At 35.3% G+C, this 288,358-nt stretch overlaps 4 protein-coding genes across 14 annotated transcripts; 2 read left to right on the top strand and 2 right to left on the bottom strand.

Moving 5' to 3' along the window:
- Positions 1-10,911: 10,911 nt before the first annotated feature.
- Positions 10,912-121,402, bottom strand: LOC128986661 (proteasome activator complex subunit 4-like). Its single transcript, XM_054407141.1, has 36 exons — positions 120,740-121,402; positions 116,717-116,857; positions 115,312-115,428; positions 113,473-113,517; positions 111,570-111,786; positions 109,830-110,021; positions 105,473-105,621; positions 104,599-104,802; positions 99,600-99,795; positions 92,191-92,268; positions 90,412-90,636; positions 89,524-89,622; positions 78,535-78,672; positions 59,087-59,302; positions 57,877-58,034; positions 55,641-55,730; positions 51,360-51,543; positions 48,733-48,987; positions 47,620-47,745; positions 46,196-46,387; positions 44,539-44,726; positions 44,079-44,208; positions 43,258-43,484; positions 42,054-42,249; positions 36,176-36,290; positions 33,771-33,913; positions 31,364-31,452; positions 29,851-29,982; positions 28,675-28,826; positions 26,566-26,658; positions 24,924-25,129; positions 20,770-20,880; positions 20,262-20,381; positions 16,552-16,731; positions 13,969-14,106; positions 10,912-11,379 (listed from the first exon to the last, which is right to left on the bottom strand). The coding sequence occupies exons 1-35, from the start codon at positions 121,018-121,020 to the stop codon at positions 13,972-13,974; spliced, it is 5,520 nt and encodes a 1,839-aa protein (XP_054263116.1). The 5' UTR covers positions 121,021-121,402; the 3' UTR covers positions 10,912-11,379; positions 13,969-13,971.
- A 17,561-nt stretch (positions 121,403-138,963) lies between these two features.
- LOC128986620 (phosphoglycerate mutase 1-like) lies at positions 138,964-169,016 on the top strand. 7 transcript variants are annotated; one of them, XM_054407112.1, is made up of 6 exons: positions 150,136-150,336; positions 151,436-151,579; positions 154,934-155,055; positions 162,850-163,082; positions 165,382-165,643; positions 168,658-169,016. In XM_054407112.1, the coding sequence occupies exons 3-6, from the start codon at positions 154,947-154,949 to the stop codon at positions 168,822-168,824; spliced, it is 771 nt and encodes a 256-aa protein (XP_054263087.1). In that variant the 5' UTR covers positions 150,136-150,336; positions 151,436-151,579; positions 154,934-154,946; the 3' UTR covers positions 168,825-169,016. The 7 variants fall into 7 exon arrangements, with proteins under 7 accessions (XP_054263095.1, XP_054263053.1, XP_054263087.1 ...); XM_054407103.1 differs by having other exon boundaries at positions 151,399-151,579; XM_054407095.1 differs by having other exon boundaries at positions 151,331-151,579.
- Positions 169,017-182,033: 13,017 nt separating this feature from the next.
- LOC128986601 (ras-related protein Rab-24-like) lies at positions 182,034-216,971 on the bottom strand. 3 transcript variants are annotated; one of them, XM_054407059.1, is made up of 6 exons: positions 216,496-216,969; positions 209,636-209,724; positions 200,537-200,663; positions 189,901-190,000; positions 189,224-189,274; positions 182,034-182,297 (listed from the first exon to the last, which is right to left on the bottom strand). In XM_054407059.1, the coding sequence occupies exons 1-6, from the start codon at positions 216,616-216,618 to the stop codon at positions 182,170-182,172; spliced, it is 618 nt and encodes a 205-aa protein (XP_054263034.1). In that variant the 5' UTR covers positions 216,619-216,969; the 3' UTR covers positions 182,034-182,169. The 3 variants fall into 3 exon arrangements, with proteins under 3 accessions (XP_054263034.1, XP_054263041.1, XP_054263026.1); XM_054407066.1 differs by lacking the exon at positions 182,034-182,297 and adding an exon at positions 183,293-183,429 and having other exon boundaries at positions 216,496-216,971; XM_054407051.1 differs by lacking the exon at positions 182,034-182,297 and adding an exon at positions 183,533-183,906 and having other exon boundaries at positions 216,496-216,971.
- LOC128986583 (protein abnormal spindle) lies at positions 215,757-287,955 on the top strand. 3 transcript variants are annotated; one of them, XM_054407030.1, is made up of 15 exons: positions 215,757-215,810; positions 244,159-244,231; positions 255,067-255,237; positions 262,528-262,740; positions 264,409-266,317; positions 266,981-267,064; positions 267,785-267,929; positions 268,628-268,896; positions 269,340-269,557; positions 274,052-274,174; positions 276,472-279,927; positions 280,817-281,009; positions 283,185-283,372; positions 285,782-285,916; positions 287,535-287,955. In XM_054407030.1, exons 2-15 carry the CDS (start codon positions 244,193-244,195, stop codon positions 287,799-287,801), a joined length of 7,410 nt encoding a protein of 2,469 aa, XP_054263005.1. In that variant the 5' UTR covers positions 215,757-215,810; positions 244,159-244,192; the 3' UTR covers positions 287,802-287,955. The 3 variants fall into 3 exon arrangements, with proteins under 3 accessions (XP_054263005.1, XP_054263013.1, XP_054262998.1); XM_054407038.1 differs by lacking the exon at positions 215,757-215,810 and adding an exon at positions 216,178-216,281; XM_054407023.1 differs by lacking the exon at positions 215,757-215,810 and adding an exon at positions 239,790-240,035.
- Positions 287,956-288,358: the final 403 nt, after the last annotated feature.

Here is a 288,358-nt window from a genome sequence, read left to right as displayed (position 1 = left end):
ACTATCTGCGTACTTTTTATAATGAAAATAATTTACATATTGTGCCAAATTAGTTACACCTATTTTGGTTGTAGGGGTAATCATAACTAGGGTTGTAACTGTTTAGGATTTATTTTAAAATGTCAATCAGAGATTTCAAATTGATAATCAACAAAAAACAAGGCAAACAGCATTACTTTCCAATCTCGTTTGGAACTACAAAGATAGATCCAATAGAACCACGCTAAAGTTTAGTTAACTTAAAATTGAAATCATCAGTTCTTTGAATCCATTGTAGTAGTTTAACTAACTAGCCTATTTGAAAAAGAATCACTTGGCGAACGTTACATAAATCTACTATGTCATAGGATTTTAAACAAAATGATAATTTTATATTGATAACAAAGTTACTGTTTTTAATTGCATGAAACACGTTTAGTTTTAATCTTATTTTAGCCATCTTAAAAAAGTTAAGTCAGCAGCGGAATTCAACATGAGTGAGGCTTTTTCGCTAACTCTAATATGTACAAACTTTTCAAGTATTTTTCACTCTTTTAAATAAAAATCAAACCCCAAATATAACTAGAAATCAAAATAAAATTGTGCTAATATACTATATATGATTAGGCATATACTGAATGTAGTTGTGAACACAACAAATTGGCAGGTCCAGTCAATGGCACAATGCGGTCACAAATCAGCTGATTATCTGTAATTGGCTGTGTCTGTCGCCGAGTCCAGTTCCATGTGGTCAGCCTTCAGACATCCATTGCATTGTAACGAGATGCCTCCGGTCCAACGTTCACGATAAAAAATACAAACCTCCCCAAAGGCATTTTCACCTTAGGTTATTTTGGGAAGCTTATTTGACAAAATCGTTTAGGCCTATCTTAACTCTCTACCATATTCACCGAAAGTCTCAAATTAAATTTTGATCAAGGCACATCAATACAGATAGCATTACTTTGCTAGCATAATTTGCTTTTAGATCCAAGTTTACATCAGTAAACTCAGTAAACAGTATTGATATAATAAAATCTGACATTAGTGATACCTACCGCACGTCTGTATTTGAAAGCTTTGTAGAGATGTAGTTTAATCATTTCGCCTATCGGGTCTGATGATGATTGGAGTGTCCAATTGAAATCCATCACATTTTATTTTATATTTTATACTTATATTTTAAACATATTTTTATACTTATTTACCGTCTTGCGAGTTTACAGTATTAAGTGTACAGCACCATAAGACAACTATGGTGACAACAGGTCGGAATGATGAGAATGCTTTGAACATTATTTGTGAATGAATCTTTCCAACAAGACATCCCGAGTAGAGGACAAATGACTACAATTTGTCACCAGGAGTCTCTTGGGAGCCTCTGTGTCTCGTAGAGGAAATACAAGATTGTAGGTCTTGGTCCCAAAACCCCGGGAAAATCCTAAAAAGTTGCATTTTTGTAACTTTAACCCCCCCCCCCCCAAAATTTAGAATTTCCCCCGTGTTATTCTTATGGGAAATAACATTGTAAGAATATTGTGGAAATAACATTCGATGATCGTTTCTTAACCATTTGGAATCGTGATAGACTTGACAATTTTGGCAAGGATATAGATGGTGCCCTTGAATTGTCTCAACAATTTTGAGAACTACAATTTTAAAAATTTTAACCACCCCAAATATCCAAAATGGGGGACATATAAAAACGACAAAACACGTTTTTTACGGGTAGGCCTATAACTAAAAAACCGTAAGAGCTAGCGAAGATTTGAAAGAATTTTCATATTCAGGAATTAAACCTTCTACAAAACCCTAATAGGCTTTTTCCGAAAATCGCACCCCTTCACCCCCAAAAACGCATTAACTTTTTATTTATTTCCAAATTTCCAATGGATTTGCAAATGTCTTCTGCCTAAGTAATTATTGTTTTTGCAAATATTATTAATGCTTAGTATTCTCCTTAGCTTATTTTAAATTTTAGTCTACATGTTTTTCCGTAACTTTACTCATTGAACCACAAAATTTAAGCCTAATGTCGAAATATGAAACATTTGACCACTTATACGAGTTTATAACAGATTATTTACCTATTCTTTGGGCGCAAGGGAATTGAAACTATACTAGACAGTTTACTGTATTCAAGCTAACACCAAGGTATAAATAATAAAAGGACCATTTAAAAATACCCCCCTTCAAAATTGATTTCCCCTTCAGAATTTAGAATTTTTTTATATGTAACCCCTTCAACAAATAACTGAACTCCCCCCCCCCTCCCCCAAACAGTTCTTGAACAAACGTCTTTCATAATGGTAAAGACTTATAATATTTCACAGTTCTAGTCTTTGTTTTAAAACCAAGGATTAATTTAGAAAAGTTTATAAAATGTTCTTGCCAAAAAGCTGTTATGTATATTACGTTATGTAACCCCCAAAATATGAGACCAAATCATGTACACGACCAGATCAAATATTTATTCATTACCTATTTGACTTAATTAAACTAGTTGATGCTCATCTACTAATTAATTAGCATTAATTAGCACGGTTTGGAAATAAGTGTACCGCTTTCATCAGTGTTCTGGGTACTAATCAGATAATTATTACTGTGCTTATATTGCCATCAAAATAAAATTACAATGTTACATACACAATGATAGCCAAAAATGATCCAATTTTGATTAAATTTGGTATAAACGTGTAAACCTACATTTATTCTATCGAGTTCGCGAACCAGCATGATCGGACAATGGGAATGGGGATTTATGAGGTGTTTTATGGGGTAAAAATTTGTTTTCCCCATTTCTGACCCAAAAACATAAATTTAGCAATGTCCTTCCAATTTAGCATTAACATTTTAATTTAGCATTTTCTAGAGCTTAAAAAACAAGTAATTTAGTATTATATAGTTACTATGCATCTAACGGTTATGGAGAAAATTCCAAAAAATTTTTAATTTAAAATTCTTATGTTATTTTTATGGAGAAAAGGTAAACTGTTGTAGTTTGCTTGTTTATGAACATACTTTGATCAAATTTGGAAAATGCATTTATTTCCTACTAAAATACATAACATAAAAATAACTTTTCCACTCCCTGTTGCAGCAAACCTAAGTATTTGTTAAACTAATTTTATTTAAATAGGGAATAAATGTGATATTTTTAAGGAGATATTTTAGTGTAAATCCAATCATTATAATTTAATGATTATAATTTATTATAATTTAGGTGTGTTTTTGTTTAAATGTGGACAGCTTAGTATGATTGTTATTGGTTTGCAAATCCTAATTGCTCGAATTCGAGCAACATGTACACTAGTTTATTATAATTTAATAACAATTTACAATTGTATTAATTGGAAACTTTTGTGACGAGCACTAACTCTGACATTTGAATAATGGACTCGTTAAAAAAATAAATTGCACCAAATCTGCAACAGATAACAATAACCATGCTTGAGAAATAGTATGGCATTAACTTAATTAACCAACTTTCAGGAAGGCTTTGTCTTCCAAGAAAAATAAATCTCCTCCCAAAACAAAATAATGGAAGTATTTAGTCTAGTAGTTGTTTCCTTGATAATATTAATGGTCGTTATCTTATTAATAGTTTATTTAAACGATCAAGTTTGTTTAGGATGAGGTTGTTTATTTGTATTCATAAGTAATAATCAAACTGGATAAAGATTTAATTTTAACTTTAAGTTTAACTCCGTTGAGCGGTGGGTGGGCTGAGCGGCGACTCTAAAGTAGACGAGGGCCAAAAGTGATTTGCCGATACAACAATTAACAATATTACTTTTCCTCTAACAGCTAATTTAATGTTTTTTAAACAGGGAATAAATCTGAAAATTTTAAGGAAACATTTTTGTGATAATCCAACCAGGTAATAGGAAAATGTACTAAGTCCGCAGGTTTGCTGTAATGGACGTATATAACATACAGTAGCTGTATTGACATGCTGTTGTTACTATATTTGGACTGATCGTGGTTTATTGATCATTCAAACATATTATTAGTGATAAATCTATATTTATAAAAGAAAAAAGTTTGTATATATATATTTGAACGTTATGGACTCCGAAACCGTTTGACAGATTGTAATGAAACTTTCAGGCATTATTAAGCATTATTCAACGATGGTTTGTGTGAAGTTTGGAGCAGATCCGTCAAAAGGGCTCCGCCCCAGTGGCTCTGGAGTTTCCCATGTTAACCTTATGAGTACTCATATTTAAATGGAATTAAAGAATCTTAACAGCTGTTTCAACTAAACAATTTGATTCTGGGATTACCAATAGAATTAAAAGGTTACAAAATGTACCAACAGGGTGCAGCAATTGTCTAAATTTATGACAACAGTTGCTAATTTCAACCAAGCAGCTGATACAAAATCAGAACTGTCAAAGTAGGATTGTTTACAATAGTTATCTTTATGTTTTAATTTAATAAAAAAAAATAATTTTAGTTTGTGAATAAGGAGTTTTATTTTTAAGTGCGTAATTCATCAACTTATTGACTTTCTTTTTTACAAAATGTTTATAAAAACCTATTGCAATTGTATGGTTTATTTCCCAAAAAATAATGTCTGGGAAACGAAAGTAGCAAGTTAATATTATATTGAAGTTAATACTTTTAGTGGATTACTAAAAGTTTATCTACATACAGCAGATCTATGGAATAATAATTACTATTAATATATAGATTCTCTTAAGCGTTTTCTTCCCATTGCGAAGCACGGGTATGGTGGCTAGTACAATATATAGATTTATAATTGTGATTTCCATGTTCTCCCCTATATACAGGATGTCCCAGAACTCTCTACCAATATTTTAGCATTGTTCCTGGGTAAGAAACAACTTTAATCTTGTTAGTCAAGAGTGCAAGAAGAAGTTTGGCATGTTTATTTTCTATTTGTTTGACGTAGCTTATTGTTATGTAACTGAATGGCCAAATAAAATCATTTGAATCAAACATATCTAAATATCATAATTAAACCGTTTGGAATTCCTTAGTTACTCACACAGACGCCATTTTGTTTTATACACTTATTAATGTTTTTTTATGAAATATTTACATTCAACAAATTCATCAACCATGTTTTGTAAGGTACTCAATCCTCATAATTATGTTTACCCTCCCTTTATTTAACTAAGATTTTAATAACTTCACTCTATCTATCGCAGTTAGCTGAATTTGCGTGAAAACTCCAGAGTAGCCGGGTTACCCCCTAGAGTTGTGATTATTTAAAACTACAAAACAGATGGTGAAAGTATTCATCTGCTTTTAAATGATACTAGGGGAAACCCGTCGAAATCGACGGTTACTTTCAAGGCTTACGTTAATTCATCTAACTGCGATGAATTGGGTGAAATATACATATTTTGAGCATTTAACATTGTTCAAAGAGTAAGTGTAAAAACAATAACAATATTGCGTTAGTTGCCAAATTTGGTTGTTCATTCAATGATTAAAATATTTCCTATCCTGTACGTCATCGGAGTTATTATTAGTATGTTATATGGTATCTCTTCCTTTGGTAGAACCTTTAAATAGTATTTAAATCGTATTGGTGGATCTTTTGTAGCTAAACACTTCCGTGATTTCATCAGTGTTTGAGAAAAAATATATGTTTGTTGAGAAGACACGTTCTAACTTCAAAGGGAGGTATATCCGTTACAGTGTAAGTTTGATTTTCCTTCGTCATGTCGCGTCAGTTCATATCGTACTTCTGTGCCAATGAATGAACCCTCTAGCATAGTTTTGAGAAATTGACTGTGGGGTTACTGATAAAGCTGGAATTCCTTGACATGGGGGATGTCAGTTAGTTGTCTCGGCCTCGGCCTTATCAATAACATAAAGTTGTCAATATAATCTCTCTACGGAATGTTAGGTGTAGTGGAATACATGAAGTAAAGTTGGCTTTTATTCTTGAACTGTTAGGGGCCTCCTAGTTCATATGATCTTGGCGGCTTCATTGGCAATAAATAATGCAAATGACATAGCAATTGAACATTTCCAAAAAGCAAAAATACTGTAAAATGGCTGTTAAGTATATATTGACGTTTACATATTGTTAATCAACGTATATGATAAATACTTTAATCCTTTAATACGTTTTTTTATGGCGACCATTCATAGTAGGTAAGCCAAGTATGAATGGAGATGAGTGTAGGAAGAGTGGCGCGATCTTGAAGTCTTGTTAGTTACTAAGGCCGACATTCCTTAGATACAGCTGTTAATTAATAGCCCATACAGCGAATGGCAACCAAGGGATCTACAGTTTATAGTTGAATTGGAACCAAATTTTTTTTGCATTGGTATTTATGAATTGGTATAATTATCAGGATAGCACTGCGGGTAGTCGTAGTACTCACTCGTGCGGACGTTAATCCACACCAGGGAGTATCGCATCCACAATGCATTCCTATAAATATCCACAATTCGTGACCTCCTAGTAGCTGGATTACAGGACGACGCCACCCGTCCCAGTCAAAGGATTATGTGATCTAGTTTAAAAGGAATATGACCTTTCTGTCATGACAGTAGCTGCTTAAATAGTATTTTCTCTTTGTACCATATTTTACAGCCAAAATGTTGTGTTATTTTCAATAATGTTACTAATTCAGTGCGCCAAAGTCCGTAATATAGGCCGGTGCAAATTATTTGTCAAGATAGGTACCATTTTAGGCAATGTTTCTAAGTTTGGATTTTATTAGACACAATAAGAGCAGATATTTCTACATAAATATTTGATATTTTGTAGAATAATATGATAAAATGTAGGCAAAAGTGGCGAAAAAGGCACATACCAACCTGTACAATAGATATAAGATAGTTCAATAAGATATAATTTAAGAATTGCTGTGATAAAAGGATTTTCCACTGATTTCGTAATGGAACGTTATATTGCAAAACATGGCATGATAAAGAAGAAAATCAATTTTAAAATCAGAAAATAACATTGCAAATACTTATTTGGTAGAATTCAACTCCCAATAAATATGTGTTGTTTGAAATACAATTTAAAAATTAACAGCTGTTTCATTAAAAAGTATTATTCTCATGGCCAAAATGTAAACAACTCTGTGGAGGGATCTTTAAAGGCTTCTGGGGCAGAGTCCTAAGGGATTTTGCTTAGTTTTTCTTTTCATAACTCATCTACAGACCAAGACCTTTCTTTGGACACCTCTACCAAGTTTCTATGCCTAACCGTTCTCTCAAATTAGTGGGGACAAAGTTTCCAATCAAATATTTAGATTCCCCCATGTTAATCTTATGGGAGAAACTCCAACTTTGATGGCCTGTGGGGAAAAGCCCGAGGATTTTTACTACATGAATTGGTGAAAGGGGGTGTCTACACAAAAAATATTTTATTTTGACACGTCGTTTGTAAAAATCCGTCCATTATTAACGGAGGAGTAGTGTTTTCAAGAAATCGCCTTCACGTATTATATATAAGGATTGATTTTAAACATTGTAGTTCCAAATGTCTGACATTGGACCCCTTAAAACCCTCTAGGGCAGAGTCCTTTTGACGGGTCTGCACCAAACTTCCTACAAACCATCCTTGAATATTGCTTAATAATACCTGAAAGTTGCATTACAATATATCGAGAGGTTTTCAGAGTCCATAGTGAACATACATAGCCTATATATGGTATATATATATATATATATATACAGGGTGGGGCAGGGAAATATCCCTACTTTTAAGATGGCACTGTAAGTAGTGGGGGTGTGCTGGAGGAATGGGGTTAGGCTCAAATGAAGCTTTTGTTTTGGGAATTTCTAAAGATATCACTAACAGTAGTAGATATGGCTTGTTCGAGTGAGCAATGTGCTTTTGCACTCGAGATGTATTTTTTTTCAAAAATCAGTCTATTGTTGCTGTGCAGCTACGATTGGCTGTCGGGTTATCGGGTGGCCTGTCGCAAAGCTGTTACAATTTGGTGTGGGTGAATTACTTTCGTGTATGCGGTGGTGTATTGCGAAGGATATTTGGAGCTCAAAGAACTGTCCGGAGTCCTGAAAACATTGACCTTGTCAGAAGATCGATTTTGCAGTCTCCTCAAAGTTCTGCTTGTAAGCATGCATCCGCGCTGGCGTTGTCTAATCGTACTGTGCCTCGTATTCTCCATGAGGACCTACACCTCCACCTATACAAGAGGGTAGTTGCTCATGAACTCACACAACGGGACTGGCAACAACGAATGCAGGCATGTGAAATCTTAATTGCGGGACTACCTCATGCTGATCGGGTTTTGTTTAGTGACGAGGCACACTTCCATATTCCTGGAGCGGGTAAATAAGCAGAATGTGCTCTATTGGAGTGATGCTAAGCCTAGGGTAGTTCAAGGGAAGACCCTAGATGCCTTGAAGGATGCAATTCGCCTTGAATGTTGCCTCTTTCCACAAAACATGCTTCACAAAGTTATTATGAACTCCAGAACCAGAATACAGCAATGCATTTAAGATTAGGGACACCACTTGCAGGATATGCTGTTTAAAACCAAGTAAAGTTATATTAAAATAAACTCCCAGATGTAACCTTTTAATATCAATAAAAAGTTTGGTTCTAACATTTTTGGTTGTCTTTTAATTTACCTTTAAAATTAGGGATACTTCCCTGCCCCACCCTGTATATAGCCTATATGAATATAAAAAAATATATACAGGGTTATTAAAAAAGAATGGTGCAAGACTTAACGGTTGGTACGTCTGTTTCCATTATTTCCAACAGCTGATTTTAAACAATAACAAATAGAAAGGGCATGAGTATAAGTTTGTTTTGAGAAGGTTAATTTTTCTCATTTGCTTAGTGGAGTACAAAGCCTGCCAACAAATAACTACTACAAAATAAGAAAAAGCATTTTGATTTTATGTATTAGAATTTGTTCGTACTAATGTTATTGTTAGTTTCAACGGAATCTTCAGTAGCAATGTTCGTGTGCCAGGAAGATTTTGGGTCGTTCTCAGACTCCACCAGAAGCTGTGGAGATAGCGCTATCATAATACTGATTTGGTCTGGCACGGATTTGGATTATGATAGGGCTATCTAAATGTCTATCTTGTATTCGTACCGTATCAATGTTTTCTGTGTTTGTGCCGTGTTTTTAACACATTCGATGCGGCGGGTCCACCGGTGGACCCCGCGCGTCTCTGCTGAGGAGCGGGGGGTCCACCGGTGGGGGAGCGCGCATTGCAATGTTTGCCGGATCAGTGTGGTTCAGCCATTGTCCGGGGAACGTTGTAATCTTTACCAGCCTGTAGCTTATAATGAGAGCTTTATTCTGGTGTAGGTTGGTACAAAAATTGCCCGTAAAATCCCGTCTGGCAATGCTTTTGTCCCGTTTTCGGGGATATCTCAATTCGAGCCGTATTACAAAGACTCTGGTTATTGATCCAGGCAGTGCTGCTACCTTTGGGTGTTTCAGTGAACTACGTCCACTTTCGGAGTAACGCAGAACAATCACCACTGCTCTTTTGTGATTCGTCTTACTGAGATATTTCAATACCAATAGCGATCGCTGATTCAGTTAGCGCGTCGGGGCTCCGCCCGGGCCTCGCCGCAATTGGCGAGCGCCTGTTTAAAGGTTTTCAGCAGCGAATGTGTTAATGTGTTTTTGACGAATTGCAAGCTTTGAAAATGTTGTCTTCGCAACAAAACATGTAAGGTGTTGATCAATATCATGTATTGGACTATTTGACTGAGGTATGTAAAAAACCTATTATTGTCATAATGTATATCATGGGCGCAGTATCATTGCTGTACTCGAGACTTCCTGCACTTCCCGCACGAGCCATAGGCAAGCATTTCTCTCAAGTGCAGAAAATTGCCACTTTTTGCACTAGTTATAGAAATAACTATTTCATTATTTCATCTGGAAAAAGACATTAGCTTATAAAAAAAAATATTTTTTTTTAATATTTAAACATAAGTTGTATTTCAATTTCATTTCCCTAAACTTTAGTTGTAAACTCCAAAGAGTAAAAAATGCTCAACAAAATTGAGAGTTTTGGGGAGGAATTCAAATTCAAGTCTTACCTGTTCCTGATAGCGATATGAACATTTCAACTACAGTATTTACATTTACAGAGATGATTACTACATGAAACTTGTTTGTTTTTTTTTTGCATTTCTTGGCTCAAACAAAAGAACCAAACAGACCATTAAGGTAGGCTAAATTTTCTTTTAGTACTCATCTTCAGTGGCAGTTGGTCATGCACGACCTAAGGCACCTTTAATAAGAAGGCTTTTTTGTAACACTTAGCTTAAAATAATTTTTTTTTATGGGATGACATTATGACTCTTCTTGTGTTGTGTCTAAGGAGCACCCACAACACAACATTATAAACTATGCACATTTCTTTCCTTCCAGTCAGATACAAAAAGAAAATAATTATTTTTTAGTATAATTTTTTATTCAAATCAACTAATAATGTTGGTTTATTTTATAGATTTTCAGTATAGTAGAGGCATTGTTTTAATGATTGATTACAGGCAATTAAAATCACCCTGTAATTGAGTTGACAGCAAGCAGAGGCTGTAATAATTTTAAAATCAAATTACAACTAGAAATTTTTAAATTTTGGAATTGATTCATTGTTTCTCTCATAAGAATGGTCTCCTTTTTTCTTGGAATGGTTTAGAAGCCAAATCTTGTTAAAAGTCTCCTGAGCCCGTATTTTAATTTTTGCAAGAATATATTAAGTACTACAATTAGTCTGTCTTGCTTTATGAGTAAAAGAGCTTGCTCCTACTGACCCTCACCTTAGTTCACTGTAAGATTACCAACATGTTAGGAGCTGTCTCCTTAACATTCCACCTTTAAAAAGTGCTAATGACATAGAGACATAAAGAAATAAATAAAATAAATATAATAAAATTCTAAGGTATTCATAAATACTAAGTTATGGAAAAATAATATACAATATTGCTAAAATAAAACAATTTATTTATTGAAAACGGACCTTAAAAATTAGGAACAACACACAATATGGTTCAAATGGGGGAAAATTGAATGGTCAATAAGTTTATTTTAAACTGAGACAATTAGCATGTATTAACAGATGTGAAATGTATCGTCCTTGATAAAATCAAGCTATACTATAAAATGTAAGACTTAAGGCTGGTATAAAGGAAGCAGAACATTTTAGACATCCGTAATTACAGTTTATCTTTGTATAAAATTAATGATAGTATTGTTTATACTGTACAGAACATAATTAATTACATTACAATAAGTAGGGCTTGTGTTTGTGAGATATAAATGCTTAAATCAGTTTAATGAGGGTCTTATTTTAAATAGTACACAACCAGAGCTTAACTTAATTCCAGCACCATCTTCACATCGCCCAGTATAATACAGTATAATCGGCCAGGATTTATACAAGACACCAGACAACCTGAAAGGAATATTAAAGTAAGCATTTAACTAGATGTGTGCAAGCTGCTAGAAACGAGCCTACCCTAAAAACTCGAGAGATCGGGCACAAATTCAGAAAATCGAGCTCGAGCCAAGCTTTTATGACCATGATCGCAAAACGCATCTGCAAAATTCGACGATTAAAATATTCATGCTTTTGCCGCAATTGCGGATGATGTTGATAACGTTTTGGTAATCTCAGGACACAATGGTGATGTGTACATAACCGCGGGAGATATTCTAGGATATCCAGGATTTTTCTGCGATGGAGGAAGATTATCATGAAGTTTCTGTGTCTGCAGTAGACAATGATGATGACCACATGACCGCTAGAGATATTTAGAATTTTGCCTTGAATGCGGATGACGATGATAATGTTTCCGTGACCACAAAAGACAACACTAATAACAACAAGACCACTGGGATGAATACAGGATTTTGCCGTGTTCGCAGATGACAATGATAACATTACTGTGATCACGGGAGATATTCAAGATTTTGCCGCGATCCTCGTAACTGCAGAAGTCAGATGATGATCACCTCACGGGCGTAAGAGATATTTAAGGTTTTGCCGCAAACTTATTATTTGTAGTTTTGTAGATTTATGACAGGAAAAGCTTGGTTTGGGCTCGGCTCGATTGAAAATCTCAGGCTTGCACACCTCTTTTAGCCTTCAACAATATTAATTGAACAAGTTGTTTAGCAAATTTCCCAGACAAGGAATAAGCTATAACCGTAGGTCTCATGGTAAGACCTAGACGCGAGACCGATTTACTTTTTCCTTTTGAAGTCCTCAGAGGCCAAACCCCCCCCCCCTACCTATTTTTATTCAAACAAGTTCGCGAATCAGCATAATCGGACTATGGGAACAGGGGTTTATGGGTTAAAAATTGATTTTACCCATTTTTGACCTTAAAAACACAAAACTTTCAAACCTAAAACAAAACCTTTATTTATTAAAATTGTAAAAAAAATAGGCTAGTAAAAATTGGATTTTCCATTTATCCCTGAAAAAGTTAAATTTTGTATTTTCTTTTCAAAAAATGTTTGAGATCTTAAAAAAACAAATAATTAAGTATATTGTAGTGTTTTAGCAGTTATTGGTTATGGAGCAAATTTAAAAACGTAAAATTCTCATGGAGGATTTTATTTACAAAACACTTGCTTTTACGCTCCTTGTAGGAGCAAACCTAAATACTCGTTAAAACTAATGTTATTTAAATACAGTAAAACCCCTCATATCCGACCTAGTGTCTGACCGTCTACTTGTTTCCTATCTAGGGCGAAAATCGGTGAACCGAAAGGCCGATCCCGGATGTTGCCTTAATCACAGTAGACGATCACATCTGTCGCCGATAACGGGTGTTGCCGCCTTCGCAGAAGACTGCAATAGATAATACCGATGTCACTGAGACTGCAAGTTACGCTCATGGAAGACGATTACCAAAGTCGCGCAGACTGTAAGTTACGCTCATGGGTGTAGCCGCGGTCGCAGGAGATGATTACAGATGTCGCTGAGACTGCAAGTTACGCTCACGGGTGTCGCCGAAGACGCGGGAGACGATTGAATACCGATGTCCCTCAGACTAAAAGATATTGATATCCGATCTTTTGGCCGTACCAATCAAGGCCCTGCTCCGTTGAGAGGGGGTTTTACTGTCTATTTAAGTGAAAATCGAATTTTCATAGCTCCTAATCTAATCTGGGGAGCGAGCTGGTGTAGTGGTTATAGCGCGGGACTTCGGTCTCTGAGGTCCCCGGTTCAAATCCTGCCAAATCACCAATGGATTTTTATCTAAGTGATAATGCCCCAAACCCTAGGTCTAGCTTGAAGTAATGAGAAAAACAATCCCGGGCCCGTGCCTAGCGTTTAGGAGAAAAAAATCTATATCTAATCTTCAATGGTATACAGACTAGAGCGTTTGCTAATAATTTCTTGTAACTTAATGATTATTACTGATATGTAATATTACTACAGGATAGTGGGTGGGGAGAAGCTACGTAGATGTTTTTATTTTATCAAGATTAGGTTTATGCTAGTAAGGATTCAAGTAGTTTTTACTGAAATTAAAATGAGAGTTATGTTCAACTGAGGCATAACTATTTGTGCCAGTGACAATAACTGATGCCAGTGACTTTTTCAAATAATAGGCTATTACCAAAATATAAAAAAAGTTCAATTTGAGGGAAATCTGACAAAACCTCTCCCACTTATGAATCACTGACATTGTCAAATGTGCTATAATCAGTGCTGGACAATATATTATCTGCAAGATAGTAAAACATGAAATGGATGTATGAAAATATTACATTTTCTAATGTGGAATGCAATGTTCAATTACTTTCCAGCTAATTTTAGCAATATATACATGCTTGAGACAAACAAGCTTTTACAAAGAGGAGTTCTTGATTTCAATAGAGGAAAGAAAGCATCATTGGTGCCAGTGACCTTGGCAAAACTATGAATTTTAGATCACAGTCTTTACTAACATTTTCAGGGTTTGGATAATATTGGACAATAAACCCTAGGTTTGTTTTAGTGTTTGATCACTCAGTGATGTTGTGGTACCTGTCAAGCGTAGTAGGACGGAGGCACTATGAGATCCGTCAGGACAGCCAGTTGCTCCTCCGTAAACTTCTGTTTGTGCTGCTCCCAGTTATCATGGTGGGTGCGCTTGAAATCGCCTAAGGTTTTTCTAATGCTACTCTGTAAATCAAAACTGTGTTAGTATCTTGTTATAAAAACTAATTGGAAGAAATCTTAAGCAACCAAAAACTTCTTCTAACAGAATTAGTATATATATTTAATAATTTACTCCAATCCCCTATGATTAGTGGCATTAAACTGTTTTAAATAGGATATAACATTTGTATATATAGTAGGACCTCAATATCTCGAATCTGAAGGGGGTATGATACAAATTTGAGTTATCAAGTTTTTCAAGTGAGGTTTGAGTTATAAAGGTGCTCAGTTCGAGATACTGAGGTGTTGGGGTCTGACATTGATGTTACGTGACGGCCTTTATAACTCGACTTTTATATGCTAAACCTTTATAAATCAAACTCAAACTATTTATACCTACCGAATAATAATCGTGGAAGCAATATAAAACAATTTTAATGCATATAAAGTTGGCCTACTGTATTTATTATTTAGCAATAGTTAGCTGGAACATTTAACAACAAAGTAATTACACAACATAAAAACTGTATACGCTCCATACATCCAAATACAGTAGTACAATACAAATAATGAAAAACTGGTGTGAAAAATACTAAGCAACAATTGTTTATGGATACACAGTACTGAATTTATAATAATTTTTGTGTTATTGAGGTTAAACCTAAGTTCAGTTAACGTTTTGTTTTGTAACATTGTGTGGGCCTAGTGTATGGAACAAGTTAAGTTAATGAATAAGTTTGATAGAGTACATTAAAAACCTACCAAATAACACAGGAAGCAAAACACAGTAAGTTGGATTTGCATGTTTCAACAGGAACCAAAACACAAACTGACTTGCACTGTAAGGCAAAACTTCAAATTATGAGGCACATTCGTGCGAACTTCAACTTATAAAGGTAATCTCATTAGTCATTACTTATCAAAAATTTCAAAAATTCGACTTATTGAGATTAAATATTTAGAAATTTTTACTTATAAAGGTACTTTTAACATTATGATTAATGAAGATTTCAAGGGGATTTAAGAAAATCAAGATATTAAGGAATTTGAGATATTAAGGATTGAGTAATTGAGGTTCTACTGTATATAGGTAAAATATATACAGGGTGAGTTTTAATTGTCCCCCCTCCAATTTAATTACTTTTTTACTTAATGTTTTACTTAATTACTTTTTTATGCTAAACTCAATACCGAAATCTGTTTCTTGTTATCAAGTTGTCTTTGTGAAATATTGCAATTTTTTATTTATAATTTCAATACTTCAAAAACAAAATATGACGATGAAAACAGGATTAAGTTTTGCTTAGAAAAGTAATTTGAAATTATGGGTCACAAAACCACCTTTATATTTAAAATAATTTATCATATTTCAAAATGGTGGTTCCAAGAAGGCGGCCAAAAAAATTATATCCGTCATAACCAGGTGAAAATAGGTCGACAATGACTTAATGACTGGTGGTGTATAGTCATCTTTATCTAGCACTATTTTGAGATTATGGTCTTAGTTTGTAAATGCACAATGTTAAAATGGGCTAAAAAAAAGTTATAACAAGTCCTCATAACTTTGAATAGATCAAGATTTTTCTAAGCAAATTATGGCATTGTAATCAGGGTAAAAATATAGTTTGAAATATAGAGTCACAACTCCACCTTTACATTTGAAAAAAAAAATATTTCGCATCCAATATAATGAATCCAAGATGGCAGCCGGAAATGAACACCTTGTTAAAATGAAGTTAGTACTTAATATCCAACATTGAAAGTGATCTGGGTTTGGTATTTGGAAAAAAGTAGAAAAAATTTGGAGGAAGGGACAATTAAAACTCACCCTGTATGTTGTGTGTAATACCTTCATTGTGGCAAACATTTTGTGGTACTGAACACAGTCAAATACTCGATGGAAAACTTGTTTATTTTAAAACCTAGCATTATAACTTTTACATTTAAAAATCATAAAAAATAAATAATTAACTTTATCATACTATAACAATAATAGGCCTAAATCAATTGACAGAATTGCATTCATAAGGCCTGTTAATATGCATGCAGATAGAATTGTCAATAATTAAGGTTTATTTCTTTTTTGGAACACCATCATGACTATAAAATTATATTTTTTTTCTTGCTTGACTTATTTCCTTATCTTGATATTATTGACTATACCATAGACAAAAAGAATTAAATATGGGCAGTCAGCCGTGCTGCAGTTACCATAGGTTCTGGCGTACACCGCTGGGAGCGCCATGTATATAACTACAATAACAACTATAGTTTTAAATAACAAATAACAATTAACAATAAATATAACAACAGTTTAGTTTTAACAATAACTACACGTTGGTGCGCCAGAACCTATGGTAACCGCAGAACGGCTGACAGTCTATATTTAATTCTTTTTGTTTATGACTATACACACAAATTGATTGGTAAATAGAAGATAAAATAACGAGAATAATTAATTTAGCTTACAGGTATAGGTTGAGGGTCGTTGAGATGACGTCCCAACATGAGGAAGATCTCTGGGACGGGGTCCACCACATCATAGGGGTTGGCAGATATGAAGGCACACAGACCCAACACTCCTGCATGTCGCTTGGCCACGTCACTCGCATGTGACTTCTGCTTGGCAGCTAGTCGCTTCAAATCACCCTGTATTTGTAAATTATCAATACATCAGTGATATTCTGGTTGCAATTTTTATCGGTTCAGTTTTATATCAGTAGTCAGTTTATTTTTAAGGTCGATTCACACGTACATTACAAGTAATGTTTGTTTGTAACAATCAACAAGACGGACGATGAAAATTTAATGGAATATTGTGTTTTAATTAAACATTTTTGACTGTAACAACACTGTAAAGAAATTTACAAAAGAGTGACTGAAACCAAATGACTGACAGTTTGACTGAGGAATTGCGGATGCAACTGAGACTGAACTGTCACTGGACTGTAACGGAACTGTGACTGGACTAATATGTGTGAATCGACATCCAAATACAGTAGATAAAATTACCACTATCTTATAAGAGCCTTAAGCCACACTAATGATAATTTCCTTTGTAAGAATGGTAGGCTTATTTTGTTACAGAAATTATTGAAGTAAACACTCATCATGATCTGTTATATAACAAACAACAATTTATAGTGGAATGGCCTCTGGATCGTCTGAATTAACTATATAGTGGTTTAAATTACCTTGTTACTGTCAAAACGATCCTTTGTAGTTAGTAAGACTACAGCTGTTTCGTGCTGCGAATGGAGCACATCATCAGGTCAGAAGAATGTCAAGTAGTCTTCATATTCCTCGCAGTGGAGTTCGTCAAAAGTTTAATAATAAATAGAGAACAAAACACATAACACACGGAAACACGAAACATTTAATATTGGTCGACCAGACGACGGTAACAACACACGTGATACGGCGCCGGTTGAGGGTGAGTCGCGACTGTCACGTGCCGTCGGCGTTGACCCCTACCAACCACCACAGATCAGACGATTCATTCATTATCACATCATCCACATAACCATAAAACAGCTGCATACAATAGTTTTGTCCACCGCTTACTCTCCATCCCAATGAGTGCAACTGATTACAACGACGAAGTAAATACGTTAAAACATATAGCAGTCGCCAATGGCTATAACAGTTCCTTAATCGACAAACTGATAAAGAAATGCAATAGAAATGATAATATGCCACAAGATAAGAGTAAAATATACGTAAGTGCGAACTACGGTGTCGTACTGAACCACACCTTGACTAAAGAATTGGCTAAGAATGATGTGGTCGTATCTTTCAAAACTAACAATAAACTGTCCACCATCGTCAAAGAACGACAACCGTCTAGAACTAATACAATGGACAAAACAGGAATTTACAAACTAAAATGTGACGATTGTCCCAATTTTTACATAGGCCAAACATCAAGATCTTTTTCCATCAGGTTCAAGGAACATATGCCAAAGAAAAATTCCAAATCAGCGTATGCAAACCACTTAATTTCATCCAACCATAATTACACATATATTGACAATAATTTAGAAATAGTACAACTCTGCAATAAAGGACGATACATGGATACAGTTGAGGAGTTTGAAATCTACAAGGCGTCAAAAGAACAACCACAGAATATATTAAATGAACAATTATCATTCGAATCAAACATCATCTACAACACCGCTATTCATATACACAATAAACAGAAAGCAAAGGAACGAGATAAGGATAACATTGGAGTAGGGGTAGGGGTCAACGCCGACGGCACGTGACAGTCGCGACTCACCCTCAACCGGCGCCGTATCACGTGTGTTGTTACCGTCGTCTGGTCGACCAATATTAAATGTTTTGTGTTTCCGTGTGTTATGTGTTTTGTTCTCTATTTATTATTAAACTTTTGACGAACTCCACTGCGAGGAATATGAAGACTACTTGACATTCTTCTGACCTGATGATGTGCTCCATTCGCAGCACGAAACAGCTGTAGTCTTACTAACTACAAAGGATCGTTTTGACAGTAACAAGGTAATTTAAACCACTATATAACAATTTATACTTATAAATAAAAAAGCAAATGATTGAATCGGCTGCTATGTTTCAAAACACCTGATTGACGTGTAACAGATTATTGTAAAGATATTTAGACAATTTAAAAGCAGTATTAGCATTGTTTAAATGGAGAAAAGTGGTCATGCATTTGGAAAAGAAGTTATTTCTCTGTTATTATTTATCTAATCTTAACAAATATGGTATCATTGAAAACAACATAAAATTTACTAACTTTTTTGTCTCTTGCAATTGTTTTGTAAAGTTAACGGTTTTCGTGATATTTGGCATCAAATATTTTAAATGGCTGCAATTTTGAAACGGTTAATGATTTTTCAGTATAATTTTTAACAAATATAGGTCTTAATAAGATAACAATTTTTTAAATATCTCATTGCTGTATCTCAAACCATTCAGTAGTTATTAATATTTTTGTAAAAAACACATAAATATAGACGGACGGAAAACTAGGCACCAAATGTGTTTGTCTTGACTTAAGCAATAACGCTATACACATTTTTCCAGAGAGTTGCGGGACACCCTGTATATAAATACATACTGTATATACAAATTTGAACGAATAGTGTGTTTGGCCTCTGGAGACATCAAGATGAAAAAGTAAATCTTTCCCAGGCCTAGGTCTTACCGTGCCACCTACAGTAATAGCCACTTCTCTATAGGGAAATTCGCTAAAACATTATTGTCCCTCGCTCGCGATCATGGCAAAACAGCGTGTCTACTAGTTGATCAAACTAAATTTCATTAACTTTTCAATGACTTTAGGGGGGGGGAAGACATTAAAACGCACAAGCTTTGGTACTAAATGTTACAAATTTTTGTGAGTTGAACACGAGATAGTCAGGCATACAATATTTTGTGCCGTAACAATTTTGAGCTGGTGGCCTGCCTTCAAAACATGTTCGCTCTCTGATTCTGCACTACGAATTTAATCATTACCTACAGCAAGATTTAAAACAAAAGGCAGGTTTGGGAAACTTTATTTTAGTTAGGACCAATCTTTCAATGACTTTTAGGATCATGAAATGAAAATTTGTTATTTTTCATTGACTTCTGTGACCCCCCTAGTAAAATCAGGGACTTCCGTGACCTAAGTGACCAGGAAACATCCTGCAAAAGCATAATTTTTTGGATGCATGTCAATCAAACTAATAATAATTCAATTTATAATTCAGGGCGGACAAACTAACCTCTATTTTTGTACAGACAGAAGCTGTTAATCTGATCAGCAATTGATGCATAGTCGGTTCAGAGGGGGTCTACTATATAACAGAATCAGAGATGCCTAAATAAACGTCAAATTTTTAAGACTACTCTACTATGATCAAACAAAGTTAATTTTAACTTTTGGGTTATATGTTGAAATTTGCTTATAGTATGAAAATAAAAACTACAACACCTATATTTTGCGCAGTAAATTTTGGGTAATATTTGCTACGACATATTATCGTTGAAGTCGGTGTAGTTTGTTGCAGCCTATTGGGTGTCAATATGAGCAACTGAGTCACACAACTGAAGACCAATTGATTGTTTTTAACTACAGTATTGAGCAAAGTATGACTTGTTTAAGTGTGTACTTGGTACTTGCTATATGAGAACAAGACAGTCTGAGAGTTTACCAGGAGCAAGTTGGTGTCAGATATGAAGCCACAGTGTATGAGACCACTCAACACCTGCCCTGCCTTCTCTCTCACTTCTACTCGGTCATCCTTCAACAACCTCAGAACCAGGTTGTTCACCTGCAACACAAAATATGTTAAACCTTTCTGAATGTAAAACCTCAATTATTTTAATGTTTAAATTTCACATACTTTTGAGCCATGAAATCTATTCTCTGCCAGTTGTAATATTTCTGTATCTGTAACTGGTGTACTGCTAAAGCAACCTTGTAATCCGTTTAAATATTCCAATTAAATGACGGTTTGTAGTTTTTATCATGGTTTATTCAAATTTATTATTTAATGTATACTATACTAGTATAGCAAATTAAGAGACAAAAATGTTCAATAGATAGGTTTGCTGTCTAACAGTTTTCATTCTATAAAATACAACGGATGATAAATGAGTCTATCCAAAAAATATATAAAATCCATATGCTGATCCTAAGTCTAAGCAAGTTTCTAGCACCTGAGAAACCCAGACGTCTTGACTGGCTATGGTGGCCATATTGTGGAATACAAACACTTGCAGAAACTCCAGACACGTGGCCCGGGCAGACCAGGAACTCATCTCAGACACCTGCACAGAGTTGTATCATCAAGGAATAGCTTTCCAACACAAACTGAGAGAAAACATGTTCTACACATGTTGTGATTTCAAATCTGTTTCTGTGTATGGTGTCACCTAGGCACGAAGTGCTACTACAGAGTGTAGGTGAAACTGTGTAGTAAAACCAGTGCTTGATTTGTTAAAAATGAGGTACCGGAACTGTAACCTATTTAATGTGATTAGAACCTATTTATGTATTTATTTATGCCAATTTTTTATCTTTCTGAAAGAGAGGTACCGGAACTCCATTCTGCCGCGTTCTCCCCAAATTGAGCACTAAGTAAAACTATGTATTAGCATGTATGAAAATGTATGTAATTATGAAACCAGATTTAAAGACAACTTACAAACAGTGCTTTGTAAATACTCAAAGAGTCAAACAAACATTCAATACATGGCAGCTAAATTGTTTAATAATTTATCAGTGGAGTCTCGGGAGTTGTCCTTGAAAACTTTCAAATAAAAAATGAAAACATATTTAATACAAAAATGCCTGTATACAGTGGAGGATTTTTTTACATGTCAAAATATTTCTATTTAATTGTGCCTGTATTTTATATGTATATATATATTTTTTTATTGTACTGTCTTATTATATTGATTGATTACATGTAAGTATTCATTTGCTGTAATTAATAACAGCAACAGCATTATGTATTTTGTGACGATTGTTAATGCATTGCGAAATGTCTACAACAATAAATTGATTTGATTTGATTTGATTTGATTTATTAGTTATATGCCTACTATATAGTTAAAAAACACAGGAAACTGGTGGTAAAATATAAACAAAAATGCTATCAAAAGATACGAAGATGATGATATTAGTGAACTTTTATTTTGTGTTTCAAAATACCTAATTATGTTTAAAATTAACATTTACTGAGGATTTATATGCTTAATATACTATAATAATAATAATATAATATATATATATTAATATTTACATACTTAAAGAGTCCTTGGAGGCTAGCGGCCATCTTGGATAATTTCAACAGCTGCTGAAGAGTTAATTATCGTCCAAAAATTGTTTTTCAAACACCAAAATGATTTAATTTAAATATCTTGTATACTATAAGATTAAAAATTGTCTTTGTTGTTTTGAATTGATTTCCAAGGGGGTTAATGGAAGCCAACGGCCATCTTGGATTTGCCTGCCATAAGAGCAATGTTAATTTCTTTATTTTTAAACAGCCACTGAAGAGTTATTTACCATCTCAAAATATTTTTTGAAATATCAACGTGATTGTAATTTAATTATCTAGTATACTGTGAGATTAAAAATGTTCTTTGTATTTCTTTAAATTGTTTTATAAGATAGAATGAATAGGCTTCAAGGACTCTTAATACATTAACGGTTTTATCTGCAACATCTCTTTTTAATCCGTCCTGAAGAATCAATTATTACAACTGAAGTATCACTTAAGCAAATTTATTTAAATTAAAGTTGTCTCTTGGCTGTCAACAGTTGTTACCTTAGGCCATTAATCAATGTTATTGTTGTGATATCTTTTTTTTATTTTTTAAATTGTATTTTTTTATTTTGTAGGTTGGCATCTTTGATCTCGTAACATTTGTTGTTTACAAAGCCGGCTAAGTTATTCTCATGTAATTTGTTCACACATGCAGACTGTTTATGTGTTCTTGAGTCTTGAGTGATGTAGATCTAGTGAGATAAGTTTTTTGGAATATATTCAGTGTATTAGAGTGTTTAGTCAAAGTAAAATTTCTTTATTTATCTTGTAAACGTTTTATATATATTGATAACATTTGGCCAATTTATTTATTTCATCCTATACTATTGACGTATGGTCAAGAAACACTTTTTACCTAAATCTAATGTTATTTAAATAGGGAATAAATATGTCTTATTTATGGAAATATTTTAGTAAAAATGTAATCAGACAAGTTGAAATTCGCTTACTCTGCAGGTTTGCTGCGGCGGGGGTATTTTTCATCCATATGGGTACAAATTAGGCTGATTATGATAATAATAAAAATTGAAGATGGGGAAATTTTGAACAAAAAGAATTTGATTGCATTTTTGTAACATAAGTAGGTTAAAAGATATGTTCGTTTACGTTAACGTCTGCAAACTCTAAAATTGTCGTGCGCTGCAAGACAAAAATGGTCGCTCCAAAAAAATGAGAAGGAATACAAATTTAATAAAATAATTTTTAAGCTTCCAAAACATAAGGGAACAATAAAAAAATATATTGAAAATATTAAAAATGGTCAAGCAACTCCTATTGGATCACTTGATATGGATTGGCCCTTAGTGAGATTACGATATGGCTTTTAAGAGTTTTAGACAGTCTGAAAAAAATGGTAGCAACGTTATTAGCAGTTGCCAAGTTTGCATCATCAGCATAAACTGACTTCTGTTCCTAAAATATTTTTTTTTTAATTGAAGGCATTCCTTTGACATATCATAGAAATAGTAAAGTACCCAGAATGGAGCCTTGAGGAACTCCATGTTTAATAGTTAAATTTTCTGATATATATACTTGGTTAGCGTATTTTGGTTTTTCAACATTATTTCTACATATTGCACTCTTTCTAAAAGATATGATCTTGTTTAGTACCAAATTCTGTTTTAAATATTATTCTGTGGAGCTACTAGTACTGTCGCTCACTGACGTCATGAAGACGATGCCTCCCCACCATCGCACGCACTGACCGGCGTCGGGCCCAGACACACGCTACCCCAACTCCCCATAATGAATTGTTTTTGTAAACTCTGTCACGTATCAATCATTTATGTATCAATACACCCCTCTTTTATGTTATTTCTGAGTGAGTCATTTGTTCCCCCGCTACACTACTGTCTACACCGCTCCTACGATGACAGCTACCATCTACCTTGTTGATGCCGCTCTTGGACCAGCTTTGGACAACACCAAGGCCTCCCAGACTGCGGTATAGGTATTGGTAGCTTCACAAACCTTTTTGTTTGATTTTGTCTGCCCGCATTTATAAGTTTAAATTTGCTAAACCGCTAATACCAAACAGATCTAAACCAATTTAAAGAAGTGTTAAAAATACCTAAAGCTTGTAATGTATGTAAAAGAACTTCATGAGAGATGCTATTGAAAACCTTTTATGAAAACCTTTTCATAAATCCATAAAAATACCAACTTTGTTATTTCCTTTGTCAATAGCATCAATAATAGTTTCTGAAAAATTTAAAAGAACAGTAGTAGTAGATTTACCCTTACGAAAACCATGCTGTTGTTCGTCAAAGATTGTTATAATAAAGATGATCAACCAATCGATTATACATTACACATTCGTATATTTTTTATATCGAAGGCAACTGATACAGGGCTATAGTTACCAATTTCATACCGTATTGGATTAGTTTTAGGGGTACTTCGTCATGACCACTAATTTATTTATTTTTCAAACTTGAAATTATTTTTCCTATCTCATCTTCATCTACTGGCATATATCTAAAAGGAATTTTGATGAGTTTGAGTAATTTATTTTCTTGTGTAGTGCTGTTTATTGAAAATGAATAATTAGATTGAATGATCCGAATCAATATGTTTTATTGTGTTACTAGCGGAATACCCGTGCTTAGCTACAGAAACTTTCAAATTGGTTGAAATTTTTAATAATGTTTTAGAACAGTGCAAATTGGTTTTGTTTCTCTGCTAGCTGCAAGAGTTTTCATCTAATTAAAAAAATAACCAAGCCGAACTAAGAATACAATACTGATTCAGATTATGCCTAGAAAAAAAGAATATTTTATTGTATTATTTGTTATGTTTGGAGACGAGTTGTTAATTCTACTAAATTGAGCAAATTGTGTGGGGATCTCCTTGTTATCTCTTATTTCAGTTGTATCACTTTTGGTTCCAGACAAAAAACAGTGGTTAATTATTATCTGTAATTTGATTTGTTTCATTGTTATAATAGTGGGTTCAAAAATATAGATACTTTGAAAGAGAACCATTTCTGTATCTACCCTTTTATAATGTAGTATGTACACTACAGTTGAAGATTGTTACCTCTTTGATGGCAGCCAGAGCAGTAGACACAAACTCAGGTAGAGTCAGCGACTGTGCCATGGATGTTAGCATCATTGCACAGATTTTGTTCAGTTCGTCGTCTGCTTCATAATTCTCCATCACAGACACAAGAGGGAGGAATGCAAAGAATTCTGGGATAGCACTGTAGTCAGCCCGGACAACACTGTTAGTAATCCATTTGACCACTGTACAAAATAAGAATAACTTTAAGATCCAACACATATTTAATTATGTACAAGTAGTTAGTTCAAGATGCAAAACTAATTTTAAGCAAAGCACAGAAAAGAATGTTTGTGTACACTTTATCCTCTGAGATTTAGATATGAGTGATAATTTGTTATCCTAAAATAAAGTATGTTTTTTAAAAGTATAAGTGTTTTTAGAAAATACTCAAGAAAGGTACCAAAAACTGCCTCAAAATGAAAAAAAATTGAGAATCCCCGTCTTCAATGTAGAAAATAAACATAGCAAACATTAAATTTCACACTTTTTATTAAAAGCCAAATTTAGGCTACATTTATTGAGTATTTTCAAGATATGCGTAATAGTTGATTGTAGGAAATTTTATTCTCTTTCGGAATATTACCTTCCACTTTAGTCGATTTCCTCACCATTTAAAAGTTATTTGCAAAAACGTCAAGTAACCTCCAAATTTCTAGTGGTAAAAAAAAATGGAGATTACTTTTTAACTTTGTACAATCAAAACTACAGTTCTGCTGGATCGATTTTGTTAAATGATGTGTCTTTGGAAGGCATAAACTCTTTGAGTTGCTTTTTCGTTTGATGTGTATTTTATAGCGGTAAGTTTAATAGTATAAAAGTTATAAAGCATTAAAAATGGGTCCATCATTTAGAATAACCCTGTATATACAGATGCCCTTTTGGTGGTCCTGCAAACTTAGCACAATGTTTTATTTTATTATTTTGAAAATGTTTAGTGTCCCCCAAAAATTAGGGATTTTGGGCTCAACTGGAGATTATTCTATATATATAAGATATATTAACATTTAAACATTACCAATTTAATTTTAAACAGTATGATTTAAATTGGCATTCTGTTAATATTAGGTTTTTTTCAACCCACCCTTATGACATTGTGGATCCGGATCTGGTACCGACATTTTCTTGGATCCGCCCATCTTCACTAGTTTTAGCTTTTAGCTTATATTAATAACTGTTGTGTATCCATATAAGTATCTAGATTCTCATAGTTAAGGAAGAAAATAAAGGATGGCTAGATATTATTGAGCTAAATTGAAGCTGGTAACAGACTGGTTTTGCATTGGCCCAGTAAGGAGCTGGCCAATGGTGCACCACCATTTTGGCATCATATTCCTACTCAGTACGCAGCCAGCTACAGCTAGGAGAGAATACACATCTTATCTCTTTTACTTTGTGTGTAGTGGAGTGTTAAATTAGTGCTACTTAGATATGCTACTTTGACAGCATGTGAGTAGAGCCCTACAGACCATTTCTATGTAGCTAGGCGATGATAAAACTATTGTACAACTTAGCGGAATACATTTTTACAGCGATTCTGCATTTAAAATTCCTAAAACCACTTTAACCACAATATGAACCTTGTGATAAGACTGTTCTATGATCTTATTTTCTCACTTACTAGTTTTCAATAAGCACAGAGCTGTATTCTTTCCATTTTCTGACATTTGATTTCCACTTGCCTGATCAACTTGCATAGTTTCTTCTTTACTATCTGAAAAATTACAAAATATTTGAGTTATTTACTGGTTTACTTCTTTTGTAATACATTTATTGCACTCATGGAGGGATATTACATTACTATCTATATATTATATATACTTATATACTTATATGTGATGGCTAAAAGGCAAAGCCCTCACTGACTCACTCACTCACTCATCACTAATTCTCCCACTTCCCATGTACCTAGGAAGCTGAAATTCGGTACACCGATTCTTTGGGCATTAAATAGGAAAACTAAATAGTTTTTATTCTGATTGGGCTTTCGAGCTCCGCCCCAGTGGCTCTGGAGTTTCCAATGTTAACCTTATGATTTTCCAAAAGGAATTAATGAATCTTAACAGCTGTTTCAATTAAACAAGTTGGTTCTGTTCTATGATGTTCAATGGCATTAAAGTTACTAGGATTACCAACAGGGTGCAGCACTATTATTTTTTTTTTATTTATTTATGACAACAGCTAATTTGCAACCAAAAGGTGAGTGAGCGTAGCGAACGAACTTCAACCCGGAGGCGAGTTAGCTTAGCGAACAAGCTAACCTGAAGGCAAGTGAGCGCAGCGAACGAGCTCCAACCTAAAGGTGAGTGAGCGTAGCAAACGAACTTCAACCAGGACGTGATTGAGTCATGCGAACGAGCTCACTTATGAAGTTAAACGGGGCAAAGCCCGCGGGTACAGCTAGTGTTTGAATATTTTGTTTGTTTACTTTTTAAGATCGTTGAGAAAAGCAACAAAACTAAACTTGTATTCCAATAATAAAATATTTGAATATCATGTAAATTTAAACAGCAAAACATAATTTGGAATTTTTAGCATATGAAAGACATATACATTTTAGCTGCAATACCAGAAACCAATGAGCATTTATTTTGTAAATACAGTAGACTCCCTCTTATCCGGACACCTTTTAACCGGACATCTGTTTAACCGGACTACACTCGGCGGAAATGACATATCTTTAACCGGAAAATTTTTATCAGCACATTGGTTTAACCGGACTAGATCAGCAGGATGTGGACGGTACTGAAACGACTGTTCTCGTGGGAAAGATTTGAGACCAGTGATCATGTGTCCAAACCGGCCTACGTAATAATCATTATTGGCTTGTCATTTAAATGGTCCGTTTAACGAGTTTTTTGAAGACATCAGTTTAACCAGAAAAACCGTTACACGGACTGCCCTCAGTCCCGAGGAGTCCGGATAAGAGGGAGTCTACTGTAGACACAATTTTTAATTAACTAATGCACTTTTTGAAGGAGAACTTTGGGTCTATTTTAGTAGCAAAACAAAGCAAAGCTAAAACAATTTGATTGAAACCTATAAAAGAGATGGCTAAATTCTTACTCCATTAAAGAGGTGTTTCCTCAATTAACCTGATTTTATTTGTTTCTAAGCATTATTATGGAAAACAGATATTGAAATGAACTGTTAAAATTGTGGACTGTACAGTAAAACAATCAGGGGAGGTGTTTTCTTAATTCCTTCCACCAGGGCTGTCGCATGGGTGGGGCACCGCAGGTGCAATGGCAAAAGTAATACAACAAAATTGAAAAAAAAACTTAGGTTAAATGTACATAACATATTTTTGAAGGTTATGTACAACCTTTGACTCAATGGTATAACTGAATTTTGAATATTACGTTCTATATATTTATTGAACAAATACATATTATTTGACACCAATCACTTTATATATTTGCAACGTTTTCCCAAATTAAATATTTCATGAAAACGGAGTAGCTGGATTTGCTTGTATACTACTTTTAGTTTAGTATCAGCTCTGCTCTCAGCTTAGTTTGATTAGTGATAACAAGTTATTTACGTGAATATTGTGTCAGTGTACATTCAATTTGCACTGTATTAATAAAAAATAACATACATTATAGTACAATAAAGTACCGATTATCCGAGCCTCCGGGTTAACCAAGGCACATAAACTATTTTCCACTGTTATACAACACTTACTACACTACGGTAGTTACATAATTAATGCAGATTTTACGCTTACCTGATCTATGGTTATTGGTAGAGGCTTCGGAGAGGGAATAAAGACATTGCAACTGAGGCATGACTCCAGCAACAAACTTGGCTATCTGTGGACCTCTTGTCCTGCGGGCTCCTACTGTAGGCAGGTCCAGGGCAAAGATGTTTGTCAGCACACTACAATAACAACCAGATGTTATATTAGAGGCCCTTGCAGCCAAGCGAGCTAGTTCAAATCTAAGGCCCATGTTGCGTTTCTTTACTTCGTCTACTACCATTAGAACCAGTTCTATGGGAAAATTACTCTTGTCATGTATTCATAATTGTTGTGAAAGAAAATTGACGCTCCCACCAAGTATGAATTGCATTTTCTGATTAATTGTCAACCGCTGTCAAAGTCTATCGCCACTTGATGGACGTCAATTAAGTAAAGTGTTTGGATGTAGAAAATGTGTGCAAGGGGGTGATGGAGTTTGGAAGTAGTGTTAGAAATTTTCAATTTCCAATCGCGATAATAGCGGTAATTTTCTGACCGCCCGATCATTACAGAGATGTTGGCTATCGGTATAGGAACTAACTTTTGACACTCGATTGTCGATACAGATACCAATGTCCAAGTATTGGTGGTATCAAGAATCGACACATTCTTAGTTGTTCTATTTTTTTATTTGTTTTTCTTACATTTTGCATTAAATGTAAGAATAGTAGGTACTTAGGCTACAATTTGTTTCATTACCTTAACAAATGAAATCTTACAAAAGTTAAATTGTGCTGAAATAGTTAGACTTTATTCTGTGGTGCATACTGCATGTTAGCTACTACCGTAGAACCAACACAAGTAGACTCCTCATCCCATTGTAAATTTTGAAGCTCATTTTTCGTTTTTAGTTCGTGTCCGGTGGCACTGATCGGCATTGTCCCTAGTGTCGACAAAATTTTGTTTCTATTATTTTAAGGTTAATTTTATGATTTGTGTTTACTATTTGGTTATATAACTAGGTGACGAGTTATCATTTATGATTAGGTTGTTTTATTTGGCTAAACGAGGTTATAAATTACTGAAATAACAAGAAAAAAAATTTAAACAAACACAGCCTCTACAGTGCACCAGACAGAACTAAGAATAAAATTGGATTCAGCTGTTACATAAGGATGAGAAGTCTACTAAGGGAGTAGGCCTATGTTTTATTCATGATATTACCTTCCGATTCTCTCCCTCAACAGTTGGTAAGGGTGGGACAGTTTGGGACTGAGGTAGTCCAACAACCTGTTGAAAAGCTCCACCACTCTCCACTCCTGCTGGTTTAAGGCTCCTTGTAAGGCACTCAGACGACTGTCAACATTCAATGTGATTAAAATACTTTACTTTTTACTCTGGTTATTCCACTTGTGGAATTGGTTAATTTGTAGGAATAACAGCCAGTAGAGCTACAGCTCGTATGTTTATAGTTTAAGTGTGTCACAGTGTCAATGAAATGTTAAGAATGAAATTAAAAACAGACTCTATAGTGTGCTATTTCATGATTTAAGCAGCTAAATCTATAGTACACGTGCCTTACAATAGGCCTAAGGAATAGTCTGTAATCTGTAAAGTTTAGTAAAATTTTCATGAAATGAATGTTATGAAACCTTGACACAAATCGGTTCCATTAGCCTACAATATATTTCTTGAGGCACATTAATTAGTTTAGTAGTACAAATATGTCAACTCAGAGAGTTTACATTTGATACTGTGGCAACAATTGTAGTCGTGCAGACTGTATAATAAAACCTGAAGATTCTCAGGCCCCAGTACTTTCTGAACTAAAGAAACTAACTGATTTGGTAAATATCTTGGTTATGAATGTAAACACGTAAAAATCTACAGATTTGAAAAACATCAAAAAGAAGGTTGAGGTAGTCAATTCAAAACTCATGGGGGTTGAGGAGTGCTTAAAGGATTCTGAAGCTAGAGTTGGAAGCTGGATGCAGATGTTAAATCTATCAACATTGGTATTGAAAAACTAAGTGAAAGTATTGATACTCGCCTAGCTAATGTTAAAACTCAAATGGATGAGCTTAAGCCAAGCTTAACTCCGCTGAAACTCAAAACACCCCTTCTATTCTGAGTTTTGAGGACTTTTTCTCTGAGATTAGTGACCGAAACCGACATGCTTTTAACGTTAATGTCTACAATCTACCAGAATGTAAATCAAGTGACTCTACTGCTAGAATTGCCCATGATAAGAACTAGCTACGGTATCTTACTCAGGCCATAGGTTTTGAGTCTCTTCTGTCAAGATTGACTGTAATCAAGATTAAGTTAATACATTTTTCGATTAGCATCTTTCTTATCAGTCTCAAAACTAACGTTATCTTCAATAACAATAAATTAATTATCTCAAGAAAAAATAAAACTCTTCCAAAACTCTTCTTAAAAATCTAAGGAACTACAATAAGATAAATATGATTGGATAACTAGAGAATAAGATTCATTTTAGTCTCAATTTTAAGATCAACACATATCAATCATTAGTTTATCTTAGGCTCAGTTATTACATTCTAGAATTTCTTTCCTTTAGACTACAACTAAAAGTGTATTTCATTAGTGTGTTAATGACTGTTAATATGCTATAGCAGAATGGTACTAAAATACTAATTTACATTCTAAAGTAATGAGTACGTTATCACTACAAATAAAAACAAAAGCAACAGCTTTAAACTAATGAACAGACCCACAGTCGATAAAAGACGACTCTTGTCTTAGAGGATCTTCCATTAGAAACTCCAACAGCCAGTGGTGGCGGTTTGGATCACGGTTCTCCTGAAATCATCAACAAGTTGGAAAAAATGAAAAAATTAGATTACATCATTATCACTCTTCAGAAACTTCGTTCAAATATTTCAAAAAGTGTAAAAATAACATCAATGTAAATATATATGTTTTGTAATTAGAATTGTCTTTCATCAATTTTAAAACCATTTACATTAACCAAACTTACTTGGAATAAATTTAAACTTCAGGAGTAGGGATGTGTCGATTATTGATACTGATTCTCGATACCACCGATACTTGGACATTGGTATCGGTATCAAGAATCGACTACCAAAAGTTTATTCCCATACCCGACTCATCTACAAAAGATCACACAATCGGACGATCACCGATATTTCCACGATCGTACAAGACTACTACGACTGCAGGAGTCTATGATTCTGCCACAATCGTGAAAGATGATAATAATGTCTACCGGTACACGGCCGAAATAATTAATGATTATGCCCCGATTGCGGAAGACGGGAACGTTTCAATGACTGCAGGAGTTGATTATAATGTTTACACGTCCACAGGTATGAACAAAATTGTGCCGCGATCCCAAAAGACGATGATAATTTTACACGGCCTAAGAAGGACTAGTTCATGTCCATACGACCATCATCATCACGGGCGCAATGAGCAACTGTCCGGGAGCCTCACTGTCTTCCCTTGGGAACACACCCCACTGTGTTCCAAGCCAAGATAACTGTGATGATGGAATGTGCTAGGGAGAACCTGTGTCTGGGCTTCGGGGACATCAACATTTCCATTTTCACAGACAGCCAGGCTGCGCTCAAGGAGCTCGACTCCTGCACTTCAACTCTAACTTGCATTCAACTTTGAACTTCAAGTCTAAGGTGGTCTGGGACTGTCTCACTGCAGTATGCGCCCTGGGCAGGTTCAACACGGTAACATTTTGTTGGGTTTGGACACTAAGGTATAGAAGGGTACAATGTGGCTGACAAGTAAGGAATAGAAGGGAACAAGGTGGCTGACAAGTTAGCAAACGTTGTGTCAGCCTCAGACTTTGTGGGACCACAGCCTTTCTGTGGAATTTCTTGTGGGGATGCATGTGACTCAGTCATGCCATGGGGTCAGGAGGAACACAGGAAGACTTCAACACCATTGGGTAAGCAGGCTTACTCTCTTTCCCCCTTCCCAGACGGTCACCTCCAGTGCTCTACGATTAGATAGGAGGCAACTAAGGCAAATCACTAGTGACACAAGTAATCACAAATGGTCAAAGGCCGTGATTCCCTGAAACTGCACCTGCATCACTTGAGGATCTATAATGGAGACACTGCATGTATGAAATGTCGGCAGTACAAGGAGACCACAGGTCATCTACTCTATGACTGTACCTGTACAGCTCTGAACAAGGTAAAGGAAAGCAAAACACTCTTGGAACAATGACAAGGGGCAGACACCTTCCTCAGGAGGAGCTCATAGATAGGATGCTGCAGTTCATCAAGCAACTCAGGTTTGACGGGCTCTGACGCACCAAGTGGGGAGCACAAAAAGCCCATCTGCGGCTGACGTGCATCAGGACAAGGTGCGCCCCAACTAAATCAATCAATCAATCACGGCCGTGGGATGTGAACAGAAATTTGCCGCAATTGCAGAAGACAACGTTTCCGTAACCGCGGGAGTAGAAGATAATGTCTACACGACCACGTGAGATGTTTATGATTTTGCCGGGATCGCGCAAGACAACGATGACGTTTTCATGACCGCAAGAGTCGATGATGATGTTTACACAGCCGTGGAATATGAACAGAGATCGTCAGATGTCAAGAGCGATTGGCAAGACATTGGGAGTGGTAGGAAGACATTGGGAGCAATCGGATGATGTGAGGAGCATTTGGCAGACATCAGGAGCAATCATCAGACCTCAGTTGTATTCTATATTAGGCGGAGACGGTGTTTCCGCTAATGTCGCAAAAATGACTTTATGTTCAGTACCGGTAATTATCATTTTCAATAGTCTGGCAACGCCCGACCCAACAAGTCTCTATAATGGAGACACTGCATGTATGAAATGTCGGCAGTACGAGGAGACCACAGGTCATCTACTCTATGACTGCACAGCTCTGAAAGAGGTAAAGGAAAGCAAAACACTCTTGGACGCAATAGGTCCTGATCCCGCCAAATTAGCCAGCGTAAAATTGTTTAATATTTGTAAAATGTAATTCACAAAGCTTACTTATTTACTCTTGAGGACCTGATACCGAAGTTGTATTACTGAAAGTGCAGTAGTCCTAAATAAAATGACTAAATGAGGTGCACTGTATTATAAATAAATACATAGGCTAACTAAAACTCACAGACGCTGTGGCCGCCATCACGCTCCAGTCATTGACAGTTTCCACAGTCATGTTGGTGAAGGCAGTCCTCAGTAAAGGCAGCAGGTAGTCCCACATGTGTTGCACCTTCTCATATGGCCAATGTTTCGCCCCTCTGATCATACCTTGACCAAATTATAATCAGTGTTATCACATAGCTGACACACAAGATTTAGCTTGGTTCTAAAAACCTCAAAAAATCCCTTTTTTATAAAATACAAAAAGGATAGTAGCTAAGATAGAGCAGAGGAATTATGTTGCCCAATGTTTATGTTTATAGATACTTCTATATTTCAAACGTTAAAAATAAAATTAAAAGCAGCAAAAGCTCCAGCCTTTATTTTACCTTAAACTATAACAGAACATTTTCTCCTCAGACCCCCGCAGCAGCAATCCTGCAGACTTAGCGAATGTCCATTTACCTAGTTGGATTTTCAGTAAAATATTCCCTTAAATTGTCAGATTTATTTTCTATTGAAATATCATTAATTTTAATTAGTGCTTAGGTTTGCTGCTAGAGGTATGGTAATTTAGTGTGTTTGTTATTGAAATGTTAATAGCTTTATGAAATAAACAAATTTGATCAAATATATATTCCTAAGCAAGCAAAGTACAAGAGTTTTGCTCTCCATAAAAATAATAGTTTTTTTATTCTCGCTGTAAAGCCGCGTTAACACTGGAGTTAGAAACACGTGTTTACAGCTAATGTTCCAAAAAAACCAAGCAACACATAATTATTATGGTGTTGGAAACAGTGTTTTAGCGATTACAATAGAAATTTAGTTTCCCACCAGAAGTCGGTACCAAAGAAATGGTGTTCCAAACATGAGGAATTTTTTTTTGTTGAACAAATTTTTCTGTACTTCTACGCTGTTTACAACACTTAACCCCCGAGGACTGACCTTGTGTTCCTGGGAACGGTGATTAAATTATTTCCAAAAAAATCAAAGAAATGTGCTCTATCTGTTGTAAACTTTTTTTTTCTAAACAAGTGCTACCAACAAAAAGCTACGAACATTTTGTTCCAAAATTTGGTGTAAACGCAGCTAAACTGTCTCTTCGTACAACAACGCTACAATCTACTCAATTAGCCTATTAGTTTTTCAAGCACTATAACATATTTTAGAAAGAAATTGCAAAATGTTATGTTATGGGGGTCAAAAATGGGAAAAATCAATTTTTACCCCATAAAACCTCCAAAAAGCCCCATTTCCATGGTCCATCATGCTGATTCGCGAACCTCATACGAATAATTGTAGGTTTACAATTATTGTTTGTACCCACAAAAAATACAACAAAAAGAGATATGGATATAAACATAAACAAATTACATCTTTGGCCCAAATGCATAATTGCATACACTAAAAGCTTATAGCAGCTGGATTGACATTTCCAGTTAAATAATAATAAAATGATGTTTATATTCGGGCCAGGGACATCATTTGTTTGTTAATGATCCGCTTTCTGATCTATTCATGTTTGTACCAAATGTCATCAAAATCAGATGGTTTTCACTCGAGTTATTGTGCTATACTATTAGACATATTTGTATGCTTTGGAATTCAAACTGGTAGTGTTTTTGGCGTCTGGAGACATCAAAACAAAAAAGTTAATCAGTCCCAGTTCTAGGTCTTACCATGAGACCTACGGTAATAGCTTATTCTCTAAACGGGAAATTTGCTAAAAGAACAACTTTGAGAAAGAGAGGCCTTTATTTCTCAATGAAATGCTTAACATTTCCCACATGTAGCGAATATTTAAACAATCCAATATTGATTCAAACCTTTAAAGAAAAATTAGGTTCAGCCTACTTTCAAACTGAGAAAAAGCTGCTGATTTTCCTCAGGATATAATTTGTGTTTTCGGTACGACGCGCGTCTACATGTCCGTAGTAACGAAAATAAAAGTAGGCCTACCGTGTATATGTATGTTTTATTTGTGATGTATGTAAGTGTAAAGTTCGTGTACGTGTTTCAAAACTTCAGGACACACCCAACGGGGAAGATCAAGACCTTATATTAGGACTGATAATGGCAATTTAATTTTGCCGAAATGCATCTCCTGTATTAGGATACAGCACATTAGGATCGACTGGCGGACACAGGTAATTTAACCTCTTTAAACTTTAATTTAATCACTCAGCTATTTAGCTAAGTAACTAAAATAGATTTAGGTTTAATCTAAATTACAATAAAAGGAGATCAACTAGATAGCGATCTGCTGCGGTCAAATTCACAGTCTAAATTTATGGTTTTTACCTTTCTTACTTGTTTTGAGTCTATATCCTTTATCCATTCATTGTATTGGTAATGTGTTTAGAAGTTTGACACTAATTTGTTTGTATAAATGAATATGAGTTCCTTATGATGGTAAAGTGGGTATCTCACCAGTGATAATCTCAGCAGCACACCTCTGGTTGCTCTCCTGTTTGTCTGCTATCAGCCGCTCTAGATGAGGCTTGAAGAACTCCACATACTTGTCTCCAGAGTTACGGAACAAGTTCTGGTCAAACAAATTAATATCACTCAATAGTTGGTCAAAACTGATATTCATCCACAGTGTAAACATTTTTTGAGATTTGAACAAGTAAAGCATAGTGAACAAGTCACGTTTTTACACTTGAGTTAAATTAAACTAAGAACGATGTTAAGAAACGATGCCATGAAGAAATATTACGTAGCGGCAAACGTGTAAACTAAGCAAATTTCAAGTTTCATTATTGAAATATTCTAATATGGCCAAGATAATAACTAGTTGTTTGAAATTTTAAACTTAGAGGCTCGCCCTGTATGAATTACATTTGTTCATGATTACTTAGTTTTGCATCTATGAGGAACATGACAAATTACATTTTCATCAAATTTAAAAAGCCTTAGGGTAAATAAAGAAATCAGAGAACTGTTACAAGAGTCACTGTGACTATATAGACAAGGGTAAAATACATTACAATCATACAGTGTTTTTGGCTTTTAGAGATCCTAAAACAAAAAGATAGAGCGGTCCCAGTAGATGCAAACCATAGTATGAATTTGTATAAAAAAACTTGTTATAACAATTTAGTATTTTCTCAGAAGAATATTTTGATGTTAAATAGATAAGTTTTAACTACCAATTAGTAGGTGTACCTCATTGAAGTTTTATAATGAACTATGATTAAAGAAGATATGTAGTGACTAGAGGTAGGCCGATACTCGATATTTGCCTGTTTTGGGTTCGATACCGATACTGACACTGAACCTTTGAATGCTACGAATCGGTGCGGATTAAGTCAGTTCAGAGCGGGTAAATTGCCGTTGCCGTTACGAATCCTAGCTGTTTGCCTACTTAGTTAAATATGCTCGCAACTCGAGTCGAGTAGTAGAGGTTAAGCCGATTTCGTTGATATTTGACAGGTAAATAACAAGAAAGGAAAATGTTTGAGAGTTTTATTTAATCCCTTAACCCCTTTCAATATTGACATACTAGGCCTAATAATAATCGGCAACCTAGACATCGCTTGCGTCATCCATTTCACTGACAGCGACAGCTGACACTGGGTGATAGTGATAGGTAGTGGTGTGCAGCGAGTGCGATGCATTGAAATTTCAATTCGATGCATGGAATCCCGATTCGATCCAGCATGCATCGACTTGGTCACGATGCAGTTCTAAAAAGGGATGTGTTGATTATCGTCATCGATACCACCATCCATTCGTTACCACTTGGACATTGGTATCGGTAACAAGACTCGATTGTCAAAAGTCGATTCCGATAATACCATCACCCGACAGGGATAAATATTTTATTTTAACATTTATTTACTTTATAGCTACAGTATTAGTTTTGTAATCACGGTTAACAATTTTCATAGCCAACTTAGAAACTATCTAGTTCAAAACAGCCACGGTGACATTGTTTTTCTTCAGCTCATTGCACAACACAATCTACATTTCAAGATGTCAGACTCAACTCATGAGACAACCGGCGCGCGAATGTCCTGCCAACACAAAATTAATTATACTAAACAATGTCTGTAACAATAAGTCAGGTATTTAGATGTATTATTTTTATTTTTAGTACAAAATAAATAACCTAAACACGTCGAAATGTTCAGTTTCATTCTGCATTATACGCATCATTAGACAAATTATATTCAACCATTAAACTTTAACAGTCGTATGGTTAGGCTTGCTTTATATTGCGCCAAAAAGTAGGTCCATATTTGTCTGTACTATCTACCTGATTAAATAGTTTAGTGAAGTTTTAAGTGCTACTATGACATAATGTATTTATTGAAAAATATCATAAGCCTTAGTCCATGTCGATTTTGTAATGTTATAACGAATGGTGAATGTTGACAATAAAAGTATGTAACAACAGTTCTCATTGGTCAGGAGGCGACAATGCACTACCATGTCAGCCAATCGACTTTCGTGTTTCAATGGAGCAAATGACGATCGCTTAGACATCGTTTTATGTGCTTATTGTGGGAGGGAAGGGTGTCGATAATTATCGTGATTCGAGATCCGATATGTAGTACGTGTTCGTTTATACATAATGAGTATAAAAAACTAGGTTAGTTACAGACAGGTTCAAAACATTGATTGTTCCAATCCATTGTTGACACCCATACACCGAGGTTATAGTGACGTCGTGCATAAGGGCCAGGCAGGCCGGTTCATAGTGAATCCACTCTGCCGAACCTATACTCTTGGTATCATCGGGAACATAGTCAAACACTTTTGTTACTAAATAAAACTATGGCATGTTTTATAACAGCACTCTTTTGGAGATTTTAGTCCCAAAACATAATCTTTATTGTAGGCTAAAAGTAAAACCTATCTATTGCCATACTTTTCTCCAAAGAAGTCGACTTATTCTACAATGTCTTTAAAAAATACCAGGTTTCAGTCAAAATACTTTTGTAAAAATTGACAATGTGCTGTTTTAGCACAGTCATTCCTTGACCACGATCTTTTTTACTCACTAGAGAAAAAGACTATCCTTACAAAAAGTATTTATAGGCCAAGATGTATGTAATTTTGTTTAAAGTATAACTGCAATTGCTTTTAAAAATAAATACAAAAACTGTCAAATGACTTAGATTAATACTTATAAGCCTATTTATAAATTAGAGGAAACTTTATTAGATCTCATTTTAGTCAAATTCAAACATTTACAGTGTTTTAAAATAATTAACACTCAGGAACTTTTGTGTAATGGAAATCTGCAAGCGACTGAGGCCGAGGGTGAGCATGTGAACCAGGCTTTAGAGCAAACTTTCTCTTTTCCTACCCAATGTCCCATTAGACGGTGGGCGGGGCTTCACACTAATAAACACTCAGTTCATTCATTCACAGTAGAGAATAGTTTTTGTGGCAGTGACGTATGTCTCTTGTCTGCTCTTCATAGCTCACACGTAGATTTCTTTTGAGAAATTATAAGTGATAACCTTAATTAAAAATAAGTGAAAAACTGTTGATATTTTCAAGGAAGAAAAGTTAAGAAATAAAAGTGTTAAAAATAAAAAGGTTCTTTGATTAGTTATTCTTTTTTTTCAAAAATATCCTCATTTATGAATGTGTTTTCAGCTAGACTTGGTGACTTTTTCATAGTTGAACAAATTTTGAAGATATATAACTGTTTTTCATACAACTAGTGAGGAACTGTCATTATATAGGAAGTTTGTTTTTACTCTCTTAGGGAAAAAACTTACAGAGTATTTGTAGGCCAAGATATACGTAATTTTTTTAAAATTTAAATAGCTTAATGAGTTAACTAAGACAATTGATGCAATTTCAAATAAATACAAAAGCTGACAAATGACAGATAAATACTTACTTATATAATCCTATTTATGAATTAGAGGAAACTTTATTAGATCTCATGCTTTAGTCAAATTCAAACATTTACAGTAGGCCTATTTTAAAATAAACACTTAGTTCCATATTTTTGCAATTGTTTTTTGCAATTAATAATAAACCTTTAACACCAAAATATAAGTTTGATACCATACATATTGTGTTTTTTTATGGTATACAGTAACAGTTTAGATAGGTAAGATAGGTATCGAGAGTACTTTGGTGGTATCGGTATCGACAATTTTGGGTATCGGCTAGGGGTGTGCGAATAGCGATTTTCAACCTCGAGCCGAGCCGAGCCGAGCTTTTTAAAAAATTTTCGAGCTCGAGCATTTTTGAGCCGAGCTTTTCCCAGCGTCACCTTATCTAAGTTATTAAACTTTTTTTCTTAAAAAAGTGCATAATAATAATAATTTCTGTCAATTTTTAAATAAACACAATGTTATTTTAATATGTTTAAAAACATTGAGAATTGCCAAGACATCAAATAGTAGATAGTTACGATAAGAACTGAACTGAACTAAATTAAGATGCAAGAAATAAAAGGATATCGATTGAAGGCCTGACGAGATATGCTGTGCAGACTGAGACAATCAAATTGTCTTTCATAACAGAACAGCAACGCGACATTGAATGACGACAAAACAACTAGCAACTCGATTACATAATGTATATTGTAACTACTATGAATATTTAATCCTATTTTGTATAAATAAATACAAAATAAATTTTAAAACACGTGATTATTCTTTTTGTTTTCCATGCACAAAATATTTTTGTTTTATGAATCGTATTAATCAAAAAAAGAACATGGTTGGTTTGGATCCCAAAAGGTGGAGGGACAAGTAAAAAGTAAACTTATACATTAAAAAAGATATAATTTACATATAGAGGAAATAGACCAAAACACTAAATTTAATAGAATAACACACAAAGTAAACAAGAAATGAAATAAAGAACACGATGATTTAATACTGTCACTCAATTTTGTTATCTAGAAGGGTCGGCAACTAATCAATAAATAGCCAAAACCAGTTTCCTCCCCTTCACACAGTCTCACCGCCCCCCTCCCCCCCTAAGCCGGGAGGCCCAACACTTTGTCCTTGAAACACCCTTGCATCTGAAACAATAAACCCTTACACCCGTGTTGCTGTTTTGACAACAGGTTTATGAATGCGATCACTATTTTTCATTTTCCAGAATTAACTATCAATTATTATTATTTGCAAGTTACAAATAGGAAACTACATCACATTATGGTATTCAATGATCCATGTATTATCAAAAATTAATAATTCATTACTTATTTTGATAATAAAAAGCATTCATTACAGCCCGCACCACTTATTGATATATATATAATCATCAAAGTAACTGTTACTTTTAAACAAAATAAAATAGGTACAAAATTGTGTGGCCAGTCAAACTTTATAAACAAACATTTTATTCTATAAAATATAGATGGTAAATAGGGGTTGGTTTAAAGGGAATAAAATACAAAACAGATTAACTAATTATTTTGATAAACATTAGAAAGGTTATGGGTTTGATTGAACTAAAATAACTGCAGGGAAACTTATAAGTAGAAAAGTCGTCAACCACAATCTGTTTAATCAGTACATTGTTAGAGAGAGAGAGAGCAGAGAGAGAGAGAGAGAGAGAGAGAGAGAGAGAGAGAGAGAGAGAGGGAGAGAGAGAGAGAGAGAGAGAGAGAGAGAGAAAGAGAGATAGCAGATAGGGGCGTTTGATAAGGAATCTGAAAAGTAAACAAACAAGGAACAACGGCATGACGATACTCTTTACAGCCTTATTGTGTCGCCCACTACATTTGCACACGTAACCACTTTTTGTTTCTTCCTTATCTTTCATCCGTCCCAAAATAGAATTCCTGAAATAGTTTGTTGGTATAATCTCCCCTCCCACACAAGGCGCAGTGCTCAATGCGCACTGTAGGTTGTCACGGCAACCATGTGTCGTCATAGCGACGAGCCAATCACGCACTCGCACTGCGTTGTATATTACGATACGAATAGCTGTGTTAGAAAGACAACGCGATAGGTGGTAGTTTGTCTCTTTCCTATCTCCTCAAAATTACGATCGATAATCATTGCGTCTTGACTGAGCTGAGGTTCGTGCGTATCAAACCTCCAATGCATGAACAACGTAGAATTGTGATAACATTGTTTTCAATTACGACCCAAATTAAGTGTTTTTTTTTTAGTTTTGACTTAGTATTAAAAGCTCGGCTCGAACTTCGAGCTTTTTCAAAATGCCTCGAGCCGAGCCGAATAATGAAAAGCTCGACCAAAAAGCTCGAGGATTCGAGTACTCGCACACCCCTAGTATCGGCCCATCTCTAGTAGTGACTTTACAATAGTCTGGTTTATTAAATATTGTTGAAGTAACACAATACACAGTAACCTACCTTAAACAGGATAAATCGCATGCCATTGAATTTGTCCTTTCCTTTCTTATCCTCTAAAGAGAAAAATGACATTAACTTGTCAATCATCCTTGGATCTGAGAAGAAGTCATCCACCTCTCTCTCCCCCGCACTTAGCTCTTCCCTTGTTCTGTCTAGTGGTGGTTGTTCTTGTGATGGACTGTAAACTTTCAGCTCTCTGAAATAATTTCTGTGGTTTTATGTTTGTAAACAGGAAAGTGAAAACTGGCTGAGATGTTTTTCCAACTCACATCTGCTTAGGTTGAAATACTGACACTAACTGAGAAATATTTTAACTTTTATGTATGGTGTTTAAGTTTCTTGTACAACAGTGGACTCTTTTCCATCTAGATATGATGATATCTGAGCTCGACCCCCTAAAAAACTCTTGGGTGCTGTTTGACATCATTAATTATCATATTAGCAAATTTCCCTATAGGTAAGTAGTTATTACTGTAGGTGGCACGATAAGACCTAGGCCCGGGACCAATTTACTTTTTCATTTTGATGTCCCCAGAAGCCAAAAACATTCAAATATATATTATACGTCCGTGAACGCGATAACTTGAGAAATTTCTGTCGGATTTTGATGAAATTTGGTTTAAAGGTGTAAAGCGGGATAAACTTGAAGTTTGCGAACCAGAACGATCAGACCATGGGTTTTACGGGGGGTTTTATGTGGTAAAAAATGGGCTTTCTCATTTTTGACCCTCAAAACACTAAATTTCCCAATGTCTCTCTAGACTATTTTTAAACAGCTTTAAAAAACAAGTAATTTAGTATATGAAAGTGTTTTTGTACAGTTATTGGTAACCAAGAAAATAAAAAAAAAAACATGTCCTATGTGTTTGGGGGGTTTGTCCTATGTTTATGGAGAATATTGTAAAATGTTGTAGTTTGCTTGTTTATGGATATATATATATATATTTTATTTGAAAATTTATTTTATACTAAGCTATTAATATTTTACTGAAAACCATACTTTATTCGTTTCCTTGTAGCAGCTTACTTACGTACTCGTTAAACCTAATGTTATTTAAATAGATTTAATTGAAAATCAATTCAGACGGATGGAAATTCGCTTAGTCTCAGGTTTGCTGCAGCGAGGGTATTTTTTTGTATGGGAGGGGTAGGAGGTTAGGAAGCTTGTAGAATTGACTATACAAACAAGCAGTGTGTGACTCACTTGGGCCAGTCGTAGTAGCTGACGTACTGATTGTGTACATATCTGGGCTGGTCCCAGGCATCAGGTGATCTTGGGACTGTAGAACTGTTGTACTGCAGCCACTGATTGTCATCTCTGTCACCATAAGGCACTCTACCACTGCTGCTGCTGTCTTGTAGTACCACACACTGCTTATTGTGCTTCCGCTTCTGCTGTTTCAGCACAAATATTGTACATCTAATGGCAACCTGCAATCCCAAAATAGCTATACAAACTCTAAATTTGAACAAAATTTTCTTAAACTGTAAATATTATATCTGAATTAATCCTTTTTGCAACGGATTAAGTACACATACAAACTTGCATAAATGTGCAGTTTCAGGACTGATATGCCTTACAACATTGTATATTTTGTGCTATACCACATTTATTTAGTACCCTTTAGTTAAAAAAAGAGTAAATACTTGATTTTAATAATAAGCTTCCTTGACTGAACAATGTTGTCAAACTCCTCCTTAAAGGATTGTGGAGTTCACCTGAACCGGAATAGGGAAAAGGTACTTTGTAACGTGATATAAAATTAAATAAAATTCCTCAGTCAAATAAAAAAGAATTATGTTCCTTCTCAACACCATATATTTGCATCAACACATTGGACACATCAATAAGTATTTTTGTCAATTCAATGACACAGTCTTGTCCCGAAGACCAAGATCCAACAGTTAACTTTGACTGTGGAAACCTACTTTCTCATTAAAGTACTAAATGAAGGGCCTGTTTAACAAACTAATAATAACTGCTAACAAAACTACAACTTTTACACCGGGCTAGCAAACACAAACCTTTCTGAATTCAATGTTATCATGAACTAGAGTGTGCAGAATGTGACGGATCATGTGGGGAGGATATGCACAGTCCGGGTGTCCAAGATCTAGCAGAAAGTTTAGGGCCAGAGAATGATGCCTCCAGTGTCTGGAAAATACATTTTATTCATCTTACTTTTAACTTTCTAAACATTTTATTCAAAATACATTTTATCAACATATGAGAAGTCAATTAATAACTCAACAGAGGCCTGGCTTATAGTTAGTTTTACCTATGAGCATCGACGTAAACAAAAGCATTAAATGCTCTGTGTACGTTATACATATTCATTACTACATGTAAATTACTAAAATTCATGCGTAGGCCTATATAGTTAAGACAAATTTCTCGTTAACTAAAAAAAATTTTACATACACAGCTAAGGAAATGTTCCTCATATGATGAAAACTATCTAGTATTTTGAATAGCAAAACTTACAGATTTGAATTGATGCAAGTGCCTAGTGTGTCTAGCAATTCTAGATAATCTGCTTTGTTTCGTTCATTCAACTCATTCAAACGTTTCTGTGCGGAAATAATGTCTTCAGAAGAGGGTATAGGAATGTTTGGGGTCGGATTTGAGGTCTTCCACAACTTTTTGCAAACTTCTTCGCCCTTTTCCCCAATCTGAAAATGTAAAAGACAAATAAGTTTTGATTTGTCAATGGTTGTTAATTTGTTCAACTGTAAATAATATAAAATTATATTTCCCTCTTAGTTGAGCTTTAACACATTCGCTACCGCAATGGTAACAAATCTTTCATTCATATGGACCAGCGAAGCACATATGCGGCGGCTGGTTTAAAAAAATAGACTGCCGTTGCATATATGCGACGGCTAGTCACATTAAAATAGACTCACGTCGCATATTTGCGTCGGTACTCCAATGTAATCTAAACGCTTTTATATCTTTGTAACATTGTAACGGTCTATTTGAAGGCCCTGAATTCTTTGCACTGGTCTACAGGGATGTTTGTCGCACAACTGCATCGCTTGGATATGGTGATTGGTGACGTCATATGATAGTTGGAATAACTATTTGCTGCATCACTGTATGTATCTATGCAGAATTATCCTTTGTAGCTTTTATATTTACTCAATTACAAACTGTTCTTGAAAAAAAAGTTTTTTTTACTTACTTTCACTTAAAAAAATAAACAAAAATGAACTGTAGCATATAAGCGGCGTTTGGGCTATTTCAAGAAAAATATAATAATTTTAACTATTGTCTTCGCTACAGACCGGGCGTCGCAAATATGCAACATTACATAAGGTTGTCAAAAATATAAAAAAACTAGAATATATTATTTACAAACACGATTGCAGAGTAATACAAAAATGATCACTTTTTAACAGGTTTTCACCCGTGGTCTGCGTGTACTGTTAACCGATGTGACAGCCGGTCTATATGTAAGATTAAATTGTATATCTTGGTCCGTGGCAATGACCGCGGGGTCGCATAAATGCGACGCTCGGTATCGAACGTGTTAAGGCCAATTGTGCTAAAAATGCAATATATCAAATCAAAGTTGTCAGAGGGAGGGTTGGACACTCTAATCATCATATGGCAACACCTACAACAATCATATTAAGACTTCCGGTATTGACTTGTATTTCACTTTGAGCCTGATAGTGAATCAGCCTTCTGATTGAAACTTATTACCTATCTAAATAATTCTGATTGTTATTAGGATTGACTTTTGGATACTGGAGAAGAAATTTCCATGTATTTGGACCAGCTGTAGCCAGTTTTTTTAAGAACAAACTTGTTTTGTTCTATTTGATAACCAATGATTAACTTAACATTCATTAAACTGGTTCTTGGGAAAAGTACCGGTGTCAAGAGTCGGCCTCGAAATTTGGTTGTGGATAATTGGGTAGGCCTACGTACCAATAGGATAAGGACCAAAGGCCTATTGGCAGTATGGTCCACCGATAGTAGCGCAATAGAACTTTTTGCTTGTCAGCACAGCAGGCAAATGGAATGATTGTTGCATTTATATTTTCTCACCTGTATGTCAATTTTAAGGGTGTGGACCTTTTTGCTTGTTAGCACAGCAGGCAAGTGGACTGATTATTGCATTTATATTTCTCACCTGGATGTCAATGTTGAGGGTGTGGAAGTGTTTGCGCACAGTGTCACTCAGTGCATTGAGCAAGTTGATGACTGAGGGCTTCTCTGAGGGCTGTGCTTGCACCAAAGCTGGCCACAGCTGCTTCAGTAAGCCCCACTCCCGCTGTATGACCAGAGGATGATCCTTCGGACCTAGCAGGACGTACAAGGCTCCCTGAAACACACTTAATCATTGACAAGTAGAAACAAGCAAAATTGTACAAGGTATAGTTGTAGCTTCTTATATATAGTGGACAACAAGACTGGATAACAAGTCAACAAGGTATTCCAAAGACTTTTTTTTACATTTCAATATAAGCCTGCTAATCCAGCATTCAATGGTCCGGCATCAGTTCAAATATCTAAAAAGAAATTTTAATGCTGTTTTAAAACGTATTAGCACATTTGGCAGAGTCAAGAGTGGTTAGGGGTGGTTATATATATGAATTTGAACAGATGGTGTTTTTGGCCTCTGGGGACCTCAAAACAAAAAAGTAAATCGGTCCCAGGTCCAGGTCTTACCATGAGACCTACGGTAATAGCTTATTCCCTATATGAGATACTCGCTAAGAGTGTATGATCATAACCTACATAAGAATAATACAAACACTTGTAAAAAGAATATAAAGATAACGATGTTGCTATTCTTTCTCTTTGTTCTTATATTCTTTCTTAGGTTTCTCTTCATACACCAATTCAACAAGTTCCCGTAGTTACTTATTGCCTAATAACAGTTTACTAAGCCTTGCGTCGTCATCAGTCCCTAGCTAATAAAATCAGTTGTTACATAGCGCACAGCAGACAGATGTGTAAAAGGAGCAGATGTTTGTTAGCACAAGCGTTGACTTTACCCTTCTACTTTATTTTCATCGCAGGAACGGTGATTTTCAAAAACAATAATGTGGGGGTTTTTTATATCAAGAGAAAGACCCAGACAATTTGTTAAGTATAGGTTAATTTCGCTGTCTGGAGGTTCTGACAATGATAAATTCGTTATATTGAGGTGTTTTATTTTTGCCGGGATTGTCAAAAATTTGTTAAATCGAGGTTGTTGATATGGTTTGTTTGTTATATAGAGTTAAAATATACATTGTGTCTTATGGAGAATTCTAGGATATAAAAAAAAAAAAATACATGAAGGAATTCATGATATAGAGGTTCCTTATATCAAGGTTGGACTGTAGGCCTACTGTGAACGCCAACCCATTATTTCTAAATAATTCAAATTAGAACTTAATCTTTTATCATAACATAAAAAAATTTGGTTTTGTTTAAGGAAAGGTTCTAAGATAGGATTGTGATATAAGGCTTAGCCGGCATATGAAGTTCAATTGTCAGTAGAAGTGTTTAAAACATTAAGAATTTCAATTGTCTAAAGATTAGCTCTATTTACCTTTAAATTCTTACCTTGATCTGTTCATGATGAATGTTGGAGTCTCGTTTCAGAATATCTAAGAGTTTGGAGATCAACATTGAATTGTCTGAATAAAGTCTCAAGGAATAATTCAATTTACCCTGAGCATTCTTCCTCACCTACAAAAAAAAAAAAACAAGCCCAAATGTATCATTAAAATGTGCACATGCCAAGTACAATTTGTAACTAACATCATCAGTTGTCTAAAAACATCTGAAATCAAGTTTAGTGAATGTGTAGTTTTTAAAGAGTTCAAATGTGTTATTTTCTGCAAGAAACAAAACAGACATAAAGTTTAGAATAGTAAAAAGAGTTTGACATGCGTTAGCAAAATTTGAGCAGCAACTAAAAAGGTGTGTTTTATAATGCTGAGTGTATGGGCTATGTCGGCTTCTGCCTGTCAGGAGTGGGGGAAGCTAGACCGAAAACCGCATTATTGGTCCATACACACACTCCAGCTAGCCCAAAAATGCACACAAAATGGAAGGGATCAAGGTCACATTATTAATTGGTTCCCTAAAATACCAATAACTTTACACAAATAATGGATTTTTGTAGGGATTACAACCACTTTGTTAACTGTTACTTTAGGGGGAGCTGGCATGCAACACTTTTTAGATCAATTTTAAAGTCCAGAATAATGTTTACGCCACACTAAATTATTTTGACGAACTTCCCACGCAAGGATTTAGTCCAGAAAACAGCTGTTTGTCAACAGCTTAATCAAATAGGGTTTCATTATGTACTACTGTACTGTAATAAGTTTTTACCGGACACCAAACAGCTGATTATACTCTATTTGGCAATGAGTCGTTACAAACAAAAACATAACCTCTTTTAGAGGTTATTACTAGTGATTGTAAGTCCTTTACTCGGTGGTAACATATAAGGATTTGTACAGATTTAGTAGTATGGCCTAAAATATCGTACATCACTCGTTCAAAATGTGTTTAACGGACTTGTATGGTAATCCCGTGTGAGACACTATTTTCAGGACTAGTATCGTAATATACTATTACAGTCAGTGTTTTAGTAAATTCTGCTTAATCTTTCCAACATTACATATAATTACTGTACAACTGTGTGTGTATGACAGGTTCACTTACGTCACTGTAATGGCTTGTGCACAGTTCCAGCAGATGATCAAACACCTTCACATGAGTTGCCGTTCTCAGTAGAACACTCAGGATGATGATAGTTTCGTGTTGGTGATAAGCTCTGTTCACCAAGATCGATCGTATGTGTCTCTTTTTACCCAGCATTTTGTTCTCATATATTTTTCTGCCAAGTAGTAATGCTTTTGACTGTGCCTCAAATTCTTCACAAGATGGGAGCAGGTTCATTAAAAGTAAGCCCCAAATCTGTTACAAGAATTCAAATTCTTAAAGATACTAAGTGTATTAAATTGTCTATTTATCAAGTACTACTTTAATTTGATTCTATTTTAGAACAGATTGGTGTAAGACCTTTTAATTTGTAGACAGAAGTTACTAACAAGTAGGGATGGACGGGTCCCGAAATTTCGGGAATTTTTCGGGAAAAAAATATTCCCGATTATCGGGACGGGATTACATTTGACTCGGGAATTTTTCGGGACGGGATTTGGTCCGATCGTCGGCGATTTTTCCGCTTCGCGAGTGCCGATAACGCCGTTATTGCGAGCGATAGGTCCGCAAACGCAGGAGACGAAGTCATACCGACAATCGCGCAGTGACCGCGAGTCATGACGACGATCGCGCCGTGACCGCGGAGTCATGCTGACGATCGAGCCGTGATCGCGAGTCATACTGACGATCGCACCGTGACCGCGGAGTCATACCGACGATAACCCCGTGACCGCGGAGTCATACCGACGATCGCGCCGTGACCGCGAGTCATACCGACGATCGTGCCGTGACCGCGAGTCATGACGACGATCGCGCCGTGACCGCGGAGTCATACCGACGATCGCGCCGTGACCGCGAGTCATGCTGACGATTGAGCCGTGATCGCGAGTCATACCGACGATCATGCCGTGACCGCGAGTCATACCGACGATAACCCCGTGACCGCGGAGTCATACTGACGATCGCGCCGTGACCGCGAGTCATACCGACGATCGCGCCGTGATCGCGGAGTCCTACCGACGATCGCGCCGTGATCGCGAGTCATGACGACGATCGCGCCGTGATCGCGAGTCATGACGACGATCGCGCCGTGATCGCGAGTCATGACGACGATCACGAGTCATTACGACGATCGCGCCGTGACCGCGGAGTCATGCTGACGATTGAGCCGTGATCGCGAGTCATACCGACGATCATGCCGTGACCGCGAGTCATACCGACGATAACCCCGTGACCGCGGAGTCATACTGACGATCGCGCCGTGACCGCTAGTCATACCGACGATCGCGCCGTGATCGCGGAGTCATACCGACGATCATGCCGTGACCGCGAGTCATACCGACGATAACCCCGTGACCGCGGAGTCATACTGACGATCGCGCCGTGACCGCGAGTCATACCGACGATCGTGCCGTGATCGCGAGTCATGACGACGATCGCGCCGTGACCGTGAGTCATACAGACGATCACCCCGTGACCCGCGAGTCCCAAGTTACTATAGGTACCTGTAAATTGTTACCCATTTTTTGGTTTTTATAGATCAGTGCCAAAAATGGTAAAAATTGATTTCGTATGTCTTTTTTTGGTAACTGCAATACAGTACTTTCTTTTTATGCACAGAAAAAAATCCCGTCCCGTCCCGTCCCGAAAATCGGGAAGGAAATAAAAATCCCGTCCCGTCCCGTCCCGAACTAAAAATTCAATCCCGTCCATCCCTACTAACAAGTAATGATTTAATGATTGGAAGAATGATCACTAAAATTTACAGTATAGAAAAATAATTAGCAAAACTAGAAGAAGTTGAATAACATTTCTTAATTTAATATGCATTACTCTTGCACAATTGTATATGAAACTGAGAAGGGGAAGCTTGCATCATTGAAACAGATGAGCTTGAATAGTAATTCATGAGGTGCTCAGTGCTCACTTTACATGAAACTATGTTGTACAAACAACTGTGTCAACTATGTGGTACAAAGCGAACGATTCTAGAGCTCTGAGCCTTCCACTAAATTTAATAAATTTATCAGTCAAAGCCGTGACAACTTCGTATCGACCCCTGGATTTTTTTCGGCTCCTTCTGAGCACTCTGGGGAAGAAATTTGAGTGTGACCGGTTCTAGGGGTAGGCCTAGCCTAACTTGGTGAACACTAGTTTGTTTCCCCCCTAGAATTTTGTGTCACAATTTATCTTTAATATGGAAATTTTTTAATGTGCTTAGAAGGGTTTAGACTTAAATTGGCTAGTTCAAAAATGTATCATTGCTGCATAAATTGTTTGTTTACTAGAAAAACACCCCAGTACCTCAAAAATACTTAATGAAAGGACGTAAATACAGGGATTGGTGTAGTACAACCAATCAATTCAGAAAATTTGGTAAAACAATTAAAAAATTGTATCGGTATTGACAATAGAGGATAGATTTTTCAGGTATCGGTATTGGTATCAAGAATCGATCAATTTTGGAATCGACACATTGATAATTGTAAACTACTAGTTCCATGATAGAAAATATCTGCAATGGTCCCTGAATAATAAACAGCTAGTTTTTTTTTTTTATGTCATGCCTTTAAATGAAATGTGTCTAGTCAAGATTATATATTGGATTTTAGATTCCACAATATTACATTTGCGATGCTGATGAGGGACTTGGTGTCGTCCTCAGTATCAGCACAGGAGAGCAGTTTTGTCTGAAGCTGACCCATGACTAAGGCGATGGTTTTGCGAACATTGCTTCCATCAGGCATCGACACAATCTCTTTGAATGCTGATCGCACAACAAAATTCTTCCTGTCTGCCACAGTCTCTTTGCTGAAATAAAAATACAATATAGAAATTAGGAGTAGGCGAGTACTCTACTTTCGAGTAATTACTTGAATTATGAGTAATTGACTTTTTCCAACTTCTCGACCTCGAGTCAAGTAGTTATAAAAAGAGTGACTTCATAATTTTCTACGCCCGTTATAAATGGCATTTGTTTTTGTTGATTTTAAAATTTATTTTCTTCTGTATCATGTCATGTTTTGCAATATAACGTTCCATTACGAAATCAGTGGAAAATAATTTTATCACAGTAACTCTTACAATTATTTCTTATTGAACTATGTTATATCTATTTTACAGGTTGGTGTCTGCCTTTTTCACACCTTCTCCCTATATTTTATCATATTATTCTAGACAGATCATCATAGGTTCATGAGATTATTGTCATACATGTTTTCAATCATTGAAAAAATCTTCGATTATGTAATACAATACAAAATATTAGCCTACAAGTGCAGAAGGGCACGGTGCCCATTTGAGCCGTGTCCATATTTTGTTAAATTAATAGTAGTTTAAACAGCAACTGGATAAAACATTTTACAATATTTATGTAGAAATACTTGCATGATTTTGAAAGTCATTAAGCTGGAAAACTGCAATATACTGCAGACTTTGCAGAGAGGTTACTTCGATGTATTCATTCAGCTTAGTGAAAACATAATATAGATATGTATACAAATAAGAACTTGAACTCTTAGAGAGCCTTCGAATGTTATTAGACTAACGAAAAGGGTTGTGCATGTTTACTAGCGCTACTCAGGAACAAAAACCATTTAATTTATCTCTAAAATATATATTCTTAAAGTGCACTGAGCAGCAGCCTAAAAAAATCTATTTAACTTACCCATATAGTTACAAAATGCTCAAACTCGCATTGTGACATTTATAATTCGGCTTATATTTCTCCAACAGAAAATTCATCTGCAGAAAAATTTTATTTTGCACTTACCGTGTCTAATAAAATCCAAACACAGAAACCTTGCCTAAAATGGTATCTATCTTGACAAATTATTTACAGTGGCCTATATTACGGACCGTGGCCCACTGGGGTTTGGTAACATTATTGAAAATAACACGACATTTTGGCTGTAAAAAATGGCCCAATTAGTATATACTATTTAAGCAGCTACTGTCATGACAGAAAGGTCATATTCCTTTTAAACTAGTTCACATCATCCTTTATAAGATACGTTGATTAACCATGCATGTAAACGTCAATATTTACGTAACAGCCAATTTACATTATTTTTGCTTTTTGGAAATGCCACATTGCTATGTCATTTGCATTATTTGTTGCCAATGAAGCCACACGACCATATAAATGAGGAGGCCCCTAACAGTTCAAGAATAAAAGCCAACTTCACTTCAAGTATATTCCACTACACCTAACATTCCGTAGAGAGATTCAGATTATATTGACAACTTTATGTAATTGATACGGCTGAGACAACTAACTGACATCCCCCATGTCTAGGAATTCCAGCTTTAACAGTAACTCCACAACCAATTCCTCAAAACTGTGCTAGAGGGTTATTCATTGGCACAGAAGTACGATATGAACTGAAAAATCAAACTTACACTGTAACGTATATTGAAGTTAGAATGTGTCTTCCCAACAAACATGTATATATTTTGTTCAAATAAAATCATAGATTAATCTGCATTACACTGATGAAATCACGGAAGTGTTTAACTACAAAAGATCCACCAATACGATTTTAATACTATTTAAAGGTTCTTCCAAAGGAAAAGATATCAGATAACATACTATCTCCGACGACGTATGGTATGGGAAATATTTTATTCATTGAATGATCAACCATATTTGGTAACTAACGCAATTATATCATTATTGTTTTTACACTTATTAATCTTTAAACAATGCTAAATGCTCAAAATATGTATAATTTCACTCAATTTATCGCAGTTAGATGAATTAGCGTAAGCCGTAAGCCTTGAAAGTAACCGTCGATTTCGACAGGTTTCACCTAGTGGCAAATTATTTGTTTAACTTATAATTTTGTTTTTTTGTTTGTTTGCTGTGCGTGCGTAGTGAGTTGTTTAAAATGGTTTATGTTATGATCTACGTTCCAGGGATGTTATGAACTCCATCCACGACTTTCATGTGATTCTTTAAGTAATTTAAGTTATATTAATTAGTGATGTAAGTTATCGTTGTTTCCCAGCAACGCAACGGCAACGTTTTTCACCCGCCAATAACAGTTTGCCGCATCCTGTTATTTCAGCAACGTTGCCGAGAGTTCATTGCCGAGAATCTGTTGTCTACGGCTGTTGCGTCTCAGCAATCGTTTATTAAATGTGTTGGAGGTTTATAAAACATTGTCTTGTTTTTTATTTCTTATTGTTAAGATTGTATAGAATCGATTGAATTGATTTTAAATGTAGTTAAAGTTAAAGCATTTAATGTAGTACAGTATCTATAAATAAATTAGATATTTGCTAAACTTAATTTTAGTAGGTATTTTAGCAATTGAAACGGCTAAATTAAAATGATAGAATTATTGCCCAAATTTCTAACATCATAATAATAATTGGAAAAAGCCATAATTTAAGTAAAAATAATGACGATAATTTACAACATGTAAATATATTAATATAATTACCAGTATCCACTTATTTTTATTTCTCAAAGCATTATCTACTGTTTTGAAACTTAAGTTATTCATAGTTTAAAATTAAACTATGATTTCCCTCTTCATTTACTGAATGTTTGTAGGTTATTAAAACAAAACACAACACTTTAAGAATTTTTTTATATTTAAAATCGAAACAAGTCATAAGTGTACTGCTACAATACATTTGCTCATTATTTTACAAAAATAATGGAGAATTTTAGTACCTGAAAATCAGTGGAGAACTAATGTGAAAACGCATAAAATAACTCAGGTTTGATAGCAAACAATACGTATACTTCCTGTGAGACTTCCGACCTACGTACCATTCCCACACTCCACAGCGCAACATACACAGCGCCTGTTTAGTTTATTACTATTTGGCAATATTGCCGTAACGTAACATAACATGTGTAAGTTGTGGCGACGAGTTTAATAATTCGGTTATTTCATGTCCCACTCCCACACAACAACTAACTACCGTATCTAGTTGTCGACGCTTCCGTCAAAACTATTTAGTTTTTCAAAAACGGCGTTCTGTTCTTGTTCTGCGGATCTGCCCGCTGCCGGCTGCCGTGGCATTGTTGCAATGAAACTCGATTTTAATAACAGGGAGATCGCCGCAACAGAATGACCTGACAACAGTTATCGGGCGGCAACACTGTTATTCATCCTGTTATGTTATATAACGTACATCTCTAATATTAATGATGACAATATTGAAGATGATTTTGAGACTATAACTCAAGCAATATGGAACATTAATTGTAGGCCTAGATGTACCAATTCTTATGCAAACAAAGACCTCAGTGAACATTTTAGGCCTACTCAAACTGGTAATTGTTGTGTCAATTTAATTTAATACAATTTGTTAAAATGTATGTCTTTTTGAAATATTTTATTTTCCTTATAGGCTAACCTAATCTATGTAACCTTAATCAATAGCAATGCAATAGCAATAGTTATCTTAAACAGATTAAATAAAAATGACATGCTCCTTTATTTATAGGGATAGCGAGAAGCACACATAAGGTATATATATGTGTTATTAAATGAATGTTTAACAGGTATCAGTATCGAGTGCGGAATCGAGAATTGAAACCAAAGTTGTAGAATCGGAATCGGTAACAAAATCAACCAATTCAGGAATCGGCCCATCACTAAATAAGCTATTAAAAACCACCTATTTAGGCCTAGACCTACTTTACACGCAACTACTTGGTACCAATCTTTTTGGAATTTCAGTAGGGACAACTGCAGGATAAATGCTATTAAATGCCAACAAATGTAATAGAAATCAATTTAAAATGAATTAGGCATACCAAATGTTTAAAATCTTCTAATGTAGTTTACACACTATTACAAATTTATTTTGGTTTAACTTGTAGGCTGTCTAAAAGCATATGATCATATTCCAATCATAAGACTATTTACACACTAAACTGAACTCACAATGCAACTGGTGGCTCATCCCAGATGGGCAGGAGACGACCACAACCGAGAAAGGCTGTGACTATGCTCAGGGAACACTGCAGTTCTTCTCTGAAAAAGGAAAGAAATAAAGAAGTAAACCAGAAAAAAGTAAAGTAAAAAAGAATGTGTTCTGTGCAATCCTTATTAAACTCACTAATGCCCTCAACTTCCACCTAAGCTGGACACCTTAAGGTGGGTCCTCCACTCGAGGTAAGCTCAATAAAGATTGCACTTGTATGGATGTACACATATGAATGAGTCAAAGACACAACTAATTCACTTTTCAGTTGCTAACGAGAATAGAGACATTGTTGAAAATTTCAACCAAACATCAATATATTCTCAAAACTCAGTCAATTACCTGGGAATTGATATAGACTGGCAACTCAATTGGTAAACACGCATTAATAATTTACCAAAGAGACTCAGATCAGCTACATTTTTTCTTCGGGTAATTCGAGACATAGCACTAGGTACAATTTTAGACACACAATTAGCAGTATACCACGCTTATTTTTCTTCTATCATGAATTACGGTTTAACGGTATGGCATTCTGCTAGTCATGCCAAACAAATTTTTATCCTCCAAAAAAGAGCAGTTAGTCTTAGCCAAAGTTTCTCGAATTACTCACTGAATGTAAAGAGTTTTTCATTCAGTTTCTCTTACTTTGTATTAGGGATGGACGGGTCACCAAATTTCAGGAAATTTTCGGGGAAAATATATTCCCGATTTTCGGGAACGGATTACATTTGATTCGGGGATTTTTCGGGATAGGATTTGATCCGATCGTTGGCAATTTTGCCGCTTTGCGAGTGACGATGACGCCGCTATCGCGACAGATGTTCACGATACTTCCAGTAAAGCAGAGGGCGAAGTCATTTCGACGACGATGACTCTGAATCATACTGACAATCACGCCTTCACCACGGAGTTAAAACGACGATCGCACCGTGACCGCGTAGTCATACCAACGATTATGCTGTGACCGCGATTCATGCTGACAATAATGCCGTGACCGCGGGTCATAACGACGATTGTGCCGTGACCGCGGAGTTATACTGACGATGACGCCATGACCGCGGAGTCATAACGACGTTCAGGCCGTGACCGCGGAGTCTACAAACAAACATACCGTGACCGCGAGTAATACCGCCGATCACTCCATGACGGCGGAGTCATACCGACGATCACTCTGTGACAGCGGAGTCATACCGACGATGACACAGTGACCGCGGAGCCATACCGATGACCACACCGTGAACAAGGAGTCACACTGACGATCGCACGGTGAAGGCGGAGTCATACCGGCGAACGCGCCGTGACCGCGGAGTCAAACCGACAATCACGTTATGACCGCGGAGTCATACTGACATTCACGCCGTGACCGGGGAGTCATACCGACGATCCCGCCATGACCGTGAGTCATTTTGACCACCAGTCACAAGTTTTTATACCTGTAAATTTTTACCCATTTTTTTGGTTTTTATAGATCAGTGCCACAAATTGTAAAAATTGATTTTGTTTGTCTTTTTTGGTAACTGTAATACTTAAGACTTTCTTCTTATGCACAGGAAAAAATCCCGTCCAGTCCCGTCCCGAAAATCGGGAAGGAAATAAAAGTCTCAACTCAACAGTCAACTATTTCAATAATAGGGCCCTACAATAATAGGGCCCTAGAATGAATGTTGGCCACAGATTTTGTGTTTGCTTTGATGAAGTAATGTAATTGACATTTCTGCTTTGAAATCTGCATCAATGAATTTAGTAGGATAATAGGTTTCAAGGTAAATGTTTTTATTAAAATAGGTTATTTATATAAAATAACAGAGAAATTTATTGTATCAATTTATTGATTCAGTTTACTACTATTGATTTACTAGATTTTTTTAAAACAATAATCATATTTTACCTATTAATTCAATTATTTATCCAAGTCAAACAGGATACATAAGGGGGCATAAGGGGTAAATTGGTGCTGTCAAAATGTATTGAACAGACATTTAGCAAACCATGATTTCAGAACCCACACAATTGAAATAAATGTTGGCAAATAATTTGGGAATTTCATGTCTCTTTCATCTATAAAATAATTTGGGAAAGTTTGTGAATGATAATGATAGTACTGATTATCATTATCAACTTTGAAATCTTTGTACAATTGGGATATAATGTTTACTATGGCATATAGATTACAATATTATCAGACTTGCTTACCTTGTGAAGGAGTGTTTGTCCTTGGAGTAGGCTTCAATAAGGTAAAGTTCTGGAACCAGGTACTTGGCAATCAAGTGTTCAACATATTTAACTTCCTTTTCACTTGGTGTATACCATTCCACAGCTAAGTCTTTTGTCTGATATGACCTACCCCAATCCTGTGTAAAACCCTTTTTTAAGTAAACTTAGTAATAAAAGTATTTCTTAAGTATTCTTATATTAAGGAAGAAAGAAAGAATACATAACTAACTTAACCAAGAAAATAGTTCCGGGCAGTTAACAAGACACAAAAAGTTTACAACCCAATTAATTTGATATGAGGAAGGATAATGTATAAGAGGATTTTTTCAAAGGGAATCAATGTTTTTAACATAATTAAGCTGAAATGTTGAGCCTAAACCTCAATCTTGCTAGGTCCTTAAATACACCAGCCACAGCAACCCTGCAGTCTAAGCAAATTTCCATTGCCTCATTGGATTTTAACTAAAATACTTCCTCAAACATGTGAGATTTATTTAAATAACATTAGTGTTAACAATAACTTTGGTTTCCTGATACAGGGAAGGGAAAAAGTGTGTCGTGTGTGAGTGTTCATTACAGTATGAAATAATCAAATTTGCCACATTTGATAAAAATATTAAATATATCTATACTCATACTATAAACATACTAAATACAATAATTGATTTGTTCTGCAAAAGAATAACATGGGATTTTTAGGCCTACAGTTTCAGGAGATTTATCCATAACAATTGTACCGCAACACTTCAAAATAAAAAATTATATTCTTTTTTAAGCTCTACACAATGGTTGTAAAAATTGGGAATTTTTAAGTTTTAAGGGCTAAAATTTTTTAAAAATTTTGTAAAATTTGTAAAAAAACTTTGTTCACATGACCCGATCTTGCTGATTCGCCAACTCATTCATGTTAATGCCGCCCTACACGTTCTTGCCAAAAATGATCAAGGTTGTAGCAAAATTACTAGAGTTATGGTGTTCACAGACACAAACATACATATATACATGTATTATGTATACATTTGAACGAATGGTGTTTTTGGCCTCTAGGGACATCAAATAAAAGTAAAAAAAGTAAATCGATCCTGGGTCCAGGTCTTACCCTACCACCTAGGGTAATAGCTACAGGGAAATTCACTAAAAATAAAGTTAAGATAGCTTACCATCTTTTGGAACATAAATTCTTACTTACCCTGACAGGAAGGTATTCTGAAATCGGTTTTCCATAGTTTTCATTGCTACTTTTGAAATCCTGAGGTTTTGTCACCGATACTGCAGACAAGATGTTGTTGAGTAATTTGGAGGCCAAAGTATATCCTTCGCAGCATTTCAGGTGAAGAGTGAGGTCTAAAACCTTTTCCAACAGTTCTCCGTAGCCAATGATGAATTTACCATAGCAGTTGACTACCTGCAAATTTATATTATAAGACAATTAACGTGTAATTGGTACTTAAATAATTAATCGTACTAATTCAATTATCTTTTGCTTTCTAAGTATCTAGAGGGGGGAAATCAATAAAATAGTTATTTGTGTAACTAGTGGGAGAAGTGGCACTTTGCTGCACACGAGAGAAATGTTTACGCACAAGCCGTAGGCGAGTGTGGAAAGTTTATAGAGTCAGCAAAGGCAATTTGCACTCTTGTTACACATTATATTTTTCCTAAAGTTACTATAAAGAATAGAAATTAGTGATGGTCGGATCCGGATATCGGACTACCGGATCCGCCGGATCCGCCGGATCCGAGCTAGAACCGGCACCGGATCGGATCCAAAAAATTCCGGATCTTAGACTGAATCCAGTTTTGATAGATCCGATTTTTTCCGATTTTCCCTGATTTTTTTTACTAACACAAAGCTGTCTGTATCTATGTAAAAGACCGATTCTCCCCCGATTTTTTACTCAATGTCACAGTGCTGTATATTACGACGTCAAAAACCTCTATAGTTAGGCAATGTCACAGTACTGTAGGCCTATATTACGACGCCAATAATCTCTATGGTTGTGCAATGTCACAGTACTGTATTACGACATCAATAACCTGTATGGCTGGGCAATGACACAGTTCTGTATATTACGACGTCAATAACCTGTATGGTTGGTAATATGCAGTATACAATATATACCTGCATGGTAATATACAGTACTGTGACATTGCCCAACCATAGAAGTTATTAACGTTGTAATATACAGTACTGTGACATTGCCCAACCATATAAGTTATTAACATCGTAATATACAGTACTGTGACATTGCCTAACCATACAGGTTAATGTTATTTTATGTATTATATTATTTTTATGTTGGTATTCTTAATAATTGACACTATTCATGTATATATTGTACATTATGAATAAAGGATGATTTTATTTGATTTGATTGACGTCGTAATATACAGTACTGTGACATTGCCTAACCATACAGGTTATTGACGACAGTACTGTGGCATTGCCCAACCATACAGGTTATTGACGTCGTAATATACGGTACTGTGACATTGCCCAACCATACAGGTTACTGACTTCGTAATATACAGTACTGTGACATTGCACAACCATAGAAGTTATTAACGTCGTAATATACAGTATTGTGACATTGCCCTACCATAGAGGTTATTGGCGTCGTAATATACAGTACTGTGACATTGCCCAACCATAGAAGTTATTAACGTCATAATATACAGTACTGTGACATTGCCCAACCATAGAAGTTATTAACGTCGTAATATACAGTACTGTGACATTGCCCAACCATAGATGTTATTAACGTCGTAATATACAGTACTGTGACATTGCCTAACCATAGAGGTTATTGACGTCGTAATATACAGTACTGTGACATTGCCCTACCATAGAGGTTATTGGCGTCGTAATATACAGTACTGTGACATTGCCTAACCATACAGGTTATTGACGTCGTAATATACAGTACTGTGACATTGCCCAACTAATATCATCAACTAATAGTTTTATTTTAAGATTTGAACAAGTTTTAGTGTCCCCAAAAAATGAGGGATTATGGGCTTAACTGTAGATTACTCTATATATAAGATATATTAACCTTTAAACTTTACCAATTTAATTTTAAACAGTATGATTTAAATTGTCATTCTGTTAATTATGTTTTTTTAACAAGCCCTTATGACAGTGTGTATCTGGATCCGGATCCGAAGATCCGGATCCGAATTTTTCAAGATCCGGATCCGGTACCGACATTTTCTTGGATCCGCCCATCACTAATAGAAATAATTAGTTTTTCAAACAGTAAACAACACATTTTAGATTAGGTTAAATCCAAGCGTTGAACGAAATGGGAAACAACTGAACCAGCTGATGTTAATCGGGAATGTTAGCTATCATCATGCTAAATTTTAGCGCGATCTGAGCAGTAGTTAATGTGTGATTGAACATCAAACAAATACACAAACTTTAACACATATAATATTAGTATGACAACATGAAATTTAAACCATTTTATTATATAACCAGCCGTTTTTAAAACACAAATAGACAAAGCCAAAAATGAATTTTTTTGCCACATCTTTTAATGGACTTTCCTCACATGGATTTAGTCCAGAAAAGAGTTGTTTGCCCCCTGCTTCGTCAAATGGGATTCCATTGCGTACTACTAGTAATGAATTTCACCGGAAACCAGCTGATTACAATCCTTATATATAATACGTGAAGGTGATTTCTACAAAACACTACTCCTCCGTTAATAATGGACAAACTTTTACAAACGATACACTGGAGTCCCGATAATCCGAACTTCGGTAATCCAAAAGTCTGCTTAATCCAAAACCAAAAAATACATTTATTTTTTTTTATTTTATTTTTTATCTTTTTTATTTAACTTTCAACACAGTTAGCTGTACCTCTTCAAAGTATTCTGTAACGGCCAGGCGAGATAGACTTGTTTTATAGAGCATTTAAGTAAATATTTCGCAATTTTTTTTTAAACATTTTTCATTTTCGTCCTGGGTTCCAATCCTGCCAAATCACAAATTGATTTTATTTAAGTGATAATGCTGCAGCCCCCAGTCTAGCCTAAAGTAATGTGAAAAACAATCCCGGGCTCGTGCCTAGCGTCCCAACAAGAATTTTAAAAACAAAAATTTTTAAAAGTTTTCAAAAAAAAATAAATAAATAAAAGTTTAATCCGAAATTCTCGGTAATTGGAAATTGGTCCGGTCCCAACCATTTTGGACTAACGGGACTCTACTGTATGTCAAAATTAAGTATTTTTTGTATAGACCAAACTTTTATTGCCAATTCCTGTAATAAAAGTCCTCGGGCTTTGCCCCACAAGCCCTCAAAATCCCTTATGCATTTTTTATGAAGAAAGAATTTTGTTTACTTAAACAGACGAATAATTTGTATTAATTACAGCTGTTCATAGTAAACACATGATACACACGAGAGCGTTTGTTTTCAGAGTGAGTTCGTTTTCAGTTTCGATAACTGGAGTGGGTTGATTGATGACATTATCTTTAAGTCGACTCATTAAGTCATCGGAATTTATTACTGTTGTTCGTCTTGAAATAACGCCTGTAATAATTTGCAATTGTTAGAATTTGAGCAACAGGTGCACTAGTCATTTTTTGTGATTGAAAACCTCATACATTTCATAAACATAAATAATTATTAACTAAACAAAATGTACACTGAACCAAAGAGAATTCTATTCATCGTCCCCTTCCGCTCTACTTTCCTCCCTCACCGTCACATACAACAGCTGTACAAGAATGTGATGTGGTACAAGTACATCTTCGTTGATCGGTACAAGTACAGTTTAGCCCTACCATACCAGAGCTGAAAGCGCACAGTTGTCGCATAAGCTAGTATCCTCTGTATCTTACATCTCTGTTACTAAACTTAATTCATAAGAAAAAAATCACAAAAAACGTTTGAACTAAGTAGTCTAAAATGGCAGCGAGTGGTTGAACAAAAAAAATAGTTGTGACGGATTTAGACTTTTTTTGATAACGTAAGACTAAATTACTTACGTAATACCGTCACAGCTCAATAAAATATGTTAATTCAGGACATGTTTTGTTGAGCTGTGACGGGATTGCAGAAGTAATTTAGTCTTACATTATGTCCAACATCTCAGGTGCTACACACATGGATTTTTTTGTTAGTTTCACTCGTCCAAAATGTGTTTACTGTAGGCTACTCGTATGGTATTCCCAAATACTTGTCTCCCCATTTTTCAGACAAGTAACGTGATGTACTATTCATAACAAAATGTTGAGCCTTAGAGGAGATATTTGTTTGTAGGCCTACATATTAGGGATGTCAAATGACAATGAAGAAGTTGATATGTCACATTGCAGGGTTTGACATGGGAATACATTTGATAAAATGTACCTTTGTGTTAGCAGTTAAATAAACAGATTAATACTTTGAGCCCTAGGGGTTGATCATTAAATAGATTATTTCTATTTTTATAATTTTTCTATTATGAATATAAAAACAAAAACTTCAGAGTAAAGTTGAACAAGGTTTAATGTTTATAAATCTTACTTTACAACTGATTAACACCAATTCTAACACACTGCATTGTTATTTTAAAGCTGCAAGTTCCCTTCTCAAACAAATTCAGTACCTACAAAATTTCTTTTCTATAATTTTATCTTTATGTTTAATGAGTTTTTTCTTTCTCTTTATAATTCTATTCTATAACTTCATTTTCTTTACCATTTGTAATGTCTCAACGCTATAGTCACAGTTTAGAAATAACAGTTTAGGCTAGGGCATCAGTTGTCAAAGCTTTGTTACCAGTAAATTTGATTTTTCTTAATAACTAGCCTAGGAGGCAAGAGGCAAACGTAAGCTCCTCAAGGAGGGGGAGCTGTCTTTGACAGCTCCTCCTTCAAGACCTCTGTGAGTCGGCTTTGCCAAGCAAAGTCAAACTGTGCTATGTATAGCCTGCGAGGGTGCCTCTGCACTCGCTAAAGGCAGCGGATCTAGTGCTGGCTGTGTCGTGACTCGGTAGCCCTAAAGTAGGGGAGCGGCTGCTCTAAGTACTAGCCTTGAGCGGAGGTGACAGTCACCCATCTGGCCTTGGCTCAGACGACTTAATGCAACTGCCAACTGATACAGGTATGTGTGCAGCTGTTACAGGACTGAGCTGGAGATGATGAGGGGTTCAAGGGGTTCAACCTCAAAAGGGTCCAGCCTCGGACATTGACAGGCATAGTGAGCGCGTCACGGTTTGGCTGCTGAACTGCTAACTTGTTGTTTAATTGTTAGAAATATGGCTGAAAGAAAACAAACGGAAACACTACCCCAGGTGGGTACCTGCTCAAGCGGAGAATTCCACTCCTCCTTTTTGGGGAACTTGCCCTTGGAGGGCAACTCTCAGCTTTGAAAGAAAGGAAAACGGCACAAGGCAAGTGGATCCCCAACAAACAATGGAGAAAGAGGAAGTGAGAGTCCTTGGGTTCTTCAGGTGACGGTGCTGGTGTTTTACCATTACGCAGAACCGGACCCGATGGGAACCCAGGGTCATCTCAAAATCCTCCACAAAAGAAACAAAGATCTAACAATTGTCGGTATGACTCCGCAGTCACGGCATGATAGTCGGTATGGCTCGCGGTCACGAAAATATTCAATCCTGTCCATCCCTAATTTATATTATATGGTGTTTCCTTGTTGTTTGTCCACTTCTTGTAATTAACTCTAGAACTTATGACTGTTTGTGCCAGTTGGGCAGCCATGGGTCGACCTGGTTAAATTAGGTTAAGGGTCTAGTGTGTTCCACTAGGCAATGCACAGTTGTCAACATCAATAACGTATATGGATACGGATAGATTTGTATGGATACAGATAGTAACATATATGGATAAGGATAATCACATATGTGGATACTAGTGATGGTCGGATCCGGATATTGGACAACCGGATCCGCCGGATCTGAGCTGGAACCGGCACCGGATCAGATCCAAAAAATTCCAGATCTTGGGCTGGATCCGGTTTTGATGGATCCGATTTTTTCTGATTTTTCCCGATTTTTTTGCTAACATAAAGCTGTCTGTATCCATGTGCAAGACCAGTTTTTTTCCCGATTTTTTACTAACACAAAGCTGTCTGTATCCATGTACGCTCATCCGGACTAAAGTGGCGGGCGTCCGGTCCGGATTACGAAAGATCCGGACTATCGAGAGTGGAGCAAATACACAGTACTGTATATAGCCGTTTTTTTCAATTTTGTTCCAGGTCCACAATAATGATAGCAGGGCATATGCACTTCAACCGGTAATAATTCAAGATTCAAGATTCAAAGAGTCTTTATTCACACAGTACAAATTTTCGTACATGAATAGTGTCTATTGTTACTTACTACCTAAATTAGCAATAAGAAACATTTAAACAAAATACTATAGGCTACATTATTTTAAATTGAAATTACTATAATCTTCTATTTTGTAAGGTGCAAGGTCAAGTAAGAATGCCTTCAGATTTTTCATAAATTTAGATTTGTCTTTTTATTTTTTTAAAAAGCTAGGAAGTTTTCTAAAAAAATAGTTTCCAATATAAGAAGGTTTATTTTTAAAAAGTTCAAGTCTTGGTTTTTCTTTAGCTAAATAATTTTTACCCCTTGTATTATAATTATGCACAGGCAATTCTTGAGTCTCAGCAATATTTAAAAAATATTTAATTGTTTCAAAAATATATAAGGCGTGAACTGTAAAAATGCCCATCCCTTTAAAATAAGATTTGACAGACTGGTTGTATTTTAATTTATGTATTATCCTGATAGCTTTTTTTGTATTTTCAAAATCTTTTTTAAATTCTTTTTCTTTGTCCCACCATAAATACTAATTCCATAGTTAATATGTGATTCAATGTGAGCATGATATATCATTTTAAGTACTGATCCTTCACAGAGATATGACATTATTTGTTCTTAGGACGAATATACCAGAATTTAGTTTTTTTATTAAATACTCGACATGTTTATTCCAGCTTAAATCCTCATCTATTATCAAACCCAATAGTTTTGAGGTTTTAACTTGAGCAATGGAATTTGTATCTATATCTAACTTAATACTTTGATCATTTTTGTTTCTTTTTGTTTTGAAAATAATGAAATTAGTTTTACTAGTATTAAGTACTAAATTATGGTCTTTTAAAAACTGATTCAGACTTTTTAATTCTGATTTAGCAGACATTTCTAAATCAGTTAGGGATTTCCCAGTTGTGTTAAGATTAATATCATCTGCATATATACTTATCTTACTACCTGGGTCTTTTAGAGAATTTGGAAGATTTTTAAGGTAACATATGAATAAAAGAGGACCAAGAATCGATCCCTGTGGGACACCAGATGATATCTTTGATAAATTAGATCTTGTTTTTTTGATGTTATTTTTTGACAAAGTTGATATTTCCACAACTTGGTAACGTTCCTCTAAGTATGATTTAAACCATTTGAGAGTGACTCCTTTAATACCCAAATGATCAAGTTTAGCTATTAATTGATGGTGGTCTACATTATCAAATGCCTGGGACATGTCCATGAAGATGCCAGCTGAATTTAAACCCTTATCTAGTGAATTTATCACGGCTTCAACGAAATTAACCGCTGATGTAACAGTTGATCTACCAGCACGGAAACCATGTTGTTCATTATCAATTAGATCATATTGGTTCAAGAAACTGTTCAACCTGTTGTACACTGCCTTCTCATTTTATACCTTTGATATTGCCGGGAGAATTGACACTGGCCTGTAGTTTGAAATATCTTTCTTAGAGTTTTTCTTATAAACAGGTACCACTCTAGCAATTTTAAGCTCATTTGGAAAAATTCCTGTTACAAATGATGAGTTAATTAGTTGCATTAAAATTAATTTAATCTCATCTTTCACCTCTTTTAACATTTTTACTAATAAATTGTCATAGCCAGATGTTGTTTTATTTTTTAAAGATTGTAAAATAGTTATTATTTCGGTATCAGTTACTGGTTCGAAATACAATTTTGTATGCCATATATTTTTTGAAGAGGTGTCTGATGTAGTATTACAAAATTTTGTATGTAACGTTGAGGACTTTGTAAAAAATGAGTTAAAATTATTTGTTATTTCTTTTGGATTGTTAACTATCTTATTGTTAACTTTTAATGACATATTTTCCTGTTCTTTTTGTTTTTTGCCGTTAAAGACTTCCTTGTTAATAATTGACCATGTTGTTTTTGAAATGTTTGATGAATGTTTAATTTTTTTGTTTTGAAAAGATCGAATTTAAATTTTCTTTGACGAATTTTAAGCTCTTTGCACTCTTTTTCTTGATTTCTTGCACACTTACTTAGCCTAACAATAGTTTCCCTCTCTTCTCTTAACCTAGTATTCATCCAGCAATTCTTTTTGGAGCCTGTTCTAACAGTAATTTGTGGAAAACACTCATTAAAATAATAAAAAAATTTCTGATGGAACTTAGAGTACTTATATTCAATAGGAGACATGTAAATTTCCATCCAATTCTCATCTTTCAGTTTTGATTTAAACAAATTGATGTTTTCTTGGCCAAGATTTCTACAAGTTTTTACTATGGATTTTTTTTGTTATGATCAAGGGTAATATTCATCTCAAGTACCTGACCATCATGGTCTGACAAACAAGTAATTAAACCATATACATACATCTGTACATCAGTAATGTTAGTTAAAAAATTATCAATAGAGGATTTGGAATTTTTAACAACTCTTGTGGGAAAGTCCACCAAATATCTCATGCTGTGGCTTTTTAGCATGCTTGAAAACTGTTTATATGTGTGATTTTTATCCAATACATTTATATTAATGTCCCCAGCTACAATTATATTTTTACAAATTCCTAAGAGCCTGTCAATCACAAAACTAAGTTTATCTAAAAATAGTTTACTGCTTGCGCTTGGGGAACGATAAACTCCTAATAGTACAAACTGATAATTGTTGGTACAGCACTTCACCGCACAACACTCAAAAACCTTCTCCTCACATGTTTCCTGTATTATAGAGGTTGAAATTTTCTTAATTTTTAGATTATTTTAATTATTTTTAGTCATTAATGCCACACCTCCTTTTGTAAAATTGCTTCTACAAAAATAATGTTTAAGAGTGTAACCATCAATATTGAATTTTTGAATTTCATAATCCTTCATATTATGCTCTGTTATTACTAATAAGTGTGGATTTATTTCGTCAATAATAATTTCTAATCCATTTTTACGAGATTCCAGATGTTCTATATTTTGGTGAAATATTGTTATTTTGTTTTTGGAGGAGTCAAAGTTTGGTTTAGGTTTGTGGCTTGAGAAGTTCCGAAAACTGTGTTGTGAAGAGCTGTACACATTCTTAGTTAAGGCTATACATTCTTTGGGATTTGTTGTATTATTGGTAAAAAAGAAGAGGAAGGAACAACCATGTTACCTGAAATCACTCCTGAACTGACTTCACTCACAGACACATCACTTTACTCTGCTTTTCACTGACACTGACATCTGCACTAGTGTTGAGGGAGACACATTCTGCGTAACTGCAATGGCCAGGTACTAGATGAGGTGGTGGACTGGTCTGCTGCTCACTAGGCCTGCTGGTCTCGATGGTCGGGGACTGGCTTGACAAGGGTTGCTCACTCAGAGGTGAGGTGACACTAGAGACTGTGTTGAAATCTTCCATTGACGATAGCGATGGACCAAAAACAGATGTCTCCTGCAATTCTTGGATAGCAATTATATTGCGTAATCGTTTGACGAAAAAATGATGAGGCATCCCACTCCAAAGTAACCTTTTGGAGTTCTGATGATAACTTACTACCTCAACCATTGCACCAGTCTTTTTTTGGAAGTTAGTTAGATTTTTAATAAAGTGATTTGGTGAAATCAAATCCCTTACGCAACCCATCGCAGAGCATACCAGTTTTTTAAATCCCTTTTTCTGAAAATCTTTAGTAAGTTCGTTGAAAGCTGTGTCGTAATCGAAATGGGTTGGCTTGTTGAAATACTCCAAATTTGTTATAAGGCTATACACACCAGCACCCTTAGCACTTTTCTGATATGCTAAAAAATCGTTAATACAGTTTTTCTTTGCGGGCCTTCCGAACATTTTTCGAAATGTAGCTGCCACACCAGCAGTCATATTTCTTGGACTTTCTAGATCTGCTGATATTGTATGTGCAAAAGCGACATCTTCCATCTGTTGGTATTTCCTTATCATGTCCTTCATGTCCATATCGATGACTGAGATTGGTTCTTCATTCTCTCTGTTGATTTCTGGTCTTGAAATGTTCATTGGGGCTGGGGTATTTGCTTTTTTACTAAGATAAGTATGTTTTTTATTTGAAACTAGCTGTGTACCCGTTCTACGCACGGGGATCTTATAATATTCAGTTGAAACCTTCTTATATAACGAACAGCAGTTGGTTTGCATATTTTAAGATATGCTGGCCAAACTATTATACATAGCTTCATTTTATGTTGTTTTTTGTTGTTCCGGATCGGTATGACAATCAATAAAAGGTTAAATTACCTCTGTGTCTGCCGGTCGATCCTATAACGGTAGGCTTACTTTTATTTTTACTATCTGATCTCGTTTGCATGGCTCAATCACGTCCTGGTTGAAGTTCGTTCGCTACGCTCACTCACCTGTATGTTGGAGCTCGTTCGCTGCGCTCACTTTCCTTCAGGTTAGCTCGTTCGCTACGCTCACTTGCCTTCAGGTTAGCTCGTTCGCTACGCTCACTCGCCTCCAGGTTGCAAATTAGCTGTTGTCATAAATGTAAAAGAAATAATAGTGCTAGTGCTGCACCCTGTTGGTAATCCTTGTAACTTTAATGCTATTGAACATCACAGAACAGAACCAACTTGTTTAATTGAAACAGCTGTTAAGATTCAATAATTTCATTTCTCATAAGGTTAACATGGGCTTCCAGAAATTCCACGTCAAAAATCGACAAAAACTTGATTTTCAAGGGTTTACTGTTAAATATCTAACTGTCTCATATTCGATGAAATACGTCTAAAACCATCTCATATATGTATAGTATTTGGAAAATAAGTTTCAGGCGGGACAGTGCTATAGTTATTGAGGAGTAGTTGTAATAAAGTGCGTATTTTAGCGTTACCAAGAGAATGACAGATAGACAGACAGACAGACAGACAGACAGACAGACAGAAATTGAGATAAGGTTTGATTCGGTTTCTCTGACCTATGAAATGTAAAAATAACCAAAAAGTTCATTATTCTAAGCAATGTACAGACAAAACTCTAATTTTATTTATATAGATTTCATTAATTTTTTGTAATTTTGATTTATTACAGTTTTCTGACATTCCTTTGATTGAGCTCTTGTTTTTACTTGCATGCCACTGACTGAAAGCATAGATTATAATACGTGCCAACTCTTGCTTACCTTTAACATTCAAATGAAGGCCATGAGTCGTGAAGTGAAATTTTTTTAATCTTCTTAGGTCAATTAAATTAACGTTTTTCAGCCTCACTGTCAATTCCGAAATGTAATTATTTACCATATTGATATTTTTATTCTGTGCCCTATACAATGGAGTGTCATATCTTTTGGGGATTGTGCACACAAAAACAGGCCTGGTGCTACTGACCAAAGACAGTTTTTTTTTTCTAGGTTACTGTATATATCAGTAAAATCATTGTTTAAGCTGTCATTGCTACCACCTAGAAATACAATTGGGTTCTTTGGTTCAATTGTGGATGAGTCAATGACTTGATTCAAAGTTGTGTTGGCTCTGACATAGCCGAACGTGTTGAGTTTATTTGAACTCATTTGGGAAATCATCAGTGGAACAGAGCTTCCCTGACTGTCAGAGCAGAAAGTGATGTCAGTGTCAGTAGTAGGGACATGAGCCTCATTTTGAACTTTCTTTCTGACGGATCCATCCTTTTTCACCTTTTCCCTCTTCTTGTAGGTACCAGAGCTTTGTTTCTCATAAACAGACTGATTAGCATCTCCCATGTCTTCAAAACTGTCTTGGTTTTCATCTGTTATCCCTTCCAAAGCTTTGAACCTGTTAATTACTGTTAATTCGGTGGCTATTTGTTGGTGTTTATTCGGTTCTTTGTTACCAGTTTTTTTCTTAACTGTGGTCTAGGTGTCTTTTGATTTGTCACTAACATGGCACTCAGATGAACTCTCCTTTTGTATCTGCTTTACATGTGCTGTTTCATTTTCCAGTATACCATGTATGGTTTTATTGTTCAAAGATTATCTATTATTTATCATGTAAGCCATGCAACCTCTCTTGCGAATCAGCTCAGCTTCCTCAACTTGCATGTTCAGTTAACTAGTTGGTATTCCTTGTCCTTTTTTAATGTGTTGTATCGTTTGCTCTATCGCCAGTATTGAATAAATCCCGCAGTCGTAACTGTTAATCTGCTTCTGACAGTCTATAGCTAGAAGTTCTGGCGTCGGCTTTGTCACTTCGAGATAAGCTGTTATTTTCTGTAAAATGGCTTTTGCATGGTCAACATTATGGTTAATTAAAGAGTCATAGTGGAAGAATTTGTTGGCCTCCTTGTCAAAAAATAAAACACTCCAGTGTGATCCATCAAAATCATTCAGATGGTTTGCATCGTTTATTGGCATTATACAAAAGTTGTTATGTATAAAATCAGCATGATTCAGCAAATGGTTGTAGTCATTGAGCAACTTAATGCCATACACAACAGCAGGATTTAGTAGCAGAGTTTTATAACTGGGCTGGAGAATATTAGCACTTAACATATCCAAATAAACATGCATTGTTTGGTCAGTCAGCCACTGCTTGCTGAGAAGTTCCGCACAGGTTGTTATTAGTGGAGAACAAATTTCAGTTTGAGTCATTGTTGTGTTGATTTGTGACTATAATACATTTTTCTTTTGCAATACATTTTGTTTCATTATCAGTTAGCTGTAGATCAGATATTGTGTTTTCTAAGCTACCATAACACTCAGAGCTCTGAGTTGAGTTTTCAAAGCTCCCTGAACATTCAGAACTTTTAGTGGAATTAAGAGAATTAAGAGAACTACTAGATGTACTTGGTGGATTTGTGTTTACTTTATTTTTGGTTGTAAAATTGAAACAATTTATGTCATGGGGTAACTTTTTATCTTTAATGTACATTTCAAGGGATTTTTTTGATCTAAATGTTTTCCCACCTGGAGATGTGATATAAATATGGACGCGTTGCAGAAAGTCAACAGTCCCGGAAGGTCAAATAATTTATACCTGTGCCACTAGGTCAAAAACTACAATGTTTGCAGTGTCTGTAGATCAAAAATCCCAGTAAGTCAAATAGTACAGTCCGGGCTAAAAACGTAGTCTATGTTAAAGCAATTGACTTATTGGGAATTTGACCTAATGCAACAGCAGTTTAAATTAAACGAAATAAGATAAAATATAAGTTCAGTTTCGCTGAGTCAACAGTGCCGGAAGGTCAAAAGTATAATCTGTTAAAAACAACGATAGTCCTCTCGACGCATGACTTCAATAATTTCGTGTTTTGGTGTACTTAAAGTTGTGCTAAGATTTTGAAAATTGGCACAGAGCTTCTTGGTTAGTCCTACTCGATGACTATTTTGTTGGAACTTTAAACTATTTACCGATATAATTAATAAAAATTGATATGTATGGTGAAATAGTTTTAAATCGTGATTTCTAACATGAAAAAGTTAGCATGCGAGATTTTTGTTTGTTTTTGGGTTAGAGAGGTTTTGTCTGTGGCAAAGTTGTAGCCAAAAGTGTGATGGGTAAAATATATTTTTTTGAATTTTTTACAATCAGTGGTTCAATAGATAACTTGGGTTGAAGAGGACGGCAAATTTAGCATTTCGCAACGCATGGAAAGAACTACATCGTACGATGCGACTGCTGAGTGGACTTTTAATTTACAGTTCTAAGGACAAGAAAAAGATGAATATACAGATTACCAGTACATTCATATTACTTATAAAACATCTTTCTGTATTACCAGCTTACATTTTTCACTTATATTAATAAGAATGCATCACAAACAAGGTATTAAAAATAAGCCGAGAGACACTTTACCTAGTAATTCCTTGGGTCAAAATAAACAGAAAATGAAGGATAACATTTTTTCCAAAATCGTTTCGTTAACCAGATATCCGCCATTTTGTATTTTTTACATACAAATATTTATCTTTACACTTTTCCAACCGATGTTTATGAAACTTGGTATGTACGTTAAGGTATGTTATAAAAAAAGATTCATCTCGATTCACCCTAAAATTTCGAAATTTAACACTTAACTACAATATAATATACTTTACTATACCACAATATTTACGTATCACCATAAATCTTTAATAAAATAAAACGTCCACTTTTTAAAATCCAAAGTAAATCAATTTAATCTTCCTTTTTTGAAAAATATAGTAAAAAAAATTAAGCGATGTTAAAATAACGACAGGCGAGTTTCGATCTGGGTGTTTAAGGTTTGAACCTAGGAGGATTTAACATTAATTAACATTAATGTTTAATCCTCCTAGGTTTGAAGTGATTGAGAGGAATACATGAAACCGAAGGGGGGAGGTAGCAACAAGTGCACTGGTACTTACTAGTGTCCAATTACAATTTCAATTGTAATTGGGATATCGGATACGGTAAGAATTAGAGAAAACTTTAAATGGGGGACATTCCTTTATTTCTTGTGGCAGTTAAAAATATGATTTTAGTTTTTTGAAATTCAGCCGCCATTTTCCAAAATGGCGGCCAAATTTGAAATTTCTTATGGAACACCCTATATTTTATCATGTTTTCGGATAGAATATGCAATTTAAAAACTTTTTTATAATTGACATTTTTTCGATAAACCGACTCGTTTAGGAGTTATAGCCTATGGAAAAATGACTTCCGGTGTACATTTTACATCATGTAGCTCCTAAACAAGTAAGTTTATAGCAAAAATGGGAAGAGTAAAAAAGTCTTACAATTGCATCCACATTCCAAAAAGACCATAAAATTCATTAAAAATATGAATTATATTATTTAAAAAAATGGCGGCAAACTTGAAAAGTGGAAAACTTTTTATTTTATAGTCTTAAAGGAATGTAGATGCAATTCTAAGACTGATTTACTTTTTGCAATTTTGCTCTAAACTTACTCGTTTAGGAGCTACATGATGTAAAATGTTAACCGGAAGTCATTTTTCCATAGGCTGTAATCCTAAACGAGTGGGTTTATCAAAAAAATGTCAAAGCTAACAAAGTTTTTAAATTGCATATTCTATCCGAAAACATGATAAAAAACTAAAATCATATTTTAACTGCCACAAAAATTAAAGGTATGTGCCCCATTTAAAGTTTTCTCTAATTCTTACCGTTTCCGATTTCCCAATGGTGGACTCCGTGAGTTGATCACCCTGTATATATGAATTTGAACGGATGGTGTTTTTGGCCTCTAGGGACCTCAAAACGAAAAATTAAATCGGTCCCGCGGGTCCAGGTGTTACCATAAGTACTACGGTAATAGCTTATTCCCTATATGGGATATTCGCCAAAAACGTAATAGTTATATAGAACAATATTACATTCAACCAGCTGTTAGTTAAAACAAATTATATGGGACTAAAACAAATCAATGATTATAAAGATTCCTTTAAAAATAATTTGAACATCCTACAATTTTACTATGCATATTTAATTAATCTGCCATCCTCATACCTAAGAATTGAATGGATCAATGGTCAGCATTACACATAGTATAAATATGTCAACTCTAAATATGTCTTTAAATTTGTTTCCAAATGCTGAATGTTTACAGCTGTTATGTTAAGCAAATTATATTGTACTAAAATCTAGCTTAGAAGGTAAGCGTCGGCTGCTAGACTTTTTAAAAATTGAAACTTAATTTCTAAAAAACTGGGACCCTTAGTTATAATTATGGCTTTGACATTCCCTAGTTCTCAAAATTATCTTTCTTTCAACACAAAAATAATGAAAATCCGTCGACTGGTTGATTCAGAATGTGAAAAAACCATATTTACGTTTTAATAATATATATGATAGTTTGGACAGGTTTCAACCCTTCCGAGGCGTAATACATTTACACAGTTTATGTGTAGACTACATTATAACTTATAAAATAGTTCCAAAATTAAATGGATCTCCTTTTACAAACGTATATAATAACCAGAAATTTTTAGATCGTCCTTGCGTGTATTTTATGCCACAAATTTTGACGAAAGGCTTTTCATTACATAAACTATACCTATTTACAGTGTTGACCAAACAGTTGGCAAGAAGCATTAATAGATAAGCTATGTACCAAATATGATAATTTTAGCTCTATTCTAATTATGACAAAACACGAAGTAACTAAAAGCAAGTTTTGTTGGTGTAGTAAGCGTTGCAGGAGGTCTACTTTACACTGAATCGACGTTCACTTTTATTGCTTTTGATCTTCCGGCACTGTTGACTCAGCGAAACTGAACTTGTATTTTACCGTATTTCGTTATATTAAAACTGCTGTTGCATTAGGTCAAATTCCCAATAAGTCAATTGCTTTAACATAGACCACGTTTTTAGCTCGGACTGTACTATTTGACTTACTGGGACTTTTGATCTACAGACACTGCAAACATTGTAGTTTTTGACCTAGCGGCACAGGTATAAATTATTTGATCTTCCGGGACTGTTGACTTTCAGCAACATTCCCTATAAATATCTACCTTTCCAGCATTTAAACCTTTCTTTCTCACCACCTCCTGTCGCTTCCACCCACTTGGGATATTCATAATTTTATTTATTTATTTATATTTCATATGGAGCAAGGGGACTGTTTACAGGCTTATCACTGTGCCAATAGATAACAAGGAAAACACCAATGTTGTTGTTTATGAACACTCGGTGCCTACCTTCAGCTCAGTTATCATCTAATCAGGGTCAAACTCCAGTTACAGGACACCCAGTTCAAATATGAGTGACGTCACTTCCAGCTGGTTAAGTTGCAGGATTATCCTTGTCACTCTGGTGCATGAATTTTCAGGGAAAACTGAAGTGATCCAATAAAATAGTGCTGTGTTTGTTTGTTAAATAGAGTAATATACTTTAATAATACAAAATTTATATTATGCTTTTATGTTTTAAAAATCCCATATTTTGTTTGAGTATTACTACTAGATTTCTGTGTTTATAAATAGACTAACCAAAAATCAAGCACTTTTGAGGACTCTCCTACCTGTAAGTAAAGTTTAGAATTATAATTTAAATATTATCTTGTCACCGTGAATAAAAATTAATGTCTCATTTTGTTAAAAATATTTAAGTTCATTATTATAACTCACAACTTTGGTTGTAGCTTATGTATTTCCTCAAAAACTCACTTTTAAATGTGGAGCAATATACACATAGACTTGCACTTTTTACCAACAGCAGACGACTTGTTATCAATTGTTACCAATTGTTACCACCGAACTTAGTTCCAAGTCTACAGTAATGATAGCTGGGCATATGCACTTCCACCGGTAATATTTTTTACTGCCGAATTTTGTTCCTGGTCCACAGTAATTATAACCGCACATATGCACTTCAACCGGTAATAATTTTTACCGCCGAATTTTGTTTCAGGTCCACAGAAATTATAACCGGGCATATGCACTTCAACTGGTAATAATTTTTACCGTCGAATTTTGTTCCAGGTCTACAGTAATGATAGCCGGGCATATGCACTTCAACCGGTGATAATGTTTACTGCCGAATTTAGTTCCAGGTCCACAGTTATGATAGCCGGGCATATGCACTTCAACCGGTAATATTTTTTACCGCCGAATTTTGTTCCTGGTCCACAGTAATGATAGGCGGGCATATGCATCTTCCACCGGTAATAATTTTTACCACCGAATTTTGTTCCAGGTCCACAGTAATGATAGCTGGGCAAATGCACTTCCACCGGGAATAATGTTTACCAAACCGGTAATAATAACCGGTAGTAATGTTTAAACCGGTAATAATTTTTACCATCGTGTTATCCGGTTAATCGGTCTTGTACATAGATACAGACAGCTTTGTGTTAGTAATAAAATCGGGAAAACATCGGTCTTGTATGCCTGGATCACCCCTTGCTTATATATCTATGTTATTCGTTCCAGGTCCACAGTACTGATCTCCGGGTATGTGAAACTCTACAGGTAAAATACCCTTTGTCTGTGTACAAGAAGATTATCTGTGTCCATACAGAGTGAATAAAAAAGTCAAGACTCCCCCATCTAATATTTTTCTAAGTTAGAACACAGTACAGTCTTCTTGTACAATAGACACCGGGTATTTTACCTGTAGAACTTCACATACCCGTCTATCAGTACTGTGGACCTGGAACGAATTTAAGGAAGAGATTAACAAGAGGTGATTCACGCATAAATAAATTGGATGCTGCATGCAATAACCACGTTATAGCATACTCAAGATCGAACTATAGTAAAATATACACAGATACCCTTTTGGTGGTCGTGCAAACTTAGGACAAAGTTTCATTTTATGATTTTGAAAAATGAGGGATTATGAGCTCAACTGGAGATTACTCTGTATATAAGATGTATTAATCTTTAAACATTACCAATTTAATTTTAAACAGTATGATTTAAATTGGCATTCTGTTAATTATGTTTTTTTACCCGCCCTTATGACAGTGTGTATCTGGATCCGGATCCGAAGATCCGAAGATGCGGATCCGAATTTTTCAAGATCCGGATCCGGATCCGGTACAGACATTTTCTTGGATCCGCCCACCACTAGTGGATACAGATAGTCACGTATATGGATACCGATAATGTCATATTGTGACGATGGGTCCCATTTTCCCATCGTCGGGACTAATTACTCATCATAATTCCCTGACCGTGGCATCCTGTTCCCCGTGTATGAAGAGGGGGCAGCTCTGTGTTAGCGCCAGAGGCAGTGAGTCGGTCGGAGCGCAGTGTCAGAGACGGACGGTCGAGTCAGTGAGTCGGGAGCAAGGAGTAGGGGACTAGACGTCGGAGAGAGAGTGTAGCTGTGGCGTGAACGGAAGACGTGACGAGCGCGGGACGCAGAACCGAGGAGGTCGACATGGGAAGGTACCCTGAGTTGGAGTGATGACATCAACCCCTGAGGAGAGGAGAGTAAGAGAGACGGGACGGGCAAGGCGTCATGAAGAGGAAGTATTATTGTCGCGTAGTTGAGGTCAGTCATAGTTTGTAATTAGGGATAATCAGAGGAGGACGAGCGCCAAAGTTGGGAAAATAAAAGTATTGTGGTAAGTTATTTCTTTGGTCTTTATTTTCTGAGCTACGACCCCCCCCCCCCCCCCGTTGCTACCCCTTTGGTCGAGGGGTACGTGACAATATATATGTCGTCACAATGCCACAATATATGTTGATGTCAATAATTTATATGGCTAGGCAATGTCACAGTATATGCCTTGAAATCGGCCTCTTCCATTTAAAATTCTTTTGTTTGTTGAAACAAAATTGGATCCATCAAAACCGAATCCAGCCCAATATCCGATCTGCAGGTTTGCTGCGGCAGGAGTATTTTTGTTTCTACATGGTTCTTGAAAATTAATTCCGATGCAAAACTCTCATACAAGTACCATTCAATAAACACACTGTTTTCATATTTCAAAACTAAATACCAACAAAGTATACAACTATGTACCTCAGATAGTAAGAGCAGATTGTAAAGTAGCTCATTATCCAAGTTCTCTTCTTGTTTGATATCCTCATGATCTCCATATGCTAAAATAATCTGGCAAAAGTGAGGTAGGAGAAGTTTCAAAGTTTCCTCTGGGCGGACCTGCAAAAATACGAATTACTCAAATTTATGAAAGTCCTAATGATAATTTAATACTTGAACCCCCATCACTGAGTGGAGTTTTGGATGGATTAGTGTAATTAGGAAAAAAGGACAGTGATGATATTTTAACAGACTTTTTAGAGGGTGGGTGAGTAGTAGATTTTTCTGTGAAGTCAAGTATCAGATTGACTACTTGCGTATCAAGTTGAGTCAGACTATTGTTTGGTTAGTATTATCTAAATTAGTCAAATTTTTATTAAATGATTTGGTGAAATATTAACACAATTTGATTTTATCCAAATTTTTTGTACTATCTATATATTAATTTGAAACTGTTTTTCTTTGTGACAGCTAATTTGAGAGAACGGCTGGGTGTAGAAACTCGGTAGGGGTCTCTAAAGAAAGGTCTTGGTCTGTAGATGAGCCATCAAAAGAGAAACGTGGTAAATTCCCTTGGGGCTCTGCCCCAGTGGCCTTTAAATTCCCATCCAATGTTATTCTTATGGAGGAAAAACGGGGTTTTGTCACAGCTAATTACAGAGAACGGCTGGGCGTAAAAACTTGGTAGGAGTCTCTAAAGAAGGTCTTAGTCTGTAGATGAGCCATCAAAAGAGAAACAAGGTAAATTCCCTTGGGGCTCTGCCCCAGAGGCCTTTAAAGTCCCCTCTTCAGATTTGTTTACATTCCGACCATATGCATACATTTACACTACCTACTTTTGAATGAAACAGTTGTTAATATTTAAATTGTGATTTACTAAATTTGTCAAAATGAAGTATTTGCAATGGGTTTTTTCTGATTTTAAAATAGATTTTCTTCTGAATCGTGCCATGTTTTGCAATATAATGTTCTATTACCAAATCAGTGGGAAATCCTAATATCACAGTAACTCTTAAAATTATTTCTTATGGAGTTAACTTATATTATATAATATCTATTGTATGGGTTGGTTTCTGCCTTTTTTACCACTTCTTGGAGATTGCACTTAGACGATATTCTTTGGCGTAGGCCTATTGCATCTGTAGTAGACAATACTTGGTTGGTGTAATTTTTAAAATTACAATGGAAAAAAGTGAGAAATACTAGACAATTTGATATACTAAAAATAAAACTGAATTAACACTGTGTTAAATTTCTTGAGCAATATTTGAAAGAGCCGATTTGCAAACAATGGAAACAGGAAAGTCATAGAACACAACCAAGTACAGTAGAAGAAATAGAAATAATGTTTTTTTTTTCATTTATAATCGTTATTATAGACAATCTAATGCGGCTATGAGTGGGGAAAATTTGTAGAAAACACTAAAAAACAAGGTCAGCTTTTGAAAAAAGATAAGATATTTACAAAAAATTTTGATTATATCTAACTGCTGTGTACATCTTGAGTATTTCCATAATCTTTGAGTCGACTCTTATAAAGTCATCGGAAATTATGACTGTTATTCGTTTTAAAATAACGCCTGTAATGCTTCGCAATTGCTCGAATTCGAGCAACAGGTACACTAGTAATTAGTTATTCCAAATCTAAACATATAAAATGCAAAGCTGACTGACTCACTGACTGACTCACTCACTCACTCACACACTCACTCATCTCTAATTCTTCTACTTCCCATTTACCTAGGAGGCTGAAATTTGGTACACTGATTCTTTAGGCATTAAATACGAAAACTGATTAAATCTGACTTACCTGTTGCTTGAATTCGATCAATTGCAAAGTATTATAGGTGTTATTTAAAATGAATAACAGTAATAATTTCTGATGACTTTAAAATAGTCAGCTCAAAAAATTATGGAAATACCCACGATGCATATAACAGATCGATATAATCAACATTTCTTTTAAATATCATATCATTTTTCAAAAGCTGATCTTGTTTTTTAGTGTTTTCTACTAATATGTCCCACTCATAGCCGCATTAGGTTGTCCATAATAACGATCATCGATCATAAATTTAAAAAAAAAAAACAATATTTTAAATTCTTCTACTTAGTGGTGTTCTATGACTTTCCTATGTTTCCATATTTTGCAAATCGGCTCTTTCAATGATTGCTTAAGAAATGCAGCACAGTGTTAATTCAGTTTTATTTTTAGTATATCAAATTGTCCAGGCTTTCTGGCTTTTTTCCGTTGTAATATTTAGACCAACCCAAATTCAAATAGTAAATTTTTCATTTCAACCAAGTAAGTAAATGTTTGTAGCACTTGTTTCCTTAAATTTCAACTAAAATATTAACAGCAATTAAATTATCCAGCTGATCATAATGTAAACAAATATGTTCTTCATAAGGATGACATAAGAACTTTAAAAGCCACTGGGACAGAGCTCAAGGGATTTTTAAGAATTTAAGGTCAGTTTGCACACCTAGACAAACGTTTTGGTATATAATATGTGGGGTTAAATCTAAAAACAAAAAAGCCTTGTTGTTCACAAAGTTTCATGTAGCGTATTAGTCAAGTGGAATCATTTATTTTCACACAACGTTTTACAGATCCAGCATAGCTGGGAAACAGGTATGACAATTAAAATACATAAAACTATAATAACCATACAATATGCTAAGAAATCAAATATATACATCATTTAAAAAATCATTGACTTTGTAATGCCCTTTATTAAGCAGCAATTTGGTAAATTCTTTTTTGTATTTTTCAAGAGATTCTGTAAGGGTTCATAAGATTAGTGAATATTTATAATAAAACTAAACCCTTACTAGCAGAATCGCCTCGCCAATTCGCCGAAGTTAAGTTCAAAGATGTAAACAAAACAAATTAGCAGATGACACAAGTTCAGCAACAGCTGATCTTGTGGTTCACCGCCGTACCACCGGGCCGCGCATCAGTCGCCCGCGCCTGCGCAGGAACCACAGCGCTGGATGTGCGCGGCGCTCGGAGGGTCAGTGAGTTGGAGTCGGCGAGAGTCGACAGTCAGCAGGAGCAGTGGCCTGAGCAATTAGGCAGAAGAAGGACGCCCGACCCTACACTCTCGCTCACGCCAAGTAAGTGGACAACATTCGCCATCGTTGTACCTAGGGCGCCTAGGATAACTCGACCTCACTCGCTATCGCTGTTATTACGCCTATCGTTTATTCACTGTTAATCGATTATGCTATTTAAGTCAAACGTCCGCGGAAAGTTTAGTCTTAAATTAAGTTGAATAATTAGCAGAGATCACTTTATTTAAACTTGTGATTATTCCTATCGTTCTACTATAACATAGAGTGTTATCTGTTTTGTTAAAATAACTTTGTAAATATATAACGATCAGCTTTGATTTGTGGAATGTCTGAATTTCGTTCGATACATAATTTATAGACCGTGAGTTCAAAGAAGTAACGGTCAGAACGAGATCTGTCCGGTTATAATTCCTTTCTGTTTTAATTGTGTTGTTTTATTTGTATTGTTTAAATCTATTCAAGTTCGATCGGTTCCGGTCACGCAAGGTGTCTTTTCATATTCGTGTGTTTTTGTTTATTTTGTTTATCGCGTAGGTCCGTGAGAACACGGTGTTACTTAAATATAATGTGTGGTGTTTAGTTGTTAGTCAATGTTTAGCTTAATTACTATAGCAGCACTTCAGCTGTGAGATATTTTATCCATGGGAATAAGAGTAAATAGTTGATTTATTAGAGTGATTTTAATAATTGGTTGGCTTCTTTACTAACTAACACGCTTTCATTTGTTTGTACATATTTCAGAACTGTACTAACCATTGTTATACTATGCTGCAGCAACCATTATTCATCGTCTTTTATACTAGAACCAGTGCACAGTAGTTCTGTTCTATGTCGTTGCTTAGCCGCTATTAACTGTTAATGTTCTATGTAGTTGCTTTACTATTCTTTACTATATTTACCACTTCATTATTAATTATTCATTTAGCCTTCTACTAATTATTGAGGTGTTGAACAAGGCATTAAAATATTCCACCTTACGATACGATTCCGCTACTAACACACTAACCTTCGAAATTGCTTCAAATCTTAGCATAACGCTTAACCTTTGCTTAACCTTTGACTATCAATGCTTAACTAAGATACTTTGGGAAAACTGATTGGCTTTGGGAATTTTAATTAGCCGTGACATTAGACAGTTAAGCCCCAACTTCTATTTCCATTCTTCACCATTTCCTTGGTTCCTGGACTGTTGCTAATTGAGTGATCTGTGTGTTGTATGTGTTGTTTGTGTGCAGCTAACTGCTTTGGTTAGCTGTAGTTTGCTAAGTAGCTTTTCTTCTTTCTCTATTACTTCGGGCACACCGGAAATAAGTTAGTTATAAGTTAGCTTTAACCTATTCCGGAAAACCCGGAAATAAGTTAGTTATTAGCTAGATTTAATCTATTCCGGAAAACCAGGAAATAAGTTATTTATAAGTTAGCTTTAATTACTTCGGGCACACCGGAAATAAGTAATTTATAAGTTAAACCTAAGCTATCCCGGAAAATCTGGGAATAAGTTAGTTTTTAGTTAGGCTTAATCTATTTGAAATAAGTCTTTGTGTGCTCAACCTGTCTCTGTGTGTGTGTGTGTATCTCGTATCTTACTCTTCCTGTTAGCGATCCTTCTCCACCCTACTCTGTATGTTCGTTTGCACCTTTCCATATTCCTACTCTCTCACGGGGCTTTGAACTAGTCCACTCGCCCGAAACGCATTGTATTATTTTAAATAATAAAGACGTATCTAAACTAATTCTGTTCGGTCCGTGGCGCATGGACGTAGGGTAGTAAATTAAATAAATAATTGACACTCCACCGAGGATGTTGTGAACAGAGTCGCGCACGAAACTATAACTTCGAAACAAAATCTCGCCCTCCCTCTTTTATTCACTCGTTTCCTGGCGATGATGAGGCACGAATAAAGCCAAGAGGCATAACATTCCCGCCTGAGCCAGGAAAACGACTTTAGGAGACAAAAGCGGGAAACTCGACCAAAATTGACCCCCTGAATAACCCAGTTCGGCTAGGCTATCAGGGACGCGTAACGCCCCGACCCGACAAATTAACAAAATACACCCGGAAGCGGGTTACATTTCTAATGATTTACTATTATCAGGCAGTTTATTAAACAGTTTTTTCCCTAGATATTGTGGAAGGGTTTCAAGTGAGGTAAGTCTATGAATGGGCAGTTGTAAATCATTTTGATGTCGTGTTAAATAATTATAGTTATGGTTTTCATTCATAAAAGATTCACGATTTTTTTTTATCAAGATTAATGTTTGCAGGATATAAACTGACGGAAGTGTTAATATTTTCAATTCTCTAAATAATAATTTACAGGATCGGCTAGGTTTTGAAAATGTCATAACTCTAAGGATCTTTTTTTGAATTTTGAAAATGGTTATCTATATATATAAAATCCAATGTATGTATGTATGTTTGTTTGTTTGTCCTGTATGGACTCCGAAACCGCTCGACAGATTGTAATGAAACTTTCAGGCATTATTAAGCATAATTCAAGGATGGTTTGTGTGAAGTTTGGTGCAGATCCGTCAAAAGGGCTCCGCCCCAGTGGCTCTGGAGTTTCCCATGTTAACCTTATGAGAAGTCATATTTAAATGGAATTAAAGAATCTTAACAGCTGGTTCAACTTAAAAATTTGATTCTGTGATGTTCAATAGCATTAAAAAGTTAATAGGTTTGCCAACAGGGTGCAGCACTATTATTTTTTTTTATTTATGACAACAGCTAATTTGCAACCAAAAGGTTAGTGAGCGTAGCGAACGAACTTCAACCTGGAGGCGAGTTAGCGTAGCGAACGAGCTAACTTGAAGGCGAGTTAGCGTAGCGAACGAGCTAACTTGAAGGCAAGTGAGCGCAGCGAACGAACTTTAAGCAGTACGTGATTGAGCCATGCAAAGGAGCTCATCTTGAAAATGAACGAGCATTGACATAAAACCACATTAGGACAGGCAGTTGGTTTACCAACAGGGTGCAGCACTATTAACTTTTTGTTTGAATTTATGATAACAGCTAATTTGAACAAAGCAGCAACAAACTGTGATACACATTGAGAACTGTCAAATACTAAATTGTTGTGGTATTGTGCGAATAGGGTAATTTTATTTTTAAGTCCATAATTCATCAACCTATTGACTTTATTTTTTTTTTTCAAATTGTTATAAAAAAGTACGAGGTGTTAGCCCGTCCTAAGTACGGGAGTAGTCAGTTAAAACTGTGAAGGCCTATATTTCAGAACAGCTAGTTTACACGTATAAAGACAAATTTTATTGTAGCCTACAGTAGAAAGAGTAATTATCAATTGAGAAGTGTATAGGCCTAGTCAATGATATCACCTTCCATCGCATACCTGCCTCTTCCATAATCAATACTGTATCACCACAATACAATTACTCATACTATACACAATTTCCAGTAGGTCTGAATTGAAACTCCTTAAAATAAAACGAAAACATCAAATAAAATTCACAGTACACATAATTATAACGTTGGTGTCCTGACATCATTAAACGAATCGTCCACACAAATCCTTTATGTCAATTTCACTGCATCAATTGCTAAATAAATAAATGTAAACAAAGAAATGTAAACACAACAACATATTAGTTTGTTTTGTCAACAGCTGAGTAAAAAATAAAATAATATCCATTTGAACAAAAGAACTGGTCACATGTTGAAGGAATTTAAAAAGTAAAAACGCTAGTAAAGCTAGTGACGTAATTAATTGTCCATGTTTATTATCCATTCCGTTATCAGTTCTAATATCCTTGATAATCAAACCACCCTCATTGAATCAATGTACATCGTAATTCCCCATATTCATTTATTTAAACTATAAAATATTCAGCACCTCCAAACGTAACCACAACTAAACACACGCCAAACAACTTTTTAGATTTCATAAAAGAATGGTTAGTCTAATTGCAGTATCCTAGGTCAATGATGACGTTATGTTCAATCTATGTCATTCATCTGTATATCTTTGGATAAAACCCGTCTGAGGTTGTAGTGGTAATTTAAAATCGTATTCCTGAGGATTCTTGATCTCCATCTTTATGACATCAATATTTCCGGGCCTAATCCAAACAAAGTTCAAGCATTCAAAAACATTGATTTTAAACAAAAAGCTGCCAAGATGAATTAAAACATTTAAAAATTGTGATTTTCCTACCCTTTCCAAAAAAGTTGAGCAGTAAAATAATTTGCATATTTTTTTTTTTAACTCGTGTACAAATATCATGTAAACCTCGACTTGTATACATCGATGGTGTTACTTATCTCGGTGGTCTACTAATCTTACTTATTTCCTATAATCAATGACAAAATCAGAGTAAATAACCTTATAGTTCTATAGGGCATTTTTATAATTAACCAGCTGTTAGTTAAAACAAATTATATTGCACTAAAACAAACCGAAGATTACAAAGATTACTTAAAAAAATAATTTGAACATCCTAGTATTATACTATGTATATTTAAATAATCAATCCGTCATCCTCTTATCGAAGGATTGAATGATTAGCATTACACATAGTATAAATAAGTCGACCCCTAGTATGTCTTTTAATTTGATCCAAATGCTGAATTTGTGTTACAAACGCTGAATGTTTACAGCTGTTATGTTAAGCAAATTATATTATACCAAATGCTAGTTTAGAATCTTAGCGTCGGCTGCTAGACTTTTCAAAAATTAAAAGTTAATTTCTAAATAACTGGGACCCTAAACTAAAATTATGGCTTCGACATTCCCTAGTGCTCAAAATTATCTTTCTTTTTCAACACAAAAATCATGAAAATCCGTCAGGTGGTTGATTCAGAATCGTGAAATAAAAAAACCCTATTACGTTTTAATATTATAGATAGTGTTTATTTTCTTCAAAAATAATGCCTGGGAAACATAGTAGCAAGTCAAAAATTGTAGTGCATTACTGATCGAGGCAATGACTTGGATGGAAGGAACTAATATTATAGACATGAATGTTTGAAGTATATCAATAACGTGAAAACTACTTGACCAATTGAGCAGATTTTTTTCATGAATAGAGCCACAAATGAATAACCACAGGCTTTGTGGATATAGTTATTTTAATACTCTCCTAGGGACCAAATAGTTTCTGGCAGATTATTAAGTCCAATGTTGTTCTTTGAAGTAACCATGAAATGCCACTCATAAATGCCACCCAAACTGGGCCCGGCAATCTATAGTTTTATTAATTAGGCGAATGGGACAAATGGGTCGAATAGGCATTTGCCTATTGGGTCTGATAATGATTGGAGGGTCCAATCAAAATCGATCCCCACTTACCATCTTTTAATAGTAGTTTATGCAACGATTGCGTAGAGATAGTGTTAACGACACGAGTAGAAAATTTAAGGTACGAGCCTTGGCGAGTGCCTTAAAAACTTCTACGAGTGTCGTTAACATTATTTATGCGAGTTGCGTACACTACTTTACCAACGACATTGTTTTAATTACTAAAAATCACTACACTCATAACTTCTAAAAGAGGTTATGTTTTCGTTTATAACCTCTCATTGATTGCCAGTGACAGTGATGAAACGAAACATTGTATCAAACACTAATTGCACCAATCAACAATTAAAATGGCCTGAACAGCTGAATAGTTGAATTTTGAATCATTACAATTTTACTTCTCCTCTCTCAATCCTTGAACCTCATTGGTCTGTTACCCCTGTTGTTATGAGTAAAACTATGCTGTTATGAAAGTAAACAATGCTGTTATGAGATACTTTTCAATTCTAATAACTGTACTGAAATGGCTACTTTAACAACGGTCGTAGGTAAATGTATTTACTGTCTTGTGAGTAAACAGTATAAGTGTAAATATATTATTACAAGTGTTATTGGACGTATTTTTTGTGCTTTCATTTAATTCAATAACACGTACGATGCTGATCAAGAAGTTAGAAATATTCCACTGCTAATGGGTTAATCTTCATGTTCATTTGTGTTATGTGTTTAGCTTCAACAACGCTGCTTCAACTGAGATAGATAAAGATATCTTATGATGATATTGTGATGTTGAACAACAGTTCCAACTTTTGAGCTGATTCCTGATTGACGAGGTTAAGCCTAAATTTTAGTATCCCAAGACAAAGTTTACTCAGTATTCACTACAGTACACTCCAGATAATCCAAGCCCCAGTTTTAGGAGGTTGTCTTAGGCAAACACCAATGAGGGCTACTTTAAATGTTACTATATGTTACTTAAGTTGGTGTATAATCTTTGGTTGGTTAGCCATTATTATTTTGTCATTGGTGTATATAATAACAAAATAATAATGGCTAACCAACCAAAGATTATACACCAACTTAAGTAACATATAGTAAAATTTATTTTAATTTACACTTAGAAAAAATAATTACTGTATCAATGAATTTTTCTGTTTAAAAAAGAAGAAATAATGGGTAATTAGTGATTTATTAAAATTATTACTTGAAGTAACCATTAGGTATTATTTTAACGCAAGAATGATCCGCAATAACCTAGGAAATGAAAATCACACAGAAGGCCTACTAGGTTGGCCGCTAACTGTTAGCAAGCTGGGAGAGCCGTCTGGACAATCTAAATATCAGGCTTTGTCATTTTGATGTTTTTTATGTAGACGTGATTGTGTAAAGTTATAGCTCAGGTCAAACTCAAACAAAATGTAATTTTTATGCTTTTCAAATTAGAAGGATCCACGTAATTGCTTAGTTTGAAATACTGTAGCATATTATATAGTTTGAATAATATTGTGTTTAAAGTTTTTGAAGACAATTGAAGAAGTGTTGAGCATGTTCTTATTTTTTTTTTTTTTCTTTAATAAAACTACCTTATTTGAAAAACAAAAATTCCATGAAAATTCCATTTGATAATTTTATATTTGCTATAGGGATGGACGAGATTGGATTTTTAGTTCGAGACGAGACGAGACGAGATTTTTTATTTCTCATAAAATTTCGAGACGAGATCGAGACGAGATTTCTCTTCTCATACACAACGGGAAATGCACGTTCGAAATTTTTACCTGATTTTGTAACATTGTTAGATGACTGTTTAAATACTAAAATAATGATAATAGGCAAGAATATTTACAATCTTTCATTAAATAACATCAGCATAACATTTTTTTATTAATCACGCCTAACTTATTAAAAATGCCTACGGTTAGGAAACATGGTGATATCAGTTAGGATAGAGTTCAACTTATCCTAAAATAAAATAAATCATAAAATAAAAGCAATATTAATTTTTATAAAATAGTTACTTGTTTTGACTTTTTTTATAGTAATAAAACATTCCTCACACTGCTTACACTTAACAAAACTTCTCAAATGTTATTAAAGTAATATTATTAAAATAATGAAAGTAATATTTACATTAAAAGAATTAAAGTAATATTTACATTAAAAGAATTAATTAAATAAGAACGCCTTCGAAAAGGAAACGCAACTACAACACGCTCCTGTATTGCGGGTATTGCATTGACTTTCTGCAGGCGTTTTTAATTTTTTTTTTTTTTTTTTTTTTTTTTTTTTTATTCTCGTCTCGATAAAAATCTCGGCCAAAAAGTAATCTCGTCTCGTTTAACGAGATTGAAAATTTCCCGAAAATTTCCCGAAATTTCGAGACTTGACCATCCCTAATTTGCTATGTACAGTTATGTTTAAACTTAATTTTTATAAGTATTTTACATAATGTGGTAAATTTACCATAACCCCTAACCTCAAAATCTATGCAACCTTTGTGTTATCTGAGATTCTCAGTGACCCGAGGTACTACTGTAACGTAACGGAGGAGTGTACTGTGTTGCTAATTCTGTTCAGATAAAAATCACCTAAAATGCCCAAGAAAACTACAATTTAATTAGTAAAAGTTTAATCTAACCTTGGCAAAAGTCCTGCAGATTGAGCCAACTGATTTGCCAGACACAGTAGTCTCAAGGATCCGGCTAGTCACAAAAGTGTGGAGCTTCCGTAAGGCACTCTGTAAAAAGTACAGGTTTAGTAATTAATTAATATAGCTTGGATGCTGAGGCAATTCAATCTCTAATACAAAGAGCCAAATTCCATTTAATACTAAGTGTAAATGTGATTTCATTTTGGTATGATACCGTATGGATACTAAAGATTTTGTCATGATTAAAGTCAAAAGTTTTATTCTTCTCTGGCGGTCCAGGAGGAGATAACATAATTGTCTTCTGCAAGCAAAATTCTTAACACCTTCCGCTGTAGTATGGAAATCATCATCATCCGCGATGATGGAAAAATATTGAAAATATTGTACAGCCTTATAGACATCTTCACCTTCCGCAATTGTGGTAAAGTTTTTAAAATCTCCCGCAGTCTTGCAGACATCATCATCATCTTCCACGGTCACAGAAATGTTATCAACATCCCTAGCTTTCAGGCAAAAGGGTGAATATTTGGTTTGCTTAATCTTCGCAGATACGTTCCGCTCGAGCTCCATTTTTTTACTTGGTGCTCGATCACACAGCTTTAAGATTAGGCTAAGATCAAGATCCGCCAAACACCTGTATTTTTAAACCTTTCTTCACATTTTATTCTATAAGGATTAAGGAAATTGGTTGCCATAAAATAGCTTAAGCTAGAAAGATGGTCAAATGACATTTCAATGCTTGCTTACAAAAGCTAAGGACTGGGTAGAAAGATTATTAAAAATAATTTGAAAAAATACTCGAGTTGAAAGAAACATTAGAAATAAAGTAATGTAGAGCTAACAACAGCAAACATGGCTAAATGTTAGAAGACATACCTTGAATATCTGTGGGGATGTCTGATACAAGAGACAACTGAAGGTGGAGACGATGGCACTCTCCGCCACATTCTCCATGCGGCTGCGGACCTGCTTGTGTTGGTCTTGCTGCTCTAGCCGTGTGTTCTCCAACACACTGTTGTCCACTAAAGTGAAACATCGGTCCATGAACTCCAGCACCAGGTCCTCCAACTGACTGGTGGCTGCACACACTATCTCCTCCTCCTAGACATTAGATTACACAATGAGATAAGTAAATCATCAGTCCATGAACTCCAGCACCAGGTCCTCCAACTGACTGGTGGCTGCACACACTATCTCCTCCTCCTAGACATTAGATTACACAATGAGATAAGTGAATCATCGGTCCATGAACTCCAGCACCAGGTCCTCCAACTGACTGGTGGCTGCACACACTATCTCCTCCTCCTGAGCATTAGATTACACAATGAGATAAGTAAATCATCAGTCCATGAACTCCAGCACCAGGTCCTCCAACTGACTGGTGGCTGCACACACTATCTCGTCCTCCTGAGCATTAGATTACACAATGAGATAAGTGATTCATCGGTCCATGAACTCCAGCACCAGGTCCTCCAACTGACTGGTGGCTGCACACACTATCTCCTCCTCCTGGACATTAGATTACACATGAGATAAGTGAATCATCGGTCCATGAGCTTCAGCACCAGGTCCTCCAACTGACTGGTGGCTGCACACACTATCTCCTCCTCCTGAGCATTAGATTACACATGAGATAAGTGAATCATCGGTCCATGAACTCCAGCACCAGGTCCTCCAACTGACTGGTGGCTGCAAACACTATCTCCTCCTCCTGAACATTAGATTACACATGAGATAAGTGAATCATCGGTCCATGAACTCTAGCACAAGGTCCTCCAACTGACTGGTGGCTGCACACACTATCTCCTCCTCCTGAACATTAGATTACACATGAGATAAGTGAATCATCGGTCCATGAGCTTCAGCACCAGGTCCTCCAACTGACTGGTGGCTGCACACACTATCTCCTCCTCCTGAGCATTAGATTACACATGAGATAAGTGAATCATCGGTCCATGAACTCTAGCACCAGGTCCTCCAACTGACTGGTGGCTGCAAACACTATCTCCTTCTCCTGAACATTAGATTACTCGAGATAAGTGAAACATCGGTCCATGAACTCCAGTACCAGGTCCTCCAACTGACTGATGGCGGCTTGTCTACCACCAGCAAAGTCCATGATTGTCATACAAAAACCATGTTCGTATCTGTGCGCATCAATTCGTATTTTTGTTCAATGTTAAAACTTTCATCCTCACTGAATCCATGGTTTAGTTATGTGGTTCATGGCTACTATCAAAAATTTCCTGGTCTTTTAAAATTCATGTGCAATTCACAAATGATTTCCCAGTTATCAAAATTTACAGTTCCCAGTTTACGGTCAACCAGATATCCTAAAGTAGGTTTTAACTTGCTCTATATACGTCCCGTCAAATGTTCTTGTTCTGTTTCTTTCTTTGAGTTATTATTGTGTTTGTGATGTTTTTGGATTTTTTGGTTGTTTTACGTTCTAAACCAAACATAATCAAAAAACAAACAAAACATGTAATAAGCCTTATTTATGTCTCTATTATGGTCTAGGTACCGTAGGAGAAGTAATTTTTACACATTTACTAGTTTACCTGATTACTTTGACATCACTAACAGTACAGTAAAATATCCTCAATACAAATAGTAAAAAACCATAACCTACAGTTAAAATTGCTCTACTCTCACCTCAGTCAGGTCTTTCCAATGTTCTGAGGCACCAGAACAGTCAACCAGTGGAATCATTGCAGTAAATGTGGTGAGAACCTACAACAATAGACTCATTACTTTGATATAATGGAGAATTAGCTCCTAGACTGTAATATGTAGAATGTAAGTGTTGCAATGTGTTTATGTGATGTCCAGTACCACATTTCCCATTAGGCCTACTAGGCCCAGGCCTAGGGCGCCAAATTTTAGGGGGCGCAAAATTTTAACCTCTTGAATGAATCCCACGAATGCGCCCGCACGTCATACCGGTAGCCCTGCTAGTGCTACGAACCCCCGAGTGTAGTTTGAATTTGCTGCGCTTAGTAAGCAAATCGAAGAAGAAAAAATTTTGTCTTGTTTGTGTAATATATTTATATAAGTAATATAACAGTTTTTACTATTTAATAATTTACAAGGCTATGTTGGCATATTTAAATATGTACGATGAACTGTAACCGTTTGTATTTCCCACTACCAGTTAATAATATTTGAATAAACGAATGCTATTGGACGATCGGGTCACGCCACTTCCCCAACCCATGAGTCCATGTTAACCGACACCTCTACACCTCAGTTATAGCCAGCTTCCATCCTGAGTAACTCCGGCCCGGTCGGTCGTTAGCAGTTTACAGTGTTAAACCGTAGTGCTCATTAACTTCCCGATTCCCGTAGTGTAAGACGTCAGGGTGACGTAGTGACTTAGTTACAGTGTATAAGGATAGCCCGTGTCAACGAAGGTACGTCAGGGTGACGACACTTCAGTGGCGACGAGGACAATTGGAGCAGTTTTTAACGTTCGGGAGTGAAGCGTCGGTCTACGTCCGATACTGTACGCGTGGTGTAAATGGCTTGTTTTAGCGCCATAAAAAGATTTTCGTTAGTTTGTGTGGGGAAGGAATGAACATAGAGAAGCTATTTAGTGAAGGATTTAAGTTCGGACATAAAATGGCGGGAATTATAGGAAGCGTCGGGGAGTTCGACCAGCACGAGGAAACGTGGGATTCGTATATTGAACGTTTCGAACTATTTTTAAGTTGTAATGAGGTCAGTGAAACGAAAAAGGTTAGTACGTTACTCACAGTAGTTGGTGTAAAGACGTTTAAACTTTTGCGAGATTTGTGTACACCGGACAAACCGTCTACTAAATCGTACGCTGAATTAGTGAAATTAATTAAAGACCATTTGTACCCGACCCCATCTTTCATTGCGGAACGATATAGATTCAGCTTGAGAAATCAGTTAGAAAACGAGAGTGTTTCCCAGTATATCGCGCAATTAAAGCATTTGTCGACACATTGCGAATTTGGCGCGAATTTAAATGACTATCTACGAGATCGCCTGGTTAGCGGCATTAGAAGTGATTCAATGAAGCAGAGACTTTTATCGGAATCAAATTTAACATTCGAGAAGGCAGTGCAGATGACGTCACAGTTTGAGATGGCGGAGAAGAGCGCGGCGTCACTTTCGGCGGGAAGCAGCGATGGTCACGGCGGGAGGATCCAACGCATGGCGGCGGCATCAGCTTCAGCTTCACCACGCCCATCAGGTCAGCAACCCCGCCCACGAGGTTCAGCGCATCACAACACCGGAAGAGGTAGACAACAGCAACAGCCAACATCGTCTGCAGCGGCGTCGGCGTCAACGTCAAATGATAGAGTGCAGTGGCAGTGTTTTTGTTGTGGTGACTTCGGTCACATCGGCAGGAATTGCCGTTTTAAAGGTTCGACATGTCACAAGTGCGGTAAGAAAAATCATTTAGCAAAAGTGTGTCGATCTCAGCAAAACAGTAAGTCACAGTTTCAGTTCCGTAGTAATAAGAGTGATTTTAGATATAATAGAAATAAGCAGCATAACTATGTAGATGAGGTATCTGATGATGTAAGCGTAAATGATGATATTGAGGAGAGTATAGGTAATCTGTTTGAAATTAGTGAAGGGTCCAGTAAAATAACTAAGGTTGATCCTTTCAAAACAGAGGTTATTCTTGAGAACAAATCAGTAACTTTTGAAGTTGACACGGGTGCGTCAGTAACTGTAGTAAGCGAGGCTTATTATAAAGATAATTTGAGTACTTTGAAATTGTTTCCTACTGACGTAAAGTTAAGCTCCTACACTAATGTACCAATTTACCCTGTGGGTAAGCTAGAGGTAAATGTTCAGTTCAGAGATAAAAACCGAACTTTAAGCTTGTACATAATTAAGGACGGAGCTCATCCCCTTATGGGACGAGACTGGATAAAGGAGTTAGGAGTAGAAATTTCTTTCAAAAATATTGAGGAATTATTTGTTGCTAAAACTGAATCAAAGAGTAAACATGAAAGTTTAGTTAAGGAACTAGTAAACGAGTTTCCTGAAGTTTTTTCAGATCAATTAGGGCAATGTAACTGTAAGCCCGTAAAACTGGTTGTAAAAGAAAATGCCATTGCTAAATATCATCGACCCAGATCACTACCCTACACCCTTAAGGCTAAGGTAGAAAAAGAACTAGAACGTTTGGTGGAGTCCGATATTTTAGTCCCAGTTTGCAGTTCAGAGTATGGATCGCCTATTGTGCCAGTTCCTAAAAAGGATGGTAGCATTAGGATTTGTGGGGACTTAGGCATGTTAACGCACAATTAGAAATTGATAGGTACCCCATTCCTAGGGTCGAAGATTTGTTTACAGAACTTCAAAAAGGGGAATTTTTCAGTAAGATCGATCTAAGTCAAGCCTATATGCAGTTAAGATTAGATGAGTCATCACAAAAGCTGTGTACAATCAGTACACATAAGGGGTTGTTTGCGTACAAAAGATTGCCTTATGGCATAGCATCAGCAGTAGGTATCTTTCAAAGAGTCATCGAACAAGCTTTGCAAGGGTTGCAAGGTGTGAAATGTTTTTTGGACGATATAATTGTATCAGGACCAAATGACGAAGTACATTTAAATAGACTAAGGGAAGTTTGTTCACGCCTCAAGGCTGTAGGTTTCACAGTGAAACAAGATAAGTGTAAATTTTTTGCATCAAAATTGGAGTTTTTGGGGTTTACTATAGACAAACATGGGCTTCACACCTCGCAAGCCAAGATAAAAGCGATTGTCGATGCCCCTGTACCGAGAAATGTGACAGAAGTAAAATCATTTGTGGGTCTAGTCAACTATTACTCTAAGTTTGTCCCCAATATTGCGGGTGTTTTGAGACCTTTGTATGACCTTTTGAAGAAAGATGTAGAATTTTGTTTTGATGACGAGTGTATGAAATCGTTTAAGAAAGTTAAAGAGCTATTGTGTACGGCTCCTGTGCTAGCACACTATGACCCCCAAGCACCAGTAATACTTACAGTAGATGCAAGTAACTATGGTCTAGGTTGTATTCTCAGTATAATAGACAAAGATGGTACTGAAAAACCAGTAAGTTTTGCATCACGTACATTGAACCAAGCAGAGCAAAACTATTCACAAATTGATAAGGAGGCATTAGCTGTAGTTTATGGTGTTAAGAAATTCCACCAGTATTTGTACGGGAAGCATTTTACCCTTAAGAGTGACCACAAAACCCTTATTAGTATTTTTGGACCTAAGAAAGGCTTGCCTGTGTTCGCAGCCAGTAGATTACAGAGATACGCCCTGTTCCTGTCAGGGTATGATTTTGACATAAAATATGTTAGGTCAGACAACAATAGCGCCGATGCGTTGTCTAGGTTACCGCTTAAAGTGTCCCCAGCAGATGAGGAACCCGAATTGTTGTGGTTAGGTACTTATTTACACTTTGTTAACACGTTCGCTGCTACGGACGTTCCGGAACGTCAGCCGGGCCACGGCGCCAGGAGCTAAGAACGTTCCAGAACGTCACCGTTCATTGTTGTTTAACGTTGCTATGGATAAGCCAGCACGTCACAAGCGTTCTATATTTCTTTGCAGCTCGTGGGGACGTACTTTTCTGACAATAAAAAATATAGTTTCCCAAATCACCACCAGGGTTGTTTGGAACAGGGCTTTGTTTTACCTCTTTCCTGCTAGATAGCGACACTACTTTACCGACTGTAACCTGGGTAGTGCTGCTATCTATCAGAATCACTTATTACTAAATCCAATGCCAGTATTATTGCAGAACATTGCCATCCAGTATAACTACTGTTGTTTTTACTGTAATTCAGTGTATCGGTGGCAATGTAACGCAGCGGCCGAGCGTTAGTTCAGCAACTGGCGCCGTCCCGGCATCTAGCGCTCAGCAGCGAACGTGTTAAAGAGAGCTCAGTACCAGTGACATGTGATCAAATTAGAGTAGAAACACAAAAAGACCCGTTATTACGGAGAGTGTTAGGCTATGTCATGTTTGGGTGGCCAAATTTTGTCCCTAAAGAGGAATTTGAATTGTTCCCATTTTATCAGAGGAGGGAGGAACTAGCTGTCGAGCAAGGTGTTTTGATGTGGGGGTACAAGGTAATTGTTCCCAGTAGTTTGAGAAGTTATGTTTTGAATGAACTTCATGCGTCTCATCTGGGCATAACTAAAATGAAGTCTGTTGCGCGTTCTTATTTTTGGTATCCAAGTCTAGACAAAGACATAGAGAACCTTGCTAACAGCTGTTCGTCCTGTCTTCTTGAAAGACCAAATCCTAGTAAAGCCGAATTGCATCATTGGCATTACCCGAGTAGACCATGGGCTAGGTTACATGTAGATCACTTAGGCCCATTCAAAGGAAAGTTGTATCTGATAGTAGTTGACGCACATTCAAAGTGGCTGGAAGTTTTCGAAACTAGTTCGACTTCAGCCAATCACACTATAAATCACCTTCGTGATTTGTTTGCACGGTTTGGTTTGCCAGAATCAATCCATAGTGACAACGGTCCTCCATTCAGTTCAATGGAGTTTGCCTCATTCTTGAAACATAACGGTATCAAGCACACAACGTCGGCTCCGTACCATGCTCAAAGTAACGGACAGGCCGAGAACTCGGTTAAGTATGCTAAGGCAAAGTTAAAATGTGCATTTAGGGAAAATGTAAATACTTCTGTAGCCTTAAGTAGAATTCTTTTTGACTATCGCAATTCTGTGCACATGACCACTAATGAGACACCTGCTATGTTAATGTTTAACAGACCTTTGAGAACCCGATTAGACCTACTCAGACCTAATTTGTCTGAGACTGTACATAGACAACAACAAGCTCAAAAGATGTATGCTAGGGGTAGTAAGACTCGATATCTGTTTGAAAACCAAAATGTATTGATTAGAGATTATAGATCTAAGGATAAGTGGATTGAAGGATGTGTGGTTAGACAGATAAGTCCAACTATGTATATAGTTAAGTTAAGTTCGGGTGTTACGTGGAAAAGACACATTGATCAGCTGATAGCTATCGACAGTGGCCCAGTGTTGACATCAGACGCAGACAACAGGCCCACAGCAACTACAGTCATCGCGCGCCCAGCTGTTCAGAGTACACCAGCTGAGCGTGACGTCAGTCCTATGACGCGCGAGCTTCCGGGACATAGTACGCGCTCGTCCCTCTCTCCCACCACTCCGCGGCGCTCTATGGTTCCACAAACAGCTGATCGCAACTCACCACCAGCTGTACACCGTACACCTGTACAACACCGTACGTCCACTACACCACAGAGACGTTATCCCATGAGAGCTAGGAAACCAGTCGAGAGAATAGATTTATAATTAGTTTGTTTTGTTGTCATATAACGGTTGTTGTGTTTGTGTGTTGTTAGGTTGTTTTATTTATGTATTTGTTTGTCAGCATTTATATTCTATCTGTTTACTGATACTGAAATTGAAAAATAATTATTGGTCACATTTTATGGTCAGATTTAAAGGGGAGGAATGTAATATATTTATATAAGTAATATAACAGATTTTACTATTTAATAATTTACAAGGCTATGTTGGCAATATTTAAATATGTACGTTGAACTGTAACCGTTTGTATTTCCCACTACCAGTTAATAATATTTGAATAAACGAATGCTATTGGACGATCGGGTCACGCCACTTCCCCAACCCATGAGTCCATGTTAACCGACACCTCTACACCTCAGTTATAGCCAGCTTCCATCCTGAGTAACTCCGGCCCGGTCGGTCGTTAGCAGTTTACAGTGTTAAACCGTAGTGCTCATTAACTTCCCGATTCCCGTAGTGTAAGACGTCAGGGTGACGTAGTGACTTAGTTACAGTGTATAAGGATAGCACCGTGTCAACGAAGGTACGTCAGGGTGACGACATTTCAGTTTGGTACTGCCATGTTGGAAATAACCTGCTCTTTCGCGTGGGATATTTCGTTTTGCTGCAGTCCCAACGACATCCATGCAGCGACTGCCAAAAAAAAGATGTGTAATTCACTCCTGTTAACTAACCTGATTGACCAGGTTGTGTCATTCTGTTATGTTTATATGCTTTGTTAGTAAACAACATCGAATCGTTCTGGTAATTTCGCTTAGAGACGATGAAATAGGGAATATTTAGAAAACGACAATTTTAATGAAGTTTCGGGACATGAATGTTGCCCATCAGAAACATATTTTGTGGGATTGAGATATTCTGACAGAAGATATTTATCATTGTTCAGTTAATCTCATTGGAGGTGTAGTATTAGGGACAGGTTATATGCCAATTACTGTCAAGTTTAATATGATATTATACATTGTAAAAGAGTTGATCTTTTTTAAATATCAACAGATTATCCTTGTATATACTTCTCAATGACAATGATCGTGACATTATTTACATTTTTCGGCAGGAGGGCGCAACTGTTTTGTGTGCCTAGTAGTAAAGCCCTGTTTAGGCTTACACGAGGCCAGTTGGCAGGCAGGCTACAATAATTAGTGAATTTCAAGTTACCTGAGGCAGGTAACCTACCTGCCTACTGGCCTTATTCAAACGTTGCTTTAGTGACTATAACTTTTAAGCCATCATAATGGTACTCACATACAAGCTCTAACAGCGGTTTTAGATAGATTTCTTTCTATTTACATTAAAATGTTAGTTTATGATTAGGTGTCTGTCGGCCAGCCTTTCTTACTTTGAGTCTGGTAACAAATTTGGCCTTCAGGATGCTTTGGCAATTGTACACTATTGAGGTAATATGGTATTGTACATGATCTCGCCCTCATCATGGTGAAATTGTGAACATCTTCCATGTTCATGGATGGATCTTCCAGTCTAGACAAAATCGTGAACGTCTGCTCAGGATTGCGGCAAAACTGTCAATCATCAATTTTCAATCAAAATCTTCTCTAATCGGCTTTCTGTGATCGTCAAAATAAAAGCTCAGCTTGGCTTGATCAAACCCAAGCTTGGCCTGAAACGACCCCTCAGTCCAACTGTTGATCCGAACCAACCTGAAAATATTGGAGACATGCAGACTCCTATTTATGATATAGACTTATGAGATAAATGTACCTGGAAGGTGATGAAACACTTGCGTATATCATTGGGGTCGATGCCAGGCAGTATAGCCATTAGCAGAGGGATAACGTGGGTGGGGCCCTCCTTGTAGTCATTAGGCTCTATCATGGGCCGAGCTACTGACACCAGACTCAGCATGGCTGCAGTGTACTTGTGAGGCTCAGTGAGAGAGTCCAGGGTATTGTACATGCTGTAGACAAAAGGAACAGTGTCAAATACTCAACACCAAAAGAGTGAGATAGAGAAACATTTTGTAAAGGTCATCTGCTATCCACCATTGCATTACTCATTGTGTTAGGGGTTATATATAAATAATACTGTTTTAGGATTAAGATATTATTACAATTTTATGATTTTTAGTGTGTAACAAGTTAAAGTTAGAGTAGCCTACACAAAACAAACAAAATACAGTAACTTCAAATATCCAAATCACCGATTTTCCAAATTGCTTCCAGAACAAATTTTAAGAACTGAAAACCCCAATTAATAAGAGTTGTTGTTAAAGAATGCAGAAGACGAGATCACGGTAAAATAAAAAATCTCTCCCATGAACAGTAGACATAATTATCGTCTCCCACGGTCACAAACACATTGTCATTGTTTTTTGCGATCACGGAAAATCGTGAACATCTTCAACGATCTTGTAGACATCATCATCGTCTCCTGCGGTTACAAAACCATCATCATCGTTTTCTGTAGCTATGGCAAAGTGTTAAAGGTATCACAGTGGCATGTAGACATGATCATCGTCTCCCACTGTCATAGAACATTGACATTGTTTTCTGCGATCACGGCGAAATCTTTAACATCTTCTGCGGTCTTCTTACACAGCCGCAGTGTATGATCAAAATTTTGCGGTGATTGCCAGGAAGACGATGATAATGATCCCATGAATGTAGGATGTGTTTCTGGCTTTCGCCATCACAGGAGACAAGTTTCTTATACTGCTGAGTGATATTAAGAATTTTCCCCGACTACGGAAGACAGTAACAGTAGAATATATACATCAACATGAAAAAATGAACCAATTGAAACTGTTACTATCCACTCTAAAGAAAATAAACACACTATATTAGTTAATAATAATATAAAAATAAAAATCATAGGAAATTACTGGGTTTTTCATGGACAACCATGGTCTGTCTCGTTGGCCCTCATATATTTCCTATAAAATAAAGCATAACATACTGTTGTAAAATATTTGTAGTAATTTAAATAACAAAATTTTAAACTGAACTACAAAATATATACTTTTATTAACAAACTAGCAGTTACCCAGCACGCGTTGTTGCGCTAACAACTATTATTTTAAATAATTTTAAACTTTAACCTTAAAACCCTCTGGGGCGGAGCCTTTTTGACGGATCTGCTCCAAACTTCACACAAATCATCCTTGAATAATGCTTAATAATGCCTGAAAGTTTCATTACAATGTGTCTAGCGGTTTCAGAGTCCATAAGGTACATACATACATACATACATAGTTCCTCTTTTATAGATATAGCTAATTTCAATACCACTGTAATTGCATATACAGTTTAAACAATATAATTTACTTTCTATTATTTGTAGCTGGGAGTAATGAACCCAGGTATATAAACCTCTCAATTGCTATCTACACAGTAGGAACCAACAATGTAAGTTATTGGCATGAGATCAAGTGTGATAGTAAAGATCAATAGAGCAGGCTATATGTAGAATGGCTTGGCACACAACATAGAACTCTTTTATAGATTTTGTTAAAAACTTGGGTGTTATAGGAATTAAAGTGAACTGTCTTCCTACTTTTCCCTATTGACTTTAGCAGGCTGATCTACTAGTTACTTAGACTAACTCTATGTAATTTAGACTAATAAACTTTACAGAACTATATTCCTTGCCAACTCTATTGAAACTACGTTATTTCACGATTCTGAATCAACCACTTGACAGATTTTCATTGTTTTGGAGTTGAAGGAAAGATAATTTTTAGATCTAGGGAATGTCGAAGCCATAGCCTAATTTTAGTTTACGTTTTCAGTTTTTTGGAAATAAAGGTTTAATTTGTTTAAAGTCTAGCAGCCGATGCTAACATTCTAGACTAGCTTTTGGTATATTATTATTTGCTTAATGCAACAGCTGTAAACATTCAGCGTTTGTGACACAAAATTCAGCATTTGGATAAAAATCAAATTACATGCATAGGTTTGACTTATTTATACCATGTGTAGTGCTGTAATCATTGATGCGTTCATTTATTTGGTAACAGATTATTTAAATATAGCCTACATAGTCAAATACTAGATTTTCTAATTTATTTCTTGGAGAAATCTTTAAAATCTTGGGTTTGTCTCAGTACAATATACAGTAATTTGCTTAAACTAACAGCTGGATGGATTTTAAAATCTTCTATAGAACTATGAGGTTATTTTATTTAGTCTATGATTTTGTCATTGATTATAGGAAATAAGTAAGATTAGTAGCTAGATAAGTAGACTACAGAGATAAGTAAGACCATTATTGCTGTATACAAATGGAAGCTCTGTCCACAAGCCTTTAACGAAAAATCTGTCTAAGGTGGTCACATGATTGTTTACAGGATGATTTTCCCTATTAAAACTGTCACAATTTTTGTCTATTCTTGTAAACTAGCTGTTTTGAATTCAGGAATCAAGGTATAACTATAAGTGACAATCTCTATCCTTTACACAGTAGAGGTGCTGAAGCCACCTTCTGTGTTAAGCAAAGGTGCAACAGGCAGCTCCACTGCCCGCGGAATTTTAATTCACCGCGATTCATTAACCAAAATTTCAACTTAACTTTTACATTTACATTTTTTTTTGTTTATCCTTTAGTTTAGCCTTTAGGCAGGTGTAAAGTGAGAAGTTAAATTCTCAACCGAACCTGGCCGCCGTCGCTGCATCGCAGGCAGTAGAGTGGGAGCCGATCGGATTACTTTTTATACTTTACTTTACTTTAATACTTTATATTTAAATTAATTACTTCAATTACATTCTACATCCACATTTCTTTCTCCAGCTTTTAACAATAGTTATTGATATTTCGGAATAGTGAACCATCATTTAAGTTAAAATTAATACATGTTTCTTAGGTAAACAAATACATTCACAGTTTTGCAAGCGAATTATTCTTAAATCTGAATTTTCTAAACATAACACTTCAGTAATAATAAAAAACTAACTGTGTTTTATTTTCTCTGTTATCTAAACTCTCAGCGACAAATAAATTTAAAAAATGTATCTTCAAAAATATCACTTAAAAGGCCTTAAAACACGAATTAAGTTTTATTTTCCTCTCTAAATTGTAAACTGTTAAGTTAAGACATCATTCATAAATATATAATTATCCTTCCAAACAAAAATTATTGAAAACATAATTCATGTAAATCATTAAACAAATAAAAAATACTTGGGAAACAATGTATAATAAATCTACTGGCCTTAAAACGTAATTGTTTTATTTACGAAGATTCTAAATTCTTATATGTGAATTTTTCACAAAACAATTTTACTATATAGGTGAAGCCCCACAATGTAATATTTTGTGCTTATAGTTTTTGTTAACAAAACAAAATGATTTTGTTCAGGGTCTTGTTTTGAGAAGTGTTCATTATCTTTAAAAATGTCCGTACCAATACAACGTTTCATTACTTTACTTAAGATAACAAAACGTGCAATACAAACAAACACAACTAGTTGAGATGGCTGTATAAGCCCCCCAAGACGTCTGCCTCTAGGGAGACTCATTGCCACCAGAGGTTCCGGCGTTTCAAGGTCGGCTTCAGTCTGCGCTCCACATTGCCACTCTATGGTATGCCTTGCTCGCTGTTTGAATTACAGAACCCCAGTAACCGAAATAAAGGGGGGAGAGCCGTTTCGGATAACCAATCTTTCGGTTAACCTGTCATATGCTAAAAATAGCCTATGTATTACCTCGGTGAGTTGGGAAAATGAATTTAAAACAATGTCTATATAATACAGTATTTTATTTCAGCTACATAAATGTTAAAATGGGCTAGAAAATACTTCAAACTATAAAACTGAAGTTACTAAAGCATTTTACATTACGTATTACTTATACTTTAGCCCTGTATTATTTTATGGAACCTTTTCGGTTAACCGGTGTTCTACTGTATATCCAATTATAATCGACTACTTGATTCCCTTACCCAGGACGGGCAAACAGCTAGTTTATCTTATCTTTGGATAAGAATTATTTTATACAATTGCTAAAATAATCATCCTTTATTTTAAAAACAATAGGAAAAATATTATTTTCTTCTAAATAATACCTAAAATAACTTCCAGACTCCATAGTTTTCTTCGTGGAAAGGCTCTAGGTCAGGATTTTGAATTGTGGAATTAAGAGGATAGCAGGTAGCTTACCTTTAGAAGAAGTACTGGTAGCCCATGGAACACATAGAAGACAAAGAGAAACACAATATTGCGTCCTCTGGGGGACTTTGTCAGGTGTAGAGAAAGGGAAAGAGAGTTGTTATGTGTTCAATGACCTGTACTTCTTCTAAAGGTAAGCTAGCTCCTATCCTCTTTATTCCTCATATGAAAATCCAGACTCCATAGATCATTACCATAGATTAAACACACTCCCTTAATAGATTTCGCATCCTTATGGAACAGCTGAAGCCAAATTTTATTATTAGTTCTGTCCGGTGCACTGTTGTAGAGGTTGTGTTTTGTTTACTTCATTGTTATTTCAGTCATTTTAAACCTTGTTTAACCAAATAAAATGATCTAATTATAAACAATAACACGTACCCTAGTTATATAACCAAACAGTAAAGCACAAATTATGAATTTAACCCTAAAATAATAGAAACGAAATTTCGACGACACTACAACTAGTGACACTGACAATGAACGATGAACTAGACACGAAAAATGAACTTCAAAATTTACAATGGTATGAGAAGTCTACTGGTGTTGGTTAGCCTATGTCATTACTAGATAGCACCAGTTAACTTTTTCCAACACACCTCTCAATGATGGGAGGTATGACAATGTTTGGCCGCAAGGTTGCCAAGTACTGAAGAGGAAGGCTGATCTCTGATGCTACTCGGGAATACATTGCCAGTTTTACACTTGGAGCCATGCAGTCCACAAACAACGTGATGTCTTCCTCTGTCAGTCGGGCCCGCTCTGGTATACTGGGAAGCCATGAGGGCTTGTGGTGTCGTTCTCTAAAAACAAAATTACATTTATTTCTTTATTCCACACTCATATGCCACTTTAAGTAGTTGAGATGAAAAATACCGTGAATTTGCAATAATGGTCAAGAACGGAATGTTCTTTTACCAAGGAATTTAGCGTTTTGGTAATAGGTATTTTAATGTTTCGCTGGTAACAAGATTAGCGTTATCTCACTCACTCAATCTAACAGTTCAGACAACCTAATAAAACAATATAATATATTCAGTAATCTATTACCGGTACTAAGATACTCCTATTCTTTTGTGATGCTTGCCATTAATAGGAAAAATCAATCAGCGTTATTGCACTCGCTTGTTCTAACAGTCCAGACAATGCTAAAAGAATAATATAGTTCTCAGTAATCTGTTACCATTTACCAAGATACTAATAATTTGTGATGCTCGCTGGTAATAGGAAAACAAGATCAGCGGGATGGTTATTAAATAACGCCAACATCTATAGCGTTAGCCATGAGTCATTCTAGACTAACTATAACTTTATTTTATATGTAGCAAAGTGTCAACGGACAATATTATTGATTTATTATTTTCTCTTCCTTTATTAAAAGACTATAATGTACTTATAAATTAATTATCTTTTACATAAAAAAAAAAAATAGTTAAGCTTAGGAAAATACAATGTTGCTAATTCAACACTTACAAATTTAATCTATGTATGAAGTGATGGGTGATTTTCCTAAGAAACTCTCTCAAGCGGGCGACCCACGTCCCAACATTGGCCGGGTGAAAGTAAGACTCCATCACTTTCATCATTCTGGTCAGATATGTCTGTGAACTACTCCCTCCACCCTGCAATCATTTACCACTAAAAAATGTGTTACATAGTATATATGGTCTAAAAGTGCACTTTTTGGTTAGTATTAAAAATGTTTCCTGGAACCAAAAAAAATGGGATTGAGAACAGCTAAAAACGTTTAAATGTAAAGTTTGATCAAGTGACACCTAATTTTTAAGGCCTTTGTAGAAGAAGAATATCAGCAAAACCAGAGGTCTTTATCTCAATCCAATACATCATAGCATTCGTTTGAAAATGGATCAAAAATACATATTTATGTGACACTGGTGAAAATTTTATGTGATCCCCATTTTGTACTTTGTTGAGATTAGTGATGTGTCGGTCCCATTTTTTAAAGGTTCGGTTCCGGTTCGGTTCTTGGCCGAAAAAGGTTCTCGCTTCCCGGTTCAAGTAAAAAAAATGAGAAAAATTTGAACCAGTTTACACACGCTAAAATTTGTTTAAGCACTTGAGTTTATTTAAAAACTACAAATGCGTCTGTCAGTAGCAGTACTTCCACCTCTTGATACTATTTTAGAAAAGAGGTGTGCGGTACCAAAGGTACCAAACTTTACCTTTTCGAGATGGCGAGCACTCTGGATATGTGGAACTACAATTTATCAGTGAATTATACCCTAAATATTTTTTCGAGTACACAGGGAAGTTGCCTGAGAAACTGTGACTTACAATTTCGGTTCTGGCAAAAAAGTGTGTGACTTGATGTTTAAAGGCAAAGTTGACTCGGGTCATTACAGCATTATACAACTCATCATAATCCCCAGGGTGTAAAAAGTACAAAAAGAAAAAGAAAAGGTAAAATGTCATTCACCATGCGTAAAGAGACAACCAGAAGAAAAAAAGTTTGGAGAATCATGGAACTAAAAAGTAAATACGAAATAGCAATGTTGGTGTTAAATGTGCTCTGGAAGTTCCTAAAAAAACGCCGACTCTTTTGAATTGGGGTCGTTAAAATGGATTTATCACGACTGCAAATCTATGAATTTAGAGTCAGAACAGACTAATAGGGACACTTTTTTTTCTTTTTTTTTTTTTTTGCTCGTATCTACGCCAGTGGCATTTTTGTAAGAAGTCAAACACTTTTAGGGAAAGCGGTCCAAACCCATTAAAGTTTTGTGGATGTGCCGGGGATTGAACCCGTCCCTCCCGCACAAGGAGGTTGTCACAAGGGAGGTAAAATTAGCTTCTTATCAACATTCTGAGTTCATAGAAAATCTTATCAACGGGGCTACATAGACTATAAATAAAGAATTAAGTATTAAAAGTAAACAAAAAAACGTTCAAAAACTATTTGAATAATATAAGATCATACAACTCTGCATTTACAATGGCGAATTTATAAGTCTCACAGGTCTCACTTAGATGAATCATCATTCTGGTAGTCTATATAATTTTTAGATCCGGGACTCCTTTTACCATTGGATTGGACCGTTAATACCATCTAACATTGAACCAAAGTATGTCCAACTTTATATTATAGCTTTGACTATCAATACAACTAGACATTCCATCCCCATGTTAAATTTGCAGCCAGTTTTTTTTTTTTTTTATCAAAATCGTCGTAGTTGATGTGAGCCACCTACAGATTGCGCTGATCATAATTACTAAATTCTGCCGAATACACAATCTTTTTTACCAAGTCATATAGGCAATGGCTTATAGCAACTGTTATGATCCATCAACCTAGTGAGCAACTAACAAAACTACAAGATCGCGCCACTCATCTCCATTCATACTTGGCTTAAAATACTTACTTTGTATGGTCGCCATTTTAATGAAAAGTATTAAAGTATTATAGCAACAACAAATAAGGTATGAATAGAATTGTAGACAGTAGCGCATTCTTTGACTGGCTCACACAACTACATTCTTTTTTAATAAAAAATGGCTACAGCTGGTCCATATAGATGTGAAGTCTACTTCAGTATCCAATAGTCAATGATTATAGCCTATACGACGTAAACCAGGGTGTCTACTACATTCTGGATAAAAAATTCATGGACAATTCCCGTACATTTAAGGAAACTTTGCCGTAACCTTTATCAGTGTCATCAGGCCTACCGAATAATTTTCCTGATTTGTCAAACTGTATTAATCTTGTTATTAACTGTAGTTGTACCAGAGAGAAAAGTAAATAATAATAGATAAGAGTTAAAAATTTCAAAATAGAAATTCATTGAAAGTAAACAAGCATAGGCCTACCTATACTTCAGGTAAAGCTTTTATAGTGTAACAGAGAAACGCAATCATTGTCTCCTGCGATAGCGACAAATATCTCCATCGGTCACGTAAACTTCATAACACAGCTTATCCGATCCAGGCGGATTAATTTGGCATGATTCGCCCTGGCACAATATTGGCTCGCAAACCAAGCTACAATAATACTACAATAATACACAATATATGGCTCTCGACTACTTTTGAAAAAAAAATCTTTAATGCACATTGTTACTCAGTTCTTAGTACAAAATCAAGGTATGGTAAGCAGCTACCAATAAGCAATAAGCACAGAGTAAGATTATTGTATTTTCATTTGCTAAGTTAATATCGACACATAGCAATCATTAGTTGTTTATCTAGGCTCAATTACATTTTCTTAATATATTTTACAGCTCTTTCAAGAATCAAAATACCCAGGTCTAGACCTAATTATTTAGGAGGGCCTATATAAACTGGGTAACAAACAATGAGGTTATAATAGCAGCAAAGTCACTATCATCATTCTAGTTCATAAGATTTAGATTGCTTAAAGCATACAACTCAATAAATAAATATATGGGAAACAAAAAACATTGAAACCTGAATAGCCAACAATATAAGACAAAGATACAGAAAATGCAATGACATAATTTGAAACCAAGCAGGCCTACATAGTGATAAAACATTAATGCAAACAACAATGCTTGTGGTTTTGTCAATTGAAAGATAAAATATCCATAAAAAAGGGGTTAACTTACAAAATAAGTCTGTAGATTATTTACATGTTTAATATGAAACCATAAACAGTTTTATGGCACTAGGCAATGGCCGCGGCAAATTGAATCTTCAAGCCGAAAGTACAAGTAAGTAGTGAAATTTAACAGCCATTATAAAGCTATTAGTTTCACAATAAAATAGTTTTGGGATCTCATAATAATTCCTCATAATACAATCTCATAATAAGCCCTAGTAATAAAAAAAGAAGTTGTAAAGGAATAAAAGTGATACAACTTTTATGAGCTAGCTAACTGAGTCAACAGTTCTTGGAAGTACTTGACTTGACACTTGATTGTCGTGATAAAATATTAATGGGTTTAAAATTGCTAATGGGATTTTTATTGCATAATTACTCTAGTAATAAATTATGAAAATGTAAACAAACATCTGATAAACCTTTTATGTGCTCCTAACCAACTAGCGATCAATAAAATTATGGCCCATTAAAAATTTAAGGACATAGTCTGGCATTTAAGGACAATTCCCGTACATTTCATGGCCAGTAAAAAATTAAGTACAATTCCCGGTTTTCCCGGATTTCCCGATTGGTAGACACCCTGGTAAACACAGCTGTTACTCACAGAATGGGCCAAAGATTTGTGAAATGCGACCAACTGCTGATGTGTGATTTAAGTGACTATCTTTATTCCACACAACAAATGTAATGAGCAAGAATTATCTCAATAGCATAAGTAGCTTTTTGGGTTATCAGCATTGCACAGTTCATACACTATTTATTATTCAAATGTAACTTGAGTTGATTTAAAAAATTCATTTGGTTAAACTAATATATCGGTTTGATTAACATATATATAGTTTATACAGGCCAACTATCCATTCTACTTCATGTAAAAAATAAATTAAGCAGCCCCTAAATAAATTCCAAAGATAAACATATTATGTCTTTTATTGCTGACAGTATTCCCATGGCGGAGCACGGGCGGTTAACTAGTTTTAGGTAAACTACTAAAAGACAAAAGGTTTCTGGTAAACATAATTTAATTTTAAGCCTAGTATTAGGCTTGTACTTAATTAATTTAGTGCAGGAGTTTTCAAAATGTTCATGAACCATAATTATTGTTTTATAACAGCAAAATTTGGAATATAAACTAGATTTTTTTTTACATTTTGTTTGCTCATATACCTCCATGGTCAAAAATGTAAATAATGTTAGGCATATCATTTACATGTTTTTGATTGTAAATAGATATGTACGAAATATATTTACCAAAGTAGCAACAATCCATACAGTTACAGCAGATGTGCTAAGTTTGTGAGCCTTGTTGACCTTCATCTTCTTGAAGTTGACAGGCAAGTTGAAGTTGCGGAGGATACGAGTATACATGAGTGCCATATGAGGCTCCCAATCTATATGGCCTACATTGTGTGAAGCCACTCTAGATATGATACTCATCATATGCTGAAATAACAAAGTATAATTGATTACGTTTACTCATAAAAACTAATTTGCAAATAAATGTGCCTATGCAAAAATTAGCTAAAAAGAGTTTACTAACAGGTCATCTAGTGTAACGTCCTGATCACATCACAAATAAATCTGCCTATCTAAACATTGGCTAAGAGAGTTTACTAAGAGGTCATCTAGTGTAACGTCATAATCTCATCACAAATAAATGTGCCTATGTAAAAATGAGCAAAAAGAGTTTACTAACAGCTGTCATCTAGTATCCTGGTCGCATATGAATGTGCCTATCTAAAAACGGGCTAAGAGAGCTTACTAAAAGGTCATCAGTGTAACAACCTGATCACGTCGCAAATAAATGTGCCTATGTAAAAATTAGCAAAAAGAGTTTACTAACAGCTGTCATCTAGTATCCTGATTACGTCGCATATGAATGTGCCTATCTAAAACGGGCTAAGAGAGCTTACTAAAAGGTCATCAGTGTAACAACCTGATCACGTCGCAAATAAATGTGCCTATGTAAAAATGAGCAAAAAGAGTTTACTAACAGCTGTCATCTAGTATCCTGGTCGCATATGAATGTGCCTATCTAAAAACGGGCTAAGAGAGCTTACTAAAAGGTCATCAGTGTAACAACCTGATCACGTCGCAAATAAATGTGCCTATGTAAAAATGAGCAAAAAGAGTTTACTAACAGCTGTCATCTAGTATCCTGGTCGCATATGAATGTGCCTATCTAAAAACGGGCTAAGAGAGCTTACTAAAAGGTCATCAGTGTAACAACCTGATCACGTCGCAAATAAATGTGCCTATGTAAAAATGAGCAAAAAGAGTTTACTAACAGCTGTCATCTAGTATCCTGATTACGTCGCATATGAATGTGCCCATCTAAAAACGGGCTAAGAGAATTTACTAAAAGGTCATCAGTGTAACAACCTGATCAGATCACGTCGCAAATAAATGTGCCTATGTAAAAATGAGCTAAGAGAGCTTACTAAAAGGTCATCTAGTGTAACGTCCTGATCACGTCGCAAATAAATGTGCCTATGTAAAATTTAGCTAAAAGAGTTTACTAACAGGTCATCTAGTGTAACGTCCTGATCACATCACAAATAAATCTTCCTATCTAAACATGGGCTCAGAGAGATTACTAAAAGGTCATCTAGTGTAACGTCCTGATCATGTCGCAAATAAATGTGCCTATGTAAAATTTAGCTAAAAGAGTTTACTAACAGGTCATCTAGTGTAACGTCCTGATCACATCACAAATAAATCTTCCTATCTAAACATGGGCTCAGAGAGATTACTAACAGGTCATCTAGTGTAACGTCCTGATCACATCACAAATAAATCTTCCTATCTAAACATCGGCTTAGAGAGTTTACTAACAGGTCATCTAGTGTAACGTCCTGATCACATCACAAATAAATCTTCCTATCTAAACATGGGCTCAGAGAGATTACTAACAGGTCATCTAGTGTAACGTCCTGATCACATTACATATAAATCTGCCTATATAAACATCGGCTTAGAGAGTTTACTAACAGGTTCCCAAACAGGAGCGTTGTGACAAGTTTTCCAAAGATCCATGAATTCATCAAGCCACAACTTGTAACCCAAGCTGGTCTCTTGTGGCAGAAACACTGTGGGAAGGAATGTGTCCAACAGTTCCATAGCATTCTGAATGGCGACGGAATCAAACGGACAAAGTTGAGGACGCCACTGCTCCAACATCTCTTGGGTGGCAGACGACTCAAAGTAACTGTGGACACACAGAGAGGTTGCACAATAAGCCCTTGTACACTACTGACTGTACACTACCTGGAGGTGGACAAAATGTTTATCAGCCTCTTTACACTACTTTATTGTTAAAACCTGCTTACACAATATGTTTCTAGTAATACTTTTAGTACAAGCAAGCATATATTATTAAAATTACAGACTACTTATTATTGACAATTTAGACATTTTATTAGCACCCATAGAAACCAAAACTCACTATAAAGAGTAGGTCTAAATGATTGAGGATAAGCCAGTTGTTATAACTTCTTTACAAGTTATTAGGGGTCTGCGGTGCACCAAAAAAGTCGGCACCGAAAAAGTCTTTTATCATAAAAATAATAGTTTTATGATGACTGTAAATTTTATCTCTAATTCAGTCAGTATTTTAGTGAATATTCGATTTGCCGCTGGCCATTGCCTACTGCCATAAAACTGTTTATGGCTTCATATTAAACTTGAAACTAATCTACAATCTTATTTTATAAGTTACGATATTTGTTAGGAATATTTTATCTTTCTACTGATGAAACCACAAGCGTAGTAGTTGTTATTTGCATAGTTTTTTCCGTTATGCAAGCCTACTCCGTCTTAAATTATGTCATTGCATGTTATGCATCTTGTCTTATATTGTTAGATGTGGCTGTTTAAGGCTTACATGTTTTTTAGTTTCCTGTATTTTTTATTGTGTTGAAGGTACTTTATGCAATCTAAATCTTATGAACTAGATAGTGATTTTGCTACCCTCATTGTAACCTAATCAATTTATATATAGGCCCTCCTAAATAATTAGGTCTAGGCCTTGGTCTTTTGATTCTTTGGAAGAGCTTTAAAATAGCCTATACTAAGAAAATTGGATTGAGCCTGAGATAAACTAATGATTGGTAAGATTTATATTGTGGATATTAACTTTGTAAATGAAAAGACAATAATCTTACTCTGTGATAATCCAAATTTTAGTTTCAGAAAAAAACTTTGCAAGAGTTGTATCCATCTTATAACTAGTTTTGAAGCTGATAAAAAAATATGCTCTTTGCCATTACTTCATCATAGCCTCCAGTTTTTCATTTTCGTCTGCTGTGAACAGCTGGCAACTACACTGTCTTTGTACTGAATGCTTTTATATATTTTTTTTTTTATTTAAATAACAACAAGGTAGACATAGTGTTGGTTGGAAATAATTTACCAGTTGTGTAAAATTATCTTGTCAATAAATGTTTTAACATGTTTATTCCTTAAAACTCTTATCCTATTTTTAAGCCCACTTTTATCATGGCTATTCAAAGTATCTCAGAGTAAAATAGGTAAAGCCTTTATCTTATCTGTGATTTTTCTTGACACAATCCTCGTAGTAGTAAAAGGTTTTGTTTTAATAATGTGTGGTACAGTAATTGTTGTTAGAAAACTATGAATGTAGGATACTATCCATTTTCATAGTAATTTCAATGTATTAAAGTTAAAAATAATGGTTTAAATACAGTTCTGAGCAGAAAACCGCAAAAATACGGGTAGCCGCGTACCGTACCAATTTTGTACTGAGAACCGAGGTACAAAATATTGTACGGTACCGACCCTAGATTTTCTGTACCGCAGACCCCTACAAGTTATGTATAAAGTAATATTTAACTTGCTACTAGATGATATTGATGCTCTAATCATTAATACTTACACTCTAGCAACAATGAGTAGGTCTGCCAATGCATTTTCAGTGTTTCTGAAACAAAGTACGATCATTACTAGCTCATTAATAACACCCAAAAACTCATTAATAACACATTATATATCACATTGAATAGCTGTACTTCTCTTATCAGACCTCAAAATAACTGACCGCTTCTGATCGCCAGCTATGTTTCGTCTTGTCTTCTGACCGTGCAAGTCTTAAAATTAGTCATTAGCGTTACAAAGTTTTAGATTAAAATATTGTGCATTATAAAAATCTTTTAGGAGTGTTTGAAATTGAATTAACATGACTGACTCTAGATTTTGCTCCCCCCATTCCCTAAACTCTAACGTGGCGTCGTACTCTGCGTCCAGGTTAGCGTCAGAAGTGTTCTCATCTAGCATCACGTCTTGTACTGTATCTGTTCATCCATAGTGAAGACATTGTCACATGTCGCCTCTATACTTAAATATTGTGTTTCAATGGCTACCAGGGGTTCTTCTTTTGGCAAATCTTCTTTTAAAGCATTTTCAATATTATTATGTGCTTTCAAAAATTGTCGCCGAAGCTGTCTTCTTTTCCTGTTTAAACGTATTAGGTCATCTCGTCATCTGCCATTTTTTTATTAATTGACCTTCAGGTTTTATACAATAATTAATACTTCAAAATTATTTATTCATCTAATAATCCTGACCAGGGTCGCCAAAAATGTAAACAAACTTCAAATATGAACCAATTCTCTTAATAAAGTCAAATAAAATCAGTCTCAAGTTAGTTGGAAAAATTTACTATTTCTTTTTTAACACACTGTTTACATTAGTCATAGTCATTCATGTTTCTTTTTAATTATCATAATTAAACATCTGTTAATATATCTGAAATACAAATCATATCTTTACAAAGAGGATAATATTGAATTAAATAACAACAATATTGCATATCATATAACAATTGTAGTGAGAGAATGTGCAGTTTGGCGTTTCCAGTATTTTGGTTTTGTTGGTAAAGGTGGGGATGGTGGAAAGCCTAATTGAGTTTGCAGTTTACGTGTCGTTTCTGCTATCTTCTTTAATCTAAATAATTCCTTTGGATTTAAATTGATTTTACATATAGTACAAGGCTGATTTTGATTGTTTAAAAATCTGAAAATTATACTGTGATATATTTTAAAGTTATGCACAAGTAGTAAAGTAGTGCTATTAGTTTGTGTGTGTGGCTACACTGCCAGCGCGTTGACGTTACAGCTGGTGTCCCTGAATCGCTCTCAGTTCTACGTTATCTACAGGTTAGTCGCAGTCATAATTTCAATGTGCGGTTCCTTTAACCTAGTGGTTAGTCGAATATTATACTGGCACAGTCGGAGAAATCGGTAAAAATGTCGAGAGTGGGGCGTCTGGGATGATTTAATACCAGTGAAGAAGATATTTCGTCCTATTTGTTTGCGTTTGAAACGTTATTTTATTGCGAATGATGTCAAGGCCACGAGCAATGTTTCTGTTCTAATCACCGTGTTCGGTCCTAAAGTTCTCGCAGTGTTACAAAACAAAAAAGTAAACCGGGCCCGGGTCCAAGTCCATGAGTCCTACGGTAATAGCTCATTCCCTATATGGGAATTTTCCTCAAATGTTTTGTTTGGTGGAAAATCGATGTGCTACTATCTATCCAACGATATCTTAAACCTTGTGATCGGATGCGTAGCAGCTTCAAAACAAATGCCACAAAATTCATGTTTGCCTTTTAAATATAGCCTATAGATATAATAGATGTTTTGGCAAATAGCTAGCTAAAACTTACATTTAAATTAGGCTGTTAAATTATTCACAAGTTAGGTAAATAAATACTCACGGAGAAAACCTATAAAGTCCAATGCAGGAATTACTAGAGCACATCAAACGATCATAAATATTGAAGAGAGGTTTCCAAGGCAAAATTAGTTCTTCACGGGATACTAGCTCCTTTTTTCTGCACAAAACAAAAGAAAATGTTAAGTAATTAGATAATGTTTATCTATAACCTGAAGCATTTAGGGTAAACTGTCATCAGACACATTGGATGTAGGCCTCCACGGTACGGACGATTAAAATGTACCAACCAAGGTATTCTGCAGTAAAGACTAGTAGAAGAGGAGTGTTTTAAATTAATGAGATGACACTGACAGGCTTGTTATCTACTTAACATAAGCCTACACTGGTTCTTTAGTCCTCAGAATCATAGGCTACACACACACACACATAGAGAGAGAGAGAGATAGACACACACTGGGAAATTGTATCAGGCCTAATTTATTTTTGTGTTTTTAAACTTTAATACAACTAACTGTAAGCTCTTCCTATACAACCTAAAAACCAGCTAATAAAAAAATGTTAAAACAATATACGGACCTTTTGAATGCATACTGTATACAGTACCGGTAGTTGAATTAAATTTAGGAGACCATTGTATTTGGACACGTGATCACTGGTCTCAAATCTTTCCCACAAGAACAGTCGTTTCAGTACCACCCACTTCCTGCCGATCTAGAGGTGACTAAAATATTAATAGGTGTGTGTATAAAATAACATTAAGTGATAACAGTCTGAATTTTAATAAATTTCCATGAATAAAGTATCAACATGATAAGTTACAGTAGACTTTCTCTTATCCGGACTCCTCGGGACCGAGGCCAGTCCAGATAACGGGTTTTCCAGCTAAACCGACGTCCCCAAAAACCCATTTAAACGGACCTTTTGAATGCATACTGTATACAGTACCGGTAGTTGAATTAAATTTAGGAGACCATTGTATTTGGACACGTGATCACTGGTCTCAAATCTTTCCCACAAGAACAGTCGTTTCAGTACCACCCACTTCCTGCCGATCTAGTCCGGTTAAACCGATGTGCTGATAAAAATTGTTCGGTTGAAGAGATGTCATTTCCACCAAGTGTAGTCCGGTTAAACCGATGTCCGGTTAAAAGGTGTCCGGATATGAGGGAGTCTACTGTACATCAATTAAAACTGTCTCGTTTGATGATAGTCTCTGGCATCCAACGAGAGTTGAAGCTATGAATAGGCCTAGGCTATATGTGAATTAAACATTAAGAAAGTTTTTGTACAGTATTAGTTAAAGTGAAAAAAGGAATTGGGCAAATGGACAAAATCTATTTTAGAATGTAGTTAGTTAATTTTACTTTAGGAGATAAACATAATATAACTTAGCCTGAGTAGGTACCAGTAATATTTATTTAAAAAAACTACTCAAAATAACTTACTTTAATAACCATGTTAAACAAGTTGAAAATCTGGAAATCAACAGTGGCTCCAAATTTGGGATTGTCAACAGCTCGAATATTAATTTGATGAAGAGAATGTGATCTTCTTTTGAAAATTTCAACCCAAACATCTGGATATATCTAAAAATCAGAACATTTTATTAACTTCAATCTTCAATAGGCCTAAACAAGGGCAACGCTTGGTATAGGCCTACTATTGTAATGGTTAGGCTCTACTTATGGTGATCCTTAACATTGTTGAAGGGTTTTTCAGAAAGTAAAGAACCATTACATACTATATCTGAAACCATATTCTAATGTTCTACAGGAACCAAAAGTGGTATTTTATTTTGAGTACGGTAGGTACCGGTATGCACCTAACATTTTTCTTCAACCTTTTGAGCCGAGTCTCGTACAAGGGCGCCAACAGGGAAAACCACGGCTCCCACTGTGGAAATGATAATAAGAGTCTTCATTACCCGCATATTAGATGCGTTTTGGAGGTATGGCCTTGGGGAAAAGTTGTAGATAACTTAGCAAAGGGTCAGTATGCGACCATTCTGAAAACATCTTGAACACCTGACTGACAACTTAAGACATTGTAGGTTAACCAATTTAAAAAAAAAGGGTCATCCTACTTATTTATCAACATTTTTGGCCTAAATTTGCTTTGTTTTGTAGATAATTAGATCGTGCATTGTAAAATACTAATTTTAGTTGGGGTTTCATGAGTTAAAATAAAATATTTTTATAGAAAAGACAGAAATATGGTGCAGTTTATTATCATTTTCAACGTTTGAGTTAAAAAAAACACAATTTAAAATTATTCATTGACATTCATTTTGACATCAATTTTACAATCATTTGCATTAAAAACTAAAGAGAAATCATGTACTGTATAACAAATGTATTTATTGTATATGTACAAAAAAATATGTAAAATTTACTACAAAGAGGTCTCAAAAAATTCTAGGCCCTACCAAGCAAACAACCAAAAAGGACTTGTGTTTGTTACAGACAAAACTATATCATTTTCCATTTGACTGTATTTTATGTTGTTATTAGGCCTATTATGTTTATAATTCAAATTACTATTAGAATACTATTAGAAGCCATCCACAAAATATACAAACGGTCAAAATAAAATCATGCACCTACAGGCCTAGGACTTACCAAGTAGTCTACAGTTACCGGTACGCTTTATGTGATTAGCCACAAACTATCACCAAATGCACAAAAAAGTTGTGGTACCCATATTATAACTTTTTAATGGTATAAAATGTATTTTTCAACGATTCATGACCATAACCTGCAATTCTATAACCAAACAATTTGTAAAAAAAAACATTTATTAGAACGTAAACAGTCGAAACAACAACACATGAACCAGCTGTGTAAAGCCATCTAGCCTACTTACTATTGCGTACCGTTAATGGTTTTTGATTGGTTGGCCACATTTCTCAGCTCCATTCTTCTAGTAAAAGAGCAAAATAGTTGTTGCCAACCTCCTGTCACATTTGGTGTGATTTGCAGCCAGCTTAATTGAAATGTGATACTGTATGAAGTGATTTTCTGAGCGTCTCGAAACCTTGACCGTCTCGCTACGAGACGCTCGGCACTCAAGCTATGACAATGGTGCGTCTCGGAGCAAGACGCGGCGGCACTCGAAGGGTTAATTTCGTTTTACCGACACTCAAGACTCATCCCGACGAAAACTGAGGTGGGCCTAGCCAAATTTTTTATAGACTATAAGCCTCCAAATTTTAATTTTGATATCTTAACCCTTTCTTAACCCTTTTTTTGTTCTATGAAACAATATATCGTTGTTTTAAAAAAATCCTAAGGGATATAGAGAGGAAGGTTATTTTTTAAAAAAATAGCAAAACGGCCACTGGTGACCTGCATGTTCATAGGATACACTAACAACCACTTAGCTAAAAGATTCGCCCAATCCGATGATTTCGAGGTGTATGTCTAGACCAAGGATTGTGAACACCTCACTATGCCCCAGTGGTTGTAGTATATCGCTACAAACACACAGGTCACCAATTATTTGCCACACAGGACGGGATTCGAACCCGAGCAGACGAATGCCACTGGCCAAGTGACACACGCCCTAGCCTTCTCGGCTATCTGTGCTTGAAGACTGGGGAGTCAAAAACCGGTATTTAAGCTGTCGCCACCGATTGCGAACAGATGGCGCTGCAGATGGTTGTTCAATGCGTTACTAGGTAGCAGCACCAGTTAGTCACGGACTATTTAGATGAAATGTTTTAGTTTAAACACAACAGTGATCATAAATTAATGTGTTCCTGAGACTTTGCTGCAAAACATTAGTTTCCCTAAAATTGCTATATTACGATAACCTCGACCAACTAAATCAAGGTTAAATTCAATATTACATTGTAAACTATATGTCTTTTGATTTTATGTGATTTTGGTTTCAAATAATGCTATCAGAACATAAAAATTTATAGGAAAACCAGGAAAATTACAACAAAAACTAAGTTTTATTTAATGTTTAACTACAAATACTGGGATTTATCTTTCTTAAATATTTTCTTATTGTGTTATTATTCAAAGTTAGCCCAATTAATAAAATAGTGACAACAAGACAGTTAAAATTCAACAACAGGTAATGGAATTAAAAGGCAAACAAAAAAGTCTTACAAAATATAAATTATTGGCCTAGCACTGAAAGGGTTAACTTACTTTATAGTTTTTTACCTCCTGAATCCAAATATAGGCTACCATTATTTTTCACCACTGATGAATAGCCTATTACTCAAGATGAGTCAATGATAATATTTTGTAATCAACGATGTTATTCAGAATCAGAGTTAGAAAATAAAGTCAAGTTGTTACCGTACTTCCAGTTTCTTGTGTAGTGTGGCTGAAAACAATCAGCTATAGGCTTACTTTACCCACAGTTCATTCCACTTGTAAATGTCATCCGTCCTACCTTGTTTAAATTCCGACATTGTATAAGTTATTGTTATGGCGATATCTTGAGTAATATTCATCAGCTGTGAAAAAATGTTATATATTTGGTAATAATATACTTGGTTTTAACCCCCTGCGCGATCAGAGGCGATAACTTACTTCACCTCAAATGAAAAGTCTTCATTTGCATTGCATCAGGGGTTGAATAAACGCAATGCAAATGAAGACTTTTCCTATTTAAGTGTAACAAGACTTTAGTGTAGGCTATCACTACGCAGCTGACGATGGAGATATCTCCGAAACGGACGTACCGGTAGTGAAGTATCGCCCCTGATTGTGTAGACGATAAGAACCAAATAACTTATTATTATATTTTCACGCAATCTGCCACACTCAAGAATAGGTACCACCGGTATGTAAATTTAGATTCAGGAGGTAAAAAAACATAGGTAATGGATTCAGTGTGCAAAAAACTGTAGGCCTACCGGTATCTAATTACTTACCCTAGACATAATTTATCAAAATTCTATGTTTAAGTTAATTGTTAGAACTAACTTAAGTTATTGTAGAACATTTGCCGATACTTATGATTAATTTAACTTATTAAATTCGAGTAAGTTAATTTTAGGAGGCTAATAGGCCAAAATTGACACAATTGAATATTCTGATATTAGTTAGCCTATGATAATTATTGGTTTGATATTGTTAGTAAATTCAACGGAGTTATAAGGTAAGTTAACCAGGCTAGGGCATACTATACTTTACGTCCTACGTACTCATTTGTATAAAAATATCGATCAATATATCTAGGTATTAACTTATTCGATATAGAGTATCGTTTGGTTAGTTAGGTAAGGTTAACCTACAAATTATATATCTAATGAAACAATCGAATAATTGATCAAATCATATTTATCATATTTTCATTCAAATGAGTGTAGGACGTAAAGTAAAGTGCAGCCCATAACTTAGGCTGCCTAAGTTATCAAAGTTTTGCTGATCACTGAGAAATGAAAACCTAGAATATGATTAATGAAGTTTTACCTACCGGTACATTAGGTAAGATAGAACTGTACTCACTTCTGCAAACGTAAACACCAAACAGTGCATCCTGGCTTCAGTTCCTTTAGTAGAACAGATTTTGCTAGCTGGCATTTGATATCTGTTAACATTTCCTGGGATTCATGATCTAAATCTTCTGCGTATGGTAAAAGTTTGTTAAAAGAGTTTTCTTTTTGAGGTCTAAATCCCAAGATCCTGGTTCGAGCTAAATTATACTCTTCATTAGTTTCTTCCAAATCGCTCATGAGTGAAGGTGGTGATTCAATTACTACATTAGATGGTAATTTGACAGGCTCCATTTGAAATCAAACTTTTGGTTAAGTGGAATGAATGATTTTTTCCAACTAGGCCTAAGTTTTAGCCTACTCTCTCCTCTCTAACTAAATGTGGGTTAGCTCAGGCTAGGCCTATGAAGGACTATTAAAAAGGCATAAAATAACTTAAAAGTTTACACATATGGTGCAATGAATTGCGTTTCCAGAGTTCAAAATACTTAACTAGAATAACTCACGAGAATAACTTAATGTCACCATTTTTCACACTATTATATTGCAAGTCACACGATTCAAACACTGTTCTTAGGCTATCATAGGTGAAGGAGAGTAACAACAGAGAAGTGAGAACAGACAAAACGACACAACACAAAATTAACAACTTCATTCAGACGGATTCTAGATTTAATTCAACACGAAGTCACGACTCACGCTCACATTTTTTTAAGGTACTTCTTTTTCTTAACCTTATCTTTTTCTAGATAACAAGCTACAGACGAGGTTTAGACTGTCTCGTGATTTTGTCGATGATTATTTGTGCTGGACCGGATGACATTCCATCTGCTGTACTCAAATACTGGCGTTAAGGCCTTCGTCAGGATTGACCATCTGCTGATTGCAAAACTAGAAGGATATGGCATATGTGGCTCATTACTCTGCTGGATGAAGAGTTACCTCACAGGTCGCATCCTCATTGTTAAATGTGACTGAGGCCTGTCTCCCCCTTTCTCAGTCACTTCGGGAGTGCCTCAAGGCTCTCACCTTGGCCCACTGCTGTTCAATCTGTTCGTCAATGACATCTGCAATTCGATCACAACAAAGTTCCTTCTGTTTGCTGATGACATAAAGATTTTCAACAAAATCACTTCGACAGATAACCAAGATGTACTCCAACTCTCGCTCAACAACATTTAGCCCCTGGTGTAAATTGAATGCTATGTAACTCAACGTCTCGAAATGTGTGGTCATGTTCTTCAGTCGAAGTAGCGTGGTGCATGAGTATGTTTATTGCATCGATGGCAGCAGTCTTAATTAATGTGGTTCAGAGAATCACGGATTTTGGTGTGACCACTCCCTCCCTTTGCCCACTTGAACATTTGGTGTATTTGTCTTCTAGAGTATCCTCTCTGCGCTGGGTTTTATCTACCGCTCTACGAGACCCCTTAAATCGCCTTAAGTCACCCTGTACAAGTCACTAGCCAATTTTAGAATACTGCTCCGTCATTTGGTCTCCATATCAAGTAGGCCACATGGACATCCTAAACAGAATCCAGACACATTTCCTCAGAATGCTAGGTCTTAAACTTGGATTCCCCTTCCCCCCTGGCCCAACAGTTTGATATACAACCTCTTCCAGTGAGACGACGGGTCTATGGTCTGTGACATCATCTTCTTGTATAAACTGGTAAATGGAATCGTTGATTGTCCTGAGTTATTTAACGACATCAACCTCACCATTCCCAGGGGCACTCGATCAAGAGCAGTCTTCACAAGGAGATACCAGCCGACTAACTATGCTCGTAACCACGGCATCTCTAGACTCCTGAGAACCAGCGAAGATGTGTCTTCTCGTCTCGACTTCTTCGGGCCATCACTAGCTTCATTCAGGAAACGCGCCAAGGCGCCACCACGTCAACCCGCCACCACGTCAACCCACCATCAAAAAGAAGAAGAAGTTTGAGGTGGCAGGTTGACGTGGTGGCTCGTTGTCGGGGTGGCACGTTGACTCTAGCGTGCACGACAACCCGCCACCTCGGAAAAACGTGTGGTGGTGGGTTGTCATGGTGGCACGTTGTCCTGGTGGTGCTTAGACGTGTTCATACACGTCAACCAGCCACCTCTTTAGTGTGGTGGCGGGTTGACGTGGTGGCTGGTTGACGTCTACGTGTGAGGTGGCGGGTTGACGACATTGAACATTGAGCGTACACGACAACCCGCCACCTCATAAAATAGTGATGGTGGGTTGACGTGGTGGCACGTTGTCGCTTACATGCGAGGTGGCGGGTTGACGAGAGTTAACATGGGGTGTACACGACAACCCGCCATCTTTGTTGGCAAAGCCGCTGTTGTTTGTGTATTATAAAATGCATCACTTTTTATGCAGTTTACCTGGACATGTGTTATCTAGTTTACTGTGAAGTTAACTATACATTAGTTATTGTTAATTCATTAATGATTGTTTATTCATTATTGTTAATACATTTTTAGTTGAAGTTAAAGTAATATGTTATTGTTATTTATTCTAATAGTTTATTTATTATTGTTACTTTTGAATTTTTACAGATATTTGTGTCAATGTTGTCTTTTTTTATAATTACTCAAGATACAATTAAGAACTCATAAAACTGCATGCTACTGTTTCAAACTGACAAAACTGTATGGTAAATAAGAAACAATATTTTTAGTGCAGACAAACCATTTGTGGTTTTTGCACTTTTGTATCCTATGTATTGGTAATTATTGTGTAAAAAAATTTCTTGATTGATTGAATAAAAAAATTAATTTTCGAATCGTTAGATCTGCCATAGAAATAAAGTAAACGCATCCACGCAAGACAACTTTTCCTTTTAATCAACGGTTATTGTTTATAAGAATTTTAAGATAAACTCAATACAAATTAACGATTAAGGGTCATTCAAGAATAAAAATAAAAATATTAATTATGATTTCGCATATTTTTATTGAAGACAAAAACATGAAACTTAATTTTGAAAAATAAGATATTAGTTTCTTATGATTTTTTGTAGGTGTACACCTGGTATAATACTTATACTTATTTTCTTTTTCAGCATTATGACAATGAATTACAAAATAAGTTACCTAAAAACTTCATTTATTAATTGTAATTCACGTGTGTATGGCCTAAACAAAAATGATGAAAATGTATTGTTCGGTTATACTTTCTCTTAAAACCGTATTGTGGTGAAAATAATAATACATTCAACCAAAAACATAAAACAAAATATACATCGTTGATATAGAGTACAACAGACTAAAATGTGCTTTGTGTGGACTAGCTGTTTTTCTATTTAGAAGAATTTGAAAAAGGATACAGAACTAGACTCGACCCAACCGTGTAATGTACTTTGACCTCTGAGTCAAGGGTATTGCCCAGAGAAGTTCATACCAGACAGATATATTCCAAAAAACTCATTAGGAGATATCTTAAACAAAGATTTTTATTGCATTTTTGATGTTCTGCTTGAAATTCCATTTCATGCTTCAGGAAATACCGTACCGTTACTTAGTTATTATTCGGAGGCCACTTGTTTTAGAGGGATTTTTTTTACCTAAGACCAAAAATAACTACATAATTAGAAAGAACATATTTTAATTACCTTACTGTCCAGATTTGACATGATTGCAATTAGCGGGTTTTGAGTTCTGCCTCCCAGAAGGCAGCGGTGTCGGCGAAGATTTAGTTGAATGCGTCACCGCCCCTAGCTGCCACATGAACTCCGTCGAGTATGTATACTGCGCGCTGTGGCGGTTATTTTAGGTTGGATTTCCTCGTTTCGTTTTGAATCTAACGATACCCCATTAGTGACGATACCTGAGATACAGGCGGTGACAGGTGATGCGCGCGCTCCGGCCATTGGTCGACGACCTGACCTTGGCCCTCCAAGTGGGGATTTGGCTATGGTATGACTCATCTGGTATCATTCCATTCATAGCGAAACTAAGGAAGTCCAACTAACATATTTATGATAACCCAACCTAACATAACCGCCGCAGCACGCTGTATAAGGGTGGCCTCCGGATAATGCCAAAGTACCATTAATACCGTACTTACTCTTAGCACAATGGGTTCGGGGCATTCCACTAATGTACTGTTGAAAATTGTATGAAATAATCTTACTAATATTATAAATGTGAAAGTTTGTGTGTTTGTTTGTTTATTTGTTTGTTTGTTTGTTTGTTTGTTTGAAGTTCAATCACGCATTAACTACTGGACCGATTGGGCTGAAATTTGGCATGATGATAGCTCACATTCCCGATTAACATATAGGCATATTCTTTTCTCAAAAATCCTTTCGGGTTCCGCCCCAGTGGCTCTGAAGTTCCCCATGTTAACCTTATGAGTATTCATATTTAAAGGGAATTAAAGAATTTAGTCAGCTGTTTCAACTGAAAAAGTTGGTTCTATGATTTGCAAAAGCATTAAAAGTTATAAGATTTACCAACAGGGTGCAGCACTATTATTTTTTTATCATTTATGAAAACAGCTAATTCGAACTAAGCAGCAGCAAAAAACTATGGTAAGCAATGAGAACTGTCAAAGTAGGATTGTTTACAGTTATGTTTATTTTTTAATTTCATGAATAATTTGTGATATTTAACAAATTTTTTAAATTTGTTTTTCTCTATTGTTTAGGTAAAGTGGTAGAACATTATGACTATTGTAGATGTGTCATACTATAGTATACTGTAAATTTAAAGAAGCAAATTTTATCAAACTGTGTCTTCCCCCATTGCAAACGCAAAGCTTGAGTATAACTGGAATAATCATTTTATACTTATATGCCAACCCCGTACGAAGGACGGGTATGACTGCTAGTTGATTCATATTTAACAAAAGTATCTTTACTAACTAAACTAAATCTGTGTACAACTTGTAAACAAATCAAATCTAAACAATAACAATAATCACATAATAATGACATCTATCTATCCATCTATCATTTACTATGTCTATCTATACTATTATAAAGAAGAGGTTGTGTAGTGTGTTTGTATGAGATAAACTATAAGCCTACTGAACCGATTTGACTCAAATTGGACAAAAATCAAGCTACTGCTCCGAGGATACATATAGAACTACCCCTTCGATATTGAACTAGTACTCTGCTCCACGGGCTTTCAAAATTCTGAGGAGAGGGATTTTGAACTTATTTAATACGCAAGCAGGTTTTTTGTGACATTTACTCCTCCGATACTACTAAAACGATTGGCACGTTTTTAGTGTCATTTGGAAAGTGCGTAAAGTGAAGTTGTACAGGAAACTTTCTTTTTAGGGAAATAATTAGGGTGAGGCCCTGGGGCCCTTTAAAGTTTCGTATTTCTCCATACGATTCATGGGAAACAGACATTGTTATGTAACTCCAGCTGTTGTCAGAAATTAAAAGTGAGAAGAAGAACATATGTTAATTGTAAACATTATGTAATTTACACAATATGTGGTAGGTTTATTTATGCCATTGATTATTGAAATGAAGAAAAATTCTATAACCATAAGTTGTGAAAATTATGTTATTGATATATTTTAATGTTAACAGTAGGGCAATTACAATGTAGGGCATACTTTTTTGTAAAATTTGGTGGCTATTTGTTTAAAAATTCAATATACTTAACAAGTGTTTGGATTAGGCAGTATGGACGTTTGGCACATCTTCCCGTTGCGAATATTTTTATCAACAGCAGAACATTGGTTTGGTTCTCTTTTGCGATTACTACGTGAAATGAAAACAGTATTTAGGTTGGAAATTAAAGGACTACGGGAAAGTGAACTGACCTGAGTGATACGACACCCCAATAACTGGAATGGCCTGTTGATGAGAAAGAAAAATGTAAGAAATTTAGAAACGTGCGAGGGGATTAACGGGACACCCCTGTATTCTGTCCCTTATATTTCCTTTAAAGTTCCCACTGTACTGACTGGTATGGGTTATGGGTTTGTTTATATTAAACAATAGGCCAAATACTTTGCACCAGGTTTCCACGTCTACATTTTACAACATGCATTTCGTTCACTTTCCCAGTAATAACTCATGGTTCGTTCCTGATTTAGCAATGAGGCATATTGTGCTATTGTTTTAATACATACGAGAGAGATTCAAAAAGGCCAGAAGGCAGAAAACAGTTTTGAGGTAATAACATGCCTATATTTTGATCAGGAAAGTGTTATCATCATGCCAAATTTCAGCATAATCCCGATGTGCCCAATGAGTTGTTATTGAGTGATTGAACCCCAAACAAACACACAAACTTGCATTTGTAATATTAGTATAATTAGTATCACTGTACTTCAACATATGAATCAGGCCGTAACTTGAAATAAACGCTTAGGCCAGTTACATTTTTACCATCCAAATGTAATATTATTTCGCCAAACAGCGTTGATCAATTATTAAACGGAGGAAAATGGTACCAATGGTCATTATCTTGTGAAAACCCCCCAATTATTTATCAAAACAAAAATCAGGTTAACAAAAATAAAGGACTTTGGCTTTGACTTTTTTCAGGTTATAATCCTATGTCAAATTTGTATCTAATCGTATTATACTGTATAATGAAACTGCTTGATGCGCACATTGTGAAAATTGTTTAGTCGAGGATACATTTACCTACCTACATATAATCATCATCATTATTTAAATATTTAATTGGCCAGCCCAAATGTTGTGAATATTGTTTTGAAACTGCTACACATCCGATCATAAATCTTAAGGTGTCGTTGGATAGGTCGTGACTTGTAAATTTGCCTTAAAATAAAACATTTTGAAATTTCATCAGGGCTCTGCCTCAGTGGCCTTCAGCCAATTGAAAGCGTCAATATACGTTATTCAATTTATTTCATATCACGGACGATTACTTAATATCACACATTAGAAATGACAAAACAAGTGTAAAAATAAACGGTATCAGCATTCTGAAACATACTTTCTCCCATAAGCTTGTTAACATCCTTTATCCTGGGAAAGCGGTGATAGTAGCTTCGAAAGCTAGTAGGTTCGAAAGCTACCTCAGAGATAGGCGACAGTTCGTATACATAGATGGAGTCAATAGCGATGAGGTGCCTGTTGACTATGGGGTGATTCAGGGGAGTACCCTTGGGCCTATTTTATTCCTAATATATATAAATAATATTTCTAAATTACCAATTTTCGGAAAAATGTTTCTTTTTGCAGATGACACATTGATTTATGTTAAGGATAAGACATGGGAAGGTGTGAAAAGTAAAGCTCAATCAGATCTCAAATTAGTAAAAAAATGGCTCGACCAAAATGTACTATCTCTTAATGTTTCCAAAACAAAATTCATGCCTATTTCTCTCGCGTCAACAGCTGACTATAACCTAACCAATTTGATCTTGCACAGTTGTCTCAACCAATTCAATAACAGTTGTTCGTGCGATACCTTAGAGAGAGTTAACTCATATAAATATTTAGGAATAATTTTTGACTCACATATGAAATGGATAGAGCATATTAATTTCTTGCAAAATAAAACTAGAAAACTTATATTTGCATTTAGACAGTTAAGTGATGTTCTCAGTTTTAAAGAAATTAAATCAACATATTTTGCATATGTACAGTCGGTTTTGTCTTATGGAATATTAGCTTGGGGAGGGGCGTACAGTTCACATCTCACAGGTCTGATTCTGGTTCAAAAGTCTATCCTAAAAGCTGGTTTCAAAAAGTGTAAAAGATACCCCTCAGATTTACTATTTCATGAAACTGGAATATTCCCCATTGCAAAATTGTTTATCAAAGATCTTCTAATTTTTATATTTAAAAACTTCAATTCAATTTTTACTTCCATAACCCACACTCATAATACAAGATATGCAAATAGAATTGGAATTTCTACTATTCAGCAGCACAAATCCTTTTCAAAAACAAATTGTTTCTACATAGCACATATTTTGTTCCGGAATTATTCCACTATGTATAAAGCAACTCAGTTATTTCATTCTCCTACATTAGGTGTATTCAAAAATCGAGTTAATAGATGGTTATTGGATATCAGCGATGAAGAGGCCGAGGCTCTTATCACTACTGATAACAGGAGACCTGCCACTGTCTGACAGCACTGAACGGATAGGGCCTCTGCAAACTCTTGCAACCAACAAAATCCTTTTCCATTTTATTTATTGGCTTCCCCTTTGAACAATTCTGTTAATAAAAATTTAAATTAATATTTACTCCAATTTTTTATATAATCTTTAAACTTATCTTTATCTTTACACGTTCCCATAGCACATACTACATTTTTATTTAATTTTAAATTTTGTTTTCAATTGCAAATTAGCTCAAAAAATATATATAATTTTTAACAACTCGAGTCTACGCACAGACCACTGAGGTCCATGTAGACTCATTTCCATTATTTATTACATTAGTTATTATTCAAGCCGGAGCAAACATTCAACAAGTATTTAAGTTTTTACTATTATAACTTTATAAATTTAATTTTACTAGAATTAATTTACGTAAACAATTTATTTTAATGCTTCAAGACTATATATATTTGTATTAAATTTTTTTGAAAAATTGTAAATTGTTTATATATTGTGGAAATAAAACTGATTTGATTTGATTTGATTTGAGTATATAGTTAAAAATCATTAAATCTGCAATAACTTTTGGACCATAATTATTACAGCAATGGGGTGTTGTACTATTTTTTTAAACATCATTTGTTTATGTTTATAATCCATGCCGGGTCTTTTCTAGTATTCGTGGTCTAATCACAGAATAAATACCGATAATTTCACCCGAATTACCTTTTGAATTCAAGTGAATGCAATTTTATTTCCGTCTTGCTTTCGCAATCACCATTATATGGCACAACTATCCCTGACTACTGCCGGTTTAAATTTATAAAATGTATGCTTTTCACACGTATTTGGCGGGCGCACGTGGTGGTAGGTGCGCATAAAAACTTATATATATATATATATATATATTTACGCCTAATGAAAAAAACATCGTTTATTCACTAGCAATTAAGTAAAATAAATATTCGATTTTTGTTTTTGGTATACATCATCATATCTCATATTAATACGTGAGGGCTGTTTTTTGTGAACACTACTCCTCCCTTATTTGTGGACAAATTTTAACGTTTAAGGTGTTAAAAGATTCGGCCCAATTCGTAGTTTTGCATTAAGGTTTTACAATTTAATACTTCCTACCCTTAAGGGCATGAGACCCTTTCAAATGTCGGGTTTTCACCATGTTAATAATTGTATTACCTATCAATCCTTCTTCCGAAAATAAACTAAAATTTCCAGAAATGCTATTTAAGATTTACATTAACTTTCTCTAACTTAACTGAATCAACGTACAATATATTTAATGCTACAGCATATAAATCCAACCGATTTACGACAAGAGTGCATGGTGGTGTGTTTCGAGGTGGCACGTTGTCACCTATGAGCGAGGTGGTGCGTTGACGGCACCGAACACTGAGCGTACACGTCAACCCGCCACCTCGTAAAAGAGTGGTGGCGGGTTGACGGGGTGGCGCGTTGTCGCCTACGTGCGAGGTGGCGGGTTGCCGACATCGAACATGGAGCTTCACGACAACCCGCCACCTCTGATAAAAACTGGTGTTGGTGGGTAGTCGTGGTGGCATGTTGTCGTGGTGGCTCATTGACTTGAGTGTGTACGACAACCCGCCACCTCGGAAAATTGTATGGTGGTGGGTTGTCGTGGTGGCCTGTTGTCGAGGTGGCGGGTTGACCTATACGTACACGTCAACCCGCCACCTCGGTTTTTTTGTGGTGGCGGGTTGACGCCTCTGACCAAAACACCGAGGTGGCGGTTTGACGTGGTGGCGCATTGACAGCGACCCCTTCATTCAAGCGAGACGTCCGGAGGCTACTCCACTAAAGTGACCTCGCTACAGTGTTCTGGCCATGAAACAGTGTTGTGTTTTGTTATTGGTGGCGCCTTTAAAGGGTCACAACCACATTGTGGGGCGGGGGGGTTGTTTCGATCGGGGGGGTTGCTGCTGTTTGCATCAGAGTCTAACTTTTGTTATTTTTTTTATAAATTTTATCACTGTTCCCAAGTAGCACACATCGTTGGCCCAACGTTGGGAAATGGTCGGCACGGTTGGGAAATGGTTGGCAGAAATTTTAACGATTTGCCAACGTTGGCCCAACGGAAACTGGTATTCGTTGGCCCTACAAAGGAAAGAATCGTTGGGCATTCGTTGGGTTTAAGTGTAAAACACTCTAAAACGAATTTTAACAAATTGATTTATTTAAAAGTACATAAATGTTATGGCAGCAGAATATAAGACAAATATTGTAAAAATTTGGATCAATAATGAATGTAGTCAGATGATGTGATACTAGATACAGTGGGGAACACCTGCTTAACATATAATAATTATTATAATTAATTTTTTTTATATTCTTTAACTTATTTAAGCAAGTTTTTAATAGTTATAGAGAAAAGATTAATTAATTATATAACAATCAATTATACCAGTAGCCTACTAATTTAATGGTAATTAAATAATCTATATTCAAATACTAGTATCCTCTCCAACTACCAGAAAAACAATTCAACTACTTCAGGCCTAAACAGAATAACAGAATCATATTATACTGTAGCATCAAAAATATTAAAAGTATTAATTGTGACCATTGCACCTGTCGGCTACTCTTTCACCACTTGAAAACACTCTCAATCAATAAGCACAGTTAGCTCAGAGGTAAGGCGTGTGGCTCACATGTCGAAGGTATCGGGTTCAAGACCCGTCCTGGCCTCAAAATTTTATTTCGTGTTATTTTCAAAATAAGTTTTTATGAACTATTTAATCAATTTACTCAACTCATAATTATGCTTTGCATACCAAATCTATACTTATTTAATACGCAAGCAAGTTTTTTGTGACAATTACTCCTCCGAAACTACTGAACCGATTTATATGTTTTTTGTGTCATTGGAAAGAGCTTAACTTGAAGTTGTGCAGGAAACTTTATTTTTAAGGAAATAATTAGAGAGTGAGGCCCTGGGGCCCCTTAAAGTTTTGTATTTCTCCATAAGATTAACATGGGAAACAAAAATTGTTATTAAACTCCAGCTGTTGTCAGAAATTAAACAGAATTCTGTTGTTGTGAGAATAAGAACATATGTTAATTGTAAACAGTCAATGTATAAACTACTATGTTGCATTAAAAAATGTGTATAGTTTTGGATGTTGGTTTGTGTTTAATGGCATAAGTTTTACAAGTTATTGAATTTTTTATCAGCTTATGAAACAAGATAAAATATTTACAGGAAATGTTGATTACAGTATTGAACTGTTATATACATCGTGAGTATTTCCATGAGCTACACACCGGTAATCTTTGAGTTGACTGTTTTAAACTCATTGTAAATATTACTGTTATTCGTTTTGAAATAACTTCTATAATACTCTACAATTGCTCGAATTCGAGCAACATGTACACTAGTATTTATTATTTTGTGTTTTAGCGAATTTCCCTATAGGGAAGTAGCTATTACCGTAGGTCTCATGGTAAGACTTAGGCCCGGGACCGATTTACTTTTTCATTTTGATGTCCCCAGAGGCCAAAAACACCATTCGTTCAAATTTTTATATATGTATATATATATATATATATATATTTTGTTATTGTATACATCAATGAGGGCTACTTTAAATGTTATTAAGCAAATCAAAATACCACAGTACCCTAGAAACATTTTATTTTATATTACTTACATGTTTCGGACATTAATGCCATGATCACAGTATAGTATATAACCTATTAGTTTCTTTTATTTACAAACATTATTAGATATTTCTTATTAAAGAACAGGTGATAATTTTTATATTAAGGGAAGGAGGTGTTTTCTTTAAGATGTATAATTTCATTGAATATTACGTTTTGATTTTGAATTTGTGTCAAGTTTAGTAAATTGTCTTTGTCATTAATATGGTGAGTATAAATATAAAATTATACATCTTAAAGAAAACACCTCCTTCCCTTAATATAAAAATTATCACCTGTTCTTTAATAAGAAATATCTAATAATGTTTGTAAATAAAAGAAACTAATAGGTTATATACTATACTGTGATCATGGCATTAATGTCCGAAACATGTAAGTAATATAAAATAAAATGTTTCTAGGGTACTGTGGTATTTTGATTTGCTTAATAATATATATATATATATATATATATATATATATATATATATATATATATATATGTGTGTCCGTGAACACGATAACTTGAGTAATTTTTATCCGATTTTGATGAAATTTGGTTTGAAGGTGTAAGGTGGGATAAACTTGAATGAGTTCGCGATCCAGCATGATCGGACCATGGGAGCAGGGTTTTATGGGGGGTTTTATGGGGTAAAAATTGGTTTTTCTCACTTTTGACCCTCAAAACACAAAATTTCCCAATTTATCTCTAAACTTTCTTAAAGAGCTTAAAAAAACAAACAATTCAGTATATCAAAGTGTTTTTGTAGGGTTATTGGTTACGGAGAAAACTAAAAAAATGGTAAATTTAAAATTCCCATGTTATTCTTATGGAGAATATTGTAAAATGTTGTAGTTTGCTTGTTTATGGATATCTTTTGATCAAACTTGGCAAATATATTCATTTATACTAAACAATAACTATTTTACTTAAAATACACACTTTATTAGTTTCCTTGTAGCAGCAAACCTAGGTACTCGTTAAACCTAATGTTATTTAAATAGATCAATTGAAAATCAATTCAGCCAAATGGAAATTCGCTTAGACGGCAGGTTTGCTGCAGCGGGGGTATTTTATGTTTATGCCCAATGGGATGGTTGGCCCTTCCGCAAAAATTGGTTGGTTGGCCAACCGTAAGACTGAGTGCCAAAACATACCGTTGGCCAACGATCGACAGAAACGTTGGGCCAACGATTTGCCAACGATTTTTGCTACTTGGGTTGCCTACTTCATTCATTCATTATCACTGTTATCTATTTCTAGTCTGTTATTGTTGTCTCTATTACTCGTTTCCGTATTGAATCTATCACCACTGTCAGTATTGTTGCCAATTATTATTGTTAACTAGTTATAGATTGTTTATCGCCAAGCATGTTATATATTTTTCCTACAGTTACCTAACAATGTACATGTTATCTCACTGATTTGAGGAAGCAAAGTGGCCAATTCGCTCATCAGTGAGACAATGTTAACATTGTCTCACTCTATTTACTTTGTCTCACTCCAGATTTGCAACGTGAAGGCACGAAATAGTGAGCGCGTAACATGCAGACAAGGTAGTATGCGCGCGAAATACGTTGGCAGCAGTGGCTGTAAATCAGCTGGTCAGCTATGTTTTGCTGTTGTATCATTAAATGTCATATTAAAAGTTCACTTCTGTGTAAATAAATGTTACGTTTCTTTACCAATTTATTTGTTTTATGGTAACTGTGGGAAAAATATAATGTGCAACTCGAGTGCAAAGTGCAATTGCCTCACTCGATAATCCATTCCTCACTCGCCTACGGCTCGTGAGTAAGTATTTATCTCGAGTGAGTCAATTGCTCACTTTGCTCACTAGTTGCACAAATAACTATTATTTGTTATTGTTACCTATAGTTATAGTCTGTTATTCGCTGTGCATGTTACTTAATTATTATGATTACCTAGTTAATTCAACTTTCACTCTTTAATTGTTATCACAACTGCATGTCATTTTCATTGAACATGTTTTTCATCTTTTCATTTTAATCTTTGCATGTATCACTGATGTATCTGTACAACATTTATCAGCATGTAATAAGCATCTTGTCGCATGTATCACAATGTAAAACAATTGTAAAAATGGCGTTTGCCGTAAACATAAAATAAAAAAATTAAATAAATAAATTATGTTTTATCTATGATAGTACCACGGTCGCGGCCTGGTAGAATTGGCAACGTCACAAGTAGAGTTGTTTAGTGAGAGACATCCCATAAGATAACATAGCAGAAAAGTGACATCAGCTCATCAATTTGCATTTTATTGATTTAAATTTATTTAACATAAATTTATTAAAATGTTGAAAATAAAACCAAAGATAAACCATACTATGTTTTATCTATGACAAAACATACAGAATTGAAAACCGAAACAATATTAATTAAAAATCGATATCTGTACATTTTAAGCGGAGTCAATATTGTCATAGTCCAGTAACCAATCTTTCGTAAATAAACAAATACCATTTATCATTTACCATCCGAAGTCCTCGCCACTATCCAAGGAAAGAGGAGTCGTCATCTTCTTCATCCCTTCAAATTTCTTCACTCCTTATCTGTAGAGTGATAGTTGTTTTGTGTAATGTGTTAGGCAATGTGAGTTCTTAGATGTTGAAAGGTGTGTTCTTCGATGAATTCAGTAATGGTGTAATATGGTCTGTCAAGTAGGTATTGTTTTAATTCATTGGCAAATTTTCTGTTGTTGTTTAAGGATTTGAGGTGGTCTGGAAGTAGGTTGAAGAAACGTGACCCTGTATGTAGTGTGGGGTGTTACTAGATTTTTTAAGACGGTGTTGCGGTAGGTCAATGTCGGATCTATGTCTGGTGAAGTGAGTATGTTGATTTTGGCGGAGAAGTGGTGAGGAGTTTTTTGCTAGGATAACTGTTTTGAGGATGTAGGTTGAGATTATGGTGAGGATATGGTGTTTTTGAAAATGTGGCTTGCAGTGTTCCTGGGGGTTCTCTAGTCTCAGTATTGATCTTAAAGCCTCTTCTGTAAAACGAGAATTTTGTTGATGTTGGCTGCTGATGCTGCTCCCCATGCGGTGATTCCGTATCTAATGTAATGTGTGATGCAAAGATTGAGTGATAAGCTATGAAAGAAGTTTCTTCATTTGTCAGTGTTCTTATTTTCTTATGACGTGTAGTGAGGAATTTAACTTTTTACATAGAAATTCGATATGTTCTTGCCAATTCAGGTGATTGTCTAAAATGATTCCAAGAAATTTTGTGGAGTTAGCTGTTGGTAGGCTACTTCCAGATCTTTCCAGTTATTGTCGTTTTCCTGTCTAATTTTGTTTGATGGAGTGAAGTTTATGTGTGTTGTTTTATTTTTGTTAATCTTGAGGTCTATTGATTGACAGATTGATGTTGCGTTTTCCAGGGTTGAATTTACTATTGTGTTTTTGTTGAGAGGATTTATGTGGGGGATTAAAATTGTTGTGTCTGCAAATTGTATGCACCTTTGTTGATTTTCAAGTTGTTCTGGGAAACTACTGTTGATGTATAGTAGGAAGAGAAGAGGCCTAAGTATTGAGCCTTGGGGAACTCCTTTCGTGGACTGTTTTAAGGAAGAACTTGTCTTCAGTATTGCATTGTTTTTCATTTGTTCGACTACAACAAATTGAAACCTGTCAGTTAGGTAGTGTTTAATCCAGTCTAATGCTTTGTCCTTTATATTAAAGTAGGTAATTTTGTAATTAATATTTCCTAATTAATAGTGACAAGGCCTTTTGCATATCAAGAAATAGGCCTGATGCAGACTTTTTGTCTTCCCATATTTTTGTAATTTCATGACAAAGTTGACTAATAGCTGTGTTGGTGCTTCTACCTTTCCTGAACCATTAGCTGCTTCCAAAGAAAACAGCAGTTACAACCCCACTTGTGACGTTGCCACTTCGAAGGCAGCGGTCTGGAGGCGGCAGTGGTGGGTAGTACCATAGATAAAACATACTCCCTTAGTACTCATGGCAAAGACATGGGCCCGGGACGCTGTATTTTTATTTCAGAATTAGTTTTGCCAACAGTGTCATTTAGAGGCTTCTGATTGGCTGTGGGAACACCATTACCGAAACGATACGATGGTACGACATCGGCCTCGTTTGTCTAGTGGAGAACGTGCCGGGTTGGTAATCTGAGGGTGCCGGCACAGACAATTGAGTAAACCATTAAATTATTATATTGTCTGTGGTGCCGGGTTCGAATCCCTCTGGTAGCAGTAACTTTTTGACCAAAATGTTTTCATTATCAGCAAGTTTGGTTGGTTTGGTTAGGTTATGACATTTTAATTTTATAATTAAAACATTATACAATTAAATTTAAGCCATTTATAGTTTTATTTTATGAACAGAACTATTTTTCGATTAAACCTTCATTCATTTTTTTTAATTATCAGCAAGTTTTGTTAGGTAATGACAGTTTAATTTTTGTATTAAAACATTATAAAATTGAATTTGAGGCATTTTAAATTTTATATTACGAACAGAACTATTTTTTCGACTAGTAAACCTTCATTATAGTCAATCAGAAGCCTCTAAATGACACTGTTGGCAAAACTAATCTGAAATAAAAATTGTGCACCCGGGACCTATTTACTTTTTCGTTTTGGGGTCCGCAGAGGCTAAAAACACCCTCCGTTCAAATTCATAAATAGGTAATTAAATAAATATATATATATGTCCGTTAGCTTTTTAGTCTTGTATATAACCATTGAGATGAATATATTATAACTTGAAACAATACTCTCTGGTTGAACATTAGAGAAAAGCGTGCCATCAAAATAGCCGCTTGTTGCCGTGTTGCCTGCCCTGCAGACGGGGACAGTAGAGGCGTCCAGTAGGCCTAGCCATTTTTGTTGATGGTCACACTGTCCCGGTTGGTTGGACTCTTAAAAAAAAATAATCCCATCTGATTGGTTCGAATTTGACAGCTGCTATCCAACGAACCGATCACAGGCCAACATAACAACACGAGAAATAAAAAAAACAGTGGTACGCTTTTTTAAACCCAGAGAAATAATTTTGTATATTGAAGTGTTGTTGTATGCCTAACGGTTACGGAGATAATAAAAATACTTTAAATTTAAAATTCCTATGTTATTTTTATAGAGAAAATAAACTTTTGTAGTTTGCTTGTTTATTGATATACTTTATTATAATTTGGCAATTTTGTTTATTTCATAATAAGCTATCAACATTTCAATAAAAAAACGGAGTATCCCCTGGAATTTTACCCCCTGGGCAAAACGTGACGTCACAAACCAGAGGGGTAAAATTCCGGCAGCGAACTTTTAAGATTCGCGACATCAGCTTGATGGATTAAACGCGGAATTAAACATGTATTTTTACGGTTGTGAATTCAATCAGAACACATCAAAATTATAAAAACCAAGAATGTACGGCCCGGATTTTTACCCCCGGAATTTTACCCTCTGGCCAGATATATAAATTAGTGAGAATGATTGATTATCTTCATTCAGTTTTAATTCAATAGTAAACATTTTATTATTAAGTAGCCTATCTTAATTTATTTGTAACATTAACTAATCAAACAGGTTTTTAATTTTGAGATTCGAGTATCAGGATTTGATCTTTGAAGCCAACTGTTCGTTAATATGATCAAAATAAAATGGGGAATTCTGTTTACTTAGTTGAGATTACAAAATAAATAAATAAAGATAGGCTACTAAATAATGAAATGTTTACAATTAATTAAAAACAGAAATAAGAAAATCAATCATTCAATTTCTAAAATCGGCCAGGGGGTAAAATTCCGGGAAGTAGAATCCGGAGGTAAAATTCCGGGGGTAAAAATCCGACCCGTACATCTTCAGTTGTCTAAACGCTAGTTATGTGGACAGAGGGTAAAATTCCGGTTTTTATTGCTAATCTAATTAATCACGCTCTGACTATTTTCATTAGACTTCCAAATCCGTGGGGGTAAAATTCCGGCCGCGAACAAAATTTGGCCACTCAGGTTAACGTCATGATGTCAGCTTTGCCCAGGGGATAAAATTTCAGGGGGATAAAATTCCGGCGACCCAAATAAAACACACCTACCTTCCCTGTATCAGCAAACCTATTGTAATTTATTCACATTACTTGACACTTTTAAAACAATTATCTGAATAATCTATAAAATGTTCATGTTTACATTTTGTACTTTTTCTATGATTAATAAATTCAGTTTTATTCTGACATAAAGAATCATTTATTAGTTTTCAAAGTGAAATATGTTTTAGTGGCGACGAGGATGGGATCTTAAATTACTCATATACTTTTCTACAGGATAAACATTTAATTTACATATATCATGACTGAAGACCTTTCAACAATTTATCAACGTTTAGTTTGTCAGTTAATTAATTATTATTAACTATTATAATATATTATAATATAATATATTATATTGAATAGGGTATATTCAATGCCCCTCGTAAGACTAATCTCGGCCGCGCGTGCCCGACTATTGTTTTTGTTTATACTGTACATTTGGACGTAAAGTTCATAGTTTTGCCGTAGGTTGTTGGCGGCATCCAATTAATTATTGTCTTCACTGTCCTCCTGACTTTGATCATGTAAGTTGGATTAATAAGTTATAAGATTACGTTAATATAAATTTATTTTGCTAAATGCAATTATCGCTATATAATATTTCAAGAAAGAATAATGGCGTCATATCAGACAATGACAATACTGTAACAGAATATATGAAAAGCTAATTAATTCATTTTAAACTGTGTTCTGTAGAAGTCTACCCCTGGAGTGAAAACACAATTGTTCTTAGGCCAGTAACCAACGTGTATACATTCAGAAAAGTATGTGGTTGTCCTAATTTTAAAAATATTGATTACAACACAACTACAAAGACGATTATTCAGTACTAGAAATTGCTATCAAGAAGTACCATTATTATAGCTCATTGTAATAATGCCTGGAATAGTCACTCGAACTAAGCTTTGTTGTGATATAATGTGATGCGTAAAATATTGCTTAGCACTTTATGTTATCCCGTGATCGTGATATGATTAATAATTATGAGATGGATTACCGATTGATGATTCTACTACATTATAAATTTAAATGTGTCACTTGGTTTAACAAAGACCAATGTACCCATTTATTTTTATTTTCGTATATTTTATTTTATTACAGTCATTTTAATTGGTAGCAAGTTTAGTGGAAATCAAATAGGTTGGTGGGTTAGATGAATTTTGCAGCTTAGTCTGAAAAAATAATCATGCCTGTCCCTATAACATCATTCAGGGTAGAGGATTTTTATCCCCTTGGAATTTTATCCCCTGGGCAAACGTGACGTCACAAACCAGGGGGTAAAATTCTGGCCACGAATTTTTAGTTTCATGACATCAGGTCGATGGGTTGAACGTGGAATTAAACGTATATTTTCACGGTTGTGAATTTAATCAGAACACATCAAATTATAAAAACCTAGAGTGTACGGGCCGGAATTTTACCACCGGACTTTTACCCCCTTCATGAGGTCAGCTTAAAATGTACGGTCCGGTTTTTTACCCTCGGAATTTTACCCCCCGAATTTTTACTCCCGGAATTTCACCCCCTGGCCAGATGTATAAATTAGTGAGAATGGTTAATTCTCGTAATTCAGTTTTAATTTAATATTAGACATTTTATTGTTAAGTAGCCTATCTTAATTTATTTGTTATTGACTAATAGAACAGGTTTTTAATTTTAATTTTGAGATTCTAGTATCAGGATTCAATCGTAGAAGCCTACTGTTGGGTAATATGATCAAAATTAAACAGCGAATTCTGTTTACATAGTTGAGATTACAAACTAAAATAAAATAAAGATAGGCTACTAAATAACATAATACTCCTCTCCTCAAGTATGTCATCTATGATTTAGCTGAGTGCGGCCATACGTTTCGAGAGTGGCAATAACTGCGCTCGTAATACACAGAAGATTTTCGCCACCAGGCCACCACCATAATTAACTATCATATAACTTTCATCGGATTAACTTTTTAGTCTTGTCTATAACCATTGAGATGAATATATTATAACTGAAGTCAATACTCTCTGGTTGAACATTAGAGAAAAGCATGTCATCAAAATGGCCGCTTGTTGCCGTGTTGCCCTGCAGACGGGGACAGTAGTGGCGTCCAGTAGGCCTAGCCATTTTTGTTGATGGTCACACTGTCCCGGTTGGTTGGACTCTTAAAAAAAATAATCCCATCCGATTGGTTCGAATTTGACAGCTATCCAACGAACCGATCACAGGCCAACATAACAACACGAGAAATTAAAAAAAAAACAGTGGTACGCTTTTTTAAACCCAGAGTGGCGACTCCAGTTATAATTATATCTCAGTGTATAACTTTAATACTTTCCAATGAAATGGCGACCATACAAAGTAGGTATTTTAAGCCATGTATGAATGGAGATCAGAGTAGGGTGAGTGGCGCGATCTTGTAGTCTTGTTAGCGACTAAGGCCAACTTATTCCAAATTTCTTAGAAACAGCTGTTAATTAATAGCCCATATAGCTAATGACAACTAAGGGACCTACAGTTTATAGTGGAATCCGAACCACATTTTTGCTTTGGTATTAACGAATTGGTCTATTATTAGGATAGTCGTAGAGCGGACGTCAATCCACACCAAGGAGTATGGTTATGATTTTCTGATTTGATAGATTATAGGATAGATTATAACTGGATTTGATTTTTTAGGCTATGTTATTTGCATGCCGACCGGATGTTAGTGTTTTATAGAAACACCAACAGGGAAATTAGCTGATTTTAGTGTGGGAATTAATAAAGCGGAAATTAGTTGTTTTGCTTATGTTTACAGATGTACAATGTGATTATTTCCATGCAGTAGTAAGAAATATGGATTTACTCACGCTCTGTCGGTGCTTGACTGTAATTTTCACCTTAGTTCTGATCGGGGTCATCCGGGTGAATTAAATCCTTAATTATTATTATCCTTATTCCTATTGCAAATCTAGATTAACGGAAGTTTACATAGAATTCTGAGTGAAACTATATGTAAACCATTATTAAATTGGAGCCAAATGCTCATTTCCCCTAATTGAATTTAGAGTTAGATCCCGATTACATGAGTCTGTTATGGTTATCATCAATAGGGAGATCATGCCAGTCTGGCACCGCACCGGGGCCAGGGATGGGGATGTTTCTTGCATAGAGATGGATAGATTATAACTGGAGTCACCACCCTGTGTTTAAAAAGTGTACCACTGTTTTTCGTGTTGTTATGTTGGCCATATGATCGGTTGGTTGGATAGCTGTCAAATTCAATTTATTTAATATTCCAACCAATCTATTTATTTGGCAATTTGGTGTTATTTGATGAGCTTTTACCAACAACAATGTATTGCTCGTTAAAACCTGTGTGTTTAAAGTACTTTTGAAACATCAATTGTTTTTTATACTAAAGACTAACTTATTTTCCTCTTGTCAAGTTGATGTATTTATATAACAACGTTGACATATTTGCTTACTATCAACACAGATGACGTAATCTTGCCTCTAATTTGCAACAACTGTCATCTACCATCTGCAACTCCAGTAGAAACTGTTGCCTCTTTCTACCAGACGTGAGGTAAATGATGTCTTGAAGAAGTTCTTCACATCCTCCAATGATGCTCCCGATCTACTTGTGAAACTATACTTCCGCACTTCACGCAGCCTTCGCCATACCCAGCAGTTTGCGAGGTGGCAGTACTCAACGCAGTAGCTACATGTTTCACATTGCACTTCCTCGTCTGCAACTTCGGCAAACAACCTACCCGGACATTTGGATCTGTTCAGCATGATTCAGCAATGAAACATTCAAGACAAAACTTGTTAACAGAATGCGTTCCTCATTGATTTAATGATATTGTTTTGTTGTTCTTGCCCATGTTATGCTTTCCAGTCTGGAAAGCCAGAGTTGTTATTCTTTCTCTTTTTATCCATTCCTCATTCCATTGTCTATTTATACATTCTAATATTGTTACATTGCATATATTTTGTTATATTTATTTCCTATTTATACTGTTATAGCTTGTTATATTGTTATATATCTTGTTATATATTATAACTTTTTGTTGTTATATTATTCTTCAATTTATTGAATATTACTTCAAGTTGGCTGTAAATTGCTTTTTAACATGTCCCTTTTTAACTTAAATTATGTTATAATACGTGTTTGTCATATTTATGTATTTGTTTGATCGTTGATATGAATAAATAAATAAATAAACAAATTTGACAAGTCCAACCAAACCGAGACAGTATGTGGCCAACTTAGCAGCACAGCAACAAGCGGCCTTCTTGATGGCACGTCTCTCTCTTCTCTAATGTCGAGTCTCCAGAGGGTAGTGACTACCGTTATAATCTATTCATCTCTATACATTTTTACTTAAATATTTCCATAAATAAGACATATGCATTCCAAATTTAAATGACACAAGCTCCTGATAACATGGATCTTTTACGGAAGGTAATAAACTGCATTTTAAAGTGAAATAGTGTGTAGGCAAACTCTGGATCAATATTTTTGTATACAAACAGCTTATAACATAAACATTTCAATGACAGTTAGAATTCAGCTGTTAGTTAAACCACCACTAAAACAACTTAATCTCGTCCGTCGGCTGCTAGACTTTTTAAAAATTAAAACTTAATTTCTAAAAAACTGGGACCCTAAACTAAAATTATGGACTCGACATTCCCTAGTTCTCAAAATTATCTTTCTTTCAACACAAAAATCATGAAAATCCGTCAAGTGGTTGATTCAGAATCGTGAAATAAAAAAACACTGTTTCGTTTTAATATTATAGATTAGATTTAATGAGTGCTTAGGTTTGCTGCTACAGGGAAGGTAAAAAGTGTTTTTGACCAAACGTTAATAGCATAGGATGAAATAAATAAATTTGCCCAATTTTATTAAGATATCCATAAACAATCAAAGTACAACTGTTTTAATTTTCTCAATAAGAATAACATGAGAATTTTAAATTCACACTTTTTTTATTTTTTCTGTAACCTTTAGACATACAACAGCGCTTCAATATACTAAAATAATTTTTTTAAGCTCTACAAAATGGTTTTGGAAAGAAATTGCAAAATTTTATGTTTTTAGGATCAAAAATGGGAAAAACCCCTTTTCCACCCCATAAAACCCCGTTCCCATAGTCCGATCATGCTGGTTCGCGAACTCGTTCGAATAAATGTAGGTTTACACGTTTAAACCAATTTTCATCAATATCGGATCATTTTTGCTCGAGTTATAGTGCTAATATATATAGGACACACAAATATATATACATATGAATTTGGACGGTTTGTGTTTTTGGCATCTATAGGGACCTCAAAACGAAAATAAACCGGTCCCGGGTCCAGGTCTTACCATGAGACCTCGCGGTGATAGCTTATTCCCTATATGGGAAATTCGCTAAAAATAGATACTCTTCAAACAAAAGCATGTTTGATTTTAGCAAATGAGCTTTACAATTCACACACATTTTTTAGTAACAGAAAGTTGTAAACTTAGATTAACAGCACAACTGTTAAGTAACAGTCTAACCGATGCGTTAAGGTTTCTGTTAATTAGCATAACACTCTGATTCCGAATTTTAGGAAACAATCTAATTTATTATAACTAGTGTACCTGTTGCTCGAATTCGAGTAATTGCGAAGCATTACAGGCGACTCACGAAGATTATGGAAATACTCACGATCTACGCAACAGTTAGATATAATCAAAATCTTTTGTAAATATCTTATCTTTTCTCAAAAAGCTGATCTTGTTTTTTAGTGTTTCTACAAATTTTTCCCTCTCATAGCCGCATTAGGTTGTCTATAATAACGATAATAAATGAAAATACCCCCGCCGCAGCAAACCTGCAGACTAAGCGAATTTCCATTTGACTGATTGGATTTACACTGAAATGTCTACTTAAAAATATAACATTTATTCTTGATTTAAATAGAATTAGTTTAACAAGTACTTAGGTTTGCTGCATCAGGGAGGGTAAAACTGTTTTTTTTTTGTAAAATGTGAATAGTTAGTAAGAAATAAAAACATTTTCCAAATTTGATCAAAATATGTTCACAAACAAGCAAACTACAACAGTTTACTAAGTTTACTTATTCTCCATAAGAATAACATGGGAATTTTAAATTTACAATCTTTTGGAATTTTCTCCGTAACCATTAGGCGCATAATAACGCTTCAATATACTAAATTATTTGTTTTTTTAAGCTCTACAAAATGGTTTGAAAAGAAATTGCTAAATTTTATGTTTTTTTTGTCAAAAATGGGAAAAACCTATTTTTGACCCATAAAACCCCCCGTAAACCCCATGGTTCATATATATGAATTTGAACGGATGGTGTTTTTGGCCTCTAGGGACCTCAAAACGAAAAAAAAATCGGTCCCGCGTCCAGGTCTTACCATGAGTACTACGGTAATAGCTTATTCCCTATATGGGAGATTCGCTAAAAAAAACGTTATTTCTTTTCTTCTACTTGGTTGTGTTCTATGACTTTTTCTATGTTTCCATTGTTTGCAAATCGGTTATTTCAATGATTGCTCAAGAAATGTAGCATATTGTTAATTCAGTTTTATTTTTAGCCTATATTAAATTGTCCAGGATTTCTCGCTTTTTCCATTGTAATAATTTCACCAACCCAAGTTTCGTCTACAGATGCAATACGCCAAAGAATGTCACCTACGTACAATCTCCAAGAAGTGGTAAAAAAGGCAGAAACCAAGCCATACAATAGATACAATGTATAAGTTAACTCCATAAGAAATAATTTTAAGAGTTACTGTACTGTGATATTAGGATTTTCCACTGATTTGGTAATCGATCTATATATTAATTTGAAACTGTTTTTCTTTGTGACAGCTAATTTGAGAGAACGGCTGGGTGTAGAAACTCGGTAGGGGTCTCTAAAGAAAGGTCTTGGTCTGTAGATAAGCCATCAACAGAGGAACGTGGTAAATTCCCTTGGGGCTATGTCCCAGTAGCCTTTAAATTCCGATCCTATTTTATTCTTATGGAGGAAAAACTGTCTTTTGTCACAGCTAATTACAGAGAACGGCTGGGCGTAGAAACTTGGTAGTGGTCTCTAAAGAAAGGTCTTAGTCTGTAGATGAGTTATCAAAAGAAAAACCAAGTAAATTCCCTTGGGGCTCTGCCCCAGAGGCCTTTAAAGTTCCCTCTTTAAATTTGTTTACATTACGACCATATGCATACATTTACACTACTTTTTAATGAAACAGCTGTTAATGTTTAAATTGTGATTTACGAAATTTGTCAAAATGAAGTATTTGCAATGGTTTTTTCTCATTTAAAAATCGATTTTCTTTTGAATCGTGCCATGTTTTGCAATATAATGTTCTTTTACCAAATCAGTGGAAAATCCTAATATCACAGTAAATAAATCTTAAAATTATTTATATGGAGTTAACTTATATCTATTGTATAGGTTGGTTTCTGCCTTTTTTACCACTTCTTGGAGATTGCACGTAGACGATATTCTTTGGCGTATTGCATCTGTAGTAGACGATACTTGGTTGGTGTAACTTTTCAAATTACAATGGAAAAAAGCGAGAAATCCTGGACAATTTGATATACTAAAAATAAAACTGAATTAACACTGTGCTACATTTCTTGAGCAATAATTGAAAGAGCCGATTTGCAAACAATGGAAACAGGAAAGTCATAGAACACAACCAAGTGCAGTAGAAGAAATAGAAATAATGTTTTTTTTCGATTATAATCGTTTTTATAGAGAACCTAATGCGGCTATGAGTTGGAAACATTTGCAGAAAACTCTAAAAACAGAATAAAATCGATTTTAAAATCAGAAAACCCCATTGCAAATACTGTACTCATTTTGAAAAATTCAATAAATCACAATTTAAATATTAACAGCTGTTTCATTAAAAAGTAGTGTAGAATTAAGCATATGGTAAACAAATTTGAAGAGGCAACTTTTAAAGCTTCTGGGGCAGAGCCCCAAGGGAATTTACCTCGTTCCTCTTTTGATGGCTCATCTATAGACCAAGACCTTTCTTTAGAGACCCCTACCAAGTTTCTACGCCCAGCCGTTCTCTCAAATTAGCTCGGACAAAAACCCAGTTTCCTCCATAAGAATGACATGGGATGGGAATTCAAAGGCCACTGGGGCAGAGCCCCAAGGGAATTTACCACGTTTCTCTTTTAATGACTCATCTACAGACCAAGAACTTTCATTAGACACCTCTACCGAGTTTCTACGCCCAGCCGTTCGCTCAAATTAGCTATGACAAAGAAAAACTGTTTCAAATTAATATATAGACTAGTGTACCTGTTGCTCGAATTCGAGCAATTGCGAAGCATTACAGGCGACTCAAAGATTATGGAAATACTCACGATCTACACAACAGTTCGATATAATCAAAATCTTTTGTAAATATCTTATCTTTTTTCAAAAAGTTTATCTTGTTTTTTTAGTGTTTTCTATAAATTTTTCCCTCTCATAGCCGCATTAGGTTGTCTATGACAACGATTATAAATGAAAAAAAATATTTCTATTTCTTCTACTTTGGTTGTGTTCTATGACTTTTCTATGTTTCCATTGTTTGCAAATCGATTATTTCAATAATTGCTCAAGAAATGTGTAACAGTGTTAATTAAGTTTTATTTTTAGCCTATATCTAATTGTCCAGGATTTTTTGCTCTTTTCCATTGTAATAATTACACCAACCCAAGTTTCGTCTACATGCAATATGCCAAAAAATATCACCTACAATCTCCAAGAAGTGGTAAAAAAGGCAGAAACCAACCCATACAATAGATATAAGTTAACTCCAAAAGAAATAGTTTTAAGAGTTACTGTGATATTATGATTTTCCTCTGATTTGGTAATAGAACATTATATTGCAAAACATGACACGATGCAGAAGAAAATCCAATTTAAAATAAGAAAACCCCATTGCAAATACTGTACTTCATTTTGACAACTTCAATAAATCACAATTTAAATATTAACAGCTTTTTCATAAAAAATTAGGTAGTGTAAAATTATCCATATGGTCGTAATGTAAACAAATCTGAAGAGGCAACTTTAAAGGCTTCTGGGGCAGAGCCCCAAGGGAATTTACCTCGTTTCTCTTTTGATGGCTCATCTACAGACCAAGACCTTTCTTTAGAGACCCCTACCAAGTTTCTACGCCCAGCCGTTCTCTCAAATTAGCTATGGCAAAAACCCCGTTTTCCTCCATAAGACTAACATGGGATGGGAATTTAAAGGCCACTGGGGCAGAGCCCCAAGGGAATTCACCATGTTTCTCTTTTGATGGCTCATCTACAGACCAAGACCTTTCTTTAGACACCTCTACCGAGTTTCTACACCCAGCCGTTCTCTCAAAATAGCTATGACAAAGAAAAACAGTTTCAAATTAATATATAGATTATAGCCTAGACAGACTATTTTGATTTGCTTAGTGCACAAAACCCTTATAACAGCCTAAAAAGTGACCAATGAGACAGATTTTTTGTTTGTTTGTTTAATTTGGTTCGATTATTGATTAATTGTTATTCGTCATTAGGTAACACGTAATACGTTACAACACATAATATTTTGTAGAAAAAGTAAATCACATTGATCACATTAAAATACGTGATTAAAACATTAACAATGTTATTGGGTCATTCAACATTAACAGTCCTCAGTCGGATAAAATCTCTCATCATGTAGCAGCAAACCTAGGTACTCGTTAAACCTGCTATGAGTAATTATGTCGATCTCCAGTCAACGCTCTAAAATTTTTTTATCTGTTCGTAATTTATGAGGAAACGTTCATTTTCCGGAAAAACGGAAAAAAACATTTTTTGCCCAAAATATATGTTGAGGGTACTCAAATTGTGCGGAATTTCATCACGAATAAGAATATGTAATCATCACTATTAAGTAATATATCCCCGGAAAAGCGGGCCATATTTGAATAAAAAAGGTGTGACTATACATTAGCAGGCCAGCTGAGTACGCTACGCCAACCTTAAGTTGGGTTAGGTAAGGTTAAGTTAGGCTAAGTTACGTTAGGTTAGTATGGATAAGGAAGTTAGATTAGGTTATGTTAAGTTAGTTTACTTACAATACTCATGTTATTGTTAAGCTAACCTAACCTAAACCAACTTAACCTAACCTAACCTAACCAAACCTAACCTAAAATAAAGCCCGTATTCCACAACGGCTTAGAGTCACCCGCAATGCTAGCGCTATGCGGCAGTATATGAGTAGCCAGCGGCCTGCTTTTCCGGGAATTTTTTACTTAATAGTGTCCGATCGTAATAAAAATTACATATTCTTGTTCAGGATGAAATTCCGCACAATTTGAGTACCCACAACATATATTTTGGGCAAAAAATATTTTTCCGTTTTTCCGGAAAACGGAACTATTCCTAAAAAAATTACGAACAGATAAAAAAAATTTTTTAGAGAACATTATAATATAAAATGTAGATGGTTAAGCATCTCAAGTAGTTTGCATTGATTATATATCCAGTCAGTGTTACCTTAATAGTAGTTGAAGAGGGTAAATTCGGTTCGTTGAACTTCACAATATTAAATGTAGATAGTTAAGCATCAAGTAGTGGGCATTTTGGACAAAAAAGTATTTTTTCTGTTTTTTCCGTTTTTCCGGAAAACGGAGCTTTTCAGCAAAAAATGTCTTATTTTTGGATTCAGTGCTAAGAAACGAACAGATAAAAAATAATCTTTAGAGCGTTTACTGGATGTCTACATAATTAAGATGCTATGTAAATGGATTTTATTTAAAATCAATTCAAGCAAATGGAAATTCGCTTAGTCTACACTGTCTATAGGTTTGCTGCGGCGGGGTATTTATAGTTCTATGGCACGGCCACCCTTAACTACAGGCCGCGGCCTTGGTAGAATTTTCAACGTCGCAAGTGGTGTTGTTTAGTGACAGACGTCCTATAAGATAGCATGGCAGACAGGTGACATCAGCTCATCAATTTATTTATTTAAATTTAAATTTATGAACATAAATTTATTAAAATATTGAAAATAATACAGAATTGAAAACGAAACAATATGAATGAAAAATCTATATTTGTACATTTTTTATCTAAGCGGATTCAATAATGTCATAGTACAGTAACCAATAATCTTTCGTAAAATCATAGACAAAAAGAATTAAATATAGACCGTCAGCTGTGCTGCGGTTACCATAGCTTCTGGCGCACACTGCTTGGAGCGCCATGTATTTATGGTGTACGCGCTACGTAAACTACAGTGGTGTGCGCCGGAACCTATGGTAACCATGGTAACCGCAGAACGGCTGACAGTCTATATTTAATTCTTTTTGTCTATGGTAAAATGCACAAATACAAGTAGCCGCTTCCAAACAAAACAGCTGTTACAACACCACTTGCGACGTTGCCACTTCCAAGGCCGCGGCCTGGAGTTAAAGGCGGCCGTGTCTATGGTCGCGATCCACAGAGGATACAATAAATATTCATTCTATGATCTGTGTCGCGATCCAGCGTCTTTGAAACGGTTTCCACAAACTGTTTACATGCAGTTAAAAAAAAAAAAATAGCTGTTAACTCAACTGTTATTGTTTTTTCGGCACATCCATAGTGTCGTCTGTAATTTAAATTCTATTCTAAACACCTACCTAACCTACACGCACATAATTATAGGAATAGGCCTCAAGTGCAAGTGTACAACAATTAATTCTACATAGTGGCGTCACACTCGCAAACAGAAGATAATAATAATATCATAAACAATAGTAAATAGTCATAACGTGCAAAAACACTTAATTTATTCATTCCAGCTTCCTACACTTCGGTTATAGCTTGGTACTTAATGATGTTCCTATCATGATACATCTCTCTGAAGGCTGATGAAGATTAGCTTTAGCATTTAGCATAGGCCTAATCTTTGAAACCCCTCAAATAGGCTAGTAGGAGGTTTCTAGTAATCGTGGTAGGAGGCTAGGCCTTGAGTGTTTTGATTTACAATACAACCCAATTAAGCTTAGTCAATAAACTAAATTGTTTTTATTTTTTACAAAAATGTAAATACTTAAAGAAAATATGTTTATTATAATAATAAATATAGGCTAATTTAACAATGAATACCGGTATCTCAGAACTGTAGTAACAAAAAATACGGATTTTCATCTCAACTACTGATTCTAACCTAATAAAATATATATTGGTCGTTTTGGTATCAAGAGTTAACTTTAACATATCTCATAACTTAATATTTAAAAAATATTACTGTAGAAAATGATGGTGACATCTTCATTTTGTCTTCTGTTACCTTACCAATACCGGTAAATGTACCTAACTTATTGGTGAATCAATTTCTGTCAATGATTGATATTATTGATAGTACCCTACTTTATACCAGTCAAAGCTTTTCGTTAACTTGTAGTATAGTAACTCATACGTGATTATATGTACGTATTATTAGCGTAGCTATGGGACATTATGCTTTGTATTAACTAAGTAAGTTAACTTGTAGTAACAGAGGTACTCTTGTCTTATTCATCTACCCTGATCTGTCTCTCTGTTGTCCATGTCCACATCACCTCTCTACCTCCACAACTACCAATTAATGTAGTCAGGAACCAAGCAACTTGCCGAAGATGATACTAGGCTACATAAAACCCTCGTAACTTAGCGTAGTACATTCATTCAATGTGTTCTTTCTTGCCAGAACCAGCAAATATATTTGAATCAACTAATTTATTTAAACCTATCCATGAATCATAAATGCCTAAAACATTATTTTATCAGTATTTTGTAACTTTGCCTATTCCAGTGTTGTGCTTAGTCAACTAAATAGGATAGTAGTCAGTTAGTTGACTAATCAAAACGTTAACTAAGTTTTAAACAACTAAAAATTATTGGTAGACTATTTTGAATGGGGGATTTGTTACTTCCCTGCTAGTTGGATCATTTAAATATTCAATCATCACTAGTTTATTCCTCATGTATTAAAGGACGGTAGTGTAATAGAACAATTCTGGAATAGAAACAATAGTTCTGTAATAGAACATCTGCAACATCCTACACCATCTTTGCAATTTCTTTAGTGAGTACTACAGCTTTTCTGTTTGATTTAGTAATACGAGGGCTAAGGTCCAAAAATTAAGTTCTTCATCGGGCTCAAATTGAGGCAGATCAAACCTGAGATTCAAGTTGTGTTCTTGAATTCGCCCACTACTATTCTAGTCGGTTCCCACTTCTACACAGCGATTAATCTCATCATTGTAGGTGAAAACTATGTGAGAGAAAATTGATGCCCCACCAAGTATGAATCACACTCTGTGATTAGGTATGCAGGGGTCGTCAATCCCTGTTGATTACAGCTATCCGTTCACAGATGTGTGATATGCAGAAATGTGTTTTGTAATAGAAAATGCATAAGTGGTGAGGGAGTTTGCAGAATGTTGTAAACATTTGGACAATGTGATCAGCATCTGGTGTTCATCAGTTTCCACCGAGATGGATTTAAACTGAGGGGAAACTTTGATTGGTGTGGTGATCGGTGTGTTTATCACTTCAAGTGTTTACCGTGGTATCTTAAAATCTTATAGAGATGTCCCCTATCGGTTCGGCAATACCTCTCTTTTAGAACTAGCCTACTGTGATCTCCGCTTGCAACATTTTCCTAACTTTGGTCACTCCTTCAGATGAGACTGACAAACGACCACAGTGAGTCTACACTACGGAAAACGTCATGCAAATGCTCACAAACACCTTCAAACTGCCACCCCTTTTGGACATTTTCTACGTCCAAACACTGTAAACTCAATTCAAAGTTGTCAACTCGTAATGATCGAACATCAAATCCGGTTGACAACTAAGACCGCAGAACATGATTTGTACTTGGCAAGAGCGACAATTTCTCACAATGTTTTTGAATACCAAGAAAAATTAACTCTCACTTGTATGAACCGGCTAGAATAGTAGTAGACAAATTAAAGAACATGAAGTTTTTCTCAAAATTGAACTAACTCTCTTGGCTGTGGCGGGAGCTCAATGGAGACTTTAAATCAGAGACAGCCGGACAGCCCTTACCTTGCCTGTGTAAATAGTTGAAATTGGAATTTCAGTAAATGTTACCCTAACATGAAATATAGCCTTAGTAGCTTTTTTAAGGGTTTAGACAGCCCAAGTTTGGTGTTCAATTATCAAATGAGTATCTGTTCTATACTTTCCAGTTAATATTAAAAATAAATACCCCCGCCGCAGCAAACCTGCAGACCAAGCGAATTTCAACTTGTCTGATTGCATTTTTACTAAAATATTTCCATAAATAAGACATATTTATTTCCAATTTAAATAAAATTAGATTTAACGAGTGCTTAGGTTTGCTACAACGGGGAAGGTAAAAAGTGTTTTTGACCATACGTCAATAGTATAGGATGAAATAAATAAATCTGCCAAATTTTATCAATATATATCCATGAACAAGTAAACTACAACAGTTTTCATTTTATCTATAAGAATAACATGGGAATTTTAAATTACACTATTTTTGAATTTTCTCCGTGATTGTTAGACATACAACAGCGCTTCAATATATTAAATTTTTTATTTTTTAAGCTCTACAAAACGGTTTAAATGAAATTGCAAACTTTTTTGTTTTTATGGTCAAAAATGGGAAAAACCAATTTTTACCCCATAAAACCCCCCATAAACCCCCGTTCCCATGGTCTGATTATGCTGGTTCACGAACTTGTTTGAATAAACGTAGGTTTACACGTTTTTACCATTTTTCATCATTTTTGCTTGAGTTATAGCGCTAACGGACATACATATATATATATATGTATAAATATATATATATGAATTTGAACGGATGGTGTTTTTGGCCTCTAGGGACCTCAAAACAAAAAATTAAATTGGTCCCGGGTCCAGGTCTTACCGTGAGTACTACGGTAATAGCTTATTCCCTATATGGGAAATTCGCTAAATATGATGGGAAACTACATAAAGTACACCATAAATTTGTACAGAGTCATTGGATTGAACAAATAGTTTTACATCAATTTTTATTTTGTAGTTTTTTTTACATTAAGTGTCTTAATAGGTTTTAAAATACCTAATATCTGCTGAAATTTTTTTTAAAATTTGAGTTGAAGTTCAATGTCTTTAAAAAAGCAAGACTAAACTATAAATTTGTTAGCAATAGCCTAATTAAAATAAATATAAATAAAACTGATGTGTTGAAGGCTACGACTATACTAGGACACTGGCGTCCGGGACGCTGGCGGAGCATTAAATCAAATGGGGGCGATTAGACTAGGGATGCCAGCATCGGATACTGGGACTCTGAAATTTGAGTGTCCAGTGACTTTTTGCTTCCCGGGATGCACAAAATCGGTTGTGGGGCATTGGTTTAAATGTGGTACATTATACTAGGCTGCTAAAATCAGGGACACTCTCTTTCGACATGTGCGCAAATATAGGAAATAAAAGCTATTAGGTACTGAAGGTCTCATTATAAGACCTGAACCCGGGATCAATTTACTTTTTCAATTTGATGTCCCCAGAGGCCAAAAACGCCATCCGTTCAAAACGTGTCGTCCCCACCTCAAATAATTGATAATATTTGATAATTGATATTAGATATCTGTCCGTGAACACGATAATTTGAGAATTTTTTTTCCGATTATGAAATTTGGCCTAAAGGTGTAAGCGGGATAAACTTGAATGAGTTTGCGAGCCAGCATGAACGGACCAAGGGAGTTTTACGGGGTAAAAACGGGTTTCTCATTTTTGACCCACAAAACTAAAAATTTCTTAATGCCTCTAAAGACCATTTTAAATGAGCTTAAAAAACAAATAATTTAACTATAAGTTACAGCGAGAAAAAAAAGAAAAGAAATCCCATGTTATTCTAAAGGAAAATATTGTTACCTGTTGTAATTTGCTTGGTTATAGATATTTTGATCAAACTTGACCAATTTTGTTTATACTAAGCAATTAATATTTGACTATAAACACTTTATTTGCCTCCCTGAAGCAGCTAACCTGGGTACTCGTTAAACCTAATGTTATTTAAATAGATATATGCAAAAAGTGATGAAACATTGAAATAAAATAGCAGTCCGAGAGGCTAGCATCCCATCACAAATAACGTCACTTTCAGCTTATCTTTCATTCATTACAACCAACAATTACAACTAACAATTACCAATAATTACAATTACAATTAACAATGCTTATGTTGTCAAAATAGTTATTTTTATTATGAAAATTTAATGGTTTAAAATTTTAATGGTTTAAAATATTTGGGCAAACCGGCAACAATGAAGGAAATAATTCATCAATAAGAGCAATCACTAATCACTCTGAATTAAAATAATCCTACTTGAGAGCACTTATCTTAGCCTACTATTACCACAATGTAAATAATTAATTTTTATGTTTGATTCAGTTTGACAAGAACAATGGTACAGAGAGGCAAATTCAAAGTCGTGTTTGTTCGTCATGGGGAAAGTGAGTGGACAAAGCATAACTTATTTTGTGGCTGGTATGATGCACCTCTCAGTAACAAAGGTAAAACACTATGCAGTTACACTTTTATCAAACATGTGCAATTGGGTGGGTGGTTTTAGGTAGGGTCAAGTGTAACCGCAGTATATCAATCAACTGATAAGAGAAATTTCAGCTTGATTGCACAGAACATAGAATAAATATAGAGGCGGCACTTGCCGTCTGGAGTGAAGCAGGCTTCTCGTACCAAGATGGCGGCCGGCCCGGTCTGCATTTACATTTAAACCATTATATTGTTACTATGGAAACCACCAATTAATATTTACTTTTAAAACTCTCACCTCAGAACTTTGAAAGCCCACGGGGCAGAGTCCTAGGTCAATATCGAAGGGGGGATAGTTCTATATGTATCCTCGGAGCGGTAGCTTCATCTAATTCTTAAAGTAGGTAGCATAGAATAACACAGTGGTAATGACGCCGTGTTTTCAAAGTTCCAAGACCGACTCTCTTAACAAGATGGCAGAAATCGCGGCTTCACTACTGGTATAGCTGTAGGTATAGGAGTGGTGACTCTATATTATTTATTCTATGCTCTGTGCTTAATTGCCATCATATTGTGTTCTCTGGACCTTGTTTGAAGGTTCTTAACCTTATAAAGCTAAATAACATATGAAAAAATGTACTTTTTTAGTTTTGAAAAAAGCTTACATACCACCTTGCAGTGTAAATTCAAAGGTCAAACTTTGACAATTTTTTATGATTACATTTTTAAAGTAAATGTAACAATATTTTGTGTACTAACTATTGTTTGCATGTAGATTCAGAATATCACTTCAAATTTATTACTTTTCTTACAACTTAGATTTTACAACGGTGCTTACACTTGCCCCCTAAAATTTTGCCGGAGCAAGTGGAATATTAGTAACAGCTCTAGGAGCTGAGAAGACGGGGTTTTTCACTAACTGACCATAACAATATGAGCTTGATTAAAAAAAAAAAACTGTATAAAAACCATTTTTTTCAAGTGAGTCATGTGCCCAGAGAGTTATACTACAACCACACACAATGCCAAGTACTATTTTTTGTTATAATTTCATATTTTTACAAGATTTTGCAATTTTAGGTTTCTTTGCATTTTACGATGTTTTTCGCAAAGGTAGGCTATACGAAAAAGTTTAAAACTTAAAACGGATGGAGATATTTTTATAATTCAAAAAGTCCCAGAATTACAGGAAATTTCCCTATGGACCCTCTTGCCCCTCGTTCCTCGCAATGCAATATATTTTAATTCAGATGTGGGTGGTTCCACTTGCCCCCATGGTGGGGCAACTGGAACAAAAAAACAATTTTTTTATATTTATTTTAGTTTTTAAGAACAAAACATTTTTTAAAGTTATCTATAGAAAGCCCAAAGTACCCATGAACTTTTGAGAAAACTACAAGTCACACTCCCATAAACCATATACCTAAAATGTTCGTCATGATGAGAAACCTTGCACAAAACTATCCATTACTTCATAAATTGCCCTTTAAGGTCGTAATTGCTTTCCAAAGAAAAATACCTCATGTTATTCTTTCAATTTATTACCAAATTCAAATCAGGAGTGATTATTTGTTTGTATTCTGTTTTGTTTATTTCAGCTTAACTTAACCAATCAATAGTTTTATTAATACTTATGAAGTCAAACGGGATGATCAGCCCGTGGGTAACAGCTAGTTTTCTTTAAAAAGCTAATTAAAAAAGTAACTCCATATTAGCTTTGACTATTGATACAATACCTATACCATACAAGACAATACAATAGGCCTACAATAAAAATACCTATCACTATCTAACAATCAATGATACGAGGTGTTAGCCTGTCCTACGTACGGGAATCGAGTAGTCAGTTAAAACTCTGTATATAATTCAGAACAGCTAGTTAACACGTATAAAAAAAATTTTCTTGAAGTTTTAATGTGAAAAATCATCTGTAAACAAATGTACCGTGCCAAATATTTTTTCATCCCATTATAGGCATATACGATATGCATTTTAAATCCGGTAATTTTACAATGAAACAGCAATAAGTGTCGATATGAAAAGTGTTGAAGTGAGATTTGCGGTCGATTCGCACACTGATTCGTACAGTAGAGAGAGTAATTGTCAATTGAGACGTGTATAGGCCTAGTCAACGATACCACCTTCCATCGCAAACTATCACCTGCCATAATTATTATCACCACGATACAATTACTCATACTATACACAATTTCCAGTAAGTCTGAATAAAAACTGCCCAAAAGGATAATATCCAATCAAATTCACAGTACACATAATAACTTTGGTATCCTGACATCATTAAACGAATCGTCCATACTCTCCTTTGCACTAAAACAAACCGAAGTTTTTAAAGATTGCTTTAAAAAATAATTTGATCATCATTATTTAGTTAATCTGTCATCCTCTACCGAAGAATTTAACGTATTGATTACAATTACATTGTACAATGATTATATCATTACACATACATTAGTATAAATAAGTCAACCCTACGTATGTCTTTTCATTTTTATTCAAATGCTGAATTTGTGTCATCAACGCTGAATATTTACAGCTGTTACGTTAAGCAAATGGTATTATGCCAAAAGCTAGTCTAGAATGTTAGCGTCGGCTGCTAAACTTTTTTGAAATATAACTTAGTTTATAAAAACTGAAACCCTAAACTAAAATTATGGCTTCGACATTCCCTAATTCTCAAAATTATCTTTCAATTGACACGAAAATCATGAAAATCCGTAAAGTGGTTGATTTAGAATCGTGAAATCAAAAAAACCCCCGTTACGTTTTAATAATTGCAGTGGAACCTAGATAACAATATACGGTACCCTAGATAACAAGACCCTCAATAACAAGTCACCCTTGATAACAAGTAAGTGTAACTTTTAAATCCTCTTAAAATTATTTTTTTATTTATTTTTTTTAAATATATTTTATTTTAACCCCAACCACACGTTATTTCTAACCTTGATAAGAATAAGTCAACCTGAAAACAAGTCTTATTTATTCCCCATGAGAGTCTTTGTTACCGGGAAGGTTCTACTGTAGTATATTACAACAATATTAAAACTTTGATGACCAATAATTTGATTGTTTATGTTGTGTAAATAGCCAATATGCCTGTAAAAACTTCGGGTGTAAACTGAAATTCAAAGTAATCTTATTACAGTAGTTTTTGCTCAGATGGATTAAAAATAGCACATTCTCTCAGAGATTTTTAAAGCGAGATTACATTCATCAATATGTTTATTTTAAATATGAAAAGAGAATGATAAATGACATTTGAAATTTACATTGAATCAGTGTTTGATAGAAAAGTGTGACGCTGTAACGGTTCTATCACAATTGGTTATAAAATCCATCAACTTAAGTGTGTAGTAAAATCAGTGGTGAAACATAAAACAGCATATAACAATACTATCTCTGCACCAAATCTGCAGACCAAGCGAATTTCCATTTGCATGGTTTGATTTTTACTTAACTATTTAAATAACATTAGATTTAACAAGTACCTAGGTTTGCTGCTACATGGAGGGTAATGAAGTAAGTTTTAAGTAAAATAATAATAGTTTAGTATAAAATAAATAAATTTGTCAAGTTTGATCAAAATATATTAATAAACTAGCAAACTACAATAGTTGTTGAACTTATTCTCCATAAGAATAACATAGTAATTTTAAATTTACGATTATTTGAATTTACTCCATGTCCAACAACCGTACAAAACACTTATACTATATACTAAATTATTTGTTGTTTTTTTTAGCTCTTCAAAATGGTTTATAGATAAACTAACTGTTACCCAAGGGCTTCACCCCGTTTGACTTTTTTTAAGTTGTTGTATTAATAGTCAAATGTATTAATAAAACTATTTATTGGTTAAGTTAAGCTGAAATAAACAAAACAGAATACAGTAATACAAACAAAATCACACCTGATTTTAATAAGGAAATAAATTGAAAGAATAACATACAAATAAGTACAGCTGAGGTACTTTTAACAGGATATGGAAAGTTCCCTTTAGAAAGCAATTACAACCTTAAAGGGCAATTTATGAAATAATGTAAAGTTTTGCGCAAGGTTTCTCACCATGACGAACATTTTAAGTATTTGGTTTACGGGGGGTGTGACTTGTAGTTTTCTCAAAAGTTCATGGGTACTTTGGGCTTTATATATGGATAGATTAGGGAAATTTTATTTTTTGAGGGTCAAAAATTAGAAAAACCAATTTTTACCCCATAAATCCCCCTATAAATCACCATTCCCATGAGATTTTATAGGTTTTTCATCTCTCTGGTTTGCGAACTCGTTATAATAAACGTAGGTTTAAATGTTTGTACCAAATGTCATCCGATCATTTTTGCTCGAGTTATCGTGCTAACTGACACATATATGAATTTGAACGCATGGTGCTGATCAAGAATGAACTCGACACCGTGCAGCAAGTCAAAAAGGAGATAAAAGAGTGCGGGAGTACGTGGACCGACTAGAGGAACAGACACATCGATGGTGTTTTTGGCCTCTGGGGACATCAAAACAAAAAGTAAATCGGTCCCGGGTTCAGGTCTTACCATGAGATCTATGGTAATAGCTTATTTCCTATATGGGAAATTTGCTAATAACAGAGATTACAAAGAAAAACTGTAAATAAATAACTTAACAAGATCAATGCGGCACCGAAATTGGCTATATCACTTGTACGGCTAAAATATGAAAACTCAAATTAACTCCCCGAATGTCGTTTTGGATGATGATCTAATGTTATTGCGTCAAAATTTTCTATTTTTGGCGACATATGTGACATCATTATTCGTGACAGGAATACTCGTCATGCGCCGCACCCGTCCGACTGCTATGTAGAACCGACGCACGTTACACCAAAAGTAATCCTTGGTTTGTGTTGTAAACGATTGTTATCCGTATCTCCTAGTTCATCTTCAGTGAGAAAATTATCAATCCGTGAAGAACTAGCCATAATCATTCACTATTGCACAACACTTACGTCATATAACACACCAAATCACAAAAACATACACACAAATAACAAACGCGATGGGAACGACGCCACCGCCTGAGGAAACACAAAGGACTACTTCTTACAGAGCAACAAAAAACAACATCCTCCGTCGACAACTCTGCTCATATCGAGGCAATAATTTTGTAGTGGTGCTTTGAAGAGTATACTCATTGCACGCCGCTTGGCAGCGCCAGCCATGACGAGACTACTCGTCACCCTCATTGAACGTGTTAACTAGGTTTGTATAATCAGTGTAGTTTGCTTGAAAGGATTAAGTGCAAGATTAAGGGTTGCCACTTGTCCTAAAGAACAAATTACCCTAGGGCCTGGAGAAATGTTCTAAAGTTTAAGTAAAAATATAGCTTTATTGACAGTTAGAAGCACAATATTACTAAATTTAAACCTGTGAGTAACTAATCCTGTTTTTGTTATTCTTTTATTCAAATCATCAAAATTTTCTGATTTGGAGGCTGTGACTTGTTTTATCTGAAAACTGTTATATAAAAGTGAGATAACTTATTGCAAATTGCAGTAACTCCTGCAAAACACTTAATGTGATGAAAGACAGGTAGTAGGCCTATCTAATCAGTGGCGGCGATAAGGGCCCGCGGGCCCCCTGCAAGTTTGTTCACCGGGCCCCCTCCCAATAATCTTAAAAAATATTATATCATATGTATTACCGCCTAAACTTTAGCTTGGTACGGCGTCTCCCGAGGCGTCATCATCGTCTTCCATGATCACGGCAAAATGACCTATGACATCATCAGATAACAACATTATCGTCTCCTGCGTTCACGGCCCAATCCCTAATATCTCCCGCCCCGTGACCCGTGGTGACGGGGAAATAATTTTTGTCCGCAATCACGGCAAAATCCTAAATATTTCTCGCTTGCAGAAAAATGTTAATAACGTCTTCCGCAATCCGGTAAAATATTGAATGTCTCCTGCGGCTGCAGGGACATCGTCATTGTCACCCGCGGGGAAATGTTCTCGTCGATATCCGCGATCGCAGCAAAAACGTAGGCCTAATCTTTCAATTTCGTGAGTGTGATCCTCGAGGACATAAAAGCTATAATTTTAATTGGGCATTATTGTATTGAGAAAATCGGCTTGAGCTTGATTTTCTGACTTTGCGCGCTTGATCTCTCAAGCTTATATACAGGTTCTGCTCCAGTGCTCGGCTCGAAAATCGACATTATATAAAAATCAACAGTTTCCAAAGCAAACCGATTTTGAACCGCTCTGATTTGGCCCGAGGCCTATAAGTAAGTAAAATTGTTTACCTGACTCGAAGTAAACAAATCTAAAGTGCAGCCTCCTAATAGTAAGAAATGAAGTGAAATGAAAATCCTTCTTTAGCGTCAATGAAAGAAAGGAATTATTTATTAGCTAGCGCATCAGGCACCTAGGTTAATTCGCTGATTTGATCGGATCGTAAAAAATTGTCAAGTTCATTAAGTTAAATCAGCATTGAGGGCCCTCTCTGGTGTGCCCCACCGGGGCCTAGGAGGATTAACATTAATGTTTTAGCTTTATCCTCCTAGGACGGGGACACATTGGTTCTAAATACGGCCCTATTATAAATAGCGCCTTCACGCAGTCCATGAGGACTGTTGATGCAACCTGCATGACTGATGACAATTCTTTTACTTTGGTTGGTAGAGAGTTTATATCGATTGGCCAAATAATAGTGTCAGTAAAGCTGTTGTAAACTACTTGTCCTAGTGCTCTTACTGGGGTTAACAAATTTTCGGCATAAAAAAACTTATGGTCATTTTCATATAAATATTGTTATGATAGGGGGCCCATGTGGCTGAGCCTGTCACACAATTGCGGGCCCGTGTCCCGGTAAAATTTCCCGAAAAATCCCAGTCAGGGCTCACGGGCCCCCATAGCTCGCGGGCCCACCCGCACCGCGGGCCGTGCGGGGCCGCTATCGCCGCCACTGTATCTAGTATTGGCGAGTGCAAAAACAACTTAGGAGAGCTATCAAACCAGCAGAGATATTACTTCCATAAAAAGCGATAGTGCAGTTGTTGAAAAACATTTTATGAAACACAAATCATTTAAATGAATACTGGTATGTTTCTACCACTGTGTATGACCACACTAAACCTTAAAGGCTAATGATTTAGTTTTAGAGAGGTTTGTTTAGCACTGCATTAACTTAAAATAACTGGGAACAGATACTCCGTTTTAAAAATGGGTTTGTAAACAGTATGTTTACTCAAATATTTAAAAATCAGGACTGTGTGGGTTGCAACAAGAAGTGAGCAGTCCGGTGGTTATCAACTCTTGTTTAGTGCCACACTCAACAGTACTATATACCTCCTTGAACCTCAGTATTGTAGTTGAAGACAAGTTGTAATGTTTAAATGCAATAAATGACTTTTGGAAACAGTATGACCTTAGCATTAGCCATAACAACATCCACAATTTGTTGATCATACACAGACCAGTTGTTTGCCATTCATGTGGAAAATCTGCAAATTGTCTGACTATAAGATAAAGGTAACAAGTAGCATACATTTTTGTGTCATTTGTGAATACAGTGAATAGGATGACCAAAGTGTGACCATTAAATTGCACAAGAAATACAAGCAATGCCAGGGTAGTAGCACCATCACATAGACAACAAATTACATTAGGATAATTTTTTATATACAATAGGATATGTCCAGCCAACCCATACTTTGATGAAAGCCTTTATTAGTAATTTCTGAGTTTCTCAATTAGTATGAATAAACTGTGGACAGTTGTATTTTCTTAACACGCGTTTTAATATTTTTTTATGTTTCAGGCTTAGAAGAAGCTGTTTCCTCGGGAAAAGCTTTGAGAGATGCTGGGCTGGAGTTTGATGTAGCATTTACATCCTTACTAACTAGAGCTAATCAAACATTAGACATTATAAAGACAGAAATAGATCAATTAGATTTACCAGTTGTTGAACACTGGAGATTGAATGAGAGACATTATGGAGACTTGACTGGGTACAATAAAGAAGAGATGGCTGAAAAGTATGGTCTTGAGCAAGTATGTTGCTTTTCAGTTTATTTGTTTTATAAACATTTTTCTACACATTTAAACATTTTAAACTGTTTACTTGTAAAAGTTATTTTCAATTTTATAACACAGTACTTAATACATACTTTTTCTGTGACAAATTGTGCTGCCTACATAATATCATTGTGTGCTTTTATTATTTACCAAACTGGTAGACTTTTAAAAAGTTTAATATTGTTAAAAAAGAGGTTTGAAATTAGTTGTGTTATATTTTTTATTTAAGGTTGATATTGTTACGTGATTAAAATTTTGGACTTTATTGCGAAAGAAGAACTTTTAAGAGACAGGCAGGGTTTTTCCACGGCTCAGTTGTTACCTTATTCTGCCGAGGTTTGCTATGGCTGAGTTGTTACCATATTCTGCCATCGACACCAATACTCAAGATGATTACAGTAGAACCCCTCATATCCGGCCTTGGTTTTACCGGTCCTCTGTTTATCCGGCCCCTTCCAGGAAGCCAATATCAACATTTTTTTTCTCACAGCTTACAGACGTTTAGATGCAGCCACTAGTCTTTGTGACTGCTCAAGTCATAAAATAAATTGTTCTCATTATTTATCTGTTTGTTTATACATTTATTTGCTGAGTCACTATACTCAGTTGAACTAGTAGGCCTAACCTCTGATCAGTTGGTTGATTATTTCCAAAGTGGGGTTAGTACAGTACAGTATGAGTACATTAATTTTTGTATTTCACAAAATGGTTAAGAATGTTGAGTAGAAATGCATGTACCATTTAAGTCCTAATGATCTTTAAGTACAATTTATTGTCATTTTTACCTCCATTTAATAGGTTTTGTTACCTGGAATCATAATATTTGTACATTCATTACTTAATGACTTTAACCTACAAATATTTTTTTTCTTTTTACAAACATGTCTATTTTTCTAAAAATGATCCCAGAACAGAATTAAATTATACATTTGATTGTATATATTGACGTATACTTATGAATTATCATTTTCATAGTAGGTTGGTTTATCCGGCCAAATCGTTATCCGGTCAGGGGCTTGGTCCCGTGGTGGCTGGATATGAAGGGTTCTACTGTAATTGTGTAGATAACTAATTGTGAATTATCATGAAACTTGCTTGATAGTCACAGCAGCTGAAAGTTGTTTAAGCATTTACTACTATACAAGGTTTTGTTAAAATGTGTCGACACATTTTAAATTGATAAGTAAATAAATTAAAGTGTAAAAGCAAGAATAATCCAAAACTATTATATGCATACAAAATTATTTTGATTTTATAATTTCACTCATAATGTCTGCAAATCCGTCATCAACATTCAAGATGTTAGTATACTTTTTAAAGAACATAATGAAAGCTTTTAGAAATATGTTTTGGTAAGCCAAATGCTGGAATCTAAAAGGAAGTCAAAACCATAAACATGCAAAAAATAATTTGCAGGCCAGTAACAGTTGTTGGAAGGGTAATGTTGAAATAGTATATTTCGTACCTATGGCTGAAAATGAGGTTTTGCCGGCTCGAAATAGTTTTTAAAATGATCGAGAGCCGCAAAACCATTTCGGTCCGTGGTACGAACAGTATTTTTCACCACACTATACCCTATTACCACTATTCACCTCAATAATGCACACTGATAGTCAACACAACTACAACTTTAAGGTTACCAGTATGTGAAGAAATAATTTGAGGAATCAGCAAAAATAATAATTAATAGTTGCTAGGCAGCGAGAAGAATTATTGGCGCACCCTGGTTCGTATCCAACACTACAATTAGGAATGACTTCAAAATTAAATCAGTGAAAGAAGAAATTACAGACCTTAGCAAAAATTATCAAGAAAAATTAGAATATCATCCGAACAGTCTTGCTGTTAATCTGCTGGACAATAGTCAGTGCATTAACAGGTTAAAAAGTGTTGTGCATGTGCTGGACCTAAGCTACAGATTTCTGTAAATGTTTAAATGACTGATCAAATTTTTGGCAAGACTTGTTGATGAACAGGTGCTTGCTTCCTGACATTGCTTGATATATGTTTTACTTATTGTTCTCATATTTGAAGTTTGAACAGATTGTAAAATCAATTCTGATAAAAAAAAAAAAAAAAAAAAATGTTCTAAGAAAGTAAGTGGGCAGCTGATTTTGTGGCCCTAAGGATGTAAAAACCTGCTTGGTCCCCAAATGACGATGACAGCTGGCATGGCCAGCAAAACATAACTTTCACCCACCAATTAACGTATGTAAAAAAGCTAAAAAGATCATAGTGTGGTGAAAATGTTTTTTACCACTTTCACTGTCTACAGGTTCAAATCTGGAGGCGGAAATTTGATGTTTTACCTCCACCGATGAAGGAAACTCACAAGTATTACACAAGTATTGTGGAGAATCCTAAGTTCAAAAGCCAACCAAATATATTTATTCCTGAGGTTGAATCACTTGAGACAACAATGGTTCGAACTTTACCATTGTGGAATGAAACAATAGTTCCAGATATACTTAGTGGCAAGAGAGTATTGATTGTGACTCATGGAACCACTCTAAGAGGGCTTGTCAAACATATTGATGGTATGTTTTGTATACATATTTTTACCTTTAGTCAAAAGATGGCCTTCTTTTCATTGATATAAAATCAAATAATAATCCAATACTATACGTATATGATAATCTAAAATATATAACACAAGAGAAATTAGATCCATATTTTTACGAGTATATGTCATGTTGAATTTTGAAGATACATTTATTATTTAACAATTTGACGATAATCAGTTAATTAACAACTATTTGGAATCCCTGCTGAGTGGCTGATAACTTTGAAACTGAAATGAAGTTGTTTTTAGGCCTACCTAAATCATAAATTTGACAATATTAGCTTAAGATAACAGTGACAGGAGCTGATAACATTAAATGATTACCACACACAAGTTAGTTTCTTATTAACTTTTTTCTTTTATTATTAACTCCCAATTAAAAAATTAAGGTTTAAATTCCTGTTAATTTTTTAATTGCCTACATCAGGTAAATGGTTATATACTTAATGAGAAAATCTTCTGCAAGTGTGAAATAACAGGGGAACTCAACCATCATCTAAAATTGCTATGATAAAATTATCTTTATTTTTGTGGGGTTTGAATTACAAAAACACGTAATCATTTTAGTGAATATCCCATATAGGGAATAAGCTACAGTATTACAGTAGGTCTCATGGTAAGACCTAGACCCGGGCCAGATTTACTTTTTTGTTTTGAGGTCCCCAGAGGCCAAAAACACCCTTCGTTCAGATTCATATATATTCGAAGATTAGGGCTACTACATATCAAGCAAAATTCAACATTAATAACTGATCAGTTAATATCAGTTAATCATTCACTGTGGGTTGTACGAGACTGACAAAAACGAAATGATGATTAGTTTGTCAAAAGTTTGTGTGCATGTTCAACTTGAAAATTTGTTCTCTCCATGAAATGTGTACGGTATGTTTACATCAAATTGTTGTGTTTTTCTTGTAGAAGAAAATTTAAATAAAAATTGAGTTCAAAAAAACAAAATTCTAAAATTTTTGACAATTATAAGTAGCACATCCACTTCACATCTATAACCTCTGGGAAAAAAATAAACAATCTATAAAATACCCCCGCCGTAGCAAACCTGCAGACTAAGTGAATTTCCATTTGCCTGATTGGATTTACACTAAAATGTCTCCTTAAAATATAACGTTTATTCCCTATTTTAAATAACATTAGTTTAACGATTTGATTACTTAGGTTTGCTGCAACAGAGAGGGTAAAAAGTTTGTTTTTTTGTGAAATGTTTATAGTTTGGTATTAAATGAATGCATTTTCCAAATTTGATCAAAATATGTTCATAAACAAGCAAACTACAGCAGTTTACTTATTCTCCATAAGAATAACATAGGAATTTTAAATTTACAGTTTTTTGGAGTTTTCTCTGTAAACATTAGGCGCATATTAACGCTTCAATATACTAAATTATTTGTTTTTTTAAGCTCTACAACATGGTTTGGAAAGAAAATGCTAAATTTTTATTTTATAGGGTCAAAAATGGGAAAAACCAATTTTTACCCCATAAAACCCCCCATAATCCCCTGTTCCCATGGTCCAATCATGCTGGTTCGCGAACTCGTTCGAAGAAACGTTGGTTTACACGTTTGTACCAAATTTCATCAAAATCGGATGATTTTTGCTTGAGTTATCGTGCTAACGGACACATATATAAATATATATATGAATTTGAAAGGATGGTGTTTTTGGCCTCTAGGGACCTCAAAATGAAAAAGTAAATCGGTCCCGGGTCCAGGCCTTACTATGAGTACTACGGTAATAGCTTATTCCTTATATGGGAAATTCGCTAAAATAACAAATCTAACAGCGTTATGTATCTTTAATATTTTTAATGTGAATTAATGCAGCCCTTTAGTTTAGGTTAGTGCCAGTAGGTGCCTTAGTTAGTTAGTGCCTTAAGGTAAACAAAAGAGTCAACATATGTTACTCAACGGATAATAAGTAGCGTGTTACAAATACAGAACAATAGGGAAGAACAATCGTAGTAATATTTTTGAGCATAAGTTACTATAAAATGAATAATAATGATTATGGTCGCTAGAATTGCGCTAATGCACCATTGACTTTAGATACTCCAAACAGACATTCCATTTACGTGAACCAGACGCACCATTGACTTTGGATACTGAAAATATACTTGACTTACATGATTTATTTCCTGTCTCTCCTTAGCGGGAGCATAGGGCATCGAGAAGAGCTCACCATCCATCCCTGTCCTGCGCCAGATCCCTCTGCTGACCCCAGGTCTTCCCGACACTCGAGGCTTTCTTCATTATTGCTCATTTCCAGGTGTCACAGGGGCTTCCCATCTTTCTCGTCCATTGGGGATTCCTATCCAGGGCCTCCTTTTCAATTGATCCATCCGCCTTCCAAAGAGTGTGACTCAGCCACCTCCACTTCCGTCTGCTGATTTCCAGGCTGATGTTGCCTCCCAAAGCTGTTCATTTGATATAGTGTTTTTATGGCCAGAACACTCTCATTATACGTCTGAGACACCTGTTTACAAACACCTGGAGCTGAGAAGTACTACGCTGATCCATTTTCCAAATTTCACTGGCATATAGGACATACTTGCCTGAAAATATAGGAAATCCCTTCATCTGATTATTCCCTTTATGTAATCCAAATATACCATTGTCATTGGATACTGCAGGTAGACAATCAATTTATAAGAACCAGATAAACCATTGACTTTGGATACTGGAAGTAGATTACTCATGTATGTGACCCAGATGTACCATTGACTTTAGATACTGCAAGTAGAGATCACATTTGCGAGAAACAGATGAAGCATTGACTTTGGATACTGTGATAGGACATCTCATTTACATGATTTAGCATTGACTTATGATACTGCAAGTATACAATCCCATTATCTTATTCAGATGAAGCATTGACTTGGGAAAAGTATTGTATTAATATAGTAGCTCCATATTAATATGGCTGTTTCCTATAATAGTTTTTAGATTACAAGTAACTTTATTTATTTGTTTCTAGGTATTAGTAATGAAGACATCATGAAACTCAATTTACCTACAGGCATGCCTTTTTACTACGAGTTGGATGAAAATTTAAAACCAGTTGTATCAATGAAGTTCTTTTCTAATAGAGAAGCTGTAGAAAAAGCCATGGCTTTGGTGGCTTCTATATCTCATAGAAATTAAAGCTAAGGTTGCATCTAAAGGTAAAAAACAAAGTTTTGTATGATAATAATTGCTACTGACACATCACATTTAATGCTAAAAACACTCAGCAGGGCCCAAAAGTAAAAAATATTGTACAAAGAAGATTTTGAAGTGATAAAAGCTGTTTTAAATTGAATTTTTATTAGAAAATAAATGTTTTTAAATGCTTGCTGTTATTTTTTAGTTCTTATTACCATACAGAAATGATAAATCTCAACTTGAAGTTTCGATTTGCTGAGACATTTATTGTTATTGTTAATTGTAAGAGTGTATGATTATTATATAAATATAAATATAAATATATAAATAAAATTAGAGTTTTGTCTGTACATTGCTCAGAATCATAAACTTTTAGGTTATTTTTACGTTTTATACATTAAAGAAACCGAAACAAGTCTCATCTAAATTTCTGTCTGTCCGTCTTCCTGTCTGTCACGGCCCAAGAGCCATTTTACGTGGCCTTCTCCTGAAAAACGAGAGTACCTATCAAGTTCCAAATCATTTTAATGTATTCACTGGATTGGCGAGATTGTCTTTAGCCATTAAAATATGGCGTCACTACTTTGTAAATAAAATGACGGACATTTAAAAACCCGATTTTGTGCGATTTTTTTAAAGTTTTCTCCCAATGTTTATCTAAATAACGAAACAGCTGTTTGAATCAAGATTATTTCTTCTAGCTGTAACCATAGACTAACCAACACAAGTAGACTTCTCATCCCATTGTAAATTTTGAAGCACGTTTTTCGTGTCTAGTTCATGTACGTGACACAAAGGCGCTAGTGTCGATGAAACTTTGTTTCTATTATTTTAGGGTTAATTTCTTGATTTGTGCTTTACTGTTTGGTTATATAACTAGGGGACAAGTTATTGTTTATGATTAGATCGTATTATTTGCTTAAACGAGGTTTTAAATGGCTGTAATAACGGGAAACAAATTGTAAACAAAACACGACCTCTACAGAAAAACGGACAGAACTAACAATAAAATTGGCTTCAGCTGTTCCATAAGGATGGGAAATCTACTAAGGGAGTATGTTTTATCTATGCTGTAACTGATATGTTTACATTGAATGTTGTTTAAAAACACCGCAACCATTTCCGATCATGTTTTGAAAGCAAATCCAAACCAAGGAAGATAAAAAACTTTTTTTCTTACATAACGGATTTAATTAATCGCAAGTGAAATAATTTGTAGGGTAACCGTAAATGAAAATAGAGATTCTTTGTGTATAAAATTGTTCTTGAGTTTTGATAACCGGGAAAAAGACCTTGAATCAGTGTTGTATATGGCTGGGAAACTTGCATTTTTTAAATGAGCGTTTTCAGTCGAGACTCGGTACACGACCGTCACGCGTCTACATGTTCATAGTAATAATAAAAGTAGGCCTACTGTGTATTTATGTTTTATTCGTCATGTGCATAAATGTACAGTTTGTGTATGTGTTTCAAAAACTCCAAGACGCACCTAATGGGGAAGCTCAAGACCTTATATTAGGACTGATGATGGCGATTTAATTTTGCCGAAATGCATCTCCTGTAATAGGATACATTAGGATCGACCGGCGGACACAGACAATTTAACCTTTTATTGATTGTCATACCAATCCGGAACAACAACAAACAACATAAAATGAAGTTATGTATAATAGTTTAGCCAGCATATCTCAAAATATGCAAACCAACTGCTGTTTTTATACATGAATGTTTCAACTGAACACTAAAAGATCCCCGTGCGTAGAACGGGTACACAGCTAGTAAAAAATAAATATCTCTTTACTGTCACATTAAAGTTAGTTGTAACTTAGTTGTAACTTGTAGCGCAGCTGTTATAAATGGCTGTTATAAATATGGTTGTATAAATTTGTATCTATCTAAAAATAGTTTAACTTCTAACATTATCTGAGCTGCATACTTGGGAATAATAAATAGAAATTCTAACGAATAGCAATATTCGTTAGTTTTTTTTGGGCTAACTTCTATCATACTCATTAGTTTTTAAAAAATTCTGGAAATAACCTCTAATCAGTTAGATTTCTAGCTAACAAAACTGCTAAACAGCCTAGTGTGACCGAGGCTTTAGTTTACATCCTACTGCCCTTCCTTCCGAGAAAAAGACACTGTAGTTTAAAAAAACATTGACTTACAGTTTAAAAACATTGACTTGTGTTGGTAATCAACACCGGCTGTTTACATTTAATTATAAATATGGATGGTGTTTATATCCTCTAGGACCCTTAAAACAAAACGAAAAAGTAAATCAGTCCCGGGTCTAGGTCTTGCTATGAGTACTATGGTAATAGCTTATTCCCTATAAGGGAAATTTGCTAAAACGTGGATTCCACTGGACTTTAATTTTCATTCATATATTCATTCATTCATTTTCAATCCAGGAAATATATCAAATCCCCTTGAGTACATTTTTTGAAATATCAAAATATTAAAAAGGTTTAGAATACCTGTTGCGTCAATTGATCCTGTTGTGTTATAAATAACAACAGCTGTTTCGTACTCCTGAGAGCACATGTTTCAGGTTAAACGCTAAAAAACTATTCTCATTGATGTATGAGGTCATCAGCATTAATATAAACACTTCTTGGGCACAAAAACACAAACCCATACGAATACGACATTTATACAAAAAACTTGGCCAAGTAGTCCGAACACAAGCTGTATTACCGGTTGATGATTAGTCATGAAGCCTCATACTTCAATGAGAATAGTGTTTAACGTTTAACCTGAAAATGTGCTCTTAGCAGCACAAAATAATCATATAGCAGCATTTAATCATTATGGATTATACTTTGCAATCAACTATTTAAAATTGTAACAATAGGCGCCAGGGTACAAAAATATACATCCTGGCAGTTAAGCCGATTGGCTTCACAATGAGGTGGCAAGTTGCCATGCCCTAGCATTTTATAAAGTCAAATTAAGAACCAAGGATTTATATTCACCAACAACAGTGATGGAGTACCCTAATCTCTTTCAACACATGACTTGTGATGGAATATATGTAATCTACAAGAAAATTTAAAATATATATTATTTTGTGATTATTAAATTTAAGTAAAATAGTTTTTTAAACTTACGATCTATTCATGCATATTTTTGAGTATAGCCACAAACACATTATAAAGAATATTACCTATAAAAGAGTGGTCAATAATTTAATTAGTTTGAATGTTAAACCCAAATGAAGTTAACACTTTAAACACTAAGCCTATTTTTATTTTTTTATTTCTTTGATAGTTTTTTTTTTAGGTTACAACCTTTTTTTAGCTATTGTGCTGTGTGGATGAGTGCACTAAAACATTTAGATTTAGTTTAATCCAATAGGAGAGGCATATTATTGTAGCATGAACTGCATTCCAGTTGTTGTGGAAGTTTTACAAGAACCCTACGGATAGCAGCACTAAACAAAAGTGCCAACAGACCCTCTGTATTGTCAAATAGAGGGACAAAGTACCTGGATACACCATCAAAAAATACTGAAAAAAGGCTTCAAGTTTTATTTTGAGGTTAGATTCCTTTCAGAATGCTATTACTAACAGTCATTATTGTTATCATCCTATTACATGTAACTAAATCCAAGCCAAAACCCCCACACTACACTGTTCAAAAAGCACTGACACAATAAGTAAAAAAATTACCTATCCAAAAAAAATTTCACTAAAATGACATACGAATCGTGCGCAACACGTGGCTACAATAACAAAGTTCCCCACCGAACGCTGGGTTAACTCACAGGTAATGTCAATTAGGACAGCCAGTGCTACATTTATAGTAGGCTGCGTGCAGTGCTAGTGCTCAGATACCATAATTAGAGTAGCGAACATATGTCAAACTCAATAATGCCGTAAACTTCTACCCAAGCTGGATACCATTTATTTAAGGTGAGCCTCTCTCACCAGCTAACCCACACAACATGTACGGGATTCGAAACCACACATGCAGAAAGACATCAACGTAACACTCGTCTGTGTAACGCTAGGCCACGTTCACATAAGCAACACATCTAGCTGTGACTAAAATTTGCCAGTTCACACGAGCGACAAGTCCACCAACTAGATCACCGGCATGACAAGAGTAAAGGGTGATTCAAAATTAATGACCCAGTTTTAACGCTTTATAACTTTTATACTATTAAGCTTACCGCTATAAAAAATACACATCAAACGAAAAAGCAACTCAAAGAGTTTATGCCTTCCAAAGACACATCATTTAACAAAATCGATCCAGCAGAACTGTAGATTTAATTCTACAAATTTAAAAAGTAATCTCCAACTTTTTTTACCACTACAAATTTGGAGGTTACTTGAAGTTTTTGCAAATAATTTTTAAATGGTGAGGAAACCAACCAAGAGGTGGAAGGTAATATTCCGAAAGAGAATAAAATTTCCTACAATCTACTATTATGCATTTTTTGAAAATACTCAAGAAAGGTACCAAAAATTGCTTCAAAATAAAAAAAATTGAAAATACCCATCTTCAATGTAGACAATAAACATAGCAAACATTAAATTTCACACTTTTTTATTTTAAGCCAAATTTAGGCTACATTTATTGAGTATTTTCAAAAAATGCATAATAGTAGATTGTAGGAAATTTTATTCTCTTTCGGAATATTACCTTCCACTTTGGTCGGTTTCCTCACCATTTAAAATTTATTTGCAAAAACATCAAGTAACCTCCAAATTTCTAGTGGTAAAAAAAGTTTGAGATTACTTTTTAACTTTGTACAGAAATCAGAAATCAATAAATCAGAAATCTTTATTCACCATTGATCATATTACATGAAATAGGCTTCGTCATACAATATAGGCTAAATCTATCATAATACTAAGGAAAAGAAAATCTACACATATAACAATCATAAACCTATATAGGCCCAAACACTACTGACAATAACAACATTTCTTCAATCAATTCTATCTACAAGTGTTAATCTAGGATCACAGGACAGTCTAAAAACTCAGTTAAACAATAAAACGGATTTTTTAATAGCCAATCGTACATTTTCTTCTTGAAAACATTGACTGGTGCAGTTCTAGCATATGAAGGAAGTTTATTGAAAAATCTAATGCAGTTTATTTTGTGAGATGACCCAGTTTTGGCTAATCTGTGCATTGGGATATCAAGTCTCACCTTCCCTCTTGTGTCGTGGTTGTGTATGCTCTCTCTTGTGACACATTCTTGTAAGTTCATTTTGATGTGCATTAATGAGCAGAAAATATACAAATTTACAACAGTGAGAATTTTAAGTTTAATAAATAATGGACGACAGTGTTCCACAAGGCTCGCCCTACACATATTGCGAATTACTTTCTTTTGAATCAATAAAATATCATTTGTTTGTGAGGAATGGCCCCATAAGAGGAGACCGTAGGTTATGTGTGATTCCAGAAGACCAAAATAAGCCATTCTAAGGTACTCGCCAGAAACAAAATCACTTCATTTCATTTCATTTCATTTCACTTAGTTTCCAGATAAGATAGCTAACCCTGGATATTTTTTTACATACATGTTCTATATGGGATCCCCAGTTTAATTTTGAATCAATATATATCCCCAAAAGTTTTACGGCTTTATTTTCTAAATCTCTGTTTAAACTTAAAGTAATAGTTTGAGTTTTTGTTTCATTACAAAACAGTTTATTGGCTGAGAACCAGGCAACTGCATTACTAAGGGAAGTCTCTGCCAGGGTGTTTAAAATTTCAATTTTTCTATGTCTACAGAGAATTGTTGTGTCATCTGCATAGCAAATAACAGAGTTTGACACAACATTTGCTGGCAGGTCATTAATTGCAATGATAAAGAAAAATGGTCCTAGAACTGAGCCTTGCGGAACACCTATCCCTACATCTCTCAAAACTGAATTATTGTTTTTGACTGACACAAACTGCTTCCGATTGGTCAAGTAAGACTCAATTAATTTCAAAGGTTCACCTCTAATTCCATAAAATTTTAGTTTCATTAATACAATTTCAAATGGAATGCAGTCAAATGCTTTGCTTAGATCACAAAGAGAGAGCATGACAGAATTTTTCATTTCGAAGGCGTCTAAGGTTTCATTTACAATTTTCAGAACTGCAGTTGTTGTATTTTTGCCTTTCCTGAATCCAAATTGGCTACTTGTAATAAGATTATGACTTTCAAAATAATGATTTAGTTGATCATAAATTAAGGATTCTAATATTTTGGAAAAAATTGGGACAATTGATATTGGACGATAATTCTGTGCCAAATGTTTTTCACCCTTTTTTAAAACTTGAATTACTTTTGAAATTTGTAGTGATTCAGGAAAATAACCAGATTCTAATTAAAATTACAATTAAATATACAGTTCTGCTGGATCGATTTTGTTAAATGATGTGTCTTTGGAAGGCATAAACTCTTTGAGTTCCTTTTTCGTTTGATGTGTATTTTATAGCGGTAAGTTTAATAATATAAAAGTTACAATGCGTTAAAATTTGGTCATTCATTTTGAATCACTCTGAATGGTATATTTTATGGATAAAAATCACAAAAGTTGCAATAACTTTTGAACTGTAATTGTTACAGCAATGGGGTGTTGCACTATTTTTTTAGAATTATTAGGACCATAACACATTAATTTTGATCAAAATCAGCTTTTCTCCAAAAATCCATTTTTTTGTTATTTTAAGGGAAAGTAACATAAGTTACAATAACTTTTGAACCATAATTTTTACGGAAATGGGACTTGAACCATTTTGTTTGGAATTTAAAGAACTATAATATACTAGGCTAATTTTTTTAGAAAATTGTTCGGGCCATTTTCGGGAAAATACATTTTTTCTGTTATTTTATGGGGTTTTATAGGGAAATCAACATTAAAAATCAAAATTTCAAAAAAAATTAAAAAACTCAAAATTTTAGGGACCATAACATACTAAATTAAAACAAAACCGGCTTTTTTTAATCCTATTTTTTGGGGTGTTTATGGGAAAATAACATAATTTAAAATGTCTTTTGGACCATAATTTTTACAGAAATGGGAGTCGTACCATTTTGTTCAGAATTTAAAGGGCTGCAACCTACTAAATGTGTATCAAAACCATTCAGGCCATTTTTGAGAAAATCAGATTTTTCCGTTATTCTGAAAAAAATCAACATTAAAAAACCAAATATAAAAAAAAATTAAAAAAAAGCCTGGAGATGCCATGAATTAGAACCTACACACAAAATTTCATCGAAATCGGACCACGGGTGTAGTCCCTAGCTCTGTACACATCTAGACAGTAGACACACAGACATCACTTCGAAAACCACTTTTTTGGGTCCCCGGGGACCCTAAATGATATATCCACTCAAGACTCAAACTCGAAAATTTTGATTTCGAAAAATTTATTTCAATACTTATGCTAATGGTATAGGGGGAGAAAGTAAAAACACACTTGATTAGTTTCCTTGTAGCAGAAACCTAGTGCAGTGGAACCTCGATAAGAAGACCCTCAATAACAAGTCACCCTTGATAACAAGTGTAATTTAAAAATACCCTTGAACTTATTTTACCCTTTATCACATGTTATTGTCAACCACAATAAGAAGTCAACCTTGATAACAAGTCTTATTTAATAATCCCCATGAGAGTTTTTTGTCATCGAGGTTCTACTGTACTCGTAAAACCTAATGTTATTAATATTATAATAGATTTAATTGAAAATCAATTCAGACAAATACAGTAGACTCCCTCCTATCTGGACTCCTTGGGACCGAGGCCAGTTCGGATAACGGTTTTTCCGGTTAAACCGACGTCCCCAAAAACTCGTTAAAATGGACCATTTAAATGCATACTGTATACAGTATTTGACTTCAATTTTGGAGAGCATTGTATTTAAACACGTGAACACTGGTTTCAAATCTTTCCCACGAGAACAGTCGGTTCAGTACCACCCACTTCCTGCCGATCTAGTCCGGTTATTCCGATGTGCTGATAAAAATTGTCTGGTTAAAGAGATGTAATTTCCGCCGAGTTTAGTCCGGTTAAAAGGTGTCCAGATAAGAGGGAGTCTACTGTAGAAATTCGCTTAGTCAATTTCATTGTTTCATTGTTCAAGTGTTCATTGTTTGTTGTTGTCAATTTATTGGTTTGCTGCGGCGGGGGTATTTTGCATAGTTTTCATAGATTATTTATATAGATTGTTTATAGTTTGCCTCATATGTATAGTTTATTAGGATTAAGGACCAGAGTTGTTTTGAAAAACAGAATGTATTCTTCTGAAAAACACTTGCTAATAAAGACCTTTTTATTAATTATCTATCCACGGGTAATATTTAGTTTTGGAAATTTTAAACATGACATTTTAGTTTGTCTTGGTCCGAGAATGATACCTTAAAAGGTCAGATACCGTACTGAGAGTTGACGGACACCCTGTATAATATTCTTAATGCAAAACTATTAATTCCTGATATTGGTGAAGTTAATGGTTTACTTAAAATATTTTATGGTAATAAGAACACAACAGTAACCAACAGTAGTATTTTATTATATAGCACCATTGATGAACACATAATTACACTTAGGAAATAAGATTACAGGCTATAACATTTTTTCTGAAATCATATATTTCATCACTATGGTGTAAAGTGACTCTTTTCATTGAACTATCTGAGGTGAGAGGGTTGAAAACACACTCTTTGACCGTTTAATGAACTAGATTTTTTGTCATATTGCTACATTATTTAAAAAACTAACTTAGAAAACAAAAATACTGTTCATGAAAAGATAACCTCTCAAAACAACTTCCGGCTTGTTTTCAATTTTGTTAATGCAAATAAGCAGCTGTTCAGTAAGTGATTTGATTATTTCATCTATTACGATTGTCTTAACTGTCTGAGTCTTGACTGTTCTCTTCTTTTGAGTGGGTACCGTCCTTTATCCTCTTATATCAACAATCAATTAAATAAATAGATTACCACTATGTATGATTGGTGAGTGGACTGTGATCTGCAACTGTTTAATTGCGTTGCAGTGTCCAGTTGTTCACTCTTGCAGCTTGAGACATACCACCCTTCACATCCATAGGGAAATGGTAAAGAATACACCATACGGTCATGATCAGAACAGTGTGCTGCTAAATTCTCTACAACTCCATTTTTGGATATATAACAAACTCAGGAGGATCTTCGGGTCCTTACAAATTCAACAAAGTAAAGATAAATGAGTGTGTAGTATGCAGATTTTCTGCAATGGAGATATGTATCACTTATTAGCTAATTTTAGTATTTTACTTTACTATCTCACTTAAATATTATACAATAATACAACAATGTGTTTACTCCTACTGATTAATCACATTTGGTTGAGGGTCTAGAGATTCGACTGTAAAGTAAGTCACAGATACTGCAATAATATCAAACTTAAGTAATACTATTTGGTTTTATTATACTTTTTCTTTGACATTATTTGTATTTTCCTATCACAAAACCAAATATAACACAATTCATAAACACATTAATTTCAACAACAATTTTGTATTATTTGTCAAATATAAACTATTTTTAAAATAGTAATCAGGCCTAGTTATTACTACTTAATCCAATGCTAATTAAAACAGACAGTGTTGGGTTGTTTGTGCAAACTAGGTGTGCAGTGTAACTGACACAAGGTGTTCATCCATATGGAGTTAAGTTTAATTTTTAACTTATGGTTAGAGCCTAATAATGCACGCCCACTCGAGTGGTTCGCCACGGCAAATGCTCAAAGAATGCAAAGAACGCGGTGGCGAGGCATGCAACAGTCGCATCGACTAGCCACCCTAGTCGTGCACCCTCGCTAGTGGTGGCAAGCATGAGCGGCTGTTGCGCCACCAGCAGGCCATGTTCTCATATGCTGCTTATTATACTCAGCCACAATTGCGGGCCACCGCGCAGTGCCCCACTCCCTACCTCGCCACAGTCACGGTTTTTATGTCAAAATTGTATTATCTATATTATTAAAAGAATTTGTTGAATTCTTGTGTGCAGCAAATCAACCCCTAAATATTTATTTTTATAGGCATATTGGGTACCAATTTAAAGCTCTTGTCCTCTTAGATGTGCCTTTTGCGGGTTTGGATGATATTCCATCACCCCCCCCCCCCTTTTGTCCTATAGGCTTTTAAAATTTTGTACATGCTGAATCCTGTTGTCAATCATCTGATCTTTTTAAGTTTACATTTGTTTACATCAAAACAGATGGCCATGATACAATTTTGTTTACATCCATACGAAAATGGGGTTATCTGTAGTTGCTGATGTTTCAGTGAATTCAAGTAAAATGTTGTGATGTTATTTGTATATAATGTAAATAGGAAAATACTTGCGTTAGATTTTGTGTTGTGATAGGATTTTGTGTAAATATAAAAAAAAACTTCTTGTCATAGTCTCTGAGATCACCATTAAGTGTAAAAAATTCTCCTTTAGAAGAAAGCTTTCAGTAACAGATGGACTCCAACACTGTTGTTTCGCCTATGTTTACGACGCGTTAAAGTAGAAGAAATAGTTCATCTTCTTCACTTGACGACTATATCATTCAAACCTCGCCACACCTAACGCCACCCCAAGCGACTGAGCAGTCGCGGTCTTGAGCAACTCGAGTGGCCGCACATAATAAGGCTCTTATCTATATCTATAAAAGAGGAACTATGTATGTATGTATATATGTATGTACCTTAAGGACTCCGAAACCGCTCCACAGATTGTAATAAAACTTTCAGGTTTGTGTGAAGTTTGGTGCAGATCTGTCAAAAGGGCTTCACCCCAGAGGGTTTTAAGTGGGCCAATGTCAGACTTTTTTAACTACAATGTTTACAAATAAATATAATTTAAAAGCTTGTTTACTTTCACCAACTGTTTTGTAGGTTGGAATAATCACAACATTCTGTATTAGTCATGATTTGAAATAGTGCCACAATGTTTCCACAGAGTGCAGCGAAGAAAACTATTTTACTTTTGAATAAGTCCAAATATATTAAACCCTAATCGCAGCACATGCAATGCCTAAATATTGTTATCTTTTGTTCTATACACACACAATCTAACATAAATAATTAAGTGAATAATAATCGTCCGTTCTATCTCAGGTATTCAAATGCCTCTCAATTTGTCATTAACCCACCACATTACTGTCATTAAAAGAAGGAACTCCAATAATACTAATGCAAAACTTAAATCCACCAAAGCTATGCAACCTTACTAGACTAACGATTAAAAAAATTACACCAAAATTGATTGAAGCAAAAATGATCAGTGTAAGTTTAAAAGAGAAATAGTCTTAATCCCAAGAATACTGATGATTTCATCCGAATTACCCTCTGAATTTAAGCAACTACAATTTCCTTTGTGCCTTGCTTTCGCAATCACCATTATAAGGCACTAGGGCAATCCCTGACTATCATCGGTTTAAATTTAGAAAATTCATCCTTTTCACACGGACAGCTGTATGTTGCGTGCTCACGTGGTGGTAGGTACGCCTAAAAACTTATATATTTATACAGTACACCTAATAAAAAAAAACAAAAACATTGTTTATTCACTGGCAATTAAGTAAAATATTATATTTTTATTTTTGGTATACACTTTTATTATTCATCGTAAAGAACAAATTACCATTTAAAATAATAGTTGTTAAGCGCAGCAACACACGCCGGGTAACTGCTAGTACACAAATAATTCCAAAAAATGTCTACAGTCTTGCAATAATATTTACTTTTAGTAATAAAAAAAACTAGCTGTTACCCATGGGCTTCACCCTGTTTGCCTTCACAAGTATTATTAAAACTATTAATTGGTTAAGTTAAATTGAAGTACTGTAAACAAAACAGAATACAGTGATACAAACAAATAATCACACCTGATTTTAATAAGGTACTAAATTGAAAGAATAACATACAAATAAGTCGTACAGCTGAGGTATTTTTAACATTTGGTATATGGAAAGTTGCCTTTATAATGTAATTACGACCTTAAAGGGCAATTTATGAAATAGTAGATAGTTTTGCACAAGGTTTCTTGTCATGACGATTATTTTAAGCATATGGTTTATGGGGAAGTGACTTGTAGTGTTCTCAAAAGTTCATGGGTACTTTGGGCTTTATATATAGATTACACATCATTTCTGAAGAAATACCACCACATCAGTGACACTATAATCCAATGATTAAAAATTTGGAAATGATGCTTCTCAAGCTCTCAGAAAATTAGGGGTGAAACTACACTTGCTTCTACCATTTAAAAAATAATGAAAATATATTTTGTTTTCTTGGACTTTTGTAATAGTAATATATCTTAAACTTTATATGCATATACATGAATTCCCTCATTGGTAGAGTCTCTCTAAATATCAAAGAAACTAGCAGCATAGCCACAAACTTCACTGATACTGGAAATATCATAGAAATTAGCTATGGTACATGTGTTTTTGGCAATGTTTGCAATAACGCCAAGAACGTTGAAGATATAAGTGATGATTGTTAACGTTAGCCAGGCTATCAATATTGCCACAAAAGTTGGTAATAATAGGAATGTTGCCTGAAATTTCCTATAATCAAGTAATGATGGTCATGCACATTGACAATGCTGAGGATATCTCCATGAACGGTGGAAAATTGAGTGGTTTGCAATGTTGCTACAAAAAGTGGAGAATCTGGTGATGATACCACAAACACCAATGAAGATAGTAATATAGTTGCAAATGTTGGCGAAGTTAGTTACTGATGCCTCTAACAACAAAAGAGAAACTTTCAACCAACTAAAATGTTGTCGGCAACATTTCCATTGTCTATCGGTGTCCCCATCTCAGTGATTGGCGATTGTCTCCTGTGATTGCGGCACCGGTGTTGTCATCTCCCACATATTCTACAACATTGTTTTCAAGCAAACTCTTTTAGTGTTGTAACTATGAGAGCCCGCTTGACGAGATCTCTCATAACGCCAATATCTTCTGCAATCACAGCTACATAAACATCAACCGCAATTGTGATAATTTCACCATCATTATGTTGATTACCGTTGATTAAATCTGAGGGTTTGATCCCAATTAGTTTGGAATAGCGAGACTACTGTATTATAAAACAATAGGCCTATCATAGTTAGTTATTATTTTGCCTTGTAAAATGAGATTTTTTTCTCATAGGTGGTGTTTAGGGACACTGTAACTTCTAACATACACGAAGCTCATATACATTTCTTGGTATAAAATAGTTTTTTTTTAGTTCCTATAATAAAACTAATATTGTCATATCTAACAACTATAAAATAAGATCAAAAATTTAAAAAATATATTCTTAACAGTTAAAGATTGTGTGGGATCAGTACTTGATTAGGAACAGCACAATAACCGTCGGTATAGAGGCTTTGGTGACAGTCTAATGTTTTCCTCTACAGACATCTCTTCACGACTGTTGTGAGAATCCATGTAGTCGTCAACAATCATTTGAAATAACACATCTGAAATAGTTAATAATTTCCCTTAAATTTGTTGCAACCACCAGGTAACCATGAATTCAGTATACAGTAATTAAAAATTAAGCACAAGCTTACAAAAAGTAAAATATTTACAATCCTATTAAAAAACCTTGAGTTAAGTAGAGGAAAAATATTTTCTGGAAAGTATAGCTTAGCGTGAAAACAGCATATGTTCAGCAACAAAAATCCATGGTGACAAATAGTAATTACCGCAAACGAGTCTCGGTACCATAGAAGCTGTAACGAGAAAACAGCACAAAATGTCTGGATTAGGCCCAGCGCACACGGTGTGACTGTTTTACAACTTTTGTTGCACCTCGGCAATGTATTGCAGTGGGGAGGCGCACACGACGCAACTGGTTGTATGCGATTTCAAAAAAAGTTTGAAACCAGTCACATGCAACCGTGGGCCCGACGTTGCAGTTGCGTTACAGACTTCAGTTGCACGAGACCACGGGGTGTTTTTGTGGTGTTAGGTGGTATTTTGGTGGAATTTTGATGGCCGAATAGTGTTTTTAGTGTTTATAATTTCCTATCCGAATAGCTCTAGCTGCTACAAACAGCCTAATACTAACATTCTTGCTCAAATAAGGGTGAACCCAATGCTCTCTCAGTACCCTTCGCTGTCTTCGGTATTGATAATAGCTAATAACGTCTTCTTCGTCTAAGTCCGACATAGTAAGCGCACTTAAGGCCTTAAAATAATGTAACTGCACTAAATTTGCACTCCACTGATTGCACAATAGACGCAACTGTAGTTGTAAAACAGTCACACCGTGTGCGGACAGAAGTTTTGTTTCAGTTGCAAACTGGTTCCAGACGCAACTGGTTTGCAACAGTTGTTGTAAAACAGTCACACCGTGTGCGCTGAGCCTTAAAGATCGTTAGAGTGAAACTGAAACTATAAATGTGTTGCAGTGGTTTAAATAACACAATTTGTACTTTGAATTGGTAAGCTTCATCCTTTTGCCCCAAGAAGTACTTAATTAGGAACAGCAAAATAACCGTCGGTGTAGAGGCTTTGGTGACAGTCTAATGTTTTCCTCTACAGACATCTCTTCACGACTGTTGTGAGAATCCATGTAGTCGTCAACAATCATTTTAAATAACACATCTGAAATAGTTAATAATTTCCCTTAAATTTGTTGCAACCACCAGTAAGGATACAACTGAAGCAAAAGCGTTTGATAAATTTGGTATAAATTTATTTACTTTATCTAACAAAAATAGGCTACCAAAAATTTACTATTACTAACAGAATTACACAACTTCTCCTACAAGACGTTGATTAGAATTTCCAGCAATACATTGTGGTCTTCGTCGTCTTGACAAGATATTACTCTCGGGTCTTGGTCTGCTCCATTGAGTGTGTTGGTGGGAGCATACACTGTCTGCGCTCTGTACCACATGACGTCATCTGTCGTCACCGACAAGGACGATATGAATCCACTTTGTACAAAGCACCGAGTGAGATCGTAATACACCTCGTATGGATGGAGATAGTCCGGATAAAAATTGCTGATTCCTACGTTGTTATTGCTGCTGCCGTTGCTGTAGCTTTGGCTGGTACAGGTTCTCTTGACGGGACAGCCTAAGTAAAAGTGTTGTAATCAGTATTGCTCATCAAGTAAAGGTTTAAAGTCCATTTTAAATGTTATATGACATTAGAAAGAAGGTTTGATCAGCAATCAAGTTAGATCAATGGTAAAGCGTGTGTCTCTAGAGGATAGCATCGTCAAACTCAATCTCTCACTTAGTTCTTTTTATTTCCAATAGGAATTGGTAGCGTTAAGAAAAGTACTACTAGCGCATTCTATTGGGCATTATCAAAATTCAAGCTCCATATATTTCCATTATGTTGGGTTGAAGTAAAAAAACTAACACTATAATACCTAAGGGATTTCAAGGAGTATACGGATAAAGTATTAACAATTTAAGAATATTTTCAAATTATAATTGGAGATGGTGAGCTCAATACACATGTTATAATAAAGGTATTGCATCTAGAAGAAATGTGGAGTTAAATTAAATGTAGATAAATGGAACAAATTAAAGGTAATATATGCAGGGGTGCCCACAAGGGGGGGCTGAGACGCAAACTGCGTCATTGAAATTCTTGGGGGGGGGTTGCAAAAATTCAAATGGGGGGGTGGCTAAATTTAATTGCAACAGTGTTCAACATGACGACAATCAAAAATACATTACGAAGTCACCAGATAGAAAGTCTAATAATTGATGACAATAGTTTATTATTGAATTCAATTAGCTAAAATAGCAATGTTTAGGATTCGTGTAGTAAGTTATCATACAAGATTAGCAAGACGTGAGATCTAAGAGGGAGGACACGGAATGGCTCAACTGCTGTGATAGATAAAGATAACGCGTGGTACAGACCAAGTCCAGCTACACCGCGACTCAGCACAGAACGTTTTGTTGACATAAAGCTCGTTAAAATACAATCAAGTTGCATAGGCTACAATACTGTACACTATTGTGTAGATACTCGATTACCGGAGTTTATACTGGGGGGGAGGGTAATGAAAATACGTTTAATACAATATAGTATAAAAACAGATAACAAACCCATTAAAACGCTGTAAACAGCCATTAACGTCACGATTTGCATTTTTATAAACGAAATTCAATATTGCACAATCATTATTATTGTGTAATAATGACATTTCAAATAATTTCTCTTGGTTCAGTTGTACAAACGGCAACGTTTAAAATTATAGCTAACTCAAACTCAACTAATAACTAGCCAAACACTGCATTGCTATAAATAACGTAAATATTTAACCTTAGAAAATGTTATAAGCTGCTGTTCATGACGATAGACAGATAGGCTACCGGTATGTGCTATCACAAGGTGGGTATCACAACATAGGAATTGATAGATAAGTAATACAAAATTTTAAAATTATATTTAGAGATAGTAAAAACACTCTTAAAAAAGAATGTAACGAGAACAATCTTGTTATTCTTTTTCTTTGTTCTTCTGTTCTTTGTTAGGTTTCTCTTCAATTCATACACAAATTCAACAAGTCGCCATATTTAGGCCTACTCATTGCCCAATCACAGCCTTACTAAAGTTACCATGGTTACTAATCACTCAATCACAGTTTACTAAGCATTATATCGTCATTATTCCCCAGCTGTTGTATCTGAAATATGTTGTTAAGTCGTTGTAACATCGCGCACAGCAGACAGAAGTGTAAAACGGAGCAGACGATTGTTGGCACAATCGTTTTTTCCATTTCATTTTCATCAAAGGAGCTGTGATGTTTCCAAAGGGAGGAAGAGGGGGTCGTTATATATATCAAGAGGAAGACGCTGACAATTCGTTAAGCAGAGCTTACGAACGCCATATAGATATTCTGGCAATAAAAATTCCTTAAATTGAGGTGACTTATAAAACTCTTTTATTTATATAGAAAGATAAGTCTTCCAGTCCTGTACAACACTGATTCATGGTCTTTTCCCGGTAATCAAAATTCAAGTACAACTTGATACACACAGAATCTCCGGTTCCCGACCTGGATGATGGCTAATTATTTAATTTAATTTACAGTTACATACTCGTATTAGTACCCGTGATAAATCAAACCCGTTATGTAAGCCAAAGCCACACGGTTATTAATCTCACTTGGTTTTGGATTTGCTTACAAACATGATCGGAAATGGTTAGGGCCTACACAGTATTCGTAAACAACATTTATGTAAACATATCAATGACAGCTAGAAAAAGGACTCTATATCAAAACAGCTGGTCGTAATTTCATATGACGTGTTCTCTTAACAGATTATTAGTATTTCATAAATACGTATGTAGTAAACAGGGGAAAAAACTTGAAAAATCACACAAAATTGGGTTTTTGATCGTCCGTTATTTTATTTCCAAAGTAGTGAGGCCATATTTTAATGGCTAAGGACACTCTCGCCAATCCTGTGAATTACACTAGGGTACAAACCATCAGAATCATAATCGGTACTCTAGTTTTCTTTAGAGTAGGCTGCGTAAAATGCCTTCTGGGCCGTGACAGACGGACATAAATTGAGATAAGACGTGTTTCAACTTCTTCAATGTATAAAGCGTAAAAATACACTAAAATATGTATAATTATGAGCAATGTACAGACAAACAAAACTATAACTTTATTTATGATTAACTGGGTTTGAATTTTCAATACGTAAAACAATGTATAAAACTTCTTTCAGTTTTACAAATAATGCTGGGCGGGGGAATAATGTTTATCGTTTGTTGTGTACATCATTTATGGTGGGGGGGCTGTTGCTCAATTGTGGGGGGGGAGTGCGTCATGAGTCTAGGGGGGGATGGGCACCCCTGATATATGACATAACTTAAACATATAACTAGCCTATCTATAATAATGAGCTAATTTCTTTAACTTAGTTGTTGTAACACCCCCCTCCCCTATTGTAATAATATATTATTTAATTAGTGTTGAGTCTTTTGACACTAGTGGATGTTCTGCAGTGCATCCTGGTGAATTTCAAAATATAAAGTTATTTTGAAAGTTTCAATATTACTTATGATATAAAGGTTGAATTTGAAAATGTTCAAGTAACCTTAAACACAATGTTTGAGCGGAGCGAAGTGAAGCTCTTATATACTACACTCCTGCTTTTGTTTTACAAATACTCCTCCTGAACTGCTGAAGCAATCTCCACGAGATTTAGCACAGTGATCCAACCATGGGAAGGTATAAATCTGAAATGGTACAAATCGGACCACATGATTTTTCCCTACGTGAATTAAAACTTTTAGAAATTTAACATGGGCCTTATGGGTTAATTGGTCGTCATGAAATTTCTTGCTAGATAACAAAAAAGGTAAACAAGAGTCGCAACATACGTTAGTCAACGAATCATCTAAAATAGGACATTACAAATACCATACAGAGAAAAAGGGAAGAATAATCGGATTAATATTATTGAGCATAATTGACTACCAAATGAATAATTAGGGTCGCCGCAATTAGGCTGATGCACCATTTACTTTAAATACTCCAAATAGCAGTTCTATCTCTGTGAATCAAATATAGGCCTACCATTGAGTTTGTATATTACAAGTAGACTTTCCATTTACGTGAACAAGACGTTGACATACCATTAATGCAGATTTTGAATAGGTACTGCAAATAGGAAAATTCCAATAATGTGAACCAAAGATACCAATGAGTTTGGATACTGCATATAGGTACTCCATTTATCAAATAAGCTTATTGCAGGATTAATATACTAGCTCCACTCAATATTGCTAGCAGACAACTGCATTGTACACCTAGTTATTCAAATGTTAAACTCAATTTAGGTAGACAGTGTTTTTACAACATATTGATACTATAAAAACAAACGTATGTGTAATTATAATTATATGTAAGTATATCACATATTTATTTATCACAGAGATAGCTAAGCTAGTCACTTAGGCAAGGTGACAAAAGTCGCTGGCTTGAGACTAATACAAAGAGTTTTTAACGGTCTTAATTAAAGTTAAGTATTAGGCTGTCACAAGTTAATAGCTTGCCAACTTCCCTGGTTTGAAACCAGGACGCGGCATCTTTTTACACAAATTTTAGAACTATAAAATCACCTTTAATGTTTTCTTGCAAAAATAAAGTTCCAGCTTCCTTGGTTTGAGAACCGGTTGCAACAAATACTTTTTACCGTGGATTATTTAAATGCAAACGTTCTGTTATTCTGTTTCCTCATTGCAGCTTCCACGGTTCGAGACTTGGTCGTGGCAATTCCTTTTTACTATGGTGGATTTAGGTTATTTTAATACTTTGAATTTAAATGGCGACCATACGAATGTAGGTATTTTAAGCCAAGTATGAATGGAGACGAGAGTAGGATGAGTGGATTTACGAATTGGTCTAATTATCAAGACAGTACTGTGGTGCGGATAGTGGTAGTACTCACTTGTGCGGATGTTAATCCACACCAGGGAGTATTGCATCCACAGATCATGCCTATAAATATCCACAATATGTGACCTCCAAGTAGCTGGATTACAGGACGACACCATGGTCCCAGTCTCCGGTTGAAGAACATATGCTGTTTTCACTTTAAACTGTACTTTCCAGAACATATGTTTCCACTATACCGAGTTGTATTGTCGGAACGACTTTAGGTTATTTCATTACCAAATAATATTTTAAAACACATTATCTTAGGAGAATAGTCCTTGTATTCTAGTAAAAGAATATTACTATAGGCTAGCTATTTTTATGATAAAAAAATTAAACTAAAATAATCTGTAATATTACTGTTGTGTAAGCTACAGTATATGGTTTAGGGCTTATATTTCTCTAACTACTAAATCATTATGAAATTGAATACAGCAAAAATAAAAACAAGGAAGTTTCATAAAGTAAATGTTGATTTATGTTTTGTAAACTGATAATTAATTTATCCCATGAATGTTCCTCTGTTTATTCAAGCAGTAGCAACTCCAGGGGGGGCATACTAGAGTGCTGGCCTAGGGATGTAATTGTGAGGAGTTTTTTTCTTCTCACGAGGGAAGAAGCCATTGGGATAACATTCAAGGAGCCTGGGATGAGGAAGAGCAGAGTGGAGGGGAAGCAGGTTTTTAATTCTATGATTTTAACTCTATTAATAATTTATTTTAATTATATTTAATTCTGTAGAGGGATTCTATGGATTTATGGAAAGTAGAGAACCAAGCCAGCCACTTCGTATGAAGCTAAAAAAGTTTTAATTTTTACTGTGCTTTTGAGTTATATGACAAGGCCCATTCCAGTCTACTGGTCAACGGCTGATTTTATTGAGCGAGGTCTCAAGGTACTTATTTATAATACCAAGGTAACCTACTTAAACATAAGGTGCAGTAGGTTAAAGTGAGGCATTGAATAGATACTTACTGACATTTTCCCCCGTTTTACTTGATACCTCAATAATCTTTGCTTGAATTCCTGAAAAATAAATAGGCCTAAATAAATCTAAATAATACTATAATTTTTTTATCAAGGCTGTTGTATCATCTACAAAAAGAATAAGTTCCTGATCAATAGCTACATGTCGCAAGTCACAAACACACGTGTAACACCTGTGGAAAAAGTCAGCAAGGTAAGATGAGTATGGCCCCTGCCTGAGATAGCTTTTAACTAGTTTTAGCGAATTTCCCTATACGGAAGAAGCTATAACCGTAGCTGGCACGGTAAGACCCAGGCCCGGGACCAATATCCTTCTTCATTTTGATATCCCTAGAGGCCAAAAACACTATTTGTTAAAATTTTACCAATTACCCTATAAATAAGTAGTTATAATAAGTGTGACCACTGTCAAACTATTCCGCCAATAAAGATGGAAAATACTTTCATGCAGTTGATATTTTTAAGTCCTGAAATTAAAATTAATCCTCAATTCCCCCCCCCCCCCCCCACCAAACAAGTGGCCGCCTAGTTTGCCTATTTGGGCAAGTTGGACCTGTCTTACTGTAAGCTATCTGTGGAAATATTAAGAAAACCCTCTTAGTAGCTAAAAATTGTTATTTATTATTTATTAGACATTTCTATGTTATAAAATATTTATATTTTACCTGCTGCGTGTTTGGTGGTTACTTCAAAGTCAATATCACGTGGCCTGTTTCCATCTTTCACAAGATCTTTCTTTGTGCCACACAGGTAAATTTTGCAATCCTACACAAATCATTTTTGCATATTAATCTCATGTATAGATAGTTTCACAATAAGTATAATATCAATATTTTATTGTAATACATAGCTTTACCCAGCACACTTCGTTTGGGCCGTTAACTAATAAGACAAGTATTTAAAGCTACCTTAGAAACATTTTTGTTACCCTATCACTGATTATAGGGTTAGGGTAAGTATCTTTTAAAGAAAAAATAGTTGAATTTTTGTTGGAAAAGAATTATCTATATAAATAAAATTACAGCTTTGTCTGTACATTGCGTAGAATCATGCAGTTTTTGGTTATTTTTACGTTTGATAGCCTAAGAAAGACGAAAGAGTCTTATCTCAATTTCTGTCTGTCATTCTGTCCGTAGCTCCAAAATGTCAGTTATTTCGTTCTAGTGTTGCCAATTTACACGGCGGCCTACTCCGAGAAAACTAGAGTACCGACCAAGATTCAAATCATTTTTTTGTATTCACTGGATTGGTGAGAGTGTCTTTGGCTATTAAAATATAGCCTCGCTACTTTGGAAATAAAAAAACAACCGAGTCTGAAATGGCAGTCGTTAAAAGATTTCTTGAAGTTGCAATTTTGAGGCGCTCGCTAGAAGTCAGAAGGAAATCATAAATGTAGGCATGGCTTGATCTTGATATGCATATCAAATTAAAGGTCTTTATTAGCGGAATACAATACTAACCTGAACTCAAATGTATAACTTAGTCGAAAATGGAAGCTGTTCAAAGATTCAAATTTACATATTTAAGAAACTTATGAAAGGCTGCCATTTCAGACTTGTTTGTCCGTTTGAGTTTGGGTTTGTGGTATTGTATTTTACATACAAGGACCTTTAGTTGTATGTACATTTTTTATCAACTTATGCTTACCTTAAAGATTTTCTTCTGACTTCTAGCGGGTCGTCCCCCTGGGAAGTTAGTGTATGATTATATAATAAATTAAAATCATATTATGTCCAGCGACTTTGTTCCAAATTTTGTAGCAGCTAGCTTTAATATTTTTTTAAATATTTAGCTGCAACATTTTCAAGCGTTAAAAATGGTAAAAATCCATTCCATTTCTAAGCTTCTGTAACTCTGTAACCGTTAAATCTAGGCCTATTAAAATTTTTAAAAAACCATTCTCGTTTAGAATTTTGTGTATATTATTTTTGTATAGGACGTATTTTGTGCTACAATGCATAGCTTCTGAGATAAAAACAAAAAAAGTGCCATTTCTCCAACTTTTACCCCCTTCCCCACCAAACACAACGCTCAAATAAGTGTTAACTTTTTACTGAACATTATGTGGACTGTGCTGAAGACCTTGGAGTCAAAAGTGTGCAGTCACTTTGGATGTCCGGGTTAAGCCCTTATCCATTGTACTATGATACCAAGATCTGATTTTGATCAGGATCAGTTACTGATACTGACCTTAAAAATGTGATGGCAGAAAGCTTAATGTTAATTTGTTATAAACTTAATATTACCATTAAATAATCAAATTCTCTGATGTAAACCTTCAATCAATATTATATAATGTTACTGAATTATGAGTGGTGGGAGGCAGTTTGGATTTATGAAACGCCGCGATCGCGATCCAGGGATCCGTGCTGGAGCTGCCCCTGGTGTCTACCTCATCCTATATGAGCAAGGTTTGCTTGTAGGTATGTATGTATGTATGCTTGCTTGCTTGCAAGAAAGATCTTGAAAACGGCTCCGACAATTTTCTTCAAATGTTGTAAATAGTTTATTTCTGGCCTAAAAAAGAGTTTACTGCAGTTAGAACTGCCATCAAAAATCAAATTACGTAAAAAATGAAACTGAAAGTCAAATTTTTTTAACATTAGTCTTATGGGTTGCTAAGTAACCATGTTGGTTGAATTAAATAACAAGGAAAAGTAAACAAAAGACTTGAAGTTGTAGCATGTGTTCACAATATAAGCCATCTCCCCACAGTATTGTACCATCTATATATATATATATATATATATAATACGCTAAGCCGATTTTTGTAAACAGAACTCCTCCCTCATTTTTGGACCGATTTTGATGATTGAAGTGTCAAAACAATTGCCCTAATCTGTAGTTTTGCAAAGTGTTTTTTCTTTTTTTGAAATCTTTATTAGTTTGGCCAGGATCGTCTATCAAAGTTGGGTTTTCACCCATAAGATTAACATGGGGGAATTCAAGTATTTTATTGGAAACTTTGTCTCCACTAATTTGAGAGAACGGCTGGGCGTAGAAACTTGGTAAAGGTGTCCAAAGAAAGGTCTTTGTCTGTAGATGAGTGATCAAATGAAAAACGAAGTAAATTCGCTTAGGGCTCTGCCCCAGAAGCCTTTAAAGATCCCTCCACAGATTTGTTTACATTTTGGTCATGTCGATAATACTTTTTAATAAAACAGCTGTTAATATTAAAATTGTATTTTAAACAAAACTCATTTATTGGGAGTTACTGAATTGTCCAAAAGAAGTATTTGAAATGTTATTTTCTGATTTTAAAGTTGATTTTCTTCTGTATCATGTCATGTGTTGCAATATAAAGTTCCATAACGAAATCAGTAGAAAATCCTTTTATCACAATAACTCTAACAAGTATTTCTTTTATCTATCTTATATCTATTTTACGGGTTGGTGTCTGCCTTTTTCACACCTTTTCCCTATATTTTATCGTATTATTCTAGACAGATAATCATAGGTTCATGAGATTATTGTCATACGTGCTTTCAATCATTGGAAAAATCTTCGATTGTGTAATACAATACAAAATAGTACCAGTGCAGAAGGGCACGGTGCCCATTTGAGCCGTGTCCGTATTTTGTTAAATTAATAGTGGTTTACAGCAACTGGATAAAACATTTTACAATATTCATGTAGAAATATGTGCATGATTTAGAAAGTCATTAAGCTATAAAACTGCAATATACTGCAGACTGTTCAGAGAGGTTACTTCGATGTATTCATTCAGCTTATTAAAAACATAATATAGATATGTATACAAATAAGAACTTGAACTTTTAGAGAGCCTTTGAATGTTATTAGACTAACGAAAAGGTTATTATGTAACTGAAAAGGCTGTGTAACGAGCTATTTTCCCTAGGGGGGTATATTTTTGCTATTTGGCCGCGCACCGATTGTTGAGGTAAGCTAGCGGCGGCGGCGAAGCTAGCGAGCGCCCTTTGACCCGGCTTATCAGTGCCGATAAGCCTGGGATATCCTAGATGTTCAGGATAGCCTAGGACGGACATTCTAGTGGTGGATCTCGGACAGTCAAGTAGTGAGTGTTGGTGTCCTGTGCCTGTGGAGACGGCTGGCGTACGTTGGTGGTACATCGGAGTGTGGTGATACCGGTGAACAGTGTTGGTGTTAAGTTGGGTACTGACCCACTTGTGGTGAGTGGACGACTTGATATTATTAGTTTGATAATATTAATATCTGGTTTTATTGCGAGAGTTAGAGTTGTAACCGTGCTGGTCAAAGCCTGACGGTAGTTAGGATTTATATTAGTCAGGAATAATATTTAAGTGTATTCCTGACGGTTCTGGGCAGGTGCTAGAGCGCAAATAATATAATTTAATTGACTGTAGTAGATATTATTTTGCGTTGTACCTAGAGTTAGTTATATTACTAATAACTCTGAGGCCCGACAAACCTAGGCTGCACGATTTAGCGTGCGTAGTCGGAAGCACGAGGCCAGTAGGCTAGTAGCTAATTTTATTAGCCTATTAACAGAAGCCCAGCTAAGCAATATAACGTTGATATAGTAGCAGTAGTTGTAGTAGCAGTAGGGTTGGTATTGATTAATCATTTAATTATTTTAATTTAACCTGAACAGCTTGCTTAGTAATCCAACACGTTAGCTTGGTAGCTTGGGTAGCGGAGTACCGGCTATCAGATAATATATTTATCTAGTGTTTGGAACGTATTTAATATTTATTTAACTGCTACTAAGTAGCTCAATATTTTAACAGTGCAATTGCCATTTAGTTTTGCTTGTTTGGCTTGGTATTTATTGAGACCAGCTACTAGTGGTGTAGTCACTCTACCTATAGTGTACTTGTATATTATTATATGGTACGATCATTGAGTGAACTGTTTGATTCTTAGCTTGGGCATTAGAGTTGTGTATTGGATTATAGTGGCCTAGTAGACCCCGCCTGGTGATAACACGCGTTGTGGTTTTTATTGGCAAGTCGTCGTGTAACTCACCGTGTTTTAGGCACTCTGGGCTTAACTATTGGATAGTTAGGACGAAGCCCGAGTTGCGTAGTCAGCAACGACCCCCTAGGAGTGTGGAGAATCGGCGTAGGCCTGGTAGTGATTATTGCACGTTTGTTTTGGTGACTTGTTTTTGACTTGTTCACAGTGCCCGTGTATGAGCCAGTCCTATACCGGTTAGACCCGGCTTTTGGCCTAGTGGTTTCCCTGACCTTATCGCAGACCCTGGAACAATACCCAGCCATTGTAGGCTGAGCTATCCTCGGCAAACGGTTGCGACTGCACTTTTAATATTTTTTTTCCCACTGCAGAAAATATCGTCGCAAGATGGCGCCTGCGAACAGGGACTGAGGTTGGCAGTGTTGCTGACGTATTAACGGCGCCCGAACAAAATAATTTTATTTGTGCAGATTTGCTGCGGACTTGTGCAGATTGGCTGCGGACCTGAGCTGTTGAGCAGAGTTTTAGGCAGACCTGCTGTGATTTTATAGTCGGTTGGGTAGGCCTAACCTGTTTTCTGTTACAGCGTGGTGTGTTGTGAACCCTAATTTATTTAGTGGTTGTATACATAGATATTAGTTAGTAATTTTATTTTGCTAATTAATTGAGCTTTATCATCGAATATTATTTGAGTGAGAACCCTTATTGTGTATTTGTGGTTTGACTTTCACACCTATAACTGGTTTGATATATTATAACGGTGTTAAATATATTTTAATTGGTTTCGCTCTTATTTTTGCGGATTAGTCGTGGTATTTGGATTTTAAATATGGTTGTGACTACGAGTACGACGTCTGTGCTGGGCGGTACGCCTATTACGTCTGCTATTGCTACGACTAGTTCTGGGGTTAGCTCCGAACTGTCGGTGATGACGACATCGTCATTGTGGCCGGCGTCTTCGCCCGTTTGGCCGATAATTTCTTCGGTAGTGGCTACGACGGTGACAACTTCGTTGACCTATTCCGCGCCAGCGACTATGTCCTTGGGGTCGCAGCCCCGGGACGGTCGCGTGGGTTGGATCTATGACCTCTCGAAAGGGGAGCTCATGAGAACGATGGACCAGTATGGTTTGGTGACCACTGGTACTTCTGCGGAATTACGGCAGCGATTTTCATCGTTTTGGAAGCAGCGGAATGCCCGTCGGTATAGCGATGATAGGCTGTGTACGGCTGGGGCTGCTGCACCGGCATATGTACCGCCGGCTACTACAACTGTGGAGCTTCCTGACCCCCCGAGAACCGTACCTCAGGTAATGGGTAATGCGGAATCGAATAAAGCAGAGATAGTGGGACTTAGCAGGGAGTTAGAGGTGGTTAAAGAGATCCTTGGGTTGTCTTTGGACTGATACCCGGACTCTTAGAGAACATCTGGCATCGGTGGTGCGACAGGCGAGAGGCTCGCCGAGTAATGAGGTTGGCTATGGGTTCGAAAGACCCGCCAACCCTGCGTCCCCTGTTGTGGCTGCTCAGCTGTCTACCTTTGGGTTACCAAGTAGACCCGAGGGATGGCAGCGGCCCAATGATAGTTCTGAGAGACCAGTCCGGCCTTCTAGCTTGGAGCTGCCACGAGGCTCGGATATGCTCTCGAATGAGGCCAGCAGGGTGCAGCCGAAGAATTGCTCCAAGATATGTGACATGGTCCGGAAGTGGGGTTTAAAGTTTGATGGCCGTAGAGACCCTGTATCATTCCTGGAGCGTCTTGAAGAGCTGAGGGGGTCCTACTCTATATCATCAGAGGACCTGCTCAGAGCGCTGCCGGAGCTGCTGCAAGGCTCAGCGCTTCTATGGTACAGGAATTGTAAGGAGCTCCTGTATTCATTCGAAGCTTTCCGGCATCAGTTTGAAATCCAGTTCTTCCCACCGGGATATTGGAGGAACTTGGATGAGGAGATCCGGAAAAGGACACAGGGTGAAGGCGAACACTTTAGAGACTACGTCGTTGCCATAAGTACCTTGCTTAGGCGTAGCGGTACGTTGTCGGAGCATGGTAGATTGGACTTGATCTACAACAATATGCGTCCCGAGTACAAGCTGATGGTACGCCGGCGTGATTTCAGCAACCTGGCCGAGATGGTGGAGTTGGCTGAAGACTATGAGGCCTATCTGCGAGAGAAGGTGGCCTTCCGACCTCCTCCTTCACCAAATGTAGCGCTGGTTTTGGAAACCGCCTACGTTCCCAGGAAGAAAGCTGAAAAGAATCTTGAGACTGTCACGTTCGAAAGAGGTAGTTTTGAAAGACCGTCTCCTGAAGCCAAGTCAGTTGGGCAGCGGGTTGGTTCATACTCGATCGAGGCTCGTGTACGAAGGCCCGCAATGACAAGGGAAGATGCTGATGGTGTGCGGTGCTTTAGGTGCCAGGAGATTGGTCACCTTGCCAAAGGCTGTGGTAAGCCGAGGACCATCTCATGTTATGGATGTGGCAAACCTGGTTTGACGGTGAATCAGTGTGGATGTCGGGCGGGAAACGGCAGGCCAGCTCAGACATCAGGAGGTCAACTGGGCAAGGCCACCCAAAACGAACGACCTCAGAAGAGTGGTCCGAGTGGCTCGGAAAACTAAACAGCCTGGTTGGTGGAGTAGACGAGGACCGGCTAACTTTGGACTCTAGACCCTTCGTTGAAGTTGTGCTGATGGGCAGCGTTTTTGTGGCGTTACTGGACACTGGGTCCGTCGTCAACTTGGTTGGGCGAGGAGTCGCCGAACATCTTCAACGCCTGGGGATAGAGCCTTGTAAGAAAACCACTCCTCTGAGGATGGCAGATGGGACACGGTCAATGGCCGAGTACTCGTTTCGGCTAGCAGGAGAAACTGCGGGAAGACGGTGGATAGGAGATGCCTTGTACGTCCCCACTCTCACCACAGACATGATTCTGGGTATGGATGTCATCCAAGACCTCGGATTGGTGACATGTGGGACAGAGGTAGTAAGAATGGGCGTGGGTGATGACTGTTCTGGCCAAGGTGGCCGCATAGACGGTGTCAAAATTGGTGACGAAGACCCCGAAGGCCCTTGCAATGGAAATCCCCGTCTGATTCCTGATGCCAAATCTTTCAGTACCATGTTGGCTGGTAGTGGCTAGTAGAGGAGTTTTTCTTTGTTTTGAGTTTGAGACCTGTGGTGTAGGATTCACCATTGGGTTAGGGGTTGGAATATTTTGTTTTGGCCGGAGTTCAAAGATTTTTTTTTCTTTTGGCCGTTTTCTTTTTTTTCATCCCGATGTAAGTGGGGGATGTAACGAGCTATTTTCCCTAGGGGGGTATATTTTTGCTATTTGGCCGCGCACCGATTGTTGAGGTAAGCTAGCGGCGGCGGCGAAGCTAGCGAGCGCCCTTTGACCCGGCTTATCAGTGCCGATAAGCCTGGGATATCCTAGATGTTCAGGATAGCCTAGGACGGACATTCTAGTGGTGGATCTCGGACAGTCAAGTAGTGAGTGTTGGTGTCCTGTGCCTGTGGAGACGGCTGGCGTACGTTGGTGGTACATCGGAGTGTGGTGATACCGGTGAACAGTGTTGGTGTTAAGTTGGGTACTGACCCACTTGTGGTGAGTGGACGACTTGATATTATTAGTTTGATAATATTAATATCTGGTTTTATTGCGAGAGTTAGAGTTGTAACCGTGCTGGTCAAAGCCTGACGGTAGTTAGGATTTATATTAGTCAGGAATAATATTTAAGTGTATTCCTGACGGTTCTGGGCAGGTGCTAGAGCGCAAATAATATAATTTAATTGACTGTAGTAGATATTATTTTGCGTTGTACCTAGAGTTAGTTATATTACTAATAACTCTGAGGCCCGACAAACCTAGGCTGCACGATTTAGCGTGCGTAGTCGGAAGCACGAGGCCAGTAGGCTAGTAGCTAATTTTATTAGCCTATTAACAGAAGCCCAGCTAAGCAATATAACGTTGATATAGTAGCAGTAGTTGTAGTAGCAGTAGGGTTGGTATTGATTAATCATTTAATTATTTTAATTTAACCTGAACAGCTTGCTTAGTAATCCAACACGTTAGCTTGGTAGCTTGGGTAGCGGAGTACCGGCTATCAGATAATATATTTATCTAGTGTTTGGAACGTATTTAATATTTATTTAACTGCTACTAAGTAGCTCAATATTTTAACAGTGCAATTGCCATTTAGTTTTGCTTGTTTGGCTTGGTATTTATTGAGACCAGCTACTAGTGGTGTAGTCACTCTACCTATAGTGTACTTGTATATTATTATATGGTACGATCATTGAGTGAACTGTTTGATTCTTAGCTTGGGCATTAGAGTTGTGTATTGGATTATAGTGGCCTAGTAGACCCCGCCTGGTGATAACACGCGTTGTGGTTTTTATTGGCAAGTCGTCGTGTAACTCACCGTGTTTTAGGCACTCTGGGCTTAACTATTGGATAGTTAGGACGAAGCCCGAGTTGCGTAGTCAGCAACGACCCCCTAGGAGTGTGGAGAATCGGCGTAGGCCTGGTAGTGATTATTGCACGTTTGTTTTGGTGACTTGTTTTTGACTTGTTCACAGTGCCCGTGTATGAGCCAGTCCTATACCGGTTAGACCCGGCTTTTGGCCTAGTGGTTTCCCTGACCTTATCGCAGACCCTGGAACAATACCCAGCCATTGTAGGCTGAGCTATCCTCGGCAAACGGTTGCGACTGCACTTTTAATATTTTTTTTCCCAGTGCAGAAAATATCGTCGCAGCTGAGACAACTATCTGACATCCCCCATGTCTAGAAATTCCAGCTTAACAGTAACCCCACAGCCAATTTCTCAAAACTGTGCTAGAGGGTTATTCAATGGCACAGAAGTACGATATGAACTGACGTGACGTGACGAAGGAAAAATCAAACTTACACTGTAACGGATATACCTTCCTTTGAAGTTAGAACGTGTCTTTCCAACAAAACGATTTTTTTTTCAAATAAAATCATAGATTAATCTGCATTACACTGATGAAATTACAGAAGTGTTTAACTACAAAAGATCCACCAACACGATTTTAATACTATTTAAAGGTTCTTCCAAAGGAAGAGATACCAGATACCATACCAACAACTCCGATGACGTACAGTATGGGAAATATTTTATTCATTGAATGATTAACCATATTTTGTAACTAACGCAATTAATATCAATATTGTTTTTACACTTATTTTTAAACAATGCTAAATGCTGAAAATATGTATGTCACTCAATTTATCGCAGTTAGATTAATTAGCGTAAGCCTTGAAAGTAACCGTCGATATCGACGGGTTTCACCTAGTTGACTATTAATAGTCAAAGATTGTACAAGCAAATTACAAAATACAATACAAAAGAACAAACATCACTTGTTACAATTGAGCAAAGATTATACTGAAGATTACTCGATACATTGTAGGCCTAGTAAAGGCTAGCAGTGCGAAATGTGGTCGATCTGTTTATGACGATTAGATTAAGGTATCTGCATTCCTAAAATGCTATGGGAAGGGAAGGAAACAGGTCCGCGACGTAGGAAGTGGTGAAGGAAGTAGTCAAGGCGAGCATTCCGAAGTGTGGGAACTGTTTATGACGATAAGATTAAGGTATCAGCAATCCTAAAATGCTATGGGAAGGAGGAAAACAGGTCCGCGACGTAGGAAGTGGTGAAGGAAGTAGTCAAGGCGAGCTGTCCAGAGTGTGGGAACTGTTTATGACGATTAAATAAGGGTATTGGCAATCCTAAAATGCTATGGGAAGGGAGGGAAACAGGTCCGTGACGTAGGAAGTGGTGAAAGAAGTAGTCAAGGCGAGCTGTCCGGAGTGCGGGAACTGTTTATGACGGTTAGATTAAGGTATCTTGAATCCTAAAATGCTATGGGAAGGGAGGGATACAGGTCCGCGACTAAGGAAGTGGTGAAGGAAGTAGTCAAGTCGAGCTGTCCGGAGTGTGTAAACCCTTAATGACGATTAGATTAAGGTATCTACAATCCTAAAGTGCTATGGGAAGGGAGGAAAACAGGTCCAGGACGTAGGAAATAGTGTAGGACGTAGTAAGGCTAGCAGTGCAGAGTGTGGGAAATGTCTGTGACAATTACATTAATGTATCTGCAATCCTAACATGCAATGGGAAGGGAGGGAAACAGGTCCACGGCGTAGGGAGTGGTGAAGGAAGTAGTAAAGGCGAGCAGTGTGGAGTTTGGGAATGGATTTATGTATCTGCAATACTAAGACTGCTTTCAGAGTAAACTAATGATTTTCCCCTGGTACTATAAATTTAACTGAGCAAAGGTGGTGTGTATGAAGAAGTCATTGGACCTACTCTGTAATATAATGTATTACTTTAGATAAGAGGCATTAACATTTGTTACCTCCTCATGAAGCCTGAGCTGGCTGAGCCAATACTTTGAGTCTTGCCACGTGCGAGAGTCACAAATATCGTAGCACACAATGGCAGCTTTAGCACCTCTATAAAACAACTGGTTCATTGACCTGTACCTAAAAAAGAAATATCACTTAACAAAGTAGGAAATAGATACTTATTTAGAAAAATAACTTATTGATAATGTTTGTTACAGTGGAGTCTCGCAAACTCGGCACTCGATAACCCGACAGTCTGGATAACTCGGCCATTACCTGGCTCAGAAAATTAGTGATTTTTTGAGTTCGAGTTAATCATGCACTCAAGCCAGCTCATGTCAAATTATTCACAACTGGTACTAAGGATTTCTTGTACTATAAAAAGCTTAAAAACTTTATTGTTCTTATTTTTAACCCTAGTTCCCGATAACCGGGCATTTCACAAACTCGGCACCCTTCCAGTTCACATTACGCCGAGTTTGCAAGACTCTACTGTAGTTGGTGCTATTGTACACGAATATAACATGACTGCTTGATTATGACTGACGTGTTTGGGCAAAATCCCATTTCTCAAATGTTACATGTTGATGTTCTCAAATCAACATTTCTCTTTGACATATCTGGATTTTCTCTCCACAAAACTGCATAAACATTTAATATGATTTGTCGCTCTCCACTTGTATACGCACGTTGAGTTTTCAGCGTGATGTATTTCTCGGGTGACTGCGGTCTCAGGGTTCCTCTTCCATCGTCTACGTAAACTAAACACTCAAACGTTTAACACTAACACACCAACTCACACAAACTATAACGTTATATTAGCCGAACTTCTCTATGAGACGAACTAACACTGACTGAAGATCATAGCGATTTTTCGGTGACAATCTTTGAATGGTTACTCACGAGGCAAAGGTCATCATGAGTCACTGGAAGGACAACTGATAACAAATACGTGACAGCCAGATTTGTCAGAACGAAACAGTAAACTTGTGACACATCTTTTAAATATCCAACATTATGATAATAGACAGGATCATGACTATACTTCCTAACATTTTCAAAAAGCTGAATGCAAGGCAGTGAATGCTTGGTTCGTATAAAACCCTTCATATTAAGTTTTTAATATTGCCTAGTCTATCACAAATTAATATTGAAAGTAACTTTTGAACCTGATTTGAATCTCTGCTGTCACCGGATTCAAAAAGAAGTTGTCAAAGATGTGTTTGTAGCACAACCAACCAGTAAATATAATATTTTTATTTGTTTTTTATTAACGGTTAGGTTTTTTTAATAACAAATTCAATTACCGGTATTTGTTGCTTGTAAAGGCAAAATTAAACCGATTTGTTCGAAATTTGATATCAAATGTCACAAAATTTCATGATAAAGAAAGTAGTGATATTTGTTTTTGTAAATCATCAAAAGTTGTCCAAGCTACATACAGTATTTATACTGGACTTTCCAGGACATATTTATTATGAGTCAGTGCCTCTTGTTTCCTTGGATGTCAGTGCGGACGCCCCAACAATAGGAGTCGGACCCGGGCAACCTAAGCCGATTAGTGATAGTTGGCTGACTCTCTGCCTCACTCTGACCGTTCCAAAACTATAATATTTTGACCCTTAATAAGTAACAGCTATAACTGTATTACAAACCAAAAAAAACACCAATACATCAGATCAGTTCATCAGGTACCAAGCAGGCTAATATTGATAGGCCTATGAGAGGTAAGTGTCAAGTATAAAATGTACAAAGTATAAAAGTAAAATGGTATTAAGTATAAACTGCAGTGAATACAAAATGTTTAAAATTAATTAGTCAATTAAATATACTAAATAATTTTAATTTATTCTAAAATGAACATTCCTTAATAAGTGAAACAAAACGGTTTCTAAAACAATATATGCCATTTTGTTTGTTTCGATTTAACCTCAAAAGTTGACAAGTATGAACACATTATCGCATTACAGACAAAGAAGTTCATCATTGAAAATAGTCCACGTTAACCCTTTCTAGCTAAAATAAATCCTACTGTACATAATCAATTTCTTGACTGATTTGATGAACATCTTATTAGAAACAGAGAACACTGGAAACGATGACCGTATATTAACTACAAGGGATGTCCATAAACAAAGATCACCAACAATCCAACACAGTCAAGCATGCTAGACCAAATTAGACTCAAGCCTTGTGTACAGTACTTTAAGCCTGGTTTACACGGGTCAAGTATGTCTGACGAGTTATTCGGCCCAGTTGTTGATTTGTTCAACTCGCCCGGTACTTGACTGGACTGTCTACACGCATTCCTATTTCAAAAAGGGACAGTGTAGGCACAGAGAAGTATTTTTATTATTTCTTTATGGTGTAGGATATTCTGTATACCGTTACCGTAGCTTTCGTGTTAATTGTTGTTTGAGTTTAAAATGGCCCTTCAAGAGTTTAATACTGAATCTATACAGTAACTTAATTAAATCACTGAATTAGATTATTAGATATAAAACTGAATCACCACTTAAATTCAGAGGTTACTTAAAAGCTTTTTTGCAAAAAACTTATAAACAGTGAGGAATACCAAAGTGAAAGGGCAAAATAATAAATGAATATCCCCCATGGAACGGAAATATCATCACAGTCTTCCCAACCACGGCAAAATTCTGATCATTTCCTGTGGCCGTGCAGACATTCACCATTCCAGTGGTAATGAAAACATTATCAATGTCTTCCGCGACCGCGGCAAATTTTGGATCATCTTCTGCGGCCATGCAGACATCTTCTTGCGCAATGGCGGCAAAAGCGGGAATTTTCCGATTGCCGCAAAAGTGTCTTTTATTGGTATCGGAATCGACTTTTGAAGATCCATTCTCGACACCGATAATTAACCAATGCCCAAGTATCAGTGGTATCGAGAATTGATATCAATAAACAATACATCACTAATATAAAACTAAAATGCCCCCTTTGTGCCCCCTCCCTGGATACGCCACTTATTCTAGCTAATCTCTACTCCCATGTGGCAATTAGTCTTATCATAGTAACTAACAAAAATTAGAAAAACTATGCTCTAACCAAGTATAAATCATGTTCTATGATTAGATTTCTTGTGAAAGTGAGTCCGTATTTACTGTCCATTACCAATTCTGATGTATGTCTTTGGAGAAAAGTGTTTTGAAGTAAAAAATGTATGAATAACAAAGTTTGCAGAGGGCTATAGAAATTTGCTTGATTAGGCCAGCAGCGGGCATTCATCAGATTTAATCAAGACAGTGATTAAACCTGTAGAAACTTTGCTAGCAGCCTAAATCAATAAATAAGGTTACCTTCGTCAATCAGCTCATAGAAGTTGAAACATTGTTACGGCCGTTTCAGCATATCCATGCCATCATCAGACGTTCAGCCAAGTGGCGTCGTTAATATACAAAAACACAAACTGTCACACGCGACGTACACATACATAAACATAAACGGGGGTTTTTTACTAAACAGGCCTGTTGATTAGACATATCCGCACAAGAGCAAGTAGCTGACTGGAGTCATTCATGCGGTGTCGTGTCAGTGGCGGCATTATCATTTGTACTTTGCCCTCTTGGTCTTGAATCCTTCCTCTGACTTAAAATACTATTGAAAATTACATGTGATTTGAATTGTAGTTTGTCATTTAAAATAAGTTCGCTATTGTCATTTTTTGTATGTGCTTTGTAAATTTCAAATTCTTCCAGGGTGTCCAATTTATTGCCTTTTGTACATGTGTGAAGGATTTCCAAGCCAGTGTTGAGGTCATTTAGGTCGTGATTATTGTCCATTAGATGTTGGGCAAATGTAGACTTTTGTTTGTCAGCTTTCGGTTTCGGATGATGCTCCTTATATCTAGTTTTAAAAGTGCGCCCCGTTTTTCCTACATAAACACTAGGACAACTAGCACATTTAATTCTGTATACCCCTGACCTGTCACCCTTATCAATAACCTTTCTCGTAACATTAAGTTTGTTCATAGTCTTGTTATTTGTCCTAAAAGTTAACTCTACACCGTGTCTTTTTAATTCTTTGGCCAATACATTCTGTAACGAATGGGAATATTCCACACATACATACTTCTTATCATGCTGAACTTCATTATTTTTATTCCTATTTTTACACTTCTGTTTGTTAATTAATCTGTCGATCATATTTGCTTCAAACCCATTAGCCGTTGCTATGTGCCTAATGATATTGAGTTCTTTCTGATAATTAGTGGGTGACATGGGGACGTTTAGCAGTCTATACACCATACTGTTGTATGCTGCAATCTTTTGTGAGGGTGGATGGTAAGAGGTGTTATGTATTGTCTGGTTTGAAGTAGTTGGCTTCCGGTATATGCTGAAATCTAGTCTATTGTCTATTTTCTCTATGGTCAAATCCAAAAAATTGATCTTATTTGATTCTTCTACTTCCATTGTAAATTTTAAATTAGGTGATATGGTATTAAGATAAGTGTGTAATAAATCCAGTTGTCTGTTATTTCCGTTGAACAAAAGAATAGTATCATCAACATATCTGTGGTACTGCAATATTTTTTGCTTTTGTTTGTTGTAGTCTGAAAATATAAATTCATTTTCTATATAATTTAAGTAAATATCGGCAAGAATACATGACAGCGGGGAACCCATTGCTAGGCCGTCAGACTGTGTGTAGTATTTTTCATTAAATATGAAATAATTCTGTTTCAAAACCTCTTTTAATAAAATCAACAACTCATCAATGGCTTCAGGTAACATATTTGAGCTCGTGGTTAGGTTATTTTTAACTATCTCTAGAGTTTGATCTACGGGGACATTAGTGAAAAGGTTGACAATATCGAATGAAACTAATAAATCTTGCCTCCTAACATTCAAACTTTTTGTTTTGTCTATAAAATCATACGTATTTTTCAAACTTTTGTCGTTATTAAGGGTTATTTCATTCTTTAAGATTTGTTCCAGTTTCTTAGAGAGAGTATAAGTTGGCGCCGAGGTATAGTCTACTAACAGTCTTATTGGTACGCCTTCCTTATGTACCTTAGGCAAACCTCTTAACACCGGTGCTTTAGGGTTAGTTACTGCAAGGCTCTTTATTTCTGCTTCTGTGAATAGTATTTTACAATTATTAACTAACTTTCTGATCTTTCTCTGAAAGACACTGGTTGGATCTTTTTTAATTTCTAAAATATTATTATTCACTATAAACTCGGTAACCTTATTGATATAATCCATTTTATACATGATGACAACAGTGTTGCCTTTATCGGCTTTACATAATAAGGCTTCATTACTTATTAATTTTTCTCTAATATTATTCAAAGCTGATGCATCTTTTCTGTGTAAATTAGCTAATTTTGATGTTCTGTTCTCTTTGTATTTCTTCTCAAGTTTGTATGAAGTTAAAACTCGAGCTAAATTCCGTCCGTCTTCGTCTGGGATACTTTTTATAGCACATTCTGCATTTATTAATTCATCAAATTGGGCCCTTTTACCTGTTCTAGGGAGGTTATGTTTTAACCCTTTTTCTAATACGGATGTTTCATCATTATCAAATATGATACTAGTGTTTTTGATAACTCTAGGGTAAAACTCAAAATCAAACAAAACTGTAGTTTCCTTAGATTTTTGATCATTAACTAATCTAGTTAGTTTCTTTCTTTGGGTCAGTTTTTTAGACCTAATAACACTAGACACCATCTGTTCAACCTTATTGATAATACTATCTAATGCAATTTGATGGATGTTATTAGCCATTTCTAGATACTTATTTAACAACAAGGTGTTCAACATTTCTTTTTTACGGTATAGAAACTTAATTTCATTTCTGACCCATGCTCTCTCAGCACTTTCCACTGTTTGTCTTGCAGCATAGGACTTATTTCTAACCTTTATGTGTACATAGTTTGGTTTTAACCCATATCTAATACAATCCTTGTTAAACTTTATATTCTGTATGGTGTTGTGTAGTTTCAGTTTAATATTTTTGTATTGTATTAAAACATAACCTCCCTAGAACAGGTAAAAGGGCCCAATTTGATGAATTAATAAATGCAGAATGTGCTATAAAAAGTATCCCAGACGAAGACGGACGTAATTTAGCTCGAGTTTTAACTTCATACAAACTTGAGAAGAAATACAAAGAGAAACAGAACATCAAAATTAGCTAATTTACACAGAAAAGATGCATCAGCTTTGAATAATATTAGAGAAAAATTAATAAGTAATGAAGCCTTATTATGTAAAGCCGATAAAGGCAACACTGTTGTCATCATGTATAAAATGGATTATATCAATAAGGTTACCGAGTTTATAGTGAATAATAATATTTTAGAAATTAAAAAAGATCCAACCAGTGTCTTTCAGAGAAAGATCAGAAAGTTAGTTAATAAATTGTAAAATACTATTCACAGAAGCAGAAATAAAGAGCCTTGCAGTAACTAACCCTAAAGCACCGGTGTTAAGAGGTTTGCCTAAGGTACATAAGGAAGGCGTACCAATAAGACCGTTAGTAGACTATACCTCGGCGCCAACTTATACTCTCTCTAAGAAACTGGAACAAATCTTAAAGAATGAAATAACCCTTAATAACGACAAAAGTTTGAAAAATACGTATGATTTTATAGACAAAACAAAAAGTTTGAATGTTAGGAGGCAAGATTTATTAGTTTCATTCGATATTGTCAACCTTTTCACTAATGTCCCCGTAGATCAAACTCTAGAGATAGTTAAAAATAACCTAACCACGAGCTCAAATATGTTACCTGAAGCCATTGATGAGTTGTTGATTTTATTAAAAGAGGTTTTGAAACAGAATTATTTCATATTTAATGAAAAATACTACACACAGTCTGACGGCCTAGCAATGGGTTCCCCGCTGTCATGTATTCTTGCCGATATTTACTTAAATTATATAGAAAATGAATTTATATTTTCAGACTACAACAAACAAAAGCAAAAAATATTGCAGTACCACAGATATGTTGATGATACAATTCTTTTGTTCAACGGAAATAACAGACAACTGGATTTATTACACACTTATCTTAATACCATATCACCTAATTTAAAATTTACAATGGAAGTAGAAGAATCAAATAAGATCAATTTTTTGGATTTGACCATAGAGAAAATAGACAATAGACTAGATTTCAGCATATACCGGAAGCCAACTACTTCAAACCAGACAATACATAACACCTCTTACCATCCACCCTCACAAAAGATTGCAGCATACAACAGTATGGTGTATAGACTGCTAAACGTCCCCATGTCACCCACTAATTATCAGAAAGAACTCAATATCATTAGGCACATAGCAACGGCTAATGGGTTTGAAGCAAATATGATCGACAGATTAATTAACAAACAGAAGTGTAAAAATAGGAATAAAAATAATGAAGTTCAGCATGATAAGAAGTATGTATGTGTGGAATATTCCCATTCGTTACAGAATGTATTGGCCAAAGAATTAAAAAGACACGGTGTAGAGTTAACTTTTAGGACAAATAACAAGACTATGAACAAACTTAATGTTACGAGAAAGGTTATTGATAAGGGTGACAGGTCAGGGGTATACAGAATTAAATGTGCTAGTTGTCCTAGTGTTTATGTAGGAAAAACGGGGCGCACTTTTAAAACTAGATATAAGGAGCATCATCCGAAACCGAAAGCTGACAAACAAAAGTCTACATTTGCCCAACATCTAATGGACAATAATCACGACCTAAATGACCTCAACACTGGCTTGGAAATCCTTCACACATGTACAAAAGGCAATAAATTGGACACCCTGGAAGAATTTGAAATTTACAAAGCACATACAAAAAATGACAATAGCGAACTTATTTTAAATGACAAACTACAATTCAAATCACATGTAATTTTCAATAGTATTTTAAGTCAGAGGAAGGATTCAAGACCAAGAGGGCAAAGTACAAATGATAATGCCGCCACTGACACGACACCGCATGAATGACTCCAGTCAGCTACTTGCTCTTGTGCGGATATGTCTAATCAACAGGCCTGTTTAGTAAAAAACCCCCGTTTATGTTTATGTATGTGTACGTCGCGTGTGACAGTTTGTGTTTTTGTATATTAACGACGCCACTTGGCTGAACGTCTGATGATGGCATGGATATGCTGAAAAGGCCGTAACAATGTTTCAACTTCTATGAGCTGATTGACGAAGGTAACCTTATTTATTGATTTAGTCACAAGATCAGCTCAGGGGCTAAAAAATATGGATTTTAATTTGCTAGCAGGTTTGTGTACTTGGAATTACCAAGTTATACTGTTACCCTAGGTAGGCTAGTATTAAAGATGTCCTTTATCAATTTGGCACTCTCTCATTCAGTCACACTGCAATAGCCATGCAAAGATTCCTAGCATTGGTCAATGCCTCAAACAAAATGATGAAGGACCTAAACTAGCCCAGCTTGCAAATATTTACGATTATGTCTGAAATATATCCAGTCATAGAATTTTCTTCGTCCTAACACTTTGCTCCATTCTCATCCATTAACTAGCAATGTAATTTAATTGGGGTTGACTCCCTGATCATGGAAATCTAATCATAGAACCTGATTCATTGCTGAAGGGAGCACCAATTTCTTAATAATGATGCCGATAATGATGAAATAATGATGACACAGCATCCAGTTATTGTGACAATGTTACAACTGTCACATAGGGGGGTAGAAACTAGCTAAGGGGCTATCTTACCAAAGAACCTCCTGGAAATTCAGAGTTTAATAACCAAATTTTATTCCATTTGGAAAATCTTTGTTGGTCAAACATAACTTTTGTAGTATATGGAGTATATTTTCTCATTCAGAGGCAAAAACTATACAGTCCTAGTAGACATATTACAAATTAGTTTTAATTAGTTCAATGCAAAAGATGTTACCAACTAGAGTGTACATGGTTCAAAAATCATTAATGGAAGAATCAATAACATTTGATGAGAAAAATGAATGATAGGTTTAGATCATAATATTCATGCATTTTGTTCACACCCATGTTTTGTTTTGTTTTGACGCCCATGGTTTTTTTTTGTTTTACAACATCTCAAATAATACCAGTTAACACAAACACATAAAAATCATAAAGTTTTACCTCTCTGTCCCAACAGTATCCCAAATCCCAACTTGAACAGTTTCGCCGTTATACGAACAAAATTTTGCTCTGTAAACGCCAGTAACAGTCTGAAATAAAAGATATTACTAAATTATAGTTACAAAATGACAGTACAAAACTTAAATAATTTTTTACCTATATAAAACAGTGCATAGATTTATGTACATATTACTTCCATAGGTATTTAACTTGTACAAGAAATAAACAATCAAGACGGTTTATTACAAGGCTGTTAAATCTCCCACAAAATTGCAATAAACAAAAAATGCAATAAAGAAATATATGACCATCACAATTCTTGCGGGGAAATTGAAGTTTATTAATGTAACTTATTGTCTTAATATAGAAAAAGTACAGTACATAGAACCCTTTGTATCCGACCTTGGCATAACCAAAACCTTGGAATATTCTACCTAGTGTCCAACCGTCTACTTGTTACCTGGTAGGCGATAGCACAGAGCGTGTTTAGTAAACCGAAAGGCCGATCACGGGTGTTGCAATAATCGCGGCAGAAGACACCTGTGTCACAGAGAATGCCATACATCTTTACGGCTTTTGCCGTAGTTGCGGGAGACGATTACCACTACCAGTGTCGCTAATATCGCAAGATATCCTCACAGGTGTTGCAATGATCGTGTGCCATGACAGGTGTCGCCGATATTGTAAGCTATGCTCACCGGCATTGCTGTGATCACGGGAGACGATTACCGGAGTCGCTGATTACCTCAACAAATGGCTAACAAAATGGTTTGCAAATTATTTCCGAACCATTTTGTAGAGCTAAAAAAAACAAATAGGCCTAATATAGTATATTGAAGCTAATTATGGGCCAAATTCATATATATATATATATGTGTGTGTGTGTCCCTTGAGGTCCGTGACGTAGGAAGTGGTGAAGGAAGTAGTAAAGGTGACCAGTCTGGAGTGTGGAAACTGTTTAAGACGATGAGATGTATGTAGGTATCTGCATCCTAAAATGCTATTGGAAGGGAAGGAAACAGGTCCGCGACGTAGGAAGTGGTGAAGGAAGTAGAAAAGGCGAGCTGTTCGGGGTGTGGGACCTGTTTATGACCATTAGATTAAGGGTTTTGCAATCCTAAAATGCTATGGGAAGGGAGGAAAACAGGTCCGCGACGTAGGAAGTCGTGAAGGAAATAGTCAATGCCTGGAGTGTGGAAACTGTTTATGACCATTAGATTATGGTATCTACAATCCTAAAATGCTATGGGACGGGAGGAAAACAGGTCCGCGATGTACGAAGTGGTGAAGGAAGTAGTCAAGGTGAGCTGTCCGGAGTGTGGGAACTGTTTATGACAATTAGATTAAGGTATCTGCAATCCTAAAATGCTATTGGAAGGGAAGGAAACAGGTCCGCGACGTAGGAAGTGGTGAAGGAAGTAGTAAAGGCGAGCTGTTCAGGGTATGGGATCTGTTTATGACCATTAGATTAAGGTATTTGCAATCCTAAAATGCTATGGGAAGGGAGGAAAACAGGTCCGCGATGTAGGAAGTGGTAAAGGAAATAGTCAAAGCAGGTCTGGAGTGTGGAAACTGTTTATGACTATTAGATTATGGTATCAAAATTCCTAAAATGCTTTGGGACGGGAGAAAACAGGTCCGCGATGTACGAAGTGGTGAAGGAAGTAGTCAAGGCGAGCTGTCCGGAGTGTGGGATCTGTTTATGACCAATAGATTAAGGTATTTGCATTCTAATAATGCTAAGGGAAGGAAGGTAAACAGGTCCGTGACGTAGGAAGTGGTGAAGGAAGTAGTCAAGGCGAGCTGTCCGGAGTGTGGGATCTGTTTATGACCAATAGATTAAGGTATTTGCATTCTAATAATGCTAAGGGAAGGAAGGTAAACAGGTCCGTGACGTAGGAAGTGATGAAGGAAGCAGTAAAGGCGAGTTTTTCGGAGTGTGGGAACTGTTTATGACGATTAGATTAAGATATCTTGGTATCTACAATCTTAAAATTCTATGGGAAGAGAGGGAAACAGGTCTGCGACGTAAGAAGAGGTGAAGGAAGTAGTAAGGTGAGCAGGGTGGAGTTTGGGAACTGGAAACCGTTTGTAGCAGTTAGATTAATGTATCTGCAATGCTGAAATGCTATGAGAAGGGATGGAAGCATGGCCACGACATAGAAAATGGTGAGAGAAGTAGTAAAGGCTAGCAGTGCGGAATGTGGGCAATGTTTGTGGCAATTAGATTAACGTATCTAAAATACTAAAATGCCATGGAAAGTGATGAAAACAGGTCCACGATGTAGGAAGTGGCTTAGGAAGTAGTAAAGTATGAACATATTGTGAGAACCGTCTGTGGCAGTTAGATTAATGTATCTTCAATCCTAAAATGCTATGAGAAGGGAAGGAAACAGGCCCCACGACGTAGGAAGTAGTGAAGGAAGTAGTAAAAGCTGGCAGTGCAGAGTGAGGGAACCGTTTGGGCAGTTAGATAAATGTATCTAATACTTAAATGCTATGAGAAGGGATGGAAACAGGTCTATGACGTAGGAAATGGTGAAGGAAGTAGTAAGGCTTGCAGTGCAGAGTGTGGTAAGTGTATTTGGCAATTAATGTATCTGCAATCCTAAAATGCTATGGGAAGAGAGGGAAACAGGTCCACGACGTAGGGGATGGTGAAGGAAGTAGTAAAGGTGGGCAGTGTTGAGTGTGGGAATGGATTAATGTATCTGCAATGCTAAAATGCTATGGGAAGAGACTGTAGACTGTTAAAATTATTATGAAAATATTATTATTATTATTATTATTATTATTAAAATTATTATTATTAGGTTAAAATGATTATGAAGCACGAATCGTTACATATTTCGATACGTAATCAATAGTTTACAATAGAAATTTACAACTGAGTTGACAACAGCTGAGTTTTACTCCATAGAGGCTAAAAACGAATTTTATTCCCTAAAGAGTAAAAATGCTTCTTTAGACCCGCAAAGCATGCACCAATGACGACTGTTTTTACTGCAGTATGACAAAAACAGTATAATATGAACCCTTGATGACTCCGCTCAATTTTGTGGATGCCTCTGCGAACGCCACCTAGTTACTTTGTATCAGGCTTTTATACTTAATCCATGTTGTTTTTGCCTAAACAATATCAGTTGTAAATTTTTAATTTAAATGTGTTTAAAAGATAAAAACAAAAAAACAGAAGGAATATGGATCGGATGTTTAAAATTTAATAAAATAATTGATAGGCCTTATCGATGGTTTTAATCGAAGAATTCAATCGAGTGAATGTGGGGTGTAAACTAACTTAACCCATTGGAGACTTATCACGGAATGGTTCCGTGATCGGCTGAATAGACCCAAACACCTTAAGTTATTACGGAACTGTTCCATGATGACAACATAGCATTATTATTGATTTTTTTAAATTAAGTTAATTGTTGCGTAGTTTCTAGTAAAGAAGTAGAAAACAAGTACCGATAATAAAGTGTTCAAATATTACGTCATTTAAAGTTGTGTTAACGTATTTATGGAACGTATTATGTATCAGCTGTTGTGTTTTATTTGTTATAAGTCTACAGTTTTACAAAAGAATTGTTTTCTTAATTCTCCCTGAAATATTATTAGGCCTAATTAATATTAGACATTGACAATGGATATTATTTTCATTTGTACAGCTGGCAATATGGTGCAACTGATGTCATGTGGTTGTTTGTGTTCGTACTTTCAGTGGTAATAAGTAATTATTTTATAACTTAGTAACGGATTTATTATTGTTTTATAAATGGAAGGAATAGGCTACAAACTAATTTGATCGCATATTCTCGAGTGAGATTGACACTTTTTTGCGAAAATTACAGTGAAAGTGACAGCGAATAGGCGGCGCCGGCGTAGGCCTAGGCCTATCGTACAACAACAGTGGTGATGAGTCAGTGTTTTACATAAATAGCTGTAAAACTAAAACATAGACTATTGTAGGCTAGATATAATTAAAAATTAAAAAATTATAGGCCTATGTAGAGATTTAACTAAAGTACCTAAGGGAATAAAAGCAAGAACTAGTAAAAAGATTTATTTATAGGCTAAAAAGGCCTACATTTTTTGACATTGCTTTTAAAAAATTAATTAGCCTATTTTTTTAGCAAGATTTTTAAAAAATAACTTCTTTATTTTGCTTGAAACATGTTTATTACAATAGGAAATAAAATTTAGATTAATTAACTTGCAAAAGTAAATAAGTTAATACTTAAACCCGCCGCAGCAAACCTGCGGACTAAGCGAATTTCAACTTCTCTAATTACATTTTTACTAAAACATTTCCATAAATAAAGATATTTATTCCCAATTTAAATAACATTCAAATTAACGAGTGCTTAGGTTTGCTGCTACAGGGAAGGTAAAAAGTGTTTTTTGACCATACGTCAATACTATAGGATGAAATAAATAAATTTGACAAATTTTATCAATACAGGGTGAGTTTCTACTAAGTGCGTTAATTTTTACCAGTTATTCTACTCACTAAAATAAACAAAAAATGCCAAAAAAAAATTTTCCAACCCCACCCGTTAAGTTAGGCTGTAATGGCCGATTATGTTAATTTTTAAAATTACCTGTAGTAGCTTCACTAAAACGACTATAGAAATTAAGCAAATACGCGTACAGCATAATAACTTATAGGCTACCAATGAAAAGAGCGTTAAATTTCCTACAAAACGGTTGCAACATCTTTAATACCGTACAACCATATATTCACCATTGTATGTCTCACATAGGCCTAGGCCTAACATAAATAAAATGGTTTGTAAATTACTTCTTTACAACTTCGAAGTGTTGTTACAACTATTAACACTAATGTGATGTTTTGTCAAATTACGTAAAATACTTTCGCATTTCATGCCCTTTAAAATGATTTAACCCATAAAAATTATTAGGCCTAATAATCCCCTTGAGAGTCTTGCTATCAAAGTTCTACTGTATTAGGCCTAGTAAACCTTCATTGGATTTTTATCCTAAGTTAAAAATATCGGCAATTATTTGGTATGTCTACAACGCGATATTATGTACTTTTTTGATGTCTACTTACAGTATTTTTCACGCTGAATCCAAAAATGCAATCAGTTTTTGTCGGAGAGATTCCTAAATGATCGTAAAACGAGGGTCAACATTACGAATCTAAGGTTCATTGAGCTATACTGATGGCAATATGGCGTGGTCTGGACGGGTCCGTATGTGGACTTGAGGAGGACTGAGTGAGGAGGAGAGCAAACAGCTGTTTGTACTCGATACTTAATGCGGAATGAAATCAATTCGTTTTGAAACCAGAGATAATCAGAATCAGTTCTTATTTAGGCATGTGAGGAAGGTAGGTCGGGTTTTATGCGGATTCGTGACTGTATTAAGTCCTTTGAAGTGAGGTTAGATTAGGTAAGTTAAAGGTTAGGTTATGATGAACCGACTCATTAATTTATGCAACTTCCAGACTGTTTTTGCACAATTGAAATAGTGGGTGAAACACAATGAAATATACATAAAGTCCGACCTATCTTCCTCACATGCCTTTTCTGACATAAAATGTGATTTAAACATTACTTTAAAGGTTGGGTTGGGTTAGGTTAGGTTAGATTAGATTATGTAACATCATTTATTAGTTGCTGATACATTAAATTATGCACTGTGGCACGTTTTCACTTTTAGACACAATGGGATTATGTACTATGGGATTGTGCACTATGGCACGTTCATTAACAGACGTTGAGGCATTAGTCAATGGTTCAGGATTGGAATGAGGACGATGATCATGTCGGCAGTGGCCTTGCTTCTATTACTGATATTTTACGTGAATAGATTCTATTTTGTTCTATAATTTATGTTGATGTGATTAATAGTTTATGTATCGTAGTTGATTTATTGTATTTTCTAAACAGCACCAAAGTCCATTTTCTTTTAAAAATCTAGTTATTGCATATTGTAACTCTGATTTTATTATCGAATGTAAACAACTGACAGCTGTTTCCACTCCACAATCCTTCCTCCCCTTTAAGTGTTAGTCGCCACTAGAACTTGGACTCGTCCATACCACAAATATGTGAATATTACAACAAAACTGAAGCTTAAACTGTACGGTCACTTAGGAATCTCTCCGACAAAAACTTATTGCATTTTTGGATTCAGCGTGAAAAATACTGTAAGAGACATCAAAAAGGTACATAATATCGCGTTGTAGACATACCAAATAATTTTCAAAATATCTTTTTTAAGTTATCAGCAAGTTTGGTTGGTTAGGTTAGGTTAAGACAGTTTAATTTTATAAAAAATTATAAAATGTTTTTAATAATTTTTGTTGAGAAGGGTGTGGGGCATTCCCACAATCACCCACTCCTTCGCAGTAGAGGTTTTAATCGATTTCTGATCAGGCCCCTGGGACACTAAGTTAGTCACGGCGCGGTGGTGGTGGGTTTTGGTCCTCCAGGGAAGGTCTCGTGTTAAAATGCAGCCGACTCGTCATTTGAGTTTAAGCCATAAGTTACATTCACCACATCAGCACCAAGGCCTCGGGCAAGCTCAAAATTACCTCCTGCTCTGAGAGACACTGAGCATACATGCCTGCTCGATCCAGTGCATGTTCTTTGTGTGCCAACAAGTAGATTACCACGGTGTAGTCAAGTCGCCTTACTAACTTAGCTTACTAGTAGCTCAGCTTTATTCGCTAAGTTAAGTTACCTTCCTTTCGTCCACATACGGAAATAATTATTGTACACCTAGCCTAGTTACTGAAGCACTCCAGGGCAAGTTAGGCCTATGCTGTTCAAAAAGTTTTAACTTAAACTTGTCAGGAACAAAATCATTAATTAAACCTCCTGTAAACTTACCATTTGGTACTTATCTGTAAATTTGTCATAAACTATCCTGTTCAGTAGACATGTCTTTCCAACACCTTCAGTTCCGAGTATCACAACTTTAAACTGCACTTTGGAATTCATTGCAGAGGCCATAACTTAGTGCTATTTAATTATAAGTTAGGCCAACAGTAAAAAATAATCATCATAAAAGTAAAACTAATGTGTTTTTGGGGTATGGTCCATAGCCTAGTTGAATTAAAATATTTGTTTTCATGAATAAAAATTATGAATAATGAATCCAACACTAGGTCTAAACTGCATCACTTCAATAATCACGATCACATCACGATGAATAGCCTAATTCATGTCCGAGATTCTGAAATTTAATGAATGAGTTGAGAATGGAATGAGTGATGACTAATCAAATCAAAATCACCACGTTGAGCCCTTGTCATACTCATGTGTGACTAACTAACCTCCACAATCAAACAACACAAAACACAACATTGTTTATGCCACTGATAAAAGCGATATAAAGGTCACCGGTGGGGCACACGGGAGGGACTAAGGCTAACATATCTTGTAGTGTCAGCGTTCGCCGCTAGGACTGCTAAGTTGAAAAAATTTAAATTATTTTTAATTTTTTATTTTTTGTTATAAAATTAACTTTTTAATTATAAAATATTGTTTTAAAGTTATAAAATAAATTTTAAATTTTTAAAATTAAACTGTCATAACATAACCTAACCAACCAGACTTGCTGATAATATAAAAACTATATAAGATAAAAAAGTAATTAATGATTACTTATAATTTTTAATTAATTATAAAATTAATTTTAAAATTTAGTATTATAAAATTAAACTGTCATAACCTAACCTAACCAACCAAACTTGCTGATATGAAAAATTTGTTGACAAAAAGTTAATGCTGCCAGCGGGTCTCGAACCCCGGACCTCCTGAACAGCAATCCGAAACGCTACCAACTATGCCACGAACGCCGCTGAAATCACTTCGTTTCGTTACGGTAATCGTGTCGCCTCAAGAGAAGACAATAACCACTAGAGATATGACGTCATTATACATTTAGCCTTAGTCCCTTCCGTGTGCCCATTCCTAAAGGTCACAGGCACGGTGGGAGGTGGATGTTGATACACAAATCTGTTATCATCAGTCCAGTCCAGTCCAGCGAATAAGGAATACCATTGTTCACTGTTCACTCCCAAAGTAAACAGGAAAGGAAACACTAACTGGACAGAGATGTGGCCCTTTAAAGGCACCACAAAAAAATAACTGAACTTTACTGAGGCCCTTAGGCAGCCACTAGCTTAAAAAGGCACTTGCACTGGCACATCTTTTAAAAACAGGAGCTGAGGTGCTGAAGAAGTCCATATGAGCAGCCGCCACAGCGCCCTCACGTAGTAGCCGAGTCAAGTACACATATGATGTGGATGGAATTTGCGCTGAAAAATTGCTCTGGAGCGAGTGCCTCTCGGGAGAGTAAGGCCAATGTTGAAAAAAGCAGATCGGGGCTGTCTAGAAGACCATTAGCTTATACAGCACCACAGTCCACAAGATCAGCCAGTCTACGTCTTGTGTGAAGAGGTTGGATACCAAAGACCCTCTGAAGTTCTTCAATTGGTACATCGGTTTATGCATAACCAATCCGGATACCCAACAGCCAAATGAAGAGAACTTGGATTCGAGACAGCAATGACCCAGCTGATGAGGCGACCATACCACAGAGCCATACTCCAGTATTGGACGGACCAAGGTCTTGTACAGCAAAAAAGTGGCCGAAGATCTTGAAAGTTTTTAGTAGACCTGAAGACAAACCCCAGGAGTGCATGCGCCCTTGATGTGATGTGGACAATGTGGTCAAAGGGGCTGAGTGAAGGTGTCAAGAATATTCCAAAAGGTCCTTCGCTTTATCCATAGAGGGAAGAGTGCTCCCATTGATGTAGTATTCCGACTTCAGGATGTTCAATATTCTCTTGAAAATCATAACCTGACAATTAGATACATTTAAGTCCATGGAGTTGTTTTTGTACCACCCAACGGCATTACCTATGGATCTCTGAAGGTTTTCTTGATCAGACACGGAATGGATTACCGAGAAAAACTTAATGTCGTCAGCAGACATGAGGTAGTTGGTGGTCAAGACCGTTCCAATATCGTTGATGAACAGATTAAAAAGTAGGGGTCCAATGTGAGAACCTTGGGGGACACCAGAGATAACATTGAGTCCTGGCTCACGCCAGCATGCGGCACTGACATCCGAGAGGCCACTAGCCTCTCGGTTTTTATTGTATGTAAAAACCTTGAGCCTGTAAATACAGACGAGAATACCTTTATAAGGCCTTTCTCTGAACACAATCTCACACTTTTTAAGTCAAAAATGCTCAACACTGATTGGACAAAGGAATTGACTACCCTTGGAACACTACAACCAGGTAACATTTTTCAAAACTTTTTTGACACTTTTATGCATGAGTTTGCTTTGTGTTTTCCACTGATTAGATCTAAGCCTCAGAATAACAAGAACACACTTAAACATAGCTGGTTTGATGATAATTTATTCAGGCTCAAGGAACAACTTCATCTTAAATACCTTAACCTTAAGTCTAGTAATAATTGTCCTACCCTTAAGTTGGAATATCAAAATTCTAAGAAGTTCTATAGAAAAGCAATCAATGATGCCAAGCTAAAACACAATGCCAAGGTAATAGAGAACTCGCAAAACAAATGCAAAACTGCTTGGAAAATTGTAAAAGAGAACTCTGGTGGTAGTACAAAAAAAGTTGACATTCCCTTGCATCCCAATGATCTCAATAAAGGTTTTATTGACTCTGTAATTAGTATTAGATCTGAGATAAGTAGTGTAAATACTTCTTTTGATGTTTTTCTAAAGAATGCACCTCAAACAAATGCATCTTTCAGGTTTGGTTACGTAACTTGTGATGAAGTCCTATCGGTAATTAGGAAAATGAAAAACTCAAAAACAAAAGATATTTATGACATTTCTAACTGGTTCATCAAAGAGACCTCCTCCTGTGTTGTTTTCCCTCTCACAGTATGCATAAATGCTTGTCTTCAGGAAGGACACTTTCCTGAATTTTTAAAATTGTCAAAGATCTGTCCGATTTTCAAAAAGGGGGATAAAGCTAGTCCTCAGAGCTATCGGCCTATCAGTCTGGTACCAACTTTGGCTAAGGTAGTCGAACATGTGATTTATAACCAGGTGAGAAATTTTTTTGAGTATCATGCTCTGTTCAACGAACAACAATTTGGTTTCAGGGCTGGACGCTCTACTACGGGGGCCATCGATGCCATGGTCCGCACAGTCTTCAATTGTTTTGAAAGTCGAGAGGCTGCTTGGGCCACTTTTATTGACCTAAGCAAGGCCTTTGATTGTGTTGACCATGGCATCCTTCTCCAAAAGCTGGAGTATTATGGTATCCGTGGTGCGAGCCTCAGCCTATTCAGGACATACCTTGCTGATCGAAGACAGGCAGTTTGCATAGGCAATACCTGGTCCTCTGTCCTATCCACTAACTGTGGAGTACCTCAGGGCTCAGTATTAGGTCCTCTCCTGTTCCTCATTGCCATCAATGACCTGCCCTTCAGCCTCAACTGTGAAGCATATTTGTATGCAGACGATACCACCATTCTAAGTAAGGGTGCAGATGTAACGCAGCTTGTAGCTGCAGTGGAAAGTAGCCTAAGTTTGACCTCTGAATGGTTTGCAGCAAATAAATTCCTTGTCAACGAGGACAAAACACAGTCCATGCTATTTAGCTTGCGGCCTATACCTCAAATGGAGGAAACTATAAAAAACAATTCAAATGTTAAGATTCTTGGAGTAATTGTTGATCCCCAACTAACTTGGAACTCCCAGGTACAACATATATGCACAAGACTAAGTAGGCTTACTTTTTTATTTAGAAAATTAAGGAACCTTCTGCCTCTAAATCATCTCAAAAATGTTTACTTTGCACTTGTCCAGTCAATTCTAAGCTACGGGATAATCCTTTGGGGAAATAGTTACCACATCAATGATGTTCTTGTTGCCCAAAAAGAGATTATTAGAACTATATTTAACAAAGATCAAAATGAACATTGTAAACCATTATTTATTAACTTTAATGCTTTGACTGTGATAAACCTTTATATTTATAATGTATTGTTATCTAGTTTTAAGTTGCATGAAACCTTTGCTCTAAGGGGTGATTTTCATTGTTTTGACACTAGGAAAAGAGAAAACCTTGACATTCCTTTTACAAGACTGGAAAAGATTAAAAGAAGCCATATTATTATGGGTAGAAAGTTGTGGAACAAACGATCGCCAAGAATAATTCAACTCCCTTACAATAGTTTTAAGAATGCAATTTATGAATGGCTTGTCAGAAACCCCCTGTATAAGATTGATGAGTTTTTTGCTTTACAACCAATGACATAACCTCAAATGATTATTTAATACCAGCCTTGCATGTATTTTCAGCCTGTCTATGCTTATCTGCTTTTGTATGATTATTTATTTGCATGATTTGTAATAATTCTTTATTATTACTATTAGTTGCTTGAACTTGACTTGTGCCTCTACCAGCATGTATTTATATTTGACTGTGTCACATGCATTTATATAATGTCTATAGACGAATAAATATCATTTCATCATTTCATTTCATTTCATCATTTCATTTCATTTCATTTCATTTCATTTCATTTCATTTCATTTCATTTCATTTCATTTCAACATGGCACTCCCGAGGGAGTGCACCGCTTCTGGCCGATGGAGAGCTATCCTCCATGCGACCCCGGACCGTAGCCCGTATGTGGGACACCTATCTAGCAACTCGCCCTCACGGACGGGCCGTCGGGTTCCCGATGTCCTCTCAGACAGGTTATCGGGCCTGCCCCCGATCCGTCATTAACGTGGACGGACACACACCCCCCAGCCGAAGCCGAGGGACTACCGGACTTTCACCGGCCTTAACCACTGCCCCCGAGAGGCCAACACCAAGCTGCAGGACTACCGCGCACAGGTATGTAAGCTGTACGTGGCAGGGGCAACCTGCACCTCCGGTAACATGGTCAGCTGTCGACCTGTGGGTAACGACCACACAGACCTCCCCAGTTTTAGACTGATGATGGCTAGTCTTGTGGCTGGGTCAACCACTGGACCTCCGGTGACCAGCCGGAGAGCACTGATACTTTATGACCGAAGTCATCTATGGAGCATCGCCTCCGTTCGCCGGCTTATCCTGAGGAGCTTTCAAGGCTTACCCTAGACACCGCAAGGAAGGAGCCGTATATCCCTCCCATCTTCCAGGGAGGGGTCTCACCGGGATCTATGAGAGAAAAACCACTCCGCCACTGTGGACAGGAATCCACACCCTTCTGCGACCGCATCTACGACTACGTCCGACGCAGGTGTGGGCCCTTGAACCGACAGGGTTTCGTGGCCCGGACACATTTCAAGGTCTTACAGGCCGCTCTAAAAGTAGCCGATGCCTTTACTTTCCCGCAGAGGTCTAGAATGCGGTGCGTGTACCGTCCCGAGGACACCCGTTTCCTCCAGCTAGGCTGGTTCTACTTCCACGAAGTGGGTGGGTGCCCCAAACCACCTTGGCAGTGGGCCCAAGGTGACCCAGCTAGGGTCCGCGTGGCGGCTAACCCACGTCATCACAAACTAGGCGAGGGCTGGAGGCTCCTCGTTGTTCCGTGAGCCCTTACGGACAATTCTCGCCCCATCGGTAAGACCCAGAGACGAGAGACACCCGAAGGCAAACCTCACTCTGGAGCTACGCTTCCCGACTTGCCGGCGATATCCCCCCACTCGGGGGACCCATAGACGAGAGACACCCGAAGGCAAACCTCACTCTGGGAGAGCTAGGGTCCGCGTGGTCGCTAGGCCACGTACCCACGCAAGCGTGGGCCCCCTGCGGGGACCAGAGGTTACAGGGAATGGTTTAGAAGTAGCTCCTTCACACTTAACGATGAGATATCTCTCCTTCAAGTAGCTCTCCACCCACCTGAGCAACGAACCACCAACACCATATGCAACCAATCTTGCTACCAGAAGGCAATGTTGAACTCTGTTGAAAGCCTTGGAACACCCAAGTCCACGCAGTCGACCTGACTACCTGAGCTACCGAAGGCTGAAATGACAAATTCTTGAAAACACAAGACATGGTTGATTTTCCATCAAGAAAACCGTGCTGCTCAGTTATAATGTACTTCTTGAGGTTAAAATATAAATATTCCAGGACAATACTTTCAAAAACCTTAGCACTCGTAGGTTGAATCACAAAAATAGGTCTATAGCTTTAGCATTACACCTATCGCCAGATTTGAAAATAGGCACAACATAGCTAAGTTTTAAAAATGATGGGAAAATTCTCTCTTTAATTAACGCGTTGAAAAGCACAGCCAGGTGAGGAGCAAGTACAGGGGCACAGAACTTTAGTAAAAGTGGAGGGATATTATCAGGACCTATTGTGGTCAAGAGCATTCTACTTTTCTTCAACAACAGTAGTCAAGATTGAGCAATGGGAGATATGGTGTCGTTTAACCCAAAATAAAATGCAGGAACAGGAAAGTTAGCGTTGCAAAATACCGATGAAAAATGTTTCGCAAAAAGTTCACATTTGTCAACACAATCAGTCGACCCATAAAGTCAAGTTTAAGACTAGGAGGAACAGTAGACGTTTGTTTGAGATTTTCAATATGCGACCAGAATGACTTTTTATATTGGATGGAATCGTCTCCTCCGTGTTGGCTATATACGCATCATAGCACTCACGAGTCATCTCCTTGCATCTAGTTCTAAGTCTTGTGAAGTTGACGAAATCCATGTGGTCTTCCGACGCCTTAAATGATTTGTGGACCATCTTCTTCCTTATTATCAGACGTTTTAAATCACTTGAGAACCATTTAGGAAAATTGGAATTCCTTATCATCTTAAATAATACGATCAAATATCAAGCTTTTTCTTAATCAGATTCCAAAATGTAATACTAACCAATAGGTATACAATGGAAAAAATACGACTGCAAAAATCCTTCATAATCAAAGTAAATTCCCATGTCAAGGGTGTCGTGTTTATCATAGACAAAATTACTAGATTTTTTTCAGGATAACTTAACATGGATGTTAAATGGGACCGATGTGTGATATGTGATATGTGATCGTAAACGTATGATTAAGTAAATACCAAAATAAAAATGTCATTTAGTAAAATGTGTTTTCAAAACAAAACTTTATTATATAAGAATTACATTGGAAATTGGAAGAACAATAAAGGGACCTACAGGAATTTCGGAAAATATATTTAAAATATAAAAAATAAATATGGAATATAAAAATAATTAAAGTATAAATGTAAAAATATATGGATAAAAATAGATGCAAATCTATCTAAATGTTGACGTATGATACTAACAAAGTCCACGCCAAATTTAAAGTCAATTTGTTTTTACTTACCTTTTTTGCGCAATGTCCAGTACAGGTTTTGTTACATAAAATACTCACACACACGCGCACCCACACACACATAAGATTTCTTACATATAATTTATTGTATCTTTGGTTTGATGCAAATCGATCTAAATGTTGACGTATGATACTAACAAAGTCCACACCAAATTTAAAGTCAATTGGTTTTTATTTACGTTTTTTGCGCAACATCCAGTACAGGTTTTGTTACATAAAATACTCGCACACACGCGCACCCACGCACACATAAGATTTCTTACATATAATTTAGTGTATCTTTGGTTTGTTTTGTATAGTCTTGGTTGTATTAAAGTTATAATTTAGAGTTAACAGTGGAAAGGATTGTTTAAAAGGAATTTTTGTCGTATTTGTCGGCCATTTTGGATTTTGGGGCCGTGTATGGAAATATGTAAAATTTCAAAAGGGCTCCTAGGCTAAAATTTATTAGTATACCCTAAGGTACCTTCATACCAAATTTGATGCTTTTATCCGCCATGTGACGGTAATTCCACTAAGCCACCGGACTACATGCACGTGAGGTACGCGGCCGCTATCTAGTGGGGGAAGCGAGACCAAAAACAGCGCCCGCTACGCCACTGAGAGCGCAATCCAGTAGTTCTTTACATCACATCGTTGATCTCAATATCGGCTGAACATATTTCAGCCAAACTTACCAAGGTTGTTTTTTAAAATGTTTGGATGGTTTAGACGTAACCAATTCCAATATTTGATAATGCCTATATAATTTTAAAGTAACTCCAATTTTTTAAATTTTTACATTGGCCTTATGAGTTGCCATCATCGATGTCTATCTATATAAATAAAATTAGAGTTTTGTCTGTACATTGCTCAGAATCATAAACTTTTAAGTTATTTTTACGTTTTATACATTAAAGAAACCGAAACAATTCTCATCTAAATTTCTGTCTGTCTGTCTTCCTGTCTGTCACGACCCAAGAGCCATTTTACGCGGCCTTCTCCTGAAAAACGAGAGTACATATCAAGTCATAAGTCATTTATTTGGCCAGATTTACAGATTGTCTTATAAACTATAAAATAACTACTAAAATAAACAATATTTACATGTAATCCATTCATGAACCAAGCATACCATATGCCCATGACTACCCATCAGAAATAAAATCACGGACCGGTAGTAACACTTGGACACCAGTAATTTTCGAAGTGATTTTTTAAAAACAACAGGGTTTGACTCAATTTTTAGATGTGTTGGCAGTGCATTGAAAATCAATATACCGTTTAATAAAGATGTTTTCTTTTAAAAAGGTGGTTGAATGTTTTGGTATCTGAAGATTAAGACTGCTTCGCAAAGAATATGGACCATGATCTGGAACTTAAAAAAATGGAAATGTTCTTTTTCAGAAAAGAGAGTGTTTCACGGATGTATATGGATGGAAAAGTTAAAATATTTGAAGACTGAAAAAAATCTTTGCACGAAGTTCGTGAGCTGATTTTAAAGATGGTTCGAATTGCTCTCTTTTGAAGTCGAAATAGAAATCTGGTCCTTCCATTCTCACATCCCCATGCCGGCACTGCGTATACTAAATGAGGGGAAATGACCCCATAATAGGCTGCGGTCATAAGGACGTTCTGGTCAGAAAAAATTGACAATTGTTTTAAAAGAAAGATGCCGGAACCAACCCTCGTACACACACTGTCGATATGGTCATAAAAACGAAGGTGTTTGTCTAATATTAAACCAAGGAACTTGACGCCTTCTGTTGACTCAATTTCCACGTTGTCTAAAAGGATAGTTGTGTGTGGATTGCCTTGGATTGAAAAACGGAGCAATTCAGTTTTGTTGGGGTTGAGATTTAATAAATTGGAGTCAAACCACTGCTTTACGTTATTTGCTTCAATAAAAGATTTTAATTCTAATTCCTCGGAAGTTGAGCCAGACAGAGCTAAAGACGTGTCATCAGCAAAAAGACAGATCTCTCCAGCCTCAACACTTGAAGGCAGTTCATTGATATAAATCAGAAACAGCACAGGTCCGAGGACAGATCCCTGGGGAACTTTTGTTATAAGTGTAAACATTGCATTGGTGGTTGATTTCCCTTTTACGAATCCAAATTGGTTCTTAAACATAATATTATTTCTTTCTAAAATTGTACTAATCTTGTTATTACTACTTTTTCAAATATTTTCGAAATGGTCTAAACTAGAGTGATAGGTCTGTAGTTTTCGCAAGTGGTTGGTATGCCTTTTTTATACAGTGGTTTATCAACGGAGGTCTTTAATAGGTCAGGGAAGGTTCCTGCTTCAAAAGAACTGTTGACCACGTTGGTTAGAGGCTTTGCTATTATATGTCCAATTTCTTTAATTATATTGGGAGAAATTTCGTCCACCTCGGAAGACTTCTTATTTTTCATCGCATGAATTATTCTTAAGATCTCAATTTTATCTGTTTTGTAGAGGAAAAACGAGTCTCTTACTGAGCTTATAGTGTGGACTCCTTTGGACTTGTTTCCAACGTTCAAGAAAAATGTATTAAACATCTCAGCTACAGCGGTGGGATCGCTTACCACTTGACCAATGTCATTGATAATCTTAATCGGTTTCATTTCATTGTCCTTACATTTTTTTTATTGTTTGCCATATTGCTTTAGATTTTGTTGTTGGAGCCGTTGATTTCTTTTAGTATCTGGGCTGATTTTATCTGTCTAATTTGGCATCTATATTTTTGTTTCATGTGAAAGTAGTATTGTCTCATATAATGTGTTGAGGTAAGATCCTTAGTTTTTATATAAAGTTCACGAACAGTTCTTCCTAACTCAATTGTATCAGAACTATTTTCCTCCTATCTTTTGCTATTTTGTTTTTTAAGACTCTCTTGGGAAACGCGATGTTAAAAAAGTGAATTAACGTTGTCTCAAAAGCTGAATGTTTATCATTTACATCATCTAGGGAGTACACTGATTCCCAATTTTCTTCCTTTAACAATATCTCAAAATATTCTTTAGCTGAGTGTGTAAACTTTCTACAAAATATTGATCTGGGCGCTGACGATGTTTTTGTGTTTGGAAACATTAATGTAGCAAGTTGGGCGTGGTGATCTGAGAGGGCTGACACTATCACGGAACATCTGAAATTCTCATCCTCACTGTTTGTAAACACGTGATCAATAAGAGTTCTGGAGCTTTTGAATTCTCTAGTAAAGGACTTAACTCTGTTGGTCAGTCCAAAGGAGTCCATTGTAGTGATATAATGAGAGGCTGTAAACGATTTAGTGGCCAAATCTATATCAAAATCTCCTACGATAATGGTTTTGTTTTTGTAATCATTGTATTTATCGAGGCATTCTGCTAAGCAGTCAAGAAAGATTTGATGGTTATTTGTGGGTGGTCTATAGCCTGCAACGAGAACAACTGTTTCTAAGTTCCAAATCATTTTAATGTATTCACTGGATTGGCGAGATTGTCTTTAGCTCAGAGTAAATAAAACAAAATTTACTCTGAGTCTTTAGCCATTAAAATATGGCGTCACTGCTATGTAAATAAAATGACGGACGTTTAAAACCCAATTTTGTGCGATTGTTTGTAAAGTTTTCCCAATGTTTATCACATATTCATCTATGAAATGACATAACGAACAGCTGTTCGAATCAAGATTGTTTCTTCTAGCTGTCACTGATATGTTTACATTGAATGTTGTTTACAAATACCGCAACCATTTCCGATCACGTTTTGAAAGCAAATCCAAACCAAGTTTTTTTTTATCAGAATTTATTTTACAATCTGTTCAAATATGAGAACAATAAGTAAAACATATATCTAAAAAAAAACAATGTCAGGAAGCAAGCACCTGTTTATCAACAAGTCTTGCCAAAAATTGGATCAGTCATTTAAATATTTACAAAAATCTGTAGCTTAGGTCCAGCACATGCACAACACTTTTTAACCTGGGGCCCGTTTCATAATAAATTACTAACTAATATTCCCATGTAGCACAGATGGTTGGGCCAACGTTGGCCAACTGTGGGACAGTTGGTCGATGGTTGGTTGGAGCTTCCACAACCAACCAACCGTTGTCCAACTGTATATCTCGTAGTTGGGCCAACCAATATTTACAACTGTGGAAAATCATTGGTTCATTGTTAATGAAATACATTAATATGCATTGCTGGGTATCATACATCAAGCCAACCGTTGTCCAACCGTTTTTCACTCCGTTGGACCAACAAAAGATACTTTTGTTGGACCAACAATGGTCCATAGTTGAGTTTACACGACTTTCATTCTCTGGGTCTAGCTTTCACAACATAATTATAATAAAATATCTGGTTTTACAATACCTTTATCAGTTCCAAAAGTTTCCAAAAGTTTTTGGAACTGATAAAGGTATTGTAAAACCAGATATTTTATATATTACAGTTCCAGCGCTACAACAATGAATTTTAATAATTTTAATAATGCAAATATTTTTTAAATTAATATTCTTTAACTTATTTGCAACAATTTAAGGGGAAAGAGTAATTAATCATATAACAGGCAATTATAATAGCATTAACAATCTAACGGTAATTAATTAATCATTCAAATACCAGTATCCTCTCTAACTCCAAAAAAAAAAAAACTACTTATGATGCCTTAACAGATTAACAGAATCATATTATACTGTGTTAAAATCAAAAATGTTTGAAGTATTGCGACCATTGCAACTGTCGGCTACTCTTTCACCACTTGAAAACTCTCTATATCAGCAATCACAGATAGCTCAGTGGTAAAGTAAGAGGCTCATAAGTCGAAGGACCCGGGTTCGAGACCCGTCTGGGCCAAGAAAATTTTGTTCTAGTTTTTTTTTCAAAATTTGTTTTTATGAACTATTTAATCAATTTACTCAACTAATAATTATGCTTTTCGTACTAAATCTTTATTATTTTGTGTGAAATAAAACGGTTGGACAATGGTTGGCTGGAAAACAGTTTAAAGAGGTGACATTTCTACCGTTGGCCAACTGTGTGGCTCCACAATTTACCAACGTTGGCCCAACCATCTGTGCTACATGGGTTATTAGCATTATTATGAAACGGGCCCCTGGTAATGCACTGGCTATTGTCCAGCAGATTAACAGCAAGACTGTTCGGATGGTATTCTAATTTTTTTTGATAATTTTTGCTAAGGTCTGTAATTTCTTCTTTCACTGATTTAATTTTGAACTCATTCCTAATTGTAGTGTTGGATACGAACCAGGGTGCGCCAATAATAATTCTTCTCAGTGCCTTAGCCTGAAATCGTTCAAGAATTTCGATGTTGGATTTGCTCGAAGTCCCCCAAAGTTGAATTCCGTATGTCCAAATTGGTTTGATCATAACTTTATACAGTAAAATCCAAACCAAGTGAGATTAAAAACGTTTTTCCTTACATAACGGATTTAATTAATAGCAAATGCAATAATTTGTAGGGTATCCGTAAATGAAAATAGAGATTCTTTGTGTATAAAATTGTTCTTGAGTTTTGATAACCGGGAAAAAGACCTTGAATCAGTGTTGTATATGGCTGGGAAACTTACATTTTTTAAATGAGTGTTTTCAGTCGAGACTCGGCACAAGACCGACGCGCGTCTACATGTCCATAGTAAAAATAATACCCCCGCCACAGCAAACCTGCAGACTAAGCGAATTTCCATTTGCCTGATTTGATTTTCAATTAAATCTATTCAAATAACGAACACCTAGGTTTGCTGCCTACAGGGTAATAAAGTGTGTTTTTTAGTAAAATATTAATAGCTTAGTATAAAATAAATAGATTGGGCAAGTTTGATCCAAATATGCATAAACAAGCAAACTACAACAGTTTACTTATTCTCCATAAGAATAACATTGGAATTTTTAATTTACAATTTTAATGCGGGAATGTTGCTGAAAGTCAACAGTCCCGGAAGATCAAATAATTTATACCTGTGCCGCTAGGTCAAAAACTACAATGTTTGCAGTGTCTGTAGATCAAAATTCCCAGTAAGTCAAATAGTACAGTCCGAGCTAAAAACGTGGTCTATGATAAAGCAATTGACTTATTGGGAATTTGACCTAATGCAACAGCAGTTTTAATATAACGAAATACGGTAAAATACAAGTTCAGTTTCGCTGAGTCAAAAGTGCCGGAAGATCAAAAGCAATAAAAGTGAACGTCGATTCAGTATAAAGTAGACCTCCTGCAACGCTTACTACACCAACAAAACTCGCTTTTAGTTACTTCGTGTTTTGTCATAATTAGAATAAAGCTAAAATTATCATATTTGGTGCATAGCTTATCTATTAATGCTTCTTGCCAACTGTTTGGTCAACACTGTAAATAGGTATAGTTTATGTAATAAAAAGCCTTTCGTCAAAATTTGTGGCATGAAATACACGCAAGGGCGATTTGAAAATTTCTGGTTATTATATACGTTTGTAAAAGGAGATCCATTTAATTTTAGAACTATTTTATGAGTTATAATGTAGTCTACACATAAACTGTGTAAACGTATTACGCCTCGGAAGGGTTGAAACCTGTCTAAACTATCATAATATATTATTAAAACGTAAATGGGGTTTTTTCACATTCTGAATCAACCAGTCGACGGATTTTCATTATTTTTGTGTTGAATGAAAGATAATTTTGAGAACCAGGGAATGTCAAAGCCATAATTATAATTAAGGGTACCAGTTTTTTAGAAATTAAGTTTTAATTTTTTTTAAGTCTAGCAGCCGACGCTAACCTTCTAAGCTAGCTTTTAGTTCAATATAATTTGCTTAAAAACATAACAGCTGTAAACATTCAGCATATGTGACACAAATTTAAAGACATATTTAGAGTTGACTTATTTATGATATGTGTAATGCTGACCATTGATACATTCAATTCTTAGGTATGAGGGTGGCAGATTAATTAAATATGCATAGTAAACTAGTAGGATGTTCAAATTAATTTTTAAAGGAATCTTTGTAATCATTGATTTGTTTTAGTCCCATATAATTTGTTTTAACCAACAGCTGGTTGAATGTAATATTGTTCTATATAACTATTAGGTTTTTGGTGAATTTTCCATATAGGGAATAAGCTACTAAACACCTGGACCCGGGACCGATTTAATTTTTAGTTTTGAGGTCCCTAGAGGCCAAAAACACCATCCGTTCAAATTCATATATACAGGGTGATCGACTCAAGGAGGCCACCATTGGGAAATCGGAAACGGTAAGAATTAGAGAAACCTTTAAATGGGGGACATTCCTTTATTTTTTGTGGCCCTTAAAAATATGATTTTAGTTTTTTTATCATGTTTTCGGATAGAATATGCAATTTAAAAACTTTTTTATCCTTGACATTTTTTCGATAAACCCACTCGTTTAGGAGTACAGCCTATGGAAAAATGACTTCCGGTGTACATTTTACATCATGTAGCTCCTAAACGAGTAAGTTTAGAGCAAAATTGCACAAAGTAAATTCGTCTTAGAATTGCATCTACATTCCTTAAAGACTATAAAATAAAAAGTTTTCCACTTTTCAAGTTTGCCGCCATTTTTAAAATAATATAATTCATATTTTTAATGAATTTTATGGTCTTTTTTGGAATGTGGATGCAATTGTAAGACTTTTTACTCATCGCATTTTTGCTATAAACTTACTTGTTTAGGAGTTACATGATGTAAAATGTACACCGGAAGTCATTTTTCCATAGGCTGTAACTCCTAAACGAGTGGGTTTATCGAAAAAATGTCAAGGATAAAAAAGTTTTTAAATTGCCTATTCTATCCGACAACATGATAAAATATAGGGTGTTCCATAAGAAATTTCAAAATTGGCCGCCATTTTGGAAAATGGCGGCTGAGTAAAAAAAAGAAACTAAAATCATATTTTTAACTGCCACAAAAAATAAAGGAATGTCCCCCATTTTAAGTTTTCTCTAATTCTTACCGTTTCCGATATCCCAATGGTGGCCTCCTTGAGTTGATCACCTGTATAGCCTATATTTATTTATTTATATATTTTCCCCGGGGGGAACCCCAGGACCCCCCTCCTTTTTGGGGGGTATTCCATACCCCCCAGGCCCCCGGTGACCCCCCCAAAATATATGTCTAGGACCGCCCTTGTCTTCTTTACCTATAAAACACATGGGATACAGCCTTTCTTCACTGATCACGTAATGCGTGATTTTCTATAAAGTCTTGGAAAAATAAAAGGTAAAATAGATAGAATACAGGTGTACTGTATGTGGTTTACACACAATGATATAAGCAACGGTTCTTGCAATTTATTGCTTATTGTTTTTTAGAGTTGTTTTTGGACTTACTCTGTTTTCGGACTTACTCACACTCGTATAAGGTTGTCCACAGCTGTTAATTAATAGTCCATACAGTCAATTAATAGCAACAGAGGTCAAGTTTGGTATCAAGTTAAAGGTTTTATTCATAAAAATACATTGCCGCAAACCCAAACTCAAACGATGATGATGATGATAATCATGTTAATGATGTAGCTAAGACGTATCGTTTGAAATTAAACAGCTGAAAATAAGTGAAATAGAAAAGGTTTTTGTTAAATCCATCAAAGTAAGTACTAATGCACTTGTCATCCCTCCCCCTTCGGTTTCATGTATTCCTCTCAATCAGTTCAAACCTAGGAGGATTAAACTATAATGTTAATTAATGTTAAATCCTCCTAGGTTCAAACCTGAAACACCCAGATCGAAACTCACCTGTCGTTATTTTAACATCGCCATATTTTTTTACTATATTTTTCAAAAAAGAAAGATTGTATTGATTTACTTTGGATTTTAAAAATGTGAACGTGTTATTTCATTAAAGATTTATATGGTGATACGTAAATATTGTGGTGTAGTAAAGTATATTATATTGTAGTTAAGTGTTAAATTTTGAAATTTTAAGGTTAATAGAGATGAATCTTTTTTAATAACATGGGTCTCTCCTACCTTAACATACATACCAAGTTTCATTAACATCGGTTGGAAAAGTGTAAAGATAAATATTTGTATGTAAAAAATACAAAATGGCGGATATCTGGTTAACGAAACGATTTTGGAAAAAATGTTACGGTATCCTTCATTTTCTGTTTATTTTGACCCAAGGAATTACTAGGTAAAATATCTCCCCGCTTATTTTTAACACCCTGTTTATGATGTATTCTTATTAATATAAGTGAAAAGTGTAAGCTGGTAATACAAAAAGATGTTTTATAAATAATATGAATGAACTGGTGATTTGTATATTCATATTTTTCTTGTCCTTAGAAGTGTAAATTAAAAGTCCACGCAGCAGTCCCATCGTACGATGTAGTTCTTTCCATGCGTTGCGAAATGCTAAATTTGCCGTCCTCTTCAACCCAAGTTATCTATTGAACCACTGATTGTAAAAAATTTAAAAAATATATATTTTACGCATCACACTTTTAGCTACAACTTTGCCACAGACAAAACCTCTCTAACCCAAAAACAAAAAAAAATCTCGCATGCTAACTTTTTCATGTTAGAAATCACGATTTAAAACTATTTCACCATACATTTTTCAATTTTTATTAATTAGATCGGTAAATAGTTTAAAGTTCCAACAAAATAGTCATCGAGTAGGACTAACCAAGAAGCTCTGTGCCAAATTTCAAAATTTTAGCACAACTTTAAGTACATCAAAACACGAAATTATTGAAGTCATGCGTCGAGAGGACGTTATCGTTGTTTTTAACAGATTATACTTTTGACCTTCCGGCACTGTTGACTCAGCGAAACTGAACTTATATTTTATCTTATTTCGTTATATTAAAACTGCTGTTGCATTAGGTCAAATTCCCAATAAGTCAATTGCTTTAACATAGACTACGTTTTTAGCCCGGACTGTACTATTTGACTTACTGGGATTTTTGATCTACAGACACTGCAAACATTGTAGTTTTTGACCTAGCGGCACAGGTATAAATTATTTGACCTTCCGGGACTGTTGACTTTCTGCAACGCGTCCTTTTAATGCTATGGGAAGGGAGGGAAGCAGGTCCACGATGTAGGAAGTGGTGAAAGAAGTTGTAAAGGTTACCAGTGCAGAGAGTGGGAACATTTGTATTTTGTATTAAAGCTTTAAACATTTGTTCATTTATCGTTTTATTAACCCTTAATTTGGCAAAGAAATCTTTTTTTGAAAACTACTTTTTCCTTGCAATATTTCAATCAAAAGGGTCCAAAGGAACCAAGGGCGGTCCTAGACATATATTTTGGGGGAGGTCACCGGGGGGCCTGGGGGGTATGGAATACCGTACTAAAACGTATTGCACTTATAAGGTCTATCCCCTGTGTGAACCTTAACTTCACATTGAAATAACGTGCTAAAACTAGTGGTTTTGAAGCTATTTTGAGGGCCTAGTTTAATGTGTTCAAGCTTCCCAGTTTATTTAAAGGTCAAAGAATTGTCTTAGAATAAACTTGTATAATGTCATGTTTTTGCATTATTGAGACTTGGGGTTTTAATATCAAAGGGATACCGCAACATTACAACACATTCAAGCATTATTGATTTACGAAAACACCCTTTCAACTCATATGGTGGATGTATTTTTGTTTCCACCATGCTTTCAACTGGTGCCAATGTGCATGCTAAAAGGAAAATGTCCAAAATCAGGCCAAGATTTCGAACCAGAGAACTTATTTTATCTAAGAAGTGTTTAAGAACTTGGCATCAAAACGACTGCATTATACCTGCCCAGTAAGCAACAGTTAACCTACACAAAGTACACTACCGGTACCCAACTAACGTTGCCGTCGGCCTCCCGTCACTGCTACCGCCTGGAGAATTGGTTCTCAGTGTTCTCATTTTTTCTACGCCAGTGCCAGTGGCATTTTACAAGGGGTCAACGTGAGAATAAAGTTTTTGTGCAATGATTTTGTGGTTGTGCTGGGAATTAAATCTGTCCCTTCCACATCTAGGCCTAAGTCTGAGACACTACCATTTTGTTGTTGTTTTATGGCTAGCAACATGCCAATTGGGTTGTGGTATTCTTAAATATGATATCAGGGGCTCTTAATATGTATACTATTTAATATTGAAAGTTTTGAAATTTGCTACGGTAATCATTGAATTACATTACTGTAATTTACAAATTCCTAACGCTCAACTCAGATAAATTAATATTCAACTACCTTTCAAGCTTTGACTATTGATACAACTTCTTTTATTTATCCAATACCCAATAGTGCAGTAGAAATAATCGAAAATATAGCTTAAGGTGGAACTAATTGCAACAGAAATGATTTTTGCTGTGAATGGTAGGGAGTATGCATCTAATCAACATACTAAAAATATACATCCGTACTGTGGCGCAAAATACGCTTTTTGGCCGCCATCTTGAAAAAAGTGTAAACATTTTAATATTCGTAAAAATAACTTTTTAGGCATCAAATTATAGGAAGTTTAATGCAGAAAAAAGTTATAATAATGGTTATAAGCACTATTTAGAAAAACGATCGTAGTACAAAGTACCCCCGCCGCAGCAAGCCTGCAGACTAAACGAATTTCCATTTGTCTTAATTGATTTTCAATTAAATCTAGTAATTCAGTTTTAAAAATCTTTGTACAGCTATATCTAGAGTTCTAATGGACCGATTTTATTAACTAATGGGTCATTGGAAAGCAATACGTGTAGATTTTTAAATAATTATGAAAGTTTGATTTTTTTAAGATTTGCTAGGTGAAACCCGTCAACGTCGACAATTAGCTTAAGTACTGTTGATGTTGCAAGCGCAAGCTGCAAGTAAGATCTTTTTAACTATAAATCGATGATAGATAACTCCATTTTTGAACAATTTGGGTCGTTTATGATTTATCAGTGTGCTTTAGGTACGTCCGATCTCAATAATCAATAATTCCAATGGAATCTGGTATTTCACTGAAGATTTTTAAATAAAAACATATAGGATAATGTAACTACTGGAATACATTTTTAATTGAAGTAAAAATTGAAAAAATCCAATTTATTTGTTTTCGTAGGGTAATGCATTTGATAGATTAATGATGACAAATTTGTGCTTGCATAGCTTTGAGACCAAAATTATGAAAATCGGTCCGGTAGAAGAGCCAAACGAACTAGAAAAAAACTAATTTAACTCCCGTAAGTAATGTACAGGGAGGCAGTTTGTGCATAGCTCAAAATATAAGTAAAAATGAGTGCTGATGCTTAATAGCAAATCTATGGTGCGTCCATAGCTTTAGTTTAAAGCCGGATTTACACTATGTAGCAAAACCTGCTGTATAACTTTTGCTATATAACATTGCTTTATAACTTTTGCTGTATGAAAAATTTACAAACAATTTTAGTGATTCTGGTGCTCGTGCTATATGTTATATGTAGCATAACCTCATTCTCATTCCGTATAGAAATGTGCGCTGAAGAGACATTGTTCGTGGCAGCTATCGTGGTGATCTTGGAAGTCAGAGAGAGAGACAGACAGGAGTGAAGATTTTAGCAAGTTTTAGGTTTGACCGCTTCCTGCTTCGAGAAATAAGTACAGTGTAGCAAATTTATCACGGGACCTTAATGATAATGAATACGCGGATAATCCATAACTAAAACGCTAAATATTGCGACGGTAACTTCAAAAACGTATTACGTATGATCACAACGCCGGTTGTCCACGGAACAATTCAATTACGTTTATAATATCATCCCGATCCTAGGCACTGCCACTTTACGTTTCCAGTCCTTCCATTGTAAACAAAAATCGCTGAGCAAAACCGTTCGCACCCAGGAGGCTACAACTGTGAACTGTGTGCACTAAATGCTACATATAGCAGATGCTAGACGAAAAATATATGTATATCATTGCTACATATGGCAATGTTAGATGTAGCACGTATTTCTTTTGATATTTACCGACTCCCGATGGAAAGCACAATTTTAGCTATATATAGCAGGATCTGCTTCATAAAGCAGTGTTATATAGCACTTTTGTAAAGTTACTTTTTCAACTTCTAGCAAATGTTATGTAACATTGCTAGATGTTACACAAATCTGCGATGTAGCAGGTTTAGCTACAAAGTGTAAACCCGGCTTAAGGCCAAAATTATGAAAATCGGTCTGTTAGAAGAGCTAACCCGCTTCGAAAAAGAAAAAACAGTTATTTTTTTAGATGACAATAATTGATTTACTAGTATGCATAATCTAATCATACGAAAGATTAGTTAATAATTTAACAGCTTATTTTTATATTGTTATTTAATTTATTTTTCTTTGATTAAATATTGTTGTTAACAATTTGCATTTGTGTTTAAAATGTGTTTCTTATGTTAAGTGTGTGATTCTATTGTTATGAGCTTAATATGTACCAAATATTAGTGAGTAAAGTGGTGTATGGATTTCATAACCATTATTTTACTAGAGACCGTTGTATTAGTTTAACCACAATGGGCTCTGTTGCTAGTCTATTAAATAAATAACATTAGGTTTAACTAAACGAGTACCAAGGTTTGCTGCTACAAGGGAACTAATTAAGTGTGTTTTTAGTAAAATATTAATTGTTTAGTATAAAATAAATAAATCTGTAAAGTGTTATCAAAATATATCCATAAACAAGGAAACTACAACTTTTTACCATATTCTCCATAAGAATAACATGGGGATTTTAAATTTCAAATTTTTAGAATTTTCCCCGTTACCAATAGTCGTACTAAAACCCTTTGATATACTTAACTATTTGTTTTTTAAGCTCTTTAAAAAGGTTTAGAGAGAAATTGGGAAATTTTACGTTTTAAGGGTCAAAAATGAAAAAAATAAAAACTTAAAAGTATAAATAACTTATAAATAAAAAACTGTTCAAATGCCACGTTTTTAAACGCACCTTTTTTCGCCCAGAGTGCATCACTGTTAACAGTATACTTTAAATTCAATCATTATATTCTTTTCCGGCATGAAATGTTCTATAATTTGATACCAAACCAGATTTTTTTACAATAATTTAAAGAATTACACTTTTTATAAATGGCGGCCAGAAAACCGTATTTTGCGTAACAGTACAAATGTATATTTTTAGTATGTTTTTTATAAGTGTATTACCTACCATTTCTAACTGGAATAATTTATGTTGCAATTAGTTCCACCTCAAACCCTATTTCTACTGCACTACAAACCCAATTCAAGTTTTCAATCATCTAGGTTAAAATGAATGATAAATGCCGAAAAATTAAATAAGAAGAAGAATGCGACCGAACATCGAATGTCAGCATCGGACACTGCCGTTGCTGTAGCCCATATAGCTGAAAGCGTCCGTCGTCTGCCGATCTTCCCTACTTTTCATAACGTACAAAAAACAGTCAGACTCGAACGATGAGTTTTAGGTTAGAGTTTGTAATTAGTCCTTTCATTCGCCACAAGTGTAAAGACTACAATGAATTTCAATTTGGCAGAACGATTTGCAATAAAAATTATTAAAGTTCCCCTGGTATAATAGTTTATATATTTAAAAAATATTTTGGGGGGGGTCATGACCCCCCTGACCCCCCCCCTGGGACCGCCCTTGAAAGGAACTGCAAAAAAATAATTTTAAAATTCTTATAAGTATTTTTCACAATTTTTTCATGTGTGCCATTTTTGGCACTTTGCCAAAGATGCGGAGATTTCTCTAGGAATCTTATGTTGAATTAAATACAACAAGTTTATCTGTATAGCACTTAAAAATAAACCTAAGGGTTTGAATAAGTCGACATTATCACATATTGGATTTCAAAATTGTATAACTATAATTATATGTAAGATATAAAAAAATCAATTCCTCCACAAAAGCTATCAATCCAATATAAAATGGTATAAACGTCATTATAAAAAATGAAGTAAAATGTATACACATGTAAAATCGGAATGCACAAACAACTTTCATATAAGAAGATTCACTTTCAGCAGGAAATAAAACTCTTTTTGGTAGATATTGTTGCCATGGATGGTCGGGATTTTTTGTAAAGCCAAAGTCTTCTAAACAGCCTAGTGAAAAATCTTTCCTCACAAAAACATTTTTATTTTACTATTTGTGGTAATAAGAGGCATACATTTACAAATATAAATACCTTTCACTGTTTTATAAACAGTGTGCCACTTTAGGCGCGCTCAATAAACTAAAAAAAAAATAACTGCATCTTTGGTAATGTGCCATTTTTGGCACGCCCAAAAGTTTTCATTGTTCCCTGGTTCTTTGGCAGTGTGCCATTTTTGTCACACTCAAATTGTTTAGTTTATAAAAAAATCAATATTCATATTTAAACTAATTACTGACCTGGGTTATGTTTTCTCATCTTTAATCTGTGCAAATCACTTAGATATATAAGTAAACAGCCTAAAATATTGAAATAAGAAGTAATTTACTAACCTACTACACTAAGCCTCCATACTTCCTTTTCTATATGTTGGTCTAAAGTGATAGTAATTTCCAAAACATCCAATATAGTGCACTAAACCATAATAGCAATAGGCAAAGAACCTTTGGACGCCGTTTGTTGGAATTAAAAAGTTAACAGGCGAACGTGACATTTTTTTGAATCCTCATGTGCCAATAATGGCACGCTGTCAAATTAAGGGTTAAAAACCATGTAACATGATTGCTCTGCTCAACGGGCTTTCAATACTATGAATGCAATCCAAGTATATATATATAGATGGAAGATGGATCATACAAGGGAGTATTTTTAATCAATGGACCATCATATAAAGCAGCAGATCCAGGCATTTAATTTCTTTTAGTCTGGGGTAGTGGGTCCGCCAGCAGCCTGTTTTGCTTTTATTTGTTGTTTGACGGTTAGTCGTTAGTGGCGTTATGTTCTTTCAAGTTCAATTCAAAGATTCAAACGAAACGAAACGAAATAAATTTTGTTTGTGTAAACATGAACATGAAGTTTCAATTTGCGTTTACTTAATATCTACTTATTTATTACTTGTTTTGTTTTAGTCTGTGACCTAGTGTTGAAGAGGACATGCTTAATTAAAAACACAAATCTAATCATTTCCGCTAGTTGGACAGTTGTGACTCCGCACCTTATTATTCAGTGACTGGTACTGTTGCTTTGCTTTTATTTTGTGGTGTAGGAATCCAAGGTAAAGGGTTTAGTTTCTGAAGAATTATTGTAGAATATTCCTAAAGACTGGTTAAATTCTCTAATTTTGAGGTGGGCCTAATTTTGTTGTTTAGGTTAAATAAGTTTAGGGTTTAGTTAGTTAGGTTTGGCAGCCATAGGTTTGTTCTGTTGACATTTTGTTCAAGTTATTTCGTGCCTAGCTTTACGGAGCTTGTTAAGTATCTTTTTGTACAAAGTCTAATTGTATGACCAGACTGTAAGTTACTTTACGTTTAATTTTTATTCCAGGAAACCATTTACTGTAACTAATAGGCCTACTTAGTATGTTATCCTACAATCTAACTTATTTTAGGCTAGACTAGAAAGTAAGTTACATAACTAAAATTTGGATCAGCATAGAAATACTTGTTAGTGGTTCAGCATTGTTGAAGCCTAGCCTACCTTGGATCCCTCAGCCATAAATTAGACTTGAATATTAGTCTAGACTACAGTGAGCCCTAAGTTACTAACTTACTGTAGAAATGATAATGAGTTTTTATGACATGGCAACCCTCTAGGACTGCAGCAGCCTAAAGTAACTTAATGTGTAAAACAATTGGGCTAGAACCTTGCATCCTAGGATGTGAAGGTGGGACAAAAAAGAAATAGGCTAAATAGAAATAGGCTCCTTGATTTATTTTCTATTATGCATCCCATCAGAAACTGCTGAGTAGTAGGCCTAGGGCTGGATTTAGCATTTTGGTGGCCCTAGGCCAATAATATTTCGGTCCCCTAGTCTGGTTAAGAGTCCTTGGAGGCTAGCGGCCATTTTGGATGGTTCCAAACAGCTGCTGAAGGATTAAGTTAATCATTGTCCAAAAATATTTTTCAAACACCAGAAAAGATTATAATTTCTAACTTAGTTAACTGTGAGATTAATCTTCTTCCTAGTTTTGAATTGTTCTCCAAGGGAGTCCATGGAAGCTAACGGCCATTTTGGATTTGCCCGCCATTTGAGCAATGTTAATTTAGTTTATTTTCAAACAGCGGCTGTTCAAAAAGTTACTTACCATCTCAAAATTGTTTTTTTTTTTCAAATAGCTACCAGAGTGATTGTAATATAGCCTAAATATCTAGTACGGTACCTAGCTAAAACTGCAGGATTAGAAATTTTCTTTGTAAGTTGACCTACTTAGTTTTTTAATTGTTTTACGAGTTAGATCATCTAGTTTCCAAGGAACTCTTAAAGTTACTTGATCCTACACAAACCTTTATTAAAAATTATATCAGGCCTATTGCTGAATACAATTTTATCTTTATCGAGCTAGACATAAATCTTTAGAATTTGCAATGTGATGAGAGGTCTAGGTACTTCTGGTTGTCAATGGTGATACCTTAGTCTGGCTATAGTGATACTGCATCAAGATCAGCCGGGTTGTGTTGCTAGCCTTGTGGTTAGCATCTCAGACTTTGGTGCGGGAGGGACGGGTTCAATCTCCGGCACATCCACAAAACCAAAATGGGTTTGGACCGCTTTCCCTTAAAAGTGTTTGGAATGACTTCATAACAAAAATGCCACTGGCAATAAAATACGAGCAAAAAAAAAAGCGTATTTGCAAAAAAAAACAAAGCAAAATAGTTTGACAAATCATACTGATCCTCAGGCCTGAAAAGAAAATGCCAGAATTGAAATGACGCTTTGGAGAGTATTTGATCATTCCATTCTGAAACCGATTGCAAACTCAGATCAATATTTTATTTTGTTAAATCGAAGATGTAAGTTGAAAAAACTCATCGTTTTATGAACATTCAACACGACGTATATTTAAAGTTACTTTACCTTGATTCTGTAGATTGTTGTAACATAATCAAAACATTGGTTATAACTTTGAGGTGAGGGTATTAACAGTGTCTGGACAATAACATTGGCACATGCAATAGCACTTACTGCCAAGCCAGCATAGTGGCAGTGGTAGTAGTACGATTTGTAATGCGTGTCACTGCTCGACAACTAACATCCCTACAGCCTTCTCCCGTGTTTAAGCCTTCTTCAACCTTGAAGTTGATGCGTAGGCCTTGTGTCTAAAATTAGATTAACTTTAGGCCTACAACAGTTATTCAATTTTAAAATGTAACTGGTTTAATTTGGTTAAATTTTAAGCCAATTAACTTCAAAATTTTAACTCAATGTTCTATTAGCCAGAATTTTTGAAAATCAATTTGCAATATATATTTGGTTATGGCTACCTACTTATTTTTAATTCTAGATAATTAACCCTTGAGCGGGGCGCTTGTGGAGTTTTCCTCCGCAGTTGTAGTTTTTGTTAAAATATATATGCATATTGAGTGTCGGCAGTCATGTCCGGCTCCATATTTCACGCACCTCATCCTGGGAATCTCCCTGAGCTATTTTTACCCTCCAATTCCTCCTTATTGTGCTTGATAGTGTCGAAAGGGAAGAAAGAATAGAAGAAATACAACCAAAACAATATTTTGATTAGGGCATTAATAGAAAGAGGCCTACCTAGGCCTACTCATATTCAGTTGGGCAGAAAGAAATCTAGTTTTCAATTTCCATTTTATATGTAGGCCTACCGGTACATTAACTTAAATTAGGTATATTTTTTTGTCAATGTATAGTGTAGTAAAAAAACCAAACATCACGATTGATATTTTATTATTTATTTATTTATTTATATTTATAACACATACAATTTTTCAAACCGTGTGTATATTTTATACATATGAAAATATAAACATGTTTACATGTATTATTTAAATAATAATACTATCAAATATGTTGGTATGTATAATTGCATTAAGTTACTGTAATGCGGAACAAAACTCCGCACGTGCCCTCTCTCATAACACCGCAAGTGATACCTTTAAATAAGTTACTGTAGGAGCAAGTTACCTACTAGAAAATTGCTCAAAATATGTTGATTTGAAATAATACTCATATTTAGCTGAACAATCAATGTTATTAACCATGAACTTTGATTCCTAATTAAGTTATTCAACATTTAAATACAATATTGCGTTATAACAACAAGTAAAATGGGTTAAATTTGTGCTATTAGGTGTTGCGGAATAAAACTCTACATGCGCCCGCTCTTGTTTTACTGGTGAAGCGCCTGCTCTAAAGGCTTGATAAAATATTTGTCCCTTTGGCCATGCGCCCCCTGGTAGCTTGTGCCAATAGGCCCTGGGGGCCTCCCGGGCTTATTGGGAAATCCGGCCCTGTGCTGTAGGTTTACTTTTCTCTACCTACATAATTTTTTAAAATTGATTCTACGTATCAACAGACATAGCTTATTCCTTTTTTTACAAATTGGACATATAGCCTAGCCTAGAATATAGGCTAAAATAGGCCTATTAAAAAGGCAAAAATACATATCTTTCATTTCTTGTTGTGCTTGACAATACATGTAGGCCTACTTTCACAAATATTTAAAAGAGTAGGCCTGTTATTTTAATAATATAAGGTCAAGTGGGGTAAGTGTATACACCTGGGACAAGTTGACTTCCAGCTAATAATGAATTTGTTTAGTAACAAAAAAATAAAAATTAAAAACTTGGCAAAAGGTGTTTTAAACTATGTCCTCTTAAAATATAATCAATAAAAATTCTCTCACTACGATTTCTATGAGTTAGATGTGTTTAAAAACCGCAAGTGCCGCTCGAAAAAAAAAAAATAAAAACAAATTGAAATACAAGGATATAACTAAACTGAAATTCGGTGAGCTTACTTATTTTTTGAGAGGGAATTCAAAAATAACATTGTTATAGCCCTTTTAGCCTTCTCAATTTTAGGGAGTTACGGAGGGGGGGGGTACACTTACCCTATCTTACATGTTAAGGGCAAGTGTACCCCCTCAATAAATGATAAATGATCTAAGAATAAAGAAAACTTTGTCATCTCTTGCTTGAATGACAAGAAAAGACCTGCACCTTGTAAATTTTGTTTTTTTAAGGTTTAATGTCAATTACAATTTTGAATATTAAGGGTTTAAGTTACTTCACTGAGCAGAGGTTTACGGTACGAAAAAACTCCTAACTACTGTATATAGTTTAAAAGTACTGTATTAAAATAAAACAAAATAAAGCTCATTTTCTGCTCTTTGAGACTTTTATATCATTCTCAATTGTGGTTTTTGTTTTAGAACTGACTACAAGAGGTAAATCAGTAATGAAAAAATGTCAAACAAAAGGAAACCTGAGAACATAGCATTTTCAGTAAGTATACACTTATGCATAGGCCTATAGGCTATATTACTTGGGATGTAATAAAAACTCCACAATAATAAAAAAGATTAAACTTGAAAAGTTAACCTGTACAGAGATACTTACCACAAACTTGCTGTTAGGAGCAGTGCGGGCCTGCGGTGCGGGGGGGCCCGTGAGCCTTGACCGGGATTTTCGGTAAATTTTACGGGCACAGAGGCCCGTGACAGGCTCAGCCACACGGGTCTTCTACCATAACAATATTTATATGATAATTAAAATATGTTTATTATGATGAAAATTCGTTCAAACCTATAGTTCAAGTAGTTTACAACAGCTAAACTAACACGATTACTTGACCGATCGATATAAATTATCTACCAACCTAAGTAAAAGAATTGTCATCAGTCATGCGGGTTGCATTAACTGTCCTCGTGGATTGTGTGAAGGCGCAGTCAAAATTGGTTGCATAATAATAGGGCCGTATTTATAACCAATGTGGCCTCTGGTCTAGGAAGATAAATGTTAATTAATGTTAATCCTCCTATCCCCCAGCGGGTGACACCATAGAGGATCCTCTATGCTGATTCGACTAAATAAACTTGACAATTTTGCTACGGCCAAATCGGCAAATAAACCTAGATGGCTAGGGCACTAGCTAATAAATAATTACATTCTTTCATTGATGATAAAGAAGGATTTTCATTTCATTTCATGTCTTACTATTAGGAGGCTGCCCTTTGGATTTGTATACTTTGCACTTTAGATGTGTTTACATCGAGTCAGGTAAAAAATGTTACTTACCTAAGGGCCTCAGGCCAAATAAGATCGGTTTAAAATCGGGTTGCTTTAGAAACGGTTGTTTTTTAGGGAATGTTGCTGGAAGTCAACAGTCCCGGAAGATCAAATAATTTATACCTGTGCCGCTAGGTCAAAAACTACAATGTTTGCAGTGTCTGTAGATCAAAAGTCCCAGTAAGTCAAATAATACAGTCCGAGCTAAAAACTGACTTGACTGACTTGACTTATTGGGAATTTGACCTAATGCAACAACAGTTTTAATATAACGAAATACGGTAAAATACAAGTTCAGTTTCGCTGAGTCAACAGTGCCGGAATATCAAAAGCAATAAAAGTGAACGTCGATTCAGTGTAAAGTAGACCTCCTGCAACGCTTACTACACCAACAAAACTCGCTTTTAGTTACTTCGTGTTTTGTCATAATTAGAATAGAGCTAAAATTATCGTATTTGGTACATAGCTTATCTATTAATGCTTCTTGCCAACTGTTTGGTCAACACTGTAAATAGGTATAGCCTTTCTTCAAAATTTGTGGCATAAAATACCCGCAAGGACGATCTGAAAATTTTCTGGTTATTATATACGTTTGTAAAAGGAGATCCATTGAATTGTAGGACTATTTTATGAGTTATAATGTAGTCTACATATAAACTGTGTAAATGTATTACGCCTCGGAAGGGTTGAAACCTGTCCAAACTATCATATATACTATTAAAACGTAAATGGGGTTTTTTCACGATTCTGAATCAACCAGACGATGGATTTTCATTAGCTTTGTGTTGAAAGAAAGACAATTTTGAGAACTAGGGAATTTCAAAGCCATAATTTAATATTAGTGTCCCAGTTTTTTATAAATTAAGTTTTAGTTTTTAAAACGTCTAGCAGCCGATGCTAACCTTCTCCAATAAGTCAATGCTTCTAGCTAGCTTTTAGTACAATATAATGTGCTTAACATAACAGCTGTAACATTCAGCATTTGTGACACAAATTCAGCATTTGGAAGAAAATTCAAATACATACTTAGGCCTACTTATGGTTGGCTTATTTATACTATGTGTAATGCTGACCATTGATACATTTAATTCTTCGGTACGAGGATGGCAGATTAATTAAATATGCATAGTAAAATACAGTAGTAGGATGTTCAAATTATTTTTTAAAGTATTCTTTGTAATCATCGATTTGTCATAGTTTAATATCATTTGTTTTAACTAACAGCTGGTTGAATGTGCTATGTATACTTATAAAAAGCAAAGCCCTCACTGACACACTCACTCTCACTCACTCATCATCACTAATTCTCCCACTTCCCATTTACCTAGGAGGCTGAAATTCGATACACCGATTCTTTGTGCATTAAATAGGAAAACTAAGTAATTTTTATTATGATAAGGCATTCGAGCTTCGCCCCAGTGGCTCTGGAGTTTCCCATGTTAACCTTATGATTTTTCATATTTAAAAGGAATTAATGAATCTTAACAGCTGTGTCAATTAAACAATTTATGACAACAGCTAATTTGCAACCAAAAGCTGAGTGAGCGTTTCGAACGAACTTCAACCTGGAGGCGAGTTAACCCCAAGGCAAGTGAGCTCAGCGAACGAGCTCCAACCTAAAGGTGAGTGATCGTAGCGAACGAAATTCAACCAGGACGTGATTGAGCCATGCGAACGAGCTCATCTTGAAAATTAATTAGTTAAACGGGGCAAAGCCAGCGGGTACAGCTAGTTATTCTATGGAATTATTAGGTTTTTAGCGAATTAGGTTTTTTAGGTTATTAGGTTTTTAGGCGTTATACAGTATGGTTGAAAAGTCATGGATTGGCTATATTTTTTTAACAATATAGATAAAGTAGTGAGACTTGGTATATCAATAATAGCCATAAATATCTACTGTCTTAAGCTATTATCACTTTTTTTATCCCTTAGGGGATGGACCACAAAGACTAAGAGAAAATTCTTATAAAATTTTAATACTATTTTACCTGTTTTTGAAATGCCGACCATACAAATGTATGCATTTTAAGCCAAGTATGAATGGAGATGAGTGTGTGATGAGTGGAGCGATCTTGTTGTCCTGTTAGTGACGAAGGCCGACATAATCCTTAGACACAGCTGTTAATTAATAGTCCATACAGTCAATTAATATTAGCAGAGGTCAAGTTTGGTATCAAATTAAAGGTTTTATTTATAAAAATACATTGCCGCAAACCCAAACTCAAACGATGATGATGATAATAATGTAAATGATGTAGCTAAAACGTATCGTTTGAAATTTAACAGCTGAAAATAAGTGAAATAGAAAAGGTTTTGGTTAAATCCATAAAATTGTAATTGGACACTAGTAAGTACTAGTGCACTTGCTGCTACCTCCCCCCTTCGATATCATGTATTCCTCTCAATCAGTTCAAACCTAGGAGGATTAAACATTAATGTTAATTAATGTTAAATCCTCCTAGGTTCAAACCTGAAACACCCAAATCGAAACTCGCCTGTTGTTATTTTAACATCGCCTTATTTTTTTACTATATTTTTCAAAAAAGAAAGATTATATTGATTTACTTTGGATTTTAAAAATGTGAACGTTTTATTTTATTAAAGATTTATGGTGATAGGTACGTAAATATTGTGGTGTAGTAAAGTATATTATATTGTAGTTAAGTGTTAAATTTTGAAATTTTAGGGTGAATCGAGATGAATCATTGTTTATAACATGGGTCTCTCCTATCTTAACACACATACCAAGTTTCATAAACATCGGTTGGAAAAGTGTAAAGATAAATATTTGTATGTAAAAAATACAATACCCCCGCCGCAGCAAACCTGCCGACTAAGCGAATTTCCATTTGTCTTAATTGATTTTCAATTAAATATATTTTAATAACATTAGGTTTAACGAGTACCTAGGTTTGCTGCTACAAGGAAACTAATAAAGTGTGTTTTTTTGTAAAATATTGATAGCTCAATACAAAATAAATAAATTTGATCAAAATACAAAATATATCCATAAACAAGCAAACTACAACATTTTACAATATTCTCCATAAGAATAACATGGGAATTTTAAATTTAAAACTTTTTTTAATTTTCTCCCTTACTATTAACCGAACAAAAAAACATTTATATACTAAATTAATTGTTTTTTTACACTCTTTAAAAAGGTCTAAAGAGAAATTGGGAAATTTTGTGTTTTGAGGGTCAAAAGTGAGAAAACCCAATTTTTACCCCATAAAACCCCCCTTAAAGCCCCGTTCCCATGGTCCTATCATGCTGGTTTGCGAACTCATTCAAGTTTATCCCGCTTTACACCTTTAAACCAAATTTCATCAAAATCGGACAAAAATTACTCAAGTTATCGCGTTCACGGAGGTATATATATATATATATAAGTCTATATATATATATATATATTCATATATAAAAATTTGAACGAATGGTGTTTTTGGCCTCTGGGGACATCAAAATGAAAAAGTAAATCGGTTCCGGGTCTAGGTCTTACCGTGCCACCTACGGTAATAGCTACTTCACTATAAGGAAATTCGCTAAAATGGCGGATATCTGGTTAAAACAAAACGATTTTGGAAAAAATATTATTCTTGATTTTCTGTTTATTTTGACCCAAGGAATTACTAGGTAAAGTATCTCCCCGCTTATTTTAACACCCTGTTTATGATGTATTCTTATAAGTGAAAAATGTAAGCTGGTAATACAGAAAGATTTTTTATAAATAATATAAATGTACTGGTGATCTGTATATTCATCTTTTTCTTGTCCTTGGAACTGTAAATTAAAAGTCCACTCAGCAGTCGCATCGTACGATGTAGTTCTTTCCATGCGTTGCGAAATGCTAAATTTGCCGTCCTCTTCAACCCAAGTTATCTATTGAACCACAAATTCAAAAAAATACATTTTACGCATCACACTTTTGGCTACAGCTTTGCCACAGACAAAACCTCTCTAACCCAAAAACAAAAAAAAATCTCGCATGCTAACTTTTTCATGTTAGAAATCACGATTTAAAACCATTTCACCATACAAATCAATTTTTATTAATTAGATCGGTAAATAGTTTAAAGTTCCAACAAAATAGTAATCGAGTAGGACTAACCAAGAAGCTCTGTGCCAAATTTCAAAATTTTAGCACAACTTTAAGTACACCAAAACACGAAATTATTGAAGTCATGCGTCGAGAGGACTATCGTTGTTTTTAACAGATTATACTTTTGACCTTCCGGCACTGTTGACTCAGCGAAACTGAACTTATATTTGATCTTATTTCGTTATATTAAAACTGCTGTTGCATTAGGTCAAATTCCCAATAAGTCAATTGCTTTAACATAGACGACGTTTTTAGCCCGGACTGTACTATTTGACTTACTGGGATTTTTGATCTACAGACACTGCAAACATTGTAGTTTTTGACCTAGCGGCACATATATAAATTATTTGACCTTCCGGGACTGTTGACTTTCTGCAACGCGTCCGTTTTTTATAATAAGCCTATAATGTCGATTTTCGAGCCGAGCAGAGTCTGGACTACAAGCTTGAGACATCAAGCACAGAGTCAGAAAATCAAGCTCGAGACGATTTTCTCAGTATTCAATACAATAATGCACAATTAAAAGTAAAAGCTTTTATATCCGTGATGATCACGCCCACAAAATTGAAAGATTAGGCCTATACGCTTTTGCAGCGATCACGGATATCGACGAGAACATTTCCCCGCTGGTGACGATGACGATGTCTCCGCGGCCGCAGATGTTCAATATTTTGCCGCGATTGCGGAAGACGATAATGACGTTTCTTTTTTAGCGACAGATATATCTATGATTTAGCCGCGATTACGGAAAAATGATTTACCCGTCACCACCGACGGGTCGCGGGGAGATATTAGGCCGTGATATTAGATTGGGCCGTGAACGCGGGAGACAATGATGCTGCTATCTAATGATGTCATAGGTTTGGTTGCATTTGCAATCACGGTAAACTATGATAATGTTTCTTCCATGACTTATGACTACGGGAAGTATTTACGATTTTGCGCGATCATGGAAGACGATAATGACGCCTCGGAAGATGCCTTGTCAAGTTTATTGCAAAATTGCAAGTTTAGGCGGTAATACATGGGAAAATGTTTTTAAAGATCATTGGGAGAGTTATACTCTCCACTTATAACAGGTTACGTAACCTGTTATAGTCCAGGAATTGTGGACGTCAAGGTACGTAACCTGTTATAATTTATTACCAATTCCGGAAGGCTTCAACATGAATAAATACTCTTCACACACTAGAATATAGGAGAACTAGGTGAAACATTTTTATGGTGAGCTAATCTTAAGACATTGAATAAAACAACACACATCATTGAACCATCACACACATTGAAACACATTGAATCATTTGATAAAACTGTGATTATTTTATAATTAATTAATATCAATAAATATAATAATAATAAAGAATTATATTATTAAAAAGAATTTTTAATATTACAAGAAGCTAAAAAATTTTATGATACCTTCCTTATGAGAAATGTGTCTAGACATTAGAAGTAATTCCATACCAGCTGAGACATGACTTATGATAGTCTACACCACTTTTCAGAGTGTCACCTGGTAGGGAACATGTTAATGCTTTTTCATCCACACTGAAGCAAAAACAGCCGCTATTGTTACTAATATCTTGGGCATGTTTTTAATGCATGCATTGCGGGTCTAAAGTAGACCTAGATATTTTACTCCCTAAGAAGTAAAAATCCTTTATAGAGCCTAGGGTGTAAAAGTCAGCTGTTGTAAACTTTGATTGAAAGCGATCACATGATCGAAATTATATAAGGCCTTTAGCTGATTTCATCGATTGGCTCAGTTTCCGACTGAGGGTTTGCCTTTGTGTCCTGGGTTTGAAAATACAAAATTTGCCCGTGTGATGAAGTATGTTTTTCGTCATATTACAGAATTATTTCAAAAACTAAGTTAGAAAAAGGAAAATACTTTTCATATAAAGATACCAACTCAAAACGAAATTCAACTTGTTTGTAATTTTGCTAAATGCAAACAAGCAGCTGTTTAGTAAGTTATTCAATCTTGTGAATTACGATTGTGTTGGTGAATATTATACTACATACTATCGAAACTATTGACAAGAATGCAACAATAAGTTCACTTAGGAACAACTGATGAAATGAATCGATATTTACATCGACTTCAATGTAATTTTGATACATGCCATCGCTTACAATCAAAGTTTACAACAGCTTATTTTTACTCCCTAGGGACTACAGGGTGTGCACTATTTTCTTAAGTGAAATTCCTGGTTTTCAAGTTTTTCCAGGTTCCCGCGTCGCGTGAATGTTTCCCACGTGAACATTACATTAATTCCTGTGTGAATGTTTAGTTCCACTTAGACTATAACCAATTTAAGACTTGGAGCTTAAGTAGGCAATACATCACATTTTGTATATTTCTAATTGTTCCAAAGTTCAGTGAGCTAGTGTTGATAAATAATAATCCTTATTATCATTTTCATTATCATCATCACTTAAGGCCACCATAACATTGTCTCTCTCGACAGCAGCTAAATCCTGAATACCTCCCAAGGTCTTAGTGGTCACCTCCCACAGTGACGTAAACGTCATCACAGTATTCCGTAGACGTCTCCCGCAGTATGTAGACATTATTGTCGTCTCCCGAGGTCACGGAAACGACATCAGTCTTCCACAATCGCGGCAAAGTTCTGGACATGTTCCCCGATTTGTAGACTTATCATCATCTCCCGCGGTCACGGGAATGTCATCACAGTCAAACACAATCAGGGCAATCAAACTTTGCAGACGCGTTTTACAACTGCAATCTTCTACTGGGGCTAAAATTAAAACCCCGGCTTTTTGACGGTTTTTTCCAGGTCCCTTCAAATGCAAGGTTTTTCCCGTTTTTCCTGGTTGGTACATACACCCTAGGGACTAAAAAGGCTTTTTGAGCTTGGGTCGAAAAGAGTCACTTTACACCATAGTGATGAAATATAAACTATTAGAACCATTGTATAGTATCAGATTGTTATAAATATAATTTAACTTCTCAATCTTCCAAGATGTTGAAACATAGTCAACTCATAGTTAAGAAAGGGGACTTTATTTATAAAGATTTGAATGAATACAGTATTTAACCATAATTCAATTATAAATAATCACCAAATGACAGTCTAATATTTTGCCATTTACTAATAGTGGGACCTCGATAAAAAGTTACATTTGATAACCAGTGTCATTTTCAAATCCTCTTGAATTTAAGTTATTTGATCCCTAATCACATGTGTGATTGCAAAACTTGATAAGAAGTCGACCTTGATAATCCCCTTTTTTTAATAATACCCATAGCAGGCTTGTTATGGAGGTTCTACTGTACAAGCAGAGCCCTGTGTAACAGTCTAGGGGCTACATTGCTGTAGGCCTAGGCCTACATGTCACATTACTGTACCATACAGTAACTTCTAACCAGTGGCAGCGAACAAACTTGCGGGGGGCCCGCGGGTTCTTATCGCTGCCACTGGTTAGAAGTTACTGTATGGTACAGTAATGTGACATGTAGGCCTAGGCCTACAGCAATGTAGCCCCTAGACTGTTACACAGGGCTCTGCTTGTACAGTAGAACCTCCATAACAAGCCTGCTATGGGTATTATTAAAAAAAGGGGATTATCAAGGTCGACTTCTTATCAAGTTTTGCAATCACACATGTGATTAGGGATCAAATAACTTAAATTCAAGAGGATTTGAAAATGACACTGGTTATCAAATGTAACTTTTTATCGAGGTCCCACTATTAGTAAATGGCAAAATATTAGACTGTCATTTGGTGATTATTTATAATTGAATTATGGTTAAATACTGTATTCATTCAAATCTTTATAAATAAAGTCCCCTTTCTTAACTATGAGTTGACTATGTTTCAACATCTTGGAAGATTGAGAAGTTAAATTATATTTATAACAATCTGATACTATACAATGGTTCTAATAGTTTATATTTCATCACTATGGTGTAAAGTGACTCTTTTCGACCCAAGCTCAAAAAGCCTTTTTAGTCCCTAGGGTGTATGTACCAACCAGGAAAAACGGGAAAAACCTTGCATTTGAAGGGACCTGGAAAAAACCGTCAAAAAGCCGGGGTTTTAATTTTAGCCCCAGTAGAAGATTGCAGTTGTAAAACGCGTCTGCAAAGTTTGATTGCCCTGATTGTGTTTGACTGTGATGACATTCCCGTGACCGCGGGAGATGATGATAAGTCTACAAATCGGGGAACATGTCCAGAACTTTGCCGCGATTGTGGAAGACTGATGTCGTTTCCGTGACCTCGGGAGACGACAATAATGTCTACATACTGCGGGAGACGTCTACGGAATACTGTGATGACGTTTACGTCACTGTGGGAGGTGACCACTAAGACCTTGGGAGGTATTCAGGATTTAGCTGCTGTCGAGAGAGACAATGTTATGGTGGCCTTAAGTGATGATGATAATGAAAATGATAATAAGGATTATTATTTATCAACACTAGCTCACTGAACTTTGGAACAATTAGAAATATACAAAATGTGATGTATTGCCTACTTAAGCTCCAAGTCTTAAATTGGTTATAGTCTAAGTGGAACTAAACATTCACACAGGAATTAATGTAATGTTCACGTGGGAAACATTCACGCGACGCGGGAACCTGGAAAAACTTGAAAACCAGGAATTTCACTTAAGAAAATAGTGCACACCCTGTAGTCCCTAGGGAGTAAAAATAAGCTGTTGTAAACTTTGATTGTAAGCGATGGCATGTATCAAAATTACATTGAAGTCGATGTAAATATCGATTCATTTCATCAGTTGTTCCTAAGTGAACTTATTGTTGCATTCTTGTCAATAGTTTCGATAGTATGTAGTATAATATTCACCAACACAATCGTAATTCACAAGATTGAATAACTTACTAAACAGCTGCTTGTTTGCATTTAGCAAAATTACAAACAAGTTGAATTTCGTTTTGAGTTGGTATCTTTATATGAAAAGTATTTTCCTTTTTCTAACTTAGTTTTTGAAATAATTCTGTAATATGACGAAAAACATACTTCATCACACGGGCAAATTTTGTATTTTCAAACCCAGGACACAAAGGCAAACCCTCAGTCGGAAACTGAGCCAATCGATGAAATCAGCTAAAGGCCTTATATAATTTCGATCATGTGATCGCTTTCAATCAAAGTTTACAACAGCTGACTTTTACACCCTAGGCTCTATAAAGGATTTTTACTTCTTAGGGAGTAAAATATCTAGGTCTACTTTAGACCCGCAATGCATGCATTAAAAACATGCCCAAGATATTAGTAACAATAGCGGCTGTTTTTGCTTCAGTGTGGATGAAAAAGCATTAACATGTTCCCTACCAGGTGACACTCTGAAAAGTGGTGTAGACTATCATAAGTCATGTCTCAGCTGGTATGGAATTACTTCTAATGTCTAGACACATTTCTCATAAGGAAGGTATCATAAAATTTTTTAGCTTCTTGTAATATTAAAAATTCTTTTTAATAATATAATTCTTTATTATTATTATATTTATTGATATTAATTAATTATAAAATAATGACAGTTTTATCAAATGATTCAATGTGTTTCAATGTGTGTGATGGTTCAATGATGTGTGTTGTTTTATTCAATGTCTTAAGATTAGCTCACCATAAAAATGTTTCACCTAGTTCTCCTATATTCTAGTGTGTGAAGAGTATTTATTCATGTTGAAGCCTTCCGGAATTGGTAATAAATTATAACAGGTTACGTACCTTGACGTCCACAATTCCTGGACTATAACAGGTTACGTAACCTGTTATAAGTGGAGAGTATGTTTGGCTACATTTATGTTCAGTCTTGTAACACCCATTGAGTAAGCTGATTGTAAACCAATTTTACATGTTAGGCTAATGTGCATTTTTTAAATTTTGATAGTCCTACCAATCATCATCTGAGGAATGCATCAGCAAGATTACATATGAATCTCAAATTTGCTCTTCTTTCAGATAAATGTGACACCTGATAAGAAGAAGAAATTTGAAGATGATGGAAAAGGATATGTTGCTGTTCTGGCTCCATTTAACCCTTTCCCAAAGATTAGTTTTGAAAACATTAAGCTTCATACCACATCTACACGTGAGGTGTACCTTGTTAATCCTACAGAAAACACTCTTCAGGTATGTGATTTCATTTACTGGCCAAGTCGGACTGTGGTTTCCACATGAGTGGTTAAATATCACTCCCAGCAAACATGAGTCTTAGTTTTTCAGAGCTGTTTTCTTTTTGACTATTTTAACCTTGAAATTACATAGGCTACCCAACAATTTTTTTCCTACCTATACCTATATAAAATATATAAATAACATGTATGGTAGTAATTATAGTGGCGTAGTTACAGTGAAGCGAGTGGAGCAGTTGCTCCAGGGTGGCAAGCACTAGGGGGTAGCAAAACATCAAGGACTAAACAGATTAATGGTAAATTTGTTTCATTACATTAATCATATTCTGCAATTTACACACTTACAGTGGTGTAGCCTGGATTCTGTTGTGGGGGGGGGGGGGAGGGGCAACCGGGCAGACTGGGGGTATGGAAAATTTGTTGTATTTTAAGGTGCTAAATTGCAGTTTATAACCCCTCTGGAGGCTCTAAAGTAGAGAATAATCTGGGTGTACTACCCAAAAAATTACCTTTTACTGCTCTGAAATCTTTAAACAAGTTGCCTAAATTACTATTAATCTGACTGACGTAATTTTAATAAAATAAATCAAGCTAACAAAACTACTTTAGTAAACTTATGTAACTTAGTAAACTTGAATATATTGAGTAGCAATATACAATATAATATATATTGTAGCAAGCTATGTAATAAAGAAAACTTTCATCTTTGTATCTTTAGTATACCACTGTATTTATTCTCCATAAGACTAACATGGTAATTTTTAATTTACACTATTTTGCGATTTTTCCGTAACCGTTAGGCATGCAACAATGCTTCAATATACTAAATTATTTGTTTTTTTGAGCTCTACAAAATGGTTTAGAAAGAAATTGCAAAATTTTATGTTTTCAGGGTGAAAAATTAGAAAAACCCATTTTCACCCCATAAACCCCTGTTCCCATAGTCCGATCATGCTGGTTCGCGAACTTGTTCGAATAAATGTAGGTTTACACGTATATACCAAATTTCATCAAAATCGGATCATTTTTGCTCGAGTTATCGCGCTAACAGGCACATATATAAATATATATAAAGATTAAACATTAATAAACTTAGTACCCAAGTAAAATTATTTATTAAAATATTTACTGACTATAGTTTCGGCTCTAAGGCCATTTTCAAAGTAAACAAAAATCAAAATAAGATATGTAAATAAATAAATAACATATGATATTATAAAACTTTTCTAACTTGTAACATAATTTTGTCTTCATTGATTAATTTATATACTATATGATGTGTTGTACTTATTTTCATTAATATTTTCTCAATTTTGCTATTTTTTCATATATTGGATTATTCAATTTTGGAATCATTGTATTTAAAATGTTTGATTTGTTATTTTTGTAGTTCATATAAATATTAATTTCTTCTTTTACATTCAATTTTTCTCTGTCTTTTTCAATTTCTAATATTGTTAAGTTTTCTTCGATCTTAGTAAACTTATGTTTGGATTTTAGTAAATGATCTGCGGTAATTTATAAATAACATGTATGGTAGTAATTATAGTGGCGTAGTTACAGTGAAGCGAGTGGAGCAGTTGCTCCAGGGTGGCAAGCACTAGGGGGTAGCAATTATATTAATCTGCGTAACTGAATTACGTGCGGTTGGTACCAAATGAAAGAATTTTCTTGTAGGTGTGCAGAATCCCTTAATGAATTAGAATAGGCTCAAAAATAAGCACGAAAAATTAATTTGAAAATAAAAACAAATTAACATGGGCCTTACAGGTTGCTATGCTGGTGACAAAATAACAACAAAATATAAACAGAAAATCCAAACAAATTCCAATCACATGTTTTATTTACAGTGTGGGGTGAAAATAGAGTATTTTGTACAATACATACTTTGGGTCGAGTTTTCGACCACGGGGCAAGCTCTCGTACTCTAACTAAAAACCCTTCATAATGGAAAATTATAGCTAGTCAATATTTAGTTTTAAAATACTCACCTCAAAACGTTTAAAGTCCACATGTCAAAGAATGGTAATAGATTCTATTACCATTCTTGGTATGGTAACTATATTTTTGTAAAATTGAACCCCAGGGCCCTGTCGGTTTAGTAATTTTAATGACATTGAGTATCACACATACAGACAGACACCATTAGATTTTAGCGAATTTCCCATATAGGGAATAAGCTATTACCGTAGAACTCATGGTAAGACCTGGACGCGGGACCGATTTTTTGTTTGTTTTGAGGTCCCTAGAGGCAAAAAACACCATCTGTTCAAATTCATATGTATATTTATTTTAGCGAATTTCCCTATAGGGAATAAGCTATTACCGTAGGTCTCATAGTAAGACTTAGTCCCGGGACCGATTTACTTTTTCATTTTTATGTCACTAGAAGCCAAAAACACCATCCGTTCAAATTCATATATAGGCCTACCTATATATAATATATATAACTATATATATATGTGTCCGTTAGCACGATAACTCGAACAAAAATGATTCGATTTTGATGAAATTTGGTACAAACGTGTAAACCTACGTTTATTCGAACGAGTTCGCGAACCAGCATGATCGGACCATGGGAACAGGGTTTTATGGGGTAAAAATTGGTTTTTCTCATTTTTGACCCTCAAAACATAAAATTTTCCAAATTTCCTTTAGACCATTTTAAAGAGCTTAAAAAACAAATAATTCAGTATATTAAAGTGTTTTTGTATGCTTATTGGTTACGGAGAAAATTATAAATTAAAAATTCCCATGTTATTCTTATGAAGAATAAGTAAACTGTTGTAGCCTAGTTTGCTTGTTTATGCATATATTTGGATCAAACTTGGCCAATCTATTTATTTTATACTAAGCTATTAAATATTTAACTAAAAAAAAAAACACACTTTATTACCCTGTAGGCAGCAAACCTAGGTTAGGTTAGGTTAGGAATCAAATCAGGCAAATGGAAATTCGCTTAGTCTGCAGGTTTGCTGCGGCGGGGGTATTTTGATAGTTCTGTTCACTCTTTAGGGCTACTTTTAGCAAATTTCCCATATAGGGAATAAGCTATTACCGTAGTACTCATGGTAAGACCTGGACGCAGGACCGATTTTTTGGTTAGTTTTGAGGTCCCTAGAGGCCAAAAACACCATCCGTTCAAATTCATATATATATATATATATATATGTGTCCGTCAGCACGATAACTCGAGCAAAAATGATCCGATTTTGATGAAATTTGGTACAAACGTGTAAACGTACGTTTATTCAAACGAGTTCGCGATCCAGCATGATCGGACCATGGGAACGGGAGTTTACGGGGGGTTTTATGGGGTAAAAATAGGTTTTTCCCATTTTTGACCCAAAAAACATAAAATTTAGCAATTTCTTTCCAAACCATTTTGTAGAGCTTAAAAAACAAATGATTTAGTATATTGAAGCGTTATTATGCGCCTAATGGTTACGGAGAAAATTCAAAAAAATTGTAAATTTAAAATTCCCATGTTATTCTTATGGAGAATAAGTAAACTGTTGTAGTTTGCTTGTTTGTGAACATATTTTCATCAAATTTGGAAAATGTTTTCATTTCTTACTAACTATTCACATTTTACAAAAAAAAAAAAAACCAGTTTTACCCTCCCTGATGCAGCAAACCTAAGTAGGCTACTTGTTAAACTAATTCTATTTAAATCAAGAATAAATGTTATATTTTTAAGTAGACATTTCAGTGTAAATTCAATCAGTCAAATGGAAATTCGCTTAGACTGCAGGTTTGCTTCGGCGGGGGTATTTTAATACATAGGCTACCTAATTGAAATAAAAAAAACCAGAGTACCCTGAAATTAATTTTTATTTAAACTGATACGTATTTCGGCACTAAGGCCATGATCACAGTATGAGTGTTATAAAAGTATGTAAACAAATAAAATAAATAAATAGTTAATAACATATGTTTTGAATTCATAGCAAAATTTTGATTAAATGGTTAGGTGTATTTTTTTAACATTGTGAATGTGTAAGATTCTTCTCTGATTTGTCTGATTTTTTCGTGAATTGGATTTTGTTTTTGTTTTTGCATTGCATTGAGAATTTGGTTGCCGTTTTCTTTTGAATGTAGGTATATTTGTAATACTTCTTTTATATCCATTTTTTCACCCTTTTTCTCATAATTTAGAATTTTGACAAACTCTTCTAATTTGCCATAAATTAGTTATGATTATTTTCTAATATATGTTCTGCATACATTGAGCGTTGGGATGTTTGATTGTTTGATTTTATGGCTTGAATGTGTTCTTTGAATCTGCATGAAAATGCTCTTCCAGTCTGACCAATGTAGAATTTGGGACAATTTAGACATTTAATTTTGTATATTCCAGATTTGTTATATTTGTCAATTGTTTGTGGGTTCTTGTTTGATAGTTCATTAATTAAATTGAATGCGTTGTTTCTAGATCTATATATCAAATTCCGTAAGACCAAAATTTTACAATGAAATTGTGAGCGAACGGGAGGCCGTAGAAAGCTGGGAGAGGTTTCATTTGAAAGGTCTGGGCATGAAATTTTGGGGAAAATTATTCATTTTTCTTAATTATGTACCAAAAGGTTGTTACGGAATAAATTAATTCACATTTAAATAGCATGGGAATCTAGGTCATGTCTGCTTTGTTTACTTTAAAACATGTGGTTTAACTTTATTTAAAGCATACTAGAGGACTTATGCTGCTCCGCAGCGTTAAACTAAAAATATATTATCCAAGAACTAATCAAATTTATGATTTTTGATACGTAGGCTAATACAGTATCTTACTGATTCAAACGATCAATAGCTCAATTTAAAGCCTATAAATACTGATTATTTTGAGTCTAAAACATACATGAACAATAGGCCTACTGGAGCTATTGATTTTTAGTCCTAGAAAAACCTTAGGAAAAATAATGTTTATGTTGGTTGTTCTCCTTGCGTTTGCTTGAAACTCGTCCGATTTGAATGACTAATACAGTAGCTTAAATGAATGCAGGTATTTCACTGAAGGTCCTTAGACCAAAATATATTGGATTTTATAATTATAACTGGTGAAACACATCTTAAATTGAAGTAAGAATTCAAAAATGAATCAAATTATGTTTTTTGGTCAAGTAATACAGTAGGTAAATATATATGCCGATGCATTTACTTTGATGGTCGATGCTTGATGTGAAATATTTGCATGTATGCCTTCAATTTAAGACCTCGATCATTAAAATCGGTCGGGTAGAAGAGCCAAAGGCACTCGGAAAAGAGAAACCAAATTTAACTCCAATGAGAAATACATGGGGATAAAATGTTGTTGACGTATAAGCCAAGTGGAGTTAAATATAAATATATGTCCATGCTTGATGGCAAATCTGTGTGTGCACACCTTCAATTTGAGACCTCAATCATGAAAATCGGTCGTGTCGAAGAGCCAAACGAATTCGGCAAAGAGAAACAACATTTAAGTCCCATAAGAAATACATGGGGAGCAAATAATTTTGACGGATAAGCCGAGTGGGATTATAGATACATTTATGCCGATGCTTGATGGCAAATCTGTACGTGCATACCTTCAATTCGAGACCTCAATCATGAAAATCGGTCTGGTAGAAGAGCCAAATGAACTCGGTAAAAAAAACCAAATTTAACTCACATAAGAAATACATGGGAAGCAAATTTTGTTTACGTATATGCCGAGAGGGATTATAGATACATTTATGCCGATGCTTGATGGCAATCTGTGCGTGCATACCTTCAATTCGAGACCTTAATCATGAAAATCGGTCTGGTAGAAGAGCCTAACGAACTCGGAAAAGAAAAACCAAATTTTTTAAATATATAAGTTGGTAATTTTTAATATGTACTGTAATATGTATAAAAAGTCTATTATAAAGCTGAAATAGACTTTTTCCCAAATTTTAAGGGTCTGGATTAGTTAATGCGGAGTACGATTGGTTGTATTAGGTACCTATGTCTGAAAAAGTTAAGACGTTAGAAAGAATTACTGGAGTAGGCAAAGGGAACATTTTTTTCATGCCAAAAATGAAACTAATGTCTACAGATCCTAATATGCCGTTTAAGTTTACAAGGATTCAATTCCCATTGCGATTAGCTTTCGCTATTACTATAAATAAAGCCCAAGGCCAAACCTTCACAAAAGTTGGCATTTATTTGAAAAAAACCAGTGTTAACCCAGTAGTCAACTTTATGTTGCTTTTAGCCAGGTAAAGCGGCCAGATGATGTTAAAATACTACTAGAACCAAATAAAGACCAAGGAATCAACCAATATGGATACTGTAAAACAGAGAGATTTTGCATTTTATAATTTGGAGGATGACATTATCTCTATGAGTTTTTTCCAAAGTGAATTTATATATATTTTAAGAAATTTATATATATTTAATTAATAGTCATGAAGATTACTGTTGAAAATGTTCCTGTTATGTGTCCTGTATTATGATTACAAAGTTTATATTATAAACACACCACATGAACAGTCCTTTGGAATTTTTATTTTAAACAGAGCAGACATCAAAATGCTTTATGCAGCCATGTAGCCTAATAACTAACTATCATACATATTATAATACGGTATATAAAATGTTAAGCAATAATTCAAGGTAGGGTAACCCATGAGACTAATAATTTGTACAAAATAATTACTAGAATATATATATGTATATATAGGGGCTATTGCCCCTACAAGCCACTAGTCTTGAATTTAGCTAATTTTGAATTTAGATGCTTGAAATGTTTTTCTGATTGGTTTGTTTAGTACCGAACTGTACGGAAGACAAATAAACTCCTTCTTCTCTTCTTTTTCTAAATTTTGGGTATTTTATTTTTCATTTTCTTGATTAATTTGTCTATTAAACTATCTTTGTATCCATTTCTTGAAGCTATGGCTTTTATAATGTATTTTTCCAAATTATAATCATATTCATTTAAAGGTACTCGTAACATTCTGTGTACCATAGAGTTGAAGCTTGTCATTTTATGTTGCCAATGTAGACTCAAATGCACCGTGGTAGACAGCCATTACAACTGGAGTTAGCGTGTATTTATTAGCATAGATTAATGGAGTAGACAGGGGAGTAGAGTAACCCCTACCGCTATTACCGTAGGTCTCATTGTAAGACCTAGACTTGGGACCAATTTACTTTTTGTTTTATGTCTCAAGAGGCCAGTACTAAACTTATTAAAATTTAAACCGGGCTAGGGGCTAGGGTTAACAAAACTCACGGTTAACTACTGAGCCTTCTACTAAATGTTCTTCACTATTTTTTTTAGATTGAGCTAACCAAACTTCCTGATGAAGCAAGAGGATATCAGTGGAGCGCTACACATTTAGAACTACCTAGAGAATCACAAGTCAAACTAGTTATCTCATGGACTCCTGCAGAATATGGCAGCTGGCATGATAATGTAAAAATTGTGAACAAGAAAACAAAAAAACCATTGTCTGAGTTAAAACTTTCATCTACTACTGAAGAACCTCCCAAGGTAAAACTGTACAATCACATTACCGGTAGTTGGTTTCAAGCAAGTTCCTCGCACATTGGCTACTGTTTCTATTAGGCGTAGATGGCCTAGAGCCCATAAACACCATTAGTTCAAATTTGTATTTATAAACTAAACATATATTTTAAATTTTTCTAACAATAAATTGTGAGATGTTATTTTTAACCTTTTTAAAGCTCTTTCTAAAAATGTTTAACAATGCTGAGGTCATTAAAAAAATAATAGACCTATTCAATTTTAAAATAAAAATTTGAATTTTAAATGTTTAACAACGTGGATGCATTGAAGTTTTAAACAAATGATCAAACAGTTCTTGATTAATTTATGGAGAAAATTGCATAATGGGATCGTAATGGGTTTGTAAAGAAAAATGCATCAAGCCGCATTTACACCAGAGTCTGCAACAAAATGTTTAGAACTTTTTGTTGGTAACACTTGTTTCTAAAACAAAAGTTTACAACATATAGTGACCTTTTCTTTGATTTCATTGGAACCTTTGTTTCCTCATGTTTGGAACACTCTTTGATCTTTACCGACTTCTGACGGGAAACAAAATTTCTATTGTAAACACTAAAAAACTTTTTTCAGAACATAAAAATGTTTCTGTTCAAAAAGAAGTGTTTCTTGGTTTTAAGGAACATTAGTTGCAAACCCGTGTTCCTAACTCCAGTGTAAACACTGCTTTAGATCACATGCTTACCCTACAATTTTCATTATAAAAATTAAATTACTCATAGGTTTTTTGAGGGCTTAGAGTACCTATCTTATATTTGAAAATTATTTGAAAATATGTTGACATTGACAATTGATGTAACATCCTAAGAAATTTTGTAAGTAACATTTTAGTTGAAACTCTTTTAAAATTATATTGAAAACACCAGTCCAAATCTTATAATGGTGTCAACCACTTTCCTCCATTGCATGGTAATGTCGACTAAAAACCTAACTTCACCCCTACTATTATAAAGTAAAATTGTTCATCACTAGGAGCGAAAGTGGCTCTTTTTGGTATGCAATCGTGTTTTACAAGTGAGGCGCAGCTGAGCTTGGAAATACGATAAAGTACCAAAAAGACACTTTTGCTCCGTGGGACGATCAACTATTTTCATCACACAGTACTGTGGGAATAACCTTCTAATCGTTACAAAAATAGACCACATAATTTGAGGTTATACAAAATCGTCATCAATGTTTACATTTCTGTTGTTTACAAACATAACTTAAAATATCGTGTGATTGTGATTAGCAGTGTTTCCATAATGTACTAATAAAATGGATGTAATGTACTAATAAAGGTTAGCGAACTGAAAAACTTATCATATGTTTTTCTGTTCCCTATTAGAATTTTGCAGACAATATAGAGAACTAAAAACGGCTATTTTCTGGACAGTATGATGAAAAGTTTTTTTGTCACTTTGTTTTTCTTTACCATAAAATGTCTGATACTTCCAAGTAAGACCTTGAACAAGTAATTTTGATAAATTAAAAATAAAATATAGGCCTAACTTAAAAAGAACGAACTTCCTAAGTAGGGTCTACAGTATTGGCTTATTTAAATATTCTTAGTTATAATTTTTATTTTTACAGTACTTTCATTTGATATGTAACTATAATATCTGTTTTCTATATGTTTAATTTATTTGTTTGTAGGTATCAAAACGCAATTTAAGATCCCGAGGCGTTTTAACAAAAAAACAAAATATCTCATCAAAGCAAGAAGTTGTGAAGAAACCTCCTGTAACCAAAACTAAATCAGAAAACAAAGAAAATGAAGTTACATATATTGGTAAATGTAATAAACAAACATTGAAGGAACCGTGTATTCAAAATGAAAATGTAATTATCTTTGAAACGAAAAAGTTAAGCCAAAACAGAACATTTACTCAAATAGACATTAGTGAAAATGATCCAGTTGAAAAAATTCATAGTGAGACATATAAACCAGGTGTTCAGGGCAAGACTGTGCTTACTCCTCAGCATTTTAATATACCTCAACTTGGACCTTCCACTCCAAGGCGAGGTACATATGAAGTCATTGAACCTGTTTCATCATCACGGAGATCAACTTACTCTCTTAGAAATAAACAAATATCTAATCTCATAGATGTTGAAAATGAGAAACGAGAATTTGAATTACTAGCAAGTCCAAGTATCCACAACGATAGTATTGAGAAAGCAGCATCCAAGCTTTTTAATCAAGTGAAAGTAGAACATGTGACTTATGACGAAAATGAAGAGTTCCAAGTGGGTGAATCTGATTGCATTGCTACGACTTTTACTGTACAGCCTTCGATGACTCTTAATTACTTAGATGCTCCTTCTTCCCTGAACATTGCTTCTTCTCATCAATTACAGCTTTATGATCAAATAGCAGACTGTAAGAAAGAAGGAAAAAGGTCATTAGAAAGTGTGGCAAGTTCTGAAAAGTTTTTTGACAGTTTGGAAGAAAGAAAATCTCTTGAGTTATTTGGAAGAAAATCAGGAATAGAACAGGCTGAAGTGAAAACTGAAGATATATTTGTGAATTGGGATGACGTTTATGATATTGATAAATTTTCTGAAATATATGAAAAACCTCACAAAAACACATACTTGGAAACACCTCAAAACAATGACTATTCAAATCCTGTATCAAAAGACATGACTCGGACCAAAGATAGTTTAATACACCTAGATGAAGAGTTTGGAAGATCTAATGTCAGTATCGTGTCAAGTTCTCCTGTTAGTACTCTTCAGAAGCTTTCCAATAATCTGAACAAAACATATACCTCTGCAATGGTGAGGTCTACTTTATCTACTTTAAATTGTGTTGAAGCCCTTGAAAGTTATGAACAAAAATTTTCAAATTTAGACAGTAACAGTTTTAGTAATAGCAACAGTTCTAAAAACTTAAACTTAGGCCTAAACATTAATGGGCTGGAAGAATTTGAGCATAGACACATGAAGAAACAAATTGTAAGCTCTAATTTTGACTTGAGTAGGAAAAACCTCCCATTAAATGAAACAGAAAGTGGTTTTAAACAAAAGACTGAGCATGAAGAAGATACTATCAACTCTTTTTCAATAGGTGCTGTACTTCCTGATAATATGGATTCTAACATATCAACTGACCTTAAAACTGCTGCAAAGTGGATTATCTCCCCCCCTCAATTCAGCCACGAGAAAACTGATGAGAAGATAAAAACTGAAAATGGTCCAAAGCTTAAGATTTCAGCTTCTTTTACTCCTGCCAGATGTAGGCCTACAAGAACGAAATTGAGTTTACCTAATTCAGTATCAGATACAGGTGATAGTTATCAACTGAAAGACAAAAGAAGCTTACTGATAAAGTCTGCTACGTCTTTAAGTTCAGATAAAAACTGCAAAACTGACATTAAAAACCCTGATAGCACTTCAAAGGAAGTCTTCCTCGTACCATCAAGGAAAAACAAACGGAGTTCACTTGTGCAAAACATGAAAGCATCACCTCCAAAAATAATGAAGATTTCTCAAGATCTAAAGATTAAACGGTTGTCAACACCCTCATCTTCTAGAAAATTACCAGTTAGCTCACTGACTGGTATGTATTGATTTTTTTAAAATTAATTAAATGATTTTTACTGTTTGAAAATTCACTGACTGATACAAGATTTAAAAATGTTTTAAGCTATATTTCTTCCTGGGATTCCTCTGTAACTATGATGTATCATCAGCATACAGGCATACAGAACCTCCTGCATTTATAGCTCTTGGCAATCCTCTCACTTAACAAAGGAATAATAGAGGGCCTAGGATAGATCCCTGAGGAACCCCGTGTTTTTTCTTTTTATAATCAGAATAATAGTTTTGAGTATAAGTGTATTTACTATTGGGATAATTGAATTTATGTTGAATTTGGACACATTGTTGCCGATTTGTTAAATAAGAAGAAAACCCCTTGTGCTCCTTATTATCAATATTCAAACTAGAAAGAACATCAAGCAGCTTATCATGAGTCACACTGTCGAATGCCTTTGAAAAATCAAGGAAGATCCCAATTACTTTTTTCATTTTTATTTCTTTCATTTTTGTAAGAAACGGCCGTAGTGCTCAATTAACAGGATTGCGAAGATTGTAAGCCTTTATATATTTTGAATTCTGTTAACATATTGTGCTATTTGCTTGTGTGTCTCATCGTTATTTTTATTTAAGCATTAAAAGCTTTAAATTTAATGTTATAGAAAAATAACTATTTTTATTTCAGGGGATAGGAAAAATAATCAATCAGAGAAGCTCAGACCATTATCTCGGTCGGCCATGTCAATGAGGAAAAGAAACAGTTTAAAGGGTAATGTATTATTTACTATGATAATCATTACCTAGAAGAGGTTAAGGGTGTAGCATAGAGCACACTTAATAAAATATACCTCTATGGAGCCAGCGACGTTCAACGCTAGAAATCAGCTGTGCGCTTGAATGTTATTGTTATGCTTTAAAGTATTTTCCTAACCTAGCTTTTGTTTGTAAAAGAACGTTACTGTTAGAAGATTAGTGAAATGGATAATGAAAAATATTGTACGTAACCCCCTGCATATTGACGGGTCAGGTAAAATCTTGTACGTTACACGTTACGCAAGAGCGTGTTTACATCACTTAGGTGAACTATGCTCGTTGCACAACATTCAGCTGTGTGATGTAATAATGCTCTTACTACACTTGTAATGTAAATAGCTATTAGAGCACTTGTGTGTTGTTTTTTAGTGCCTTCGACCTTTGTTTAACCATTATTGGCAATTTTGCGGCTTATCCGCGAACGTCGATTGATTACCCGCGGTATTCACGCCAGTCAATCCCACTGATAATCGGGAGTTTACTGTAATGGGATGACACAGATTGCACAAATGTTATGGTAGTTAAAGTAAAGGTGGTAATTATTATTTTACTATCTTACCAATAATTACTATTGAAGATTTACTTGGCATAGGTTGAATTCCTAACAACAATTGTTGATTTCCAATATTTTTTTTTAACTAATGGATGTGTATAATGTAATGATATGCATGTACAGTTGCGGACTGGGTGCCTACTGTGAGGAAACTAAAGCTAGTATCCACTAGTAGTCAGAGTGAGGAAGACATTTCCACATCTCCAGTTGACTTTACCACTCCAGATCCTTATCTAGCCGCCACCTCTCTCAACCCATTTGCCAAGGGGTGAGTATGTTCATGTTGTAATTGAAAATCTCTCACCTCAATGGGAAGTAGGGGGTGTACAACAAGCTTAATAGCTGTGTTGCAGTTTGATTCAACTCAAGCCCAGCACTTGGTTAAAAAAAGGTAAACAAATCTGAAGTAATCATCCAAATCTGGCTCAAGTATAGCCTGTAATACATTTATTTGATGAAAGTGTTGTCCTATATTAATGTTTAAGGCACATTTTTATTTTTTTTTATTTTTGTCACAGTTTGTGAAGCTTAACTATTTGCTTTTTGGGTATTTGCTTCAAGGAAGTAGCTGTCAATTAAGTATTTATAGTAAATATATGCGTGTTGTAGGTACATTAATTTGGTACTACTGTGTTAACAAAGGTCTGTTTGAATTTGTTTGGAAACCTGACTAATGCACCAAATGAAAGGGTTTTAAGCTTTTTAATAAAAACACTTTGTTTTTCAAATTATTGTTAGTAGATATTTTTGCATTAGAATCTAGGAGAGGATTTATTATGTTTAGGTAGGTGTATAAAGGGAAGCTCATCCTGTATAAAGGTAAGCCTGCTTAGTGCTTTTCATCTCAAAACCTTGTTTTTTGACAACTTTGCAGTTACATTCATATTTGATTCCTTTTGTGTCGCAATAGTTACTTGTGGATTACGGTGGAATGGTCAAGTTATTTCAACATTAAACTTTTTACAGAGGTTTGTATTTTAACAATAAATGGCTGAAAGAACAAGAAGTAGAGTTGATTCAGTGGACTGACCGAATGCTGAAACCTCCAAGTGAACTACAACTAGACAGAGACCAAACAGAACACAGCACTCTACACCGACTAAACGCTTTGCGAGCAACTGCATTCAACATTCTGACATCGACTGAAGTGGCAACTGTGTTGAGCAAAGTCAAAATAGCAGTGGACAGGAATATCATCAGTATACGCTCTGACAGACAGCTTCATGCAGATCTCGGTAGGTTCTACAAAATCTGTTAAAAATTGTTTCCCTCTAATTTTTGTTGTTTTTAACGTTTTATAGTTATTTTAGTTTTTCAAGCAAATGCAATTCTTTATTCTATAAATTTTAATTTGAAATGGGAATGAAATGTTGATAACACAATCAGCTCCTTTGTAAGAAACCTTACCAATCATGTAACAATGATTTATTAAGGATTGCAGATTTACCTGAATGGGAGGGAGTCCAAACTGTCACAAGCAACACAACTCATTAGAATGTGACAGCATTTTCATCTAGGGAAGAGAGAGTTTTGTCATGTTTTTAGAACTTGAGATTCTAAGCTTGCAATATCATTTTCAAACCATAATGTAGCAATTATTAGTTAAATTAAAATATATTGAACTCAATTGTTAATCTGGTCAAAGTCAATTTAATTAACAATTTACTGTTGATTATAGGTCTCCAAGATAAGATAATCAGTTTGTTGATGAACTACAACCCACTGTGGCTGAGATTGAGCCTGGAGGTGGTGTATCAGTGCAACATCCAACTAAAGTGCCACTCTGACCAGACTGGTCTTCGTGACTTCATCCGCAGATATGTACTCAATGATGATTACCTTCGTCAGAAGCATTCTCACCCCACTATACCTTATCTCATGCTGCCTCAATTCGAGGTAACTTTATTTCATAGTTCAATATTCATGCTGTACATGTAGCCTATGTATTTAAGCTTGAAGAATATTTCACAATATTGTACGTGAATTTTTATGACAGGAACATTTTAAATTATTACTAATAATATCCATTTGTTGTCGAGCTCGCAAAAGTCACTGCAATCGTAAGTTGTTTTTTTTTGAGAGGGAAAAAATTAAGCCTAAGGGGTTTGCACCCTAAGGGTATGTGAGAATGCCTTCCCACCTCGCTCCTGGCGATCCACTAAAAACAACCCCTCATTTTCCTGTCCTTTCTCTGACCATGGGATCATCTCAGTAGGACTTCAAGTTCTCAGGTAGGTTTTAATGTTTTTAAGTTCATCCATTTTCTCTTCCATGATTCTTGCTGCCTATCAGACTCCAGCTGGCCTCGCTTTCCATCATGACTTACCAGATTTCAAGTGTTGATATTCTGGCCTAATTCTATCTCCAATTGCTGATGCTCTGTTGTTAATTTACTGCATCAGGAGATAACATGCTCGACATTGTCTATAAACATGCCACACTTACTAAATGATTGTACATTGGCCTACGGAAATTATACAGTAAGTTGAAATACGATGTGCACGTACCTGAAGTATAACGTAGACTGCGTTGTCGTCCTCATCGTCTCGTCTCCAGGGTTTGACATTTTGTATAATTGGACCTTTGACCTCTATCCTATTGTTCTTAATATTGTCGCTATGTCTACTTTACAATACTAAAGATACCATCTTCTAGCTTCTGTTTCCTGTTAAGGTAAATCCAGAATGACCCATGTCGTGTAAAAGCCTAGGTGAAGTAAAAATTCATGTTTTCATGTTTCCTCTCTAGCCAGGGCCTTATGATGAGTATCAAATGATGATTCCATCGTCCTTTCTCTTTGTTGTCCCATAGACTTTTCCACCTTTCAGTGGGTCTTTGGCATACAACTCTTTTTGTTCTGGCTGCTTTGCGTGCCCTCTTTGATCCCTAAAGGTTGCTTTCTTTTAGCTCCTTCATCATCCTTACTAAACACAGAACTGATGCCTCCTCCCCAAGAGCAGATTTTAAAGCTTTGCTAAACTTCTAGGTTGCTTGTTCAAGGGTCTAGTTCAGGGTGTCTACCAACCGGGAAATCCGGGAAAACCGGGAATTGTACTTAATTTTTTAATGGCCATGAAATGTACGGGAATTGTCCTTAAATGCCAGACTATGTCCTTAAATTTTTAATGGGCCATAATTTTATTGATCGCTAGTTGGTTAGGAGCACATAAAAGGTTTATCAGATGTTTGATTACATTTTCATAATTTATTACTTGAGTAATTATGCAATAAAAATCCCATTAGCAATCTCAAACCCATTAATATTTTATCACGACAATCAAGTGTCAAGTCAAGTACTTCCAAGAACTGTTGACTCAGTTAGCTAGCTCATAAAAGTTGTATCACTTTTATTCCTTTACAACTTCTTTTTTTATTACTAGGGCTTATTATGAGATTGTATTATGAGGAATTATTATAAGATCCCAAAACTATTTTATCGTGAAACTAATAGCTTTATAATGGCTGTTAAATTTCACTTCTTACTTGTACTTTCGGCTTGAAGATTCAATTTGCCGCGGCCATTGCCTAGTGCCATAAAACTGTTTATGGTTTCATATTAAACATGTAAATAATCTACAGTCTTATTTTGTAAGTTAACCCCTTTTTTATGGATATTTTATCTTTCAATTGACAAAACCACAAGCATTGTTGTTTGCATTAATGTTTTTTCACTATGTAGGCCTGCTTGGTTTAAAATTATGTCATTGCATTTTCTGTATCTTTGTCTTATATTGTTGGCTATTCAGGTTTCAATGTTTTTTGTTTCCCATATATTTATTTATTGAGTTGTATGCTTTAAGCAATCTAAATCTAATGAACTAGAATGATGATAGTGACTTTGCTGCCATTATAACCTCATTGTTTGTTACCCAGTTTATATAGGCCCTCCTAAATAATTAGGTCTAGGCCTGGGTATTTTGATTCTTGAAAGAGCTGTAAAATATATTAAATAAAATTAAGAAAATGTAATTGAGCCTAGATAAACAACTAATGATTGCTATGTGTCAATATTAACTTTGCAAATGAAAATACAATAATCTTACTCTGTGCTTATTGCTTATTGGTAGCTGCTTACCATACCTCGATTTTGTACGAAGAACTGAGTAACAATGTGCATTAAAGATTTTCTTTTCAAAAGTAGTCGAGAGCCTAACGTTGTGCCAGGACGAATCATGCCAAATTAATCCGCCTGGATCGGATAAGCTGTGTTATGAAGTTTACGTGACCGATGGAGATATTTGTCGCTATCGCAGGAGACAATGATTGCGTTTCTCTGTTACACTATAAAAGCTTTACCTGAAGTATAGGTAGGCCTATGCTTGTTTACTTTCAATGAATTTCTATTTTGAAATTTTTAACTCTTATCTATTATTATTTACTTTTCTCTCTGGTACAACTACAGTTAATAACAAGATTAATACAATTTGACAAATCAGAAAAATTATTCGGTAGGCCTGATGACACCAACAAAGGTTACGGCAAAGTTTCCTTAAATGTACGGGAATTGCCCATGAATTTTTTATCCAGAATGTAGTAGACACCTTGTAGTTCTACAAGTATTTATCTTTTCTTCATATTTTTTACTCCCTTAACTTCCCTTCTCTATGTATCACAAGGATTGTTTTCCCCAGGGTAGCCTGAGTCATCTGCGTTTCAGTCCTGGATGGGCGATAGGTGGAATTTCTTAGTGCCCTCTTTAAACCCTAAAGGTTGCTTTTAGCGAATTTCCCTATAGGGAAGTAGCTATTACCGTAGGTCTCATGGTAAGACCTAGGCCCGGGACCGATTTACTTTTTCATTTTGATGTCCCCAGAGGCCAAAAACACCATTCGTTCAAATTTTTATATATGTATACATATATCTATATTCTATATATATATATATGTGTGTGTGTGTGTGTGTGTGTCCATCCGCACAATAACTTAAGAGTAATTCTTGTCCGATTTTGATAAAATTTGGTTTGAAGCTGTAAGGCGGGATAAACTTGAAGAGTTCGCGAACCATCATGATCGGACCATGGGAACGGGGTTTAACGGGGGTTTTTATGGGGTAAAAACGGGTTTTTCTCATTTTTTATCCTTAAAACACAAAATTTATAACTTTTTCTCCAGACCTTTTTAAAGAGCTCAAAAAAACAAATAATTTAGTATATCAAAGTGTTTTTGTACGGTAACAGGTTACGGTGAAAATTCAAAAAATGTTTAATTTAAAATTCCCATGTTATTCTTATGGAGAATATTATAATATGTTGTTGTTGGCTTGTTTATGGATATATTTGGATCAAACTTGGTGGATTTAATTATTTCATACTAAGCTATTTATATAAAAACACACTTTATTAGTTTCCCTGTAGCAGCTAACCTAGGTACTCGTTAAACATAAATGTCAATTTAATAGATTAATTGAAAACCAATCCAGGCAAATGGAAATTCGCTAAGTCAGCAGGTTTGCTGCAGCGGGGTATCTTTTAGTTCCTGGAAGTATGATATCCTTAATCTGTACATTGAGCTTCCTTACTAAACTTAGAACAGATGTCTCCTCCCCAAGAGCATATTCTAAAGCTTTGCTAAACTTCTCTAGGTTGCTTGTTCAAGAGCCTAGTTCCACAAGTATTTTTCCTTTCTTAATTTTGCTTACTCCCTTAACATCTCTTCTCTAGATTTCCCCAGGGTAGCCTGAGCCATCTTTCCCCCCTGCTTTATAGTTCTGAAGGGGGGGGGGGGGTGATAGGTGAAATTTCCTTGTCTTGATTCTGATTTGTCTTTGGGTACTGTTGTCTTTTTCCTGGGAGCGGGTCTATCTGCCTGATTTTTTTTTTCCTGTCCTTTCTGATATCCCTTCTTGATTGATGGGCCCATCCCTTGTTTTTTAGAGCTTGGTGTTTGTTGTGCGGGCTTCATCTTTTACAAGTTTAGGCCTCTCGGCATGGTCTTATGGTGTGTCTTCCTTGTAGGAATGCACCTGTAGGCCTACATCGTTGAAGGGTCTGTACTTTCCTTGGAGTTGGGTTCCAAGTTATTAGGACTCTTTTTGGAATTGTAATGGTAGTCTCACAGTTGGTTGATGATTACCATTAGGCTTTGTAATTTTAAGAAATTGTTGATGTTATCATATTAAATCTGTTATGTCAAAGTGATTGTGCATGTTTTCATCCATTATTGTAGCAAGCTGTACATTATTTGATTATACGGTAATAAAATTATTTAATTTTTAGCAAATCACGGAGAGCAAATATTTTTGACTGAGTTGAGATAAACTGTGTTTCTGTTTATTTTATACTTAAAATATAATTTTACTGACCATTTAAAAAAAGTTAGGCTATTGAACATCCTAATCTCTTATTGACTTGTTATTGTAAACAATTTAATTTTCATATGAATTTTTTCATAGGATGAAATGAAGAAGTTTACTGTTTACAAGTTCTTGGTGATTGTATACTTACTTGACTTGGTTAAAAGAAAAAAGCTGATTCTTCACGACCCTTGTCTTTTCAAGAAAGATTCAAAACTAAAGGTAAAAGTTTGTCTCACTAAAGGTAAGAAAAACTCAGCCTTTTAAAACTGCTGATGTGTTACATGATACATAAACTGAATGCTATTTAAAAAGTATTAAATGTAGGAAATATTTTTATCCACTTATTAAAAAGGAAAGATTCTTAATTATCAGACCTAAAACAGCCACAGCAAGGCTGGCTAAGTGGAAAGCCAATTTTAAACTTGTTTCCAACTTAGGTTGGATAGCACTGGCAAAAGTGAATACTAGTGATGTGGTTGGTTTTCACAGTCCGTTGCAAGTTTTACTGATTGTTAGTAAAAACAATATGAGAATTGATGGAAAATATCGGTTTTGGTTTATTGATTGCGATTGCTATGCCGTGTTCATGCCGTATTCATTTTGCCGTGACTACAGAAGGCAGTAATATTTTGGTGATTGCAGAGATTTTCAAGTTTTTTTGTGCCAGGGAGATACATGATGTCTTTTGTTTTTACGTCTGTCCTGTGAGCTCAAGGGCACCACTTTAAGAAATAAATCCTCAAAAGGGAAAGAGCTTACAGAAAACCTCAAAAATCGTTGGGGTTATGGGTTAATGAATAGTTTAAGCGACATCTGGGTACCTTGAAATCAGTGGCTCCAAAATTGAACTCCCCATAATTCGAAAACATTGTGGATACTCTGTTTTTAACCTACGAGGTTAGTCCACAATATGTCATTTAAGTAGCCACTGAACATATTCCCTTGTTAAATGAATATGAGCTGGAAAGAGCTTTTGGTTTTATGAGCTGTCACAAGGCCCCAAGTCCTGGTGTGATGCCGATTGAGGTTCTGAAGGTAGTAGCTCAAGTTTCCCTGTAGATCAGCAAGAGTAAAGTAGATTGTGAAGACCACATCATCATACAGAAATCTTTTATGTTCAATATGGCAGGGAAGCTCCTAGAGCAGGGGTTCCCAAACCTTTTTATGACGCACCCCTTAGTTTATACTATGTATAATGGTGTATCCCATTAAAATGTATTATAAATAAATTGTATGCATATCATTAGTTTGGTTATAAAGAATATTCCCAAGTTTGTATATGCTTTCATTAGTATTAGGCTATCACCATTAGGAAAATCCAAATTTCTAAGATAAAATGCAATACAAGATTTTAATATAAATTTGTATTAAACCCATGAAAATCAGAATTTATCACGATAGAATATTTTAAGTATAAGTTTTTAATTAGTACAAATCAACTAGTAGTAAACAATAACAATTAACACATGATAATATAAATCTAGAATGAAATAAATCTGGTGAGAAAATAGGCAGTAGTACCCTAGTTCACTGTCAAATGCCTAGGCAATTGTTGGCCATGTGTAAACAGGGTCTTGTCATTGAGTATATACGTATAAGAGTTGTTACATAATGCTATTAGTTGTTAGCAATTTTGACTACTTAGTTCGGGCCGCTGACGCTTGGATCGCGGTGGTCTGTTGGTAGTGCAGTGCGCCTCTGAGGACCTTTTAACCATTTAGTATTAAAAATGTATTATAAAACAACAAAACTATAAACAAACAAACTAATTTCATCAACAAAAATTATTTTACAACCTACAATGAAAGCAATAATAAAAAAAACCAATCTGCCTTAATGACAAGCCCGAGGTGGAGTAGTTCAGGCCGCTGATACTACTCTGGAACAGCTTTGTTCAGGTAACGATAACCTCTATTGAGTGGCTACTCTAGTACGTGTATACTCAATGGTCTCATTCAACTTGACAGGCTTACAACAATTCCGCAAACACGTGATGACAATTGGCAAAGACAATTGTCTCGCCTACAGACAATAAACTTTAAACAAATAAAGTGGTCATTAGTATGGACCAGGCTGAAATATTGAGTGTGTGGTAGCTTTATCTACTTAAACCAAAAAACGACAACCGGTGAAACAGCAACTTAACCAAAACCGAACCAATACAAATTTCAACCAACACATAACTAGTAAAAACCAAACAAACTTGAAAAATTATTAAGTTGATGGTCTATCTGTTGTTGGGCGCAAGTAAGATAATTCATGGTAGAACCTTGATAACAGGTCTTTCATGGTGATTATTAAAAAGGTGATATTAACCTCTTTATTTTAATAGAGGTTTGCACATCTTATTGTGATTAGGTAGGGGTAATATGAATTCAAGAGTATTTTATTATGACACTTATCAAGGGTGACTGGTTATCTAGGGTCTTCTGATGGAGTTTCCATTGTATTAGTTGATAAATTAACACATTTTCATGATTTTAACAAAATTGATGGGTAATTGTGGTTTGTTTCAGTCAAGCAAAGAAATTCTACTTGATTTCAATAAGGATTTTGTCGGCAATGCAGGAGATATAACCAGGATTCTCCGACTGAGAGGATATGAAGTGTCTCACTGCCAGACCTACATTGACGAGTTTGATTTTTCACTGAGCAGTATAACAGACCTGAGAGATGGGGTCAGATTAACGAGACTTGCTGAGAACTTAGTCAGTGACAACTCTCTCTGTTCCAAGCTACGTGTTCCTGCTGTATCTAATTTACAAAAGAAGTATAACGCTGAGGTTGCATTTTCAGCACTGAAGAAAGCTGGATATGATTTACCGTCGGATGTGATTCCCAAAGATATTTCTGATGGTCACATGGAAAAAACGCTTTCATTTTTGTGGCATTTGCGAAGTATATTCCAAAAGCGTGCAGTGGTACTGATTGTAACCAAGTGGCTGGAAACAAAACAGCTGCGTAAGGACCGCAAGAATTTCCTCAAAATGAGGAGCTCTGCAATCAAAATACAGAGGTGGTATAGGAACATAAAGCGAGCTAATGCACTAAGTGATGAGGAATTAAAGATAGGACTGGAGACAAGAGAACGTTTTGTGCAGTTGAGAGCAGCAGCAGTTTGCCTTCAAAGGATATATAGGAAGAAAAAAGAAATAAGTGACAGGAAAAAGAAATTTAAGGCTGCTACAACTATTCAGAGATGGTACAGAAACAAAAAAAAGGTATTCAAAGATAGGAGCAATTACATAGCAGCTAAAAAGGCAGCCACTACGATAAAAAGAGCTTTTAGAAATTACAAATTAAAACAACTTGGATCTGAGCATGAAGAGAGACGTAACTTTTTGAAAATCAGAGCAGCTTCTGTTATTATACAAAGACGATTCAGATTGATTAAATTTGGCTATCAACAAAGACAGGAATTTCTTGCTATCAAAGCAGCAGCAATCAAGATTCAAAGACGTTATAGGGCAAATAAACTGGCCAGGAAAATCAGAAATACATTTTTAATCATGAGGAGATCAGCAATCACAATTCAGAGAATATTCAGAGCTTTTCTTATTTCCAAAAAGCAAAGAGATGATTTTAAGAAGAAAAGAGCAGCTGCAATTGTGATTCAACAACAATTCAGAGCCTACAAATGTGCAAAGGTTCTAAAACAAGAATATCTTAAAATGAAAACCGCAACTGTTTTCATTCAAAGGAAGTATCGATCCTACTTGGTAGCAAAAAAACAAAGAAAGGAGTTTCATGTACTTAAAGCAGCTGTAGTAAGTGTTCAAAGGAAATTTAGAGAAAAAATTGAAACTAAAAGGTGCAGAGAACAATTTCTTTCTGTGATAAAAGCTACTAGTGTTTTACAAATGAGATTCAGAGGCTATTTACTTACAAAGCATCAAAGAGATCAATTTCTCAAGCAGAAGAGAGCTGCAATTATACTCCAAAGAAGATTTAGGGCAAACAAGCTCATGGCTTATCAAAAAAATCAGTTTTTAGCAATTAGGGCTGCAGCAGTCGTAATTCAAAGAAAAATCAGAGCCAACAAGCTGGCCCAAATACAAAGGAGAAGTTTTCTCACATTGAAAGCTGCAGTCATCACATTGCAAAGGAAATTCAGATCACAACTTTTGATGAAATGTCTTAAGAAAGAATCTCTTGCAAGAAAATCAGCTGCAATCCTGATACAAAGATGGTATAGAGCAAGCGTACTAGCTAGACACGATAGGGAATCATTTTTGGCCTTGAAGTCGGCAGTTACAACAATACAAAAAAAATTCCGCAACCACCAGCTTGCTAACCAACAGAGACAAGTTTATATCAAAACAAAATCTTCAGCAATTGTAATTCAAAGAAAGTACCGAGCATACAGATTAGCAAAACAGCAAAGAGAAGAATTTGTTACACTTAAGAGAGCAACCATTACAATCCAGAGATCATACAGAAATTTACAGATTGCCAAGAAGCAACGTCAAAACTATCGTTTAACCAAAACCACAATAATTAAAGTTCAAAGAAGGTTTAGGGCAAATAAAGAAGCAAAACAAAAAAGAAACCATTTCATAAAAATGAGGAGTGCTGCTGTTAAAATACAGAGAAGGTTTAGAGCATATATAATAGCTAAACGTCAACGACAGGAGTTTATTAAATTGAAGACCGCTGTAATAGTTATCCAGAAAAACTTTAAATCCAAAAGACTAACTGAAAACCTTAGAAATGAATTCCTTTCAATGAAAGCAGCAACTCTTACAATTCAAAGGAGGTTCAGGTCAAGGCGTCTTGCTAAACAACAAAGACAAGACTTTCTACAAATGAAAACTGCAGCAAACATAATAAAAAATATATATTTATCTAACAAAAAAGCAAAACTTGCAAGGAACCAGTTCTTAGCTGTTAAAAGTGCTACAATTACTGTTCAGAGAAGGTTCAGAGCTTTTATGCTTGCTAAACGTCAGAGACAGTATTTTGGTGAACTGAAAACATCAGTTGTAAACATCCAAAGAAGATTCAGGCTGAACAAAGAAACCAAAATGCTACGAGAACATTTCATTGCTTTGAAAACTGCAACTGTCAAAATCCAAAGGAAATTTAGGCAACTGCGACTCATGAGACAACAAAGACAAGAGTTTCTCACATTGAAAGCAGCAGCTTTATTTATACAAAGAAAATACCGATGTCACAAACTAGTCAAACATCAAAGAGAAGAATTCATGTCCATTAAACTTGCAGCTATAAAAATCCAGAGAAGATTTAGATCCCTCCAACTTGCTAAGAAAGAAAGAAAACACTTTCTTCTGACTAAGGGTGCAGCAGTTAAAATGCAAAATATAATCAGAGCAAAAAAAGAATCAAAATTACAAAGAGAGTGTTTCCTTAAAGTCAAAAATGCTGCTGTTACGATTCAAAGAAGGTACAGGCTGCACCTGCTTGCTAAAACTGAAAGAAATCGTTTCCTTGCAATGAAGGCAAATGCAATCAATATTCAAAGAAGATATAGAAGTCTCAAAATAGCAAAGAGCGACAGGAAAAACTTCCTTGCAATTAGAAATGCAGCTATTATAATTCAGATTCGATTTAGAGCCTTTTTGATTGCTAAACGTGTCAGACAAGAATTTCTTCAAATTAAAGCTGCTGCACTCATCTTACAAAAAAAATACAAGGCTGTAAAACAAGGTGAATCCCAAAGAGATAATTTCCTTGCTATGAGATCTGCAACGCTAACAATTCAAAGAAAGTTTCGAGCTTTGCTTGTTATGAGACATCAACGACAAGAATTTGTTGCTTTGAAGAATGCAACAATTGCCCTCCAAAGACTTTTTAGGGCTAGGAATTTGGCAAAATCTCATAGACACCATTTCATAATGCTGAAAGAGACAACAATCAATATTCAACGAAGATTTAGAGAAAGAAGAATGTTAAGATCCTTGATTGACAACTCTGTCGGTGCCAGGGAATATTCAGCAGCCATAAAGATACAGGTTTGTAATATATTCATTGATTACAGCCAAAGCTAGTAAGTAGGCATTGACATCTTGTGATTGCATTTTTTTAGTTACAGTGTACTCTCGATTATCCGAGCCCCGGTTATCTGAACCCTCGGGTTATCCGAGGTTTTTTAAGCCTAAATATATATATATATTTGTTTTTTTTTTGTCTGAAAACAATAATTACATTATTACTTAATAATGCAGGGTGTTGGCTTAGTGTAATTTTAATAACACTACCATATTTTTAAAAAATTTACAAAACTACCAATTAATTGATAATTTTTCATTGGCTATGTATTACTAAAACTTTAAAATTATCTTGCAAGTATTAAACTTCCTAATGTATTGTAACCCCTAACTTCAGCATTTAAGAGATCCCCGTGTCATCCGAAATTCTCGGTTACTGAGGTAGCCTCGGTCCCAAAAACGTTAATCGAGAGTGTACTGTAATTTGGTTATAATTCAAACAAATTATCTGAGAAATCAAAGACATGATTGTTATCTTTTTTTGAATGTAATTTCTGAAAATAAAAATTCAGCTAAGAAATAAAATAACAACATTATACATCTTCTGGTTTTTAAAGAAATTTTTGACCAATATTTTTGTAAGACAATCATTTTACATTAAACACCAACCAATAAGTTACAATATAAATACAACTAAATTCCTATAAAAATTCTCACATAAAGTCTTAACAAATTACATTATCTCTTTTAGATTCAATTTCCAGTACTTTTTCAAGGTCCCTTATTTTTTTTATGATTAATATGTATGTAGGTTCACACCATCCATTGGGCTAATTTCTTATAGGCCTAACAGGACATAACACCGAATTTTTACATATAAAGATTCATACTTTGAAAACATGATTATTTATAGGCTTTGTGGCGAGGATACCTAGTAAGAAAAGCCATTACTATACCACAACCAACCCAACCGAAACCTTCAGTTGCTGACGCATCAGTTGATAAAAGTCAGACCATCTCCACTCGGGGTCAACGATATTTGAGATTCCTATCAAATCACCGCAAGTATTCTGTTGCCGAACTTCAAAACACATTGTTTAATATTGGTAAGTATGAACAATAGGAGAAGACCTTTGAATAAATGTAGGTTTTAATAGATTATGCTTTAAATTACTTTATTTTAGAGTACTGCCAGAGGGAACTGATGCTTGCTTGTTGGCGTATAATTGGGTTTGATAGTGAAACTACATTACCACCGCTAATAACAGTCCTGATAATAAAAGTAAACTTACAGTCAACTTACAATACATATAATGTATATAATTGTGAGCAATGTATAATTTTTGAATTGAGAAAATTCTTGTAGTAATAGTAATGCTCAAGCAAAGATTCTGAAGCTAAGTTGCAATGTATTATAAGGAACCTAAACTTAATATAGCCTACAAACAAAGGAACCTCTCACCTGATAATAATAATTATTAAGTAACTAGCTTAAAACAAGCAGTGCTACAGACAAATCCAAAGCAGCACGGAATATTGTAAAAAGAAAAACGGAACTTGACAACAATGTAACATGTCTCAATTTTCCAAAAAAATTTTTTGTTAACAACAAGGTATGAAATTGCTAACATTTTAAATATTAAATGTTTACAATCATCCAATTCAGTAAATACTCTGCCTTGTGTTGAAGATGCTCTTGGTTTTCTTGACAGGGGTTTGTTTTAGTGGTGTTGGTGTAACAACTGAAGAATTTAAAGATGTCATACGTTCACTTAAAAATAAGAAGTCAGTTGGATGAGATGGAATTACAGTAGACCTCATAAAGGACAATGTAGATATAATTGCCAAACCTATTTGTGAATTAGTCAATTAATCTCTAACTGAGGGAATCTTCCCTGACCAGATGAAATATGCAGTATTAAAACAAATTAAAAAAAGGTGAAGTCAATAACCCAGATAATTATTGACCAGTGTCAATACTTAAGATTTTTGTCTAAGGTTTTTAAAATAATAGTTTGTAAACAAATTTAAATTTTTTTTTAATTAAATCTTTTATTTCCAGCAGTCAATATGGGTCTGGAAGTAATACTTCATTGGCAATTACTGAATTAGTAGAGCATATCTTGGGAGCCTTGGATGAATCACAGAGGGTATCTGGTATTTTCTGTGATCTATCCAAGGCTTTTTGATTGTGTATTGCATGTGATTCTATTAGAAAAGTAAAAAATATAACTTCTCATGTACTGTAATTTCTTGGTTTTGTTCGTACTTAAATAAGCATAGGTAAAGACTTGTAATTTAGAAAGAGATTCATTAAAATTTCAATCAGATTGGCAACAATTTCAGTTGGTGTTCCCCAGGGTTCAATCCTTGGCCCAATGTTATTCTTAATTTATAAACATGATCTTGATGGCAACATTAATACATACATAACAATACTTGGCAATGAACTAAACTCGGCTTGTTTCCAAATTCTTGTGTTGAGAGATAAAACTGATTTGTAAACTAGATTAATGGTTTATTTCTTCTCTGTGGATAGCAGCATTTATGAAACTTAACAATCTATGAAAAAGGTTCCAGTTAAATGGGTGTGAAGTTTTAAATAATCTACCTTTAAAAGCCAAATCTGTTTAAAAAGTTTTAAGAATACACTAAATCATTATCTTTAAAACCAAGTATTTTACTCTTTAAGTGACTTTTTACAAAATTAAGCAGTATTGTGATTATGTAACTTTCGTTTCTCTAAAAACAGTAGTTTTAAATTTAGACAAAAATGTTCTGTAATTGCATTTTTAGGTTAAGATTGAATTAACAATGTCACCAGTTTATTAGCTTTGCTATGTACAAATGTTTTATGTGACAATAAAGTGAATTTTAATTTGAATGATTATACTTTCAACGATAATATTCACTACACAGGTGAAGTTCATTAATTAATAGCTAAAAAATTTTGTCACCTTGGACTCTGTGTGTGTCTGGTCTGGAATCAAAGTCTTTTGGACTAGTAGAACTAGTAGGTTTGTTTTGGTTGTTTTTATTTAACCTCGTCAAACCGATGGCTTGTGATGTAATTCTTAAAGTCTACAAGTTTCTGGCTATAATAATTATTAGGTCAAAACATTTAGATAACTATAATCAGATTTTACCTACGATTTTGTATTAATTTCTAGTTCAACCTTTTAGTTTAAAATCTCAACAATCTAAATTACAATTTTATTCTTAGTTCTGTTTCTTGAATGATTCATCAATCCCTTTCATTACTCGTGTTGTGTTGTTTTCAGATAAAATCACTGTACTGTCTGCTGACCAGTGTGAATACTTTGTGAAGAATGGAGCAGTTAAAATCCTATATGACATTCTGGAGCATCAGACAAACAGAGCCTTTGGTGTAGATACTTGTGTAGAACTTATATTATCCATTCTTCTTAATTTGTACCGAGCTCCTGTCACTGCAGAGGTCGTTTGGAAGGTAACATTTATTATGTAATCTCATCTTCAATATAATAAACTAAGAGGCTAAGTTTTGTTTCCCTTTAAAAGAAACATACTGTGTAAAGCTTAAGACAACTCAGTTACCCGTTAAAGAGTCATAGATGAATTGTTTTACAACCTTTTTTAAAGGTCAAAATGGTGGATGCTTACAATAAAAAAAGATAATCTTATGAAATGTACAAAATTGGTTAAATTAAAATGTTCTTCAATTTCTAATTCCTTCAGATAACAACAGTTAATGTGTTCTTCCACATTGTAAAATTGATAATGCAGAGCCATTGATGAACTGCTTTCAGAACTGGAGAGGTAATTGAAAAGTTAAGCCTCTGTGTTAGGGAGTCTACTTTGATGTGTTTTGATGCTATGCAGTGGCAAGATGAAACACATGCATGATGATTGATGGCTTTGGGAATGTCCTAATGACAACTTTCATTTCACCTAATGAAAAGCTCTTTTACAATTCTTCCATCCCAAGCGAGCCATAACTCGAATATCCTTTTTCTGCAAAACCAACACCCGATGTACAATTGCTCCATAGTGCTTATCAGCACATTAAACCACAGTAAATGTATTGTATGTTGTTTCACATGCCGTAAATCTCGTGTGACTGCTGGCAATGTCACTGCTTAATTTCTTGCAAAGTGTCAACAGAGTCATCCCTCATAAGTTTGACATCAATTGTAATTCCATGAGTTCAAATGAAACTAACATACTGTAGGAGACTTACGAGTGCTGATATGTCATCTTTTCCTTTACTTGTGTAAAGGAAGGGATTTAGGGATGGTGAAATCAGAAATTCAATGACAAAATTGATTGATGATTGGGATGAACAACCTTAATTTAACTTATTAAATATTTTTGCTGGATGATACAAGCAGCAAGCAGCAAACCACTTTGCTCAAGTTCTCGGTGTGCACCAGAATGTGCAGTAAGGCAAACCTCTAATGTTCTGAAGAATATACCATCTGACTGGATCACATATTCAACTGACCCAACAAATGAGTTAACTTGCAAACCATGTCAATCCTTGCAAGCTTTGGAATCTGAACAGTTCCAGTTTCCTGAGGATGAGGTCAAGGCTGAAACAATAGAAGACCTTACGTAGGCCAGTGTAGATGCTAACAGTGTTTTCTCCATCTTCAAGCTATTCAAATATATCCTGACTGGCAAGACTGTATTTGTATATGTCAGTGAACATACACTTGAATGTGTTCGCGAACCATTAAGATCGGGTCATAGAAACAAGGTGTTATGGGATTTTGAAATGCTTAAAAGTTTTACCCTGAACACGTAAAAATGTCCAATTTTCATTACAACCATATTGTAGAGTGTGAAAGAAAACAAATAATTTTGTTCGAGGTAAAGGATGTAACATAGAGCACAAGGGCCTAGGTTTTAGGATTTTTTAAGGATAACAGGCTTACCTGAGTGGATGAGTCCAAACTGGCACAAGAAACACAAAAACTTACACTAAATACACAAAAAAATTAGGATATTTCACTGTCACTGACATTATTTTCAACCAAGGAAGAGAGCTTTTCAGGCCTAATGGTGGTCAGGAATTTATTGCAAGGATGAAAGGTGTTACTATACGTTTGGGAGTTTCTGGATTTTTTGAACAAATGATAATAATTCCCATATTCTCAGTAATTACTGGTTACATTGAGGATTCAGGAATTTTACTATTATTTTGTGTAGCACTTATTAAAATTGGGATTGTTACGGCTCTGGGCATGTCTACCCCTAATATGTCTGTAGTACTAGTTTATCTTTGTATCCAATACATCTTGTCTGTGGCAATTCGTCCTGGGTCTGAGGCTATTGGTGGTTAGGCCGTACATCCTGGGTACAGACGCTATAATTTTCTTTTGTGATAGAGCTAGAGAAGGTTTTGTGTTGTTGGTTGATTTCACAAGTTTTGTACCTCTGGATTTCAAAGGGATATAATCTGTGATGTTAATTGGTTAAATTATTGTTGGTCAGTCAGGAGTTTTTGGGTCCACAAACATTTTTAGGAGGTTTGGTGAAAACAATGATCTTCTGGCAGATCTTAAAACTTATGGTTTTGTTAAAGGTGCTGGAGCCATGATTTTTTTTTTATGAGTTAAGTATTTTGAAGTCTTTAAACAAAATTCTCCCTATAGAATGTATACCTTGGTGATTGTCAAAAGATTTAATTCACCATTCAAAAACAACACCCCTTTCTCCTCAAACAACTCTGGCTACTCTTCTTACTAACTCTTCTTGCACTGTTTTACCCCCAAAAATGCCACTTTCAATAATAATAATGAAATATCTATTTTGCAATGCCATAACGGCTGTTGTATTTCAACACTACAGATAATATTATACTTTAACTTCTTAATCTTGTGACTTTTAATTTCAGGAAACTAAAGAAGTTAATGGGATATTCCATGTTTTTGATTTGATGATGCGTTTTAAGACAGAAAAGACGTCCACTGTATTCTGCAAAGCATGTACTGTGATTTGGCTGTTTGCTCAGGATCCTACAAAAGCTAAAGTGAGTAGTCTTTGTAGATCACCAAACAATGATTAACTGTTGGGGAAAGGGTTGGCTGAATTATTTTTAAAATAAAATAAAATTCTATCTTAAATTGAAATTATTTATTTTAACCCGGAGAAAATCCTGAATCAAATGTAATCTCGTCCTGACGATCGGGAGTATATTGTTCCTGAACATTTTCAGAAGTTTTCCGGTCCAACCATCTCTGGTTATTTGACTGGATACTGTAGGAAGTAATGTCAAGTTACATGATGGCGGTTCTAAAGTTTGTATTAAATTAAATGCCATTAATGAATTCATTTTTTTCATTTAGCCAAGTTTTAAGTCAAATATTTATTCAAGCTTGTGTAGTCCTATATGAATATTGTTTTTAAGTTACCGGTATGTTTAGCTATGTTTCTTTGAATTGAAAATCATTGGTTGCTGTGATTTATTGATGCAGGCCTATTGTTATATTAGTGAATTTCCCGTATAGGGTATAAGCTATTACCGTAGGTCTCATAGTGAGACCCAGTACCGATTTACTTTTTTACATAGATGACCCCAGAAGCCAAAAACACCCGATCAAAATAATATACATATATATATATATATATATATATATATATATATAGATGTCCGTTAGCTCAAGCAAAAACGATCCGATTTCGATGAAATTTGGTACTAACGCGTAAACCTACGTTTATTCTAACGAGTTTACAGACGAGCGTGGTTGGACCATAGTAACTGGGTGGATTTATGGGGCAAAAATTGGATTTCTTATTTTTGACCCTTAAAACAAAAAATTTCCCAGTTTCTCTCTAAACCATTTTGAAGAGCTTAAAAAACAAATAAATTAGTATATTGAAGTGTTTTTAAACGGTTATTGGTTACGGAGAAAATTCAAAAAATTTTTAATTCAAAATTCCCTTTTTATTCTTATGTAGAATATAGTTAACTGTTGTAGTTTGCTGTTTATGGATGTATTTTGTTCAAAATTTATTTATTTTATACTAAGCCATTAATATTTTACTAAAAACACTTTAATACCCTCCTTGTAGCAGCAAACCATAGGTAATCATTGAACCTAATGTTATTGATTGATATAGATTTAATTTAAAATCAAATCAGGCAAATGGAAATTCGCTTATCCTGCAGGTTTGCTGCGACAGGAGAATTTTTATGATTTACTAGTTTATTTTTTACTTTGCAAAAGAACTCAATATTAACTAGGATCTACTACTTTATCAATATATAACTAATTGATCAAGTACATCATTAAATACATTACATGACCTATTATTCTCCTACCTCCGACCCCTAATGGAAGGGGAGCGAGCTGGTGTAGTGGTTAGAGCGCGGGACTTCAGTCCCTGAGGTCCCGGGTTCGATCCCCGCCAAGTCACCAATGGATTTTATCTAAGTGATAATGCCGCAACCCCTAGGTCTAGCCTGAAGTAATGTGAAAAACAATCCCAGGCTCGTGCCTAGCGTCCTAGGACAAAAAAAAACCCCTAATGGAAAACACTTGAATGTAGAAAGTATGCAATTTTAACCTTTTGGAATTTTTAGTGTAGGCCTACTAAATTATAAGCTATAATATTAATAATCTAATAAACCTTGTTGTCGTTTGTAGGTGATAATGAACACTCCCAAAGTTCAAGACACGTACAAATATATTGTCAAAAGTATGAAGAAAAATGACAAACTGGGTCCATCAAGTTTTAAAAAATCTGAACAATCACGTTCATCTAACAAGAAATCTGCTACAGCTTGTCGAAAGAAGCTACCAGCTCTTCGCTTCAACTGGGGAAACTATTTTGATGATCATAGAGCCTTTGATGATAAACTATTTGCTCTGAACGCTATAAATGACCAACTATGTAGATTCCTGAAATTATAGCACACTATCTCCTGTCTATGAAGAATGTGATGTCGTTTGGTGTACATTTAAACTTCAAAAAAGTCATATTTATATTTATGTAGAGTTATGTATTTTTGTCATAATATTTATCTGTTGCATCTGCATGTTATTAAATGCCATTGCTTTTAACAAAGTTGTAGATTGTGAAATTATATTAAACCATTATACCTTCAATTTTCACTTCAATAATCAGTTATCAGGATTGTTATTGATGACCTAACATTATTCTGCAAATAATTAGTCTACTTTAATACTCATGTATAAAACAGTAACTGATAAATATTGTCACATTTTACATTAAAATGTAAAATGTGACAATATTTAAAAGTTACTGAATTAAAATGTACTAATTATATGCATTTTACATAAATCACTGAATAATGTATTAATCATCTTAAGACTAGACTATTAGAACCAATTAAGAACAGCTACATGTAGACAACTACGAAAATAGTACTGCTAGTTTTACAACTTGTAGGTATTCATCAGAATTTTATTTTTGTGAACAGAGTTCTTAGTTGCATCTGCAATTACTA

Source organism: Macrosteles quadrilineatus, unplaced genomic scaffold, assembly GCF_028750875.1.
Source record: "Macrosteles quadrilineatus isolate MER2022 unplaced genomic scaffold, UCM_ALF_1.0 Scaffold_1__1_contigs__length_201487025, whole genome shotgun sequence".
In the NCBI taxonomy this organism is placed as follows: domain Eukaryota; kingdom Metazoa; phylum Arthropoda; class Insecta; order Hemiptera; family Cicadellidae; genus Macrosteles; species Macrosteles quadrilineatus.
Note: the sequence above shows the minus strand (reverse complement) of the source record. Positions and strands in the feature narration are given on the sequence as shown.

What these genes read in the sequence shown, in the direction of transcription:
- LOC128986620 (XM_054407078.1), top strand. Translation starts at nt 150,769, where the DNA reads ATGATGGTGACATCTTCATTTTGTCTTCTGTTACCTTACCAATACCG. An exon ending in CTGTTACCTTACCAATACCG is followed by an intron (nt 150,816 to 154,933) that starts GTAAATGTACCT and finishes TGTTTGATTCAG; the next exon opens with TTTGACAAGAACAATGGTAC. An exon ending in AAAAGTATGGTCTTGAGCAA is followed by an intron (nt 163,083 to 165,381) that starts GTATGTTGCTTT and finishes CACTGTCTACAG; the next exon opens with GTTCAAATCTGGAGGCGGAA.
- LOC128986601 (XM_054407051.1), bottom strand. Translation starts at nt 216,618, where the DNA reads ATGGCCTCTGCAATGAATTCCAAAGTGCAGTTTAAAGTTGTGATACTC. An exon ending in AGCTCAGGCTTCATGAGGAG is followed by an intron (nt 190,001 to 200,536) that starts GTAACAAATGTT and finishes TGATTTGTGTAG; the next exon opens with GATTGCAAAATTTACCTGTG. An exon ending in AACCACCAAACACGCAGCAG is followed by an intron (nt 189,275 to 189,900) that starts GTAAAATATAAA and finishes TTTATTTTTCAG; the next exon opens with GAATTCAAGCAAAGATTATT.
- LOC128986661 (XM_054407141.1), bottom strand. Translation starts at nt 121,020, where the DNA reads ATGGAGCCTGTCAAATTACCATCTAATGTAGTAATTGAATCACCACCT. An exon ending in TGATGGCGGCCACAGCGTCT is followed by an intron (nt 31,453 to 33,770) that starts GTGAGTTTTAGT and finishes TGATGATTTCAG; the next exon opens with GAGAACCGTGATCCAAACCG. An exon ending in TCGTCTTTTATCGACTGTGG is followed by an intron (nt 29,983 to 31,363) that starts GTCTGTTCATTA and finishes GAATGTTGACAG; the next exon opens with TCGTCTGAGTGCCTTACAAG.
- LOC128986583 (XM_054407030.1), top strand. Translation starts at nt 244,193, where the DNA reads ATGTCAAACAAAAGGAAACCTGAGAACATAGCATTTTCA. An exon ending in CTACTGAAGAACCTCCCAAG is followed by an intron (nt 262,741 to 264,408) that starts GTAAAACTGTAC and finishes ATTTGTTTGTAG; the next exon opens with GTATCAAAACGCAATTTAAG. An exon ending in GAAAAGAAACAGTTTAAAGG is followed by an intron (nt 267,065 to 267,784) that starts GTAATGTATTAT and finishes ATGCATGTACAG; the next exon opens with TTGCGGACTGGGTGCCTACT.